Below are 277,903 nucleotides of genomic sequence, written 5' to 3'. Positions count from 1 at the left end.
TGCCTTGAAATTTCTTCATAGCCAGGAGGTCAGGATGTTTGGCATCTAAAGAAACAAAGAAAATCCACTTTATCCAAGAAATTCTGAACTGCTGACTAAAAACAAAGGAGTCCAAGTGAAGCCAATCCCTTCCTCTCTAAGGCTTCATGAGAATCAAGAAGCAGACTTTTTATGTGTTTATTTATTAATTTATTTTTCTGACTGTTGCTCTATGTTACATTTGTGGCTATTATCTTTGTCCTTTAACAGAAACTGTCAATCCCTTTGCCATATCCCAGCGAGAAACAATCTCTGTATTATAAACCCCCAACAGGGAGACAGGCTGGAGTGTCTGTGCAATTAATGAACTGTTTTCTGCTTAAATCTTGTCTTGCTGATCGTTCTTTTCCTGCCTTAGTTTTGTTACCTGGAGTAATCCTACTGTTGTCATGACAACCCTGTCCGCTTTTCTCTTGTTTCAAGACAGTCCCCACACTATATTTTATCTGCATTCACCTCCAGGGGAAGGCTCTGCAACTCTTGGACCATGCTTTGGAGATTACTTCATGAATTCAGTAGTGGTATTTTTAATCTGGAATTTGATATTATATTGATACTTCAGACGGGGTTTTCTGCAGACATTTTAAAAATGGGATTTAGATACAAATATGAAAGTTTGTTTCAGCCACCTTTTATGATTAGGAATTGGATATTGACTTTGATGTTATCATGACTGGGAAATTTGGGGTGGTGATTTATTTGTTGAGAAGTGACATGGGAAAGCTGGTTTCCTTTTCTTACAGTGTAACTCTGGATTTGAGAGATCTTCAGTGCAATGACTCATCCATGTCATTTGTTCACTTCACTGTGATAGGAAAATGTTTTCTTCTTGCTTTTCCAGGAAAACAGAATACTCGCATCCCAAGAAAGCTGGGTTTCTCTTACCTTCTGTAAAGTTATTTCAACTACCCACAGAAAATGGTTTCCCAAGAACTTCGAACAAGATATTTTGGGATGTGATTACCACCATTTCCTCTGCCCCCAGCCTCTTTGCTTTTCATGAATTTCTTGTCTGAGAAACAGAAAATCTTCCCTTCTTGCATTTGTGTGTGCAATACTCTTCTCACCCTGTGGAGCTGCTCTAAGCTCATGCTAACTTGTGTTTGTTGTGGCTTAAAACTGTCCAGTGATGTTTTTGGTTTGTTTTGGGTTTTTTTTGTTTTGTTTTGGTTTGGTTTTTTTTTTGTCAATGATAAGCTAGGAAAAGAAAAATTTCAAACCAATGAAATTCTTCAGCACCTTCCCCCTTACTCCCACTCCTTTTCACAACAGGGACAGATACACAAAATGCTTTATTTCTTCCTCCATCTCCAGTTTGTCTTGTATTTATTTTAAGGCAGAGCAGTATAATCCCAGTTTATAAAACTAATGCAAGCAACAGGGTTTCAGTGGGAGAGAGTCTGCTAGCAGCTTTGAAGTCACTCAAAGGCAGCCAGACTGCATCACATGGTACCGCAGGTTACAGGCTTGAAGCAGTTTTCTTTCATTTTACTGTCCTGGCTGTCATCTCTTTGAAACCCTGTGCCACTCGGAAATGTGGTCTGTTGACTTCTTGTCTTTCTGTGACTGGAGATCTGCAGCGCAGCCTTTTTTCTACTGGGCTGACCAGACTGGCGTAGGATGACCTGTTTCTTCTGGATAACTCCAGGGCTGAATAATCTGCAGTTCTCGCTCTCCCCCAAGAGGTTTGCTCACCACTGCTGAGCACTTCAGGACCTGGCAGTATGGGGAGCACTTTGAGAGCTTTCCAGCTACTTCTGCCTGTAATTTAAATCTGCCTAATCACATTTCAGGTGTCCTTGCTAACCTTTCCTTCCATGGGCTTGTACTGAAACTTCAAAAGTGTTATTTTCTAGTCCTGTCTCAGCATTGCACTGTGCTGAATCAGCTGGTGTGCTCAGTCCCATGGGCAGCTTCTCTTGCACAGACAGGTTTTGCAAAGGAAGGCAAGTTGAAAACCAGAGAGGAAATTTCTGGCAGTTTCCTTGACTGAAAAGGTGTGCTGGAGATGCCGTGAGTGGAATGTATGATGGCAGTCACGTTGGATCTGTGATGGGGGGAGTTAGTGTGGGTCAAGCTTGCTTTTGAGGTGATTAGTTTCTCCACTTTCAGACTGTGAACATACGTCCTAGTATACAGGAAATTTCTTGCTGTACTGGGGCCACAAGACACTCAGGTAAAATAGCAGTCCCTTCAACCCAGGTATCTTTTGGTACTGGTGATAATGGTTTGAGGGTCCTTTATATTACTTCCCTGTGCAATTTTATTCCATTTTATTATTTAAACTTTGAGGTAGTGACAGAAAGGGTCAGAGATGATAGAGCCAGTGGCGAGAATGAAATTTCCATTAAGGTAAAGAGCAACAACCAGTGAAGCTGGCATAGAGGTATGAAAGAAAGCTCTTCGGAAATGAGTTGCATGAAGCAAATCTGATTTTTAAGCTGATCAGACTGGGTTTTACTTCCTGGAATGGATTTTGCTTAGGGTTACAGCTGCATACGGGAAACGAGAGGTCAAATCTGATCAGAATGATGGTAAGAGAAGTGTCGGGCAAGTAGATCAGCTGGAGGATGGTTGTGTAGTTTAAAATAAATTAGAATAGTATATGTAGGACACACAGGAAAACAGAGTAGAGGTAGAGATAGTCTTGGCCTGAGGAACACCATTTGGCCAATACCCGTGAAAGGTATAGTACAGAAAGGCTTCAGGAAAGTAGATTTAGGACTGAGGCGGTGATCTGTAATTGAAGAATGAATTGGAAGGGGTTTGTTTTTAAATATGTCCTATTGGGCCTCTCGTTTCTTCTCTTGCTGTCCTCTAAGCAATTGTTTTTTCTTAAACGGCAAAGTCATGAGCTGTTTGCCCAAGGCTTGGATGTTACGAATTGAGTAGTAGAAGCCCAGTAAAAGAGATGCTGGTGCCACAAGTTTGTTGCCGAGAGGGGTAAGGAGATAGTGTTGCTCTGTGTAATTTGAGACTGATCCAATTGATTCTTCCCTGCTAACTTCCTATTGCTGGCAGTAGGAAACATTCCTAAAAATTCTAGTTTACAGAACAAAGAGAGCGTCAATGTGTTACATTTTGTTGCGCCTTGTGAATATGTTTCACCACAGGCTGTCCATTGGGCCAGGTGGAGAAATACTGAATGGTAAGTGCCTGGGAAGTGAAGAGGCTTGTGGGAGGAGGTAATAAACTTGAGTCTGTCCTTCTTACTGGTTTGTGATCCCTTACTGGTTTGTGTGGGTGTTAGCATAGGCATAACCAGATACCTGTATTGAGAGAAGTTATTTGTTTACCTTAAAGCCTGAAAAAATAATTTGGACCTACCTATCCTCTTTACAATACATTTTGTCCCCTCCAACCCAACATTCCTGGTCAAATCGAGAACAGTTTTTGGTTGTTTGTTTGTATTTTTTTTTTCCATCTTGTAAATAGTATTACTTTGCTTGTGGGACCCCTTGGTTCAGTCTTGGGCCCTCTGAACTAGTGCAGCAGGAAGGGCTGTAACCTGAGAGGGCAGCAAACTCCTGTTTTGTTACCCGGCCTGCAGCAGGTAATACCTTCCTCCTCCTCATCCCTCAGTAGCACCCAGGAGCTGTGTGTATGGGAGTCTGCATTGCTTCCACCTCCTCTCTCAGGTTCTCCTCTCCTTTCCGTGCAAGCTCCCAGGTGATGGCTGGGGCAGGCCTTGCAGCAGCCCCCTCCCCGGTCCCCTGTTTTGCAGACTTCATCGTGACTCAGAGGAACCGGGACGCTTTTTTCCAGGAGTAGAAACATACAAACTTAATTTTTTTAAAGAAAGAATATGTATATAATTATATATAAGAAAAAAATGAAATACAGGTATTTAAACACCATTGGTAAATTCATGCATGTATATGGTGTCTCCCCCCACCCCCCCCCCCCCCGTGGGATGTGTAGCATCCAGGGTACTAAATGACAAAAGCCTCATTAGAAATAATAGACAGGTCTTAGAGCAGCCGGAGCGAGCAGGCGCTTCCTCCTCTGGGTCGGACCCGCGTGTCCCGTAGTTCAGACCGGCTGCGTAAGTAACACGGGGGCGGCTGGGACCGCACGGGCACCGGCCGCCCGCCGCGAAGCGTGGCGGGGGGCGGCCGCCCTGGGAATGAGCCGCGTCCGCGCGCGGGCCTCGCTCGCCTGCGCCCGGGGCAGGCGGCGGCCAACGCCTCTCCCGCCTTGTCCTTCCCCCGTTTGAAAACCACCACCACAGACAAAACAAAACAAGTCCTTCCTGCTTTATTTATAAATGTGTGTTTTTATACTTTTGGCTTTAGGTAAAATAATCCTTTAAACTGTCTCTTTTTTTTTTTTTTTAATTATTTGGAAGAAAAATAATAAAAATCGTTTGTTGGGTTTTTTTGCACTGTGAGGCTCCCTCCGGGAGCCGTTTTTAACTCTGTATTCATTTGTACTCCGTGTCTTAAACTGTTTCAATAAAAATGTGATCATTTCTTACCCAGCTGCGGCTGAGCCGTGCCGCCCACTCGCGGTTTCATTTTCGGGGGGGGGGGGGCGGTGCCTGCTCCCCCTGCGGGGCGGGCTGGGGCGGGCCGCGCAGGCGGCGGCGCGGGCATGGCGGAGGGCGCGGCGCTGCGGGCCGTCAGGGGCTGCCTGGCCGCCTTCCCGCGGGAGGCCCGCGGTGAGCGCCGGGGCGGGGAGGGGGCGGGAAGGCGGCGGGAGGCCGCGGGGGCGGCCCCGCCTGTAACGGCGGTGGGCGAGCGGCGGGCGCCGGGGCCTGGGCCGGGCCCCGGCGCTCTCCGGAGGCCGCAGGGGGCCGCAGCCCGGCCTGCGGGCAGAAAAACTCGGTGTTCGGTCGCCTCGGCGCCCCGGCTGGGCCGCAGCAGCCGCAAGTGGCACCTGCACGCGTTGAACTGGAGCATCCACGCTCCTACTCGGTTTTCAGCCAAATGTTTCCGAGGTGAAGCAGCAGCAGAAAGGTCGCTGCAAAAAGAAAACAAAACTCGAGAAAGTGGCCCTTTTAGGTTGTTTGCCTACGTATAAAATAGCAAAACAAAGCACTATGCCAGCTTCCAGAGATCTTCCTGAGGTATCATCTCTGTATCGGAGGCGCGTCTCCTGTAATGTGTGTCCGTCGTGCACGCTCCTGTGAGCCCACAGCGTGGCCACCTGCGGCGTGAGCAGGGCGACGGCGTCAGGTCCCCGTCTGGCACCGAAACCCTCCCGAACAGCCTCTGGGTTTTAACGGAGCAATTTCGGGAGCTGGGGGGGGACGGGCACGGCTTGCTTTCAGTTGAGCACCTGCAGCGTGGGGTTTGAAGCCAGTCAGTGTGCTAGCAGAGGGGGCTTCTCTCAGGACGCGGAGTAAAACTGTTTCTCGTTTGCCTGGACAGAGCTGGGGTGGACGGAGTCCGTACCCTATCTTGATAGGCCTCCGTCCCCGCTGGAGTTCTATCGAGAATGGGTGAGTCCGAATAAACCTTGTATAATTCGGAATGCCATCAGCCACTGGCCAGCTCTGAAGAAATGGACCTCAGCGTACCTCAGGTATGAACGAGCTTTGGAGCAGGACTGGTGGTCAATGTCAGGTGACCTCATTAAAAGACCATTCCTTAATCTTTGTTTTTATCCGTACGATTAGCTCAGATTCCTCAGTGCTTCTGTATGAAGGTGTTCAGTCCCGCCAAACTCGTGTGTAAGTTTCTTCCAGCAAATGTACTGTCCTGACCAGTTCCGATGCAGTACGAAGGGTGCGCATTTTGTCTGTCTGCAGCCAGGAGTCTCGGGCTATCAAAACCCAGCCCGACGGCTGTGCTCTCGCCAGTGCTCCACCCTGTAGCCTCCCAGCTGGAGCGGGGCTGTAGCACTGTAAGAACAGACTGACTTGTTTGTGACTGAGTACGCCTTGTTTTTTAAAAAAAAAAGCAAATGATGAGTGTTTTAACAATAACTGATTTTTTTTTTAAAAGTTCTTTTCTGAGAGGGCATTTCTGTTTAGACCTAAATAAGGGCCGTTAGCCTCACGATGGGTGTGTCCGTCAGTCTCTGTCTGCCCTTTCTCCCTCCTCAACTGCTTTTGAACGTACGGCTGCCCAGATTTGGCCTGGTTGAGTGGTCCCAAGAATTTCAAGCTCTGCCATGATTCATGAAAAGAAGTGGCTGAAGAGGGCCCTCTGCCTGCATGGAAGAAAAGGGAGCTCCTTTGTGAACTCACCTGTTAGACAAGAGAATTTAGAGAGGTGAAAGATACTACAGTTGCCTTGACCACAGGGAGCAATCGGAGCAGAATGCGAGTCCTCATCAGACAGTAGCAAATCTAGTCTGGAGACACCCATCCATGGAAAGCCAGGCTTCTTATTTTTGCTGGCCATGAAACATGTGCTTTTTAAAGTAACCAGTGTCTATTATATGGGCCAGTTGCAGGTCTGGCTATAAACCTTTGATTTATTTTGCAGGGAGGTAGTAGGTCCCAAGGTAGTGAGTGTGGCAGTAACACCAAATGGTTATGCAGATGCAGTGTTTCAGGACCGTTTTGTCATGCCAGAGGAGCGCCAAATGCCTTTCATGGACTTTTTGGACATTGTGGAGAAGAAGGTGACCTCTCCCAACGTATTCTATGTGCAGAAGCAGTGTTCAAACCTCACCGAGGAGTTCCCTGAACTTGTCTGTGATGTGCAACCTGACATACCATGGATGAGTGAGGCACTTGGTAAACCTTCTATTTCTGCTATATTCAGTAAATATTTTGTATGGAGCTTTGAAACAATCATGCTAGGTACATGGTGAATGTTTGTTCTGTTTCTGGGTGCCACAGCTCAGTTTAGTTTCATTCCCTTAGAAAGTAGAAGTGGTAAAATACTTAATGATAGAGTAATCCAAGTTTGGGGTTTGGATTACTCCAGAACCAGTATCTCAGTTGTGTATTGGGACCATCATAACTGAAACAACGTGGTCATATTGCCATACAGCATTTCTTTTCATGTGGTGGCTTTTCTCTGATTTAGAGTTGGGTTTCGACTCGGATTCATGCTGTTGCTACCAAAGCTAGCATAACAAATGAGCGAAACAACACACAGCCCCCACACGCTTTGGGAAAATTACAGATGTTTGTTTCTAGTTAAACGCTGTTCTGTTTCAGCTGGTTTCTATTCTACAGCATGTCTTTCCTTAAAATGTCAATGAAAATAATTTACTGTGATCTCACCTTTTTGCAACTGTATGGAGACGTGCTGCAGTTTCTCTGTGAGCTAAGTCTTAGGGATCCAGAATGTGGAAACAAAGGGCTGGAGCCATCAATTTGGGGATGGATAATAGTATGTCATGAAGTCTGATGGACACTACAGCGGCTACAGTGTAGAAGGAGGTTGCTGTTGCTCGCAGAGTGTTATTTGCAATGAAACCTGTCATAGTTACGGAGGAAATTAAAGGACAGAATTTGGCAGAAATTGTCAGAAAAGTATTTGAAACGCTTTAAAACATGACACTTCAAATCCTTTTTTGTTGACAACATTTCTCTGTTCCCTAACCATGCAGGGAAGAAGCCTGATGCTGTGAATTTCTGGCTTGGGGAATCAGCTGCTGTGACATCTTGTATGTATTGTATGGCACTGTAAGTCTTCTGTGTGCTTTCAGCACAGGTTCAAGCGGGCTTGTTTTGAGTTAGTGGTTCAGTAGGACTGTGTGGTTTTTCTGACAAGGCAGTTCTACTTTAACATGCTTTTTTTGCATTCTGTCTCCTGCACTTCTGCGGCCTTTTGCTGCCGTGTCTCTGGGTGCATCTACCTGACATCGTGTCAGGCAAGGCACTGACAATTTGCTTCATTGAATACATTTGCTACAATATTATATTGTTACTTTCAAGTCCCAGTGGCCACAAGAGGAGGAAGCAGCCTGATAATAAGAGGACAAGCTGACACTTTCAGTTTACTATAGTTTTTGGTGTAGAGAAGGAAATAACACTGATTTTCTCTCTTCCTCCATGTCTCTTTTTTTCTCAATCCCAGTGCATAAAGATCATTATGAGAACTTGTACTGTGTGATATCTGGAGAGAAACATTTTCTACTGCATCCACCGAGTGACCGTCCCTTCATTCCATATGGTATATAATTTACTATGCAATATATCTGGAGGTTGGAAGGAGGAGAGACTAAAATATTGAAAGATATGAAAAAGGATGCAGAGATAACATTGTGATGTCTATGCAGTGTTATGCTTTCCAGTGTGAACAGAAATCTCTTCTATTTTGTGCTGCACGTAGTTTGTCATACAAACATTATTCTGAGATCAGGTTTTCCAGTCCTGTAAAGTAATAGGTTCATTGATACTCACGGCAGTCTCTTGAGCTTTAGAGTATTTAAATTATTTATCTTGCCAGTATTGTAGCATGTCATCTTTGATGTTTAACGGATTTGGATTCTGCCTGCTCATTTTTTTTTCTAGGAAAAAAGCCAAGAAGCTGAAAAATAAGTTGTAATTTAATGAAATATTCAGGTTACTGACTGAATCTCTGAAAACTGGAGAAATGAAAAAAGAGATTCCTGTGGCAGCATTACTTCACATTGCCTGTTTTCTGTTTCTTTATGTTGCTTTCCTGTGTCACAGTAGTAGTTTGTTATGTTGCAGTGTCATCTGGAAGGTGGACAGCTTAACTTTATGCCTCATAAAATAAAACTTTATTTTCCCATTCCTTGACTTTCAAACCTCCAGATTAAGTGAATGCGGAGTGCTGTATGACACGAATATAATTTTGCCTAGATATGTGTGCTGCTACAATATTTTATTTATACTGCTTTTTTTTTTTGTTTACAACCTTGAAATCATAGAATCATAGAATGGTTTGGGTTGGGAGGGACCTTTAAGATCATCTAGTCCACCCTCCCCTGCCATTCACTAGATCAGGTTGCTCAAAGCCCGGTCCAACCTGACCTTGAACACTTCCAATGATGGGGCATCCACAACTTCTCTGGGCAACCTGTGTCTCACAACCCTCATGGTAAAAATTTTTTTCCTTATATCCAATCTAAATCTACCCTCTCTCAGTTTGAAACTGTTGCCCCTTGTCCTGTCACTACAGGTTCTGTTAAAAAGTCTTTGTCTGTCTTTCTTATAAGCCCCCTTTATATATTGAAAGGCCGCAATAAGGTTTCCCCAGAGCCTTCTCTTCTCCAGGCTGAACACCCCCATCTGTCTCAGCCTTTCTACATAGGGGACGTGGTGTCACATGTATGTGAATATATGAAATACACGTATGTCATATGATTCATACTTTGTAAAACAAATTACTCTTAAAGCATAGAACAGAGGTAATGCTTGCATTTTATAGTGTGTAGTAAAAAGACAACTCCATCTTTTTAAACATCAGGTTAATGGAGAGAAACTCTCTCGAGGGTTTAGAAAACCATGTGCGCTGAAGCAATGAAAGAAAAGCAACCTGCAGTATCTGAAGCAGTTGATGAACCCTATCAATCAGATAAAATTAGAAGTGAAAGGCTGGCCACAAGTCACTAATAACTCTTGTGACAGCTATCTTGCTAGACTGACCTAAGAAGGAACACCAGAATATAGAACAATGCGTACATCAGGGTTGCATTTATGACTTCCGAAAGGGAAACAAGACAGTTACTGGAACAAAGTAGGACCAGAAGTAAAAAGAATTTTGAGGAGAATAATTCCTGTGAAGAAGGAAGGTTGGAATTCCAAACAGGAAGGCAGTTCAGTATTCAGAGTGACTTAAAAAAAAAAAAAAAAGTTAAGAAATGGGATAAAAATGGAAATGGACAAAGGAAAGGACAGTGAGGACAATAAGTTGAAAATGGTTTTGTCTTAATTTTTCTTTTACTTTGTAAAAGTGTGACATGCCCTGCCATTAGTTTCTCTCAGTGCTACTCTGAGTTGTGTCATTTAATTCTTTTTGTGGTTCCAGAGCTCTATCAGCCAGCAACCTACCAGGTATCAGAAGATGGTTCATTTGAAATTGTGGATGAGAAGAATGCAGATAAGGTAAAAAGTATATAAAGAACACAGACAATACAGTAAAAATAGTTTTGGGTGCTGCTGAGCCCTCAAACTGAGCATACTGGTTGATATTTAGAAATCCTTCATTACTGGAAAGAGAATGCCCAGGTATTTTGCTTCTATTTTACTATTCGCAAAGGATACTCAGCTTCCAGAAAAGATTTTTACTGTGCACCTGAAACCATTGATATCATAAACTGTCTTCCTTGCACCAAACTTAAATAAATCCAGCAAAGGACTTTTAAATGAATCTACAATAAAGAAATTTATTTCATTAAGACTGAAATGCATTCACTTTCTTTTAGCCCTCTACTCAGGGCTAGATTTTGCTCTACAGCACTATCACCCAGTGCAATAAAACATATCTCTATCAACTAATATATTGTGTTTTTCTTAGTAGTAGCAATATTTATTTGATTAAAACATATAGATCTGGAGGCACTTTACAAAAACTGAGTAGCCTTTTGTATCTAGTCTCTCTCCTTTTGCCGCTGCAACGTGTGACTAATGCTACAGCTGAACTTGAGCTGGGACGTTTTCTCTGTTTCCAGAGTGGTGCTCACGGAATCTCAGGGGAGCATTCCTGTAACGCAGTAAGGTGAAGTGCTGAGGTTTTAACTCTGTAGGGCATAGAAGAAATGAATGCAGGCAAGAGGGATTTGCCAGCAGGAAGGGGAGGTTTAGTTGCTGGGAATAAAATTAGACCAGAGAGCTTTAGAAGAAGAAAGGAATTTCTAAAAAGAGTGGTACAGATAAAATACTCAGGTACTGAACATAGAAGGAGCAAGTGACTTAAGGGGCTGGAGGTTTTTCAAAAGTATGCCATGAGACTGAAATTTCATGGCTGACATCTAGCACCTTTTCCCTAATTAGAAATGCTTCACTGAAGGAGGCAAATTTTTGCATCCTTGACCTATTCCCAGCTGAATGTGGAAAGCTGTGTAGCTGTACGTGTTTTGCTAGGCGAAATACATGTTTTGTAACCTAGTAAGTTTGGTTATCAGTTGTTTTTCTGGAAGCTTGCTGGAATTTTTTGCCAGGGTCAGTACCACGTACATACTCTTTTGCTTTTAGGTGCCCTGGATCCCCCTGGACCCATTGAACCCGAATCTGGAACAGTATCCAGAGTATGCTCAGGCAGAACCTTTGCAGTGTACAGTGAAAGCTGGTGAGATGTTATACCTGCCTTCTCTCTGGTTCCATCATGTTCAGCAATCGCATGGCTGTATAGCAGGTAAAATACACAGTATTTCCAGATATGTTTTTGAACTGTGGTGGGTGTGCAGCTAGAGCAAAACAGCTACAGCAAAGCATAGCTGGGACCAAAGGTCACTTTAAGATCATCTACCTCCCCTCAGGAGGAAACAGCAATCTCGGCAGACGCCATGGGCTACCTCCTTGCAGTCTCTTTTGCTTATAATTCATAGCATTGTTGACAAGTGCTAGGGATGTAGCAGAAGAAAAAGTCTTTCTCGTTGTCAGGTCTGGAGAAGGATAGCTAATTCAGTGATCATGATCCAGATTCTGTTTATAACATGGAGCTAAGCAGTTTGTCTGCCTAGTCTGCTAACTGACTAAATTGGTCATTACGTACCTTTCACAAACAAACTGGATGTTGTGTGTGCCGTTATCATATCAGCAAAAAGGGTTCTGGGGAAGAAAAGGAAACCAGAAAGTGTGTGAGTTTTAGGCATGGATGTAGACAAAACGTGGAAGATAGATAGATACTCTGTTGTCCTGTGAGCTGGAATCTGCTCTGACCCAGTCTCCTATCTCGCTAATAAGCCTATGCTTATGTTATTGTTCCCCTGAGCTTATCAAAAGTCTCATCATCTCTTTCTTCGTAGGATTTACCATCCTCTCTCTCTGTCTTTTTTTTCTTTCCTTCCTGAAGAGAGTTCCAGAATTGCAAGCATTGCTCATTTGGTGCAGGTGGAGGGGTGAGGGTGGTGCAAAGTATTATCATTATATTCCGTGAGTTTTGCAAGGTTTGAGGAAGAGTTTTTTGCTGTCCTTTACCTGGAATAATCCTGTCTGCCCAGGAAGAGTAAATACAGTATTTTGAACAACATAGCATTACTATTTGTGTAACACTGCAAATATTGCAAGCCCTTTTTTTCAGTATTTGTGATACTGTGATAAAAAGACAAGCTGGCAGTAAAGCAGTATTTCTCATTCTTTTCCCAGTACTGCTGCATCAGTCCTTAAAGATTTTTTAGAAAAAGTAGAGTTGTTTCCAGTTGCAAGCCCGTGGTCACTCTCTTTTTCTCTGTCTAGCAGAAAGGATAAAGAGTTGATGAGTTTATTTGGCCTTTAGTCTGTTAACTGCACTACAGTCTGTATACACTTGAAAAATCAGTGTTCTCTGGGTCTGGTCCAGTAAATGTCTGAAGCTAGAGTGTATCTTCTTCCAGGCAGCATTGGTACAATATTATACTGCTTGGCTTATTTTTTCTAGGAGATGTACCAAAATTAAAATGAGAAGCAGAATTAAAGCACTGTCTAATTGATGACCATTGTGAAGTAGTGGTGAATTTGCCATCTGTTATACACTCAGAGGAAGAGAGGTTCCTATCCAGATATTAAACTTCGCAGTGTATTTGGTATTTTTGGTCTAAATAGAACCACACGTTTTCTGTACCTAAACATTTTGCCCACTTCTGCTCCAAGGAATCCCCAGTATAGAGTCTGAAGAGGAGTTGGCTTGGCTTAAGACAGAGTTGCATTGGCAGCACTATTGAAGAACTCTAATGTTTGCTTACGTTATTTTTGGCTGTAGTTAAAGATTTGCTCATTTCAAAGTTCAGTCAGTAATAAGGAAAAGCCTGTACTAGCTGAACTGTGTAAAACAGTCTATGAACACATTTGTAAATCGTTACATTCTAGCCTTAGAAATGTTTTTCCTTTTTCTTGTCTTCTCAGTGAATTATTGGTATGACATGGAATATGACCTTAAGTACAGCTATTATCAACTACTAGATTGTCTCACAAAAACTGTGAAAGAGTTATAGCAGAGGTGGGAGACTCGAGCTTGTCATCTCTCTCGCTGATGTGTGATACAATCATCAGCATCTGTGACCGGAGTACAGACATGATTCAAGTGAAAAGAACTGAACATTAAATTATCCTCAACAACAGCTGTCAAACAGATCATGGCTATTTTGCTTGATTTCAGAGTCCGGATCAACTGGCTGGATTTTTTTGGCTTGTAAGTAGAAGGTTTGATAATAGCATTTTTAGGTCTTTGCACTGTTGCCTCAGTGACGGTAAGCAAAATAAAATTTGAAGGGAGGCAGTCCAGGTTTTGGAAATCCCAAAACAGAAGCCATGACTGACTGTTCAGATCTACAGATTGTTTTCATAACAACCCAAGCGGACAAGGAAGAATCTGTTCTGCCACCCACCTGTGCATCAGTCTGCATCAGTCCAAGGAATCCCCAACGTGTGTAACACATGCATTCTGCTTAAGGCAAAAGTCCTGTCCAGTTGTAATTCACTAAGTTCAGTGGCTGTGGTGTTTTGATGGTGAGAAATTACAACTTCTGCAATAAAAGGTCAGTTTAAAAGCTTATTTCTGTACTAATTTCTTACTTTTTTTTTCAAATGATGTGATGGGTGGAGGACATCGAGGAGGACATGCAAAAGTCAATGCTGGCTGTTCTCCATGTTAAGCTACATGTTTTTATTGCTCATTTTTATTTCTTTCCACTGCTGTATTTAAATGCAGCTGCATTCTCTTGCATCCTGAACGGTGATTTTAGAGTCGCTTTGCCAGACCTACAGTCAGTCTGCACATCGCCTGTGGTCTTGTGGCATGACGTGTGATTCTGCAGCTTGTAGGCTCATGGATTGTGTCATTCCTTTGCCATTAATTGCTGCCTAACACATGGTCAGGAGAGTTGTGTGAACCAGGAGCCTACTTCTGCAGCCTTAATTCCCATTTCTATTTCCACAGCACAGGATGAGAATACTCACGTGTCTGAGACACACAGGGTAGAACTAGAAGGCTATTAAGTACGCAGACATTGCAAAAATGTAGTGGTGGTGTTTATGAAAACCAAAGGTTGGTATTTATCGTCAAATCTTCAAACAGTTCTTTAGAACCATTAGCGATATGGGGGCAAATTTATTTTCCATGTATTAATTAGGAAAATGCAGATACCTTTTAGACAAGATTGATTATTGTGAAGAAAAAATACAATTCTTTTACTTTGTCTGTTTCTTTTGTTTTTTAAAGAAACACAGATAAAGCATAAAGTATCATTTTACCTTGTGGTGCTTTCCAAAAATTGCTGAAAACTCAGAGTGATTAAGGGCAGGCTTTGTTTGACAGCTTGATGAAGATGTCACGTTACTTCAGGCTTTGCAGTTGGTTTGTGTTCACTGTGCCTTGGCAAAGGCGCCTAAGCCAGTTCTGCAGTCGAATCTGGACTTTCCCACAGTTGGAGAGAAAGGCAAATCGAATATCTCTTTTTGTCACTTTGGGGTTTTTCATTTAGTCTCTCTCTATAATCAAAAGTTAGACTGCACGCCAGGAGCAAATGACAGCTTGTGTCTGTGCAAGTGGATGGTGTTATTTTACCACCTCTGAGCCGGAGTGTTTGGAGGGAGGCATGCTCTGAACTACGTCTCCCAGCAGCCCGTGCTTGCTGCCTGGAGGAAGCAGTCACGGTGGTTCCTCCTGGACTTTGGGCAGAGATTTTAAGCCTGAGAAGCGACAGGATCCTGACAATCCTGTTTCACGCAGCCCGTTCTCGCCACACAAAAGGGCAGCTCCTCTCCCCGGCAGGAGAGCTGGGATGGCGGTGCAGGTGACGGTTCTGCCTTCCCCCAGGTGTCTGTTCGATGACCCTGTGCAGATCCGTGTGGCGGGTCTCCTGCCACAGCAGGCGGTCACCCTCCGAGCCAGCCTGGTGGACGAGAGCGGGGAGCTTTTCCAAGCCCACGCTCACTACAGAGCTGGGAGCAGCGGAGAGCTTGACCTCAGCCGCTCCCCAGCGCTGGGGGGCAGCTATTCGGGAGTGGAGCCGATGGGGCTGCTGTGGTCTCTGCAGTCTAAAGCACCCTATAAGCGGCTGGCAAAGAGGAACGTCCTGACTCCTTTTTGTGTGGACTTCGAAGTGTATGAGGGCCACGGGGACATGAGCCGCTTGCTGGGAAAATGCACCAATGAACGGTGGTTTTTAGGAGAGGGGGTGAAGAGGATTTCGGTCAGAGAAGGTCGTCTGAAAGCAACCCTCTTCCTCCCTCCTGGTGAGTTTCAATTCCGTTCTGGTTTTCCAGGTGTGACTTACACCATATGTTGTGCCCCATGGGCCCTGGATGAGCTCGGCAACCCAGAGCAAAGCCTCAGCTAATGGTTCCCTCAGCCTGTGCTTGGTCCAGCTGCTTGGATCCTCACAGCAGGACAGGGAGGAGCAGGCGTTGCCCAGGCGGGTCCAGCACTGCGGCGGCAGGGTGCAGGGAGGGCAGCCATGGTAGCACGAGGCATGTCCTGTTTGCTCTGGCTGAGGGGGGTCAGGACATCTCCTGCAGTGAGAGCTCTGGGGGCAAAGTGTGTTTATTTTGTAGCTCTTCTGTTTAGCTGACAGGACAAAGAGGCCGCTGGTCTTCGGCAGAGCTGAGGCGTGACGGCCCCAGCTGTGGAGCGAGGAATGACGAGGTGTGGTGGGAGCACTGGACTTGGGCTGCAGCCAGCGTGGGCTGCTCCAACAGCTGCCATGGATCTTCCTGCAGGCTCTGGACTTGTCTCTCTGTCTCTCTCTTTGGCTAAGGAAAAGCCAAAGAAAGAAGTCTCTACCTGGTTGAGCAGCTGGACTGCACGGGATACTTAGGAAGATGGGAGACAAATGAGAAAAGCAAGGTCTTTAATTAAACGGGTGTCATATTCCACATCTCCGTACACAGACAGTGCTGAGACTTGATCCTGTGTAAAGCTGCTCTGAGCCCTGAACTGTTTATGTTCCTTGAGCAATACTTAAATGCGAATGTCTTGCTCTGTAATGAATAAAAAGTCCCTTGCAGCTGCTGTGACACCAGGTATTTCAAGGGAAGTCTGGCTATAAGAATGGGCAGAGCAGCAGCAGGAAAGGAAGGTCCTATGGGTGCAGGAGGAAAACTGAGAAGCCCAGGGGTAGTTACCCAGATCAGACTGAAGCCTGAATTGGCGTAGGTCAGTGCTGGCATTTGTGGGTGCATTTCATAACTCAAGTATTCCCTCCCTGGAAAACCTGCTAGCACAATTCCTAAAGAAGCACAGCTCACGCAGCGGTACTGTTTGTTCATCAATCCCCAATGGCCTGAGAACATCTAGGCCAATTTCAGCTGCAATTCATGGAGGGAGAAGGATGCCCAACATATGACCTTCCTATAGTGAGTTCCTAAGAAAGAGAAGAAATATCCAAATTTGTGTCCTTACAGTGATTGTGTGTGTGCCTGAGAACGAGAACCTCCATGGAAACCTTCAGAGGGTGATTTCCTTTTGATATCTACTGTCCTGATATGTGCTGAGGGGGCACTACTGAAAGGACAACTGTAGAAACTTTTCTCTTTGAGTGTGTGTGTATATATATATACGTACACGTGTCCCATCCCCCCCCCTTTCATTGCAGGACCGGGTCCATTCCCTGGACTTATTGATTTGTATGGATCTGGAGGAGGTCTTGTTGAATACAGAGCAAGTCTTCTGGCTAGCAGAGGCTTCGTGACTCTGGCTCTTGCTTATATGGCCTTTGAAGATCTTCCTGCTATGCCAGAGATTCTTGAACTGGGCTATTTTGAGGAAGCTGTAAACTTTTTGCGGAAGCAGCAGCAGGTAAGGACAAATTACGATGTTCATCCTGTTGGAAACTATTTTCCAATTTTCTAATGTGAAATGCTATATGTCACTGAATGCAACTAAGTTTCTGAGATGTTAGAAGGAGACAGCATTGTCTGAAAGACAGCATGATCTGAGAGGTGGAAAAGCATGTGCCTCAACTCCAGTTTTGCAAGTAGTCAGATCGTTGGTTTTGCACAGCATCTTATGACAGTCCATAGAGTGTTGTGCAAACCAGTGTTTGTGTAAGATTAAATCAAAACAGTTCCTGGACTAGATGCACAAGACAGCTTAATTTTTTTCCCTACTTTTGCATCTTTAACGATTTTAGAAGGGAAAAAAAATCTGTTGACTTTTTCTACTATTTCTGAAATGTTACAGGCTTTTGATGCTGCGTAAGTTTCACGAGACAGTAATAAAGCACTTTAACAACAGAATCCCTTACGGTTGTAGCACTGGAAAGTGTGCCATGTCTTAAGAAACCAGGGCTGTATTTGAACAAGTATGTGGGAGAGGGACACTTTATAGAAATATATCATCATACTTAAACCAAAAGAGACCAACAGAAATCAAGTAGCATTTAAACTTTGAATGGAATGCTACTTAATGTGGTATTCATTTCACAAAGTTATTTATTTTCTAGCACGTGGACAGCAGGAATGTAGCCAGTGTGAGAGCAGAATACAGCCTTGCTTGTTTGTCTTGTTCCTCATAGAGCTCTGAAACTTCCACATCATTTTCCAAGGCACACATTACAAAATGAATTTGGTATGAAGAGCCTTCAGTATAAATAAGTTGATTTAAACTGTTGTTGGGCTTACTCAGCCTCAGGTGTAATGAGCCTTATGTGTTCCAAGACAAAACAGAAGATAACAGGTCAGCTGTAGGAGAGTATCATAAAACAATGGCATGAAAGAAAATCAATGCAAATAAACCCATGAAAAAGTGGTTTTCCAAAAGGGAGCTGGGGAGAGAAGATCGAGGGCATTTGGAGACAGGAGCAGTAACAGATACAATACTGAGAGCAAGTGTCAAGACGGGATGTGGAAGGAGCAAAGAGGCTTTGTCTATAGAGGTCACCAGGGAGAAAAAGTGTTATGGGAGGAGAAATGTTGAGGAGCTGTAGAATTCACAGTCGCTCTTTTGGAGGCTCAGCAAAGGGGTAGATATGGGAGTGATGTAATCTGAATAGAGAGGGAAGGATAAAATATGGTCTTAGTTGGATGAGGAGTAAGGAAGGAGAACTGGAGATGTTATGTCAGTCCAGGAAATGAGGAGTAGTTGATAATGGTTGTTTCATAACTGTTTCAGGTGAAAGATACTGGGATTGGCGTTTTGGGCTTGTCTAAAGGAGCTGATCTAGCCCTTTCCATGGCCACATTTCTACCTGGCATCAAGGCAGCTGTCAGCATATCTGGAAGTGGTTTTAATTCTTTCATTCCCCTACGGGGGGATGGCTTCACTGTTCCTCCCCACCCATATGATTTGGGGAGGATGAAGACTAGTGACGAGTCTGGCCTAGTAGATTTTAGAGATGTCCTAGATGATCACCGGGACCCAGCAACTTGGGATTGTCGCATTCCAATGGAGAGGTCTTTGGCCAAGTTCCTCTTCCTGTCGGGACTGGATGACACGAACTGGAAAAGTGACCTCTATTGCCGGGATGCTGTTCAGCGCCTTCAGCAGTATGGACGGGAAGTGGAGTTTTTCTCCTATCCTGGAGCAGGACACCTCTTGGAGCCACCATACTTACCGCTGTGCCAAGCTTCGATCCACAAAGTGCTTGGGGTGTTTGTGCATTGGGGAGGGCAATGGAAAGAGCATGCCAAAGCCCAAGAAGATGCATGGCGCAGGATACAGACTTTTTTCTGGCAACACTTGATGGACTCAGACATCCCTAAGAGCAAGCTGTAGTGGAAGCTGTCAAAGATGCTGACCAGGGTTGGTATTTCAGCTCTCACTGAATCTTGGAAAGTCATCGAAAGTTTCCTGGCCTGCCTTCCTCTAAACCCAACTGTTGCGTAGTTGTTTATTTTCATTCCCCAAATAGTTTTCCATTTTTTAGTTGAATTTTAGTTGTCTTCTGGCCGCAGCTGCACTGTAGATTGTCACCATCTGATCTACCTGTGTGCTGTAGTCTTCTGAGAAAAACCCAGCATCCTGTCATGCGGATTGCATTTGTACTGAGCTATCTTTACCCTCCATCTCCAACCATCTCCTTTGGTAGCAGGGAATACTCTCATAGGAGGAATTTTCCATTGAATTGTTTAGCCTTGCACCTTTAACTAACCTAGAAGTAAACAGCACTTTCTTGGGACAACACATTAGTACACTCACCCTTCCTCTTGGTATATCATTTTCTCACATTTCTTAGTAAAAAGATTGTGGCAGTTCTGATCTCAACTAAGTAAAGAGGCACTCTTCTGACTTATTCTGAAGTGCAGAGATAACATTTTTATTTTCTGGCACCTCAAAAAACAGAAGTGAATCTTACCGAAGTTGCACTGGTTGTATCTCCTGCTGACTACAGAGAAGTTACGTATCAGTGTAAAGTTTCCACTGCACTGCTCAATAAATACAATGTGTATGTGTATATGCACAGTTTACTTGAAATTATCTGAATGAAGCCTTCGACTGTCTTTATGCCTGTAAATACCTAGGTAGCAATCCTGGTGTAGTCACAAGCTGTCACTTCACCTGGCTGAAAAGTATATATACAGAAGTCCTAACCTCCTAGTGGTAAGAGGAGTGGCAAAGTTTGCGGTAGGGCTCTGCACAGTGCTCAAGATGGGGGTGATACAGATGTGCTAAGTGCTTGCTTTTGAATGTTGAAAGTCAGTTTATCCCCGCTTTGGGGAGGAAGAATAAAGCCACTGCTGGTGCTGAGTTCCCACGAGCCCTGTGGAGTGGGCTGTCTCAGTGGTCCTGCCGCTATAGCAGGCAGCTGTGGGCTCAGTGACAGCTAGGAAATGCCACTCTTCAGAGAGGACTGACCTTGCCTTCTGGGGAGAATGTGTATTATCTCACCCTTTACTGAGGTCCAAACCTGCCAAGGATGGCTGTGATCTACCTCGTGTGGGATAGTGGCAAAGAGCAGCTTGCTGGCATTTTCTAGATACCAAATCACATCAACTGAGCAAATTTTGCCTCCTGGAGCAGTCAAGGCTCCCATTCTGACCACAGAAGCAAGCAGGAGCTGGAGGTCTCTGCCTTTCGCTGAGGCAGCAAAATCTTGCCTTTGAGAGAGGAGTAGTCCCTGGTTTCCAGTTCCTGCTGATAGACAAGGCTTGCAGGAGCCTGGGTGCTGCTGAGGGCAGAACCATGCCCTCAGTTTTCTTGCTTCAGGGAGCGATGGCTAATCAACATGGGCATGGTGGTCCTCAAAGGGCTGTAGACTCTCTCATGCAATATATCTGATGCAGAGTGTGCCCCTTCAGTTACTTCTGATTTTCCCACCCCAGCCCTTCCTCAAAATGGTAGATGGGTACCACTTAGCTCAAGGTGTGAGCAGTTAGAGTGGGGAGGTCTCGCTCTTGCTCACCTGTACTGGTCATCCATCAAGTTTTCTGCTATTACCTCTTCATTTCTGTTTGCCCCCTGTGTGCCTATGTCCTGCATGGACTGGGGTTGTTCCAGATGTTTAGTGAGTGGGTAGGACCTGGCAGAAGAGCAACATGTAGCAACAAGGGAAGTCAAACACATTTAAGCAGTTCAATCTGAATAATGGACATTTTCTTTTCTCTCATTTTTCTATTTTATTGAAGCAGTCAAAAAAACCTGTGTTGTCCATCCACATTTGTCTCAGACTCAGGGCGCAAGGCTGTGAGTTTCTCTGTGGTATGAGTAATTTTGTTCTTTTGTTTTTACTGAACACAGTGAGGCTTATGCAGTACACTCTGATGTTCTCCAGCCTGTGGGATAACTCACATCTATTTTAATCCCTTCTGAGGGGAAGACAAACTTTCTCAGCCTTCAACAGGCAGTTTACTGACCTATACTTTGAATTACAAACTTGTGAGCTTCGGACAAAATACATTTTCTTTACCTATAGGAAACTACCATTAAAAGGAAAAATACTTTCCATCAGTAAATCAACAATATGTGGTCAGTGATGCTTTCATACAGTCTGTTATGTTGTCCCATTCAGCAATCAGATTCAAGGAAAACAGTGTTGAAACTAGAGGATGAAGGGAGCTGACTGGTGACTCCATCAATGACAATAGCACATAGGACCTCTTTGTTTTGTTGTTTTGGGATGAAAGCTTTGCTACCCAGTTAAAAGCCCTTTATTTATCACTTGGATGGCAGCTGGCAAGAAAGACTGAAAAAGCTGATTTAACTGAGCAGCTCTGTGCCACGTACAAACAGTAAAATATGCCAGCCAACTGAGTTGCACTGGGAATTCTTTTTAAATCAGCTGGCCTTCTTAAATTAAACTCAAGTTTGAAACTTATATCTTCAGGAAATAGAAACTGGAAACTGGAGGGAGACTAATATAAAATAATTGGAAATGACCTAACTTCAGTAAAATGGTTGTGCCTGTTCTTAAGTGTGTTCTTCAGCGTTTTGCTGAAGACTTCGACTATTTAACATTTCTTTTGCTGAAGAGATGATTTAGACAAATGAGGCTAAGATCACATTTTTTTTCCAAGTTAGTGGCAAAAATTCTACTAATTGCAGTCTGTAGACTCAGGGTGCTTTTTATAGTTTCTCCAGGCTTACAGAGTACAGACAACATTATTCAAGAACAATGTGAAAGTTATTATTTAATTAAATTGGCCTTTAGCTGCAAAAGACAGCCTATGCCAAGCACAACTGATAAAACTAACAAAAATAGGATGGGGAAAGCTATTCTTGTAATCTTCTTGTAATTGAAAAGTGCTTCAGATAAAATAGAGCATCAAAGGACTAGCTTGAACCAAAAGATCTTGGCTTGATGCTTACATCAGTCATCCCTTTGTTTAGCACTTTGCACTACGTATCTATTATGAGAATGAGAATGAGAGAAGCTTGTGACAAGTATCTGAAGAAACTGAGAAGCAATCTCCCCACATGTAAGCTGCTATGAGCAAATTTATTATAAGGGAACAGTACATCTTGCAGTGCTCTTTTGGGGCAGGATGATTTCCCTAGCTAATTTGGAATCAGGCAACAATCGAGATGATTGCTGATTTGCCAGTGCATTCTTAAAATGTTCCTTCTTTGCTCTGGTTCAACTTGTGTTGTCTCTACACAGAAAGGAGACTACCCCAAAAAGAAGAGAACTGGTGTGAAAAAGCATGTCCTTGAGTGGAACGTCTCTAAACTCTACTTGAGCCTTACTGCCCAGGCCCTATGAATCTAAGATAATCTGGGTGAATACGATCTAAGCTATATGAAGAATATATAGCTTATTATTTTAAATTAGGTGTCCCTGAAGCAGGCCACAGGCTGTTTGCACACTGTGAGACCTTTGGACACAGCTTATCCTTTTCATTGTGGGCTTTCTGTCTCACAATGCAGATGATGTTCTTCACATAGCTGCATCCTGCTGTCCTATCTACTCAGTATACCTTCATGAAAAGCTCCAGGGACTCCTAACAGTTTGGAAACATTTGGGCACTGCATGGAGCAATGCCCTCTGTACTTCTCAAGGCTTCTTGAAAAAGCTTACGGGGTTCTTTCCTCATACTTTGCCATATATGTTGTTAGGCTGTGTATAGCTGAGGAAGAAAGAAGTTCTTGATGTTCTTCACTGGAGATGTAAAAGTACCAGATCCAATCAGGTATTTATTTGAACACAAGCTAAAGCTGATCCTGAAGAATTTTGTTACAGGTACAGTGTAACTCAGAGGAAACTGCAGAATGAAAGTAGTCAAAATGCCTTTATTAGAGAAGAGTGAACCACAGGTACAGAAGACGTGAAACATCTTTGAGAAAGTAGCTATACATCGAGCACTGCGCCTCTGTGGAAGTAGTGGGTATTTGAGGCTTCAATGGAATTTTACTAGGGACTGTGGCGAACAAGGATATTTCACTGCAAATGTGCTCCTGTAACACTAGTAGCTTCTTGCCCAGGAGCAGCAGTGTCTCTGGATGGCTTCTGCAAGCAAGGTTGTTTCATGGCCACAGGACAGAAGGAATGAAGTGAAAGATGAGGATATACATTGTGCGGTGTAATTTAGAAGTGACCTTTCTCCATTCCCTGTTTCTGTTTCCTGTGTATATTCGGAAGTCTAAAGATGATAGGGGGCTTTTTTTTAATTCAAAACTTACTCAGTTCTCTAATACATTACCAGATCATTTGTTATCAAGCTGTGGGGTAAGACCAAGATTTAATGACAAAATAAAAATAGTAAAAATTTTTGCTATATTAGTATTTTGCTAAGAAATTTATAATTTTACCATTTCAGAAAAAATCACTGTTCTGCACTTTCTAGTGCTCCGTACATGTCATTCAGAAATGGCATCTGAGCCAAATGTAGTATTAAGTGCAGAGAAGGTTATACTTTGTTTGAAGTTTGGCTAGAAGGAAAATTAATGTTTCCAATGAAATAACGCTCTTTGCAGCGTACCGCTGCCATTTGTCATTGTCCAGGACAAAAAATAGAAATGCTAAAACTCACTGTTTTTCAGAGCCTTAAAAAACTTGTCAATGCAAAATTTACATTAAACCTAAAAATGCCTGGGCCCTCACTTTAGATGATAGCAGTTAGAGAAAAATAATTAAATGAGTTGCATTCTATAAATTTAGGCTTCTATCTTTTCAGTGACTTAGGCCACTGAACATTTAACATGTGTTTAGACTAAATTTGTATCATCTGTGTTAAAGTCACTTCAGTGAAAGGTGTGGTTTCATGCTCCAGTTTAACTGTTCTAAGAATACCTTGCTGCCCAAAGGGACAGTCATGCCTTTTTCCTGCTTGCTGATCTGACTGAGAGCTAATCCTGTGGGGAAAAAAAGCACAAAAGAAGATTAAAATGTTCAGCTGGATCAGAGAAGAAAGTAGCAGGAACGTGCACGGGGTTATCAGGGGAAGCAGGGGTGAGCGATACTGTGCCTTTCAGGGTCGGTGTGGCCTTATGCCAAATCAAGATAACCGATTAGCAGAGCTTTTAGTTATGTTTGTAATAGCAAGTCCAGCTGATTCTAAATTATGATCCCCTTCTGTATACGGTGAAGTGAATGCTTGGTGGCTCATTGTGTGCTGCCCCTGTTTACAATAGATCTGGTCCTGAAAGAGTAAGGTATTCGATAGTGGAGAGAAAATGGTGAAATGTGAGTATCAGAGTGAAATACGAGTATCAGATAGGAGACAAACTGGATAGACGGTTCAAGGGAGATGTGATGTCCTGCATAGGAACGGAGTATGATTAATATGTGCATATCCATACCTACAGTTAGAAGAGAAAGTTCAAATGCACTGCCATAATTTTAATATGATATGAATTCAGTAAGACAGATTTGAATCAATAAGCCTGTGGCATCTGCAGGATTCCATCCCTGGATGGTGTCAGTCTGATGTTCTCAAACCTCAAGCACTAACTCAAAATGGATTAATTTTTCTAGCCTAGGCGTTGACTGCACAGTGCTTTGGCTCCAGCCATCCTCCCATCTTTGTATCATTTTGGATCAGAGATACTTGTCTTCTTGGTGCAGGAAGACTACTTTGATACCTGACACCATCACTGCTGTCGTAGTGGAAGGGGAAGAGGTCAGTGGTCTGTACTTTTCGGTAGAAATATCACATCTGATTGCTGGAACAGCCCAGCACTTACTGCTTCCCTGGCAGTCCGCATACCACTCCTGGTAAAGTTGAGACCTCCTAGGCTCTATTTAGATCAGCAATGTACAGGGGCAGCTCAGTGCACTGTCATGCCTCCTAGCAATCTTGTTCCTTCTGTGGCCATCTCTGCCCTCACCTGAGGGCATAATGTCTGCTTTCTCTTTTTTTCTCTACCTTTTGCACAGTCTTGCTCCTGTCCCACTGGCCATCACCCAGGCCGTTCCAGTTCCAGATCATCCTGATGCTTTGCTTGATCTGCTGGTGGAGGGGGAGCACTCTCAGCAATATGGAAGGCCAAAGCCAGAAGGCCATTGATAACATTGGCAATGTGATGCTTCAGCTGGTGAAGACCAGATGATGTTATGTTGTCTCGTTGAGACATGACCTCAACATCTGTTCTTGTTTCTGGCAAACAACCTTTAGATCAGTCAGAAAGACAACTCTGCAGTGGTAGATTGGATATGGGGAAACATCTCTGCCAGCCTGAGAGCTGTAAAACTACAGGGATACTTTGCTACTAGCACTGAGAATGGGACATGCTGCAGGATATTTCTAGTGGCTGATGATTGTATTCAACATCTTTTGTATGTGAACAACAACACTGGAAAGGTGCACCATGTGTGGCACCTCAGCGGCAAAAAGTGAGATTAGGAGAGTGATAGGCTGTTCAGATGGGTCATTCGGACTGGGCTAATGGTTTACTTGAAGTGTTTTTTGTTAGTTTTAATTTTGGTTTAGTTTAGTGTTTAGTTTTGTAGAATTATACCACGGGAGCCTGGAAGTGGCTCTTGTTTCCATGTCGTTAATTTTGAGTTGGGTTTGCTATTAGCAAAAGGAATGCACGTGACACTGCTTTGGTTGTGCTTGGTTAAAAGTAACATCTGCTGCAAAAATCAGCTAGTTTGACCATGTCTTCATGTAAGGGAGCTGGTAGGTCACAGAACAGCGAAGACTGGGTACAGAGCCAAGTGTTGGCTAAATAGACCAACTGTTACGACTGAGCAGGAATGGAACACTGGGAAAAGCCATTAGCATCACACTAGCAGAACACAGGTATCTGTAGAGTGTTCTTGTTCAAACCCAGCCTGTTCAACTTGCAATTTCTGGTGACAGAACTTGCAAAATGAGAGACATCTGTGATTTGAAGGTTACCTCCCTGTGTGATGTCAGAGAAGTACACAGGTGACAGTGCAATTTGTACAGGTGACAGTGCGATTTGTAGTGATGTGTTGAAGTGATGCAGTTTAGCTTGGAGTGAGATGAAAGGGCAAATCGTTCAATCTGATCTGATTCTTTGTGAGAATCTCCCATGCAGATTAAATTGATGTTAAATCGATAAATACATGCACTGTTTAAGCTGCATTTGTTCACAAATTCTGCGTGCTGAGCCTAAACATTCAAGCATTAAGCAGTGGCTTAGAAGTCACACCTTGACACTGTGCAGAATTTGAGAATGAGCCTATGAGCTGGACTCAGTGCATTTGGCCTGCTGATCAGTCACCAGTTCCCTGCCAGGCACTGAGTGCGATGTGAATACTGATCTACTGTACTGATCCTTTGTGCTACTGACAGAATACTGCTATTACTAGATTTAAATCTGCAAATAGATAAAATATATTTGTCCTTTGCTTCAACCATGTCAGCCCTGTTTCCCATTGGTCTTCAGAGCATCTTTGTTGATAAGAATGGGCCCCACCTTGATTGATGCTGCATAAACAAGCCCACTCCACAATGACCGACCATCTAAGTATACAAGATACTGATTAGATGCAATAGACAAGCATTGGACAAGTGTATGTAAGAGGAATCCATCAAGATTAACTAAATTCAAAGACACTACCTCTGCCTCTCAGAGTCCCAGAAGCACAAATTACAAGAGTCTGGAAGAGTATTCTGGAGAATTACCACAACGGACTTGTCCTGTTCTTGCATTCTCCTGTGGACGTCGTCTTTGACCATTGGCAGAGCCAGGATGCTGGGCTAGGTGGTCTGCTGGGCTGAAGCAGAGAAATCAGTCTTATCTTTTAACGTTTGCCATGCATTTGGTTACTCTTGTAATGGAGCCCTGTTTCAGATTTCCAGGAGTCATATATCAAGTCCTGCTTCAACAGGCAAGGTGCATGCTAGCCACCTCCCTGTGTTCATGCTCTGGCACATATGCCCCGCCTACGTGTTCCTAAATTCTACACTTTATTGCAAAGCAATAGATGAAAAAATACCTCAGCAACTGAGAAGGAGAAAATAGGGCTTGCTCATGTGCAGTGATGATGAGTGGTTAGAAAATGCAGTAATCATGCAGTGATTGGAAAAGAAAGCAAACACAAGCAAAGCAGAAGAGATTTTCCTTAAGACACTGTCATTTGCTTCTTATGTGGATTAGGAGTTTTTCCTTACCTAGATATAACACACCATGAGTGAGTGTTAACATCTCTTTGAATATAACCTCAAAAATCTCAGCAAGGGGAAATCTGTTTCTAATGTGAAAACAGTCACATATTGTCCATCAGTTACGTCAGGGATTTAATCTATGCGTCTGTCTTCTTTCCAGGGTAACATACATGATGTGGATATTCTTGGAAGCAGGAATTTCTAGATGAGGTGTGCACAAGAGGAATAATCTTCTTCAGTTTTGGGCATCAAAATGGGTTAGGAGCTGCTGAACCATGCAGAGATCATGTAGCATTTAAAAGTCAGGAGCAAGCTGTGGGTCTTCCCATGCAGCACCATAGCCCTGCAGCACTTAGGGCATTCCCCTTACTTGTGACAGAAGTAGCAATGCCTAAAGGAGGAAAAATTAATTATTTTTTGTATGTTTCTCACTTGACAGAGACCTGATTGTTACAAGTGGGCGCCAACTCTCAGTAAACTCTCCCTTAAATGCCCAGCCTGTGGCTCTGGGCTGCTGCCAATGGACTGGAGAGAGAGCATGCTGCTTTAGCTTCGGGGATGTTCCAGTGGAGCGTGCACTGTCTGCTGGAAAGTGGAGCATGATGATGTTATTTTCCAGTGAAAGGTATGTTTGGAAGGCCCTTATTTGCCGATAAGGGTGTTTTTTCATCTTGCAAGAAAAGTTTGTAAGTAAGTGGCAATTCATATGGGTGGAATCTTCTCTCATTTGGACTGTTGTTCTGAGTAACTCCATGGTCTCCTTTCTTACAATATATCCAGATGAAATTTAAAAAAATCTTTGTGGTGTATCTATCAAACTATATCAGGCTGCAACTTTATGGTGAATATTCATATTCCTGTTTGTAGTATGAGGTAGGTAACGCTGTAAAGCCATCTGAAGCTTTTCATTATTCTGATAGCCTTTGTAACCTTCCTGACTATTTTCTGTAGGATAGATTATAATTCAAGAACACAATCACATGCTACCCTTCCCTGTAAGTTCAGGATGAAGGTGAAAATCCTGCTTATACACAAACATACGAAACAGGCCGTGCTGGAGTGTGTATTGGTGATTGATTATTGTGACAGTGTTCAAGGCTTTAAATAAGGTCACGTGCCCTAGCGATTCCTGCTGAATACCTGATCATCTTATACAATAATTTGCATGCTAGAGACATGGTGGCTGGTAAACACTGACAGTTGTTCTGGTGAGGAGGGTGGTTAGAGAGCTACTTCATTCAGTTTGTGGGTTGTCTTGCATCTGCAGGTAGGCAAAACAGAGTTCAACTAATTAAGCCACTGACACCAGCTGAGACACTATTGAAGAAAAAATTATGTTCAAACTAAAAAAGTGATACAGACTCAGTGTACTTTATTCTACTAGCAGGAAATGTGCAGTGCATGGACAACACATATTTGCCACAGTTTGCAACATGGGAAAATTGGGAAACAAAAGAGAAAAAAATTCTTCAGTGAGAGTGGTTAAACACTAGAAGAGGTGCCCAGAGAGGTTGTGGAATCAGTCTGTGAACATTTTTGACTGAAAAAAAGAAGAGCAACATGATCTAACTTTGGAAGTTCATCCTGCTTTGATCAGATGCTTGGATGAGATGACCTTGAGGGCCCTTTCCAATTTTGGGGGGATTCTAAGAAATGGCATATTCGGGTTCTCTTTCCCAAGCATAAAGTGCACTTGCCTGAAGTAGAAAGGTCATGAGGTGTTAAACACGTGTTTGATTATCCTTTTAAATGGTATACACCACTCATGCATTATACCCACTGTCAGAAGAACAGGTACAGGAACCTATGACTTCCTTTAGCAAATGTATGAATACCTCAGGAGGGGATGCAGTATCTCCTCCTGTCTCCTGGAATGTGTACATGCCTTGGGCATCATCTTATGGAAACTGAGGGATGAATTTAACCAGGCAGCGAATGACACAGTTACAGTCAGTTCTGTTGAGACAGGTGTTCAGGAAAGATTCCTCTCTTAGAAGAAGAAAGTACATACTGGAACTGAGATATTTTTTGGGGGGAGAAACAGATTCCCATCTGAGAGGAACTAGTAGAGTTTTGAAAAGATGCTACCCTTGGACCTAGCAGGCAAATAATTCCATAGAGCACGTAGGGATCTTAAAGATATCTTTAGGATATTTTTAATGAGTGAATACTGTGAGTACTCTAGGTACAGGTCAAAGTACAGCTAAGTGATAGAAGAGGTTTGTTGATTAATGAAGAGAACTGTAGGTCCTGTGGAGACACCAGTTCTTACTTTTATGTTGTTCTGTTTGTTGTTCCCTACTGAAGATTTACAAACCCAGGAGAAGCAATTGGCAAGTGGCAGTGAGTGAACCTGTATATGCCACCCACAACACACCTTCCATCCAAAGCTGTCAGTGGTCTTGTATGCATATTGCTACAGAACAAGACCCAACTCTTGCTTTGAAGTGACGAGAGATTTCTAACAGCTTCATGAAAACCTGCCATAGTGCAGTTTTAGTCAGCTTGTACTGGAACAGTGCAAAAAGGTGATGCTTGAGAAAACTGGATGTGAGGCTGACTTCTGACTGATGCTTCATTTTGTGTACAGGCTTATTTCTGCCGTTCTCATCAGACTAGATATTACAGTCCAAGTCTCCCTATCAATGACTCACATTGCCTTATAAAAAAATGGAAGGAGAAAGGGCAAAAGAGTATCCTGCAGAAGAATCTGTGCATTTGATTTGTCAGGAGCATGTCAGGAGCATACCCATAGAAAAGGAAAGACAGTTAATTCAAACATGCCTAGATTTTATCAGGGACAGGGGTTTTGCCTTTTAAATCAAAACTCACCATGAAAGTCATTTTGTTAAAACATGACCATAAAAAATTTGATTATGATTGCCATGGTAATATTCCTGTCACAGCTCCTGTAAGAATTCTTATCCTTCTCAATCATCTCAGTTACTTCAGAGGTTTGTTCATAGTTCTTGTGATCAGTGAAAGGTCAATGCCTTCAGCGTGTAGTCACTGATTTATTTTGTCTTACACTCTTGCAAATGATGTCCAATACTTCTTATCATCAACATTTTATCATCATCCTTCAGCTCTGTGGAAGCAAATATCATGCAGCTCAGACATGGTGGCTTTTTAGAAGTGATCCATTACAAGCCCTGTTGCCTGCTACTGTCTCACAAGTGTTTTTTTTACTAGTTTCTACTTTATGATGGGAAAATATGTAGAAATATTTCACACCAGTCCAGTACATGCAGTGGAATTTCAGTATGTGCAATACCCAAAATCAAAATCATAACCCAGCTAGGCAAAATAAAAAATCAACTAAAATAGAGCTATAAATTGCACATTTCTAAAGAAAAGAAAGAAAAAAAGTGCATTCAAGGAGTATCTATTCTTAAATTTCTCCCCTTCATAAAAGGAAGTATGTGGGAGTGTGTGTCTGTGTGTGTGTGTGTATGGGTGTATATAAATGTGTGTTGGAAAGGAGGAGAGGAATGGAGAGTGGAAAGAAAAGGAAAACAGAAGATTAAAAAAATCTGTTTTGTAATTACTTGTATGTTTTTTGTAGAACGTAGGGTCCCCAGCAGAAATCTCCTTCTGCCAGAAGACATACATATGCAAGTGAAAGCAAGATGGCCCAGGTCCCGACCAGATGGTCGGTTTCACTATGCTGTGCCAGAGGCAAGCGTACGGTAACCATTGCCTGCTCTGGGATTAGTAGAATAAGCATGGTTACGAGATGCCAATTGCTTGGCCACAAGGTGAATCCATTTTTCTCTGTAAGACAATGAATGACAGTATCACCGGCTACCACAGGACACAATACCTACTTAGAAACAAGTCACTGAAATCTGTATTTTGTATACTTTTGTAACTAGAGTGGTTTTGCAATCAGTTATTATTAGTACAGTTATTGTCTTGGGACGCTGACAACTAATGCTTTTATGAAGAGGTAATAACTGCTTTCCTTCACTGAAGCTCTAGTGACAGGTTGTAGAAATTTTCTCAAGATCTCTCACTTTGAGGTTGATGGAGAAACCAAGGAACAAGTTCTACTTACTTCATGTCTTGTTGACTCCACTCAGATTTTTCAGTCACTAATCAGATGTGAAAATAACATGGCCCTTTGTTCTCTAACTGCTAGAGAGTCCTGAGGTAAGAAAGGTATTTTAAAAAAATAATTTTCTCTCCCACTAGGAAAAGATTAGCACTTAGTTGCATAACTCTGTTGTATCCTCTTAAAGAATGGTGGTGAAAGTCTCCTTGAAATAGCCATTAAATTAAAAGTTAGGGCTCTCCATGTGGATTAGGAGGCTGAGACCCATGCCTTGGCTGTGCTTGATTAGGTTCTCCCACTTCCCAGACTGGAGTTCTGATCAGCAGGTTGTTGATTACATGGGTGGTTATGGTGGGTTCAGAAGAAAGTCTTGATTTTTATTCCACATTAGACCAATAAGTTTTGAAATCTTGGTATTTTTTCATGAGACAAAAACTTTCTTTTATCAACCATTACCTTACACATCATATAATGTGAAGTTAGTCTTTTGGTAATTTGGCTTCCTTAGGATATATGGCTCATGCTGTGCCCTGTCTGTGTTTTCCTTGCTTCACCTGGAATATTATGCCCAGAAGAGGCGGAAGGAAGACCAGAGATAAACATTAATTTTTATTTTTTTTTTTTAGTTGTCTCTGGCTACTAAGTACACTTTGCATAGCCTAAGAACCACTGTCCACTAGCAAAATAACTGCTTCGAAAAATCCAACCCCATTCATCTCCTTACACATTCCCTTCATCTTCTGAGACCTGAGAGAAAGCTTTGATCCTGGAAGGTGCTAGTGCCTAGTAGTTCCTAAGCAGAGAGAGTTCAGTCATACTCAGGCCAGAGCTGTCTTCTCTCTCCTCTTCATTTTCTGCTTGTTCCATTTGCTTTCTGGGTATTTGCATTTGTGTCTGTCTGATTAGCCATATAACATATCACACAGCATGCTAATGGGCTGAGGCAGGTAATACCACTATACCTTTCAATTCACAAATTTAAGAAAAATAGCTTGAATTTTTAAGAACATGGAGGAGTCATTTGCTCCCTGTCCTTTGCATGTGCAAGTTCTCCCTTCCTCTGGGTTGAGAGTAGAATTTTTTAAGAGAGTAATTTATTATCTTTCTTCATTCCTTTCAGTTCTCCACATAAGGCTATTTGGCTTTCCAGTGCTTCTGCTTTGCTTTTCTTCTCCCTGCAGAAGAGCATAATTTTGCATTATCAATGAACATCAGTCTAGACCTCAAAGGAACGCAATTTCCTGGGCTCAGGAAGGAATCCAGAGGTTAGTCTCATAAATCCTATGTATGCTCTGTGGCTGTTCCAGCTCTTAGCCAATTTTGGCAACAGGGTCATTTCATCTAGCACTCACATAGTAAAACACATTTCTTTTATGACCTCCTAGCCAGCTGTTCAGGCTAAATCATTGTACATACAGTCATGACTTGACTAATGCCTGTGCATGTCTCAGCTGCTTTCCTGTTATTCTGTCTGTACAATGGTGCAAAATTGTCCTTATGAGGTGGTGTTCCTGGAAGACAGAGCCTCCTGCTACACAGAAAAAATAGGAAGTAATTTTTCTGTGGGTTACTGCATGAACAGATCACAGAGCCAAGGAGATTCTAGCTGGAAGGTGACTTAGCATAAGAAATGTGGTTCTTCTGGGAGCAGATGAGTGTCTGGCCTGTAAGCATGGTTCCTCCTTGCTGTGGTCCCCAGTACTCCAGTGCAAGGTTTCATGTGGAGACAATCAGGAATGCTTTTATCTCTGTGAGATTTTTCTTCATGTGTTTTAGCTTTTCATTACAGAAGTGTAAAAACTGAAAGCATGTTTAAGCAGGTTTTCAATCTTTTCATGCCTCTGAAAGTGATAGTATTGGGTCATGTGCCTCCAAACAGACTTTTCAGCAGAAAAAGAGAAAAAAAGAAAAGAAAAGTTCTGGTTTCTCAAAAGCCATTCATAATCTAAAAAAAGTTTCACTGAAACAAGAGATGCTTTGGTGAGCTTAGATCTCATGACATTGTTTGCTGGGCTGGCAATTCTGCAGCACCCTCAGCTCTGACTTCCTGCAGGGACAGCAGAAATAGCAGGCGCAGCATGTACTGACCTCCACTGTCGTGGAAGAGCCACAGACCAAACCACCATTCTCTTCTGCTGTTGCCCCCCAGGGCAGCTAGAGGCCTGAGCTTCTGTTGTTTATCCCTCCTTTGTCCTTGGTCATTTGTTTATTCTCCTCCTATTTTAGCCGGTTTCACTCTGTTAGGTTTCCTGAATTCTGCTTTTCTTTCTTTCCTCATGTCTCTCATAAGAAGAATGCCAGCTTTATTGTGAGCTCTCATTGTTGACAAACTTCGTAAAATGAGTTCTGTATCTCTTATTATAATACAGATGACCAGATTATTGCAATGAAGTAGGTTGAAAGGAAAAGTATTATCAGGTCTCAGGCTTTAGTCCAATTAGCAGGCTCTCAAACTACAACATACTTCAGTTAACACCAGTATGGACTTACATCTTTGTGAGTCCATAAGACTTACTTACATTGTGAGTCCACTGGATGTTTGGACTGCAACCTGAATCCATTCTGGGAGCAGACTGTATCAGAGAAGGAAGAGCCTGGTGTATTGTTGTAATAGAGAGGAGATTATATATTAGAAAGATTTAAAGATTATATTTGCTTCAGGGCAAAGGGGCTCACTCAGTGCTTATGGTACCTCTTAAGCCCTCCTTGTGAAATGAGGAAGAAATGGCAGGCCCAGCACAAACTCTTGTTGCAGAGGTGGATTTTATCTAAAACAGAAAATATCTGTATGTCTGGAGCTGGGCTTTAAGAACATGGAGATGCAAATGCTGCCGTGGCAAGGATTCCGTCAGGGAAATAGGACCCTTTCTTACCTTTATCATTAACATGTGACTGTCTGTTTCCATATGTGGATTAAGTTTGCCTGAGAGACAGGATGTGTCCTTGCCAGCTATGGATGTCCAATGTATCCTTGGCTTACTACAAGCTCACAAAAAACACCAGCAATCCCTGAACATGAGTCTGGATTCATTGAGGTTTTCTGACAACGGAATACCTTCTGCTCTCATAAGCAGGTCTTCTGCCTCTTTCAGAGGAAAGGAAGGGTCTCTTTAGCAGTATCTGTCTGCTCTAAAGACTCCTTGTTTCAGCTCACCAGCTGGAGTCCTGAACGCTGTCTCCAGGATTTTTGACCACAAGACTACTGTGAGACCAGATGTCACACAGCCTGAAAGGCTTCCAATTGAAATCAATGGGATTTTACACATCCACAAATATTAGATTGGTGCCAGAGTGATCACCATCTTATAGAAGTGAATGCCACTTGAGTATAGAGATTCATTTTTCCTCTTTCCATATTCTAGAATTATGATTTACTGGGTGTGTATGAAGTTAGTAATGGAGCAGTGGGGGCTTCTGGTTTGGGGCTGGAGCATTTTTCTGTGCAGAGATTAGGTGTAACGATTGTTTGCCATTGAAACTCCATTTTGGTTGTAGTCTGAAGGCTGCTCTGAAGTGTCACTGGTACATTGCCTTCAGCTGATGTTTTGCACAAAAACACACTTCATCCAAACCCAGCAGAAAGATTAAACACTTTCTTGGCTGTGGAAGAAGGTGGCTGTAAAAGAGATAGTAATGAAAGATAAGGGGACAGGCAAAGATCAGTAGAAGCATATTTATACTTTTATATATAGGAGTATATCAGCTCGAGGTATGTGCTGTTGAAAGGAATATTTGTCTCCCAGATAGTCATCAAGATCTGCTTTTAGCTCCAGCAGATTTGAAATGATGTCCAGTTGCTGCTGCATATTTCATTGTATCAGTTGGTGCTTGCTGGAAAGGAAGGGAATAGAATGAACTCCATTCTCTCACTTGGCTACAGCATATTAAAGATAAGCTTTGATGCGAGATGATTTAATTCTTCCACTGCTTGCTTAAATACTATATTGTGTTTTTTGCAAAGGAGGTGTAGCAGTTAGTTATGAGAACTGGAATTTTCTTCCAGCTCTGAAGGGGGAATCAGAAAGCGCCTCTCCAGAGTGAAAAGCATTTACAGTTGCAGAAACAATAGTATACACATCCTTTCTGAGCCTTTTCAGAAGGCTCAGCTACCCCAGTTGGATCTCACACAGTAGGTTTAGACTTTTGCAATTGGCCCTTACCCTTGCATTCTCCTGGCTCTTGGGCACATCAGCTGTGCAAGCTGTGGCGTCTCTCCTGCACTGTGCTGTGCCATGTCAGATGGGTCACTGCTAACTTGCAGCACAGCATCAAGGACTCTCCTCCTGACGTGACTATACCAAATGTCTCCCCTGACAAATTGCTTTGCTGGCAGGAATGCTGGAAAGAAAGAAACCTGAGACACCTTCCTTGTCCTCTGAAGGAACAAATGCTGATGTTAAGGAAAGTCTATGCCTATCATCACGGACTCACAGAGGGACTGTAACCACATGACTTCAGACTTGTCTTTTTTTTTCTTGACTTAACTTTGCAAATGGATTAGGCCGTCTGCCCAGAGTTTTGCACTGCCACAAAAGTAATAGTTATTGTTATGATTGTTGAAATATACTGCTAAGTCTCACAGAGATGATTCATCTGGCTGTGTATTTCCCTGAATATTTTAGTATTATAAGAAAGTATAAAGTTCCCACTGTCACAAGATTTGAGGTTCCATTTATACAGTCAATGCAATGCAATTAGCCTCCTCAAAAACAGGGAACAGGCAAACATAACCTTCAGTTGCTAGCTGGGAACCCTCATTCTGCTATGCCATATCCTGAAGAAAATACAGTATGTCCTGGAAACTCTAATCAGAGTCTAAATGCAGGATGCTTTGGTTTACTTTGGCATACAAGGATTAGAGAGAAAATACTTCAATGATTTGGGTGTATAATGGTGGTTGAGGCTTTGAAGAAGAAGGACCGATGATTTGTCTGCAGTCAGATGTGTTGAGGGAACCTTTCAGCTATGCATGCCTTCTGTGGGCTCTCCCAAACATGTATCTGAGCTCAGAGCAGCTGCCTTGTTAGCTCAGAGCTCCCAAGCCTGCTTCTGCCAGGTATGTCCCTGTTCCTTCCTTGCACACGCATTTCAGATTGTCAGCATTTCAAGGTTTGATTCTATATCTTCACTTCTGGAGTGTCTTGGGAGTGAACACTGATGGAAGCACATATGATTGAGAGAAAGAATGGGGGGTTACTAGCAGAGGGGTTCCCAGCTTGCTTTTCAATGTGATTGCAGCCATACTAAACTTTTTCCAGGTATTCCAAAATGCTATGTAAGCAGTCACTGCAACTGAAATCTCTATTGTTTCAAGGGAACAGCATAACCACTTCGATATACAGCTGTTTTATTTAATTTGAGCGGATGGAACAACCCCCTTTAGATTCAGAATACAGCCAATTGTAACACAGATTTTTTTTGAGCAAGAAAAATTTTACCATAAATACACAAGCTTTACACTTGGGAAGATGGAGAGGAAAAGTTTATCATCAATGTGCAAAACTGTATAATCATTTATAATCATTCTCCTTCCCACCTGTAAAGAGTATGTCTTTTTTCAGCATATACGGTCATATTCAAATGCTGGCTAAGTGTGTGTTTTGCTTTCCCATACGGATGATTCTCTTGGCAGCAGGGGGATATTCTGTAGCCTTTGTTACAAAACCCTACGCCTTTAAACTACGGGTTTCACCCCCTCTGCAGGGCTGCCTCCAGTCCCTACCCAGGCCTGTCCATTGACAGCACTTCTGTTAGCAATGACAATGACATTGAAGGGTGCAGCCTGTGAGTCACAGGTAAGAAAGCTAAGGCAGGAAAACATGGGTCTGAATATAAAAGAGGGTTCAGCTGCTCGAAGCATGGTCATTGCGCCTTTATACCAGGGAGACATGTACGCTGTCCTCCCAGTCTAGGGGGAAAATTGCTGTCACTGTAGCAAAGTAAAACTTACAGGTCACAAGATGGCAGCATAATCTCACTAGTCAGGGTGACAAAGTTTGAGGGATCAAGTCATTAAACTTCCTCAACTCAGTCTCCTAGTTTGAACAATCAGAAAGTCCTGTGTCTACCTAGCTGATGCTTCCCAGGCTCTAAACTACTATGTATATAGGTGAATCTATTATGTATATAGGTGAAAATCCTGTTACATCACTTTTCAAACTAACCTATTCAATTTAAAGTCAGATGCACTGTGATAGTGTTGAAATAAATTGCTCACCTGGAATTCAATACTGAATAAAACAATTACACCAGCATGTTATCTAACTAATCAATACAAAAAGCAACATTTATGGAACATTAACTCTGCAAAGCCTATGCAACTGAGAGTCATCTTTGTTATCTTTTCCCTTCCTTTCTGCTTTTGAGAGCAAGATATTCTGAACCCTGCCTCAAAATACACATTTCTTACTGAACATTATTTTTTTATAGTAGTACTGAGTGACTACATTCTTTGTGAAGAGTTTATTTGATGTATTATTCTCTTTCTGTTTGAGGGATATGTAAGTAATCTCTATTCAGTTTTCCTCTGCCTATTTGCCTGCCTCCGTCTCTGTCTCTCTCTTTCAAAGAAATCTGCCCATTCTTCATGAGCCGTACCTTTCGAATGTGCAGTACTTGATTTGGAAAAAACGAACTGTGCTAGGGAGAGATGATTCATTGCATCAGTCACCTTATTATATAACACAGAGTGATAACAACTTCTACTGAGAACATTTCTAGCAGCATTATTCCCACTTGTGAATTTAAATGTTTTCCTCAGGAATGTCTGTAAAAATAAATGGAGGTATCTGCATATACTTGAAAGGAAAACAAGCCATGAGAGCAAGGAAAGAATCTATCCATTTTCAAAATGAATTGCAATTTTTTTTATGGTGTTACTGCAGAATTAAACCATAGATAGTTAGGTGTACCTTCCAGGTGCGCTTTTTAAAAAAGAATGTAGAATCATAGTTCTACCAGTTGTTTACATCTACCAAGTGAATATGATGTTTTGGCACATGTGCAACCTGTGCTTATGGGTATTTACTTGCCGAACTTACAGGTACGTTTTCAGAGGACGCTTTTGCAAACATTAGACTTTTGAACATATGCTGAAATCCCAAATGGTCATTGGCTTTGGTTTTGTATATCTGTTCAGATGACAGTTGTTCTATCCAAGTTTACTCTCACCAGTCATTATAGTTGCATCTGAGCATCCCTAAGCTAAATTTAAGAAAGCAAAATAAAAAGGAGAAAATTCTACATTGCCCTTTCCATTAGCATGTAGTTTCAGGCCTAAGTAATTGGCCACGTGGTGTCACTGTGTCTTAAGGCAGCAAAACCTTTAGCAATAAAGCCTTTAGCAATTCCAAGTTTACAAAGTATCCCAGCCATGTGATATTATCTAAGGAGATGCTTCAGCAAAAATGGCAAGGTCACAGAAGCTTCGCTGTGGGAGTGTTTTAGGAAGATATTTTATACAAAGCATCTGTTCCCGGCTCCTTGTATCTTCCTGGGATGCATCACAAATGTTTTTAGCCCAGAAGCACTTGTTCTCCAGATGTCTTCATTTGGGAGCATGCTTATATGGGAAGCTTTATCTTAAATTGATGCCAGTCAGAGATTTAAAAATTCAGTGGTGCTGGACTCATCCTACACTTCGGTCATAGTCCTTCTTCTCATTTCCTTCTGTCTTTGTATATCTGATGCGCGACATCCTTTGGCTCCGCTGACCCGAGGAAACCTGGCCTTATGGAGCTCAGAGCAATATAAACTGCAGCTCCTGGGACCCGCAAAATGCCTTTTAATCCCTACTAGTCCTGAAAAATGCTTTGCACAACACACCTGCTCAAGAGAGCTGTGCCAAAAGCTGATGTATTGGGTGTTTCAGGAGTTTCATAATGTGCAGCTATAGCAACGCTGAGAGAAACAGTTGTGTACAGGTACAGTGTGAGCCTTAGCCAAGAAGATGATACCTGGCTCGGGGCATATTGAAAGACTGCACAACCCCATGCAGTAACAAGTGTTGGTGTGCACTGTTTCTTCTGTAAAATGGTGAGTGAGCCTAAAGTAGCAGGCCTTATGCTAACATCCTGATAGTCTGCATAGGTTAGATTAAGATTTTATAGCAAGGATAAATGACTGACTCTGGCAATGACTTACCACCCATGTAGAATGCAAGGTGCTGTGTTTTTATTGCTAGGTAGTTGCAATGCTTTTCCTAAGTAAATCAGCTGTTCTGCTTGGTATGAAGCTTACTCTCTGCATAGCTGCTGGGAATGATAGCGCTGTTCTTAGATGCATATTGCTCAGTAATAGTTTTGCTACTGATTTTGTTTGGGTCAGGCGTTCCCCTGTAATATACCTGTTTTGATGGACATATCTTCGATTTGAGTGCATGGTCAAGTCATATTTAGAGTTATTAGGTCTACAAAGCATGGCTATGAAAATTCTGGTGCTATGAATTTTGCTGCAATGGTATGAATTGAGGAAATGGCTGTATTAGTCTGGCCTTGAATGTGACATGAGATTAAAACCTGGACTGTCAGATCTCACGGGCTAGAGTAGAGCAGAAATGCCCTGGGGTGTGTGACTCTCTTGAACAGACAGCAACAGCATACAGGGTTGGGTTTGGAAGACCAGAACACATTTGTGAGTAGCAGATTAAGTTGTGTTTCCTCTTGTTACTTGCAATGTAACAACAGCTTAGAAGTGTGTTCAATGATGTTTGTTTAGGAACTCTGCCTTGAATATGATTTTGGCCTATGATTCCTCCCCATCCCACCTCCCCATTGTTTCTGTAATTATCTTAATTGGAAGAATTCTCCATTGGCCTCTGTGCTGGTGGTGGCCCTTAGGATTGAAGCTTCTGTAGAGGGTGGAACATGATATGGTTCATCCTGGGGGAAGAAGAACCTGAAGCAGAAAGTAGCATTGAACAGTAATGCAGAAAAGCAGATAGGGTCTACTGTAGGAGAAGGTGGTACAGGCAAACTTGGGAGTAAATCAGGCACATTGCCAAAACAATTTGTCCTTGTTCTGCCAATCTTGGAAATTGCTGACCTCATTATCTAGACACAAAATGTCTCTGGGTAGTGTGCAAGGGAATTCTGTCATAACTATAATTATCCTAATGGCACTGCTGCCATGATGGTATGTAAACTATAAACAGGAAAGCCTGAAACCCACTGACACAGAGGAGATGCAAGTGAAGGACTGGTGCCTCTACTATAGGAATATGAATAAGAAATGGAAACTGGCTGAGGAACTCCCTCAAGATTTGTCTCCAGGAACTGCCTTCAAACTGTTTTCTCAGGGAAGAAAGGTGTAAAGAAGGGGAAGGATGTGTGTTTCCTCCTCTTGGGGTTTTCTGAACCCTGGGCCCTGGAACCAAAGCTCCTTCTGAGACAGCTTTTATATGTTGTCCTGTGCAATGTATTTTCTGGGAAGTTCTGTTGCTCCGTATTTGTTGGAAGAGGTACACTTATACATATATACATATGAGGTACCTATATAAGGGCCAAGGGCATTTAGTTTCTAACACTATTAGACTACAGACCAAGTCTCCCTGAAATAATGGGAACAGCTTGTGTCTTTGTGTGAACCTTTTTTATAAAGCACATAGACCATCACTGCCTATGGATATTAGTCAACTACAGGCTCCTAATATATGTTTGAGGTGTAAAGAAAAGCTTGATGCATGGAAGAAAAAGACATTTTTAAAGCTAAGGCCAGCTATGGTTATTTAGTCTGACCTTCACCATGCATGCATTTTTCTCAGTAATTCCTGAATCAAGTTCCTAATGTCTGCTTGAGCTACACATGAAAGACAATCATCCAGTCTTGATTTAAATTTAGCTATCATGTGGGAGGGAAATGTGGTGTGGAGGCTGAGAAAAATCAGGGGTCACAATGTGAAAGGAACGTGTAGGAGGGAAAATACGTAGTGTAGCTATAACACAGGTTTCAAGGATCAGAAATAGAATTTATTGTCATTTATGGTACTGTGGCACTACAAAAAGTCAACAGAGAAGTGAGCCCCATTTTGCTAAAAGTGATAAAAGTTCCCAGATAAGCTGTAGACCTTGCTCAGAAAAAACCCTGCAATCTAAATAGATTACATGAACACCAATGCAAACACCAACACAAATGAGAAAATAGAAGTAAAAAAGACAGCAGTTAAACAGTAATTACGCCTTTGAATAAAATGTGATGTGTTTGGTTTTTGTGGGGAGCAAAGAGGGGAGACTGGGCTAATGTTCTGTACATATTCCTTTGCCTGTTGTTTGGTTGTGCTCCAATTCATCAAACACTTGTACACCTGAGGTGGCACTTTAACTGTGAATTATCCCATTAATATCAGTTAGACTATTTCTGAGAGGAACATGTGCAAGTGTCTGAGAGGATCAAAGCTTTTGACTTTTAAAATGCTTGAGATATAACTACTAAATGGATAGCAGAAAAACTAGTATTTTCTAACCACAAAACCTACTAATGAATTACCAGTAGCTGCAGATCAGAAAGATGTCTCTGAATCTTTTCAGCACATCTTTGTCGAACAGCAAACAGACAACTTCGAACTTTCAGAATTTTACTGTGGGTTGGTTTTTGATGAGCTGAATTTTGACTAGCTCCTCTCAGTAATCTGGAGTGGTGGGGGAGAGGAGGCGTAGTGTAAGAAAGGAGGATTTTACTTGTGCTCGGCACCACGCAGGTAGCAGTAAAAACCCCGAGATGCTCTGTCATCAGCATGTTTTGCGTTAGACACTATCCTGACACAGACAGACCACATAATGGTGATGACTACATATGTCAGAAGGAAGGAAGTGAAGCTCGAATGATCACAACCAGAACTAGAATTAAGAAATCAAATAGGTGTTCCTGTCTGTAGAGGCTGAAATGGATTGGCGTGGGTTCAGCTGTACAGTTCTTTTTCAAAATGTTAGATATAAAAGGAGTTGTTAATAAACAGCTATTAAAATGTGTTCCCATTTAGGAAAGCCTCAAATAGCTTTCTAGTATCTTTTTTTCTTGGTTTTGCAATGGATACTGTCCTATATTTTGTTGAAGTTATTAATATAGACTTCCTAGTACATGAGTATATTGAATGAAAATTAAGCTGCCCTGCTCACTACTTTTTACAGACTGTTCTTGGTGGCTAGTGAAACCATTAATTAACTTTCTGACTCCGAGGTTATTCCCCACAGAGTTCAAGGGTGTTTTGCTGGGGACAAGTGAACAGCATTTAGCCGCATCTGTAATAATGTAATACAACCATTCATTTAATTAGATTCAGAGCCATATAAGGGTAGACAATGTCCTATGTGGAACAAGAAGCGTCTTCAAGTATGAATTCAGAGGGTGGGACACATTTCTGACCCGTGCTATGGCTGCTGGATGTTTTGGTGCTCTCTGGACCATGTGTAAAGTGATGTTTCCCATGATGCAGACACTTAGTGGGAAATAGAGTAAATTTCTCCGAACGTCGACAGTGTCAGTATGCAATGTTTGGGTTCATAAATGGAAGGTGTCTAAAAGGGATGTTTTCAAATGATAATTATTTGGAAGTTGGGCCAGTAATATTCTATAACAATAGAATCATGATAATTTTTCTTTGCATTTGTAGTTTGTGTTTACACTGAGTTGCTCCAGTTTCCCAGATCTCAGGTGAACTGGTTGTTGCTACTTTCATTTCATGCTACAGATTGTTCGCTAACTTGCCTAAGATGTGCAGAGAATTTATGACAGAGCCAAGGAGTATTCAAATGGAGCAGAGGCTGCATTAACATTTTAATTTTCATTTCCTCTCTCCTCTTTTTCCTGTAAGCAAGAGCACGTAGTTGTTGCACAAGGCATTCCGTGCTCCACATATCTGTCCATGTTGTCAGCTGTTTGTGTATCAAGTCTGAGGAGGAGGAAGAAATATGAGGTGTGTTAACAACAGCCAGGTACTTCCCATTCGCAGTTTTAGCATACATGAGGAAGTGATGTCTGATGAAAAGAGCCAATCATAAGTTTTCTGATGCAACACTTCTCCTTTTGAAAATGTTGATTGGATTCTGTACTGCTGGGTTGGCTGGTTCTCCAGCTTCATGGAAACCTGCTTGGAAAGTTGTCATGCTGTCGTAAACCTTGCGGACCCACCTGGCCTGTTCCACTGGCTACCCACCATTCTGTGATGCCATGACACTGCTGGCTTCTCCCAGTTACCGGGGGCTACCCCCTAGGCTGGTCAGCAGTTGAATGAGCTACCCATTAAATGTCCTTCAGCTGTTGGCCAATTCCTTTGCTTCCAGCTTCCAAGATCTCTTAGCTTCAAAGCTCCTAGCCTGCCCAGGTGACTTCCTGGCCACCCATGTGGTAGCAAAACAGCTATGTAGGCAGGGTCCTGGCATGTGAAGTGAGGCATCAGCCCAGAAGTATTTCAAAATCTTTCTTATATATGTGAGTGAAACCTTTTTGGGAAGGGTGAGGGGAGGTGTGCCAACATGATTTCCTCTTTGGGATGAACATTCCAGTTCCCAGCACTGGTGTGGGCAAGTCACGGGACGTTTTACCTTTTTGCGGTTCACAGCTCGCTTGCTAGTACTTGGCTGACAAATGCATTCAGTATGTGTGTGGGTACACAGTAGGAAGACCAACAAGTAGTGGATTTGAATCATAGAAGGCAAGGGTCTCTGCCACTTTGCAATGTATCTATTGCAGGGGGAGAGATTGCAGAGGACAAATTGCTTGTGTTGCAGAGAAGGCACCATTAATGGTTTGTGCTCCGCTGCATTAGCAGGCTGTGGGTGAGGCTTGATTCCTGGAGGTATTTATGGGAGAGGTCACCATCTGAAATCTATTCTTCCATCAGATCTCTACCCCTGGAAGCTAGAGCCTCTCAGTGAGTGCATCTCCTCCAGCCCAGACTCTCCCTGGCTAGGACCAGGAGGCCTAGTTTTGGACCTTTGGCACATAGATCTAGATCCTCTGTCAAAGGAGGCAGTGTAGGTAGCTTATTTTAATATTCTGCTCTGAACAGACTCAATGCCTCTCATGAACTACATGAAAATTTTCTGGCTTGTTGGCCATATCATGTCTCACCTGCCACATAAACCATGAATGGTGGAGGCCTAAGGTTAAAAACACCCTAGTTCATTGAGATGCTGAAGGCTATAAATTTCTGTTGGCTTTGGTATGAGTTTCTATTCTGCATTCTCAGGTTTCAAAAAACATTGTAAAAAAATCTTAGGAGCTTCTGAAGTCCCAAGGTATTATATGAATTAAGAGCTTAAAAAAGATCCGTGCCTGTGAAAAATCAGTTTTCTACTAGAATGAAAGCATTTAAAATTGCAGTCAAGTGTTTTATGTGCTGCTGAAACAAAAGAATTAAAACAGACCTAATATGCATGCATAGAGACATTCAGAGATAGTATCAGGCTCCAGGGATGACTCTGCCTTGGCACAGGTTAGAGTAGCTTTCCTGAGACCAACTGAGACGCTGTATTTCAAGTGCCAGGCTCTCTGCTCACACTTGTCTGCCTTCTACATTGGGTTACGGGGAGCAGGTGACAGAAAGCTGCTTTCATACTGCTGGAATAAAGCTGAGAGTGCTCTCAGCAAGGTGAATTCCCAGTTGCACTATTAGGAAAACTTTCTGACTTGTTTTTGTCACAAGAATGGTGCAAATGGATTAGAAGAACAGACGCATACCTAAACAAGAAATTTTTCTCATCAGAAATATTTTCTTTAGGGATAAGTATCAATGCAGAAGGAGCTTTTGTATTAAAATCCCCATGACTCTGTAGAGCCCATGAAGTCCTTGTGAAGTAGTCTTCTGCTGTCAGAAGTTAAAATCCACCAGAAGTGAGTCACAGGGTTCTTAATTGCTGTAAATAAGCTTGCAAGGCTCATAACTCAGAATAACTCTAATGGCTAGGTCAAACTCTGGTTATTCTGTTTTGAATTGTCCCCGTAGCTTGGTTGATGTCTAGAGATTTTGTATTAAAAAAAAAAAAAAAGATGAACATAAGAAGTGAAGGAAGGAAAAATTAAGTTTTCAATTTTGACAACCTTGCAGTAACCTTAGAAGAACCATACAAGGAGGTAGTGAAAAGCCCCACAACTTTCTGGTACTGGGGTCAATGAATTGTAATGATCCACTCGCAGGGATGTGCACTGAATTGTCTAATGTCTTTTCCACCTCTGATGCTCATTTCCCTATGAGTCTTGATGCTTTAGGCAGCTCTTATGGACAATGCTATTTGCCCATGGTCAGATTCCCACTACTGAACTCAAGGTGAGTTTGTATGGTCTAGTAAGCTGAGGTAATGGCTACACGCCACTAAAGAAGGGCAGCCCTGGAAATTCCTCAGAAAAAGGAAAAGAGTAATTTTCTATTGCTTCAGCTCCTCAAATGAGCCTAGCATTTGGCCAGAAGAGTGCCAGAGCCAATACTGTGGGGTAGGGGCAGAACTCTCTAAGCTTGGGACTGGGATGGGAGTAAGACCTCCTCTTTTAGTGACAACTAGCTCTTAGACGAGTTTTGCTGCAACATGAAACTTCACCCTCAGGTATTTTTAAGACTTGAGCATTTTCAGATATTTACCAAGGATTCTGTGCCAGTATTCACTTCTTATTTGTGATCAGTATGCCTGCTACAAAGGCATACTTTGCGGGTATTTCCAAAGCTACTGATGATATACTTGGATGTATTCAGTTCACCCTGAACTGGCTGTTTCTGTATTTTTTGCCCTGTCTCTATGCTCAGATGAGAGGTTTTCTTACATTTACACTTCACTGAAGTCTTCCAGATTACTTAAGCTAGGACATAGGTTGGCTGATGATGGCTTTATGTAAAAAGCCTACCCATTAGCTATACTAACGTACAGAATAACATAATGAGGATGCCTGTTACTGTTTTTATTCTTGTTAATTTTGGAGGGCTACTTAGAGCATAAGTTACTGCCAGGAATTAATGAATTGAACCCTTGATGACTTGCATATTATTTTAAAAAAATCCTTGTATATCTTTTATCCCTTTCTGAGCCAAAATATAAGGGCTGTGCCTGAGTAAAGGTAGAACCTTGACTAAAATCACATACAGGGCTGAAAGAGCATTTGACACAGCAACAGGGTTAGAAAAGAAATACTGCTACGTATGATGTCATACAATCACAGTAACCTTTGTTTTTAATGACTCTTGCCCAGTATAACAACATTCAGTAGCAAACATTTCCTTAGTAGGTCTTGCCCCAAAGTCATAGAGAGTGAAAAACAACAGGAGAAAACAAGAGTTACTCTCTTGATTCTAAAAAAGTGACTATTAAAAGAATACAAGAGGTTGGTGGCAACTAAGAAAGAAACCCTTCTCTTGATAATTTGAAGCTAAATACCATAACCATAAGTCAAGGCTTCCTGTCAGCCAAGTGGTGAAGTGTAATACTTACCTAACTCTTCTGAGGTCTTTACTCAAGCAATTTCATACTGACATCAGTGTCAGACTATTCGTATAAGATCTGAAGATAAAGGTCTCAGAAACTGGCTTAAGTGGAATGGCATTGAAATATCTTACTCAGTTATTTCAATTAGATGCTCTGCAATCACTTGGTTTAAAATAAAAGAACAATTTCTAAACATAAATACAGTGGGTTTCAACGTGTGGCTTTACATTGACGTGTCTTGGAAAGATAACACGCCAGTCCTCAGATACCCCAGGTAAGTAATAAGCAGCTTCCTCCGGTCTTGGAGCTGCAAAGATCACTATCTTGCCAATTTTACAGCCACACCTGCAAAGTATCTAAGGAAATTAGTAGCTCTCGTACTCTGGCCAGGAAAAAGAGCCAGTGATACTGGCCTTACTGTATGATATCTTTATTTAAGATTGCAGTGGTTCGGGAGATAGGTAAGAGGATATAGCACCTTTTACTTTTCTGAAACAGGTTTAGATCTTGATAGCAAGAAGGACAGTTCATTTATAAATGCTGCTATCACCTGACTGCTACTCAGACAGACAACTTGGTATTTTGTTCTAATTAACATCAGGTGTGCTGAAAATGGTTGTTTGGAAAGCATTCAACAATCTAAAAGAATTTCAAATTAGCTGTGCTGTTTTGCTCAAAAAGAATGGGGCGGGGGGAAACAGTGAAAAATTGGAAAGCTTTTATTTCAAAATTAAATGTTTCAGTTTTGAAAGGCCCCAAACCTGGCATTTCTGAAGCTTGCTTTATAGCTTCTAGTTTCACGCGGCAATGTTGAATTGAAAAATTGAGATATATTTCAATAAAGTTTTTTTTGTTTGGATTATTTTTTACAGTGGTTAAATAATCCAGGTATGAAAAGAATAGTTTGGGGATGAGCTAGGGAAAAATAAGGCTTTTTTCCTCAATTTCTGAGAACATTCTGAATTTTTTTTTGTTTGAATTTGACTATAGACAATTATTTTCTCAGATTACTATAATTTTTCTAACCCCGCCACTGAGCTGAAAAAGGTAGGAACTGATTTATGAGGCAAGGAGAAAGCAACTGTCATCTCCCGTTGTCACTGTCTGGCACAAGAAGGAGTCTCTGCAAAGCTGCACAGTCTTGCACCTCCATCTCCTCAGCGGTGTGGCTGCATCTAGCCCTAGGAAGATCCATCACCTATCTCTATTTAACAGCTTTCATGGGATGACTAAACAAATGTTCTCAAACAAAATCACAGGAGATTTATATTTATAGGAGAGTGTTTCAGTAATTACCATCCTTGCTTGTGAAGCTGTTAGGATCAAGCATGGAAGGACTATGAAGACAGTGCTTCACTGAGGGCATTTTTTTGTACACCAAACCTGAGACATGTTTGTATGAAATTTTGCTGGGCTGTTGCCATTTTGCTGGGGTAAATAATGAACTCCACTAAATGAGTCTTCAATACCTGCTGTAAGCTCTGTCCCAGTTAGCTTTTAAGTTTATGTCAGCAGTAGGATGATCCAAATCACAGCCATTTGGAGTTGCCACCACTCTACTGCTTGGTTTCTGGCAGCTCAGCTGTGACTCTGAGTAGCTTCTTGCAAGGGGCTGTTAGTGAGCAGCCCACGGGATAAGTTGCATGAAGCTGAACACTGTATTAATTAACTTTTATTTCTTGCATACTGGGAACAGCGTGGGCTTGCATTCCTTCTGTTCTGATTCTGTTTCACATACTCTCTTGTGTGCATTACCCGAGTGCCAACAGGTAGGGTATGAAGCAATTTAACCTCAGTGTAATTTGATATGCCTTTTTGTCTCCCTCCCTCTCCCCCCCCCCCCCCCCCCCCGCCCCCCAGCTTATTTCCAAGTACTTTCTTAATATTAATTGAGAAAAGAAATAAGATTTGGTCATAAAGGTGGAATGAGACCAGCTTAATTAACCTGTAAAATCTTTCTAGAATCCCTCTTCTCTTTGTCTCCTGAACAGCCTTTTACAAACTGAAACTGCACATACAGTGTTATATTTTCTGAATCTAACATCTCCACGAGTATAAGCCTGGCATGACTATGTCCTCCCTATAACAAGGGGAGGAGGAGGAGAACTTTCTGTACCCCCTTGAAGATATTGCCTACTATTTGGCTAGTTTGGTAATGCATTGCGCTGTGCCCTCTTTGCTTTAGATTTAACCTTTAGTTTTGTCCTTCCTTCTTCATGCAGTTGACTGTCTTGCTTTCCCCATGCTGTACATTTTTTGTGTCTGTAGTAAGGCCTGACATCACGTAGCCCATCTCCCTCATGTCCAGGAGGAAATGGACGTGGTACTTGTCAGCGTGCTTGTTGACAAGCAACACAAAATGTTTTATGTATTTTGGCCACGCTGATTTACTGGAAACGTTAACTTCTTGGAGGGGCTATTGGAAAAATTCGTTCCATAGCTCTCCAAAATAACTTTTGCACCTTGATTTGAAGACATTCTGGGAGCTTTTTTTCTTCTTTCCTGTTCCATTAAGACCTGGGTCTCCCTGCTGCAGCTGTTCTGTTTTTAATGTGTTGCTCCGTTTCCAGGCAGACATACCCCTCTTTGAGTGGAGTTCATTTTTCTCTGGCTCTTTTTCCATTTGCCTTCTCTTTAGGAGGTAAATTTGTCAGCCTACTATTTTGGTCTCTCAGTTCACTACAGCGGCAGAACCTGTGATCAATGCTGCAACAGCAACATAAAGGAGGAAAACCCAAACTCCACTCTGAATAAGAGCTTTTTCCCCTTTTTCTCTGCTTTTTTTCTTATCCCTGGAAATGGGATGCTACAGACTCCTGTGTCCAAGGAAGCATGGAGAAGAATGCTTGCACCACAGTCTTGACTGCTCCTGTAAAAATGCCCAAGTGAGGCTGTCAAAACAATGTTACTGCAGGAGCGCTAGACTTGCATGGTTAATTGCTCTGAACCCCAGATATTGCTTTCTGATGAGTTTGGCTTATTTTTCTGGGAGTTTTGTAGCTGCCCTTTGATTTGCTGCACACACAGAGCAGACCTTTACTTGAGATATCTTTCTTTTGGGTGTTTCAAAGATGGCAACCTAACTAAGCACTCAAGTTCTCACCCTGCAGCTTGGGTAAGCCTGCATCCAGTCCTCACCGCTAGCACGGTGGCTGCATTGCCGGCCCCAGCAGAGCCTTTGTGAAATGTCGGTTTGAGCTGGTGGTTGTCGCTTGCATAAGCCCAGGAGTATCTGACTAGAACTAATTTTCAATTGGTGACAGTTTGTGGCTTCAGTTGGTGTGGAAAATGCTTTAAAAAGTGCTTTAAAGGTGATCCACAGTGTGCATCTGAGTTTCAGGAAAAATCTAAAGCCAAAGATTTCAAGTAAACCTATTTTCCTAAACGATTATTGTGGTTACATTTCATTTTTTTTTTATTCTCTTGCCAAAAGCCAAACTCGTAACTACTATTCAATGAAAATTAACTCTTGACAGTCTCCCTTTCCATCAGTGTAAGGTGTCCACTGGTTGGTTGGTGAGGCTTGGTCCTATCTGATATTACTGTCCCCCAGTGAGGGCATATCTTACTGCAGACTTATGGTGGCCTCCAGGCCTTTTCCAAGTCTGGGTCTGCACGACATCCAACATGAAATTGAAAGTGTGGATTACGGTACAGCCAGAACAGATTGCCTGAAGCAGTGTCCTGACAGGCACCCCATGGGTTGTAGGCATGGGAGAGGTGGAGGAAGCCATGCCTGTGCCGTCTCCAGAGTATGCCTTAGGACCCACCGCTGTCACCAGCAAGCTGATGGGGGAATAGGATGGGAAGCTGGGAGATGTCAAGTTGTCATGTTCTTCTTAGAAGAACTGCGTAGAGGGGAAAAGGCCAGAAGGTATGCAGATTTCCCTTTCCCTTTCCCTACCAATATTTATCTCAATTTCACCAGCGTCTCTGCACTGGCCACATAATCATCCAGTAGGTACTTCAAAGTAAAGGCACCCGATTTACTGGTTGGCAGAAAGATTCCCAATAATATATTAAAACAAGTCCCCGTTGTAGGAAGAGCTGAAAAGAGCATTCAGAAGTCGGTTGTTCTCACACCAGAAATTTTAATAGATGAGATTTGGCTATCCCCCCTTTGATTTTTTTTTTCTGGAGTATATTGTGGAAGAACTTAAAAGCTACTCAAAATTCAGCTACTGACTAGATAGATGAAAGAGATGTAGAGTGAAGGAAGACTTTCTGAACATGGCAGAATCCACCCAAAAACCTGGCATGACAACATTGGGGCAATAACAAATTGTGAAAGGTAATAAAGTGACAGGCAAAGATGTGGTAACTGCAGCTTTCCTCTCACCTCTGACATTGCAGATCTTTCCCTCTTAGACGTAGGCAGACTCTTCTCCACGCAGAGGAGGCAGAGGGTGGAGCTCAGTGCCTGTATAAATTATATGTGTCCTTCATGTTATTTCAGCAGCAGCAACAAGCTGAGAACGTGTTTGTCAGCTGACAGATCTGTTACCCAAATTGGGTTTTCTGTTGCTGTCGCCATCTTGTGTGTCATGGGGAGCCCACCAGCCAAGGTAAGAGAATTGTAGCTCCGCGCTTTGCTGTGGCCCAGCACCTTGCTGTTGGGACCTCCCTGCTCCAGTTCTCGCGAGCAAACTCCCTCCTCTTTGCATCTGCTGAGATGCAGAGACAAACTGCTGCTGGTGCGCTGCGGTAGGGTCATCATGAACTTTGCAAATTTACCGTTTTCCCCTTTTACCTCACGGTAACTAGTATGTAAGCGAGCTTCAGCAAAAACACGGCAAAAATGTGGCCCTTTTCTTTTATCGTGAGGTGTACATCCTGGAGTGAACACCGGGAAGGAAGAGAGGGCTGGCCTTGATAAGTTTACCTCACTGTAAAATGAAAGTGCTTTAGCCCTGCTGCATGCTTTTCTCAGGATAGCACATGTTTGTTGCTTGCCCCAGCTGAAAAAACCCAACAGCTTTTTCTAGTAACAAAGCATAATTTATATTACTTTAGCTGCAGGGGAGAGTTCTAATGAACTATTTGGCTGATTTAGCTATCTTTAATGTAATGTTTTCAGCGTCTGTGATTCTAGTGGAAGTATTTCATGTCTGGACTCGAGTTTTCTAATAGTAAGTTCCATTCAGAGATTTTAACTGATAGTTTTTAGTATAAATTGACAGAATTATTAGCTGAGAGTTATTTTCTCATGTATATCTTTAAAAAGTAATGGATGCAGTGTCTGAAATGCAAGGTGTGAATTATTTACAAACTAATCGTTCTTTATATATCAAACCCTATGTCAAATTTTGCAGCAAATAAAAGAAATATGGGCATTCATGGGTTTTAAATATAGTGAGAAACAATGTTACATGCTATGGCTTATAGAGAATCATTAATTACTAAGAATGAAGAATACCTCCTATATTTGTGCCATGGTGATATTTGCAGGTGAAGTTAAAGATTCAGGAAAATATCAGTAGCTTGAACAGATAGCTCGAAAGATAGATTAAAAATATTCAAACATTGGATGCTCAGGACAAAGAATATGTATTGTAAATATAATGTACTTTCTGGACAAAATTTGTATCTAATCTATCTACCTGTTAGATCCAGAGCTATCTGTCTATCTTAAATATAAATATTATCTATCAATTTTAAATATCAGTGTTGTATCTAATAACATAATTCTGGATCTGATAGATGAGTAGATAGCGTAGGTATAATTTTACCTAGAAAGTCTCAATTACAGCGAAAGTTCCTGCATTTCATCCTAATGCTGCAACTGCTCTTCTACGAGTATGGACATACTCCTGGTTAATAGGCAACAGAGCCAAAAGGTTAGAGTACAAGGATAGCTTCAGGTCAGAAAGCTTCTATTCCCAAGGAAGGAGATTCATTCAATACTGCAGGTAGCTCTGCCATTCTGTCAGGCAAATGCATTTTCCAGTATGTGTAAATTGGTAAATAGCTATGGAAAGCAGAACAGAGTGGTTTTGTGTTTGTTTTTTTCTTTTATGTTAAAAAAGCAAGTTTAGGAAAGTGTGGATACTTTGAACTATCTAGGAAGACCTACTAAAAGTTTCCCAGTTAATTTTTTGCTGTTTAAAGAAGCTACCAAATTGGCATAGAAGTGATGGACAATATTAATTTACAACTTGCTGGGAATGCATTTGATATTCATAACAGGGTCTTTTCTTCTGCTCAGACAAGAGTAATCACTCCTTAGCAGTTTTATTTTGTGAACTACGGAATAATTTTTATGTGGTAAAATAGTCAGAAATTCTGTCGATACAAAGCCTCGAGGGACCCACTCATACATGTAAAGAGGTGACTGATAGAATATGAACAGAGGATGCATCCCAAATCCACAGTGACTCTTGAAACAATCCATCAGTGATAACATGAAATTACAGTAAATGTTTGTAAGGCAAATTACATTTACTCACTAACTGTTCAACTTCCAATGATAAGATTTGGGGTAACTGTGATTCCCAAGGAAAATGAGGCTTACATGGTCATGCTCTCTCCTTCTGTCCCCTCTCCTGGCTTTGCATATTTCTTTAGTTAGTCGCTGGTACCACCAGAACTTTGGACGGCTCTAGTTTTAATGAAAATAGGCAGCTGGTTGGAAGGGCTTAGGTTTGGTGCAGGGGGAGTGAAATGCTGAGATTCCAATCAGCCTTCCAACATGTACAAAACAAGGACTTTTTTTTTAAAAAAAAAGAAAAGAAAAAAGAGGTCGTGATGGGAGGAGGTTCCCAGATTGCCAGGCTCTGCAGAAACTGTCCCGTAGAAGACTTATCTTTCTAGTGAAGGTAGCCATGAGATCTTGTTCTAGGAGCAGCATGGAGGGGCAATAAGGAATGAAATCAAGGATATGAGCTGTTGGTAGGTTTTTCTTCTTTCACTGCCATCCAAAGACTGTCTTGGTAGGCTCCTCATTATTGAGTTTTGAGAAGATTTCATACTCTCAAAGTTGTCTTTTTGGCATGAAACCTTGAAGTGACTAACTGCCTGTAAACAGGAGAATTTTGTGTCTTCCTGAAGCTGATTGGCATATGACTGTTCTGTGGAAGCCAGACAGTAGGCCAGCAAACGTATATTATTACAATCAATGAGATGCTGGCAACAGGTGTGAATTTTCAGTTTGTTAAGGTTTGACACAGCTGTGGCAATTCTGCCATGCTAGTATTATCTCCTGTTTATTGACTTTTCTGTATTTTAGACCTGAAATGGCTCCCGCAAAGCTGGTTTTGAGAATACAGAAATGTAGATCAGTGCTAAATGCTATCAAGTGAAAAGAAATTTGGGGTTTTTTTTGTTGGTTTTTTTTTTTTTTTCCATTTTTTAGCCTACTCTTTGGGACTCTGGATGTGCTACTATTTATTGGTCTGGAGTGCTATTGTCTAGGATGCAAACATACACAGGTAGCTGAATCCTGCTCTCTGTCATTGGCCTCCATGTGGCACTACTACTTCTCCAGCAAAAATAGAAAGATGCGCTTCTGGGAAAGCTACCTTTGGCTCTGGATATTTACAGAGGGGTTTTGTTACTCTCTGTGTGCCTAGGCAGGAAACTATGGTTCTCCCAAGGAAGTGAACTAAAAAGAGCAAGACCAGTGCAACTGCAAGACTGTCAAGAGCTGTCTGAATGTGGTGTTTGTGCTTATCAATTTGCATTAATCATGAAATGACACGTTGCTCTTCATGTTATGAAAATAGCAAACGGTATCTCTAACCATGATTATTTTTCTAGAAGGGTGTTCTGGAGTGCCAGTGCTTTTGGGCAAGGATGTTATGTTAGACTACCCAAATCAGACCCCAGTAGGCTGAAAATTAGCTCTGCCTTTTTCTGATTAAAGAAAAGAATTAGTCTGATTCTGGAAGGTTATCACAGGATGGAGTAACTGCGATCTTGGGATCAGGATGGCTTCTGGCTTCCCCTGGGGATTTGCACAGCCCATGGGGTTTGTTATGGCCACATTTACCCATCTGAATCTGTTTATCTTTTACCCTGCAACAACACAAGGACTAAGCTGCACCAAATCAGAAGTAGTGAACAGTCGTCTTTGATGATGTTTCCATCGGCAGGCAGATGTTGACATGTTTAAGGGAAGTGATTGATGTTGAAAGGGGAAGGGAGGAGGAGTGAGGCTCTCTGGCTCTGGTGGGAGAGGATGAAAGCATGACACCTATCACAACTGAGAGTACCCTGATGATGAACTGCAGATGCACCATTTTTGTAAGCAATTACAAAATTTTCATCACAAAAGGTTCAAAGCAAATTGTATAGCAACATCTGTTTCTCCAGTGAAGGCAGAGTCTAAGAATGGTTTGGACTTCTGTTGAGCAAGGGGGAAGTTGATTACAAAATAACACAGAAATAACATATTAATTAAAAAATCAGCCCTTTAATTGGCTACATAATCCAATATTTCGTGTTAATGAAACCCACTAGGAATGCTGACTGAGTATTCCTGTTGGTACTTCTATGTTAAATAACTATTTGCAGGGGAAAATTGAACTCAAATTCTTGCAGTGGGCAAATGGAAGTGTCCCAACCGGAACTTGTAATGTCCATAATGCATTGAATTCAGCAGGTTTAAAATAAGTCAGTTTCAAATTGGAGGAAAGCATAATAGAAATTATTCTTGTCACACAAGACCAAATGCGTCTTGCATTTTTATACAAAAAGTGTTTCAATCAACCATTAAGAGGCTAAGAGACAGAGTAATCTGTGATTTCGTAGGTTTAATAACAGGGTTGCTCTGCTTGGGCCGACTCTTTAATATTAATCTGAATTTAAAAAGGATGTAACTTTAAAAATGACATCATAAAATTTAATATTAAGCCTTTATTTGAACGTGCTAATTCACAGTTCATGTGGTATCCATTTGATGTAATGTAATTTACCTTTAAACAAAATTGAATGAAACTGAATAAAAGCTATTCTCATCTCTAATAAACATGTCCAGTAGTGTGTCCCCCCCATTTTCAAAGAATTTCAGATTAACTGTAGTGAGTGATTCCTTCTATAGAGAAGTTCCTCCTTCCCCAGCTCCTTGTATCTCTAAAGTTAATCATTTCAGTGTCAGGAAGATAAATCATGGCACTATCTTTTAAAATAAAATTGTTGAATTATTTTGTTACAGTGTAATGGGATAGTCTTATTTAGACAAATAGATATGATGTTTTAGTTGGTGTGTAGTTTAAGCTGCCATTCAAACTAATGGAACACTTCTAACATTGTGTGGCCCTGTTTCAATTTATCAGTGGTAGCAGGGCTGTATGTTGTTATTGCTTATTATTGCTGACAAGCCATGCTAATATGCAAAAAAATAGATAAAACACTCAAAAGAAAATGAAAAAGAAATGTAAATGTTCCAATTTGAAAAAAAGAAGGAAACATTTTCCTGCTTTCAGTATTAAAATTGTCCTGTGTCTGTATATGTGCCTTTATTCAGGCTTATTGGAATGTTGTTTAAAAACGACAAATACTTTCTGACCAGCCTAATTCTTTGTTAGAGTTAGGAAGACGTAACTTGAAATAGGCATTACAATGATAGCTTGCCTATGATAGAAATAAATCTCATGTCTGGAAGGGAAGTGGTTCCATTCCCACTAGGTATTTTCAAGATACCTAATGATGTGCGATTCTGTGATTTTGTGCCTCCAAAGCAGGGCACTTTTTTCTTCATCTGAAGGGTCTCTGCTGGGTCTATGGTCTGTTCACTCAAAGTCGGTAGTGCATTCCTCTAGATGGCTTTTGGTGAGCTTGGCCTACTTAGGAGCGCCATGAAAATTTGGTCCTAGTTGGGATACAAAGTCAGAGGCTTTTAAAGCACTGTGGTAACTGCCATGTCCTGGCCCAGTGTCAGTGCTGTGCCAGGACCCAGGCAGGCAGCTGCAAGTTCCTAGTATTGCCTTCCAAAGGCCCAGTATTGACCCACCTGTGGCACAGGATCCTCGGCAGATTGGCAGTACAACCATCACCATGGCCATGCATACATCAGGTTGTATGAAAACCCGCACCTCTAGGGTGACTACAAAAGCTTTCCATACCATTGTCTGAGTCTGTGTTTTCTTTCTGTGTCTTCACTTACTGAAGCTACTTAGCAAATATCCCAGTGTGCAGTTGTGCTATCATCTTAGCGTGGTGTACTTCCACTGGAGGGTGGTCCCCTCACTTCAAACAGACAAACAGCAAGGACAGACTGTCCCCTGTACTATTCAAAATAGATATGATTTTTGTATTCTGAGATGATAAAACTAATTGCATTTGTTTTCTCTGCAGATGAAGTTTTGCCCCATCCACATGCTTTCTGTAAGAATCATACAAGCCAAGAACATCAAGTCAAGAGACCTGTGTGAGTTGTGCTTTGATTGTGTTTTTAGTCACCTCCAGAGTTTACACAATGAGCAATGTTCCTAAGTTCTGAAGGTATACAAGCAATGTACATAAAGCAGAGCAATAAAAGCACTAATGCCAGGGCTATAATTAGATCAAGTGTCTGAGGTATCATTAGACTGGGGGACATATCTAGTGGTATTTCAGGGAACTGGTAAAAAACAAACACTCCCAGATGAATTTTCTGGGCCAATAAGGGAAGGTAGACCTTATTAGGACACTGCAATCTGTAAATCTGCTTGGAGTTGGTTTTTTTTGATGGTCATAATGGGTGTAAATCATATCATGGACTGGAATTTTGCCACACAGGCCACGTATTTAGGAACCTTTTATTGAAATGTATTGATTATACTTGATAATCAAAGGTAAATTAGAGAATTTCAAAAATATGGTATCATTTGGGGTATTTGCTGTCCTCAGATGACCAGTCATGTTATAGTTATGAATTAACTACATGTGATAAACTATCATATTGATAGTTTCTGGTTAAGGAGGGCCTCTACAGATCTAGCCTTAAGCACATGCTGAACATGCAGGCAAAACAGACTTTTCTGTGTACTTTTGTATTCAACTTTCTTTAACTCATTATCTCATCCTCACAGACTGCTATGGCTCCTTCTCAAGGTGTACTATGGACCAGCTGTTCAGCTGCCATTTTTGCAGAGGTCTCCCGTGGGTTCCTCAGTCAGGACAGAGACCTTGAGCTGCCTTTTCTCACACTGTTGAAACCTCTGGCCTGTGTATTCCTCTAGTGAAAAATGACATGTTCAGCCAAAAAAGCTTCACTTTGCAGTGAGTTACTTGAGTTACAGCTGAGACAGTTCACGTCTCGCCATGTAGGGCCAAGCACAACCTTGGCCAAGCCTGGATGTGAGGGAGACCAGAGGGAGCGAATCCCATGCTGCTCGAGTAGCTGCCTGCCAAAGGGCTTCCTGTACTCCTGTGGCAAATATCACGTGGACACTAGAAAGGTGGTAGTGTGACAAGGCCTGTATTTCTGAGTTTCAATGATCTCTTCTATCTACTCTATTGAAGGGACAGTTCCACTTTCCTGCCAAAACCTTGCGGGGCAATGTTATTCACTGCTTGATACCAGTCTGAAGTATTTAGGCATCTCGGGCTGCAGTAGAAATCTTCAGTCAAGTCCAGACTCCAGCTCTGAAAGACATCACCTTGGAGATTTCCTTTCACACCGTTGTCAAGCTTCACGAAGTAAATGCGCTTTCCCGCCCTGGCTCTTCCCAAAGGATGGCTGCTCGAGGCACTGACTGCACTAACCATAAGGAGTAGATGTAGGCTGGAAGTGAGATGAAGATTTCCAACTTGCTCATGCCCTCGTGTTCTGGGGCCCACAGCGGCCTTTAGCTGCAACAGATCTTCTCTAGTACCTAACCCTTGTAGACAGCCGTCATGTCCCCTCCGCATGTTTGTGTTGGTAGACTGAGCAAGCCAGTCTCCTCTGATCTTCTCTGTAATATGTGTTCTCCTTTCCTGTAATCATCCTAACAGCCCTTTCTGGAACTAGCTCTAGTTGCAGTTAAACTTTTTTAAACATAGGTGACTGGAATTGTAGGGAATATGCCTGATGAATGGTCAGTGGGGTCTTTTATACCTTTCTCTTCACATGGGAAACATGGCTCTTAGTGTACTTTGTGTGTGCATGTGTACCTTTGCAATTTGTAGTTACCCAGGTATTGGTATACCAAGATGGTTTTCCTTGGTTGCTTCCAACTGATGGTGTCTTTTTTTAAGTAATATTTATTAGTCCCCAGAATCATGGCCTTGCCCTACTTTTCATCTATAATATTGGCATCGGGTTTTTAATTTTTTTCTGTGCAGTGACTGCATCAGACTGCTATGTGCGCTTGTGGCTGCCATCTGCTTCAAATCAAAAGCTTCAGACCAAAACCATCAAGAATTCTGACAACCCTGTCTGGAATGAGACTTTCTACTTTAGGATCCAGAGAGAAGTTGAGGTAGTAAAAAAATAGAACTTTCACCATTTTGAATAGCTGAGAATCCTCATTTGACACCCTGTTGATCAACTGTGCTAAATAACTTCAGAACATGCTTGTGTAACAGAATTTGCAACTGCCAGGTTAGCCCAAAACAGCAGACATATAGTGTTCCCCTCAGCTAGTTATAGATATCAGTGACATAAATGCCTATATCTGAGCTAGTCCAGACTCCCTTTGTTGCCACCCGAGAGAAATAAGAACTGCTGTAGCATGCTTCATCTGGGCTATTTTGGATGGTTAATTTAGAAAGAGCTTTCCCTCTTCTGGTTGAAAGGAAAGGGTGGAGGAGTTGCTGTGGAGTAGACAGCAAATTTAATCCTACCCTAAGCTGTGTAGTTAAGAGAACTTCGGGGATGAAGAAACTAAGTGTGTTCTTGGGGAGGGTTGTCAGTGTGGTGCAGGGCATTGACATCTTTTCTGTCTCAGGATAGTGGGAGCTCTCTGTTATAGGTAGTTGTCTTCTAGTCCATGGTAAGTTTCTCAAGGTTGGGTTTAATGACAGTGTTCCACATTAGCAAACTCCTGAAGGAAAGCACAGGTTTCTTAATTCTTACCACTGTACTAGTCAACGTTCATCTGCAAAAGCCTATAACCATTTTTTTATTTCTGTGTAATAGCAGCTCAATAAGAGTTCTTATTTATTTTCTTCTGCTACCAGAACATTTTAGAATTGGCAGTGTGTGATGAAGATCCACTCACCAAAGATGACATGCAGTTCACAGTTCTTTTTAATGTTGCTAGAATCAGACCCGGAGAGACAATCCGTGAGACATTTGCTTTGAAATCAGAGGTAAGGACTGAAAATACACGGAGAGATCCGCAAGACCTCATTGTCCACATTGGCTTCCATGTTAAGTGAGGTTTGGGTCTGCATAAACAGATACCCATATGTATTGGTATCATTATCAATATTTCATCAAAACAGATATCATTGTGCTGGATTTTTGTGACTTCATTAATCTCTTTTCACAGATTCAGAAAATGAAGCCACTTTCTCTCATGCCCACCATCTCTGTGAGGGCAAAATATGTTAATAGCTATAGCATCTGTAAATAGTCATTTTTATATTTTATAATCCAAATAAATAACTTCCTTAGCTTTTGGCTTTATTCCACTTTTGCCACGCTGAGAGGACATTTCCAATTAAATGGCAACTTTTATTAAAAACATTAAGACAATCCACTCACCACTTGAACTAAATGATTCTTTCAGGCTTCTCCTATTGGTGTTCATGCTGGGTTTCCTTCTAGGTGATTCAGGTTTCTCTAGCCCATAGTAAAAGGACGTCTGTTCTGCTAACATCTTTGGTATTCTGTTAAGAAGTCCATGAAAGAGAGTTGTCCAGAGAACAAAGCTGGGGTAGGTCTGTGACAACTCCTGGGCTTGTCTGAGCTGTGGCTGAGGTATTGCTACCATGCTCATTGCAGGAAGGAGACAGTCCATACCCAGAAGAACAACTACTTCCCTAAATGCTGAAAGCTGTTAACATGGATCTTCCTAGTGACTCTGCAAGCTGGTGCCATGCACTTCTCAGCCAGTGGGTGAATCACTGGGAAATATAGTGATTCAATAACCATCCCAGTCCAGAGCACTCTTGCCTGCTTCATCTCTGCTGGATTGAGTGTGAATGTGATTTAAGTGGTTTGCATGTGGAAATGACACTGGCATTAGTCACATTTGTTGCTGAGCTTCAATGCCTTTCCTCCCATGCACACCATCTTTGCAGAAAGCCATTATATTTCTGTTTCAGTCAAGCTCTCCCTCTCTGATTGTATCTTTGGAAGTATGTATAATTCTACATATCCCACAATGGGAGAATATTAATCTTCCCAAGGCTGTGGTTTCCATTGCAGTCTCAGCTTTGGAAAGAGGTAATACACAGCTTTTTTGGTAACATTAGCAGAAGAGATGTCAGCCATGGAAATGCTTTTTAGATGTGTCTATAGTGGCAAATTCTTGCAGCCTCCAATAATCCTTATTTATTTTACCCTTTTCTTTTTAGAAGGAGAGATGCACTAAGAAATGGGAAAGTTTGGAAGTAGAATTCTGGATGGAAAGAATGTGAGTAATATTCAAAAGCTGAAAGGTATAGATCTGCAAGGGAGCAATATCTCAGAGAAACAGGAACAACTTCTAGCTCTTCCTCCCAGCAGTGAGCCAAAATTACTGTTTCAAACTTTTTTTTACCTTAACTTCCCCAGCTAATTCTTCCTTTCAGTGTATTTCATACAAATCTTACCTTCTGTTCGACACATATATCCTGATCATGGAAATGTAGTAACATTGGCACGATGTGATAACTTGTACACAAGATGCATGTAAAACTTAAAACAGAGGTGCTCTTCAAGTTGTTAATATTAATTGAACAATGCCTAGAACACTGTGATGTTTCTAAAAGACCAGAAAACTCATCTTGTATTATTATCACAATATATACATAGAGTTATGTAGACAGTATTAGAAAAGTCACCCATTAGGCGATTGCTTAGTTAAACTGAAAAAACATACAATCAACAAATAATAAAATTAAGACCATCCCCCTCAAAGTGGTAATCAGCGTTGCTTGGAGGAGAACAAATCGCATAAGATAAACTTCATCCCTCTTTTAAATGCTATCACAAGTTTGGTTGAAAAAAAACCCTGAACTACACATTCTGGCATATTTGAGCTTAGCATTACCAAAAAAAGGAATATAGTCCAGTAAAAACTGACTAACTGCATGATTAGAAGAAGGAACTGTAAATAAGGCTTCTTATTCTTAAGCATGGAAAAGCTGCCGAATAAAATCACTGATGTTCTTGGTTAATTCCTCCCACAGTGAAAATCAGGAAAATCTATTTAATTTATCTATGAGAGATACCTGAAGATGTGGTATAAGCATCTCCTGCGAATGTGGAAGTAATCACAGCCAGATATATAAAAGGGACAGAATGAGATGCAGTGCTTGGAAACTGGACTGAGCAGATTCAGACTAGAAATAAGAGGAACATCTTTCACCATTCAAGTTATAAGGCATGTGGGAGATTCTCCATCCTTGGAAGTCAAACCTAGTTATTTACATTTAAATACATTCTACAGCTGAAATAGAAGTTTTAAGGCTGGAAGTGGTGCTTGGTAAAATACCCTGGACTTTGCAGAAAGTCAAAGATTACATACTGCATAACTACAATGGTCCTTTCAGGTATACAAAAGCACTTATGAATGTGTGTAACATAGTGATGTTGGAGTATTGGCCTTAATGAGAGATGCTGTTAGTAGACTCTATAGGTTACTCATAGTATTAAATAACTACATCCATTCAGTGACAGATCTAGGTCTTACAAGGTAAAATGTCTGGGACAAAGACTTTCTATTACTTACCTCTGTGTTTTCCAGTCATACATATAGCACAGTGGGAGCTAATTCTTATTTGCTGTTCATTTGTGATCAGTTTTAAATTATAATCTGGAACAGTCAGAAATGTCTTTCCTAATAAGTATTTGCAGAATACATTAATAGTAGTCTTTGTTTTCCCTAAGTCATATGGTCATTTGTTAATAGCAGGGCATGATTCCACATAGACCAATATGTCTTTGTTCTGCTGTATCTTAGCATATAGTTTTAAACATTGGTATTTTTATGGGCTCTTTTGCATTTCTTCTTGTTTGGCTATTACATTTCAGTTCATGTGCTTAGCAGGTGATCATGCATTACGCCTTTTAGAAAACAAGTTGTGATACTAACATAACTACATCAATTTTAAGCAGGAAAGGTCATAAAACTACTATTTTTAAAAAGTACCAGATACTCACACAGCTTTTGTTTGTTTGTTTTTTGATTCTGTCTTTTCAGTCCTGGCCCTCCAGAGCACCTCATTACCAATGATGTCCTAGTGGTAAGGTTCACATACAAATTTAGCTTGGGGTGACTTTTCGTCATTTTGATTCTCTCCTCTTTGCGCCAACCATCTGACATTTCACAGAGAGAGCAGAAGCTACTGTGATAGATAAGAGCATGGTGTGCATTATAAAGTGAAAAATGTGGGACAATTCCCATTCGTTATGGCTTAACTGTTGCCCTCTCCATGCAAAAATAGAAGCTGTGTTTCTTGAAGTACTCAGGTATTACAAATGTTAATATTTTGCCCAGCTGTGGTTTGTTAATGTTGCAGAACCCATATTTGTTGGTGTTCAAAGTGAAAACTGCTTGTGTTTCCTGTAACACAGTATGGCATTTGGCAGGAAAAACAAAGGTTATAAAAGGGATGAGACTGTAGAAGGCAATAGTAAATGTTCAGTGTGCTTATGACTGGAAGGTTATCTAATGTAACAGCTTTTTGGGAAATGAGGTTTTTAATACAGAGTTATTTTAGTCATTGAAACATAGAGTCCTCTTTTGGTATTAGTTAGGATGTGGTACATTACCGATCTCCTTGGGCTGGCCCAGCAGCTAAGGAGTACAAAGTACTCCATGCCAACCACTCCAAACCTGTGCATGACTTCCAAGTGCTAGCCTTTAATACCCCTGAGGCAAAGTAACACGTATTCTGTTTTTTCCCCCTCATTTTCTGTGTGAGGCACAAGAGCTGTAATGATTGGTATGCGTTGTTCCTGAAATGGCTTGGAAAACTGTCCTGGCATGAGTTATTAAAGGTTAACTGGAATGACTCAGGTGGAGGGTAGGGTGGAATAAATCCATGATCTCCCTACATCAGGACCAGCAAGAAGATGCCTTGTAGACTAATCACGGCCACAATACACAGAAACTCATCATCAGATGTTTTCCCCCACCCTTCCTAAATAATTATCAGATATATGTGTAGCTGTTTGGGCAACAATGTGTTGTACAGAGTTTCCTGATTTGGGGATAACTTGAATGGGTATAACAACCTCTGGCAATGCACCACTGTATGGACAAGCTAGTTCTGAAGCAGTGTAACTGGGCTACTATCCTGGGATAATGAGCTCTGAATTTACTCATGTGCAGCTGGATTTCTTCCAGCACTGAGACCAGTTTAGTTGGCTCTATATTATAGCTAGGGGTTGTCTGCATGATGTTTCATTATTTGCTGCAGATGTGGCATTTGCTATCTTCACACTTTTCCACTCTGGTCTTTTGCAGTCTCGTGAGGTTTGCTGTTTGGAAGTGCAAGTGGACATTAACGAAAGCAGGAAATATTTGAAAGGTATGCCAGTTTCTCTCTGAAGCGAGGACATGACCAAATCAACCCTATCATAGTCATTCAGACCCAGATGGAGGCACTTTAGGATAGAGAGACGACTAAGAATGTTCTAAAGACAATAAAACGTAATGCAGTGAAAGTCCCTGAACTGCCTCCAGTTGTAACGCTGATCTCTGTGTCTTTTCCTTGAAGCTCTCAAGTTTGGATACAGTAAACTTTGCTGGTGGAAGTATGAGAGCGTGCTGACTCTGGGAGCTCTCCAAGCTATGGGGTAAAGGCAGGAGTATCAGTTTCTGTGCTGTAGGAGACTTGCCAGTGTGGCAGCTTACGGAGGAGTTACCGCAGAGAATGACTCCAGCAGAAAGTTTACCAACTTTGTTAGCTATTTTGCCTGAACAGCAGTATTATTCTCTAAACAAATCTGTTTTCACTAGAGGGTAAAAATCTTGTGCTTACGGTGCCTGCATCTCATGAGGGAACACAGAAAACTACAGAGGACACAGATACTTTCTACTTCCATTGTGTGAAGGCTTGGGAACCAATTCTAAAAGTCAGGCTACAGGTAATGGGCACTATACAATACCACTGTTGATACTGCTTGCTTATTTCCATTGTCACCAAAACGGTAAAGAACTGGAGTGGTTTTGTTCTGTGAATAAAAAGCATGTTTTTTGTTCTCTGTAGAAAGTTTCTGATAAGGAAGATGACAGTAGCAATTTAAGTGACACCTTAACAGTACCACTGAAATTTCTTCCTCTTGGACATAAAGTGAAAGTAACCCTCCCTGTAAGACATGTAAGTGTTTCACCATTTATGTGATCTTTTGGAGAGAAGAGTAGAGTAACCTTCAGTATTTAACACTGTAACATTAAAAAAAAAAAAAAATTCAATTACTAAGTCCGAGTGAGAATTTTGTGCAAATACAAGTTTTCTGTGAAAAAGGTTAGTTTTCTCAGAGAAATACCAATTTTATGTCAATAAAATCAATAATTGGGAGTTCATCCTGGCCAGTTTTAGATGCATTTAAGACCAACCTCTGCTGTCCTTACACGGTTAAAGGAGACTATTCAATAGCCCTAGCAAGGCTTTGGGATGCCCCACTGCTCTTTATCAAGCCTGGGTGGCTAGCTCAGGCTAAAATTTAGGTGGCTAAAGTTAGAAGAGTTGAATCTTGCCCTCAGGGAACAATTCTGTCACATTCTTCTATGCCTACAGTCAGGATGGTAACTAGTGGAGAGATACAACTCTAAGTTGCTTTAAAAGCAGTAGTAATGCTGCTGTGTGGCCAGATGAATCTGTTAACAATAGCCAGACATCCTTTCCCAGACCTTGCAGCAAATGAGGGGCAAAAATAGGAGGAGAAGAATTTCTCATCAGCCTTTCCTGTAAAAAGAAGAGAGAACGAATGTCTGTTTTGCCACTAGTGATTCCCCACCCCTCTGTTTGGACTCTCTTTTGCCTCCAGTAGGTTTTTGGAAAGATGTGGTGACTTGTATTTCCTCTTCTGTCACTCTCTTTATCTGGCTGCTGTTCTTCATCCTTGAGAATAGGAGGGTGGCAATGTGATACTGCTGCTGGGTTAGCATGGTTCATGGACGTATATTCACAGCGAGGAAGAAATCCTGTTTCACAGCCCGTTCAACTAGCCGCTTCGACTCCTGCCTCTTTTGCTTCTCTGTAGAATATGTTTGGTGTTCAGTTGCTTTCCTTCTCTTTCCTACTACAGTTTTCCAAAAAACTGTATGCAGGGTGGTGGTGGTGTGGCATTCCAGGAGGTACTGAAAATCTGCATTTCAAAACTTCTCTTTTTCCTAGTCATTCACATTCCTGCTCTCATTTCTTTGTTTGCAGAATGTGCCACTGCAATTGTACCTCCAACTAAATGATTGGTAAGAGGACTGTTTTTTTCTCTTAAGGTTTTATTGCTCTTTGAACTGTGAATTCTAGAACAGAGTATCCTTTATATAGATACAAGGAATGCACAAGACTAGGGGCAAAATATAACAATAGTTAAGTCACCATTAAAGAGTCACCACAACGGATCAAAGTTAAATGTCCTTGGGGCAGAAGACTCATGCCAAGATGCCAAAAAAAAAAAATTATGAGAATTTAAAACAGTGAGGAACTTAGTCACTGAGTGTCCTTTGCGTCAAAGAACCAAAGACTGAGATTGGAGGCTTCTTCAAAAGGGACACAGAAGCGGGAAGAAGGCAGAGGGAAAAGGGACTGAAATAAGCAAAACATCCAGAGTCCATACATGACTCAAGCCACACAGGTATTCTTAAGAAAATAGATTTGTGGCTCTGGTGATATCAGTAGAAAGAAGCACGAGCTAGGAAAGAGGAAATGTTACACTGTAAAATAATGAGACAGACAACAAATAAAACAAAATTATTTTAATATCTTTTTCACTGTACTGTGGTACAAATCCCCATGAAAGACCTTGTTAGGTTCAAGTCACCCTTTGCTCAGAAGTTCTATGAGGCAGAAATAGAAAGGATTCAGCTTACAAAGCTGCTGAAAGACACAAAGGAGCCTTTCCTTTTTCATATTTGCTATCCTTAGCTGGCAGTAAAACTTACACTGAAACATCGGAAAATAAAGAGACCATGTAGAAGCAAATCAGTTGATTTCTTTGAAACTGGAAGCTGCATTTCTGTCTCTAAATCTGAACAGTGAATCATGATTTTTTATGGTATTTAGTAGACTGCAGTTGCTGAAAATAGATCCATATACATTTTAAACACCAATCCTGTGCCTCTGGATTTATTTATGTTTCAGCACAGAAAAACTAGATGTGCGCTTCGGGTATGATCTTTGCCGAGAAGAGCAAGAATTCTTGCAAAAAAGGAAGAGAGTGGTTGCCAGTGCCCTGAAAAGGGTTCTTCATCTGGAAAGAGATCTACATGGACACGAGGTCTGTTAGCTGGAATCCAAGCATGGGGTGTGTGTCTATTGAATTAAGATTGGCACAACTCCCCACAAAATTTCTAGTAGTTTTTTCATGTTGATGACAAACCCGTTGATTTGAATGGCAGCAGAACAGAAGTTCTCAGTGTGGCATACCCCACACTCATCTAAAATTTCAGCTGAGCTATTCATGCCTCCGTTCTTTTCAATGGGTCAAATTCCCAAGGCCATAATATACCACTCTTCAAAGCCAGAGTTTCCACCAGTGTGATGCAGCGGGTCAGCAAGATATGAGGCATTGGTACATCACGTTAGACACAGCCTAGCCAGGCAACCCAAACCAAGTAGGAAAACAGGAGTATTTGAAATTCACCTCACATAGATATTTATGAAATCATTGTAATGTCCCTTCTTTAGGCTTACTTTTTTTTTTTTTCATTTTCAGAACACTTTTCAAACAAAAAGTCAAAATTCTTTAGGGCGGCAAAAGAACGTTTTATAACAAGATCCAGCTGAAGTATGTTTTGTTGCCAAGATCCAGGGTGAATTTTTAAGTGAACATTTATTTTCTTGCTGGAATTATATTTGTTGAGTGGATGCTGTCCAAAGAATAATTTTGTTTACTTAATATATTTTTTCTGAACTCTTCTCAGGGCTTCCTTGAATCCATTCTTAATTACATTTATTGCAATTTTTGTTATTTATAATAAAATCATATCATTATCTGTTATTAATCATTGCAATTCCAATTATAAAGAACAAGGGGAGGAAGGAGAGTTAAAATCAATGCATATTCAAACTCATCCAAGCTTTGGGGTTAAAAGAACGCACTGAGTATCTGGAGGTTAATTTAAAGAAGTAACTGGTAAAGACAGGCTGCATGTTGATTTAATTTCATTGTCCTCCAATGAAGTCTGCTGAGGAAATTATAAGAGCTGTAATTAGACTTTTCCAAGTAGGCAAGTGAGTAACTTTTTGAAGATAATACTTATGTTTTGAACAGGTCCCGGTAATAGCTGTTATGGCAACAGGCGGAGGCCTCAGAGCAATGTCAGCTATGTTTGGCCACCTCTTAGCTCTTCAGAAGCTAAATCTGTTGGACTCTGTTACCTATGTCACTGGGGCTTCTGGCTCGACATGGTGCGTATAGAAAATGGGATTTGTATTTGGAATGACTGTGACACTACATTTCCACACAGTGAGAGAGATGCATCTCTTTCAAAGTCCTACATTGTTAATAAGTGAATGTAATTCCCTGATAAAGCTATTACTGTTGGCTCTCGATCATAACTTCAGTTTAGGCTTGCTGATTCTCTTCTTTGATGAAAGTGGTTGGGTGAATATAGTAATTTTCCAAAACCATCCAAATAAATGGATGATTTTCTCACATTTCTGTTCTTTAGGACCCTAGCAGACCTGTATGAGCATGCCGACTGGTCACAGCAGACGCTGGAGGGGCCACTTAAGGCAGTGAAAGAACAAGTGACAAAATGCAAGCTCAACCTTATGTCTATAGAGCATCTGAAGTATTATCACAAGGAACTCGCTGAAAGGGCAAAAGCAGGACATGTGTCATCTTTTACAACTCTGTGGTCACTTGTTCAGGAAATGTTCTTACATGAACGGGTATGTACATGGTCCTGTCACACATTTGGGAAACATCCACTCATTTTCTTTAGAGCTTTACTCTTTGAGGGCATGACGTAACGTGTGGAACAAATCCAAAGTGACTGAGGCATCCCAGTGTGATTTGTAAATAATGACAGAGGATCTTGTAGCCAGGATTTTCCAGGGTAGCTAATGGTTTGAAGGTGCCTCTGTACTAGGGTGCTCAACAGCTAGCAACTTCAGTAGGCAAACTTTCAGAAAGAACTGAGCAATCCCCCCCAAAAAGTCAGTTCTTTTAAAGTCTGTTTCTAGTTGGGCACTTTAGAGCTAGAGTAGTTTGTCCTCACGTGAACATTAGTCTCAGCCTTAGTTAAGATCTGTGGCATGCAGGCAATCAAGACACTTAGATATTAATGAAGAGGTTACTAGGTATCAAAAAGGCAACCAGGAAGGAAAGTGCAGGAACATGAAGGAAGAGGTGTCTGTCTTATAAAAATGTGACTCGCAGATTCCTCTGGGTTGTTAAACATCCGTTATCTATCCGTATTCAGGTGGATTGTGCCAGTGTTTTGGCCTTATGCTGTTCCAGAGGTTTACTGTGATTTTTTTATCCTTTTGATTAGCCAAGAAAGTACAAACTCACAGACCAGCGCAAGGCATTGGAGCATGGACAAAACCCATTGCCTTTCTATGCAGTCCTCAATGTGAAAGAGGAAAAGTTCAGTACTTTCAAATTTAGAGGTAAGTATTCCTAGAGTTTCTTCTGACTCTGAGTAGGGACTAAAGAGAATTTGGAGGGAGCGTGCGTGTGTGTGGAGAATAAAATGAGAATATATCTGTTACTTGCCCTGACTCAGTATTCATCTTTTAATAAAAAGTTTGTCTTTTTTACGAACTGCTGGGTGTTGATTAGAAAGAGCAGATCTGCTGTATAACATCCTCAGGCACGAACAGGGCACTTCTGAAGATCTGGGCTGAAGTTCTAGTTCTGCCACAGACGTTGTGAGTGAGTGTGGGCAAATCATGTGATCTTTTTCTGCCTCAGTTCCACACCTATAAAATGGCTTTGATGGTTTGTAGAGGTGCTGTGAAATGTAATCGTCACTTCTGTAAATACTACACTGATGAGGGTATGAAAATGGAGTGGAGTATGATTGCTATGATGTGTGTGATATGACACCCTTAAAATGGACACAGGACATTCAACAAAAGGTATTAAAATGAGCAGAAAAGAGGAAAGAAAAAACAGTTAGTACTTACATTTGGTTGGGTTTATAGCTACTGTTCTACTGCAATACCTGTACAGGACAACTTGAGTCAGGAAACTGCATGGCCATGCCCACACTATGATACTTTCTAGCTTGGAGCTGAAGTGTCTTCAGGCTGCTTTGTTCTATCATGTAGACTGACAAGTTTGGGTTAGTAGAGGTTTCATGCCAGTCATTCCTTGCAGGTTGGATCACACTTGCATGTTGTACATTTGATGGTCTTGATTTAGAGAGGCAAGTGGGATCCCAGAATCTTTATATAGAAATATACATCTAAGCTTTTGAAGCTAACATTAGACTCCTTCTGAGGTGAAAAAGCTAGTTCCTTTTGTATGCAGTTCATCTCTCAGTTTGTATGGAACTAGACAGTGTAGTTTGCAATACAAAGCTACTGATAGTACAGAGCTGCTGAGACAAGCACGATCCATGGAGCTTGTGGATAGCTTTATCCAAAGGGGAAGGTTTTGTTTTCTTATTTTTGTTACAGTAAACATGCCATGTGTCTATTCTTTTGTAGAGTGGGCGGAGTTCTCTCCTTATGAGGTGGCCATACCAAAATATGGAGCCTCCATTCCTTCAGAATATTTTGACAGTGAGTTCTTCATGGGAAGGCGAGTGAAGAAGCTGCCAGAATCTCGGATCTGCTACCTGGAAGGTGACCTAACAGTGCAATATAGTTAATGACAACATGGTAGAAATCATGGTACTAGCTAGCCACTGCTCTGTGTACAATGCTTCTTGCCAGCAGGTCTGCTCTAGGTCTTGATTCAATGGGCTTTTTACCTCTTTTGTACACTTCTGCTCTGCGTAAAGCTTCTTTCCTCCTATTCTCCCTTTTAATCTGGGCAGATTTGGGAAAGTTGCAGCATGGTTCCCCTTCCCATTTTCTGAACCAAACAAGAAGGTGGAGAAGGCAAGTTGAGGAAATAATAAGCCTTTCTTCCCTGACCAGTCATCAGCTCTTCAACTTCATCAACTGTATTTCTAGACAATGCATTGCTGGGGTAGAATTGGAAGGAGCTGAAAATAAAATGTAGCTCATCTAGAACAACCCACAAAGGTGAAAACCATCTGAGCTTTGTGGGTTGAGAATGGTGTCACTGATCTTCGCTGCCCGTAAGGATGAAGGAAGCCCTTTTAACCTTCAACAACTGCTTTGACTGGTGTTCTGCCTCTAAAGGCAAAGAAAGGGGGAAAAGCATCTAGTCAGAAGAATCCATCTGCCCCAGGCAGATTTTAAATCCTTGTCAGAATTCTAGCTTTTGATACCAAAACCAAGGGTCCAGTGGAGACAAAAATCGTATTTCTCTCACTGTGAAGTCTGCTAGAGATTGAATTTGTTCCTCATGTGAGTACCTGGCATGGGGCTTAATGACAAAGGATAGTTCTTTCTTTTCCAAAAGCAGACTCACATATGGAGCCAATTCTATTTTGATCCTGGACCAGCTGAACTCCACAGAAACAAAACATGCCTGAAAGGAAAAAATGGGTCTTAGATAAATTTACAGGATAAATCAGTTTAAAGAAGGGCCTTATGCTTATATGGCTTCAGTATGCTTTCAAAGCCTGCTTTCTTTCACAAGTACACAGTAAACACTCTAAAACATCATTTGGGTGACTGAAACCTCTTATTTTTTTACTCTGTACTATACAGTGAATGGTCTGTGTGTAGTTATCTCTTGAGAAGGAGCACTGAAGTGCTAACACCATTATGTTTGAACTCTGTGAGGCCTACTGCTTGAGCTGTGTCATGACAGGGTCAGTTCACGTGGGCCAGTAATATGTAGCATGGATACTTCTAATAGTCAGTGATTAACATGTGGTGGTGCAGTATTTTTCCCATGTGGTTTGACTTGCAGGTCTTTGGACAAACATCTTTACTAGGAATTTGCTGGATGGCTTGTACTGGTCCTCAAACTCAAATGAGTTCTGGGAACGATGGGCCAAAGATATGGTAGATATAGGTAAGACTTTCAAAATCAGTATTTGTTTTTGACCAGACAGTGCTTCCTATTCCGGAAAAGATTAAGAAAGATACACTATTGCTACTGTTTGTGAATAATCATGTTCTCCCTAAATTGCTGCATGTTGTGTTGCCTCACTGTGGATCTCCCAGCATGATTTTCACCTGTATCAGAATGATCGCTATGTGATGTGTTAATTTAATTTAATTTAATTTAATTTAATTTAATTTAATTTAATTTAATTTAATTTTATTTTATTTTATTTTATTTTAATTTAATTTTTAACCCTTCATGCTAGTTACAAATGTTTTTCATTTAAAATTTGGTCATGGTCTGTTAAATGACTCCTCCCATGACTGCAAATGAGAAGGGTGGCTTTTACTTGTAGGCAAAAGGACAAAGCCAGTGTATCATTTGAAAGAGTAAAAGACAAAAGCTGTACTTGCTTTAAACAAAACCAAATATCTCTTTGTTTAAATGGGATTGGTCATGTGCATATGTTTTCAAGCAGACTGCAAGAAGCAGAGAGGGGAGGGACCCACAGGAAGACAGCAAGGGCAGCTAGCCAGTAAAGGTGCCCAGCCGAACAGATTGCTGATGTTTTTTCTCACAGTTCCTTCTCTATTTCAGAAAAACATTCCCCTGAGGATGATGTCACTGTCATCGAGCCTCCGTCTTGTTTGTCAGGGAAGTTGTATGAAATGTTTCAGGACATTATGACCAAACGTCCACTACTGGGAAAGTCTCATAACTTCCTGAGAGGCTTAGAATTTCATAAGGATTATATCCATCAGAAAAAATTTATTGAATGGAAAGGTAACTGCAACAAAGAGTTAGCTGCAGTGTGCAGGTAACATCTCAGATTTTTTTTTCTTTAGCCTTTGGGAATCTCACATTTAGAGATATTTTCTCAGGGTTTGGAAATCTGCTGAGATGGAACTATGTTCATGGTGTCTGCTTCTTTAGGGTAACAGGTTAAAATGAACTAGTCCATGGGCCACTCTTTCACGTCCTGAAGATATCTGTAATTTGTGTCAAAGCATGCTTTTCTACAGGAAGTTTGTCACTTGCATAGGTACAGTAGTCAAAAGATTCAGAAAGGGTAGAATCTTTTGAGATCAAGAAGCAAAGGTAATACTGGAAGTAGAAGATAGCAGGTTATTATGTGGATCAGATGAAGGAAAGGACTGGCTGCAAGCATGTGGTTGCCCATATGTGTGGTGTTTCTGCCTGACGATTTATCTATCCATAGACCTCTCTTTAACCCCTCAGAAACAGAAGTACCAAGATTCAGCAACAGAAAATTAAAGCCACATAGGTTTAGACTGTATATATTAAACAAACAGAATGTGTATACTTGATGTATAAATTGAACAGCAATTTTCTATGGCCTGCACTCTGCAGACAGGCAAAGTAAACAGTCATAATAGTTTTACCTCAAAATCTATGAAACAATCTGTGAAATGATAGCAACGTGATGGAGCTGAGGTGTTGTGCATCACAAATCTTCCTGTAATCCCAGCGTCCTCATTTATTCCATGAGCAGGTAGCAGCGTGGGAGGACCCCGCTTAAGGTTAATCTGACTTCAGCAAGAAAACACGTGCTCTCTGCCTCCTGTGAGTCCTTCTCTTTGGCAACTTGTGTTTTCTCTCCCCTGCTTCATGCAAGTTACAACACTTTTTGTCCTGGGCTGCCATTGCTACATGGTTTGCTGATAATGGCAAGAGACAGTGGAGCTTTTTTGTGATTAAGGCAGAGCCCACAGTGTGCTAAGTGCTTTCAAAATGTTCAGTAAGCAAAAAGTCCGTGTCCTAAAAGAGTCTGCTCTAAGAAAACAAGTGAGAGAAGGAGAAAACAAGTAGCATAAGAAGGGTGGGTGAGAGAAGGAGCAAGTGAGTAGCTTAAGAAGGTGGATGAAGGATAAAATTGTCAGTCGGTAAATGTTAAAAAAAATAATTTTCCTTACATTTGCTGACTAGCAATTTTGTAAAGGCAAATGGGTAGAAGCAGATTTCAAGGACGATTTGGAGGAAGAGAGCATAGGGACACTAAGAATACCTCAGGGTACATATTCTACAAATAAAGTAAAATAAGTGCAAAGCATGAAGTCTGGAGTGGGAAAAGGGAAACTGAAAGCCTGGAGTGGGAAAAATTAGCAGATTTCGTATCCTCTCTTGGCTGCGTGCATGATATCAAGCTAAAACCAGGTATGAATCCATCTCTAGGAGCAAGAGGAGATGCCAGCTCTGTGAGCAGAAATGATAGTCTTTCTTGTGGTAGGTGAAGTCTCCAGGATATAGCTGCGTTTTAAAGGCTTCCCTGCAGCTCAGGTTATCTGACACATTAAAACAAGACTAAATGCCATGTGAAAAGCCTGATTTTCCTGGTGAGAAGTTTGAGAACTCATAGCCTGGAATTAGTGTAATGCATTTACAGTACGGTTCATGCTTTCAAGGAATTCCTTGAGGCCGGACTTCTTTAAAGTCCCTTTTTGGATGTGGGATGGAAGAAGACACTCTCCCAAGGAAATGCGTACTTCTAATTCACATATCCAGCCACGAATAAATGCTGCACAGTTTCATCTCTGTGATAAGAAAATGCGGTAACGGAATTTCAACTAAAAATATTCACCAGGCCAAATAAAACTAAAAAGTACACTCTGTTTCTTCTGTGAGGGACTGCAAGCAAATGTCTCTCATTACAGCAGAATCTGTGAATTCCCAGCAGCCACGAATGCTAAAATAAGCAAAAATTTTGTAAAGACCTGACAGTGAGGGAATGGAAAAAATATGAGTTATTGCTTCAAGCTGCTGTCAAATGTTCCAGGCTATGGAACAAGCTAGAGTTATTCTGCATGGTTTAAATCAACACTACAGAATGAGGCCAAGGAGGCAGAGAGATCGAAAGAAGTGAAATGCTGGAACTTACCTGCAGTATTTCTGTGATTAACAGTTTCTTAAAATACCTAAGCACAAATGATTTAAGGCTCAAGGGGTCTGCTCTGGGCTTTGCTATGTCATTTTGTGAACTTGAGGAACACTCTTAAACCACTATTTTGATATTTAAAACCATGGCAAAATGTTTCTCTTTCCATGGGACTAGAAATGGTACCAGGGGAACAATAGTGGACTTGCTGTCTACAGGGCAGGCTGGTGAGGTTGCTAGTAGAGAAATAAGAGTCTAGCTATCAGAAACTGGCTTTAGATCTCAACTTGCCAGTTGGTATAATCCCCTTTTGGCTCCTTTGGCGTTAATGTGCGGTTTACTTAATTCAAGCAATATTTTAACCTGTTCGTAGGGGATGCTGTGTGCATGATATGGTATTTTTTTGCAGCATGGCTAAGATAATTTATATGGGAGATCACTGAAAGCAGGTTGAAGTCAGATTTTTCACCCTGGGAGAGGAGTCTTAATCCTGAGAATGCAAAAGCAAAAAAAAAGCAATGCAAAAGTGCAGTGATGTACTGCATTTGTTAGATTTGTTGCTACACTGTGAAATTGTTTTTGTTGTTTGCATTTTTCCCAGTTCTTAGGGGAAAAAAAAAGTCGGCTAAAGTCTGTATTCTGTGAAAAGTCACTCCCCAGAGCAGCTGTGAGGCCAGTGGAGTCTGTGCCTCACCTGTCCTCTGCCTGGCTGCCTCCCAGCCTGCCTTTGGGAGTGCGCCTGGGGGAGTGTGGGAACAGGCCCGATGTGCTCAGACGTGCAGTTTGGAGGGCGTGCTCCTGGGGCCACGTTTGTGGGCTCGCCTTATGGAGGGAGGTGAGCCTGGTCTTGAGGGCAACCAAGGGGCTGCCCTTAACATGTAGCACAGACAGAATTACTGACTCCTCCTTTCCTACCAATGCACCACTAACTGTATTCAAAATGTTTTTCAGACACTGTGCTGGACTCTTTCCCTAACAATCTGACACCACTGCAGAAATATCTTTGCCTGATAGATGTTGGCTATTTCATCAACACCAGTGGTGCAGCACTTTTCAAGCCAGAGAGGAATGTAGATGTCATTATCTCACTCGATTATGGTTTGGGGAATGTGTTCAAGGTGAGAAGATGAACATGCTCTGCTCCTTGCAGCCCTGGTAAAACTCTTCTTGTATTATTAAAACTTTTAAGTAAGTGGCTGTCTAAGTCTTGGATCATATACTCAAGAGCAAACCAGTCACCATATCTTGTAGGAGGAAGGAAACTTCCTTCAAGACCAGAACTATAGAAACTGTTAGGCTCTTTTGTCTGTAATGGATTGCAGCATACACTTCCTAGGATCCTCAGGGAATTGCAGTAACGATTGGTTGCTGGAGGCATGACCTTGATCTCTCCTGGTCTGTCGTCATGACAAATTCTAAGCGTGGCTTTTCATCATTCCCTCTAGCTGTAAAAAACATAATAGGGTGATAAGAAACATCTTCTGACTTGTGGTGAGTGGTGGCAGAAAGTAGGGTTATACTGTGTCTACTTTGGACTACACATTCATTGCAAAGTGATTCTAGGGACTGAATTCAGTTGCCATAGTATTTCTATGATACCTCAGTAAACCTGATTCTTGTCTTAGTGTTAGCTTTAAGGCAATGACATTCTGTGTCCACAGCAATTAGAGATGACGTACAAATATTGCAAGATACAAAAAATCCCATTCCCCAAAGTGGAGCTAAGTAAAGAAGAAGAGAAGAACCCAAAGGAATGTTACGTGTTTTCGGATGCAGAGGACCCCAGAGCACCCATAGTAATCCATTTCCCCCTGGTGAATGACACCTTTAAGGAATTCAAGGAGCCCGGTAAGTTCAGTCAACAGAACTATACTTTCTAGTTGAGTTTGCACCGTTTGTCTTTCCACAGCACGGATCTTATTTGCCCTTTGTAGCCATAATTTTAAGCGAGGGCACAGCCTTCGTGTGAGTCAGACCATCCTGGCTCCTACTCATCACGGTCATAGACATATATTTGCCTCTTCCATTGGACTATGAACGAGCATGCCCACTCATCTGTCAGGCCAGCTTTAGGTTACTGCATTCAGCTCAAAGTACATGAGTTTCCATCATGGCAGAAGAGAAAGAGGTGTCAACTCTTTCCCTGTTAACCTAGTCATGGTAACCTTCTCACCAAAACTGGGATTATGTTCCCCATATACAGAGTGAAACTGTATCTCTCATCCAGTAAACCATGATGCGACAGAGGTAGCTGAGGCAGGTGCGTGTCTCTACTGATTAGCCTCCACGTACTGCTCAAGAGGCAGGTTAGCAAACCACAGCACACTCAATGATATTGAGTAAGACACAGGACAGAACAAGGCTTTAAGCCACAACTCACACTGAGAGGCATATTGGAGAAGGCAGCACTTGCAATGGTCAGATGTTGGGGAAAAGGTAGGGCCAGAATTCCTCCTCGATCTAGAAGAGACCGAGAACATCTTCCAACTGCTTCTTCCCTCATCTTCCCCCTATCAATTTAAGACCTAGCAGTAAGCAAGCAGGCTGGGCACTGGTTGCTTCTCCCATACTCTCATGCCTTTGTGCCAGCCACCGTCTAGATGGAGAGAATTAGCAAGTCTCTCCAGCAATAGTAAGAATTATCTTTGTGGCCCACAAGTCAGAGCAGAAGGAACATGGCTGCTAACAGCTGGGTCAAGTAATTCTGTTGTGAACATGTTCAGAAAAATTAATAGTAGGAGGTGGAGAGAATGCAATGTTTAGTTGGCATAAGGGTAAGAAGCCTAAAAGTTACTGATTGTCCTACCTTGGCCTAGCCATGATATGGTGTTGGCACAAGCATTGTGGGAGAAGGAGGCTACTTCCTTTACTAAAAGACAATGAATAAAAAGAGCTGCCAGAAAAGCTCTGTTACTCTGTGGTGTACACACGGGAAAGCCTGTATTGGCTCACAGAGAACGGCCTTGTCCTGTACTTGCTAAAGAGCTTTGCACATGAGTTTGGCAGCCCTGTGCACATGGTTAACAGACAGCAAGACCCCAAGTTTCCCAGGTAACACAGCTCATATGCTACCTCCCTTTCTGCAGGGAATTCAGTAACCGACATGGCTTTGCTATGGGGACATACGCGGTTGGGTTGGTTCTGCATGGAGGCCCAGCAGGGCCTGGGCAGTGGGGTCTGCCCGCAGGTGTTGTCTTTGAATGCAGGCATGAAGCAGAAAAGGCCATGTTAGAACAAGAGAGCCTCAGTATAGACTAGGTTTTTCCAACAGCTTGTGGGATACTCTGCAAAAATCAGGCAGGTGTTACCTTGTTGGTGCCTCTGCTGTCTGACTTCCTTAACCTAAGACCTTCCTCTGTGCTGGAGCTCTTACAGCAATGAACCCTGAAGTATCTCACACACCACCTTTTGAGTTATCAGGCCATGGGGAACTTCTGCTCTCCCTCGCTACTGCTCAACACAGCAGACAGAGCATTCACTCTTCTTCCAGCTTTACCCCAAATTATATGTGGTACTGGGACCACAGCAAAATGGATGTCTCTGAGGGAACATCTGGGGAAGGTTATGAACAGCAGCAAAACAGGTTAAGTAGACCTCCTTTTCTGCTATGATGTTCACCAGTGCTCTGAGAATACGTGCAGTAAGAGATAACACCAATAAAATCACATTTAGAAACTCTATGGATGAACAGAGGAGATGCCCAGTAGAGGGAACTAGGGTTGTTAGATGGAGGCTGGAGATAATCCAAATGGCAACGCGCAGTGAGATGCGGCCATTGAGCTGTGGCTAGCAGGTAAAACAGGTGAGTGTTTTAGAATTTCTCTGAATGAAAGATGGGTGAAGTTATGCAGAGCAAAGCAGCTGCTGCAGCTTCTCAGTGCTCCAGGCCCAAATTCGTGAGCTGTGATGCTTACCTGCATGTCTCTGAGCAGCCGGTGATTCATCAATCAAGCTGACAGCCAGCAACTGATGTGGGTGGTTGGCAGAGGAGGGACCTTGGCAACCTGCTTGCATGTATTTCAAGTTTAACAGTGGAGCTTTTCATTTCTAGATGGCTGAGAGACACCTTGTGGAATGTGGGTACTTATTTTTCTTGCTTTTAACTATTTAAATTCTAGAAAAGAGAATCAGCTTGTGAAGTGCCCATTTACAACGCAACTATAGACTGTGCTTTTGTGTGCTTGAGGCAGATGCAGCTGTATCTGGATGTGGATAGCACAGATAATACGGCTCTCTGAATATTGGGAAGCTCAATGAAGCAAAACTTGGACTTTTTAAATACAGCCACTTCTAGTGACAGCCTATGCCCAGCACCCTGAGATCACACTGTCCAGAAACTGCTAGGTTAGACTAAAACCTGCTATGTCTCAAGCAAAATTCATGTGTCATTTTCACATGGTTCTGGTAGACATCATAAGGAATATCTCAGCAGTCTGTTTGTAGCCCTGCTGACAGTCATCTCACAATACATTGGTGGTTTGGGCATATTTGGTTCAGACTGCAAGGAGATAGGTAAAAAAAGCAGACGAAAAAAATGTAGCTCTAAACATTTTGTAGAATCATAAATATGAGGCTGCTGAGGTCCCTGGTAGAGGTAATTAGGGTGTCCTTGTAAGCAAAAAGATTGACCTAACAGGGAGGGTGGATGTTGGCAGCTCCAAGAGGTTTGGTTAACCTGAGGCTGAGTTGAAGGAGTTGAAGGATGAGAGGCTGATGTGGGGTGCTCTGTTTCCTTTGCACCTCTGCACTCTGCAAGAGGCAATCCTGCGTGGCTGGCATCACAAGGCCTCCTTGTATGTGCTAGATTGTCCACTTGCTCTAGCTGGCAGATACACTCTTGCCACCGCTGATCGAGGTCTGATCATGGATTTTGAAAGGTGTTCCAGGTGTGTGGCTTGTCTGAGAGCCAGACTTATAGGGTTTGGGAAGGGATGTGCACCCAGGGGCATGCTGCCCAGGAATGACTGCCTGCAGGGGAGGATGAAGGGGAAGGTAACAATTCCTGCTGGCCCTGCTGAGGGATTTACAGATCTGAGCTTTAGCAGGAGGGAGAAGGAGGAGTGGCTGGGAAAGCTGACCAGGAACGGCTCTTTCAAGCTGGGGGGGGTGCAATCTTTCCTGCAAGCTATTTTTAACAGTGGGTTCTGCCAAGTAGATCAGTCCCCTCCGACACTGTATATTTTGTATTCCAGATTCAGCTCACTGTGGTGGCTTTTGTCTTTCTCTGCAGGGGTAAAGCGCTGTCTCTCAGAGATGGAGGAAGGCAAAGTAAATCTGGACAGCAACTGCTCACCCTATTACCTCATTAGGCTAATCTACTCCTCTGAAAATTTTGACAAACTCGTGAACCTGAGCAAATACAACATCCTCAATAACAAAGACCTGCTCCTCCAGGCAATCCGGAGTGCCATAGAACGGAGGAGAAGTGGCAGGACTGGGAGTCTCCCCAGCCACTCTGGAGCTGGATACCCCTAGGCTGAGTTCTTGCACTGTTCCCCACTGAAGGCTACGACAGTCACATTACAACACGTCACAGTCACATTACAACACATCACAGTGTTCATTATTTGCAGGAAACTGAGGAAACCTGTACATTTCTCATCTTGCCTTGTTCAAGTTCCTAGCTTTCAAAAGGGTTTACTTAATCTCCTTCCCCCAAGTTTTCAGACCATGAGAGCCTCACACTGTGGTCTTACTTGTTAAGGAATTAGGGTCCTGGTTAGCAGAGACCTTCCAGGATCTCCCCAATGTTACAGAATATGGTGGTGGTGATAGTGATAGTTCTTCATATGTGCCTGTCCCCTCATTACTGAGCCCATTGTCGGTGACTTTTCAATGCTTTGTTACAAAACAAGTCCTGGCCATTTGCATTCAGTAATGTCCAGATTTTCAGATAGGCTGAGCTACTAGAATTTGCACTGAATTAGTGGGCTCAGCTTTGAAGTCAGGCCAAAGAGTCATATATATCTGTGAACAACGGCCAAACTGCAACGTGGACAATTGCATTCTGTCTGGCCGATTCCCCTTGCTGATTTAGAAATTATTCCTTTTTTCCATTCCCCTGCAAGAGTTTGGCACAGAGATGCTGCTCCAGACTGCCACGAGGGGGGCAGTTACATTTCAAGGAGAGAGGACATTAGCTGCAGAGAGCGAGTACGGTTCTTTTGAGTGTTGGCTGGAGGAAAAATTCTGCATAGGGCATGAATGGTTATATTGATTTATACGGGTAGTGCCTATATGCATTAAAATGTCAAGAGCCTGAAAAAAGCTTTTGATACCAGAAACTGCAGGGGAATAATTACCATAGACTCAAGTACATTTAATTTAATAATCATGACTGAGACATAAGCTGAATGTTGAATAACACAACTAACAGAGTGCATAGCCATTGTATTTTCACACCCAGAAGATTTTTTCCCTTTACAGTCTTCTATCCCTAACATCATAGGCAAGGTATTTTTAATAGGTGCTACACTAAAATAGAGCACAAATAAAAAAAAAGGAAATTCCTTATCACACCTCTTTGCTGGAGGAGAATATTTGGAAAAATGACGCCTGGTTTTCATTTGCTTTGGAGTGCAGTGAGAGACTTTGCCTTGAACTAGGAGCTTCGAACATCTTTACAGCCCTCCACTATAGTAAAAAAGATGGTAGGGAAGGATGCTGAGCAATATGAAACAGAGCTCCACAGAAGTCAGAGAAGTTTCCAGACTTCCTAGCACTGAAGGATTTGGACCTGCTTCTGGCTTATTTAATCCAAACACAGCATATTCATTGGGACCTCCACGGAAAATCTTATACATTTCTTCTGTGTTGGAAATTTACGTGATATCTAGAATTAGTTTTACTTGAAATCCAAAATTAGACAAAGAAAAAGAAACAGGGGCCTGCCTTTTTGGTATATGCAGACAGTATTCAAGCTCAGAGGGAGAGCATTTTTACAAAAGGCTTCATATTGCCTGAAACCTGCATCTACTAAATGCTTCTTCTGCTGCAAGCAATGGCAATGAATAAGCCTCAGCAATATTCCTTGTACAATGCTTATTTACTGAGCTAAGGAACACCATGCGAAACCTGAGGAGTCTTAACAGCTGGAATGCAACTGTACAACTGAATTCAGACCATGAGAAGCTAAGAACTAATTGGATACCGGCTGCAAGAAAGAAAGAAAGAGACATTTTGAGTTGAAAGGTGAGATGGCAGCAGGGGGCTATCTCAGAAGCGAGAGTCCTACCAGCAGGATCTGTTACCTTCACGTAGGAGAGCAGCATGCCCTGGCACAATACGCCGTGATGCAGGTGTATGCACATACAAGCACATGCGGCTGTGTGCACGCACATGCACTGGGTGTGCACTGTTTTCATGCTCCGCTGGCTGGTCCTGTAAAGAACCCCTTCGTATAACCCGCTTGCACAGAACAAAAACTGATTCCAGCTTGACTGCGAAGAGGCTGCGTGCTCCCATGTCCTGTGGTCTGATGCACCCTGATTCACCCGGGCTCCAGCGCTTGGCCCCACAGCTGGTCAGCATTTGACCCCCTGCTTGCCTCGGCTGGGCAGTGGGAGCGGAAAGGATGGACAAGGAGTGAGTGATGCCATCGCGCTGCCCGTCTCCGTGCCCTCACTGCGTTGGTGCGCTTGGGGCGTCAAATTATTCCTTGTGTCTTCCAGCATTAAGCTGTAACACAGGAGGTGCAAAGGGCTGAGCTGGAGGAGAAGGCTGGGGGCTGAACAGCTTGTGGGGAGTCCCAGTAATAGCAGCCAATAGCGGCTTTTCTGCTGCAGTGGTTAAAGGACTCAGTTCAGTCAAGGACACTGGTGTTCTCCACAACAGACTGGGATTTCTTTTGACACTAAACCAGTATCTAACTGAAGCTGGAAGACTTGGCCTTCAGGAACAGAGATTCAGGGCAGCCCCTGCTGAGATGAGCAGATTTGTCAAGGAGAAGACCACCAATGTTGTTGTACAATTGCCTTTCATTTACGTATCATCCATATTGTAAATAAGAACACTGTTTTACCTCATCTACCTAATTTTTATGCTCTGCTGCTGCAAAAAGATATCCCTGTTTTGTTCATGGGCTACAGTGAGTGATCCGTAACCCTCGTGAACCTTGGCAGCACGTGCCTCAGCCACGCTGAGAAAATCAGGTCTCTAGGTGCTCCACAGACCGATAACTGGGGCGTGTTTGGTGCATTCATAGGGCTGCTAATGCAAACAGAAATGCCCAATAAAATGTGAAAAAGCCAAAAAAGCCACAGGTAGCCTCAAAACCCCACAGTCAGTGGAGGATAACTTTTCTGAGGGACTGTTAAACCCTGTTGTAGAGTGAGGGCAATAGCTGTGAGTAGGGAAGGTGGTGTGACTCTCCCTTGGCCAGGAGAACTGTCACCCAAGGTTGTACCAACACTTAAAGTAGGGCCAGGGACTGCTGTTTAATCCTGCAGCCCAGAGGCATGGGCAAGCATGTGCCCCTTGATCTCCTTGGGGCCCCATGTGGTACCCCTGTAGCCTTAAATGATAATAGTTTTTTTAAAATATATTTTTGCATTTCAGAGCCTGAAATTATGTGAGGGCTGTATCATTGCCCATCAGAGTGGTTTGTTTTGTTTTGTTTTGGTGGGTTTTTTTGTTTTTGTAGCATGACTTTGAGGGAGTATGTTGCTGGCCTGACGGTGTGGCAGGAGGAGCTGGAGTGCATTTGGGAGGGCCAGGGCTGCTGGAGGACTCTGCAGGGTGGCAGGACCCACATCTGGCACAGTCTTATCCATGCACCTTGTTGGGAAGTGGTGGCTGGCACATGCTGTCCCCAAAAGCACACATGGGCTCTGGTTCAGAGCATGCTAATTTGCACAGCCTGAAACCCACAAAACTATAGAGGATAGTTGCAGTGGCGTACAGCTGATCGGTGATCTGCACTCAGGTCTGCTCCTTGATCCTTGTTTCCTTTAGGGTGTACATGGAGTCTAGGGGAATGGACCACTGAAATGTTGTGTGTTTGTTTCCCAAAGGTTGTGTGTTTGTTCCTTGTCCCCAGTCTTGCCTGGCCTTGTGGCACACGCTGCTGAATGGCTGTTTGAGCGTGCATGAAACCCAAGCAGGCACTGCGAGGAGAAAGCTGTTTCTCCTCTGCGTCTCACCGTAAAAAGGCATGTGTGAAAAGGCACATGGCATGCTTACAAACTGGGCCTTGCTGTTCTGGCATTATGTTTGCTTAACCACTGAAGATGAATGCATGCGTGGAAAAACCTCATCCGAAATGAACCCCAGATCACTGCTCCCAGATGAACATTTTGCTGGAAAACCCCCACAAATACAGAGCTTGCAATCTGCTGCCAAACACAAAGGAAACAAAAGTTTGTTCTTATAACTGTTAGCTACTCTTTATAGAAATTGCTTGCTTGTGTCTTTTAACCATTTAATAATATATTAATTAAAAATAAAACATTGCAACGAAGGACCAGACCCATGAAAGTCTTCATGCGCTTAAACACAAGACTACACATTTCCCAGTTGTACTTATGCTAGATGCCCACTGAGCACTTTGGAAGGCATTCCCTGGTTTCAAGATCAGGTAGAAAAGTCAGAGAGAAGGTGTTCTGCTTTACAAAGGCATTGAGAGCCTGGAAAAAGGTGGAACAAAATCTACCTCCTGTGGTAAAACCCTCTTCAGTGGAATGGCACAAGGCAGGGTAGGAAGGCAGCTGTACTGAGCCACAGCCAAGGCACAGCTTTATTTTGCCTCTTGGTGATTTAAAGGTGTACAGAAATCTGCCTTTCACTGAACTTTACTGTTATCAATTAAATGGTGAGTTGAAAATACCTAAGCTTAAAAAAAAAAAGAAAGTTTTAATTATTTTGTAAAAGCAGTTAAAAATGATCAACAATAAAGGAAAACAGACCAGCTTCCCATTACTTTCATTTGCTGTATTTTTTTGTGACAGCAGCAGCTCCAGCGGAGGTACAGCAGATGAGAGAGCTGGACCAGCCAAAAAAATATAATGATCAGATCACCTTGTTGGATGCAAGTGACTGATCTGAATCAGTCTGAACAGAAATTTAAGCTCTGGATATTGCATGTGCCCATAAAGTATTTACATAAACTTGGTGTTATGCACTCTCCTTCCCTCCCACTGGAAAATTAGTCAATGCAGAGAAGACTGCAAGCAAAGAGCAAGAGTCATGCTTCAGACTGGCTAAAAAGGGACCAAGGCTGAAGGCCTTGTCAGAGGAGTTCAGGACTTGAAGCTTTAGCTTCCACCTGTCAGGGAAAAAAACCCCAGCCACTACAGTGTCCTGGGTGAAAAAAAAACCATGCCATTTCTCCTCAGCTTCATGCTAGGTAACTTTCCTTTGGCTCAGAAACAGGGATAAGTAGGGGAAAAAAAAAGATATTCTTCCTCACGATAGCACCATACCTTAAGAAGTGGAGCCTAAAATCCAAATGCTTTCACCATTAGATAGGTATTTAAGCAAAAAAGGGCTAACCAGCCCCCATCCCCCCATGCTGGAGGGTTCATCTGATCACTCCTTCGTTAGCCTCAGGAGCCAGGGCTAAGTCTGGCATGGCAGGACTCGAGTCTGTGTCTCAGGTGAACAGTCCCAACAGCATGTTATTTTGAGGTGCACCAGGAGTCTCTTTCTTTCCCTTTTGGATCTGCTCTGCTTCATCCTGACTGGTGACAAAGGCGAATTCAGAATCAGAGCTGAACCTTGCTCTCTGCGAGCCCATTGCAGGGGGTGGACCTCCAGACGTGAGAGTGTTTGGTCTCTGGACAAAAATGCATGCCAGCTTTAATTGCATGCCTGCCATATTATTATATCTCTTAGGCATAAGGATTTGAAGTACATGAAGATGAAAATTCCAGCTGAATCCTCTTGCATATCCAGGCCGAGGCACAGTAAAGGACAACACAAAGCCACCAGCAGCCCTGTGCTGAATGCTTTTCTTCCAGGCTTGGACCTCTCCCTGGAAGAGCACTGGCAGTTGCGCCTCTGCTCGTGGGGAGGGGCTACATTTCTAAAACCACACTGAGTTTTCCTCTCTTGAAGAGAAAGGAGGCTGTCCACAGCTGCTAAAACTTTGCAGGTATAGCATGCTGGTAGTGCACCATTCAGATAGGACCTCTTAAGAGAAAAATTACCTTGAGCAGCCCTGGTGTATAGACAAATTGGTTTTGTGGTGGCAAAAGGGAAGGAAAGAATAACATCCATTTCAGGTCAAAAGCTCCAGTTCCCAAAACAACCAAACCTGCCTAACCTACAGTGTACAAAAAAAAAATCCTACTAAATTGCCCTGTCAGCATTTTTAATTGGTTTGAATGCTGTGCTGTGCCATGACTAATGCTGGTAACGTGCCCCAGGACTGACCTGTGCCAGGTGGAGGCCTCCAGGGACACCCATGGGCTGGGCCTGGGCAGGAATTAGGGCATCGGGGTGGTCAGCAGAGCTCGCTGCTCTGCTTGCAGATCTTCCCTTGGGAAGTAGGAAAGCTTAAGGCATGTAAAGATATTCTGGGGAAAAACACGATATTCATAAACTTTGAATTATATTAGACAGATAGGGTTTTGTTTTGGGTTATGGGGGGGACTTGCTTGTTTGGCATCTCCATGAGTTTCTTCATTTCACTTGCTCAGAGTCCTTGGAAGAACAAAATCTGTGTCTCCTGGCTTTCACCCTCCGAGAACAACAGTTAGCATGAATTTTCTTTTTGTGGGAACCCAGGACTGGAGCAGTTGCATGTATCTAGCCTGGATTTCCCTGCCGGAAATGTGTAATAAACATTTAACTCATTGCACCTCTACGATGCCCCGTATTTAAGGACGCAAGGGTTTTTGTAAAGCCTTAGAACAATTTACTGTTCAGCACCATAGCAGAGAGGAAGTAGGCGAGAGTCCTCCCTCCCAGAAATGGCACACAACTCCATATTATAGTCCTGCCGTGGATGAGTTTGGGTGTCATCCTATGTGACCAGGTCTCTTAATGCTAATGCCAATATACTCTATTCAGGCAGCAAGATACCTTGCACAAGAATTTTAGCCTTCTGCTTCAAGCATTCACAACTAATTAATTGATACGAGTACTACAAGTAGCATAAAACTGTAACTGTACGTAATGATAAACTTCTGACCAGTGTATATTGCAGTGCGACAAATCCAGGCAGAACCTTAAAAGAGCCATGGGCATATGTAAGCAGCAGTTTTAATGATGGTAATGACATTGTTAACAGAAAATACAATCCATATTCATGGGATATAAACCAGTTCCTGAAGGTAAAAGAGTTATTTGCAGGAGGGAGAAGGAGAGAATTAAGTATCCAAGCACAGAGCACAATCAGGTTAAGACTGGAAAGCCAAACTGATCTCAGTGCCTGAGATATAAAACTATGTGACATTGCTTCAGTTTGTTCCTAGCTGATTCCTGGCAGCCAGCACTGTCGGAAGATATATGTCAAAATAAGTCTGGTAATTTCATCTTTGAGCGCACTATCCCCTTCTTGCTGATGCGTCTCGAGGGAGGTCCTGCTGCTGTACAGCGCAGCGTGTATCTCCTCTCAGCCTCCTTGGGGTTTCTGCTGGGAAAGCTTCTCTGGGATAAACAATGTTGAAATGTCTCACGTGCATCCCAGCTTAAGAGCCACACTTTCAACAGTTACTGTTGGCAGTTATGAGAGTCTTATTGAGCAACGGCAGCTTATGCCTTTGCGGGAAGCAATGGCTTGAGCCGCTTAAGCTGCCTCCTCAGTGCACTGCGCAGTGCCAGGACTTAGCTGTGCAGGTAAGGACACGGGACTCGAAATGTAGGTGTATGGGGATGAGGAAACAAGAGCTGTGCGGAGGTGGATGGAGTCCTCATTTGGGATCACACGGCACATGAGGCGTCTGCTTTGGGAAGCCAAACTTGGTAAAAGCACGAGGACTGGGCAATCCAGCTGGTGAGATCAGCCGGCCACTACCTCTCTCCTATTAGGAAAATCATGGAGAGACCTACATTACAATCGAAAACGCCTTAAGGCATTGCCCCTATAATTGCTAGTGAGCCCCAGCTTACCTGTGGGTGTGGATGCCTGGAACCCCAAACCCCACTCATTCTTCAGTTAACGTTTGCAATAATGCAATAAATGCTTACATATACTAATGACAGGCTTCCATCTCATGAGCTACTTTTTTCAAGCCCTCCCTCTCCCACCCCTCTGGCAAATAGCAAAAGAGATGTTTTACCTCTTTATTTGCCCATTATGGTGGTAGATGCAACCCCTCTGAAACAACTGCAGAAACTACCTTTGAAAATTGACTATTTGTGGCTTATCAAAAATAATTTTGCAAATGTGACTTTTTCTTAGTAAAGGGCTTTTTAATCACCAAAATTACAGCCCACCCCGATCTGATGATCATTTCCATTATTTTTTTTATTGTTGAAAATGATTTAGAGCGGAATAGCATAAAGTGCACTGATACATTGGCAGGTGCAGAAAGACAAGCTTATACTCACTAATTTAATTCCGTGGCATTTTGCATTTCTAATGTGTGAATCACTTTTGGAAGGTTGAATGTCTTCCCTGTAGGAATCTGGCAAACCCTGAAAAGTTCATTTTATTAGGAAATAAATGCTCTCTTATTTGCTTTCTTCCCAGGAGTGACGCTCAGGTGGCTGCCAAGGGATTTTTTTGTCGGATAGAGTGAGGTTACTGCTTACGTTTGATAGCTGTGACTTCGCCGAGTGCCATTCAGAGCACTACAAAAAAATCTGTTACGCTGAAGCTGCCCTAGCTGCACAGCCGATTCAATGGGTCCTTTACATCAGCACCTCAAGGCAAAAATAGAGCATGAAAACATCATAAGATGAGACAAAGCATTAAGGGCAATTATCTTTCATCTGTGGAGACTGGGGATCAGCTTGCAGTTAGTCTGATCTCATCTAAGACCACAGTAATGCAATTTGGCATGACTGACGATCCCTGGGAGTGAGGTAGACACCTGACAGCAGCTAATTCCTCTCATTTGTCAGTATCAAGCTCAAACAATTTAAAGACTGAAGTCTTTCACAGGCCTGCAGCTCTGGTCATCTGGATTGTTACAGTTCAATTTCTGAAAATGGTGACAACATTTTTCTGCAAATTGCTTCCATTGTGATTAGATGATCATTCGTCTCTCTTGGTATATACTTTTGACTTGCCATCTAGTTTCCAGCACAACAGTGTTGTGAAAGGAATGAGACCATTTTATCCAGAAAAATTCCTGTAGTTCATGGTCTTATTTCACAGTAAAAAAACTTTTTAAAGACATTTTTTTGTTTCATTTGTTTCTCCACCATTCTATCAGGCTCTATAACTTCTTTAACTGGGGTCAGTGACCTAGTGTGGGGTCTCATCTTTACACTTAGGTCCTCAGCCTTAGCCACTGAGAAGGACCTAGCAACAGCAACAGCATTGCTGTTGGGATGGCGAGTTTGGAACATGGGTCTCTCCTCACACAAGTACACACGTGTGCAGGTATATGTGTGTGTGCGCACATGTCTGTCCATCAAGACAGTTCTGTCTAGTCCCCTGTAGGAAAAGATTCAGTTCAACATATCTATACACTTAGTCCAGCAATTTCATAGCATTATTGCCCAAGTTTTCATTCTAATTTGATCCGATTCTCTGCTCTGTCTCCCGCTAGGGAGACAAATGGAGGAGAAAACCTAGTGATGGACAATATGGAAAAGGCTGAAGCAGTACTCTCTCAGTTTCTTCTCAGTACTCATAGGCAAAGCCTGGTCCCAGGCCTCTGTGTGTACCAGCATGGTTAGGGAAGGAGTTGGGAGATCCAGCACTGGGGAAGTGACAAATCAGGATCTGCTTAAAGAAGTTAGATGTTCAGTAAAGTGCTGGACTAGCAGGCTGTGTGACTCTGAGACTGCTGCTCTGTTACCTATGAAGCATTATGGTGGCTGGATGACGTCTCTCATGATGGGATACAATCCGATATAAAGGCAAGAAAGGATCTCGTAAACTATACAGGAGTCCAATCAGCCTCACTGCAGCCACTGGTGAGGTCATGCAGCAAGTCCTCCTGGACTTTATCTCAAGCACATGAAGGACAAGGAGGCAATCAGGAACATTCAGCACGGATTTACTAAGGGGACATCAGGCTCTGACCATGTCATTGGCCTTCATGGTGAAATGTCTGGGTATACGGTCATGGGGAGAAAAATAGATGTAATACTCTTCAGCTTTAGTAAGGCTTGTCCCTTGTCTCTAAGAGCATTCTCATTTAGAAGTTGTGGAAGTCTTGCTGGATAAACAGACTGTTAGATGGCTTGAAAACTGGCTGAGCTGCCTTCTACAATGGCAACAATTAATGGCTTGACTTCTAGACGTTGGCTGGTGACAAATGGAGTATCCTGGTGTAAATACTGTGACTAATATTGTTCTACGACTTTGTCAGTGAGCTGTACAGCGAGGCAGAGCACATCTTCCATACATTTCAGGACAATACTAAAAAAATCAGGGAGTGGCTGACATGACAAATAACAGATCTTCAATCCAGAAGGGCTTTGAGAAAACTTGAGGTTTGGACTAACAGAAATCTCATGAAGTTGAACAAGGAAAAGCGCAAAACTCAGCACCCGGTGCAGAATATGCCCCTTTGTCAGCACAGACTGAGCAACAACTGCCTGAGTAGCAGCTCTGCTGAAAACATCTGGCAGTTACAGTGGATGCCATGGTCAGTATGAGTAAGCACTGCAAATAAATCAAACCGCATAATGAGCTATGTCAGGGGTGTGACCCCTTTAGTCAGGAGTGATGAGAACATACAGGTAATATGGTGAACAGTCTGGGGATGCCCTGTTCAAGGGGGAAGCAGAGAGACTGAAGTGGGTGTAATGGAGGGCTACCAAGATGATCAGGGGTTTGAGGGCACACAGCCGATGAAGGAAGACTGGTAGAGTTGCACTTGCTTAGTCTGGCAAAAGAGAAGGCAATATGACAGCACCTTCGCCTGCTGAAGTGCAGGTACAAAGCTGATGGGTCCATGCTCTTCTTGGCAATAGTATATGACACAGCAGGGGACAACAGGCACAAGTCCTGGCTTGGAAGGTTCATGTGAAACTTGGGGAAAAAAAATCACTCAGAGTAGAGCAGCACTAAACGGTCACTCAGAGAGACTGTAGAATTGCCATTCTCAGAGGGTTTTTAAGGCTTGTCTAGACAAAACTGTACCTGATCTGATCTAGTGTTGATGATTATTTGGCTTTGAGTAAGACACTGAATTACAGACCTCCAGAGGTCCCATCCCACCAACACTTCTGTGTTTAGCCCAAGGAGTGGTATCTTTTCAAAGTAAGCATTATACTACTTGCTAAAAAGAACAGACTCCTACTGATGTGGTCACCTGTCTTTATGGCACTGCTGCTGCTGCTGCATCATGCTGGGACTTTGCTGCGTGCACTGTGGACATAAAAATTAGGTAATTTGTGTGCACTTGACACCCTGTTCAGCTATAGGAATTTAAGAAGCGTGAAAAAGGCCAATAGCGTTAACGAGAACAAGAGACTTCATACAGATAACGTACTATTAGACATGTTTTTTCCCTTTACCCGCATTTTCCCAGAAGGCTATCTTACATACTTCCTATGCAATCTGGCTTCCCAATAGGCTGGTTAATCAACCTAGATTTTGGTCTTTCTGAGAGCAGTGGCCTGGGGACTAGACTTCCTCCTTGCTATCCTGCTTTTCCTCTCCTTCTACACTGAAAGACTGATTGTTCGTGCATTATTTTAGTTTCAGATTCCATTAAAAATTAGTAACTCTGCAGGACTTTTTTTCCTGGTAACCTCATCCAGAAAGAATTGGCAAATAGTTAGGGAATTGTTGGTTAATATGTTGTAAAAATGAAAGATTGTGGAGACTATGAAACACTGCAGGAATTATACAACAAACATTCCCTTTGAGACTTCTCCTTCTGTGGTGTACAGACTGCCCAACCCTCTTAAATCGTATCCGTTGATATCTGCAAAGCTACTTGCAGGTGGCTGCTGTTCACTCACAGCTTGCACCTTGAGCTCTGCTCAGTGCTTCCCATTTCTGTTTCACAGAGTCACTTCACTTGAGCTGTGTGGCTTAAAGGTCCCTCTGCTCTCCCATTAGGTAACTCGGAGTAAATATCACTTAGGTGATATGATGAATGACAGTCTATACACAAAAGTATGCCAGATGCAGTCCTGTTTAATTATAGTTAATGGCTTTACTAGATTTAATACATAATTAAAATAAGTTCCAAGGATAGTGATTAACTTAAAACACATCAATACATTTCCAGAGGGCTGGGTTAAGATATAATGGTGAAGGGTCTCGTATTCATTGAAGCAAATGTCATTTTTCTCTTCCTGCTTCTAGTGGAGATGGAAGCAGTTTTGTTTTATTACCACTTTGTTCTAGGCTCAGGGTGGTGATGGAGGCTCGTGTCACTGCAGTCCCATCTTCCTTAAAATCTCTGGGAAATTCTGCAGACTCTCTCTCTGGTTTGATTTTGAAGGAAGGTGTTCTCCTATCAACGACATGCATCACCAGATAATCAGGTACAATCTAGAGGAGTTTAAGTAACTGTGTATATGTAAGAACTTGTTAGGCATCTAGCTCAGCAGCAAAAGTCCACCAGGCAGAGGGACTAGGATTTCACATCATAGTCTGTAAGATTTTTCAGACTCCAAATGCAACAAAAATTGATTTACACTACAGGCCAAATTTCCTAATTTGGCTGCAGCTGTGTTTTACATGCCTGTGTCTGGATTCTCAAAACAGACTTTGAGGAAAGTATTCGAACAGTGCAACTTTAGACAACTGGTTTGGCTCCTTAAATTAGGAGGCTGGTCCTTTCAGACCCTGCTGGAGCGAATGTTCAGAGGAAAATCCAAGGCACCTATTGTAGACTCCTGCTCTGATTCCCTCATCTATTGGAACAAGTCTCTCTCTGTTGAGCATAGAGGTAACCCAGTCTTCAGATCAGATAGATACTTTATTTCAGTAACTTTGGTGCCTACAATGGGTGATACAAGAATGGCTCTGGGTGTCCCAATTTTAAGTCACCAACCACAGAGAGGGTATGGCTGACTATAGTGAGGCCCATTTTTAAAAACTGGCTGTAGCATATTGTAAATGACAAAAATTAATTGAGGCAGGGTCATACTCAAGAATAATGTATTTTACTGGATTAATGACAAAGGAGCGGGACTTTTTGTTCTGAGGTCACTCTCCGTTTGTAGGTGACTGCTACCTAGGCGCAAACAGCAGTGATAACAGTTCAGCTTCGCGGCACAGAGCCCCTACCTCAGGAGTGAGCTTTTGCTGGTTAGTCTTTCAGCAGAGTCTCTGTCTGGAAAGTCCCACAGTCTTGTCTGGGAGGTATCTGTGTTTGGAGCAAAAGGCTGCAGCATCATTGTGGAATGTGATCTGTTACTGTGTCCTGCAGAGTCAAAGAACACAAATAAAAACCTTCTGAAGTAGTTAGAGGCAGAGTTTGCCATTTCTGCGTCCATAACAATTTTCTCTGAGCATCATTGTTATAATTGTGCTCTGGCTTCCTTTCCAGTAAGCCACTGCCTAGTGAGGTGTCCAGAAAGAGATCTAGATTCAGAAGAAAAGCTGTTGATCAAGATCCAAAGTAACTCCTTAATAAAAGGACGAATGCAGCCCTTGGGCAAGGCCCCTCCCTGGGAATAACCTGATGCCAACTGCAGTACAACTGAAAGGCTGCACCCTGGGCATTCTCCTGCCAGGTCATTACATTGCAAGGTGGCAGGTGATGTGTACTGCTGTCTAACTGAGGCAAAAAGGACAGCTCAAAATGCCCCAGACTAAGGACACCTTCTCATTCTCTCATCTTTCACCATCACTTGATAAAACCACAGTTCATTCTTGAAGGAAGTGAGAATGTACCTATATTATTCTGTAGTGATTGCAGCCAGTCCTCCATCAGTGACTGAGAAGGTGCTGCGAAGAAATACTCTGCCCCATCTCTCAGCCTGTAAATAAGGATAGGAGAAGGTGAATTCTAGTTAGCCTTGCCTTATACCTGCTGTCCTTATGAGTGGGGCAAGCACTGTAAGATTTCAGTTATGCCTCCTAACAAAATACAGTCTTAGGTGACTGTAGGCAAATACAACCATACAGGTAGCTGTGTAGGTTTTTATTAGCATACTTCTCCGTACGACTTACCGCAACATGAAGGTGTTCTCTTTCCTGATGTAATTTACCAGCTTCTCACATTTGGCGCCAGGAATGCTGAGGGACAGGAGTGTGGATGTGTTCTGAAGGAGGATGAAATTATAACAAAATGTCTTCTGTGTCTTTTCTGCTAGGATTCAATTCCATACCAACCTGCAGGCTGACTACACACCCGTACTATCTTTTTCTGCTTTATAACTAGGATCACTGAATAGGAAGAACCACAGAGGAACAATGGACTACTGCATTACATCTTGAAGGCAATGCTTGAATAAGATACTTCTTTTAAGGAATATGTTTGAAAATTTCTGAAAGCTTATTATTCTGCCTTATAGTTGGTATCAGTTGAACAATTATTGAATTTTCACTCAGCTGACATTTGAAAGAGAACTGATTACCCCAGCCCCAAAGCAAAGCAAATGTAACTCTGTTTTCTTTTAAATGCATTTTTAGATAGGTCAACACAGAGATTACTAGAAAGATTCAAAAACCAAATTACCTTCGATGCTTCTTTTTCATCATTATAGAAATCAAGCTTTAATCCATCAAGTTTTACGTAGAAGGATTTCCAAGACCTTGAGCTTGGCTACATGAATAGAAATGGTAATAAAATCCAATTATTAGCTATATATTTTATTGGAGTAGTGAAATCTTTCATGTGCAGCTTCCACAGGAAGCCAGGAGCTGTCCAGATTATAATCACAGAAGCTCTCTTAGTCATGATTATCTCCTAGAAAAACAGAACCTGCTGTAGTTTCTGGTGTGGGTGATTCAGGAAGGGTATCTCTGTGAGTCATGACTGAACAAATGATATAACATGGTGCAAGCAAGCTCTACACCATGTTGTGGTCAGCAACATCTTTGAGAGAAGGTGGGTAATCAAAGTTATGTCTATTTTTGGCCACTAAAAGCTGCACTTTCTTTCCAGCTGGAACGCTGGCCCTTGCCTGCTGGTCACAGTCTAGTTTTGTTAAGTGTGTGGTTCCAATCTAATGTGGCTGCTGAATTCTTCTTCATTTCCTAAACTAACCCCAGTGGAATGCTACTGAACACTGTGCAAAAGCAGCTGCTATTTCCTACCCCAACTATGTACCAGTGAAAGGTTAGCCTAGTGCCATGAGACCCTTCTGGATGAAGGATCCTATTACTTGTGTATATTCTTATTTTGTTATGCCAGTGAATCAAGTTGACAATTTGGTCATTCAGAGAAAAGGAAGGAAAAAGTCCTGAGGAAGATAAGTCATAGTTTTTCTTGTTTGGCAAGATGGAAGTTCAGTGTCATAGCAGACTAAATTCAGTGTATCCAGAAGACAGGAAAAAATAAATTTCTCTTCCAGAAGGTGGAGTCCATACTAGATTCAATTCTTTAGAGGTCTTTCAAGTTAAAAGTTTCAGAGGAAATATTGTATGGGACAAACAACCCAAGACAACTTGTTTACATGCAATACCTCAGTAAACACTCAGATGTCTACAGATTGGTGGCGAATATTAGAAAATTTCCTGCTCTATTATGATCATTAGCCTACTGACCTGAAGTGAAATCCTTTCCCAGGATGAGAATTTAGATTTCAGTTTCATTCAGCCCTGGATTAAACAAACCACTTCTTCAAAGATAAACAGAAACTTCAATTCTCTTCTAGCACAGTTAGAAATTATAAGCATTGGGAGCATGGGAATGAGGTCTTCCTCTGCCAATAAACCATCCCATGCTGATACAAGCTTGTATATTTTTTTTTTTTAATATTGATTTTTTTTTTTCCCAATTCAGTTGATATATTGAAACCTGTATTTATAACTTGGGGAACATAATTAACATGTTCATACAGCCTAGGCTCTGGTTTATAAATCCATTAAATGTAGACAGACCCTTTTCTGCATGATTCCCATGACAGGCAAAACTTCCATTGTCTCTTTCTTTTAAGGACTTGATCAGGTACTGCCAAAGTCAGTGGACACTTCTTCATGCATTTTAGTGGTAACTGAATTAAACCCACAGTCCTGAGCTCCTCTTCAGCAAGAGTTTATCCTGAAGAAGTCAGACCAGATCTGGACTATAACTCAAGGAAACATAAATTAACCCAGAGTGATGGCATTTGTTTCTACCTGTTGTCTTCCTGGAAGGAGCTGATCTCTCTTTTCTAGGAATCCCTCCATGTGCTGGAGACTCGCAGAAACCTGAGACACACAAGAACATTGCCGTTTAACTATCAAATGGCCCTTAATTAAACACACCCTTAATTAACTATCAAATGGCCCTTAATTAAACACATGTTACAATTTCTGATGGTCTTTCTAGATAAATTCTACACAGAGAAACTGATCTCTACTGCCTCCAGCCTTTACATTCACAGCACAGCTATAAATCCTCTCTAGGCTGCAGTCACACATCTGATACACTACCTAAATGAAGAGAATTCATGTCCTCCTAGAACAATTTGCTCATGGAATTTGCTCTATCATGGTGTATTCATTAATTAATATTATTTTTATATTATTAAATAAAATTTACAACTTAAATTGCTGAAGTTATTCATACCACCCCTGCAATAATACTGAGTTACACCAATGTAGTGTTGTTGTACTGGCACACTCGGGTATGTGACAAACACATTCCTCTCAAAGTGCAAGAGGGGAAGGGAACAATTTCTACCTGTCCATGAGTTAACAGTGCATTTCCTGCCAGGGTGAGCAAACAGGAGATGCTGGTTCTAGTCTTGCACCAGGTCAGCTCTTTGGCAAGGGTCACTCAGTCCTGCCTCTCTCTGACTTCTAAACTCAGTGGATACTAAGCACCACTTCACATAAAGGGTATGGGTAAATCAGCAGTGTTGTGTCTTTGTGAGACAGCATCTCCTGGCTCTTGTTAAGTGCTCTGCTGAGTATTCAGCAGCATGAGTAACCTCTAGCTTGGGAAAGAAAACCAGAAATCAATACGGTTGTCAAGACCTGAGCAAATTAAAAATGCTGTTAAGCTATACCTAGCTGCTTAAGTCAACGATTTTTTTGGAAAATGTATCAACTGCAAAGGCACATAAAATGCCTGTTGCTGTTCGGATCCCTGAGCGTATCCACTGAAATGCCCACTGTATAGTGGTCTTTGTGCTTTTCATACAGAACTTCCTATATTTCCTTACTTTAACTAGCACAGGATAGCAGTTTTGTGGGAGGGTGCCAGCAATCCCTGGGACTTACCAAAGATGTATTCTCTAATCTCTCCCACGAGGATTTAGACAGCAGTAAGTTTGGTGATTTATCTAGTGACCTTTGGCCAGGCTCGGGTGGACTTGCCATTAGTTTTGTCTGCAGGCTGGAGAAAGAGGAGCCTCTAGCACTTTTTTCCTGAGGTGATAAAAGGCCTGTGGCATACGATTCTGACAAACTGCTGCTGCGTTGCTGGCTTATGGGAGTAGGAGATAAAGGAGAGCTTAAAGAACTGTGACTTTCCAATGATGTAGCTCGTGGACCCACCATCTTTGGTGTAGGTGGAGCGATAATCTCACTGAGCCTCCTCTCAGCTTTTATTTCTGTTCTGTTGCTGCTTGGCACTTCTGGGGCTCCCCCAGCAATGAATTGTTGGAATGTCGATGGAGACTTTTCAATGGGCGAGAAAATAGTTTCAAGTGGGGTCTTCCAGGACAGGCTGGGTAAGGACATAGATGGCAGTGGCGTTGTGCTCTTTATCTCTGTCACTTTTGGTGGTGTATTCCTTCTGTCAGATGTTTTTCTTTTCAGAGAGGGAACCCGTACAACCTTGCCTTTATCCTTCTGCTCACTCTCTTCTGTGTCCACTTGTTTCAGAAGATTCATCTCCCTCTGTAGGACACAAGTATTACATTTTTTAAAATTACCTTAATTGCACTTATGGGTACTTACCTAAGATTTTTTGTTTATTTTAAGCAGGAATAGTTTTTCAAATACACTCTCTCCTGGCATTGAATTTTAAGGCCTGTACCTCCGCTGGCATTCTTAGACTTTGAACTGTACTTAATTGCTATGTGCTGAGCATTATTTTATTGCCCAAACCATGAATACTGATGGCAGTTAATCTCAAATACAGTGAATCCTGCCCTTGCTAAGTTCTCTATAGGCTGAGTCTTTAATAAGCTCTAGAGAAACTATGCTTCTCTTCTGTGACACTGCTTCTTTAAGTTTGCTGTAGGAACAGTGGGTATCTAGGGGTGTTCTCATGGAAAATTTTAGAGTGGAGGACCTTCGCCCCTTTATTTAGCCAATTTGCAAATCACTGAACAAAAGGCAGACTCCGCTAAACTAATTTTTAGCCTTATGCCAAATACAAAAGCTATGTTTTGCTGGTTATTTCAGGAAAATAGTTTAAAAAAAACCAGTGAAACAGGATCTGGGAGGCTGACTGAATATTTTTGCTACCTAATACAATGCACCCTTTGGCTGGGGCTGCACGGCTAGAAGGCGCGTCCCCTGGGTGGTGGATAGGGGATCCCTCTCTGGAGGGTGCACCGGATAAAATTGAAGAAGGTGCTGCGAACCAACGCAGCCTAAGGGAAGGCCACCCTGACAGAAAAACCACTGGCCCTCCAAGTCACGGGGGTTGGGCAGGAGGCCAACTACCTCCTCCCGGAAAAAAAAAAAAAAGTTGCAGAAACGACGAGCATCAACTCGGAGATGGAGAAAATCAGTAATGAAGTGAGGAGGAGGAGATGGAACTGGATCGGTCATGTCTTGAGGAAAAAACCAACAGAAGACTGCGCTGTGGCCCTTGGGTGACTCCAGAGCACGCAGCCGCAGACCGATCGAAGTGGAAGAACGATGTTCGTGCCTTGTGTGCCTCCTGGCACTGAGAGAATTCAGATTCAGAATACAATGCACTGTAGAACTCTGATGCCAGAAAGAAAAAAAGTCTATCTCTGCCTTGGTCTCCCTTTATTTTCAGCCCACTGCTACCCTCCAGCACTGTCAGGTGGCTGCAGTTCCCTACGGAAATCCTGAATGAATCAAAATCTCTCCATCTGGGTAGCAAGGGATCACCCTGTTTCTCACATAGCGATGTGCACTACACACCCTTTTTGCTGCTCCTGACAAAAGAAAGCTTCCACTTCTCCCCTAGAGCTTTTGCAAGCTAGTTGGACTCTTTTGATCCACATAAAGGTCTCGTTCTCAGCTGCTCTATCTGCAATATCTCAGCTTTGATCACTCATTTACTCCATCTCAGCACAGGAGTTCATACTTACATGGAGTGACTGAGGCCAAACATTCAAGGACCCACATCATCCTGTCTCATACACAGCTCATCAACCTTCTACTTCTCACCTTAGTTTTCCTGCTGAGTTGAGCAAATTTCTCCTCCTGAGCTGCAAGCATCTTCTCAAAATCATGGTGTTTCTTCAGTAATTCCTCTACTTCAGACACTGAATCCTGAATGGAAAAATTATCAGATACAGAAGTCCAAAATCAAGTCCATTGGAAGAGATTATGCCTAAGATTTTCAGATTTACCCATTGCCATTAGCCAAATGATGATTCTGAAATTTTTATGATTGAATGTCTAAACCCCTGGTAGTGCGTGAAAAATCTTAATTTACACTTTAAAAAAAAAAAAAAAAAGGTCTGTAGCTTGCAGTCTATCTGCTGTACATGGAAAAAAGAGCTCAAATAACAATCATCTTCTTTTCTGTGAAGCCATGTGGTACCATGGCTTCCAACTATAACTGTTTACGTACAGATTAAGTACTTGGATTCCAGCTTGTGCTAGACAGAGAGTTTATTCCTGCCCTACAACACATGCATGTCATAAAACTCTGTCTTGCTCTCTGCTTAGTTTTCGATACCTGAGTTTCTAACATTGTTTTCCAATCTTATAAACCAGCAGAAGACAGTCAACAATGAGAAAAAAAACAAAACTATGGATGCTGGTGTTTAAATAGGAGTTTACAAGCTAGTTATCAAGCCATCTGTGCAAAACATTCTACCTCCCAACACAAGGTGGAGAAAACCCCTTTTTCCTTTCAAAACAGGGTCTCAGCGTGACAGGGAAGGTTGAACCCTCTGCAAGTTATCTCATTATGTGAAAAAATGGTCTGGAATTCTCCCCAGTCTTCTGCCACCCCCTGGAAGTCACCATCTCCTGAAGCCCATCACAACGTAAAATGCAGAAACTGTCCTGGGCTCACTTCTGTAAGAAGACAGAGCTCCTGCCCTTTGTAATCTCCAGGGTGCATTACTGTTGAGATTGCGATTAACTTCAGGCCCAAGCTGATACCTGCTCCAAGCACTCCATAGATGTTAAGAGACATTTCAATAGTGTTTCACTGTTGTTACTCACCCCATAGCTAGGATCGGAAAGAAAGCTCTCCTTGGCAGCCAGCCATGCTTCTGCTTGTTCTAGCTCTCTGCGGAGCAATTGAATCTCCCAGTTTTCTTCATATAACTCTTTCCTCATGTCCCAGCTCTCCTTTACCTTCTTCATCAGCTCTGACAGCTCTAGCAGTTTTTCTTCAATCTAGAAAAATAAAATTTGCAATGACAGGAGGTGAAAAATCCAATCAGACTTTCCTGTGACAGCCAACTAGTGCGTAATCTGCCCTCATGATCCAGAAGATGACCTCTAGATAATTTTGTTGTGTTAACATAACTTAGAAAAGATGTCTGAGTCCTCATTTTTCTTACTTCAATTCATTTAGCCTGTGTGTTGTATAGCTATATATTATAATTGTATGTATATTCCACATACTGTATGACCAATATTCTGCTATATGCTTTCCCATGATGAAACTTTATATCCAGGCAATTTGTATTATAGAACTAGTGAGAACCTGAAGATTCAACAAATACATCCATTTATGGCAAGGAGACAATGGAGGGCCTTAAACTGTGGAAAGTTCTCTCATTCTTTCTACAACAGAAGTATTGTAATCTTGCATAAATTCTGAAGATTTTTTTTGATGATGTGATCTCTGGATCTACCGACAGTATCAAGACAAGCTTGGGACCACTGCAAAGGTCAAAGGTACATAGATAACAGGATCACAGAATTTTTAACATTCTTGCCCCTTTGGCTCTATCGCATTTCTGAAGAATTACATATCTTCTGGTGTACTCAGGGACATCACTCCATCCTATAGTTGATTGCATTGTGATGTATTTTATCCTAGGTCTTCTGTAGTTAAATGCTAAAATCTCATTTATGTGGCACATCTTTTCTGTAGAATAGCAATACCTCCCTACCCCCCACATAGCCATAATCAATCCAGTGACTATTCTTTTATGGTCAGCTTCAAAATCAGTTTTTAGAGGCATAAGAACTTTAAAAGGTGTTTTCTTTTGCTACATGTCACATGAAGTTTGCAGCTTTTAATAGCAGAGAACCTGATTTTCCTGTTTAGTTCTGTTTTGAGAGACAAATGTCGTCTTTGTTCACTGTTGTTTGTAAAGTATTTAACTCAACAACACACCTCCACAGACATAAAATGTCCATTCTTCATCAGGTCACCTCCTGCCCGCTGCATTTCTTCATATTTTAGCCACTGCTTCTCTATCTCACGCTTGTATTCCTCATGACGCTTGATAAGCAGTTCAGCTCCCAGGACATCATTTGCCAGTTCCTCAGATATCACTAGTGCATGCATCTCATTGGCCCAGGCCCTACAGAATAGAGTCAAAAGGGTAAAAACAGAAGGAATCTGAGTCTATTGGATACTCAGGAATGCACCCATCCCATGGCTGTGGACACATGTATACAGACTTTCATTTGCTCACAAAAGATATGAATATACAAATACATTGATGAAGGTTCAACTTATGCATCTATGGATTTTTATAACTTGATATAATATTCCCAGTGCTGTTTCAATACATAGCCTGTTAGAAAGGCAGCTGCAGCACCTATACATACTGAAGCATTGTGCATTCAAATCCTCAGAAAGAAATGTAACGCAAATGCCTACGCTGTATACATTTGCAGTACTTTTATACATGGTACAGGGACATAGAGACTTTCAGATGTCCATCTAACCTTATCAACATGCATGAAAGTCCTTCATATGCATACAGAGCACTCATGCAAAGAAGCATATTGATAGATACTTTTTAAGGAAAATTTTCTACTCTATGAGCCTCAACTGGCATAAACCAATGCATCTTGATTTACCTGAGCTCAGGATCTATCCCTTAGCATAGTAAATGTCCAATAGGCTGTGGTGACCACTTCACTGTCTTTGTATTTCTACTCCTGTCATGGATTAACTTTTTTATTAACTACACTGAACTAAAAATGTCCATATTTCTTCTGTGAGAAATCCTGTTTAAAAAACAGAATTTCCATCAAAAATCTATCAATTTTGATGAAAATGACATTAAAATGGTAAAATATAATATTTTAAGGTTGGTCTGCCACTTTGAGTATAGCATATTTCCATTATTTATTTCAATGTTTACATTAGACCTCTGCTTATAGTTACTTTGACATGATTGATTTAAACAAAATGAGATATTTAGCTCAACAGATCTTTTTTTAAAAAGTATGTTTTGTAGATGCTTTACATTCAGCATTTTGTTCTAATTCAGATTAAAAATGGGAAAGAAAAAAAAAAGAAAGGAATTTCCCAGCAATTGAATTCTTGCAAAAAACTGACCCCTAATAAGAATGGACAGAAGAGTGTGTGCATATGGGCAATGACATTAAATACATATGTGCAAAACACTTTCAGCACTTGAGCAAGTGCTAACCTATTCTAGAAGGTTATCTTTAATGTAGCTGCTTTGACTCTGAGAAAAATGGGCACTGGTGTCTGCACAGGTGTGCAAATTACTTGACTATCTAGCAGAGGCTCCCCCATCTTCCTACAGAATCAACAGTATTTTCAATTGGAATTGTGAGACTACCAAATCTATCCAGAGTGACTGAATTCTCCAACACTGTCTAGGAAATAGTTTAAAAATGTAGGTTTGTCATGCACACTGTGCTGAGTGGCATGGTCATGTCTGGTGTGCGGTAAATTCTATGAAGTGCTGTTCAGAAGATGCCATGTATTATTATTCAAAGAGATTTGCAAGCAAGCTGCATAGCACCTGGGACAGGAGTCAAATAACTGACAGGTGTAATTTAGGAAAACCTATATGGGAAAGACAAGAAATAAGGCCCACTGCCAAACTTAAGGGGCCAATACATACATCAGCTCCCTGCAGTCATTGAAGTAGAGCTGGACTTGTTCTGCCTGGCTCAGTCTTGCTTTCCTCTCCAGAAACTTCTTGTCCAGGTTTTCCCAGCACTCATCCACATCTGTGAGTCTCTCCATGATGTTTTCCTTGACTTGAGGGTATGTGCGGCTGAGGTGCCAAGCCTCTCCTCGAATCCGTTCCAGCTCTTTCATGATGGCTCCTAGATCTCTCTGGAACAGAGACAGAATGGATTGTAAGACCAAGTCACTACTTACATCTGTCGAAAGCAGATTTTAAAGATGGTGCATATCTTTTCTAGCCACTTGCTGCACAAAGCCTGGAAATACAACTCTGTCAAGAGTTTTCCTCTCAGTTTCCTCCTAATGCCTTTTAACATTCATCATCAAATATCAAAGAAGCTTCTTTAGATGTGACACTGATTATTTTCATAAGTGTGGAGCTGAAGTCTCTTGTAGTTCAAATGACACCTTTGCAATTATAATAACAATTTGGAATAGATTTTAGAAGAGAAGCTCATCCTTAGAAGCAAAAGGTATTAATAATATAATATCACACTGTTAAAAACAGGAGGAAAAGGCCCCCTTCTGTGAAACACAAAGAATATTTCAGGGTGCAATAAATTTACCTTTTGTTGGCCTGCAAACAAGGCACTTGAGAGGATTTCAAATCAAGCATCAGTCTTTTTTTTTTTTTGCCATTTATGCTTTTCTGCCACTGGTTTATGACAGATCCCCTTACCTCTACTCCCTCAAGCTGGCTGAGAAGTGTCTGTACACCTGGAAGGTCATATCCATAATCTTCTATATCTACCACTGCCTCTTTCTCCTGCATCCAGCCCTTTACTTCATCCACATCATGATCATACTGGTGAACTTGCCGGGCTGCTCTGAGATTCTGGAATAAAGAAACAATTTAATGGTAATACTATATATCATGTCTGCTGCACAAAAAAAGGGCAACTCTAATACGTCCTAATGCAGTACAGACTGAACAACAGCGGGAGTGAAACACCTTCCCAATTAAGTCACCTGAAAGTGAGATGTTCAAGCTAACCTAATTTCCCTAAGTTCTCTTTGTCAATAGAAAGAAACAGATGTCTCCAAAGAGCAATTTATCCCAACATAAGATGAATGATCAAGGTGGAGAGCATGAATTGCTCTCTAAAGGTAGCTCGCTCAACCACAGAAAGTGTCCTAAAAACCTTGTTTGGAATAGAGGCCTACACTGCAAACAGTGAAAATAAGAGGAGTTAAGTGAAAATTAGGTTTTCTGAAATGAGAGGATTAAAAAATGTTCTCATACTATTTTACATTCAAACTATGTGTCCTCTCTGCTTTTCCAAACACATCTGCGACTGCAGTTTCACGAGAGGGGGTGAGCTGATTTAACAGCTAACTGCTGCCAAAAGGTAGGGGTTTTGGCTCTGTGTCCTCTATCACCTTCTCTCGCATACCCCTTCTGTGACTTCAAGTAACTAACTCAGCAAAAAAATCTGGAGAGTTTTCATCTTGTTTAATAAGCTGAAGTAGTTCAATAAAGAGTCCAATGAGTGCCAGAGCCGGCCTCCTGTTAGTGGTGGTAAACCATTAGATTGGCTTAGTTTTTCAAGAAACCAGAGCTAGCAGTGAATTAAGGAAAACAGAATTACTCTAGGCTGATAAATATCTTTCAAGTGTAAGCCTTGCCAGGAAGGGTAGTGGCTATAAAGGGAAATGGATCAAGAAAGAATAGAACAGAATACATCCATTGCTCTTACAAACCTTGTGTTTCAACATCAGCAATGCACTGGTTTGGGAAAGAGAGAAGCACATGGGAAACTGCAGGGAATTCAATGGCCCAGTTTTTCACGTATTTCCTACCTCTGTTCTTGCCTGGACGGCATGGCATAGTTTCTCCCACATCTCATTGATTTGCTTTGTTCTCTTCTGGATGATGTCCATCTTGCTGTGGCCCTCCTTCTCTAGTTTAGATGCTAACTCATTTAAGGAGACAACTTTGGAATGTCCCAGAGGTTTCACCTCGTTTACAAAATCTTTAAACTTTTTCTCCAGCACCTGCAGGATAAATGGGGACACAGACTTAGGTATAAGAATTTCTGCCTACCTCTATAAGAGAGGCAGAAGGAATCACTTTCTCTATAATGTATAACACAAAAGTTACGTATTGCAGTTTACAAGTGCAAATCATTTGATAAACCCGGATGATCTGGAGTTAGAAGGCATCTATTGTCTTGATCATTTAACATCTTATGTCACAGAGAAAAATCACCCACATTCTGACAAACGGATGCTGCCCAGATCAAAAGAAACACAACCTGTTAGGCTGTCCACATATGCAGCACTTGTTGAGGAGTGGACACTATGTATTATACCTTTTCTGCACTGTGTGCCCTGAGGAGGAATTTATCCTTCAAATCAGCAGCTAAAGGGGTGAACGCTGCATCCCAATATTTTCCACTAAAATTCTTACAAGACCATGGCCCTGGTCATGTCAAATTTTTTAGGCCCTGTCAAATTTATAATCAGGGCCAGCAGTGAAGTGTGCTGACCTCATCCCAAGAAAAAGCTAACTTTCTGATGCACCTACTTTTTCTGTTGGAAGATGTTACCTCAGAGAGCCCTGTATAAGCAGAGAGAAACCAGTCTGAGTTCTTGCTGCAGAGAGAACGGGTTTGCTTAGGCTTTGTCACTGTAACATGCTTCACTGTCAGCAGCTACACAAAAATTGCAGCAAATATATTCCTGCTTTGCCATAAAATACGTACAATAACTTCTGTTTTCTGTTACCTCAACATCATCTAAGTCCTGCCCATAGTCATCGGACTCTGCTACAGACTGTTTACTGGAAAGCCATGCATCCACCAGCTGGAATTCTCTTTCAAATTGATAGAGCTGGAATTGTTCTTGCAGGCGTTTTCTCTGGGTCTCAGCCTTCTGTAGGAGAGACTGATAGTCTGCTAGGATCCCCTGGAGCTTTGAAAGTATGGCTGGACTGCAAAGAAAAAGAATCAGAAGGTATGTCTTTGTTTTACTGTTCTTTTTGAACATTGTCTTTTCTGACAGGTTGAATTTGCAACACCTTCAAAATACAGAAGAAACCAGATAACATCATGGAGTGAGTTATGCCAAGCTGTTAAAACCAGCTAGTTCAGGAAATTAAAGTATCTTATATGAATGGCTGCTCTTTTCACTTTCTCCTCCCCGGATATAAAAGCAAACTGGCAATCAAAAACAGTGAACTGTCAAGAATGTCTGTTTCCTTACCCAAGCACAGTGGGTTTTGAACCTTTATGGTAAATGAGAACTAGATGACAGTTCCTGGAAATAGACAATGAACAAAGAAGCTGATCTGCACTAATTGGCCTGTTGTTAAAAAACAACAGTCATGAAAACATTAAAACAACCATCAAGCTTTTCGGGGCCTGAGTGTGTGTGATGGTGGTGAAGGAGGGATTGATGTCCCCTGAACTCATATTTCTGAACGAGCCATTGAACAGCTACTGAAGGTTGAACTTTTCCACATTTGCCTTCTCTTGGCATTTCTGTTAGACCTGGAGCAGAAGCCTGTTTTCACTTTCCTACCTCTCTGGGCTGTCTTTGTTTATTAAGCTGGCACCTGTCTCCTGTACTTTCTCGATCCGGGGCCTAAAACCATCCATGTCCAGCTTGGTAGCTTCAAGTTTACGAAGTAAAGCTTGTGTGGATTCTTCATTTTTCCCATAATCAGAGGTCTCCAGAATGAAGCTCCTCTCTGCCAGCCATGCCTCCACCTCCAGTAGCTGTATAAAATACAGGAATGAGCTTGAACACAGCTGTGATTTAGGTCAAGACAAAGAAAACTGGAAAGCAGTGGTGCTCAAAGAGACACATCAGTGAAAACAGAGAGCAGCTTAGGTGTGTTCCTGTAATGCAATCTAGCAGACACTATTCAAAAACATGTACCCAGAACCCAGTAATTAAGATTACACGTTTATCCCTCGCTGCAGTTGTTTGGAAAAGTAACTGTTATTTTTCCACTGTATCCATATTTATCAGATATGAAAAACTGGGAGAGTATGAATTCTGCTCCTATCTCAGCAGTTGCATCCATTCAACAATATAGGTGTCAGTTCTTTTAAGCAAAGAAAGACCAAAATAAATGTCTCATGAACCATCTTTACCTCATTCAGGAATAGATGGGCCTCATATGACTGCATGAGCCGCTGTCTCCTCTCTTGAGCCTCTGCCTTCAAGGTTTCTACAGAAGTCTCAAGCTCCTTCAGATGCTCCATGATCTTGCGAGAAGCTGAGTGGCCTCCCCTTACAAGTTTCTGCCCTGTACTGAGAACTGCTTTCGTCAAAGCATCCCGACTGCTTATCTCATTCTCCAAATTCTGGAAAGAGTAAAGAGTAAAATAACAGACCAAAAATAAAAGTTATGGAGATTTTTATACCAGATAATGTAGTCATGTAATTCCATTATAAACCTGTTTTCTATACATGAAGATGGGTCAGAGGTACAAAGTCTGAGTGAATGCTCGAAGTGGAGTGGAGGAGTTTTTTGGGGTGAAGGAGTGATTATAGAAATCAAATATAGCCACGAAGTTTGGACCCTGGTGTGTATCCACCTCAGAGTGTGGAGGGAAGAGGTTCTAACCACAAAACTCTTATCTGTAGATTCCACTGAAATATACCCACTTCCACCCCAATACATGGTGTTTCTTGAATTCAAATGTGTGTAGGGAAGAACAATCAATTCAACTGCTCATCAGTATTTATCACTTACCAACACCTTTGTAGAAGATGCAGCTTTGCATAACAGCCATTGCAAACACTGTGGGTACACATACTACCAGGCAGCCCAGAGGACAAGCAGAGAAGAAAACTACCTGAACCAGTTCTCAAAGACTTTACTGGAAATTAATTTTTGAAGACTGGTAGATTTTAAAACTGTATGCATTCCTCCATATGATATTTGCTTGGGTGGGCAAGGACCATGCCATCAATTTGTCTGTGGGTGGATGTGCATTCCAAGGCTAACTATGCCTGAGCACCTTAAGCAAACAAACCGCACCATTTTACAACTGTTCTGTTTATTTTCATAGCTGTGAAACAGGCAGTTTCAGAGTTAGACTACAGTGCTGTGTTAATGTAGAAGAGACGCCCTCTCTGAGGAGAGGAGCTGCTTTTTCAACTTAAGTATCAGACTTGGCTGGAAAAGAGCTCTGATTCTTGCCTTTAACTTCCCCCTATTAATTTCAAGACAGCCACTATGTTGTTGAAAAGTGACACCGTATCTGACCCCAGCAGAATGGAATCCAGTGGCAAAGATTATAAAACATCTTGTACTGTGTATTAATAATAAGCTAGCAGCATGAAGAACAACTTTGCAATTGAACATTTAGGAACATGTATTCACAGTACTTCATCTATAACAACAGGAATTTAAAAAAATTAAAAAGGGGAGGGAGGGAGGAAGGGGAAACTCTGTTCCAAGCCAAGCAGCTGTGCATATGCATATTATATTTGTGTGTAAACGCAGTTTTGCAAGACAGTATTTTGTTTTTAGGTTGATACATTTCATGCACAATCCCTTTTGTGGTAACAAACCAAAGACTGAATTTTGCAAATCTGCCTTATTAAGACAAACAATAGAGGGTGGATCTAATAGTATATTCAATTCTTGACTGTTATGTTAACTCTGACATTTGTTTGCCTGTAAGCCAACATTAAAAAAAAGCTGTAGAGATTAGCTACTAAAAGACTGAGAATTCAAAGCTTATATTTAATCACGCTTCCAGGAGAATAAGAAGCAAAACGGCAGGAAGAATTGGCATTTTATTATGCACTGGTATTATGGTCTATATCTCCCATTCTCACAGTTCATTGAAATATTTTGAGACCTGGCCAATTAACACAAAGATAATTGCAGCCTAAAGCAGTATCTCCATTGTTCCTCCAATTATCCCAAATAATTTCTCAGATTAATTCAGTTTAAGCATTCCTTTCTTCCATGAACCTAATTACTTCCCTACCATGTCAATCAGCTCATCATTTTTAGGAGTAATTGCACACATAACAATATTTATACTTTTAATCATGATGAAATAAGCTTTTTGTTTTTACTGTCTAATCCCAAAGTCACCAACGGCATCTTGCTTAAATACAGAATTTTTACAAATATGAGAATTACACTGAATACAAAGAAGGTGCAACTATTCAGAATATACCCACGGGTCTTACTCGGGAATATTCTGGAAGATGCATTTAAAAACATTTTACAATTCTTCATTAGATTGTGAGTACACCTAGGATAAATGAACTTTTTAAGAGACTTCATCCCTCTCCTAGTATGTCACCTGTAGCAGTCTTGACTTTTTACCCTGGGGACATTTCAAATTTTTTGTAAGTTCAGATTTCTGTTTGTAGACATGCAGATTGCACCAAATGAGATTCAACAAGGCTAAGTGCCAGGTCCTGCACTTGGGTCGCAACAACCCCATGCAACGCTACAGGCTTGGGGAGGAGTGGCTGGAGAGCTGCCTGGCAGAAAAGGACCTGGGGGTGTTGGTTGACAGCTGCCTGAACATGAGCCAGCAGTGTGCTCAGGTGGCCAAGAGGGCCAATGGCCTCCTGGCCTGTATCAGGAATAGTGTGGCCAGCAGGACCAGGGAGGTGATAGTGCCCCTGTACTCGGCACTGGTGAGGCCGCACCTCGAGTGCTGTGTTCAGTTTTGGGCCCCTCACTACAAGAAGGACATCGAGGTGCTGGAGCATGTCCAAAGAAGGGCAACAAAGTTGGTGAAGGGTCTAGAGCTCAGGTCTTATGAGGAGCGGCTGAGGGAACTGGGGTTGTTTAGTCTGGAGAAAAGGAGGCTGAGGGGAGACCTTATTGCTCTCTACAGCTACCTGAAAGGAGGTTGTAGAGAGGTGGGGGTCAGTCTCTTCTGCCAAGTAACAAGCGATAGGACAAGAGGAAATGGCCTCAAGCTGCGCCAGGGGAAGTTTAGGTTGGATATTAGGAAAAACTTCTTCACCGAAAGAGTAGTCAGGCATTGGAACAGGCTGCCCAGGGAAGTGGTTCAGTCTCCATCCCTGGAGGTATTTAAAAGACGGGTAGATGTGGTGCTTAGGGACATGGTTTAGTGGTGGACTTGGCAGTGCTAGGTTAACAGTTGGACTCGATGATCTTAAGGGTCTTTTCCAACCTTAACAATTCTATGATTCTATGATATGCTTGGGCATTTGCTCTCTATATAGGTATATATATGACACACACTCCCACTTTATAAGATATTCTGTCTTTCCCAGCCCTATTGCAGATTGCACAGATTTTCCCCAGAGGCACTTGATCTGGCACTTAAACGGGATGTCATTTGCTAATATGAAATACCAATAGCTGCTGGAAACTTTTAGCAGAAATTTTTGTTTCTTCCACTTCGTGTTTGCAAAGAGACAGTGCTCCTTATTAAAAAACTGTTAGGAAGGCAGCTGCTGTTTTATTGGTATTTGAGATGACAGTGTTCCAGGCACTGCTTTCTCTGGTGGCCCATCTGAACCTTGTGAAATAATTCAGCAGCTATCTTGAAAGTTACCACTGGAATGAAAGTTGGCTAAGGATCACCGTAATATCCTGTCAACTCCCTCCCTCCGGAGTAGGAAGAGTTTGGGGGAAAGATGTTTTCCTGGGAGCTCATCCTGAGACATCTGAGCAATTAGCTTGCTTGGATGTATTTACTGAGTTTCAAAGCATATTTGTTAGGACATCTGTTGCCCAAAGAAGCTATGGCAGCAGGCACCACAGTTTGTAAAATCTATTTTGTATTGCAAAGGCCAGGTTTTTCAACTCAGTTCACAGAAAGAGCCTATGTGTCCACAGAAAAGCATATGGTGTGGTACCTACACAACTGCAATGATAAGCAGCATGGAATCCCACATGTTGCCAAGTCATGGACATGTCCTTTGAAAAATGTCATTATTATCAGACAAGAATAAGAGTAAACCCTGGCATCATGAATCCTGTTAGCCATAGCACAGCAGATGAAGTTTGCCAGAGGCACATTGAATTCTGTGTTTTCTCTTTGATTCTAAAGACTGAGAACGGTTCTCACATGACATTACCTGGTGCTTTTCTTGTAAACTCTGAACAGTTGCCAGGGATTGGCCATAATCCCTGGAGGAAGCCATGGGGAGCTTCTCATGAACCCAGGCCAACTCCTCATCAACATCTCGGAAGAACTGGTACTGAAGTCTGCTTGCCTCCAGACTCCCACGTCTCTCCTGCAGAGGATCACGTAGACTTTTGTATCTGTAGGTTTTAAAGGGAACCCAATGAGGACTACAGATTAATAAGGAATGAATGCAAAACGTTCTTTTTGGAATGATGTAGAGAAGGAAAGAAAAAAAATATGCAGGGAAGAAAAAGGCTGATAAAAACAGGAAAAAGATGGCAGGAGACAGGGCAGGCACTCGCGCACCTCTGCACCAGTTGATCCACTCTCTCTTCTAGTTCATCAGCAAGGAAATGCTTCTCCTTCTGGAACTGCTGAGCTGTGACCACAAGCTCTTGCAGCCGGTCCCTGTGGCCAGCAATATCTTCCTCCAGTTCCTCTTGTTTCTTCAGATGACTGTTCAAAACCACCAGATCATTGTTACTATATGGTGCTTTCAACTCATTTTCCACATCTTCCAACCATTTCTCCATATCCTCTACGCTTCGCTGAAAATGAAGGCCCTGAGGACAAGCAGGAAGAAAAGGTCATTTAAACCTTTAGGACAGACTATGTGATGTAAAAATCTTGGCCACTTTCAGTAAGAATTACACACAAACAAAGAGAAGCTTCCCAGTGCTCAGTGAACTCTTCCCAGATATGACAGTGGTCCAAATGAAAAAGAGAATTCAGTCAGAGTGAACACAAGAACAGATGCACAAAACATCAAGAACTAATTTTACTTGTGTTGCACAAATACAAATGATGAACACGGTACCTTAAAAGGAAGCCATTTAAAGGGAGAGCTCTATTTTACACCCACAGAGTGTCTGATAGCCCATGCAAAACTCAGAGTCATGAGAAGTTATGTGCCTGGAGCTAGAAGAATGAAAAGCAGCTGTGGGTTTCTTTCTCAACATGTTGGAGAAAAGATGCCATTGGGACAGATGCAGGGAGTTATATGACTGAACACATTTTCCCTCAGTATCCCTCTCTGGAATCCTGATCTAAACTGGCAGCAGAAAGCAGAAGGGAACATAGCCTACAAATCCTTTTCCCTCCATACGGATCTCCAGTTCTCCCACTGATTCCATTCAATCAGTCCACACTTAGTAGTTTCTTGAATCAGGTCTGATTGTATCAAGTGACACACTCGTAGATGAGACGTGTAGCAAGGCAGCTGTGCTGTCTCTGGAAATGACACCAAGACCCAGCCACTGGCATCCATGTATTACCTTGTAAGCATCCTGCAGCTTGGCCCGTTTATCCTGGCAACTTGCTAGCAGTTCCTCCCATAGTTCTTCCATTTCTTGTAGTCTGGACTGAATGGCTTCAGGGGCATAATGCCTCTCACGGAGCATCTTCTCCCCTTCCTATAGTAGAAAGAACAGTCAAAGTTTTCTTCCTTTGCTGAATGCACTAGAATATATCACTTTTGCCTCCATAAACAAAGTCTGCTGGCACTGCTATGTAAAGGGACAGCTGCAGCCATCACTTCCTGACATAACGGATGGAGGCTGCAGAGACAAAGAAAAAACAGATAAAGGCAAAATGCTTATTGAAACTAGGGCAGAGGCTGATTTTCCTGTTTTTCTGGCCTCTAAAATTATTTGAAATGCTAGAAGGCAAATTAGAAGACAAAGGGTAAAGAGAATCTTCATTACACAACAGCTACATTGCCTAAAAGCTGGCAGGAACCCTAGTTTGCAAGCACTCAATTTTTTCTGTGATGTCGCACATTCTGTGATCACCGTTTGAGATTGCCCAGCCACCAGTCCTTTTCTATTCCCTTCCTTGCATGTTAAGAGAGAACTATTTCATACAAGTGAACCACTGTATGAGACAATAAAACCATAATAATGGTTTTATTATTTTATGGTTTTATTTATTTTATTATATTATTTATGGATAATAAAACTCTTTTAACCATGTACCGTTGTACCACTATATTATGCAATAAAAGTCTATCTGCATTTCTAATCCCTGAGCTGCAGATGCTTAACAGGTTGGTAGAAGAAGAGGTAGAGGGTGCACAGCAAGACCTCCATCAGGTAGAAGCGTCTGTAGGTATATCCGTAAGCTGGGACCAAGTTTGCTTTAGACAGCTAAACTGAGGTATTTCTACATTTTGCAATGAGGAAGAGGAGGCACAGCAAGAGAATGATGCCATACCAGGACAGCAGATGCTAATTTTCTTCTAAAGAGCAACTACTAAGGCTATTCCCAACAAAAAAGACGGGGCATCAAGAAATAATAAAAGACTGTGCAAACAACTCTTTAAAAACAGATTAGTTTAGAGAGAATTGTAACTCCACCCTTTATCCCCCCCTGTTGTGTCTGCACACAGGGGGGTTAAAAGTTTTTTTTAAAAATAAAAAGTGGGGGTTTTTCTACAATCCCGGATGCAGGCAAGTCTAAGGAGGGTATCTATCTTTAATGCTTAGTTATCTATTGCAAAATACAGCTAGTAAGTGCTGTGCTGAAAATAAGGTTAATAAACATGTAACAGTCTGTCCTTCCAAACTCATCAGCTGATCATGGCTTCTGCCAAGTATCTGACAAAGCTTGTCAGACTTCCCTCACATCTCTCCTACTAGCATGTCTCTGCAAAGGCAACACTTAAAAACTCTTGATCCTTTTTGTTGGATACATCTCATCTGACTTCTTGAAGTTGTGCATCCAATCAGCTAGATTCCCTGCTGGAAAGAAACAGCTGTACCTCTAAGTGGCATTCACCCCAGAGAGAAGTCCCTAAAGTCAGTGGACTGAATCTTTCACTGAAAGAACCCATCTCTTTCCACTGCATGCACACTGAATATAGATAGCAAGCTCACACTAGACAGTAAGAGAGAAGCTGAAAGAAACCAATGGACACAGAAAGTTCTTGATGGACTAAAAGAATAAAATTCCCGGTGCCCTCAGAGACAGCGTGAATGATGTCAGTGGGGGGACAGTGATTCCCTCTCCTTTGTTTGAGATCACTGTAACTCAGACTGTCTGCAGTCTTTCATACCAGTTGCCCCCCCCCCCCTTGCAATCAACCCCGCTTCTCTCACAGATTTGATGGAGTCCAGGCGATTTCTATTGGCCATGATCTCTGCTTGGAAAGTCTGGTGCTTCTGTAGTTTGGTCTGCAGATTGCTTGGATCCTTCCAGCTATCATCCTGGGCAATGCTGTTCTTCTCATTGATCCAGGCAGCCACCTTTGGGGAGGAAAGAACAGAAGTGGACAAAACCTTCAGTGTTTCTTCAGCTCCAACTTGCCAGGCTCTCCTCTAATATGTATAAAACATGGGACTGGTGAGTGGGGACACAAATGAGTTGTCCTTCTGAGGTTCTGCTTCCCTAAGCTCCTCCTATCTTTCATAATGAAGTCACCCCTATATCTCTGTTTACCAGCACTGTTACCTGGAAAGGAGGCTGTCTCCATGAGATATTCCTCATGCAGTGAGAAAGTGTGTGGGCACATGTGTGCAGGGGGGAGAAAGGGCAATTATCTCCCTATTTCTAACCCACTGTCAGTATCTCACAGGAAAAGAACTAATTTGCCTCTTCCCATGAATTTTAAAATGGTGGCACATTCCCTTTTAATGCATTTATTTCTTCCGCATTTTGCTGGTGTCCAATGCACAGTAGATCTTTCGTCTGGTGACTGGAGGGAAGCTGTGACTTGAAAGCTGAAAAATATCCCGTCACTCTTATCCTCATCTTTCCCAATATCATCTCATTCTAGACTCAGTTCCTTGATTTTTCTCACAGTAAATCCCTTCAGCGATTCAGATCTATGCGGCACAGTATGTTTTAAGAAACCAGAATACCATGAATCCTGTGTAATTGTACCTCAAAGGAATTCCTCAGCAACTTCTGCAGAAGCCTTGATTCCTCTAGCAGATGTCTGCGAGCAGCAGCATTCTCCAGCAGTTTCTCTTTTCTGAGATGAAGACAGATGTGTGAGGTAAAAGCCACAGAGTGAATTAGACAGGATAAGGGTTGTCAGTTTTCATCTCTAAAGCACACATGATCTAACCCTCCATTCTCTAGGAGGGAACTGTCCATAATATGCAGCCTCCCATGATTTGGGCTGTCAGAGAAGACGCTCAGGACACTATACGAAGGATTACTAGAAGATAGGTATGTTTAAAGTACACACAAATTCTGTATATGTGATATCTGCCTCTAGGAATCACCATTTTTGCCTTTCAGGGTTACGAGAGAACAAAAACCCAGCATGTTTCTTATATGGAAAGCCTGTGAGTATGATGGTATTTGTTGCTGATAAACCAAAGCTACACCATTCTTTCATCTTTTTTCCAAATGTGGATCTGCAGCACTTTATCCATATTAATGCAGACATGAGATAGTTTGATCATATTAATAAATTCATATGTTCACTTTAATCATAAGGGATCTCCAATCTCTCTGTAAATTTTATGTGTCTCTTTTCATCTACCATAGCACTGAATACAACTGCTTCTACTGTCAGCATTTGTTTTAGATGAACAATACACAATGTGATAGGAGAAATAAAGTAATTCACATGAAAGGGCAAGATCTGATCAGAAAAACTGCAAATGCCCTAGTAGATAATTTGAGCAGGGCTTTAAGATCAACCCCATTAGAGCAGTGAAAAAGCAGTTGTGTAGCAAATGACCTTTCTTGATGGTATTTAATAATAATGAAGTATTTAATGGCACAGCAGGCCTCTGTCTTTTTTTTGCAGCACTGTCCCTAAGGCCAGGCCAGGATACAGAATTACAGGAAAACTGCTGCCTTCTGAATCCCGCTCCCCCTCCACTTAACTGTATTTTGGAAACCTCCTAATGAAATATTGAATAGAGTCAGGCCAATTTGGCAAGACCACAGTGCAAGGCGCAAAGTTGAGTAAAGGCAAACCAGTTTATAGTTCTCTTAAAACATTTAAAGATATTATTCACATGGGGAGAGTCTCATTACAAAAGAGATGGGTGGCTGACATGGGAAGGGTTTGACTTCACCTCTTCAGAACAGCCTGGCATCTGTTGGTGATGTTTTCTGAGTCATAATGCTTGTTCTGCGTTAGCTGCTGAGCAAATGAAGCCATCTCATCAATTTTCTCCATCTGAGCTTCCAGGGCTTTTTCAAACTGCGTGTGTTTCCGTTGTAGGCTCTCCACACTAGACACTGAGTCCTGGATAGAATTCAACAAAGTGAATCTGCTTTCAGTCAGGAGTTTTTCCATCCACAACACTGATAATCCAGAAGCTAAATAGCATTCACCCCACATTTGCAAGCTGTCAGGAAAATTTATTGGTCTTTGAAATTTATTGACCATTGAATCTGAGACTTCGGGCCTAAAGAATGTTCTATGCATGGTCCGAGGCCATTACTTCAGGATCAAGACTGAACTAACTGCTGGATGCTTAGCTTCTCCTGCATATTGTTGTGCTGCATAGAACATATCACTTCTCAAGAGATAAAGCATCGGCTCCTAATTGTAAATCAATCTTAACACAGATGCTATTTTGGAAGCAAATGTGGTATGCCAAACTGAGATCAGAGTTAAGTGAACAAATATGTCACAGAAAGAGATTAAAATTAGAGCCTCGGTTCCAACCCATGGAATTTGGAAGAGCTCAGATCCAGATTTGAATTTGAGGACTGAAGTCTGACATTACAGTTAATCTGGAGAGAAACACAGAATTTGACTTCTTGTAACATTTGTGAATCCCAAGCTTAATGACTCAGAGTTCTCTTTTCAGCACCCCTCTGCACTTTAAATTTTAGAATCAGTGGTGTCAAAATGTTGTTACCGCAATAAACTCTGCTTTCCTACTATTCTAAAGGAAGCAATAAAGCTCACATCAAATGGGTCAGAAAAAACCCTAACCTTCTGGGTGCTTACAGGAGTCATTGGAAGGGAAAGTACTCACAGAGCATTTTCTGTGCATCACTGAGCTAAACATGACTGGAAAATGGGTGGCTCCTTCTAAGTCTCATATACTTCAATTGAGGGACTGTAAATACATACCTCCAGGCTGAAAATTACAGAGACAGACACCAGCCACTAACATTATATGTTTTTCATGCCTTTTGTACCAACTATGTCTACACTGAACTCTGAGATGTAATTGTAGTTCCTGCAGAGACAACTGATTTGGTAGCACTACCTATACAAGGTGCAGGGTAAGCTAAGTATCAGAATGTATATCCAGCATCCTGCATAGTTTTTGCAACCCATGCACCAGTCTGTGGTTTCAGTTATTGCAGTGTTACTGGTACCTGAGGTAGGTAATTTAAAGCTACACTGGGTATGTCAGCAGTGACAGCGGTGCTGACTTGCACACTGCTGATAAATGTACTTGGGTCAGATATGACCAGTTAGAGAGATGCAGTCTCATCTTCCTGCTATAATTGGAGTAGTTGGGCTGTTTCATTACTCTTGGGGCTGAGAATTCTATCCTGTGTAAAGTATCAAGGAATGAAATCTGATCCTAAACCATCAACAAGATGGAGCAGTAACTTAGGAAGGAGAAATATCACAGAAAGGTTCAGAGCACATCATCATAGTTCACAGCTCCCTTTCCTCCAGACCAATTGCAGAGAAAATTGTAATTTCTCAGAGCACCTACCCCTAAGTCCTCATTGGCTAGGAAAGCCTCTTTGCTGCTGAGCCAGCTCTCAGTCTGTTCCACATAGCCATAGAATTTCTGTACAGGGAAAAAAAACAGTCATAAACATGGTGTAAAACAGAGGCAAACCTGACTTTGGCAGAGTATGCTGAAAAAAACAAACTTCCAGGGCTATTCCAAAAATTAACTGCATAGCACTGGATGGCAATAAGCATCAGATGCTACAAAAACCACATGTGTAACATTATTGTAACTTTCTCCTTTATAATATAATTATTTCTTTTTGTCTAAGACATAGCATACAATACAAGTACTTGTAGATTGTTTGCTAATAGTGTAGACGGTGCTGTGTAAGGTAACTGGCCAATAAAAAGGATGGTAACATGGCCTGAAATAAGTAGAATGTAATACATAAAGAAGCATGAAAGCAACCCTTACCATATGGTTTAAGTTCTCATATAGCTTTTTAGATGGGACTAGTAGCACCAGCTGTTATTTAAGGTACTTGACATTCCTCATTGTAAAAATCTCCATTTCAGTTATTTCTAACTTTTGCCAACAAGGCATTTGAGCAGAAATTTTGTAAGTGAGATGACTGTTACAGGGAAGTATTTCTGCAAAACTGCAGCCAAAACAGTTCTTTTCTTAGAAAAAAGCAGGGAAAAATACAGTATTCTGTCCATGCTAAATTTTTCTTCAGATAATTTTTTTTTTTTAAATACTTGCGTACCTCCATGTTTTATGGGGGGAGGTTATAGAATTTGGTAGGGTAGTGATGTTCCATTTTAAGTATGTGCCTTTTGCCAGCTTCATGAGAGTTTGACCAAATTTTGCTAAGTTTTATAGCCTTTGAAAAACATATGAGCACATACTCCACAGAAATTTCTTTGATTTGTAAAGGTACAAGTTCTAAAAGTCCTGCCACCACTGAATGTGCTTGGCCCTCAGCATGCCTTCTGGAAACCGGTGAAATATACATTAAACATTGGGTATTATTAGCGTATCTTTCATTATACCATCTTATAAATTTGCTGTTTATACCGAGAAAAGTTGTCAGTGGCATGTGCATTCTCTGTTGAATGTCTTTTTACTCACCTGTAAATCTTGTGCCTGAAGCAATTTTATATATTGCTCCTGCCATGCTTGGATCAATTCAGACCAGGCTTGCTGTAGTCTGGAGAGGGACTGGTGAATCTCAGGGGTTGCGTAGTGACCAGAATTGGCAAGTTCTTGACCATAGTTACTGAGAGAGTTGAATCTTTCCGCTCGTGCTTCAATCTCCTCCTAAAATATATTACTAAGATTGATGTCAAGGGTTTACAGAATCCCAGTTATTCAGAATACAAGCCTTAAGGGGAAGAATATGGGCCGTAACTTTCCAACACTAATATTTGTATGGAAAATCATTCATCTTTGAGCTACGTTACTGAAAGAGCATAGAATTGTCTAAGTGAAAATAAACGTGGACAATAAATGACTTTATTGCTCTAGCAACAACTAGTCTTCTACAAATCAAAATTGGGATTAAATTAGAAACAGATTAGGAAATGCTTAGATATAAATGAACACAGTTCTGAACATCCATAATACCGTATCCCCCTCAGTCTTCCTACGTAAAGGTGGTTCTTATGAGAAGCAGTGCGTAGAATTTTTCCTCTCCTGCCAAATAAGTCGGCATCAGCTTATTGCATTAAAAGACATGGGTTTACTTTATTTTGTGGTGTTAAAATGAAATACATTTAACTTTTTCACCTGGTCTGAGGAATCAGTTATGCCTACATATTGAATCCTGAACGTGAAAGCATTACAAGCAACTATGACCCCTGCAAACTGAATGTGGAATTCCTAATGTAAATGATTTCAAAATAAAAATAACCATGTGCTGAAAGAATACCACGTATTAACTCATAAACCACTTTAAAAACTATGGCATGTACTATTAAGTGTCTGAAATTAGAACTGCTGGTTTTAGGGCTTTTTTTGGGGGTGGTGTTGCCCAATTATAGATAACACAGCTGTAAGATAGCCGTTCAATTTTTTTTATTCAGATTAGCACCTTGTGTTCAACTCTAGTATCTCCTAAGGACTTTTGTTTGAGCCACTAACCTGAATGAAAAAAACCCCCTCCATTTTTCTTGTCTTGTCTGTAATTTTAGTTTAGTCAACCCAATACAAAAGAACATATTGCCTGGATTCCTCCTTTTCTGTGTGACTATCTCCTTAAAGCCTTTTGGGTTCCTTTACTAACAGATATTAAAGACTTAGATCTTGCTACCATCTAAATTTAAAGTACACTTCATCAGTGGTTTGGGGTATTTCTATTGTGACAAAGAATTAATTACCAACAAAAACATTGTTAAGTCTGTGACATGAGAGAGCATTGTTAAAATGGAAGACTCTGAAAAAGGAGGGGACTTCATGTATTTCATATTTCAAATTCAAGTCTAGAAAATGAATCAGAATCTACAAACCATTTGTGCTAATAATGGGACCCACAAAGCACTGGTTATTAGTCATGATTCTGGGGACATGATTTTTAGAAAAAGTAACATAAATGCAAAGAAAAGGTAACGTAGCTGAAAGATAGCTATGATGCTTGGGAAAAAGGAAAATATTAACTTTTTTCTAAGGTTAATTAACAGTATCACTCCTTTTAGAAAATCCACCAAAAATATTAGCCAAATTAGCTGCCAAAAGATTGTGTGGTAATTAGTATTGGGATATGAAGTGTTTCAGAACTCAATGTGTAGTACCATCCAATGGTAATTTACTGTCTTGTGTGAGAGAAACTGCTGTTTTTATTTTCCTCTCAGGCAAATGGAGTTTGCGTGACAAAATCTAACTTAAGGCTAGAATTAACTGGCATTAACTTTTTGGCAATCCAAACAAAGAGATTGGCAGTGAGCACGTTTTCGTACTGAACCAGCTTTTTACCTACAGGGTTGGACAGTAGTACAGGTGAGAGCTAGTGGGGCTTTCTGAGACTTTTTGCACAGACACGAGCTGCCGAACAGCCCATGGGATAGAGTTCTGTCAGTACATAGGAGACTTCTGGCCCTAGCCTGTTATTGACAACGGTCTTTTCACCATGTTATTGACAGACACTTGCAGCAAAATTCTGCTGTGTCTGCAGCAATTAATTCTCATGGGAAAGATTCCCAGTATGTTCAATTGGAAGCAATGATGATACTTGCCTTTCTCTCCTGATGCTCCTCAATCATGCTTTCCGCTTCATTTGCACTTTTAGGAAGTCCCCCTGCTTCCATTAAGCCTCTGATGTTTTGGGTCCAATCTAGCATCTCCTTCATCTCCAAGTTAAACTTCTGCAACTGATACGAGGCTGCCAGCTTCTCCTTCCTGCCACACAATGTGCAGTTAAGCATTATCCAACACAGAATTATCTAGTTGCCTCTCCCTCCCCATTTGCAGAAGAAGGTATCCTAGGAGAAGCCAAATGAAGCGAATTCAAGACTCCTAGCTTTCCCTTACAGCTCCTAATAGTCCTTATGTTAAACCAAAATCACAGGAGATGCACACTGCCTTGGAAACAACATGTTTACCTTATTTTCTACATCAGTTCATTACGACAGGAAAAGTGAAAAAGCCTTCATAGTTGTTGCTTCCAGCAATGATTACAGCTCAGTCCCAAGCTTTTCTTGTTTTCAAAAGATTCAAGGAAAAAAAATCTTCTAGAACCATCCAAAAATAAGTCTTTCACAAAGGCTTCATGATAGATTTAATCTGATAGCCTGGAGGCATTTTAGTAATATTATATAGTGGGATAAGCCACGAACTCATTGTATTAGTTTTCCAAAGTCACATCAGTGGAACTTTTCTTGTACCAAGTCACACTTGTTCCAATGCAGGTGCCTTAGCTGCCTGTATAAACTTTGTAAAGGATCCTCAAAAACCTTTAAAGGGCCCCTGGAAAGTAGATTTGAGACCCCAGGGAGCAGCTTTGCTCCTGCTGAGAACTATTCATACCACTAGAAGTCTTTACCTTTGTTTGGCCTGTCCCTGGAGTTGTAGCCAGTTGTTTTTCATCTCCTTTTGCTTCATAGTCAGTTTGTCATTTATGGATGGATTCCTTGTGGAAAGGCGGAAAGATTCCAATTCCAATGACTGGGAAGAGATTTATAGTGGGGTGAATTTATGCCAAATGCTTATATTTGTTGCTGAGTTTCCCTTTCAGGAAAAGTAGTTCATTTTAAGATCCCAGTTTTCAAAAACAGGTACTTAAATTACAGTAACAAAGTATACAAAGGGGCTTGTTATATGCACAAAGAATACATACGCATTTGTGAGCAATCATCCATGTGAAGAAAGAGATATGTGTGTTGCTTCACATGCACAAACGCTACTTTACAATTAAGAAGGTAGTTTTGCAGAATAGGGACAAATATACAGGAAAAGGAAGTGTTAATTGTAACCTTTATTACCTTAATGTAACTAAGATGGGTAACAAAAGCCATGAAAATATGGTAGTACACAGAAGCAACCAGATTTGTCTTTCAGCAGAAGACTCAAAAATTGTTTGTATCTATTTCAGCTAACAGCAGCATCAAAACACTACTTTCAGTGTAGACTTCTAGTTGATGCTGTTTTCCTTAACACAGCCTGATAAACAGTAAAGAACACTCACAAACCCAGGTTTAAAGTTGGTATCTTTCTTTTAAAACTCCATCAAGTTGATGAAAATGAAGAATTTTAATTGTGCGGAAAGGAGAATATGCCAGGCTGGTTTTAATCCATAAGAAAAGTACAGATATTTTACTTTGTACATGGTATTTGTGGCAGCATAAAAAAAACCCAAACAAACCCAAACCTTGCTCGTCTTTCTGTTTCCATGCAGCACTCCCCCATACAGCCTTGCTAATGCTATATGTGGAATGCTGACTAGTAATCACCCGTATTTCATGTGAGAATTATCTAATGAAGTCACAATGTGTGACGGTATCACACATATTGTCACCATTTACATACTATTGTGAAGAAAAAGTTTAGAGAAAGTTTGCAAAAATATTTTCTATATGAAAAGGCTTAACACTCTGGCCAACAGTGAAAACCATGAGAGGCTGTCATAGGATTTCCACTACCGCAGTTCAGCTGAAAACCTTTCTTTTTATTAAAAGTATGCAATTACACAGGAGCTCAGACCCATATTTAACGCTCAAGATTAGTCCGAAACGATGCAAACTGGCCATTTTACAAAAGTCAGAGCTGATCAGGCAGGCAATTATAACCTAAGATTTCTGGTTTTGATGTCTATGTCAGAAAACTATGTGCACTGTGGGTTTTGCATTTTAGTTCTAAACAGAACTAGTCACGATTTTGGTTCAAGTCAGTACAGAAACTGTGGGAAAGATGGAGAGTTAAATTTGGATTCCACACTTTCCAAAAGATACAGGACAGTGCAATCTGGCTTGTAGGTGAGGACCAGAGAATCAGCTAACATGTTAGATTTGGTGCACCAGGAAGAATAACATTCGACACAAGTAGGATTAAGCAGCACAGTATTTTACTGAGAAGAAATCTGTGCTGCGGTCGCATTGCAGTGCAATTCATATTAATGAATCTGAAGAGTCACGCTGATCTTTGCACCATGTTTCCAAGAAGCAAAAATGAACTTATTTACAGTATCGTCTGTACTTCCCCAATTCTTACCTCCATTTTGGACTTAATAACGCTGATTTCTCTCTCCATCTCTTCATGCCTTCGAATCAGGTTTTCCACACTTTCCACATCTTTCCCATAATCCAGTGCTTGTATCAGTACACTCTGGAGGGGGCAGTAGGATGTGCAAATGGTGAAGATGACAAAAAGCAAAAGGATCATATCTTAATTCTTTCAAATAGTCTCCTCCTTTCCTTCTTTGTATTGCCATCTGAATTTTCTTATTGTCTTTTTAAATATCAACAGGGCACTTTGTCTGCACTCCTTACAGAGACAGAATAAGAATTTGCAACTCTTCGAACAGTCACAATCCTACTTAAGGTGCCTCTGGCCATTCACATATAAAACAAAGACAGGAAATGCTTCCCTACATTTCTCAATCTTTCTTTTCCCTTTTTTTCCATATACCAAACCAGTCAAATATTTCCCATTAAATTGTGGCACAGAAATTTTCAAGTGATTTATTTATGAAAATATGGAAAATAAAATTGACCCTCAGAATCCTACCAGAAATGAAATCCCAGACAATGAAGAAATACATTCATAAAAGTTGTTATATAAATTTCAAACCAACAGCCTTGTAACCTTAAGTAGTACCACTATGTACCTGCCTACTGACTGACAGTTAAATTAATATCATTAGTTACGTGGATGAAATAATTAGTTTTTATATAGCCTTTTTCTTCTATTAATCTCAAAATTATAATCCAGGATAGGCATTTTTACCTTCATTTTCTCAATGAACATGATTTTTGTACAACTTTTCAAAGTTGCAAATTTAATATATCTGCATTGCACAGCAGAGAGAGATATGCAACCTAGTGTTGAACGAATTAGCTTTGAATTTGGAACACTAGAAGTTGCTATATTCAAGCTAAGTAGATAATTCAGAAAAAAGCTCTATGGTAGCTCAGCTAACTGACTTTTGGTATTCAGAACTGACTTTGCTCAGCGTTGTCTGAAAGAGATGCAAACTTGATACACAGACAGCTACCAAAGGTCACTGCTGGATACTCAGTATCTCTCTATCAACTGGCATGCCTGCGTTTATCACTGTTAGCAAAATAGAACATTTTCCCATTTCAATTAATCAAAATCAGAGAACTCACCTTCTCGGTAATTCTCTCTGTGATGTCATCAATTTCTCTGATTAAGGCATGAATCTCTAGGGTTCCCTCTAACTTCTTTCTGTATGCATTCAGGTTACCATGGAAACTGTTCCACCTTTTATTGAAAAGAATATTTTAGAGGTGTATTTCAGAGGTTATATTTATTCCAAGTTTTCAGGATGGCATGGGGCTTAAAAGCTAAAAAGTACCTATCCAGTTTCCCTAAACTCCCAATAACCTCACAATCCTTATCTTCATGCTTTTGGTTCTTAGCTAGTGGGCTGTGAAGTAGCAAAATAAATATGCACTTCACCAGAACAACTATGTGAACAGATGGAAGTGTCTTAGCTTCATGGATCTAGTGTGTAAAGTGCTGTGAAACAGCATATTTGCCCCCAAGGCTAGAAACATGACTTTGGCCCTGCTGGATTAGAAATCCTTCTGGTTAACTGCTCTGAGTCCTGAAAGTCAACTCCAGTGCCTGATGTTTGGTAGTCATGATGTTAAAGAAGAAAATATATGTTGCAATTCCTCCATTTATCCCAGCCCAAGACACCTAATCTTCCCTTCTTGTTTTTGCTTTACACAGAAGCTTTAAAAGCATACTCACTTCTCATTGAGGTGCTTCCGGCGCTCATATATTGTCTTTGTTTCTTCCTTGTTCTGTCTCTCCAGTTTCATGGCCAGGGCATTGATAGCCCTGATGTGAGCATCATCCACTGTCATCTCCTGTAAAGTGAGAAAAGGAACAAAGTATGTGTTTGAAATGCTTGTGATTGACTTTTCCACTGAGACATGAAAAACAACAGTAACAGCAACAAGCAAGAGTTTTACCTCATTATCAAACATTTCAGACACATGGGGTTTGCTCTACTACAACTGTCGGTGTTACCAGTCCCTGATGAGAAGACAGTAAAGGCAAGAAAGGACATTAATGACTATAGATACAGCAATGATCTAGGTCTAGACGAGGACCCTCAGAGCTTAATTTCTAAGCCAGGCATTCCAACAGGGGCTCGTTTATTGAAGAAACATAGGGGCAGTTGCTGGTTACATAGGTGGCTGCTGTGGAACAGCTGATGTGTGGCAGATTGTTCCTCTGTCAAACAGGTAGTGACATGTGGCTCCTAGGCCTACGCACTGTTTTTTTGAGATAGGCTTCTGTCCAGATCATAGAATCATAGAATGTTTTGTGATGGAAGAGACCTTTAAATGTCATCTAGTCCATCCCCCCTGCAATGAGCAGGGACATCTTCAACTAGGTCAGGTTGCTCAGAGCCCCATCCAGCCTGTCCCTGAATGTTTCCAAGGATGGGGCATCTACCACCTCTCTGGGCAACCTGTTCCAGTGTTTCACTACCCTCATCGTAAAAAATTTCTTCCTTATATCTAGGCTGAATCTTCCCTCTTTTAGTTTAAAACCATTACCCTTTGTCCTATCGCTATTGGCCCTGCTAAAAAGTTTGTCCCCATCTTTCTTATAAGTCCCCTTTAAGTATTGAAAGGCCACAATAAGGTCACCCCGCAGCCTTCTCTTCTCCAGGCTGAACAACCCCAGATGTGCCTGCTGTACTGTGGACAACAGGCTTAAAATCCATAGAGCCTTGAGAAACCCAGACAACCTGTGCCATTGTGTTGTCTTCTAAAGTAACATCACTGCGTTTTAAAAGGTATGCTAAGTCTTCAAGGCAACTTGCTTCCTATGTACATACCATAGAAAGGATAATATTTGCACATTGCACATATAATCTGGACTATAGTGGAATAATCGTTCTTTTGGAGCATGACTGATGGCCAACACTGAACACTGCTCCAAGATTCAAAAACATTCTCTATTTTTCTAAGACCAGTAAATCAAAAGTTTAGCAGGGAGACATTAATCACTGGTGTAGTAGAAGCACAGCTGCAAGATGCCAGCACACTGTTAATGGAAGTATTGACTCCATTTGTATTTTATTTATGCTACATCCATACCAATGTGCATGCTTCCATATGTGCTTTACTATTATACACAGCCATAAAGTAAACAAGAGAAACCAGCAGACAGCCAGATATTCTACAGAAACCCTGCAGTCTCCCCTCCTGGGAAATAATAGCAGCACAATGGGATGGAATATGAGTAGAAAATTTGGCAGCCATCAATGCAGGATGATTGCTCCCTACCCTGACCTCAGGTTTGTCTAGTGGGGAAACCTAGACTGGATGGATGCACACACTGGCCAGGACCGGCCTGCTTCTGTTTGTATCACCCTGTGAAGTACCGTACAACTAAGCATCAGCTATGAAGGTATCACTGTCCCAGCCTTTTTCTGTAGGAGTCATGTTCAGAGTGGTACAGGAGCAGTGGCTACAAGCTGACAGTATCTAAGGCCAAGAGTTTCCTGTGGCACATAAAATCTACCTTATGCTGACTAGGACACTGGGCTGTTCCTGTCTCTTTCACCATCCTCCTTTTGGCTGGTACAACCTGTAGCAGAGCCCTTGCTCCATCCCTTAGCTCACAGTTCAGCTGGTGAGGACTGAAGGGCCAAAGAAGGTCTCTTCACGTCACTAACACCGTGGTGCTGAAGCTTGAGTATTTTGGCTCTCTACCCAAATCCAGTACTGTCACAGAAAATTCTGCTGGCCTCTGGAAAGGGGAGCTCAGGGTTTTCTCCCAGGTGTCAGGCATATCTATACTGTTACTTCACATAGAAGAGGATTGTCTCCTTCTGCTATTAGGCAACAGAAAGAGAAGATGGGAGCTGCCATAACAGGAACTGGCAACAAAATACCAGGCAAACAAAGGATAAAGAATATTAGGAGAGAACATTAGAGTAAGCCTCACTCACAAAGTCCTAACACGCCTCTTTCCAGACCTTCACAGCTTCCAGACTAGCAAATCAGCACAGTAACCTTTCCTGCGTGACACTCAGACCTGTTAGTCCACATCTGTAGCAGTTCACGCAAACAGAGAGAACAAGAGGCTGCTGCAAATGCATCCCCTCGATGTATGGCCTCACAGCTCTCATGGTGGGCGCTGAAGCACATCACAAGGAGGCCCTTGTTGTGGCAGGGCCTGTTCCCCAGCATTCGCAAGGTTTTGTGCCCAGGTTAGCACATCTCACTGGGGGCAAGAGAGGCAGCTGGCATGACTCAGCACCACAAAAGAGGGTCAGAGGTCCCAGCACGGAAAGGTGAACTGTGCAGCTGTCTTGTCACATGGCTGCTATCCAAAATGTAAACCATTGCTCTGTTTTACTAAATGTCTGATTATTAATGTTATGATTCATGACCTACCACACATGCTGTATAAACAAAGTCCCCCAAATATATGTGCTTCATTTGGATGAAGGAATATGAGAAACTTGACTGTTCCTCAGGAGGAGGGGAAGGAAGATATAAAGGAGGGAAATGGAGAAAGTGGTAAATTTTTTTTTTATGGAAGGTCCAGATCAACTTTCAGATTCAAACAAACATGGCTGAAACAACCATTTTTAACCCACTTTTGGGTGGAACTCACTGTGACTTGCGGACTGCATGAATCAAACTGGAAATTTGCTCAAATTCAAGCTCACATGGCCAGCTTTCCAGTCATGTAATGCAATCCAAAATTTTAGGTTGTGTCATGAGTGCCTGACAGCTCTGCTTAGACATCATCAAAGCAGAAGGCACAGTGAGGGAAAATTCTATCTATCTATTTTAATGGCTTATAAAGTGGTAATGCTTCCTACTCCCCTGACCCTTCACTTCCTCAGGGTACTGGAACTGTATTTGCTACCTGCGTATATTGCTGTGCTGAAAAGGTAACTGCTGCTTCCAGCCACACAAGGAATGTGCATGGAAAACACCTCTTACCCCTGATGTTGCTCCACGGAACTCATTCAGCTTTTTCATGAGCTGCAGGCAGTGTTCATAGTCATTTCCCACATCACCTACATTAATCATGACTTCCTGGGAAAATAAGCAGCAGACAGGCAAACATTCAGGCTAAGAGTGCAAGAACACAGCACGTCCCAATGCTTATGCAGTCAGTTCTGTGATGTGTCTGTAAATCACTGACCTACAGCTTCTGAAGTAGTCTCTTCTGATCTTTAGATAGTTATGAGGCTTAGTCCCAACTCCCTCTCCAATCTATTACTGATTATGGAAGCAACCTCTGAATGAAAATCAGTGGATCAAGTGACTCTTCCTTCACTCTCTACAAAGAGAAACTTTCAGATTTGATCACAATGAGAGTGAGTGCCAGTTGCCAAATGCCTCAAGTCTTCCATTCTAGTCTGCTTTCATTACTCTGTCTCAAGAGAGACACACGAGATGACCACCAAAAATCACTATTTCTTTATGTGCACATTTTACATGAGAACATGTGCTAATACTGTCCAACTGACTCTGGCACGGAAACACTCCATAAAATTTTTAGAATTTGTTGAATCATTCCTTCCATATCATTTGTAGAACATGTCATGATTCTTCCAGGCAAAAGCCATTAAGAAAATATCCTGGAAGATGGCACATTTATCAGAAGTTCACTGCTAAATAGCAAGTCTCTAGTGTGCTGCTTGGGTTAAATATTAGAATCCATTTACCTTCTCCCTGATCCAGGCTTCCACCTGGTCCACCTTCTGGAGAAATTCCAGGAAGTCCCGGCTGTCCTCCAGCATCTTTCCACGTGCAGCAACAGCTCTCTTCAATTTCTCCCAACGCTCCTGAAGCATGCGGACTCGGCGACGGATCTCTCCTGATTTTGGGTGGCCTTTTGATACCAGGGTTTCTCCTTTCTTCACATTCAGAAGAAGAAATTAGAAATGAAGGTTACCACTAATTTTTAATGTGATTACCATGTTACATGACCTCTCTAGAAGGACTTTCTCACTTTCCTAACTTGGACTGCACAATAAATTACTAATATAAATTCTTACTGCCTAAATGATACTGCTCAGCTGGAAAGCTTTTACGTCTGGAGGGAATCAAGAACGTTAGGATTTGAATATTTCCCTGCCAAGAATGACATTCATGGAGTGGGAGCACCAAGAGAGGTATTACAGATGATTGCGCCCTTCAGCTATGTGATTCACCCAGTTTCAACAAGAATGTTCACAAATTGGGCATGAAATCCTATTTACCTTTCGTAGGAGTAATCACCCCAGGAAAGGAAGAAGTCAGTGATACCTTCCTATTCAGGCAATAAAGAAAGACGGAAGTTCCCTGGATAGAGCAATTAACAAATCTCTCTGTTGTAAATTAACAGCATTACATTTCCATGGCATAGCAACTGGGTTCTTGTCACACAAGTAGGATAATTAATATAGAAGTGGTGAACAAGCTACCTTTCCTTTTCATTCCATCCAATCTATCTGTCCTTCTTTGGATAACCAGCAATAATCTCTAAAGACACTAGCAGATTGAGAGAGTTACCTTATTAACAGCTGTGATGATTTCTTCATTTGCTAGAATCTCTGCCTCAAAGACCTGATGTTTCTGCAGCAGCTTCATTTTGTCATGCAGATTGCTGGGATCTTGTATGGAAGGATCCTCTAGCTTCTGCATGCGCTCACTGATCCAGTCTTCTGCCTGCAGCAATGTGAGGCATCAGAGTTAGCGTGACATGCCGTCCCGGGGCCTCCTCCCAGGACATGTCATTGTTCTATGCAACTATGCCTGGGCTGGGCAGATTGAGCTGGGAGCTGACGGCCGAGGTGGCTCTCCAGTTTCTGAACTATTCTACTTGCTAGGAAATGAAAGCAGGTAGGAATGAAAATAATTTTTATCTGACCACAAGAATAATGAAAAATTCCTTGAATACCCCAAATTTTATCACAAGCCATAAACAGATTATACAATCTTCTAGATTAGGTACAGAGAGTTCTTGAGCAGATATGTAGCCTTGACATGGTAGACATGTTTAAAATGAGATTATGACAGCTGAGCCTTGGATTTAGGGCTCTGAGTTTCATCTCCTATCTCTGTCATTGACCTACCTGTAAGCTGTGTTAAGATTCTTAAGAATTCTGTGCCTCACCTATAAAACAGCACTAACATTTCCTGATCTCAGTGATGTTGTGAGACCTAAATTGAAAATCCAAAGCAAATAAAGCTTTACTGATGGGGTGAAGCACTAGTCAGATTATTTGAAAGCAAATACAACTCTATTTGCTTTTACATTTCATAAAATTCAAAATGGTCTAGTCAGGAACATCAGATTCAGACAAGCAGGTGAACCATGACGACTAACAAAGCAAGGATTATGTGTTTCTCTTAGGAAATTCTTTTTTAGGGGATTTAAATGTATGCAGAATAAAATGGACAATAGGATAGCGAGTTTTCCACAATTTTCTTTAAAGTCTGCTAAACTTTAGCCCTTAACACTGAAGGAAATATTTTCTATCCATCAAAACACTGAGAACTGAACACTTGACATATGTTGTAACTGATCCTGTTGTCCTCAGACCACTGAGGTAACCTAATGTTTTGACAACACAAGAACAGCAAATTGAAGCCAGCTTTATCAGTTTCAAAGCATCTTGGCTGTCCTTGTGGAACTGTGCTACATGCACACAAGACTTGACAACTGGAGGATTTTCTCAGTTAATTAATGATTTGAAGTGTTGTTTCAGCTGCTGAAATTCTATAAACAATAACAGAAATAGCTTTCAGTAGTAGCATGCTCTTCAGAAACTGTTCCTCTCCAGAGAACAGTTAGAGACTCAAACAGGAGCCTTATGTCAAGGTTGCCCAGGACAGCACACTGTGATCTGCTGTTTTCATTTCTGACACCCTCCTCACAAGCTAGGGCGTTCTCCCATTACCCAGCCACACATTAACGCTTTAACGTCACTTAACTGACTTCTCATTTGTATGGGAGAGACTCATCCATACAGTTAGGATGAGAAACAAATGAATCCCCTGCATATAGCCACTTAAAGGGTGATTTTTCTCCTACCTTTTAACAATAAGCAATGGCTTAATGACAGACTGAACAAAGCCATTTGAAAAAGTCACATCTCCACTCTTAGTGGCTTGGTTTATTTTAAGGCTTACTTAGGATGCCTCTAGAGAGTCAGAGATCTTTCTCCTGGACCCATGTCCACTTTCAGATGTGAAGCAAGGCTGATCTGTTGTCCCAAGATCTTTCTATGGAAAGACTTATGGTTGTCTGGACAGGCATTTTCATGTTATTGAAGACAACAGCAAGACTAGTGTTATGCTCAGTGTAGACACATGGGACTAGTCTTATTTCTATGGGACTCATTAAAAATGTGGGCACTATCAATTTAGAAATCTACATTTTCAAAATATCAGTTACTGTAACCTCAAGAGCACAAACTAGACATTTAGAGATAACAACTAATTCTCTGTCACATTCCTCTGAGATAAAGTAGAAAGTGTTTTTTATTCTCTTGTACAGAGAGTAAAAGGGAAAGGAAGTTAAGTGATACTAATACGATGAGCAAGTTTCAGAGTCGGTATTAAAACTCAGAGCCAGCTTTAGAAGTCAAAACTTTCAACTTTATGATCTTTCCTCTGCAATAACTTAAATAAATACACACATTTCTAAGCAGCAAACTGCTCATTTGCCTTCCATGTTAACACTGAGGTACAGACTTTGTGACATAGTCTATAAGTCTGTCTCACTTCTTTGGAACTAGAAAAGCACCCTATTTCTACTGTAGGAAAGTGTGTCCTATTTTGTGAGCTGCATGTGATCTCCCGAGAAAAACAAAGTCCTATGTCCTGAAAAGGGTACAAACTGCAGCAGCTAGCCTTCTAAGCAGACCATATGATGTTGAGCTCTCCACCCTCTCATCAGTAATCACAGACTGTATTGTCTTTGTACTGATGTTTGTGGCTCTCTGTGTAATTGCTTCTAGAGAGTAACTAGGAGACTTTCAACAATGACAGTGATCACTGTTTTCTGCTGACAAAAAATTCTGTTTGATCAATAGAAATGACTTAAGATGATTGCAGGAGGGAGAGTTTTCAGGGGAGTGGAACCTGAGCTATAGGACTTGTTCTCCTAATAAGTAAGAATAAGCAATGACCTCATTGATTTCACAGCTAAACTCAAAACTCATCTCTGCAATTTAACATCCCTCTGGGGACTATTCTCATATATAAACCCATACACACCCAGAACATCATTAAAATAAAATTTAACATTCCATTCTACCCGACAATGAGGAAGACAGATATTACTGTGAGATTTTTTTTTTTTTTTTTTAATTCATTGGTGGCATTCACATTCTACAGCAGTAGGTAATGAATTTGGATTGGCGAAGTAAATGAACTGGTAGTTTGAGAGCAAAAACTCCCTATAGAACTCGTGGCTGAATTTATGTGGAGAAAGTGGATGAGAAAAAGGAAATGTTCCTTACAATACAGGGCCAGATCCTCTGCTATAATTGTGTGATTCAAGAATGAAGGGGGACCCCAGCCCAAGCACTGATTTAACAATTACAGAGAGATGGGAAGAAATGCAGAAGTATTCCTACCTAATGGGTTGATTGTATCTCTAGGATGGCATTGACGGTTTCTCGACCAAAGGGGATGTTGGCAGTTCTGTGACCTTTCCATCAGAGGTACATTGCTATTTCGAAAATATTAGCACTGTGCAATGCACCGTCCACTCCATTCACTCCCCTCTGCTAGTCCACAAGGTGGACTGGCCATTGCTGGTGGACTGGTTCATGTGATAGGAAAAGTATAGCCAAATAATATGAGTTAATATTTGGCTGTGTAAATAATTCCTGATAAAGTTTATTTTAAAACAAAACAGCGTGCATCTCTGGCTCTTTAGTGTAGCCAAAGAAGACAGTATTTAAATGTTTGATTATTTGGGGGGTGTGGGGTGTGGAGATCCAAATATATTGTGCTGTAAATGGAAATTTAGCAGCCATTTACACCTTAGATTACTCTTTTTTTTTTTTTTTTTAAATAAATTTGGTTGTCAGCAGCAGCTGTGTTACAGGCATTCATTCGCCTTTGGTCACAATCATAATTTGACCTGTGTCAGGACATGCGTCTTTTTTGTGGGCTGGGAGGTGACAAGCACCTGCAGTTTTTCTTTAAACCATAGAGGATGTTCCATGGCATGCAGCAGCAAAAGGGGTGCATACCAGACCAGCAAGAGTGTTTGCAAATGTCCCTCTGGGCCTGCGTGCTGTTGCTTATGCCAGCACACCAGATACTAGCACATTTTTCAGTCACACACATTGTGCTGCCCTTTGAAAGACTGACCTAGTATGTCTTTCCAACAGTAGTGCCAGAAGCAGAGCTACTCAGTTACAGGACTAGGGCCAAAACAGGAGACAGAGACAAACATATTCTGCAGAGACCAGTCTACAGTAGCTGAGGAGCTATGCTAAGTTACGGCACTGTTTTGAAGGCCTTCAGTGAAAACTCACTAGTAAAGCCTGGCATCCTTGCCATAACGCTTTCCATTTTGTATTCACCCTGATTTGAAATATCTTTTCTTTCCCTTCCCACCAAAGTAAACATAAGGTAGTAGCTGGCAGTTTTCCTTTCCTAGTTTTATTTTAGCAGAGCTCCTGATGTGTAAAGCAGCTGTAATGGGCACAATGCCACAACGATGGTATAGTAACAGCAATGGCATTGGAGCACCTACCCCTTTGCATGAGTGTGGCAGAACAGGAATTGCCATACCAGAGTGGATTATCCATCCACCTAATCTCTGGCAAGGGTGAGCACTTCATCCAACAGAGGTAGGCAGCTCCTTTGCCTTCCACCCTCATCCCAGTCTAAAACCCTCTTACCTCTTCCAAGTTCTGGTAGAAAAGCGCCAGAAGAAGGGCAGTCTGCAGCTTCTCTCTCCTACTCTGGGACAGATCCCTGATCTGCCGCTTCCTCTCATGAATGGCATTCAGTTTGTGCTGGATCTTTAGCCCTTCCAGTCCACCAGCCTTTTCTAGCCTGCTTGCCTGTTCTTGAAGAGACATCATCTGAGGAGGCAACAAATCTGAAATTACTTTTATGCTTCAAAGTGGTGTGAAAGAAACAAAAAACAGGTTCCTTGCCATACCTAAAAGATTATATTTTTTTCTGGAATGAACCAGGAATAGCAAGGACAAGTTAACCAGCATTCCCCCCACCCCACCCTGTACTATGTTACATCTATGACGTCCTTGTCATTGGTCTCTGTCGCACACCATAGCTAGTTAAATGAATTAAAGCTGTAGCTTCGAGCCCCTATGCCACTGATCATCCAGTGCACATAATCATGGAGCAAGCCTGACACCCATGAGCGCTCAGGTTTTATTGCTGTGTGGAAATCAGGTGTTGGAAGGTAGCTCTCAACATGAGCAATCAGTCTGGCAGGGAGGTGGCATGGGTTCTGGGAGCTCATTCCTTCTGGGAAAACCAGGCACAGCCCCAGGTTTGAGTTTAGCCCTAGCCTGGGTGAATTACAGCAGTGGCCACCAGCCAGGCAGATTCCTTTACATGCAGGTGAGCAATTCAGCATCTATTCCAAAGATGCAAAGAGGCTAGCCAATTTGGTACAGATGTTGTATACCAAATGCATATTTAAATAATTAGACAAGTCATACCCTCTGACCTACTGTATTTTACTTGCTTTAAAAGCCACTGATTTTTTTTAATGAAAAAAGGAGAAACTTCTGATATCCTTAACACAAAATATGGCCTGCTTTAAATATTTCTTTTGGTACATGCCACTATTCAACTAACTAAGTGGTTTTCCTGTCTACTGCAAGACAATACTGGCATGGAGCATTTAACACTTGTTCTCCACTTCTCTGTCTCTTATTTCGCTAAGCTTCCCCATTTTCTCTGTGGTTCAAGCATACCAGGAGTATCACACCTGTCAGCAATTTAATGTGTTGCCATGTAGAATATTTGTTGATTTTTGTACCTTCTCATCCTGTGATGCCAGAAGCTTCTCAAAAGCCTCATGTTTCCTTATCAGTTGCTCTACTTCATCCACAGAGCTTCCAAGGTCACTGCTTTTCAAATAAATCTATAAAAATAGTTTAATATTTTTCTCAGTAGATTAATTATCACATAAACCTGATTCATAAATGTGAGAAGAGGTATTAACTCTGCTGTTGAGAGTACACTTGAGAGGAAAAAAAAGGAACAGAAGGCAACTGAAATTGGAAATTAAATAGCAGGGCTCCATGGTCTTGAGCAAGAAAGACAAACATTAACAGGTCCAGCTAAGGAAAGTTACCTATCGCTGCTTATCGCAATCACTAAGTCACAAGGCTGGCAGTGAATTCCAGAGGTCTAAGCCATCCTTATAATCCAAAGCAAATCAACATTGTCACGTCTGACAGATGTCTGTATGATTCCTTCTTAGAAGACTTCCAATAACAGAGACTTTGCAGCATCCCTGGGCAATTTATTCCAGTGCTTCGTTAACTTTACCATTAGCAAGATTTTCCAAATATCTAGCCTGCAAATGCATTGCTAATGCTTTACCTCATTACATACTGCCCTCTTCATCACAGAAAGGAGATAATTCCTTCTACATTTGCTTCAGCCTTGTACATATTTGTAGGCTTTTTGCATACTGGGATTTCTGTCTTCTCTAGGCTAAAACTACCCTGATCTGATCAATCATTCCACACAGGCTGTGTCTTCTTGACTCTGATTATTCTTATTGCTCTCCTCTGGGTTTTTTCCATTTCCACTTATTTTGAAATGGGGTTCCTAATACTTGATGCAAGAAGTGGCAATAAGCAATAATTCATTGCTAGAGTGAAGGTAGTGAAGACAGTAGAGAGCTTATGTGTGGTTTCCAAGCTGTAATCTTCTGTATGTATCTGTGTATGGTGCTTATCTTTTACACAATACCATGAACTCAAGTTCACCTTGCAACCTACTATAAGCTTCCAGAAACTTTTCAGAAGAACTGCTATCAGACCAGCTTGTCCCCATCTTGTACTTATGCAGCTGATTATTCCTGAAAAATGTCATAACTTGCACCTGTACCATCTGTTATTTTTTTCAGGCCATCTTTCCAACTTAACTGCATTAATTTTATTTACTGTCTGTCCTGTCAGTCTCTGATGCAGAAAGACCTCGGTCTAAAATAACAAATGCAGTTTTAAGGAAACTGACCTCTGCACTATTTGCTTTTAACACTGTGAGGACCTTTTCTAACTAATCCATATATACCTCTAAGGCACCACAGTGTTTCTTGACTCTTTTCTGGTATTAAGAAAACTGACTACCCAATTACTTCTCCCGTCCATTCTGTTACCTTCAGTTTTGTCAAATGCAAAAGAATAAACAATGTAGTTATCTATTATCAAGAAAAAAAAAAAAAAAAAAGCTTTTCTGCAGGCCAGTAGGAATTTATTCTTCTCCAGTGGATTTAATTCCCTTTAATCCCCAGTTTCTTCCTTTATTCAATGACAAGACAACAGCAGGACAAAAACCCCAGAGGCTGTGATGGGACATGAGCAAAAATTAGCTACGGACAAGGTTCACAGTGGAGTGAACATGACTGCAGAGACTTTTGGAGTTCAGGCTGCTATGAGGGACTGCATTTATCAGTTGGGACACAGCACTGCATAATCCACTCTGTGAGCTCATGGAATCGTAAGTATTTGGATAAGGTTGAGAAATTCCAACCAGTAATTCTACCTGGCTTAAGTGCAATTAGCCAAGATGGAAAAAGAATTTGAGATCAGTGATATAGTGTGAAAGAATTCAGAGGCAGGAAAGGAACAGACTAGAATCAGTGAAAAAACACAATTGCTAATAGTTTCAGAAGAGGGCTGGTAAAGAACATAGGTAAATCTGTGCCTTAAAACCATAGATGTGCACAGGAAAAATAACTTCTAAAGACATCTCTTGCTTTGCAAAACATTACAGTTCTGTAGCAGTCTGACAGGGCATTTTTTATAGGAGAGAAAAGATATTCTTCGGCAGCTACTTCAGAAAACCGGTAATGATGTTCATTGTCTGGACAGAAGTATTGGACGACTGTTTAACCCCACAGGGGATCTTCTCAAGGAGAGGTTTCCCAGGCATGTATTATGAGCAGGGGAATCCACACCTACTTGTCAGGGTCTGAGTGCACCAACAGGTTCTGGCAGCCCAGACTGTCCCTTGGACAGGCCCCCTGCTCCCGCCTGGGCGTCCCTCTGAGGCTCAACCCTGGCCCCAGCCCTGCCTGAGCTGCATTGAGGGGAGGCCTGAGCTCTGCCCTGGTCCTCCTGGACAGATCCCAGATTTCAGTCATTGCCTTGCTTTGTCGCCTTGATCTCTAGATGGTTGATGGACCTTGTTACTGCTGCTGCCACTCAGCCCTCCTGGGCAACTGTGGCTAAGAGGACTGATGGCCAGACTTGGCCTGACCTTCTGGTTCATTTTGGGGGAGTTAATGAGAGGAATATTTTGCATATACAGAAAAATGCACAGAAGAATATCATGCCCAGGCCAGATGTTCAAACTGCTCTCTACTAATCCATGTTGAGTATCAGAAGAGAGGTGAATAAATCCCAACACAGTCAACACTGTCAAGAAGCGGGGAAGGCCACTGTACAACAGGCCTAAGTTTTTAATAAGTCTGGCCCATAAATCACCAGGATACCTAAAGAAATACATTAACGTCTCTGTTATACCTTTGTATGTTAAATACAACCCCCACCAGAAGGCAGATATTCTGTCATTCAAACTTTAATCCTTTGATCTATCCTACTCATCAAGTGTATGAAATTATGACAGATTTTTTTTTTTAGAGTGTTTTTGGATTTGGTTTGCTCTTGTGGAGGAAGATCTCCATGCATGTAGGCTCCAGGTCTGTCTACTGTAATGCTTTGTTAAACCACTTACAAATCCATATTTACACTGCTGTTACTAACACTGAAATAAAAAGTTATCAGCTGAATCTACCTCACTCCTGTTCGGGGTACACAAACATACAGCCACTTGCTGCATCTCTATCTTGGTGTTTTAAATGCTGCTTTAAAAGCATTGTAGCTTCTCTGTCATATTCTGTGGATTATCTACCATTTTTGGTCAAAAAAGATTTACCTGAGGAAACAGAAAATTCCCATAATTTTCCGCATATCACTCCCAGACCTTTATTTAGTAACTGTTAGCAGTGAAACTGCAAACTCTGTGATACCTGAAGAAATGGTCAGCCATTAGTTTTCCTGATCATATATTTGTGGTATAAGAAAAAGGCAAGGGACATCTACTGGTAAAGATGGTTATTTTCTTTGGAAAAAGAGAACAGAGACATCTGAGGCACAGGGGTGTGGGATGGTGAGTCACAAGCAGCTGCCACTGGCGTGCTCAGTGCCTTGCTCCACTGAAAATCACTACACACAAATAACACTGAGCATTCAAAGCCCCATCCCTTCAGCTGTTACAGCAGTGGGAAAAAGTCCGCCTGACTTCTGAAAGCTTTGGACCAGGTCCTCCAAGTAGAAGCCTGTGCAAATGCTCTTGGGAACACAGGTTTTCAATACTGAGAATGAATAGTGGTGCACAAAAAGAAAATTGGTGCAAAAGAAAACTGCCTGCATACATTACACGAGAGGTGATGGCAATACACTTAGAAGAAAGCAGCCCCAGTAGCACTAACAATGCTACTTGGAGCGCTGGTGAGGTAGAAACTGTCCATTCGTCTTTTAAACAGAAATCTTATGACAGCAATTGCTAGAATCAGAACCGCAATATTTTTTTCATTTAAGCATTTGTGATACCAATCTGAAAGCAGAATGGAAATTGGCTCCCACACCACAATGCTGGCCTGTGGCCAATTACATCACTTTTTGGCATATTTTTAGACAGGTCCCCAAACTCCTGCTTTGAATGAAACATATTGATTTCAAACACAAAACACTGTATAGCTCTTCTCAGGTAACCTACCAGAGTCTCCCAAAGCACACAGCAGGTATAAACTTTCTTTCAAGCTTGTTGCTGTTATGAATCGTGGCCCATCATCAAGAATTTAATGCTCAGCCACAAAAAGCACCAAAGACTTGACCGCTCACTATATAATGGACTTGTTTTTAAGTGAAGACTTGCAAAGATGCTTAAAACCATAAAATGGACTTGGCCCTTTTTGGGATTTGAAATGTAACATGTAACAAATAGCCAAGTTATTAACAATGCAAAGCACAGAAACAGAGGTTTTAACCGTACGTAACTGGAGTTTTTCACTATTGCTGAGCTCATTGCACAGATTTAGCCACACTGTCATAAGACCCCTTATGTGACAGCACAGGCCAGCTCTAGCTTTTGGAGAAATACTGAATGAAACATTTTAGTAATTAGTATAACTATGTTCTCTGGATGCCACAACTTCACATTCATACACACTGGAAGCTGACACAACCCCAAAAGAAATCTGTCTTCTAAGAAGTGTCATTTTTATTTCTGTAGAAGAAAAACTATTTTAAGTATTTGTGCAAATCCACTCCCTTCTCCTGCTTCTGCTCTTCACAGTATAACAAGTTCCACAGATTTTGCCCCCCACTGCCTGCCCTGGGCTTGTTGCTGAGATTGCTGGAACTCCACTGAAAATCTTTCAGCTCTAAGCATATACTGAAAGCCAGAATTGCTCCCAGTTTTAAATGCCTTCACTTAAAGCAAGTAATCAAGTCCAAATTCTCTGTGCAGATAGATCACAACAAGATTTGATTTGACTTACTTCTGATAAAAGTAAATACAAAAACGAATTAATTAAAAAAAAATTGTTTTAGTAAAGTAAATAAATGTGCTTAATACCATGATTATATATGGTTCACAAATATGTTGTACTATGCTTCATTTCAGTAAAAGTTATAACAAGGTATCATACTATAACCATAAGTGGAATAAAACACACTGAAGTTGTTTATAAAAAAAATACATACACTGACATCACTATATTATTGGCCTCTGACCTCACAATCTAGACATGAAATTCTAATGTTAAACATATTTAAAATTCTTCCTCCCTCCTACTGCATGCTGTCTCATCGGCATAAGAATATAATTATCTGATATTGGAAATGTACATGGGAAAAACACAGACAGAAGTCAGTGTTTGTTTTCCCATAACTGCTACGATCCCTTCCCCCACCTATCCCCTCCTTCTTCTAAATTTGCAAGCTTGACCCCCTATCCTGTAAGTAGTGGGTGTTAGACCAGAATCCTATGCACATACATCATCATCATTAAAATATTTACTTATGAAACATTTGTCTGAAGGCAGACTAAATTCCTTTTAAACTCCCCATAGTTTCACTGCTAGAAACTTTGCTGGGATATAAAAATTTGAGATGCTGTGGAGACTAAATTCCCTTCATTTCCCTCAGGAAAGGGTGGTACCTCTCTTTTTCTAAGGGGAAAAAGTGATTTCTTCCTACACACTTAAATATTTCGGGTTTTGAAAACAAGTATTACTTTTAAAAATTACAAACGCAGGAATTAGTCATTTAGAAATATAGCATAATCTGACAAGTAAGAAAATGAAAACAGTGAAACAGAAAAATCTAAGAAAAACTACACTGAGGATTTGTCCCAGGTCCCAGACTGACTAGCAGAGAAGAAAACCAGTTCTTGGCCCTGAACCTTCAAAGTGCTGAGCACTATGGCCCCATTATGCAAAATCTGTAAGCACATGCATAGCATTGAGCATGTCATGTTGACAATAGTACTCTAATGGTTAAAATGAAACACTTGTTAAGTAAGTGCTCAATCAGATCAGAGCACTCAGCGTCATTTAGGATGGATCAAGCTGTAGCTGCAGCCTTGGTGACAGCAGAACACAAGTAGCTTTCTGATTGTCCCATAAGTTGTCTCTAGGGAGTGGGAACATCGCAGGAAGCATACAAAAAGAAATCCACGTGGCTTGATTAACATAACTTAAAACTTCTGTTTGCAAATGTTCCTAGAATGGAATGGAAATCTTCACCACTCTCCTTCCAGATCCAAAGGATGCAATGTTGACAGCGATAGATGGACACCATGCACCCTCCGTGTCTCTGTGAGCTGGAGATGTGGTGTGAGCTGGTATGTTTGTCAAAAGGTTGTCAGGGCATACACTTTTTAGAGTGCATGTTTCCTGGGAAGGTCTCAAACCAGATCTTCCCCAATGGCTAGAAAGCAATCCTGAGCAGCAAACTGGATTCACTGATAGAGAGAGGCCAGCTCCAATCTCCATGGGGTGAAAGGGTGGACCAGCTATATCTGAATCATGTGTTTTGATAGAGATTGTTGGACTTGGGCTTCTTCTGAATTCTCTTACCACCTGGATAGGCACAGCAGTCCAAGGGGCAGCAAGTATCAGGGTGATTTTGGAAACCTTGTGGTGAGCAGGTGCTAGACCATCACATGGAGTCTTCCTAAACTCTGGCCTAGATGAAGGGTGGTTTTGAAAAACAATCAGCTCTGGATTTAAATCCTTGCTCGTGACCTCATTCCCACTAGCTGAATTTTCTCTTCCAGTCAACACAGCTGGGGACAGCCATATATCTCTGGAGACAGTCTGCTGGGGAAGGCCAGGATACTTAGAGGAAGTCACATGAAATCTTGTGATTTGAAGAGCTGGAGACCCACCTGAAGGGAAGCCTTGTTTTGGTTTATGGGATCCTGTTGGAAGATCAGCTGGAGTTTCAGGCACCTTCTCTAATTGTGACATGAGCAGACCTGAATGAGCATGGCCGCTTTCATGGGAATCTGCTCGAAACGGCTTTATCGTCAAGCTGCAAGTTGAAATGTAAAGCTTCATTGAAGCATGGAGGTCTGGCATTTGTACATTGCACTGGCTATAGCCTTGTTGGGGTGGGAGAGAATCACAAGGTTCCAGGGATGCATGCAGATTTTTGCTGCGGAGTGTAGAAACAGCTGGAATAGCAGACAGATCAACGTCTAGGCGTGATGTCCAGCTTGGTGGAGCTTTGCAGGAAAGGACATCAGAGGGCAAAGATACAGCAAGCTTCAAGGGATTGTTTTTTTCAGGAGAAATATGACGAACACTTTTTTCTCTTTTGGAATATTGCTTGTAAGATGCAGATGTTGACCGAGTGCCAGAATGCCCATATCCATGGCCCCGAGGGTCCCTGGGAGGACTGGAACACCTGGATGTCTCATCAGAAGGGTTGACACAGTGACTAGCACTCCCAAAACCTTTCCTCCGGTCTGTTTGTGCCAGGACGACATCTAGCCTTGAACAGTAAGCTCCAGAAGACACACTGCTCGGTGGTGAGCTGGCATTTCCTGGAGCAAGCTCTGCAACTGATTGACCAGTGGGAGGAAGCCATGCTGATGCTGGCATCTTTTGAAAAGGCCTGTCCCGCACAGCAGATTCAAAAGGAGGAGGTGGGGTCATTCTGCTGGAAGACAGCATCACTTCCGCAGTGGAGACATAGGTTGCAGATGAAAGTTTGCAGCGATGGTCCCTGCATGACATTCTGAAGCTCAGTCCTATCCGATGCAAAAATCAAAGCTACAGAAGCTTGCCTTTCCTCCTGTTTTTAAAACCAACTCCTAATCCTTTTTCCTTTGGCACTGGAAATTTCCATTCTTCCTCTGAAGCAAAGGAATGAGAGATGAATAAACATTCTCCAAGAAAAAAATTATAAACTAAAAAAATCCACATTCAAAATAAAAACGCACAGCTCTTCTAATACTGCTACCACTGCCTGTCACGTCTGCAAAGTGATGTGAGAGTGGGACGGGCAGAAAGATAAATTACGGAGCATGAGGCTCTGCTCCCTGAGTGTTCTGACAGTGAGACTGCAGACAGGGCAGGAGGGAGCCAAAAACGCCTGCCAGAGACAGCCTGCGATCTCGCTGTTATTTCATCTGTGAAAAAAAGGAAAGCAGCTAACCTGAGCAATGCATCTGCTGCTGTGAAAAGGTTAGAACGGAGCAGAGTGTACTGGACACTGCTTCTGCCCAAAGCAAAAATGATCTTTTTTTCTTCCTTCTCTTTTTCAGCTGTTGCTTGTCTGCACTCCAAATGGCAAGATCTCAGTTCGCAGGTCTTAGGAGAGTTTCGTACAACAGTTCCATGTAATGGCACAACTGAATTCATAATAAAAAAAAAATTCAAAAAGATAGATGTTTGCCTAATTTTCTCCACATGCGCTCTATTTTCTTTAGCATAGAACAATCCTAGACTAAATTCTGCAGAAATCCTTCGAAGGTTTAAGTAACTTGGATGTAATATAAGATGCTGGCATAAAGTCAAACCTTTCACACTGGCACAGACAGCGAATGAGAGAGCAGTTCTCAGTAGTAGTTCTTAGTTTAAAACACTCCTCTGTTGCTTTCTTCCTTCCCCTGTTCCTTGCTGCTGGGGGAGAGACTTGGTCTAAGGCATATGAAGCACTGGGAAAACAGGATCCAAAAATTATGGGATGACAGAAGCTGCTTTCTTACACACATATTTTGCAGACATGCAAAGTGAAATGCACGTGACTGAGCTTTGCCTCAAACACAAAAGTCAGAAGAAACACAAGGGGTGGAGAGATTGCTTATATTTATTTGCCTGATAGGAATCTTTTTTGAATGTGTGTATGCTTTTGTCCTTTCTGAAAGCAGCAAATGACAATATTCCCATTGGGAAAGTGGTTTGGGAGTCTTCAATTGATGTCTTGGCTGAATACTTTTTGAAAACGTGTTTGTAAGGACTGCTTTCCTACCCTCCTGCCTGTCTCCCTAGGGAGCAGAGTCTGTGTCACTACGCAGCCACATTTTAACTCCATATAGTAGTAATAAAGCTCCATCCATAAGGAACAGATTCCTCTTCTGATTGTTCTTCGAATGCAGAGAAGTAAAATACAAATAGTGACTATGGAACCTCAGTTCACTGTCAAATTGTATATACTGATCCATAAGGCAGATGGTGACAGCTGCAAAAGACAGCTTTGCGGTTCTTGCTATTTGTCCCTCATTTAGATGCGAGTCCTGCAGCACAGGAATAACCCTTTTGAAGAATGATCGCACTTAGAGATGAGAGAACAAAAGCAATGGGGGATATTCTGGGAATACAGGAATTCCAGCTGTAGAGGAATCAGAACAATATTGCCATTTCTATTCAGGGCCAGGTTGATGCACTGTATATTAAGAAAGGACTAGAATCCAGTAGAAGGTAAATTCCTTCCTGTTCTTCCATGAACAGCAGCAAATGAGCCTCTTCTCACAACGATTTGCTTTCTTTATTGATTTCATCCCATAAATTCTTCAAAGATACAGCTTATTTTGTATGTAAACACATGTAGTCTCTGTCTTCTCAGCAGTGTAATAGCCTAAACCTGCATCACTCTGTATTTATACTCACTGTGGACTGCCACTGCTCCGGACACTGAGGCGATCACCAACGCTGCCAGGTCTCAAATCAGTAAAACTGACTTAAAGACAGTAAAATATGATTTAAAATGAGCAGGTAGCAGTGGAATTTGTGAAGTACAGCTGAGATGTGCTTTCACGAATACTCTCTAGCTCTGAGGCAGGCTGATGTTCCTGGGCAGCTGCCTTTTCTTCATGGTAGTTTTGCTCAGTGTCAACTGTGGGTTAAAACCAAGATGACAAGAATGGACCACACAGGACTGAGTCATCATGATAGAGGAAAGCTAGTAATTCCTGAAAGGAAAGCTGTTCCTAGTATCGGCCTGATTGGTGCATCCAGAGTAGTCAGAGCTGAAACTCATCCTGAATGCTCACAGCTCATTGAGGATTTGTTTGTTTGCATCCTTGGATATGAACAAATCCAGTCTTTCTTCTTCCCACCTGACAGCACTTATACATTTCCTGGATTAAATTTGAGCGCTAATCCATAACAGTCTTTTCTAGGCATTGCGGTAGCTCAGTGATGTCAGTGAAGGAGGAGACATATGGCATTATAAAGATATGTATTTCCTTCAAGGAGTGAGTAGCAGAAGGCTTCAAGCCCATGTGTCCCAAAAGGTTAATATTACTTCATGGCACAGCTCAGCACCAATTTTCTGAAAAATTTAGTGCCAGTGGCAAAGCACTTGCGGAAAACAGAGCTCAGCACAAACCGAGAGCCATTATAGTATACCGCCAGTGGTCTTGGAGACTTAAGAATTATTTTTCTTTAATAAGAAATGACCCAGAGGTACAACCTCCTTCAGCTTTGCTTGAACCCTTCCATTTGGCAACCTTCAACCCATCAATGTGGTTTGCGTGCCAAGTCTCAGAACAGTTACAGTAATCTATCAATCCATGAATTTGCAGAGAGTGACTGGAAAAGACTTCTGAATTCTGCACTAAGTTTTGTAATAGCAAATGTCAGTCCTCAAGCTGGAACCTTTTAAAATAGTTCCATGAATCCAGGAAAGTGCAAGAAAGACAAAATATAATCTAATATTGATGAAAAAATTCTATTTCAAGAGCTGCAAAATTATGATAATAAGAACATCCTTCTACCTCTTTGCATTAACTGTATCAGCCCTCATGAAAAGAGAGAGCTTTTTTCACTAGCTCATCTTTCTCTGCTGCATCAAACAGAAACTAATATTCTTTACAAGCAAATTCTTTCGTAGTTGTTCTCCACACTGCTATCAACTCCCTTGAGAACTGAGAAATCAGTTCCTTTTCCTGGATTAACTCACACTGCCAACATTCATTTTCCACTAGTTGCATTTCCCCAGCACTAACACTCTGCCTGGGGTGAGGTTTCCAGCAACACCTGCAAAGTAATCTCCCTGTCCTCCTTCAAACCCTCTTCACAATTTCCCTTCTCTGAAGCCTACAAAACAATTTGCCAGTGGTTAAGCAGTTGGTATGTTGTGATTTGTTTGTAAAGCTGACTAATACTGGACCACTGTCTCCCTCTTCTGTTGTGACTCTCATCTGTTAGCTCTTATGTTTATTTGCAACGAACTATTGTCCAGGCAAGGATCATCTTTTTGTTTCTGGTTCCACACAGAAGAAAGGGGGGGTCTTGTACACTGCTACAGTCTTCAAGTGATACCACAATGCAAACAATAACAATAAAAAGAGTATCTTGTCTATACACAGACCCAAGGATTTTAAGTTATAGGTGAATAGTAGTGCCCCTTTTAGTTTGGAAGAGTTCAAATGATTGAAGAGTTTAACTGGTTATTTTAAGTTTATAATTCACGTACCTCCTGTGAATTCAGGAGCATGTCCAGGTGATCCCAATCCTTGTAGAACATTTGTTCTTGATGTATTTTCTCCAGCCACTCCTTCTTCTGTTTCCATTCATTGTATACCTTTTCCTTCTCTTCCAAGAGAGCCTGTAGCTTCTGCTGAATCTGAACACAATTTCCAATGAAAAACTCATGTTGGTCTTTATACCCCATGGACCACAGTAAGGTAGGAGGAAAAAGGATTAAGTGGAATGGTGGATAAGCACCTTAAATTGTAACAAAATTATCAAAGAGAAAAAAGTAAAACAAGTTCTAGCACTTATATTTAGGCAGAGAGATAATCAGAGGTGCCTCATTTCAGGAATGGAGGAGTGCTTCTTACACCGTATATAGCAGTCCAAGCCAAGAGCAAAGGTAGGTAACTGTTTCTCAAGTGTACCGTCTAGAATCAGATCCTAATTCTCCATTATCTTTAGCCATAATGGTGCAATTATAGCACTTCAAATTGGGATAGGACAGATACTTAAATAAGTTATCAACATAGCATATTCTCCTAATCAGGGAATACATGCCTCAATGTTACAGTTCATGTAATTTCGGCTTCCAAACTCTATATCCACAGACCTTCTATAAATAATTTTTTCCTACATTTTTCTACAGGCAAAGAACTTCACAGTCAGGAAGATTTCCAGTTACTATAGTAATGCATTGCAATATTCAACAAATTTTCAGGAAATAGCTTGGTCAGATGGGAGAGTAATTTGCACAAACTCTGCAGTTTCCTGAAGACATTCAAGAGACATGGTAATGAATTGTCAGGGGAGAAGTAAACTAGTAGGTACTGGAAAAGAAACGATGCTGGGAGAATCTTAGAAGCTATTTGTCTTGAGTAAACTGACATTTTGATTTCTATCTTTAATTTCCAGGGAGTTAAATATAGCAGCATAATTCATTACTACAGAAAATGTTTCAATTAATAACTCTCTCATACGTTTGAGCATTTTCATTCTTTGGTTGACAGGTTTTTGTCCAGCCTGGTCCAGTATGGATATAGAACTGTATTGTGAAGTATAGTATTTGTGTGAAAACCCATTTTGGGAAGTGGGTAGAATTATCTCCATTGTTCAGAACATAGCAAACTTCTCAAATAAGCCCAGCTTTGCTGCAGCGAGCCCTCAGGAGATGCCAGCACTCATCTATTGCTGAGGTAAAAAAATGGAACAGATGTTTTTATGCCCAAGCTAGGTAACACACTGAGGCAAATGTATGTCATGCATATGGATATGTGTGAGTGTACACACGCATTTGTATGCTTACAGCGCGATATAGTATAGAATGATAGTTACACTGGTGTTGAGTAGCTGAATGTGTGTGACTGAACTCGAATGAGTTTCAGTTACCTCTCTTGATTCTATTTCCTCATGTTGCAAGAGTGACTGTCCTAGCTGTACAACATGATTATACTTCTCTTCTCGTGCTTCAATCTCTGCCAGTAGCTGTTGATGCTGGGTAAGTCTCAGGCTGCTAGTAGATATGTCCCGAATAGTCTCCTTGGCTCTCATTTCTCTTATTATTTCTGCTGTCCATGAGAAATAGTCCCACACCTGGAACCCAAGAAAATGTGAAAGTCGAGGTTAGAGCTCAAGCTTGGGTTATCAGACAGGAAAATCATAGGCTGACTGTTCAACTTTAAGTGAATGATAGGTAATAAAATCACAGATAAGAAAGAAAACATTTCATTAGCACTTAGAGTACTTCTGTGAATTTTAACAAGGGTGGATAACATGACTGCAGGAATTTCTACATACTGTGTTAAATCATACATGTTTTGTAATATCATAATTATAACCAAACTGTGTCATATCACATTAATGACAACATGATACCATTTATTGCCCTTTAGTCCATCATTCTTTAAGAGTTTTCTGGTGTTATTCCTTCACAAAGGATAAAACAATATCACCCTGTTTTTCTGTGACTTAGTTTTGGCTAATACAAGCCTATTTGAAACTTAAGTTGTACACATATTCTAAAATGAGAGTGAGAATTTTCAGGTGAAAAAAAAAGCTCACTCTAATAGAGGTGGTAAAAAGGCAAATCACAGGTCAGAAAAAATTGCTTAAGCATATAAGGCATGCAGATTCAGCTCCTGGTTTGTGGAACTATATGACTGAGATTGGCTCAGGAACGTAGTTCTGGAAGGAACAAAGATGTAATGCTAGTTTACTTTCAAAATCTGATGAACCGATAAACATACTTACAATATCTTAAAATGTCTGAAGCATCCAGCTGAGGCAGTTATGAGCAAGAAAATTCTTAAACAAATCTCAGAATTATTTTTCGATTGTGACTGAAGAAACTTGTGCAAATAAAAATAATTTTACATTTTCTGTGTGTCTTTCTCTGCACTTCATTCTGCACCTTCACCAGTCCACTTACTTTAGGCATCTCATTTGAATCTGTAATAGGTGTTGTGCTCTTATGCGTCAGTTGGTAAAAAACAGGACTGCAAGGGACTGTACTGTGGATTATATGGGATGATTAATTAAGTTTTGTTACAGTTTAATCGTGTTTGGATTAGTTGATTCAGTTTTGAGGTGGTAAATGGTCTTTTAGTTTTAAAAGACTATTATGTATAGTAAGTGCCAAAGAAAAATGCTCTTTTACTGCAAAGAACTGAAAATTTTCTCTTGTGAATGGTTGCTGGCTTTTCCACTGAAGGAAACCATGTAATGGAAATCGCTTCTTGCCTGTTCCATTTTACCCATGGATTTTGATCCCTATCATCAAAATTTTGTACAGTTCAAAGCTGACTTGTGAACAATCCAGCCAGGAAAAATATATTTTCAGAAAAGCACCACAAAGCTGAAAATGGACAATTTGGGGTCCTAAGAGTTTAGGCTTTAAAGCCAAGATACTCTTTTCTTAAAGCCAGTGAACACAGCTACTAAATGACTCTTTAAAAGGACTGTGGTCCTTTTAAAGGGGCCCACATAGTGCACGCATGTTGGCGTCATTTTGATTTGCAGAACTAATTCACACACAGCTGGATGTCACTGTAGACACTGAGATTGCACTTGTCACTGCAAATGTTTAACAGTCCCTGAGATTTTAAGCTAAGCATTAGGAAAAAATCCATAAATCTCAGGATATTTAATGCAATGGAACAAGTCAAGAGGTTATTGGACTGCCACTGCCAGCAACATTTAAGGATAGACTAGGCATCAGTCTGCAGGAAACTCCTAAGCAGATCCTGACTGAGACCATGCAGATCTGAGCACAAACTACAGAACAAGAATCTCAAACCATTCAGAAATACTTTGAGTCCATGTCTAAATTCCTCTTCCTTGACAGAGTTTCTTGGAAGATTTGGAGCCCTCTGCTGTTACGATGTGTTGTTAGTTAAGGCCAGCTCTGCTATTTAATCAGACTAAAATTGTACTTGATGGGATGCAAGGAGATACACTAGATGATTGTGCAGAATTCTCATTTCATGGAAAGGCTGATTTGCTTTTGTTTCACTTCTTAATCTGTGTACAATTTCATAATGAAAAAGGCCCATGAACTGCATATGAACAATACTAATGAAAAAAGTACACTGAACAGCTGTGACTAACATTAAATTTGTCCACCCCTTGGCACAGCTGAAGGAGGAAAGGGAGCAAAGTTGCCTCTTTGTGCGCAGCAATTTGGGGGATGTTCTGCAGCAAAGCTGAAGAACCCTAAAGTTACTGAGATTCTTACAGTCATTAGGCATGGCTTTATAACCCTGCTTTGTCCTATCTGGGCAGAAGGACGAGCCTATTGAATTTGCAGAACCAGTTCTTCACTTCTTCAGGAATTACTGTCAAGAAAGGAGGTGAAAATTGAGAGGATCAGGAATACTTCTTGCCAGCAAACTGACATCAAAGAGACAGGGAGATGCCTGAAGCATAATCCCTTCTAGGCACGTCACTGAGAATACAGTCACCTGACTTTGTCATTTTGTTTTATGATATTAAGAAAGAACCTTAATGACTGTGTACCCCTCTCTATTAACCACTGACAGATTTCTATATTTTTAAGGTGCTCATTGCTTGTAAATTTAACAATGCAGATGAAAGGACACACTGCTAGAGTAAGAAATGGGCTATAGATTTGCCATTCAAATCACAGGATGCATCATAGATTTCAGACAAAGTTCAAACCAAAGGTATTTTGTATGGGTCCAGCAATAAAAAGAAAGAAGCACCCCCACCAACAGGACATTTTCTATCTGAAGTCAATAATACAATTTATGACATAAGTTATACAACAAATCAATAACAAAGTGAACTCTGACTATGTTTTAACGGATAAATCCACCACGATCCATCTCCTTATGAGGATTCCCACAGGCTGAAGACTTCCAGAATCTAATATATGTTAGAAGAATACACACTAGAAGAAGTTTGCCTTGTTCTTACTGTCATCCCTAGATCACTGTCAGAAAGACAGTGGACAAATGAACCTTTCACCTACATCAGTAGAGCCACTCTGATTTTCCTTAAGTCAAATTCTAATTCATTTTATTTCCCCATCAACAGTTCTGCACAAGATAATGGATTCTTAACAGTTAAAAAACAAACCAACCAAACCCTCAAAAAACCAAAGTGTCATAAATATCCTTTATCTCAAACTGTACAATATATTTTTGGATGAAATATGACAGGTAATGCTGGTTTCAACACTTTTAAGAGACTTAGAGTGGATTAGCCTAATGTGCAGAAGCCTCTCATGCTAACACAAAAGCATCATGTACACTCTATTGTGGTCTTGATTCCAGCTCACAACCTTAAGACAAACTTGTGGGAAGTTTTTTTCCAGGTAAGCATACCCTGGATATTCTCTGCTTCCCAGCAAACACAGAAACAGAATATGAACTACCAGAGGTATCTTTAATTGACACTGAAGTTACACCTGGAACAGTTCAAGAATAGGAAGAATGTAAAGGCACTCTAGAAATCCACATTAGCAACTTCCTTTATGATAAAAGGGGGCACCCTTGCTGTTTTAGTACCTGCTAATGCAGTACTTGCAGCAATAATCTACTAATTTGCAGTGGTGCAGCTCAAGTGCCTTCACTGAGACTACCGACATTCACAAAGTATTCTGTGGCCAATCATAGCTCAGTGACCTACTGAGTTCTTTGGAGAGAAAGCTACTGTGCATTGCAGATGATGATATGATGCTGATACATGCATGTCACTGTGTTTAAGCAACTTGTAAGGTTACTGCAAAGACCAGTGAGTTGTATTAGATACATTCCATGAAGCAAGTTAACTGAGGGTTACTGCATGCCCTGACAGAGAGAACAAACTTTTAGCCATTATAAATGGGAGTCTAACATTTATTTTTATCACACTTACTCAGTGGGAATCACAGAGTCTTTGAAAAGACTACTGCTACTCCTGCAAAGTGATGACCGTTTCTGACAACTATCAATTATCCCATACACAGTTGGATGCAAGGTTCCCTTCCTACAGAAGGTAAAAGATCCTTATCCTCTAACACTGCTTTAAATAGCTACAAGCACTTAAATACTTCATTAATAACACAGATAGCACCTGCAGCCTTTTACATCAACCTTTGCAGCTTTGAAGTACACCTATGATTCACACACATTGAAGGCAGCTTTCCCCTGTGTACCAATGGACAGAAGGCAGAAGTGCTTACATGTGCCTGAAACTGGTAAAGCTTGTATGCTTGTTCCAGAAGTTTCTTGCGCAGTTCCACTTTAGACTTCAGGGCCTTCCAGCTGGTCACTATTGCCTGCTGCTTTGCTTTCAGATCTTCTACCTGCTTCTTTGAGCAATGGGTCAGCACATGATCTGCAGAGTGGATCAGCTCCTGCAGCTATACGCAGGGATGAAAGAAGAGGGTAGAAAGAGAGTCACAGAGATCCAGCTAATATCAGAAAAGTTATGACAAGGGCTATGTTAACTGTACGTGAAACTACAATTTAAGCAACATTTTCTGACCTAACTTTTCTCGTGCTAAACAAAAGCTTCCCTAATTTCAGTTCTGTGGAATAACAGTGACATCCAGTGTTTGCTAAGGCTCATCACAACGGTGTTTTTTCAAATAGGTAGATTTTTTTTCTCGTTTTTACTATACCATACATGAATAATGCAAATAATAGCTAATCATACCTTGTTTTCCCCAGTCACCATATAGATTAACTGTGACTACATTCTCTTCATGCATTTCTCATGCTCTTTTACCTTTAAAAGTAACAAGCAGCTGGTGGGATCAATTCTAGTGTTATCTGCCACAAGGCTAAGATATGAGGCCACTGATAAATGATAATGGGATAACTACTTCAGTAATCTCAATATAACACATGCTATGTTAACTACACCATTACATTTACTGAACAAAGGGATGAAGAAAAAACTTATACTAGTTTTATTGGTCTCGTTGAAGCTAAGCAAATCTCCTATATACAAGGAAGCTTTCTAAACAACAACTATTCTCATGAGCTGAAACTTTTCACAAGTTTGTATGATGAGCCCTATCCTTCTTTCTCACAGCTCAATTCCTACCCCTCTAAACTTGTTGAAAATTCCAGACTGCTGCTACATCCTTCCTTCTATAATTCTCCATAGTTAATCAATGCATTTTGTGTTCAATGAATATTCAGTTTCTCTGCACATAGAACAGATTCTGGATTTTTCCTTGTAATCACCTGAAACACTTTGAAGAAGGTGGTAAACACATAAAGCCTGGCATAATCATACATTTCAAACAGTAATCAAAAATATCCCTGTGAATCACTTCAATAGTCAGCGCTCATTATAATATGTCCCTTATTTGTAAGGTTTTATATGACATACTTTATCATTGCCATCTGACCTTGAATATATTAAAAAAGCAGAAGACTAAGGAAGATTCTTAGAGATTTCGAGGCTCTCACAGAGAGCCTGTAATACTTTGGTTCATAATACCAAATTATTATTATGACTGTCTTGGAAACTTGAATTTTGCCTACACATTAAAGACCACAAATGACTTTCATTACCTGCTGCTCATTCCCAGAAAGCTCGTGCTCCAGGGCCACATGGTTCCGGAGCTGGGTTTGCACACCTCTCATGTCCTTAGCAACATCATCTGGAATACTTTTGGACTTCTCCTAGAAGGAAGAAATCAGAGAAAGCTCTGTTACTTTCTATTTCCAAGCAAAACACACTACAAGCCTACTTTAGTCATTTTGTGTAGTGCAACTCACTGCACAGTTAAGGACATCCTGGGTTACTCAACTATGATAGGTAAAAGGAAGCTAGAAAAATCTGTCCTAGTACATCTGTCCTAGTAACTCACTTGTAAGTATCTTAGTGATTAAGCCACCCAACTGGACTGTGAGAGATGAAGTTTCAAGTCTTTCCGTGATCAGACAATACAGGAGACTGTCTTACAGGCTTTGAGTTGGGAATCAATCTTGAATAGGTACTGCAGTGACATATAGTGAATTCTTAAAGTAGCACTAACAACCAAGAGCTTCAGGCCATTCTTTGTGACACAGGTGGTCTATCTATGAACCATCTTTAGATAAAAATTTAGTTACACATGCTCAGGAAAGATGAGTTAAAAATGGCATATATGCAAGGAAATATTTCTGTAAAGATGAGAGAAACAGAGAAACCAAACATTTATTTAGCTCAACAAAGGTTCTGAGGGGATTTATTTGTTACACAGACATGCACTGGGAATACAGCAAGCAAAAAGAAAAGGCATTTCAGCTGGAGGACAACACTGTTGCTAGAATAAAATAATTACAAACTTGTTCCAGGTCAATTTAGGTGCAAAATTAGAAGAACATTTCTAACCATTGGAGAAGTGTATTTCTGTAACAGATTCACAGGCTGGTTTGGGGTACTAGCAATGCATCTTGGTAAGGTGTAAAAGGACATGCACTTTGTAGTTGCCTATGATATGATGGCACTGGAGTCAGTGACTTAAGCAAGATCTTCTAGTACTATGTTGCTATAAGAAATGGCTTTCCTTGGTAGACATCTGGCCAGGGTACACAGGAAAGGATGGGCAAGATGACTGAATTGCTCTCCCACTCAGTAGTGAAGCTTATTAACAAGATGCGATGCAAGAAGTGTGTATTGGTTGCCTGGGCCAAACTCAGCATGGGGATAAGCCAACAGCTGGTCTGTGAAGTGTTTCTGAACTATCATGTGTCACTGCCACAGAATTAACTACTTCATCATTTAAGTTAAATATGCACCAGGTTCTGAAAACCCCAGCTGGTATACAGTGAAATATTATGATGTTTGATTTTCCATTCACGACAGGGAAAGAAAACAGGAATAACATAGTTGAATAAGGCAGCCTCTGCCAGCACAAGCAAGTAGAAAATGAACCACACGTAACCTAACAAAGCCCTGTTGCCTTGCAAACAGTGGAAGCTCTGTTGGATTGCTGCCTCCTGTACACATCTGCATTAGGGAAACCACACCTCTCATTACAGTAAGGATGTGGTTTCTCCATGAATTTTTTCATAATGCCTAGGTAAAACAGAAGTCTGAAGATTTTCATTGGGACTTCTCCCCCTAGTTTTCACACTGGGACTGTTTGGAATTATTGCCAGTACTGCGCACTGAAATGAGAGGAAAAGATTTCTGGCCCAGCTTTTCACATCAGGTCACATGATTGCCTGACAACCTTCCAGGCTAATGGCCACTGTAATCCAGACAAATGCCTTTTTCACAAGACAGTTCTTTTTACAGCACATAAAGCTCCAATGGTGTACAAAGAAGAACCACAGTGAGGCAGTAAACAGTTTCTTAGTCAGGCGTGATGACTGCACACAACATTACTATATGCATTGCGCTGTGAGACAACTTAGTTCAAGCCCTGGTCTTCTCAGCTTATCCCATAGATCAGCAACTCTATCTGCACCTGGTTTCACCAATGGTTCTCATAAGGTGAACACTCAGGCATCTAAGGATTACCCAGGATTTTTTTTTTTTAATACTTTGAGTAATCACACAGGTTTCTCACTGAGACTTTTTTAGAAGTCAGCAGTAAGCATGCTGAGAATCTTAAGAATACTCCACAAATTAAGCTGAAATGAAGTTTTCATATAACGAGACTTTCCCATTATTTTTTACCTCGATATGGGCCAGAGCATCTGTCAGATCTTGGTAACACTTGTGAATCGCCTCAGCATCTCTCAGCCGCTCACCTCGTAATCTGGTAATTTCTAACAGCTCCTCCCAGGAGTTCCTACAAGGGAGGATGGGGAAAAGAATCATGTAAAACATTCAAACTAGGAGTAAAGGAGATTAACAGTCTGAAGAAAGACTGAAAACAAGACCTCCTCTTACTTTATTTTTCATTCCTGCCATTAAATTCTGTTGGAGGGATTCTCTGAGGGACAGCAGGTCTCTCACCCTACTCTATCCATGTCCTCCTGTCTGCCCCAGGCACTTAAATATATGGTCCTATATAAGTGTGCTCCTTTCCAATATGCTTTTCAGATTTTATATGCAGGACTTGGAGGACTGAGTCAGACCCTACTATTCCTTCATGCTTCTCTTTTGCACCAGTTTGGACTGATGCCAGACATAAGAAGCTCAGAACATATTAACATTGTTCTGCAGAGCAGTCATGGGATTCAAACTCAAAAATCAGAAGCAATAAAGAAGCAACTAAACTCCTAGCCTTTCAGGTAGGCGGTCCTTTTTCAAAGGGCAAAGGAAGTTCACTCATCCCTTACTTGTAAAGCACCTCTGATGCAATTTAGAAGAAGCCAAATCAGCAAGCAGATAATGTCTGCATTGTAGTAGTCTATTTTTAAATGAGGCATGGCAGCAGCTCTGTATCAGTGAGCAAACCACATATTTTGCAATTAGAGAATTGGGTGGACAGGCCTTATCCTTTTCTAATTCCTTTTCACTTCCTCCTCCTTGAGAGTGAATTGAAAGGACAAAGCATTATACAACTAATACAAGTCTCCTACCTTAGCTCCTTTTGCTTCTGCCGAATTTCCCGGGACTCAGAATGCCCACAGTTCAGCAAGTTGTCTGCCAGCTGCTGGCAAGTCACAACTCTTTTCCCAGCTGCTTCCAACTGGTGTCGGAACGTGTCATATTTGGCACAAAGTTGCTTTTGAAGGAAAAACAACAATAACAAAAAGGCATTTTGAGTGCTCTCTTTTCCCAAACATACCTGCTCAGCTATCAGAGCACAGCCAAAAGACAGGTAATAAGCTGATCATATTTGGAGATGGAGAAACTGCAGAGAATGACTGGATTTTACCTCCAAAAACCATGAGGAGCTACAAACTATTAGCAAAACATGAGGTTTGTGATGCAGATGGGAGGCAGAAACATTATTACCAGGGATAGAAACAAACACTCAATGTACAATGAATTTCAATTATTAAATGACATGTTTTCTCTTCATGAATGCAAATGTGTATTCAGTACTATAATTGAATAATGTAGTTCAATTTTAAGATTTAGCACACAAGGTATTTTGAAATAAATCATAAAAATGAGGATTCTGAATGGCTATTGATTTCTAATGGGCTGACAGTAAATTAGTTTAGGTGCCATGTGAAGAGGTATAGATGTAAATGTCTGTACATCAGCATTTGTGATGAAAAAAATTCTTAATGGACACCACACTAAAATATCTGGTTATTAAAAATAGAAGGATTACTCTCTGAAGGCACAGACATTTTAGCATGCACTTGTTTCACGCAGCTCAGCCTCTATGGTAACAGGATGTGTTAGGCAATGCTGCCTGCCTGTCATTACAAGTCAATCCTTCCCACCCACTCTTCACCCTTTTCTCTTCCCATCTCCCAGTTACTTATACTTATTTCTTACATTGTCTTATAAGTTTTCAAGGACAACCTTAGAATCTTTTTACAGTCTCACAACATACAGTTTGGTTGATTTTTGATCTGTTACTCAAAAAACTCACCAAGACATGTTCATAATCATTTCCATAGTCTTCAGAGCTGGCTGTTTGTTTCTGCTGAGTGATCCAGTCTTGCAGATCTTCATATTCTCGTAGAAACTCATGCAAGACAAGAGTCTCATCCAGCTTCTTCCCTCTGTTGGGGGAAGGAGACAAGACAACACATTTAGACCAAGGAGGACAATCAGTAACTTTCTTCCTATTAATCCCCCAAACCTCTCACCATCAAGACTCATTCTCTTTAATGAAAGACCTGGCTTTATTTCTCAAGACTGGAAATTACATTTGTAAGATGACAGCTGTCAGCCAGGTCAGACTCATTGGCTGAGTTTCCCAGAAAAGCACTGTGCCTAGCTGAGCTCTCTCCCTGGTTTTGTTTTTTCTTTTTTGGGTTTTTTTTGTTTGGTTGGTTGGTTGGTTGTTTTGGTTTTTTTTTTCCTTCCCATAAGAATACCCTTCTTTTTTTCCAGATCTGTCCTGATCTGTCTTTCTAAAGATAATTGTAGTACTTATGAAAATGAGGAGGAAATCTTTCTAACTGAGGATGGTGCACCAGGAAGGCAAGCGCTATGAAAGCCATTTTATGCAATTCTGTGCATATTGCCTGTGCAGCAAAAGCTGCAACCTGCTGCATATTTCTGATCATCTAGAGTATCTTATAACACAGCCTGACATGTTACAGGCCTTCCACAGTAAACAAAATACCAATTTTTCATCTGCTGACACTGCCTGGCCATTGTGCAAATATTCCGGGAAAGATGAATCTGGCTTCCCTATTTGAATCACAAATGCTCATCACAAGAGATGTAGCCTGCTGAGAGAGTTCAGCCTGCCAAGGAGAATGCAGATCAGAGGTACAACCCACAGCACCAATAAGGCACCATGAGACCCTGGCTAACATTGTGTTCAACACACACAAGTGTTTTGATATTTCTAGATTGAGTATTTCTTTTTCTGAACTTTTAATTCACAGGATTTTCTGTTGATGCTTTTACTTTTTTAATTGTAAACAAAAATAACAACATAAGGTAAAATATCAGCATTTCCTCTAGGCTTAATTATTGTAGTATTCAGACTCATTTATTTGATATTCTACTTGCAGAGCCCCATTCCTTTTCTGAGTGAAATTTTTGTGGAGGAAAAACCCAAACTGTTCAGACATTTGTTCCTGTTGTTAAACCAGAAGTGTTTAAAAACCCTGTGTACAAGCAGACTGTCCTGTTGTAAACATCTTACTGTAACAATAACAGAAAGGAAGTGAAATTAAAAGTAAACAACTCATTCAAGAATAAAACCCTTCTTATACTAGCACAGCCACTGGGAAGTGTAACTGTAATTGTCTCCCTTCTGCTATGTAATGAATTAAGTAATTTTCCAGCAACATTAAGGAAACCTTTTAAAAACACTTTTTTTTCCTTTTGGTAGCAGATTCCAAATACTACAAAGGCAAGTCAGAATCCGGCATCTCAAGCCACTTTACAGGAGGATGATGAAGGGTAAAGAGGAAATTTGAGGGCTTTGAATCCTTAATATGTAGCAAAACTCCCTGAATAAAATGTAGAGTTCTGGCTTAGCAATAATGAAAAATCTTATAGGTGCACAGAATTCTACTATAGAAACAAGCAATTTCCTAAATAAAATTGCAAAAAGAGGAGATAATGGATATGATCTAAATTCTGGTGAGGTAACTGGAGATATCCTTTATTGACTTCAGTGGGCTTTGCATCAAACCTAGGATCCAAGAGGCAGTTCTAGTTTATACCTTGCTGCTGCTAGTTCCTGCAGCTCTTGGAGTCTTGAATGAACTTGTTCCTTTGGTGCATCAACTTCAACATACTGGATGGAGCCCACAAGAGGAAGAGTTTGGGCACTTTCACTCAGTTCTTTCATCAAATTTTGGTAAATGGCAATCTCATGCTCCAGTGCCTGACAGAGAAAAGAGTGGATTGAGAGCCAGTTGTCCAAGATATCCACTGTTTGAACTTTTGCACCAGCCTACAGTGTAGTCAGTGAGACATTAAAAGAGGAGAAAAACTTTCTGGAAGCATGTGACGTTTCCAAGACTTCATCAGTTTTAGATCATTTTCTAGCAACATTTTTTGGAAAAAAAGTGGACATAAATTCAAACAAATTAGGCAAATAAAGACAATTAGGCAGAGAAAAGTATTCCTGGAATAATACTTTATCTATATATTTGATTCTAGGAATAAAAATGAGGCTTCTGTATGCATCTGTTGAGACTGAAAAGCAGATATCAGATCATAGCCAGTTTTGGCCTCAAAAATAAGATGAGAATATTCACCATTCTCCTTTTCCCCCAAACTACATTTTTTCCAACCATATTAGTAAGCTGCATTGAACTCGTCTATCTGTCCATTCACATGTAGACATACATCAACGCAAAATATATTGTAGATGGCTGGACACTTAGTATCAGTGAGAGAGAAAATTTTACAACTACAGACAGACCAGAAGATCAGGACAGCGTACAGAATTTAAGCAGAGAAATACCTTATGTTTCTTGAGGAGTTTCAGTGTTCCATCTTCATCCTTACCATAGTCCTTGCTTGTCACAAGTGGATGTTTTTCTGCTATCCAAGCCTCCAGGTCTGAAGTACTCATTAAAAACTATCAGTTAAAGAGAAAGCAAATTAGTTTCTACCTCAACTTTCAAAATACTCATGTCATTTATTTGACCTAATAAATTCTAAATGGAGGGTGCACTGTAAGATTTCCTGTGATGTTTTATTAAATAACAAATAAAGAATATTTAATCCCAAGAACTACTATTCTACACTGTTGTTCTATCAAATCATACGAAGGTGAAGGAGTCCACAGAAGGAAAACTTCAGTGCAGGATAACTAAGGCCCTCTCCAGGCATCAAAGCTCTGGCAGTAAGTTTCAAGTTGTCTCACTTTTCTTTCTTCCAGTCACTGTCCGTACTCGACTTTTCCTTTTCCTTATTCACTAAGGGTAGGGGCTAACTGTGTAATATCAGTGTGATATTTCTCCTTCCCCTTCCTGAGAAGTTCAAATCACCTATAAAAATCAGGCTTCATAAAGCCTATATTATGGACAGCTGTTTTTATAGATGGAAGAAATAAGAGCCAGATGATCCAATTCCCCAGGGAACATACTTTAGGTGGGTCTGTGAACTCTATGCAAATGCTGTTTATATCTACAGAACTGCATGTGTTATCTGAATAACTGTACTCCTACATGATCCACTGATGACAGAAAATTTGGTTTATCGAGATAAATATTTGCATGCAATTTTTTTTTTAAACAGACTAAACATAAAGGTCCAGTATCCTGTTGAAAATAACAGGGCCAGAAGTCCTAACTTGCTCTGAAAGAGTGTAATCAGTTTCTCAGTATCATTTTGTTGCCTGGAACATTGTTGCCTAGAACAGGCAAAGACTGGATGGCACAAGAGATCCCTTCTTTTCTGATTTCCTTGTCATAATTCTCCAGTATGAAGGGCCAGCTTAGAATCCATTGCATTACTTAAGCCAAAGCCTGAGGCTGTATAAAGATACTGAGAAAGGAGCTACTACTAGGAGAAATGTGTGTTCTACACACAACCATAAGGGATGGGTACAGAGTCCAAGGAAAATCTCTAGAGCAGCAGCTCTAGACCGGGGGCTGCATTCAGCTATGCATCCCAGCCCTCCATTCCCATGAGTCTGGCCTCAAGAAACTGAAGTGAATACCAGTCCCAGCAAAGCTATTTTGTTATTCACTTTAAAATTTTGGTCCTCTTTTTTGTCTGAAAAAGCTACTGTGTAAGAACTCTGTTGTAATTTGTACCTCCTGGAAGCCAACTGAGTGCTGCAGCTGCTTCATCCTTTCCTCACAGGCCTTCTCCAAGCCCTGCCAAGCAGCCACAAGCTCCTGGCATTTCTCACTTATTTTCTGAGCTGATGGGTGCTGGCCTACAACCATTGTCTTTCCTTTATCCAGGACCCGCTGGACTTGCTGTTTGTGGGCATTCACTTCTGCCTGCAGTTCCTGGGAATGAGATGAAAGAAAAAATAGGAATAAAGGAAGGGTATGTGAGGACAAAGAAATTCTGTGTGCTCCTAGTCCTAAGCAAAAGTGGCAGCTGGTGACAGTGGGCAGAGTATAGCCAGTGGACACAAGGAGTGTCTGTTTCTACAACAGCTGCAGCCTCAGACACCAGTCCCAGCCCTGCTTGTATAATGCTCTGCTCTTGGTGCTGCCATTGAGGGAGGAGATAAGAGTCTGTAAGGTGGCAGCAGATATCCCTTAACTTCCCTACACTCTCAGCATTACTCACCGAAGTCCTCAGCCTGGTGCTCTGGCCTGATTCTACCCCTTCTCCTTATCATGCACCTGCCCCTTCCCCTGCCCAGCAGCCAGGGAGGTTTGGGAGACGGAACAGAACAAGGGATGAGACACAAAGCTGGGGGATTCGGAAAAGTGTTGAGCAGCTGATGGGAAAATGAAATATCCCAGAAGATGAATGGGCTGGAGGATGACGCGAAGAGAGACATTGTCAACAGTACCATGAAAATCATTAGACTCTTGCTCCATAAAGCCTCCCCACTGGTCTTAGAACTTTCTCATGGAACTTGCAATCCGGGTGCTGCAAATTCCAGTGTTGCCTGTGGTGCAGGGCAGCTCTGAGGTGCCCCTCTGGCTGTGAGGAACTGCTACAAAGAATCAAACCCTCCAGAAATCAGTGTTAACTTGTCTTTATAAATATATTGACTGTGGCTTGTTCAAACCATTTTACAAGCAGTACAGAACTAAAATAAACATTAAATGGTTGTTACATGCTCTCCTAGGGAATCTAGCATGCACATACCTCAAGACTGCATGTATAATGAAGCAGTAAGCAGAGAACTAAAATAGCATGAGCATGTAACAGTCAAAATATTCAACCCAGATCAACCCACAAAGCAAAACCCACATTTTCTTCTGTTTAGTGTGACGTACGCTAGCTTTTTATCCACTTTTAATGGGAAGAGCTACAAAATTTCTCAGAATAGTAATACTGCAAAATACGACAAATTTTGCAGTTCCCACAGGAATTTTGTGTTTGCTCTGAAAATCACCACCACATTGCTCACTTGTCTCAATCCACTGGAAACATTCTAGCTGGGCTAGTGCTGGAATCAGAGAATGTACTCATTGGAAGTGTACCAATACATTTTGCTTGCAACAGCCTTCCTGAAGGTAGAGGAGAACTGTGCAGGTGCTGGTTTGCAGGCTGAGGTGAAATGCAATGAGCCAACGTGCTATAAAACACTTGATTAAACGAGTTACCTTGTGTTTTTGCAGCAGGCTTTGAGCCACATCCAAGGACTTCCCACAGTTGGTGGAATGGGCAATAGGCAATCGTTCATTAATCCAGTTCAGTTCCATGTCATGATAATGGTAGAACTCATAGAGATCCACTGCAGCTTCTAGCAACTTACGTCTTTCATCAAGAGGTGCTTGCAAAGACTCAAACCTAGGGGTCATCCATTAAATATATGTTAAAACAAAGCTTTATCCTGAATCTGCCAGGGGAATTAGGCTATGATACCACTGTGAAGATTAGAAAACACTGGACACTTCTTTGCAATTAAATTTCAATGGTTAGTGCTGGCTGCATGTACAAGAATCCCTTCTCCAGAAGGCTACTTTTGGCAAGCAGACTTACATGGTAACACTAAACGTAAGCAGAGAAAAGTGATTTACAATTTTGTAGTCCTAGGCTTGTCCTGTGATGTTTTAAGGAACTAGTCACTATTGAATGATGGATCACTGCACCTAGAAGGCAGTGGATGACCTATGCATAAGCAAAGGACTAGAGGAGGAGTGCAGCAGGCAAGGAGCAAGCTCCAGTAATAAAAGTTGAAGTGGGTCAACAGGCAGCTGTGTAGGTGCAGATCAAAGCACAGTTGTGGTACAAGTGGGAGGAGAAATTGTTCCTGAATATGGGTTAAACCTAATCAACTGAAAGACATTTTGTAGAAGGTAGAACAAAAAATGTTATTTGTCACAAGGGGTGGAGACAAAAAGAGAGTGACACCTCACCTTTTCAGATATTTCTGTGTTTCATCCAGAATCCTCTGGGAGTCAAAGTGATTGGTGGCCATTTTCCTTGCATGAGATACAATAGAGTTCATTTTCTCTGCCAGCTCACGTGTCTCATTTTCCAGCTGTCTGTGCTGCTTGAGTAGATCACGGCTGGAGCGCAAATCATGGCCTGTCTCAGATTCCTGAAGAACTTTCTCAATTTTCTCTATCTTCTTTTTGGCATCCTGCCAGGAAAAGATTACAGCACACTCATACTGACTTTTCAACATAATTTTCTTTCACTCAGGCCCTCCCATGACAGCTTCCTGTACACAATTTTGAAATCCATATGTCCTTTCTTGGTAGCATGATGGCCAGTTGTCTCTAAGAGGCATCTCCTGTGAATATTTTGGTTTGCACACTATTTTGGAGTACTCTTCTCTCTGAGACACTAAAGCACATCATTAAAAACAGTCTCTTTGAACTATCTTCAGTGACATAATACAAAACAATCAAACAATCTTCAAAGGCTTCAGATTGTAGCTACAATACAACAGCAGTTCCATGACATACTGGTATCAAAACAGCTTCACAGCACATTGTTCCTCTTATACAATTTGCCTGGATGACAGTGTACTTAATACAGTGCCATGCCTCCAACCCCCAAACTGACTCCAAGCAAGCAGTTATGTTTGCACAGCATTGACCCATACAGGAGTTTTGATTGTTTTCCCAGTACAGGACAGCCACACAGATGCAGTGCTGAGCCTGAGTTCAACAGCTTTGTGTCTTGGTGCTGTGCTGGCACTGTTATCCTGCTCATAGCTTTGGAGTGAGCTTCATCAGTGTTATAGTGGGTTTTCTCTCCTGAGACTGTAGACAAAATGGACACCTTAAAATACACTTTTATCTGGATGCTATTCTGTTCTTTTTTGTGAGGATCACACAACAGAGGAACCAGGCTCCTAGGCCATTCCTCCCCTCTGTTTCCCATCACCTCCTGACCTGGAGCAGTTCCATGAGCTGTTCTTGCTGCCCAGCTTGTCTCAGCTTGTCACCTCGCTCTATCATCTTGCCATACAACTCCTTCCACTTCTTTTGAAGCTCTGACATCTTCTCCTGGATAGAAACTGCAGCATAATGTTTGTCTTGAATCAGTTGATTTCCTTTCTGGAGAAACACAGCACATCATTTTTTTGAGCATATCAGCATCTATGAAGTTTGGGACAAGATGGAAGACTTAGCTCCAAAACTGCCTTCACCTTTATCAATGTTGCAAAGTGCTCCTCGTTAGCCATCATTTCCTTCTCAGCAGCCTCATGCCACTTCAGTTTGCGTAGAACATTTGTTGGATCACGATAGGATTCATCTGATGCAATCTTGCACTTCTCTTCCATCCATATCAAAAGCTCAGCAGCATCACGATTAAACTCCTTACAGCAACAAACAGGATTAAATTGATTTAACTTCTGATTTTGTGTGGGTCTGCAGTGCACCCTTGCTGTTAGGATCAAGCCCTGAATTTTTCTTCTAACAGGTAGGAAATGTGACATATTTTCATATAAAAGTTGTTCTACATAATCAATACTCTTAATTGAAGAGGTATGATCTTGAATCATTGATGAGTTTTTAAGCCCTCAGAGTAATATCTCTTAGTCCCTTTTTTACTGTATTTACTAATCTGTTGCCTTTAATTGTCATTGAAGTTTTGCATTTTTGATAGACTGTTTTAACCGTAAGTGGTCCAGTCCTCCAGTATAACTTTGTATCTCAGCACTGGAAGCTAAATTTGGTGCCAAAAGTACAGTTACTGTAAGTAACTGTGCCAAATTATTAGGGCCCAGAATAATAATAAATAATGAACAGAATAAACTTAACCAGTAGACAAAATATTCTGCTAATATTTTTCACTCAATATCTCCATTTTTGTTTTGGTATTTTGCTATGGTTATGGCTTTGTAAGATTTATCACCAATGCATCACCTATTCCCTGGAAAGTGAAATTCTCTGTCTCATAGCCAAGGAGGAAGTGAGCTACAGTAGGGATGCTCAGCAGTTTGAGATTTGTCCTATATTAAGACAAAGAGTAAAATTACTTCACACATGCCTGACCAAATCTGTAGTATCAGTCCTCTTACCTGCAGCTGTAGGGAATCCAACAACCTCTGTTTTCTCTTGTCATTGCTTTGTATCAGCTGCTCCCACCTTCGCTGGAGAGTGACCATTCTCTCTTCAATACTACCAAGAAAAACAGGAAGTCCAATGCAGTACTAGTCATTGGTTCCCCTTGGTTGTACTGTATTCATGACTATGATATAAAAGGAATCTAGTTCAACACCTCTGTTGACAGGATGAAGGGATATATGGCCCTGTCCCATGACCATGCTGGGCTCATCTGGAAAGCAGCTGTTGCTTGACAGCTGCTCTGGATTTTCCTTTTGTATGGCTGTGTTACATTAGTGAATTGCAGTCATGTATGTTTGACTAAAACACCCAGACCTTTCTCTTTCCCAAATACTGCACCTTAACTAATAATTTTCTCTGTGATGCAAGTGCAATGAGGCTCTGGAATGGCCTTCTAATGGTAGTAGTGCTGGCAAAAAATCAGATTTTAAGAGCAGTTTTATAAATTTGTGGAGGGAATTTTCAAGACATTATCACTTGTGATCACAAGAACATGGTCTTTTTGACCCAAGAGGTCCATTCTGACCCTATATTTCTAATTCTTTTTATACAGAGGTCCCCTTGCTAGATCATAGTGGCTCTAGCACAGTAAAGGAATTATAGATGACCATTCAGCTTCGACAATAACATGAAGGAGCTGCTCCTGGTATTTCCTTGTTAAGTCGTTAAGTCTTCTGTAACTTTTTGACAGCAAACATTAATTCTAACATGCGATACCGATAAATGAAGGAAAATTTGTTTTATGTAGGCATTTAATGAGTTTACGTTAAAGAAGTTTTAACACTACATGCAATTTATGATACAAGACAAATTATTCTAGTGCTCTGTCAAATGTCGCTTTTAACCTAAAGCATTTTGCCTATTTGTCCTGAAAGCATGGGAAATCTGTATTTTTTGGGGAAAAAAACAAACACACAAACAAAAAAACAACCAAACAACCCTTTTACCCTGCCTCATCCAGCAGATCACAGCTTGGAGATCAACTAAATCCTGGTACAGAGAAAGTTTTTCATCTCACCCTAATAACAATGGATTGCTTATTAAAGCTAAATGGAAAAGGAAGGAGTTTGGACTCACACGTGAGATGCAAAGTGCCTGCTCTCTACTAGGTTCACACCATTTTCATTAAGCGCTTCAACTCGTCTCTTCAGTGCCATCAGCAGTTGTTCAAATTCCTGATGTTGCTTTAGCAGGCTTCGAACAGCATCTACATGGTCCTGCATTTAAGAAAGATAATTGGATCAAGTTTTTTCTTGGTCATATGTGGTTTCTGTAGCAATGAAAATAAATTTTAGACCTTATGTTCCCCCTTCTCTTTCAGGCAGGAGATATGGTGTACACTTTGCATGTGCCTAAGGATGTTCAGGGCTACAAACACGCAGCAGATGTTTAGGTTTGTATCATATTGATTCTTCTGTTTTATGGTTCCATTTTCACCTTTTAAGAAAATCTGCATTCTGAATTTATGCCAGCACTCTGGCACATCTAGGTATGTGCCGTACGAAAGGCTGTAACTAAGTAAAACTTTATTCCACTTAGTTGACCCAAAAGTATCAAAGTTTCAGTTTCAGCTGAAAACATAAAAGATAGTGAGATACCACAACCTCCTCCTTCACTGATCTTGTGAATATTGCCTGCATTTGTTTTTTCCCTTCATTTGCTTTAATGTTCTTAAAATACACAATGAAAAGAAAAAGCTTTATTTTTTTAAAGTCAGGTTTTCACTTCACCAAAAAAAATATTAATTATGTTCAAGCCGAAACATTTTTTTTAATGGTTAGCCACCAAACTAATGAGTCAATTGTATATAAACCATCTGACATGTACAAGCACAGAAACAAATCACAACTCTAGCTTTTTTTAAAATTTTTTTGAGAGACAATGAGCTTCATTGTCATTAAGATGAGTAAGAACATAAGAACATGAATAGGAACCTGAAAGTCTAGTTTCCAAGTACTAAAATGCCATGACCATAAGAATGAGGAAACTGATCTAATTTGGAAAATTGTTGCTACTCCCTGGACGGGGAGACGAAGTAGGAGAAAACAAAATCAGCTGCTGTACATACCCCAAGGTCATCCCCCCGGAGAAAGGCCTCATGGCCAGAGAGGGCTGCATTGATACGGTCTCCCTCCCTGTTGAACTTCTGCAATTCCAGGCCATCCTGCAGCTTTTTCCGTCGCTGTTCCCACATTTTCTCCAGCTCTTTGTTCTCCTTGGCAAGCTTCTCCATGGACTGCTGGACATCTATGGTCCTGCCATTACTGGGTTGTTCGTGGATTACTTTGCGCCCTAGCTCTTCCAGCTGCACAAATCTTCCCAGAGTCAAAAAGAAAAAATGAGACCTCATTGCATGAGGTAATACGAATTCTCTTCCATTAGAGCTCTTTGCTCTCTTGGCAGTGCCTAGACATTAAGCTTCCCTCCCTCCCTTTCACTCTTTTCCTGCTAGCCATGGGTATGCACTACAAAATGCAGCTGGTTGTTTGCTCAGGGATACATGCTGGAGGCAATAGGTGAGATTTCCCCATTTGGACTGAAAGCCCATATAAGCAGGCTTTCCCATTAAAAGGGAGAGGAGGGCCATCTCAGTATCTGGAACTTCATAACAGTGCAGAAGGAGAACTGAAGATGATCGCAACGGGAAGCATAAGGCCTGAGAAGTGAAGGACTGGGGGATCTGAAATACAGTGCAGATGGCACTATCCGAGTGTCAGGAGAGCTTGTGGAATACTGATCCACACATACAGCTCCTCCTTCCCCCTCCATCAGCCATCAGGATAAGTATGCAAAAGCTAACTGGATTTTGTGTTCCACAGTCTCCTTTTGACACTAAGTTTCAAAAGCATTTGAATAAATCTCAGCATCACTTTCATACACAATTTATGTACACGGTAGACATGTTTCATCTTCACAGTACTGTTGTCATATCACCCCACTCTGCCCACCCTGACAGAATCTCTCTACCTTTCTTTCTGAGACCTAATTTCTATCAGCAGGTCCTGATGTTCCTTCAGCAATTGCTCTGCAGAAGCCATGTCCACACCCATTTCTTCACTGCTCAGTTTCTCCCGAATGCCTTCTGCCCACAGCAGGAGCCTGCGGCTGTCTTGCAGGAAGGACTGTTGATTTTGGGCCCGCTGCAGAATGTCCCGCTTCTTTTGGGTCTCCAGCTTGAGCTTTGCCAGAAGCCTCTCCATGTTCTCCACCTGCTCAGTGATGGCCCTGCTCTCTGCAGGGTTGGTGTCCTTAATTCTACAAGAGGAAATAAAATACATTCAATTGGATGAACACTTCAGGCCTTTAGAGCTTGAACCAATACTCTTTAAAAGGAATGGATTTGGATATTTACACTTCCATTAAAAAGAAAGCCAGATAAGGCAACAGATGCTCCACATGAGCAAGAAATATTGGTGTGAATACGGTGTACTGCAGAAAAGTGCATCCCTGTGAAAGGCTCTGGTAACACTGTTGTGATTCAGTGATTCATTCCCATTGTGAATGTACAGAAAACTTAAAGAAATAAAAAACTTTCAATTTATATTTCAGATTCAAACTCCTCTGCACAATCCTCTGTTATCTTCCTTCCTTCATCCTTGCTTCCTCGGATTACCCCCTTTCAGGACCTAAAGGATGCCTAGTTCAAAATATGGAAGTAACTCCTATTAGAGACAGTTTGTTAGATTTGTGGTATTTATCCTCCTACTACAGTGAAGTCTGGAAGCAATCACTTCACCAAGCACCCAGCCATACTCAAGAGAGATGATCTCAGTCCAGCAGGCAAGTAAGTTCTTCAGATTGCTAGAAATAGAAACTTCAAGAGAAACTTCATAAGCTGCTCATTTTCTTTATAGCCATAATTTACAACATGATCTTAGAGAACTATCAAAGAATATGGAAACAAAGGGCAGGTTCCTTACGATTTTGCAACACTCCTCAAGTATTCAATTTTCCTCTCTATCACCAGGACCTCTCTCTCAACTGTAGACAGTTTGCGCTTGTCTGACTCCAGCCCAGCAGGTGAGTTCCCTGGTTCCAGATCCCCGAGTTGGACCATCTTGCCTTGCAGTAGTACTCCTATGCTCTGACAGTCCTGAAGAAACGTCCTCACATCAGCCACTCCGATAAGCTCAGAGCCCTTCTCCTCCTTCAGAGCTTCCATGCGTTCCCACCTTGGAGAGAGATAACTCAATTACTTGCATGTAGCCTCAGCCACTACCCCAAAACTTGCCTTCACCTATAGAGCAGATTCAATTTATAGCCTTCGATATACATGAGCTATATCCTTTTTCTATTCAGAAAAAGTCTTGTATAAAGCTTTCATCGGGACTTAAGTGGGCTAAGGGGGTGAACACTAGCACTCCTCCATGGCCTCAAAGTTCGTTTCGGTGCCATGTCTAGCAAGGGGACCCCGCACAGGTGACCAGAACATACTGGACACGATGCCAATAAACAACAGTGGTCAAAATCAGGACCCGGCTGTGCCTCTCAGTTCCAGCTGGGTGGCATGGTGCCAGGAGTATGCACACGACAGGTACTAAACATACTTGGTGAAGTCAAACAGGGTTTGATGCTCTTTTCAATATTCGTGAAGGGCACCCTCACCCTGATGGGTAACCAAGTCAGCTGCTGCAGCGCAATACAGACAGAACTGCTCTGAAGCCATCGCTGTCACCTGTGTGTGGATTCACGTTGTGTTTTTAACATATACACACGAATTGCTGCAGTTTAAATATCTCAGTGTCAGGGGCCTAGAAGCACCCCCCAGTCCCGGAGACATCACACCAGGCTCAGGGCCAGCCTAGAGCCAGTGCAGCTGAGGGCTGCCCCCTTCCCACTGGTGACAGTGGGGACAGGCTGCCAGGCAGCTCTGAGGATTGGGACTCACCTCTGGCCCTGGCTACCATCCCAGGCCTGCCCTGCTCACCTCCCTGTGGGACTGGCCCCTCTCTCCATCCCGGCTCCCCATCCCAAAGGGAGCCGCCGGCCCTCACTGCGCCCTGACAGACTGGCCCAGGCCCAGGCCTCACACCAAAAATAGGCTCCCCGGCCAGGCCCCAGCACTGCCCCCTCACCACAGGCTACTCCCGCTGCGGGGACTACGGGCTGCCCCCCGCCTGCCCTACTCCCTGGCAGGGCAGTGGGACAGGCGCCGGCTGCGAGGCCCAGCCCAGGCCTCAGGGAGCAGCCCCTGCCCCTTTGCCCCAGTCCCTGTTCGGTGGCAACAGCCACACCCGGACACAGCAAACCTCAGCCACACAAGAAAATCTCCCCTCAGGCCAATTCGGGGGGTTAGAAATCTATCAGATGGGTATTCTCTCGGTGTAGTCTAGATCGGGCGGGAAAAGTCCGCTCTCCAATTGCCCCCATGAGACAATCCTCTGTAGCACCTTTACCTGCTGTTGATCTCTTTCAGCCAAATCTGGATCTCAGAATATTTGTTGGGACTGATCTTTCCATATTTAACAGCTAAGTTTTCAATATCTCCCAGCTGGCCTTTGCCTGCAGCCAGTTCCATTAAAAAGGTCTAAAATAGGAAAGATACAAGAATGCAGAACTTCAGGTTTTTCCATTTCTATGGACACGATTCTCAATAATCCATCATATCCACTCATCTCCCACTTTCACAGTTGGCTTCTCCATTTACCTGTCTGCTGATACCATACACACGTGCCCATGTAGTTCCCCTATAGCCCTCCTGACCAACTCTGGTGTGCACAGTACGCCTATGCACGTATGTCTCACTCCACTGGGATGAAAGTGCACTGCAGGATTTTTTCATCATCTGGCATTTTTCTTTGAGTGACATAAGACAAATGACAGAAAGAGTCCTTTTGTACCATGATATTTGTACAGGATACCACATCCACAGGGGAAGTTAAAGGGACATAACCACATCAGCTTCAATAAGCTTGGCATAGTTTGTATGAAAGAACTACCTGATCTATGCACGACTCCATAAGTTGAAATGAATGAAAAGACTCTCAAAATTTCATTTCTCAGCTATATCTGTTCTCCCAAGGTCAATCTGATTTAAAAGGTGTCATCTGTGAGCAGGGAAAAGCATTACCTGATATTTCTGCTGCATGACCTCCACATTGTCTGCTTGAGGCTGAAGAGTCCGGAAAATGTTCTCTTTATCTTTCATCCATGACTGAAATTCTTCGCAAGAGCTACAGAAGCGGTAATACCCAATCATCTCCTCCAGAGCCTTTTTTCTGTCCTGTAAAACAGATGAAGACTTAAGTATTACTGTAATAACTCCTTGCCATTTGAAGAAAAAAAAAGATCCTTGAATCCTACAATACACAGGTGGTAGCTTAGTAGTTTTGCCAGACACTGCTGAAAGAGAACAGAACATGTTACCTTAAGACCACAATACTTCTTCCCAGAGCAACAGTGGTTTAAAAGCATAAGAGAAGCAGTTGGAGAGTGTTCAGCCCCTGACGGGCACAAAGGCCGCTGTGCTGCTTCTGACTGAAGATTTACCTCAGTAATCACAGAAATATGTAAAAGTCCCATATAACATGTTTTTGTTGGTCTTTAGGGCAGGATTGTGGCAGGTGGGAGTGAAAAGTAATAAATGGAGAAAGCAGATTATGGTTGTTTATTTTTTCTGGTATCAGGTAAGACAGCCCAAAGATTTAGGAGCTGCAGCAAGCAAACATTAGGGGAAAAAAAAAAAAAAAAAGATTGCACAAAAGAATCCACTCTTCATAAAGTAAAAAGACTAGAAGGTATATGGGAAGTTTGCCAATATAAAATGTGTTTTGATACAAAACTTCAATGATAATCTCAAGCCTTGAAGTCCCACAGGACTTCATAGGATTGAGGCACATTATTAAACTGAAAAGCAGAAGCCAGCACAGCACTTAACCTCACTATGCGTTGCTTTAGACTTGACTATTGTTGTGAACTGCAAATACTATACCTCAGCCATGCTCTGAGGGGATACTATACCTCAGCCATGCTCTGTAGATTTTTGTAAAGTGAGTCTATTTCATCTTGGGTCTTCCAGATGTTCTCTGGAAGAAAATGAACATCGGGACTGGAGGTTCCAGGGAATGCAGTTTCAGATGTTGCCCAGGTTCGACTGAATGGTAGCTTAGTTGTCTTTTGATTTAAGTCACTTGGGGCTTCCGTCTTCACCATCTGTTAAGCCAAATTTAATGGAATCAATGGGTGAATATTTCTGATTTGGATAAAAATTTCTCATGGAAGGAAAATTTGGACTTGCTAGTTCAAATCACAGCATTCTGACCCTTTAAACAAAACATTTCCAGTATTTGTTTGAATCTGTCTCCTTTGGTTTATTCTGAAAGAATGAGCCAAATAACTGAAAAACATTTTAGTTTCATTTAAAGAAGTTTCTTTTGGCTCATTTTAAAATATATTGACTCAGTAAAAATTCTCATTTTGTGCCCACATCAAGGTTGTTTATTTTTGGTTTTGTTTTTGTTTGGTTTGTTTTTGTTTTTGTTTTTTTTTTAACTTTTAAAATTGCCAACAAACCAAGGAATTGACTATGCTCACAGTTCTATTTGTGGTGATGTTTTAGTACCTGAACATTTCCAGTTTCAAAGCCTGTGAGTGCCCTAGTGAATAAATGCTTTTATTTGCACATCAGTACCATCTTGTCACCTGCTTTTGCATGTTTAATAACAAAGCAACACAATTTTTGTTCTAATAAAAACTAATATTGGAATGATGAGGTAAAGGAAAGACCCAAAGTGCTCGTAGCTCTCAAACTGGTTTGGCTAGACACTGAGTGATCATAGAAGTCTGAAAGAAGCAAGCTATGAAATGTGTCACTCATCTCCCCTGACCTCTGTTGTCAAATGAGCTGATTTCAAGTCAAAAGTTCCCTTTCTAGTCAGTGAAAAAGAGGGGAATCTGCAAAGGTTGACTTCATCCCATGTGCCTTAAACATCTATCCTGGGATGATATGAATTGCTCTTGGCACTGTGGGATGGTTCATCACTACATTAGGATGCAGAAAGAATTTTTAAAGATGTTTAGATTAAATGTCTGCTTTTTAAAGCTGATTGAAATGAATAATATTATGAGAATAAAGAGCAAGAAGGTATTTGTGAGGACTGGTAGAGGGAACTAATACAGACAAGTGTATTTCTAGCATTTCACGGAACACTAACTAGGTGGGCTACAAGTGGCCAATGAACATCTTTGTCATCTAAAAATTTGCCTCAATTCTAATTAAAAATTTCTTCTGAATTAAAAAAATGGTCTTGTTTAGGTAATTTGGAATACTCTATTCTGGCAAAATCAAAATATTTTACATAATTAAAAAACATTTAATTAACCTTCTTCAACAAAATATTACACAACCCCTCATCTACTTACTGCAGCTGGAGCTTGCTCTGCTGCAATGTCAGCCTGCTCTTTCAAGCGTCTCATCTCAGAGGAGTAGGCTGCAATCTCCTTCTCCAGGCGCAAGTGACGATGCAACAGTGCTTCGGCGCTCGATTCATCTTTTCCATAGTCCTTGCTGGCCAGGAGGGGCTGCCTTTCTCGCAACCATGAATTTGCTTCATCGATGTCAGCAAAGTACTGAAGGAACACAGGGAAGAAAACTCTTGGTTTCATCCTGAAAGTATCGTATCCAGCTCCTTCTTCTTTTGAAAATAATGGATTAGGCAGAAATGCCATTAGGTCTGTAGCTATAAGGTTACTTCCAGGTGTTGTGAAAGCTATGAATAACGTAGCTCTAAATCCGTGATCTATTTCATGATCACATCAAGCACAGATAATTCACAGAATCACAGTGAGTAAATAGATTCAAGGATTGCCTATATACCTCTTTAAAAACTCCTAAATAACTAAAACTTTATGGTGCTTAATAGCAGCAGTAAAAGGAACGCACAATGTATGACATTGGTAGGCACCACATAATTCCAACAGGTATTTACCAAAGGTATATTCCAACAACGAACAATGAACTCAGTCTACAACAAAAGCTTTCTTGTTTTTTCCAGAATTTGCAGTCTTCCTGGTTACGGTTGTAAAAAGCAAAATAAGATTTTGAGATATAGAACAAAGGTACAACAGAAAAAAAGAAAACCCATAGTAATGAAGGAAAAAGAAAGAACTAAAACACTATAATGATGTTAAACTTACTAGACAAAAGAGAGAATTTAGACTTTATGAAGAACAAAGCTGTTAAGTTTTGTTCAAGCATCTCATGGGAACAACGGACTGAGCAAAAAACTTGGGAAAGGGAGAATAAGAATACCTGAGATAATGTTATGTGATTTGTGAATGCTGCTTTTATAAGAGCTATTTATTTGCAGATATGTGAATGTTTGTAGGTGTAAAAGTGTAGATCAGAATGGCAGGGTCAAACGTTTCCCAGGCTTTGGGAAGTTCATGGTCGATCCAAGTCTTATTATGGCATATTTATTTTGTTGTTAGGTTTTATTTTGTTTTTTTCATGTTATAAAAACGTCACACAGCTACCCAGATCCCACCCTCAAAAAAGACTCTGCATCATTATTACGTGAGCTATTTCCACTAGCATTTTTAACTTAGAACAACTCCCAGCTGCTCAAATCTCCTGTCTGGCTGGCTTGCAGGAGGATTAAGACTTTGCTGCTGGAGATCTTTTTGAAGACTGACACCTGAAGGCTTCCTGCCACTGTTGCCCTGCATGCGGGGGCATGGAGCAGAACTGAACCACATCTGTGTCCCCCATACCACACACCACAGCAGAGCCCTGCTTACCTGTTTGATGAGAGCTGCTGCCTGCAGGCGGCTTTTGCGATCAGCCACCTCATCTTGGAGCTGTTGCCACAACTTCTGGAGGTTGTGTGTCTGCCTCAGAATGTCCTCCTGCCGTGCGGGGTTCTTCTGACTCAGCTCCGAGCCCCTCCTCATCACATCTGCACATACAGCCCTGTGGGAATTGCACTCCACTTCGAGAGCCTAGCAGAAGGACGGGAGACATGTCAGCACAACTCACTCCCCAGCAGCTAAGAGAGAAGAGGGGGTCCTATTCTCTGCTACTGTAATAGATATGTTTCCAAGAGCCCTGTGTCTTATCCGTGCTTATGACTTTTCCCTGAGCCCGGAGATGATTGCCCCTTGGCTCCCCACACACAAGTTACTGTCCTACTTTCTGTCTTTGATGTGAAGCTTGTTACGCAGTCTTCTCTGAAGGAGATACTTGTTTGTCGTCCACCAATTCAGCTGTCTTATGCTTTCCAGAAGCAACAAATACACAAACAGATGCACACAAATGCATATTAAAATTACAGAAGAGGCTCCTGTTTCAGCTTTGTCATGCAAGTTCTCAAGTCCACAGGTCTCTTCAGTTGTTCACAGCGACTCTTTGCCATAAGAAAGTAGTAGCTCATATAGCTAAACTTTTGATATTAGTCCACAGCAAGCTCTTAGGGGAAGTGGTAACAGATTTGTAAGCTCACACAATGTTATCCATCCTGCCTACAATATCTGTCTTCTTTTCACCACCTCTTTCTTTCCCCACATCGCTCTTGGCCAGGAAAGGTGGGTGGGAAAAACAAAAACTAGCAACCTTTTTTCCCCTCCCATCCAAAGTGAGCTATTACAGAGCCCATTGTCTTCACTAGAAGCCACACTGCTAGTCCAGTATGAAGCATATTCCTTCTCTATCCTTTCCTTCCCCTCTTGGGGAAAAATCCCTACCCTATGTTTTTTTTTTTTTTAAATTCCAGACACTGGTCATGACACTTGAGATAATGAGTGGTTTGACAGCTTTCTTATAGGTGCTATACTGACTGAACTGAAGGACATAGGTGATCTAAAATCTTGCTATAATACAAAGACAAGGTACCACTAGCAAAGTAAGGTACCTTGTGCTTCTGAATAGAGGCTGTAATCTGGCTGACATCTTTCCCTAATGTTGTAGTTCTTGCTAGCTTCCATTTCTCGGAGATCCACGATTCTTCCTCTTTGCAGTCACGGAAGAATTCAAAAAGCTTCAAAGCATCTTCTAGCTGAGATTTTCTGAAACAAAGAAACAAACAGTATATCTCACTCAGAATTAGGATCCCATGGAGACAATGGTAGCATAATCAAAGAAGAATTTAGAAAATCCAAAATTTAATGCCTTTAACTCCTCTTTGTCATAGATTAATTCATTCACGGAAGAAGACAAAGGAAACAAAATTACATTTCCCTCTTCCTCTAGGAGATGAGGAGATAATCACATGGTATTCAGACTTCACATGAAGCAAGTCATAATAAATGCTGAGAATGAAGCTACTCTTCATCTATGAAAGCAAGTGATCTCTTTCAGTCAACTGCAATCAAGACACGCGAGTTGCTTGTGTTATGTCTTTTTAAATGGAAAAATGAAAAATGTCAAATGCTGGGAAGCTGTGTCTTCTGATTAAGGGAGTGATTGGCCATCCTAATCAGGAAGGACAGAGCCATAAGCACAGCCCTACCGTGACTTGCTCACAGCTATAAGGTTCTGATACAGCTGACGAAGCATCTGAACTTTCGCATAAAGCACTTCTGGTTTAACTGTGCTCTCCTTGCTGATTTCTGCTGTCCTCTGCGTGATGTGTGTCAATCTATCATCATAGGAAGAGATCTGCGAGTCAACCAAGTTGTGCTTCTGCAGCAAATCTACTACTTCCAGGAGCTGCTTCCCACAGTCCTGGGAATTCACTAGCACCTGCAAACAAAATAGGAGACAAAAGGCATTGGCAGAGAGTGCATCCAGAGGCTGAGTACAAAGAAATCAGTTGAAAGGTTCCTGTTGACTTTTATAGCTTCTAAATGTAAAAGAATTATGTCAGCCAGGTAAAGCTGAAAAGCTGCCCGATTAGAGGAAACATACTTTTCTTTCAATTTCACAAGCTAATGGCAACAATCCAGAGTTTCTATCTACTGCAGTGCAAGTAATGGTCTCTTCAAATAAGCATCTGTTTTCACATCTAAGTTATTTCTATTGATTAAGCATACAAGGTCTCAGAATTTGTGGGCGCAAGGAATAGCCCTTTGCTATACACCCATCTTGTAGGCAGTTTGATTCACAGTCTGTATTTGGAAAATTCTACAATATCCCATTTTATGGTATGTTTTGGCTCCAATGGTTTTTTGTTTGAGGAACTTACTTGCCTTTGCTATCTAAATAATGAAAATAAGTACTTCATCATATTTAACTGGTGGCTGATAAAGGTACCAAGTGCTTAAAAGTCTGTCCTCATTCTAATTGTATCAATGGACACAATTATCAATCTTATTGTAGGATGTTATCTTTCCTTACCAATCTTCTCCCATATCCTCAGGCTATCATGGTTCCAACATTATTCCCATTAGGTGTTCTTTGCTTACTAACACTAGGAGAAAGATTCATAACTCACAGATAGCTCTTATCTTTAATTTGAAATTCACAACTTCATATAGCCTGTTGACTCTTTCAACTTAGGTACAAGGCAACCCCTAGTTGTAAGGATTTTTCTGTCTTTGAATAAGACAAGGCAAGACCAAAGGATGTATACATACTTCCTGCCATTACAAAATCAATATGAAACTAGTTATTTCCTATGCTAAAGAGAAGACTTTGGGCTCTGACACTCTAGTGACACTTGGAAATTCTTGCTAAAAGCAATCACCGTGCATTTACAGTGGCACTTTTCTCTCTCACAAGTTTAGATACCTGAAAGCCAGACATATGCCTGAGCTAGTCCCCACCTGTATAATTACTGGAGGTACTTCCAGAAGGTAATTCAGAAGAATTACGTGGAATGGGAACAGGAGGCTGTTTTATTCCACTTTTGCTTTTACACATCTAAATTTAGGTGAGTTTATTTCCCATCTTTATTTTACTACATAACTTGAACCTGTAGTGCACTCCCTGTGATACCATATCAGCCTTTCTGATTAGGGAGAGCCCCTGTAGCAAAGCCTGTTTTTTCTCATGTAGTTACCTGCAATGGTGAACTGAAACGTACAGTTAGGCATCTAAGTAAAAATGGTGTATTTTTTCTATAGCTGATAGACTTATATTCTGTTGACACCAGGCAGTCCTTGGAACATGGGGGCTTTTTTAGGGACACACACTTGTAGCAGTGCAAGCTGTGTGCCGGTCAAGAGGGCTCAGTACCTGCAGCTCTTTCAGCTCCTCCATAATGGCATCAATGTCCCTCAGGAGGCCCAGAATTTCCTGCATTGCACCCAGGGAGTGTTGTCGTTTCCGCAGCTGATCCAGAAGATCCTGCCATTGCTTTGAAATGCTGTTTTGCCTACAAAAGAATGGAGAGAAATGACCAATTTGGACCAAAGACTTTGGGCTGCACTGGGAGATTCTCAGTGCTTGCAGCTTTAGCAGAGCTAAATGAACACAGACAACTCTTGCCACTAGTGCAAGAGGACAGGCCATGATCACAAAACAGGTCAAAGCAATGTTGTTATCTAATGAGTGTAATCATGGGGAGGAATTTTGACTAGTACATCAACTCTCATTGACTTTTTTAATTTAGACATTGTTTTTTATGGATCCTCATACCTGACATCCCACAGTGCTTTCATCTGGTACAATGGAAAGGCTTGGAAAAAAGAAGTGGTCTTTAAATGGCTGCTTAAAGTAAAAAATTAATCTACACCATATCATAAGTCATAATCTGATCTCATAAAGAGTTTAGTTTATTCTTTTATAACTGTTTTGTTTAGTTTTCCCACAGGTTTCTGATTTTGTCTGAACTTAGAAAAGCATTGAAATACCAGAAGAGAAGTTATTTGTATGGCATTCTTACCCATTCTCAAATCAGGGTATACTGATAATCAGAGAAATCATAATTTCTCAAGATTTCCTCCAAACTGGAGTCTATCTGAGAAGACTTTGTGCCTTAACTAATCTGTGTCTCCCCAAACTACACACTGAAAAAGAAATGTGTTGATTTGGAAAAAAAATGTATCCCTCTAAACATTTTTGATGGAAGGTAGGATTTTTGGCAGAACAAATACTTTCATATACAAAGAAAATATCTTAAAACTAATTTTCACCAGAAATCAGTCTGAGGATTTGATCATTCAAAAAAAAAAAAAAAGAAAAAAATTTTTTTAAAGACGATGAAGCCTTTGTCTTATCTGCTGAAACTGTTCACAGGTAGAAGAAATTCCTGCTAGTTCTACTCATGAAGAGCAGAGCTATGATTCATAGCTACAATTCATTTTCTTCCGCCATGCCACAGAATTTCAGCTAATTTCAACCTCCACCACTACACAGTTTCACAACCATCACTCACTTCTTCACAATTTGATCTTTGCCGTGATAGTTCTCCTGGCTGATGACTGTGGCCATTTCATCCAAAGCTGCAAAGCGTTCCCTCCTGGGCAGTACATCTGCCACAATGGCTTCCAGCTTCTTACTGGCAGCCTCCATCCTGTCTGCGCTCTCTGGCCAGAAGTCCTGCTTCCCAATCACTTTCCTCATGTCTTCCAAGTAGGACTCGCGCAGGGCTGCCTTTTTCAGGAACCTCTGGGCTAGCTGTTCCAGTCTTTCTAGCCTCAGCATCTCCTTCTGCAGTGCTTTTCCCCGGTTGTGCTCTGCCTTTTCCAGGATAATCCAGTGCTTTTCCACATCCTGCAGCATCTTCCCCTCTGGGGGCAAGTATGGCCGTTGGTTGTTGGCTCTCTGTTTCGTCCTGATGTTGAAGAGATGAGCTTCAATCATGCCTTTCTCTTGATATTTGGGGGGTTTCTCCACAGTACGGAAGGTCTTGAAGTTGGCCATGAGCAGCCACATTTCCTGAAGAGAGTTGGGGAAATGACGGTCATCCAGTTCCATCACCTTCTGCTTAATCCATTTCAGGAGGTCAGAGACCATCTGCTCATATAGAAGCTTCAAGTCATCTATCTCCTTCAGGAAGAACACGATCTGTGATGGGAATATGAAGTTACAAGCCACATAAGAAGCAGAATGAAGCAAGGTGGGTGAACAGAAAATATCTTCATAAACCAAGCTTAGGATTCAAATAGTTGAGTATGTGTCAGGAAAATAGTATTTAACAAGCAGGTTGCCACAGTCATCACATTTTTATACCAATGTGGTAATAGCTGTCACGTTTGAGGCCAGGTGAAATCCTAGAATAACCTTCCATAAAGCACAGATAAGTAAACATTATTTAATGTCTCATTTCATTTTTATTTAAGAAAAGGTTAATTTTGGAATAAACAGCATGCATGTGGAGACTGTCAGCAGTTCCTATGCGGGCTCACGGGAAAGCAAGAATCCCAAACTGATGGTTCAGGTTTTTTGTTTCACAGTGGAAAAAAACAGATTTTTTTTTTTAAATCATTCTTACTCCTAAGAACAAAACAATTCTATCCCATCTAAAATGCAATTACACCCTCTTAGCTTCACCACCTCAGGCTGTAGGAGACCATCTGACAAGATCCTGGTTCTCTCACATGCCCACAGCAGACTGTGGTCAAAGAGCCCCTTCTCAATCTCTTCTGTTGGACCTGTTTTTCTTTATGTAAATTATTAGAGAATGTCTTGTAGCCAAACAGGGGTTTGGTAAGGATATTAATCCTGATTCAATACTGATTTTCCAAGTCCAGGACATTTATCTGTTTCATTTGTGGTCTGACCTGCCTTTATTTCAAGTTCAGGTAAACACTGGAGCAAACATTTAGAATGAAATCCGTAATGAAACAAAAAGTGTTAGAATAAAATCACCCTTTCTTTCCATTTTACTTTTTTTTCCCATCTTTGTCTTTTTACTTTGTATTTTTTCCTCACCCTAACTTTGTAGCCCTCCTGCAGATGTCAGGTTTAATGCTGAACAATGTTGTCTGCCTCTGTCGTTCCCCTGCGCCTGCCTACTCCAAACAGGCAGATTAGTAAGGGAGATGGCACTGAGCAAAGACCCAGTCCCTGCGAGTGGTAATCTGCTTTTACTTACCAGAAAGGGCACTTGGCAATGAATAAGTGTCACAGTGTTGGAAGAGGAGTAAAACAGCACCAACCTTTAGTGCAGGAAAAGCAGCCCGTGACATCAGGGCTCCCTTCTGTATTTTCAGCCATCGTAGCCAGTTCTCGCTGAAAGATCCTAGCAAATGTATGGTCACCTCACATGGGAGGGGGAAAGGAGATTTACCTCCCCAGGCTGATTCTCTCTGCCGTCCTGTTCACACACAGTCTGAACTCAAAGGCTTCCTTGACACATTCAGGCTTCCCTCCCCAATCCTATTAGTAAATTCAGAGCTGCCTATTTGAGGAGACTAAGGACGTGGAGATTAACATCTGTTTTGTTCTCCTTCTGAATGTTTGTGTGTGTCAGAAATGCAGGAAGACAGGAGACAGACTAAAAATAGGGAAGGAGGCAAAGAGAGAAAAAGAAGCAGGTACGTGGAAAGAGAGAGAGAAAAGAAAGAATAAATATACCTATACAAAATGGAAAAAACAGAGGAGCACGACAAGAACTGAAAAAGGACAGAGTAAGAAATACTCTTTCTGGTTTTTCCCATAATATAAAAGTTACAGCCTATTTGATCCTTATAGTTCCTCTAATACATGCTTGGTGACTCAAGGACTATTTCAGGTTTATCAGAAGAAAAATAATGTCTCCTGGCCAAAATCCAGAGGCTCACGTGTAGACCAGTCAAATCCTACTGCCCACTATCCTCACTGATGCCTGATCTTTGTTTGACCAAATTCCAAGTCCTGCTCTCATCTAAGGCTTCTCTTCAGAGAACATCACTTTTACAGATACGTGTTTCAGGATCATCTTGTTCTTGTCCCAGACCAGTTTGTTAGCTGAGCAAACCCTGCTTTGCAAAAACTTTTCACCTTGTCACCACCAGGGAAGTCTTAGTTTGGATTTTTGTGCCTCCCGTTGAGCAATGTATTCCCCCTCTCAACTGCACAGGCAGTTCTCCAAGTCCAGATGTTCATGTAGGACCCCATCTTACGTGTATGGGTTTTCTGCGGGCTATTTGTTTTGTATTTTTGACAAAACCAGAATAGGTTATTCTGAAGGTAGGAAAGAAATTATCTCTAAGGAAAGTGGTCTTCAGTGGAACAACCACAAAATTCCTTCAGTTTTCCATCAACAGGATGCAAGTAGTTTTTAATATAACTCATGATCATATGTGAGACAAAATGTATGTGGAAACCTAATAAAAAAATTTTTTTAGCTTTGTTCCCCCCCCCCCCCCTCCCCCCCCCCCCGGAGTGTTTCCCCTTCTTTTGTACTCCCTCATTTTTCTTTTTTTTTTTTTTTTTTTTTTATTTTGTACCTAAGGAGTTAGAAAGAAAGGATGAGGATTTTCACAGGAAATAAAAATCCAAAGTAGTCTCATAGAATAAGGGATCATCTTTCCTATTAAATCAGAAAATTGTTGACTATGTCTGCTTTTGCGTAGCAGTTATCCTCCCAAGATTAATGAGATTTGTATGCCTCAAGATGCCTTGGAGCCACATCAGTTCTCAAACAGTAACTGTGAAGTCAAAAAGGGATTAATTTTCAGTGAGACAAATGCAATCCCCTTTAGACATCAGAGAGTCTACAGACACTTCTCAAGATTCAAGTGACGATAAAAGGTCTTTCAAACGGCTGTGCCATTTGATGCAGTTCAGATGATCCCGAAATTGAGCTTGCACACAAAAAAAACATTTCCAACATAAGTTTAGCTTTACATATTTAACTTTTAACTTCTGAAGATAGCAATGCACTTACTTTGGCAAGTCGCTTTTGTATCGTCTGTCCTTGTTTCAGTCTGGAGAAGTAGTGGTAATAGAGTGACACATAAGTCATGATGGATCTCTCATCTGGGTAGGGTACCGCCACATCCTCAGCATCAAGCAGTTTGCTGATTCCTAGCTCTTTCTCAGCAACATCGAAGGCATTGTTCAGGTTTTTGATGGGCTGGTCCTGCCGCAGTGAGCTATAGTGGATAAGATCAGGCCTGGGCAAGGAGAAGAACAGGGTGTGGAAGGAAAGAAAGATTTATGTTTGTCATAAGTTCTATCAGATTATAAACCATAAACTGTTTATTAGACTAAGGAATGTGACATTAATGCTGAAATTACTCTGTCTGACCCTGAGCTTCATTCAAGAGCATCACCCCTGGCCTACAGAACAGGAAGAACATTGTCACTTATGAAATTGAAGTACCACTCCCACCAAATCTCTGTCCTTCACTTATTTCTCCTCTTCACTGATGGGTGAAAACCAAAGCCCACTAGAGAGGCAATTCTGAAAAGGGAGGTGACTCCTAGCTGGGGAAGTTACAGGATCCCACTCTCGTATCCTGCCAGAAGATGCAGCAGAACTGTTAAGATGGGAGAAGACATGTTGAATGTTCTCCCAAGGTGGTTTCTCTCTCCTGCCTTGGGCTGTTTTCTTCACACTTTTTCAAAGGGCCAGAGAAGGAAGAGAGAAAGAAAGAGACTAAGAGGTTGCTTACTCTGTTACAATTGAACCAGAAGGTATACATGGTCACAAAGTCCATACAATAAAACCAGTCTCTAGGGAACCCCTTGGAAATTCAATTTTATGCCTAACAAAAGGAACTAGCAAGCAGGAGCTTTTCGTACTTCCTTCCTCAGAGAGAGAATATCCACTTAAGAAAGGAGAGTATTCAGTGAGAAAGGGCAGAGGGAGAATTTGAGTTTCTTGACAAATACTTGTAATTCAGACCCTGGAACAACTTGTGCCAGAGCTAGAAACAACAATGAGCAATTCATCCTGAACTGATCCATCAGATGTTACCTGTGAGCATGTATGAGTGCATTGAAGGCCAGCCCATCACTCCAGCTTTTGGAGAAGTCCTTCACATTCACATTGGAATAGCTGGCAGTTTTATGCTGACACCAGAGTAGTAAAGCTTCATTGGCAAACAGAACATCAGCTCTGCCTCCAAACTCTTCCTGTGAAGACAGCAGGGAAAAGAAAAATCAGTGTGAACAATATATGGAAATAGCATCAGTGGGTTTACACTTATGTTCCCAGAGATCACTTTGTATTACTTCTGTCCTATTCACAAATTGCCTCAAAGTCATGACTTGCAGACTGTGTCTGCCATGAAAGTAGAATGATTTAACATGAAAGTAGTAGTTCTCTCTTAAAGTAAAAGTGAATTAAATGAACTCAGAAATTATAACGTGAAATGCAGGTGTTAAAAAGTTTTTAAAAGTTTCTCTTCTGCAAGGTTTATAGAAATCAAGCGGAAAGCAAAGCTCAGTTTATTTGCTTCCTTAACTGTGAACTAGAACTCAGAAACAAAATATAACGTACCCAGATCTAATGTTAGAAATTATTAACTTTGATTTCACAATACTTTCATAGGATCTTATCTTTCATGTATGTAGAGTACATGTTAAATAATTTAAAAAAGAATACTTTTCTGCAGAGAAAGAGCAAAAGACAAGCATGCAGCTCAAATCTAAAGAGAACTGTCATCAGCGAAATTCTTACTGGAGTGAAAAGCCGGTAAAAAGTTTGTGGAAGAGAGTGAGGAACATGAATAGCCTATCTATCTCCCAGTTACTGTTTTCTGTCTCTTTGAGAAACTATAAAATGGATTCAATTGCTTTTAGAAATTGCTGGCTGAGTAACTGGGTAATATTATAAGAACTGCATGATCAAAACGGGCAGGAAACATCATCAAAATGGTCCATGCTGGCCTGAAACTTTACAAAGTCTCTGAAATACTCTAATCTGGCAAAAAGACAAAAACACTGTTTTACCTTATCAAGTTTGATAGATGAAATCTGAAATCGAAGTATAATGATCCAGATAAGTCCCAGGATTAAGGTTCTATCACCATCTACGATATTCTCAGGACCAATCACTTTTACTTGTACCTGCTAATAAACCAATATCTGTTCAGCATAAAAGCACTCATGTCCAGCGCTCTGAAGGAGGTATCTGTGTAACAAGCTGTTATTGAAGAGGGTGTTCAGGCTGTTTTCTTAAGGAAACTGGTGTTACGTGATCTCTTCATTTGCCTATATACCTGCGAGCTCTCATGTTCACACCCTAGCTCTCATGTGCACCAAGGATGAATTTCAGCAAAAGCCTGGCAAAGGGACAGTGATCTCAAAGATTTAAAGTTCCTACACAGGTTTTGAAAAATGGTGGTTAAGGAGAGGAAAGAAACACAGTTCAGTGCTCCTGTCCTCCAAAGGAGCGACAGCAGGGCAAACACAGGGACCATCTCCTCTGTTTGGTCTCCAGCCAGTTAGTCAGCATATAGTTCTTGGGCTCACCGAACAGTACAAACATCCTACTGGAAGGCCATGGCTGCCTTCTCCGCTATTACTTGAGCAGCAAGCAGGGTTGTAGTTTGCGCCAACAAGGCGATATCTCTTCAAGAAGTCTGAGCATGCTATACCGGCTCCTGCTGTCTGCATCATCCCCATCCCCTCTCTGGAGGCTGGACGCATGTGACAAGTGATGGTTGGCTGGTCCAGCTGGCAGAGCCTGGATGTGCACATACCACTGGGCCTTACATGGTGTGTACCCTTAGGAGGCATGTGTCAGCTGGAGCCCTGTGCTGTACTGCATTTGTTTTATAATTAGCAAAAATCCAGGCATTATATACTTTCTCACATCTACTGCTATGAAACCCCTCTGCTCCTTTGGAATTCATAGCACAGGGTTTTGTGTGATGATTTTCCGGAGAGGTCTACAATAAATTGTTTGCTTCGAAAAGAATATAAAAGACATGCTAACTTGTAGCTGAAATGAGGATGCACAACTGGAATAAATAAAACCACTGCAATGACTTGATGAAACTGTCAGAATCAGAGCTCTAAAAATCTCCATTTTTATACCAGGTAGCTTCACCTTTGCCTAATGATGTTTGCTCTCCCCCAACATCTGATAGACATAGAAAGATATAGAAATGCAGTACGTTTTAATTTAGGTGTGACTTGTTTTGGGGGAACATTAGCTGTTTATAAGTCATGTTACTCAAATAAGAAAGAAATTCAAATCTGATGACTTTTTTTTCTTTTACTAAAACCCTTGGCCTGTCTTCAAAGAATATCTTATTGTGTATTAGAGGGGGAAATCATAATGAATATAATACTATAATTAGTTAGTAACATACATTAGCTATTGAGATCTCTAATATCAATATTAACTTACCTTGGATTTCAGAAATGTAATGGCTTTGCTGTTGTTCTCTAGAAAATGCACTCTCATCTTTCCCCTGTTTGGTCTGGGCAAAGCTTCTCCAGAGAGCAGCTCCAGGAGTTGCATGAGAGAGATGCCATCCTTCAAGTCTGTGTAAATATCTTTTATCTCAACCTTTACCTGTGAAGACCAGTCAGACAATACAGACTGTGGCTGAACATTTGGCCCACAGAACCCTCTACTTCTAATACTAAACTAACAACACATTCCTGCTGTTTCACTGAGCCTTCTGTATGTCAGTGCATATATGCGAAAAGGGATGAATCTTAATTCACAAAAAATGGATTTGCAGGAGGACTGACATTACTTATGAAAGTAGGCTGAAGTAAAAACAAAAAACAACTGGCAAATTAAAAAAAAGCAGGGGATTTTGAAAAATATTTAAAAATTCAGCATCTTCAAAATCAAACATTTTAGAAATGCTGGCATATTTTATTTCAATTCAAAAAAATATTTTCTACTTTTTATTCTGAGCAATGCATTTCATTTAAAAATTGAGCTGATAATCCCATTCAATGACTCCGTTTTTACTCCATAGTGTCAACAAAGTCTGTTACATCCTGTTTAGACCTGCGCTACCACCCAAAGTCTCCATATTTTTAGCCGGAGTCTCACACTAAGCAAAAGATTAAGATCTTTTACAAAAATGTATTTCATTTCTGCCAGTAGTGAGGTCAACCTGTGCTTAGGTAATACAACATGACATAGTGTGTACTCTGACCTAACAAGAACTTGCCTTGGGCGTTTCCTTTTGGCGTTATGCCACTAGTAATAAAGAAGTGACATTAAAACCATACCACACACCCAACAATAATTTACTGTGATTTTGAAATAATGGTAAATAATCTTTTTGTCTTCAGAAAAAGAAAATTCTGAAGTTAACTAGTAGCTTTTTTTAATTCAGAGAATAGTTACATGTAGGGGGAAAAAGGACAAGTAACAGACATGCACTTTTTCACTCCTGACCAATTATTAATCAGTTTAACAGATCTTTTCTCCAGAGAAAGAAGAAAACACTGAAAGTGTAAAAGCAACTCAGAGAGACTTTAAGTCTGTACTGTGTGTGGAACAAGAATTTACAACTTTCTCTGACTGATTATCTCCATGAAAAACTCCCTGTTTAGTTGCCAACTTTATTTCTTTTTGCATATTAAAGAAACTTAAAATTCTGCCTACAGTATATTACCATAAAAAAAAGTTAAAGCTGTTCTATTCTGTGACACTTCCATAAATGAAGAATTTTTCCATTTAAATATGTGAAGAGACAGTCTTCATATATCTGCTTTATGCCTCACCCAGCAATACCTTTAATAGCTTTGTTGCATCATTCTTCTCATAAAGATACCAATCACAGATTGCTTAACAAATTCAATCCAATAGCATCCTTAGTGCTAGACTTGAAGTAGTCAACAGTGCAACAGAATACTCCTGTGTCCCGTAGTGTGATCCAATCACGTTAAAGTGTGTGTTGGAAAGCTGAGACTACATTGCTGAGAAGACCTAGATAAGCTGTCAGTCTCTGCACCATTTCTTACCGTATATGGTTTGGAAAGCTCTTGCAGGCTTCTTTCTCCATGCTTTTATGATATATGAACAAGTACTGTGCAGGAAGTTAAGACTGACATTTTAATCTTTGAACTTGAAGGTGTTTTTAAAATGAGAAAGTATATATATTTATCTGTAGCTAAACAGAAATAATTTTGTACACCATAAAAACCTAACTTTCTGCAGTTGGCAAAATGAGAATCTGTTTTGCAGTTCTTCTCTCATGGTAAGAAAAATAAATTTAAAAGTTTGTTGTGCTCTGAGGCTGCCTTTGCACCAATCATCACCAACTTAAAATACTACGCTGAAAAAAATGCATCTAGTACTGAAACATCATATAACAGTGATGAGCTAGAATGGAACCAAGAGGCCTGGTCCTGCTTGGTGTCACCAAGGTTCATTTTCATTAGTATCAACTACAGACTCTAGAAAAGGGAATTGGTTTTGGATGATGTAATTCCCTACTGTGTGTGACACAGCTACATGATTTGTACCCGCAATAAGTTTATATGCAGTAAGTCTGGAGACTTTTGGAATATGTTGGAGTTCCCTTGCACATACAAATCAATGGTACACTAGCTCTGAAGCTTTTTGGAAGTCTGAGACTTAATGAAAACAAACTGGTCTGTACTTGCATGGTAGTATGTCTGAAATTGCTAGACAACTTAAGGCAACTTTTTCAAAGCCATTGAGCAGCAACTCAAGCTGGACTGATGAGGCAAAGCAGAAAGTCTTAAATTTTGGCCAGGAAATTAAGAATTGAGCATTGTTTGGGGAAATCCAGACATTTGCAGATAGTTTACCTATAGGAAAAAGACGAGCAAATAAAGATCTTCCTCTGACATGATTGCCAAGATACAGTGGACATCATCACAATATGACAGGGTTGTAAAGTCTACAAAAGTGAACCCTGATTTCAGGGAAGACTGGTAACATGGACAATGGAGACAGATGTAAGGTAAAAGACACAGGTTGGAGCACTCTGGTTAGTCAAAGCCTTCCTTGCTCGCATCTATGTGTAATGACAACACTCAGGAAAAATATGTGAAAAATAACATAAAAAAAGAATACAGTGGGTGAAATAAATAAAATAAAAAACATTTTAAAAAGCCCAAATTCAAGGAGCTACCTACATTATTCCTGAAGAAGACATTGTTCATCCAGTTGGTGAAGGTTTTCTTTTGCATGGACATACGCTGCTCCTGCAGCTTTTTGATATGATCTTTTTCATATTCGGTACCCATGGTCACCTAGGAAGTCAGAAACTCCAGTGAAGTGCTCAGCGCTGAAGAGATCTGCCTGGCCAGCCACAAAAACCCATAACATGCCCAGTATATGCAGGGAACACAGTGCCAAAGGGTACAAGATTCAGTACCACACCCAGTATAGTACCTTAATTTGCTTTTGCTTGTACTCTGCACTTTAATTTCACTCAACTTTATTTTTAACTTACTTGAGTTCTCCCTTTTAAAATGCATCTCTAGTTTCAGGACGAAAATGTGATATGTACCTATGCAGCTTTACTTTCTTTCATTCAGTCTCTCCCCAGTCACTTGATCCCCTGAGGAGCACCATGATCTGAAAGCCATCATTAACTTACTTGGGTGTGCTGGAAGCACATGACAGAGAACTGATCTTAGACCCTGTCAGAAAGAGGGATCTGCAAATCACTTCCAACGCAGTGCTTGAAAGTGTGTTATGTTCTCTGAGGACTGGTTGAGATGCTGCTGTTGGCTTTCAGACCAGAGTATTTCCAACAGAAATCAAATAGCTGCTTAGAAAGGAAATGGAACCAACTTGATTCTTTCCTCTCATGAGTTCATTTTTTGCATATTTGTCACTGTAAGGATGGTGACACAGGTTCATAATCACATGGACAAGGTCTTGGGCTGGGAGTTAGGAAGTGTTATTCCTCTTCTCCAGGCTGACACAGACTCATCTGCCTCATCCGTATCAGTGAAAAAGCAGGCTTGTAATTCATCACAGCACCCAAGCTGAACATTCAGGAAGATTAGAAAGGAGTAGTCTTCCCTTTAGAGTCTGTGACACAATAAACTGGATTTCAGCTCAACTGAACAACTCTTTTGGAGTCATTTGGCTTACAGTGTAAATCTATAACAGCAGTGACCTTGCTGTCATGAAGACAAGAGGATCACTTAAAAAAAAAAAAAAAAAAATCAGTGTAAGATCCGTAGCTACAGACATCTTTAGTGACCAAACATCATCTGCTTGGACTACTGCCATAATTATAAGTATTACCTGGATAACAGCCTAGCTGCGAAACCAAGAAACCTGTTGCAATGGTGGAAGAGGAGAGAGGTGTCTGCTGCTGTCAACCCACTACAAAGAAAGAAGGGAATGAAAAATTAACAAACTGACAAACGGTGGAGGTGTGAAGCAGGGTGACCTGCTTCCCAAGTATTCTGTGTCCATTTAGCGAAGGCCCAGTTCTGAGCTATTCTGGGCTCTGTGCCCTTTTAATTCATAAAACACTGAAAAAACCTCCTTATCTGTCCTAGTGTGAGAAGGCAGCAATAGGGAACTAGCAACAGCAGCCACGGCAAATGGGAGGTTGCTTGCCTGATAGTTTTCTGTGCTCTAATAAATATGAAGAATTTTGCCGTTTTACAAGATGAAAAGGTGTGGGAAGCACAGAAGCAATGATTTGTTACTGCATTTTCTATTTTTTTTTTCAGATGTTTCTTAACCCCCAGCGCTTTGACTTCTGCAAAACAGGGACAGCATTGAAGCCTGACAGTTCAGCAACAATACAGGGAAGGATCACGACCATAGATGAAAACCTTATGAAAGGAAGAATTTAGCGAAGTTTGAAATGGAACTATAAAGAAGATCCTCACAATATTTTCTGATCTTTTGGGCTAGTTCAGCACTGCCTACTTCCTCCATCTGGAGAGCAGATATTCAAAGAATTGCCTTTCCCTGCCAGAGGTGTGATATTAACCCAATCCCATGTAATAAACCCATATAGTTAAGCCATATCATAATGCCATTTCTGAATTTGCCAAATGGTTCTCAGAATGTCTGCAGGATCCTTTTTTTAAAAGTGTTGTTATCCAAGCATTGCAGCCACCCCGACCATGATTGAACTGATTTCATTTAGGGGCAAAGGAAGCTCATTTGTTGAGCTACTGCCTCACACAACAGCTCACCTGTTTTATTAAATTAAGTTAGAAATGCTCCCTGCATCGGTAGATGATTACATGAAGACAGATCTGTAACAGATTACCTGCATTTGCAGGATGCAAAGGCGGTGCTAAGAGTCAAATCTGGCTATAGTGATACATTACAGAAAAAAGATCAAAGAACATTAGAAAAATGGACTTACTCAGGTTTGGAGGAACTCCTTTCTGACATTCAGCAGTTGGTCATTCTGGCGAATGACTTTCAGTTGTAGATCCACTCCTATTTCTATGTTAGTCTTGCTGTTTTCATGCAAAACGACCTTTGAATTCAGGAACAGAGACCAAGTATTTATGATCTACCTATGAACCTTTCATCTGCTCTGAAGGAAATAACCCATCAGAACAAAATGAGTAAAGGTTGTCCCAGGCCTTGTCCTATTCTTACGCTCAAAAATAATGTATGAACAGCACCAAAATGTCTACAAAGCAGTGAAAATAGTCATCCACCATGCTGATGCTTTGGTAAAGAGCATCTTTCACAATTACACTGAAGGCTCTGACTGATCACAGGCTGCTTTTCTAAAGGAATTCTTACCTGGGAAATTGAACTTGACAATTGGTCTGAAAATGAAAGCACAGCAGAGGGTACAAAGATCAGAGCAATTCCCAAGTGGTTAAATTGGGATACAGCAAATGAGAAGGTGAAATTGTCAAGTGTTAGGAATTTGCCAGCCACTGCTTTGAGGAAGCTCATGTGCACAGATACCTGCTGCTGGCAGGGCAAACTGGGATCAAGCTGGCAGTGCCAGCTGCTTTGAAAGTTTACTATTGATGGACTTCTCATTAATAACCAAAGGGAAAATAATTCTGGTAACTTATATAGCAGAGAGTCCTTTCTGTCACTTACAAGGTCGCACAAGCACAGAACACATTGACCTGGCATCATTGCCAGGAACCAGAGGGTTGCTGCTGGGAATCACTGCTAGAAAATAGACAGGCATCTGAAATCAGAAGCTGTAAGTGAAGATGTCCAGCTCAGAGATGAGGTAAGAGAATATCAGTCTTTTCCCTTCTGGCAAGTGTAGTTTAGTTAGCATCCAAAAGTGACAGGAGGAAACATGTAAGAAGAAATGAACATCCCCCACAAAACTCAGTACAGATAAAACTTGATCAACAAAATCTGTACCTTCATACATGCCCCAGAGAAATGTCATACCTAGTGTCACATGAGAGAGCTAAAAATAAAAAATTGAATACAGATGTTACAGGTATTACTCAAAACATTCCCTCTCAATTCTTGGACTTGTGTTCACCAGCCAACTAATACAAAGTAATTCCTAATCATCATTAAATGGGAATAGGATGACAGGAGGAAAGGGATATAAATTCAGCAACTGTTTCCATCTCTTCTGTAAGCTCTTTGCCTGGTTATAATTCCACTCTTTTCTGCCTTGCCTTTAGTTATACCTATGTTCTTCTAAAGGTAGGATTATAGGCTGTTGGCTTAAATCTGGTACAGGCTGGCTAGGTTGTGTGTGTTGAGAAAACATCCTTGCTCCTACCAAATAGAAGGCAGAGGACCAGTAGGTGAATTGGTCCTGGATACAGGCATTTCTCCCTCTTGCAAGTTAATTATTACCTAAATGATTAAACATGTGAAACACTGGCTTTGCTTTTTACGATGATACAAGGCAATCGAAGATCTGGTATAAAATTTCACTAACTCCTGAATATCTATCTCCATTTGTAGTATCTATCTACAGTTCAAAGTTAAAATGGTGGACATTCATGTGGACATTTTTGTGGCACCGATAAATAAAGCCATTTCCTCAGTTATATATGTCCTAACAAGATAAGAGGAAGGGCACAACATTTGCATGCAGTTTCCTGGTGGGACTAGGAAAAACCACCCTGGCCCTCTCTTGCTGCCTTCGCAGAGAAGGGGAGCCTTGCCACCGACCTCAGGAATGAGAAGGGCCCAGAGAACACCGTCCCCTTGCCCTGTTTTCAGTCTGAAGTGGTTTTCCATGATGGCAGCAGCATTTTCTTGTTTCTTAACATGAAGCACTCTGATGTGGGATTCCCTTCTGCAAAGCAGCAGCCATGTAAGACACGTTAAGTTTTTTTAGTACCCTTTCTTAACTGCCCACAATCTTGTTCTGCTTAAGAGGGAAAGAGACCGTGGAGATCAAACAGACCTCATGCCCAAGCAGCTTGGCTTGCGGCCCCAAAGCTCCTCTGCCCCCAGCCCTTCCCCCACTGCTCTTCCACTCCTGGCAACACCATGTAAAACAAAGAGGGATGTGACACTCCCTTTCTACCTATTTGAAATTGTATTTGTTTTTTTGAAATATAGTCGTCCTCCTTCCACAACATGTATGTGAATTCCCAGCTCCTCTCTAAGACGGGAAGAAATGTTTAATCCCCCTGTCACAAAGAGCATAAAAGTGACAGTCACAGGACCAGCAGAGGGTTGCAGATGCGGAGTTTGCTGCTCCCATTCCCATCCCTGACATGAGTGAGGGCTGATCACCAGGAGCTTTCCCAGGACAGCAGAGCCCTGGTCCTGTGGAGGCCTCCCTGACCCCGCTCTCCAGGTGGCAGTGCTGGCTTCCCCCCCTCATTGCCCTCGCCCACCGGGATGGAGGAGTCTGCCAGAGGGGAATACATTTGCACAGGTGGGTGCAGATGCCTTCATGTGCCAAAGTATCCCTACATAAAGCCATTCACAGCTGACGGTCCTGTAACTAAATGAGCCCTTCATTGTGCCAAGCTACTATATCCATGCTCTGAGCTGCCACTGAGCAAGGCCAGCTCCGATTTAAAAGCCATGTGGCCGTACTCATGCCTGCGCTTACAGAGGACTGAGTTTATTCACATGGCTCAGGTGAAAGGTTTGGCACAGCCCATCACCCTCCATTACGTATGCTTTGCATACACACGTTTCTGAAAGTACGTGAAAATCCTGTCTGATCTCTGCTAAGGAGAGAAGGTTCCCCAAATCTCAAAGAAAATAAGTGTGTTAAGTGCAAACACATGCATGACAGCTCAGCCCTCTACCCCCCCACTGTGTCTCCAGCCATGTTGCTTCCACATGTAAGAGTCTCAAAACAACAAATATCTGTGCCTTGACTCTGTGGAGTAGGAAGGCAACCCCCTCTCAGGGCCATGGTCTTGTAGCCCACAGCGTGCCAAGTAAGCGCAGAAACTAGCCTGCTGCCTGGGGCCGGCAGCCAGGGTCCCACAGGTAGCCCTCCCTTCTGCTGCCCTCCCCGGCTCCAGCAAACAGCTGATGTTCAGTCTCATCAGGGCAGTGTGGACACAGGTAAGATGAACCATGATCCCAGAATATTTCCTAACCACGTCTTAAATTACAGCAAATCTTAGACCTCATCGTGGCACAGAGGAGCTACGCTTTAGATACTGAGAACACCAGAGAGCAGCAGGCAGTTATTATTGCAAGAAGCCGTTTTCTCATTTGGGATACTAAGGCTGAAGAAAAGTTGGGGAGTTAGTCAAAAGCAGCTTAGGAGAGGTGGAGAGACCTCCAGCCATCAGTCTGCACAGATTCCCTGCTTTCGCAGGCCTCTCAGCTGAACTTTGTCCCTAAATAGCCAAATACTTCTCTCAGCTTCTCTCCCAGAGGGGCTCCAGCCCACCACTCCCAGGCACACCCCTCCTCCCGCCCCCCATACCTGCCTTCCCAGCGCCGCTGTCACCAGCCGCCCCAGGGTGCCACCCGGCCGCGGGCAGGGGGGTCCCGGCGGATGGAGCCCCAGATCCTCATAAAGCTGAGCTCTGCCTGGGAGGATCTAAACCGCCATCCCGGGATGCTGGGTTGTTATAAACCTCAGCCTCCCCATGCTCTAGTCTAAACTAGAAGTTGCTTTTCTCTTTGAATAGTTGGCTAGTGGCAACATGACATCAACAGGGAGCAGAATTCAAGCAGAACGGTCGAATTACATCATCCAAAGGAACTGGAGCCCCTTGCTGCATTTGAAAAAGAGGACAGCTTAAAGCAAAATCAGATGGATTTATTTTTCCTGGCACAAAGAAGTTCAGTCATCTTTTTGAAACAGAAAATATACGTTTGCTTGTTTAGTCATGAATTAAAGACATTTTCTCCTTGGAGCTGTTTATATTATCTTGAAATTTTCTTTCTGTTTCTTAACCTCAAACAGTTAACATAAGAGCTTCAAAGGCTTTGTGGGATGAACACATGGGACAGAGGACTTTAATTCTTTTTCCATTTCATACGAACATAGATAAAGGGTTTCAAGTGACAGAATAGCCTTAATATTTTGGACATCATATGGGCCTTAGAAATCACTTCATTGGCAATGCCAGATCTAACTAGTGTATTTTTATTATAAGGTTCAGATTTTTTCATTTTTATTCATTGCTACTAAGGAAGACCACTGCATGAGGGCAAAACTATTTCTCCTTTACGGCTGCATTTTAGGGGGTTATTTGTGTATTGGAGTGACAAAGCTTTTAGCTCTATTTATCGATGAAACAAAATTGTGAGACTTACATGCAGATTGGCTCCCAGCACCCTTAGTGCCAGAGCACTGCACCCTACCCATGGGTATGGCGTACACCATGGTGTGCTCTCAGGTTTTGGCCCCCCACGGCCCCAGTCAGCACATTACTGATTACAATCACAGCTCCCTCCCAGCCCAGACTTCCCAGTTTCATTGTGAAGGCCACTCAGTCATGTGGAATGATTGAAGGTGGTTGGCAAAAGACATAGCATTGTATAAACAGTTAACATTAAGGGTGCAAATTTTAGCACAGAGGAGATAAGACAGGGTAGTGCAAAATGAAGAAAAATTGCAATTACTCTCCATTGTAGGCTAAAATTGCCAAGCCCTGAACTTATTGGTTATAGTTAGTGTTGGTTAATTTCTTACTTTGAGACTAGACATGAAATGCATTTTGAGAAAAAACACAGAATGATCCGAAATAGGAAATCACTAAGCATGAGCAGCATCTTTCATCAGTTCCTTGTTTAAAATGTTTAAAAAATGATAATCATACATAGAAACCTTACAGCGCATCTGAAATACAGCATCCGGTGAGAGATACATACCAGCTGTGGAAATGAGCTACTTTCATTACAGCGAAATCCTCAGAGCTCTAGTCTGAAGTGCAATATGGGACGCCGAGCTAGCAACACCTTGGAAAAAACAGGGACAAGCTCCATCTCAGAGAAAAGAACAGGTGGGAGAACAAGTTAGACTTGGCATTAATGAGTTTCCAGTATTCACTGGACCAGAAAGTAACTGTGAGTCCACAGCCTATCACCAGGTACAAATCTGTGCTACCATGAAGTCCTGTGGGGAAAGGGAGAGGAACCCATCTCAATACCATGGTTTCCACGAGAGAAGGTATTTTTCTCTCAGAGGTCAGAAAAGCTGTATAGATACAGGACTTCTGAACATAATTGTGAAGAGCATGTACACCTCCTCCTGACTGTGTTTTGATCACAACAGGTGTTTGCTGGGTTTGGGCATTTATTTCCAGAAGATAGCTCGTTGCCATGAATCCTGAGCGAAGGGAAGCACCTTCAGCAGATGTGTTTGTTCATCTGTCTAAGCAGCGCAAGGCAGCCATCTCTTTCTCCTGGGGTTTCCTACCCAACTCAGGCAGGCTAGCCCAAGGGCCAAGCTTTCTAAAAGGTCCTCTGCACTCACAGTTAGTACTTGCAGCATGACAGAGCCTTGGATCAAAGAAGCTCAGAATAAAGTAGTGTCTGCTCCAAAGCCCTTACCAAACATGGGAGCCAATAACAAAGTTTGGAGAAACTAAATGGTACGGTAGGCATAAATGGAAATATTTCACAGTTTAAGGGTGCCAAATATTAGAAGTAACAATTACCGCAAAACTTTCAGTCGAACTGGTAGTGTGGACATTCATCCAATTTTCCCGTTGTCCAAATATAAAGTTAGATGTTCTGCTCTAATCCACAAAGAAATGTGCTGCAAATTTTTCAAAGTCTGAAATGTCTTGTATGTGGAGTATGTAAAACACCATTCTCCTAAAAATCAACCCCCACCTCCAAAGCCCATTAAAACTTCATCTTCTCCAAACTATTTCTGACTTTTATAAAGAACAGTTCAAACAAGCCACTGTAATTCAACAGCAGTGTAGCCTCCAGGAACGCACAACATATTGTTTGCATGTGAAACACTTGCTTTCATGGCATGACCACCATGAGCTCAACAGCCTAGCTTGCTAACACTGCTACATACAAGCCCTTTTAACTCTACAGCAGCTTAGATTTGCTAGTAGTAGGAGCAACAGCTAAACTGTAGCATCCTGGTGGCACAGATGTATGTTTGGAGATGCTGCAAGTAAGTTGCATGTATACAGGAGAAGGACAGGAGGAATTAATTTAAGCACAACATTAATATGAATGTTCTATTGATATAACTGCTTATTTATAAGTAGATGCCCTTGGATTTTTTGGGACAAACATATCAACAAAGTACTTTTTGCTAAACTGCTATTTACTCTTATTTTTCAAGGTTAGTAACCCCACTGAAGTTAAAAGAAGTGCCTCTCAGCTCAAGTTTCAAGCTTTCAATCGACACACAAAGTTTTTGATTTATCTTCCACACTTGGACTTCTAAGAAATTTCCATGATTAGACATTAAGAAACTCAAAAATTACATGCTGCTATAAAAAGCTAATTACGGAGAGGTGCTGGAGGTTTTGTTTTTTTTTTCTTTTTAAATATAAATTTAATCCTGGAGTCAAGCCTTGGCGTGGGCAGTAATTTCAGCAACAAGTTCAAGGACACAGAAGAGAAATAGCCATAACCTATTATAGATACATAAACCAAGGTGGGAAAATAAGCAGCTTGCCAAATAGCTACGATGTCTATGAGCCTTAAGTAGCAGGATTACAAAATTATAGTCACTGAAAGATTACCTTCCAGAAAGAAGCTTACAAAAGAAAATATCAGGTAGTTCAATATTAGTTTATTAAATCAGCAATTTTTATTACCACTTTCTAAAAATGATTACAAAGCATATTAAAATATATTACAGTATCTGCAAGGAATTTATTGTGTAATAAAAGTGCAACAATAATGAACTTACAACTTTGTTTGCCTAGTTGGACAAACTGAAGCACACTGCACAGATCAAGCCTTCCCTCAAAAATTAGAGTGCCTTTGAAGTGAAAACACAGTATTTAACAAAAATAGTAGAAAAGGTGAGCATGTGAAGTAGAAAACAAAGTTCATGTTCATTCTCTCAGTGCTAAGTTACACATACCCATCAAACCATACACTTTAAACTCTGCTTGAATTCCAACAATATAAAGAACCACCAAAGTGAGTGCACGTTGTGAAGGGAAGGAAGTTAGAAGAAGAAAAAGAGGGCACATTTCAAGTACTGGGCATGAATGATGTTGTTGAAAGTCAGGGACCAGATACTGCTGCTCTGAGACCAGGTTCCACACAAATCCATACCATCCCCAACTAACAACCGGGACCCCACCCTGACCTAAAAATCTTTGTAAACTCACCATTTTCAAGCTGTCACAGCTCTAAAAGGCTCTCGCTGTCCTGTAGTGTGGTTATGAGCAGTAGCCCCACATTTTCTGTTCCAATCTACAACAGAATTCTAATTAATTTCTGTGGGAACAGAATTAGGGTTGGGAATTAAAACTGTGTTGCGGAATAGCTGGAGAAGAGGTAAAAGCAGCAGTCTCTACTTTGGTTATGGCAGCAGACTACACCAGTGGGCACTGATTTCACAGGATGAATTATTGACAGTTTTGAATGGTCTCACAGCAAACGTAATCAAAATCCGAGGCATAAAACGGCCAACAGATCCAACATCCTAGTCTTTCTTCAGCAGCTATTAGTAACATCAAACTGAATACCAAAGGTTACCTCATACTGCTGTTCCTAATAACTTAGAGCACAATTTCATGAGAGAAGGTAATCCTGCTCCCTTCTCATGCTCCTAACACATGGACTCACTAACTCCACAGAACATTATCCGAACTGTTGCATGTGGCTAGTTTAACTAACTGAATGGGCTTGCAGGATCTGACAAGCCAGAGAGCCAGCGAGGCAAACGGAGTAGGCCCACAGGTCTGCGAGGAGGTAGTGAGAAAAGAGATCCCTTCCCCTGAGCAACAGCAACCTCCTGTATCAGTTTAGCTGTGCAAGAAACTGCTGTTTAAAGTCCACATGAAATGCACTTTATTCCTATCAACTAAGCACGATGCTAGTGCACTGCACCACATATCTAGAAACACATTTATGCATGTAGCTCTGCATGCCTATCCTGAAACACTTCTATTCCTCCAGATAAACAGAGAAAATCCACCTCTACTCCTATACATGCTTCATGCATTCCCCTTCCAAATTGTACAGGAAAACAAAGCATTTCAACCCCATCTAGACAAAATATTTTAACTTATCAAAATGATGCATTTCAATTTGTCTCTCCTAAGCCCAAGTTAGCACGCTGTCGTGGAGACTGAATAAAAGGCCATTTTCTCCATTTTACTACCAACAAAGCTAGAAAAATAAAATAAAATCACTGAGAATCTATCCTGCTCCTCTCACTGAAGGAGGATATTTCTACTGGCATGGGATCACATGGCTCCAATGCATTTGGAGCATCACCTCTGGAAGCTACACACGGTGGGAACTCAAACACGGGTCCACCCCTGGAACCCTGTGGTGCTGAAGAGCAAGGTAAGGCAGACAGAGTTCGAAGACCAGCAACTTCCCAGAACCTCTCAGCTTTGCCCACACTACAGTAGTCACAATACACAAGCTTGCTTTCTTTCTCCTGGTGGCTTTCCTTACTAAGCTAGTCAGGTTGGTCATTAGTGTATGAATTTGCTACTGACTGCAGACACTACACACAAACAAGCATACATTACTACTTCTGCAGCCTGTTTGGTGTTTTGGTTTGGGTTTTTTTGTGGTTTTTTTTTGTTTGTTTTTTGTTTTTTTTTTAAACAACTCTTGTGATGTCTATAGACTACTTTTTGTTCAATCAAAAATAAATTACATAGAAAATCAGCTACTCTGCAGATGTACAGTCACACAGGTGGACTCATGGTCAAGTTTCACAGCTCTACTAAAGTGCAGAGATGCACTAACGCTAATTTGGCTCCTAAATTAGGTCTAACAGAAATAAAGTCGGTATGCTTGAATGATAAGAGAAAAAAACTAAGAATTAAAAAAAAGCAAGCAAGTCCTCAAGAACAATTTAACCATGCCAGGATATCCTTGATACAGGGCCAGAAGCCTGGCAAGGTAAAGGTGTTCTTCTGTCATTACTTAAAATAGCTTTATTGTTTTCCCATGGTAGAGCCCTGGCAAAGTTCACGGTAATTTCATATCAGAATAGAACAGATGCAGAAAGATAAGAGGTCCAGAAAGATCTGAAGTATTAAACCTGGCTGACAACCTATAAATGTACAATTCGAAAAAAGAAGCTGAGGCTCTTCTTAGGTCACCTACAAATCTGAATATCTAAGTGTGACTAAAATCTTAACTGGGAGACAACACCCTAACTACTTCCCTCCCCACCCCTACCGCAAGGATGCTAAAACACTTTTTGGCTTGCTCTGTCTCACAAGGCACTACTGCTACCACTTACCGAGACTCAAAGAAAAACTCCTCAAAACTACAGTACCTTTGATGTGTAGGATATTTCATACTACAAACAGAATACAAGTCAATTCCCGCTCACATGTACACACATGTACAGTGCAAAACGGACTGCCAAGTTTGATTTTAGAAAAGAACAGGCCCTCCCTGTAAGACTCAAGTTCACAGGGCCAAAAATTCACGTTCTTTTAAGGTACTGATAAAAATCAGTTGTAAGCAGCCGATATGTTCCACTTTGATTGTGTTGTTAGAAAAATGAATGTTTATTAGGCATCCTTTTCATGGATTGTTTTGAATAAAGGAATACTATCTGGAGGGACCAGTCTATCATCTATTACAGTCAATGTAAAGATTCCTGTTAGCCTCTCCATCTTTCAAATCTGCCACATGGGAATTGTATCTCTCTTTTGTGGTTGTCAGCTAAATGTTGGCAAAAGAAAGAGTTAAAAACGTTTCTTAAAAATATTATATTTAAAAAAATATACAGAGATAATTGTATGATTACCTGTAAACAGAAATTAAATACCAACGAAAATTTCCCAAGACAACGTGATGTGCTTTGAAGAGGCTGAGCAATTCACCTTTTCTGAACAGAAAGTGAGCCTTGATTTCAATGGAAACATGATTATTTTTTTTTTTAGCTTATGAAAACATTCTGCTGTCGCTTTGAACAATTCAGGAATTTATTGTCTGCAGAGCAGCTAAACTGAAACCTCAAAAGAAACTCCAAATCCAAGAAACAAAGGAGATTCTGTTCTTCTAATGATAATACTGAGTATATAGTGCTATATAAAACTGAAGAAGCAGTTCTTCAGATGACAAGACACAATGATGACAAATTGAAAGAATCATTTTAGTATTTTGCAATTCTAGCTATAATTAGTGAAGTTTTAAAACAAGAAGTCTGCTCATGTTCTGAGCACTTAAAAGACTCTCCCCACTACTCTTCTCTCTTTTTCTAACATCTTATTAAATTATAAAAAGAATAAAAGTAAAATTTCCTTTTATATCGGCCTTTTCTTAAACTATAGAGATGCTGACATTCACTTAATGCCTAAACCATGTTTTTATCATAGAAAACGTTCCTTGCATAGGCAGGTGAATTTAACATTTAGAGCTTCCTTGCGCTATTTAAAATAGTTTGGAGAAACTTACGGTTTATAAGTATTTAGGTTTGGTGAAGATCAGTGATTTTTATATGTGGTCTTTTCTGCTTTATGGTTGTAAAGGCAGCAAGACATGGAAGCAGGACTACAAAAACATTTTCACCTTACGATGGACCTATACAAGGCACTTCTGACAAGCATGTCTGAGTGAAGGTCAGCAGGGACAGCTACATGAATGTTTTCCTGCTACCATGCTTCTAATTTCAGTAACTTGCGTGAAATGTGCTGTGAGGTTTAAGGATCTAAGCCTAATTTCAAATTTTGGTGGTTTCAACACATTTGTTGAAAGATTTCCAAAACCCTCATTCTTCTCCTTGTATTTTTCACTCTGCTGTCTGGAAAGGTTTCCTGTGAGATGGTGGCACCAAGTGGGAAGGTAGCGTGCCAGGCAGTTCATATCCATCCAGTTTAATCTTGATGAGATGTTTTGCTAACGCAAACTCCTCATCATCCAACATCCCATCGCCATCACAGTCTGCAAGTTTCCAGATCTTCCCCAAGACACTGTTGGGTAGTTTAGAAGTCACCATCTCCTTCTTTGCACTAATCCCAGATATTTTGCCATTGATTGGTGACAGAGTGTAGAAAATCTCATCATAAGCAGGTTTATCTTTGGCAACAACCCATTCATCTTCATCAGCTCCTTCCTTAGCACCTTCTCCATATCCATGGCCAAAAGGTCCTGCCATGGTGCCATCAAATGCTCCACCATGTACAATCTCTGTGGGCATATTGCTCTCTTCCTGTCTGATCAGGTTCATCAGGGAGGCAATTTTGTTGGCCAGCATGTTATCCACAGCTTCAATTAGCTTTGGTTTCAAAGAATGAAATTTAGTGAAGTCAGAAGTCTCCAACAGCTCCTGTCAATGGCAAAGGTTTCAGTGACAGTAGTTAGAAACATTTCCAATACACTGAAGAGGTTAAAGAATAGGCTTCAAATTAAAATAATCTGTTATCTTTTGAAGCAGTTTCCATAAATGAAACTCCTCTTGAAGGAGAAGCAAATATGTACCATACACCCAATATATTGATCAAACACACTAAGACAATTTTGCAACAGTGTATGAGCTTGTCTATTAAATTACATTTACAATACAATTTTCAAAATGGCAATGCATAAAAACATGGCAGTTGATGAACGTTACCCAATAATTTTCCATTTGGTGATTTTCTTCCGAACACCAAAGAAAGCATGCACTTAGGTCCTCTGTCCTGCTAGCACTTATACAAGTGTTTAAAGTCAAAAATAAATCCAAGAGTTTGCAGGACTGGTCTGATTTTATAAATTAAACTTATTGTTTGTGGTTCAGTCATGAAGAAGTGTCCTTTATCAATAAAGGAAAACTTGAGTTGGGATAACAGCAGCAGCGTTTTTATAGAAGTGCTGCCAGAACTCATGAAGTCATATGGTCCCTGCCAAGTTTTCGTCTTGTACATAAACTCCTTCTAACCTCAGTGAGATGTTTAACTAGGTGATATGTGCTATTCCAACACAAGCTCAAGCATGTTTTACACCAGAACACTGGAAAATTAAAAATGCTTTAGGCAATTATTAAATGATTTCTACATGCAAAATGCTAGCCGGGAAGAGAGAGTTACAGTGGACTGTTAAAAAAACCCCAAACAACGCCCCCAAACCCCCTCTCAAAATGGTGCTAAACTGCTTTAACAAATCATATCTGTCACCTCAGGGAGCTGCTCCCATATGTATCGGAACCATAAGGATACAAACCCAAGAAACCTGAAGCATAGGCAAGTGGCTTTGCCCATGCACACAGAACTTTGGATTTCTTAGAGAAAAACCACCCACCAACAACCATCACTCTGTTCAGGTGATATTTATACACAATCATCTGATTTACAGCAACTGATCAGTATAAATTTATGATACGCAATAAATCTTAGAAAGCAAAGGTCAAACCTGCTATCTGTTCTGGCACAATTTTTTTTTCTCACAATTTTGCTCCTCATTCCAGAAGTGACTGATCTGTCATGTATATATATGCTGTCATCTGCTGCTGAGGCTTAGCAACATGCAGTATTAGTTGATAAAGTTCCATTCAAATTTTGTTTCAATATTCAAACTAACAAGTGATCACCTCTCTTTCTCTCATTTTGCATCACCAACAAAAGTAGCAAGGGAAGAAAGAGTCAACTTCTTCCACACAACCCCCAACCCCCTTTTAAAACCTAGCTCATGAAACCCTTCCAACAGTCCTGCCTCTGAAAACGTAGCTGAAATAGATCTTGTGCTTCATTTATAATTTACCGTCTCATGCCAATAATTGATTCCTAAGTTAAATATCCTAGTTTATAAAAGAAACTTGTGCATCCCTATACATAGGTTAATCAGACAGTCATCAATCTTTATGATTAGCAGCGTGAGCGTACCACATAAATTGTCAGAACGATACGCAAGTGTCAATCTGGAAAACATCTTCCACCATGCTCACGACTAGTCCACAGTCAGACCAAACTGCAGGCTCCTGATCTGATGTTCTTCAGCTTCCAAGCTGAATTATCTTCTAATTCAAAGGCCATTTAAGAAGCCTATGATCTGAGATCCAAAAGTTGGAAATTGAGGCTTGAGGAATAAATTGAAAAGCGTTGCTAACACAACCTTAGCTGTTCTTCCCTAGGATACTCTCTAAACAACTTACCTCAAATCAGAGGACAGAAACAAAAAGGTGGGAAAGTGACAAAAAGTTGTCAGTAAGATTGTATAAAGTTCAAAAGAGGAACAAGAGACAAAAGGTATTTAACTATTAACAACAAGAGTATAAATTGAGAACTTCTATCTCTCCTCTTCATAGAACACAAGCTCAAAAAGACAGGAAAAAACTGAAAGGCACCATTTTCAGAAGAGACAGGCTTTAGGTTGGACTTTTCAGGTAACACATTGCCTTTATTACTCACTGGCAAACAGTATCAGTAAGAGCAAGAACAGAGTAGGGTAAAAATGAATAATATGTGACTAAGGATATCTTCACCTACACAAGTGCATGATAGCATTACAAAAGCGATATGAATACCCACATTTAGGACACAAAACAAGAACCAGCTTAACCCATAAGCATCCACTACCATTTTATTTGCACAAAACCTTTAGAACTATCTGCCATGAGGGACCAAATATTGACTAAAAGGACAGAAGGTCCAATTCCGTATGGCAATTTCTATAGTCTTGTATGAGTGGATGCACACTAAGCAGGTTACCAGTTTTTTTGTTCTGCACTGCTTCCAACTCATGCTAACCCCATAACAGACACATGATTGATTGTCACTTCAGCTGGTCTACTGATGAAGACCCTAACCTATAATGCTGAGATACTCTGTCCTACCTTTTCCAATTTGGCAATCCTGTTGGAAAGTTAGTATTATTTCAGTGGAACTGTAGTCTATCATCTTACCTGCATCTTCTTGACCTCAGGGAAGTCCCCTGCTGAGATATGGTATTCCCTTTGCAGCTGGATGTAGATCTCTGGTAATCTGCTGATCAGTTCCTTCTTCTTGTTCTCTTTTCCAAATACAGAGGGCATTTCTTTTTTCAGATAGCTAATGATATAAGCATGAACCTAAGAAGAAGCAAAACTGAAATCAAGACTACTGTTTATCTACACTTAACATTAGTGTTCTTCACCCAGGTCATAAAAAGAAACAGAAATAATATGTTTCCCTAAGTCAGCTCAAGGGTAAGATATTATCAACAATTGTTTCTGGAACTTCGTGTTTACATGAACAGTTATCAACTAGCTTTCGCTGATTTCAGCATTCCTTTGAGGGGCAGAGAGAAAGCAAACACATTTAAAAGAAATACAGATGCACACTTGCAGCTTAAGGAGAAGCATGGTACAGCATTCTATCAGTACCAACAGTGAGAGAAAAAGCAAAGCCCCAAGACCACGTGCTGACACTACATGCATGGATCATACACAGAGCACCAGCCATAATGGTCCATCTGTCTCAGTGGTAGAGATCTGTAACTCCATTTGCCTCATCAATTATTGTGGGAAGCAATGGAATAATGCCTCAAGTAATTGAGGTATGCTAAGTGGCAGGGCTATCTATTTGAAGTGACACTGCATTCCTACCTATTTACTCCCAGAAAAGTCAGTACCTATAGCCTATATTTATGCAGCCACCAGAGGATGACACAGCAGTCAGTATACTATAAGAACAGCATGCCATGGCTGCCTTGCAAAGCCTCAGGGAAAAAAGTAGAGCCTTTGCAGCATGTAAGAAAAGACATTAATTTAGGATGACAAGTCCTAAAACACATTGATACTCGCAGAGCTCTTTGAGTTTCCCATCTGCTGTCATCAAGATAATCCAGCACTGCCATCAAAACATCCATCCTGCCCATGCACCCTCCTACCACCTTTACCCCGAACCATTCATTTCTTCCCCTTTACCACCCTCCCACCACCTTTCACCACCACAAGGATTTGCTTGGCCACACAGCAAATGGTCTGGTCCAGGACAGAAACAGTGGTTGCACTTCTTAACTGAGGCGAGTTCACTTATCCAGTTCATTGTGTGGACACTGATACTTGCTCTGCACACAAGAGGGAAGCGCAAGGGCAGCCTTCTTTTAGAAGCAATGCACATCGATCACAACTTGATGTAATCAAACTGCTTTCCTAAGCTCTGACCTGGCCAGGACCACTGAAGTCAAATGACCTCCACAACAGGCTAAATCTTTACAGAACTCAGGTCCTTCTTCATTAAAAATGATGCAGCTGTTCCCAGTACAGAAGTAACTTACTATTTTCACACACACAGAAAAAAAAGTTAAAAAATAAGAATGTCTATCAAACCGTTGAGCAGTAAAAAGCTGGAATTTTGAAGACTGGGGGAAGACAGACTACCACAAAAAAGCATCAGTAGAAAAAAGTGATTATGTAGATGTGGTGTAAGTATACTACTTAATACCTACCAAAACATAACAGAATGTGCCTTACAGTATTTTGTACAAACCTTACACAATCTGTACTGGGGAAGTACTCTCCCATTCCTTTCTTTACTTATTTAGGAGGCTTACTGGAGAAAAAAAAAAAACACCACCTCTTTGTTTTTAAAATAAAAATGGTGTAACCAGTTTTTACTTGCATATCTTAAGATCACAACCTTCACACATCACTTCTTCATATCTAAAAGAGTGCACGCATTTTAATTGCGGATAAATTTAAATTCCTACAGAGGAGAAAAAAAATAAACCGTATGAAGACGCAGGGTTTCTGCATAAAGCCATGAAATTTCCTAATAGGGTAGATATGAGTATTTCTGCAGAATGACAGAACTGATTCAACAAGGATATTTCTAAGAGAGGTTATAAATAACTGTAAGTAATTTTATGGATCTTATGTTTAAAATAATACTTCTAGCAAAACCAGAAAAGTACGTTTATAGCTCAGAAGCACTAACAATTTCACATGGGTATGCTAAGTGGTCTAAGGTCTGCCAGTATGCACATGTGTTTTGTGTAGATAAGAACAGTTCCCATCTTCAAAATAGGATAGTGAGTCACAGGACTTAAAAAAAAAAAAAAAAAAAAAAAAAAAAAAAGAAAAAAGCCTAATGCCAAAATTTGACAGCAAGTTAACAGTTTGCTTTTGGTTTTGGTTACTGTACATGTTTTAGAAGAGATTAAGTACATAGTGGCATAGAAACAGGACAAAAAAAAATACCATGCAATGATATAAAAATTATTTTTGAGTGTCAGTACTTTAAGTTCAGTTTGGAAGATAGAAAGACGACACTGGAAAGATTACATTGCTGCTTTCCTGCACATGAACAGTTTATTCCCCTTCCACAGCTGTCTAATTAGCATGCCCTATGAGCATTGTATTTTGCATTCACCTTTATCCATTTTTATTTTACATTACATAGAAACACCTAAAGACGATCCACTTTTCCACTTCCAAAACGACTGTAACAAATGAAAGCAAAAAGCTGACAACAACATCCACAAAACAGATTGAGATCATAGCAACTTTTAACACAACATCATCAGGAATGTGATTTCAAATGGAATTTTCAAAGAAGTAACTGCTATGGGGTGTCCTAAAGCTCAGGTCACACAAAAAACGAAACAAACAAAAAACTTAAGTGTTATCATTATATTCAGAGAGTTAATTAAGCCAACATGGGCAGTGGTATACATCCCCACATGACTATTCTTATATCAATGTAAGTGCAAGTCCTCTTTATTTTTGCTTAGAAGTCCACATGAAAACATGTTCCAAGACAACTGCATTAACTCAACTCACATTTGGTTTGATAACCGCATAGGAAATTAGAATTTCTATCTGGTATCACCGGCTTTCTCCCCAGGTATTTCTGAGGTTAAGTTTTCCTTCTTTTCCAATTTTCCAAATGACAAATCATAATTCTTGAATCACCAATTTTCATTTTGTTCTTGAGCTTTTCAAAACACTAAGAAGCGCTTGGCAGTGCTTTTAACTATTATTCTAACAGCAGCTGCAGTGCTACAATAAAAGAAACTCACTGCAGAATCAGAGAAACAGGCAAAGAAATATTTCAGACTGCAACCAAAGCTTATTCTAGTCAGGCTGTGAGAAGAAAGGACAGATGAAGCTAGCATTGTTAAGCAGGGAGTCTGAAGATTAGTGTAAAATATAACCAGAAGGTTTTACAAATAGGTAATTAAAACGTGGTAATAATTCACAAGGCTTTAAAAAGTGACAACCACTCATTCATCAAAGATAACTAGAGACCTACCAAAAAATTAAACAGGTTTACAACAGTCAGCTGTCGACAGTCATAGCGTTGTCACACACAGCCTGCCCACGCACACTAGTTAGTGACTGTAAGTTGTACACAATGCACGTACTCCTCCAGAGCTGAAAACAAGGGCAACGGTGACAGGGGCTACCTTCGGTGGGGCACATAACTCATGTTCCTCGATAACGAGAGATGGGTTTTTCTGGATATAATGACAGAAAGTCTGTATTACCCAAGTGTCTCTGTGACTGGGAATGAAGAAGGAGGCTCAAGAGTTTCAATCTAATGCACAAGCACCTCTCCAATTTGTCAGTATCTGTGCTTCAGCAAGAGTGAGGCTTTTAATCAGTCTTGTATTCCAAGGTGTAACGTAAATGCATTTAGTCAAAGTGTTTTTCCACAACAGCTGATTGACAGTATGCATTAAGGCATTATATGCAAAAAAGCATATGGAAGGTTGCATGTGAATAGCTTTGGTTGTGGTTTTTTGCCCGCCCCCCCCATCCCTTCCCCTTTTTTTTTAGTTGTTGTCTACATACCAGCTAGTGTTAAAAAAAATAAAAAGTGGTTTATCTCCAAAAAGTAACATTAAGATTACCTCACTGCCCAGTGTAAAATAAAAAAAAAAAAAAAAAAAAAAATTCACTCCCCTGCCAAGCAAACAATAGCTTTAATGGCCTCAAAAGCACCAAATCCCTTCTCTAAAGTTAGGGAGGCATGCCAGTACAAGTCTCAATTTCCCAATTTCCTCCTACTTGCTTCTAGACCCTGAGTGGCTACCTCTTCCTTGAAAAACTGACAATTCAATCCATTTGCTGAGAAACACACACTTTATAGGTAGAGAAAGACTGGGAAGGGTGAGAAAGGACACACTGAAAGAGACAGAAGAGACTGCTCATTCAATTAATTCAGGTTTTTTTATCTTTTCTTACCTTTGCAAGTCTTGCCCTCTTAATGAGATCATTGAGTTTCCGCACAGCAGCCTTCTGCGGGAGACTCTGAATATCCTTGAAAAGATCCTGTGCTTCGGCTTCAAAGAGTCTTCGATTCTCTGTGTTTTGGAGAGGATGGGCCCAGAAGGAGCCAATGTAGACCCGCAGCACCTCTGGAGTGTTGATCACCTTTCCCAGGGACCACATGAGTGCACCATAGACCCTCATCAGCTGCTGTGTGTCCACCTGGTCAGCTTTATTAAGCACCACTCGAATCTTGTCATCCTGGCCACGGAATGACTTAATAGCCTCTGAAAACTCATCAGATATATCCAGCTTATGGGCATCAAAAAGGAGGATGATGCGGTCGACTCTCTCAGCAAACCACTGGAGGACCTGGCAGAAGTCGTAGCCTGAAGAAAGAATACACTATTACAGTCCTACCATTCAGAAAACCGAGCCTCAGAGAATGTACGGCTGGGGATAGAGAACAAGGGGATCATAGCATCTGCCTGGGGGAAAAGAGGAGACGGACCACCTCGAAGAAAGTGTCTGTGGACAATGAGGTCAGGACAACTGTATCCTACATTTTCTTAGATTGGTCTCACTATTACAGTCTTTCATGTTTATCGCTGCCTTTCTGTCAACCTTGCCATCCATCTCTTGTGTCACTATCTTTTGTGCGGCTGTGAGGTTATCATCTCACACCCATGTTTGCCTCTTCCCAAGAGTTTTGGCTGCAGCAGAGCGCCCAAGCTAAGCAGGTCTGTGGGGCTCTTATCACAAGGAAACAGTACAGGTGCAGCACGCCAGCAACTGAAAATATTTGGATTTTAAAACCATTTCCAAACTCATCTCTCCTCGCGTTGCAACACTTGTTATTTCTGCCACAGCAGACTCAGAGATCCAATTTACAAGTAACGTACCTGCGTTGCTGATGGCTTTGGGGACGTGACAGGTTACAGAACACAAGCAGTGACCCTTCTGATCATCTGAAACAAACTTTCTGATGTTCTGAAGGAAAGCCTATTCGTAGTACCTGTCTGAACACTTTTATAAGTGCAGCTGGTACCTAATCCACACAACAAACAGTATTCAGAAACTCCTTATTCAGAAGTGACACATTTAATCTGCAGAGAATCACCGCTAGTGATGAGGCATTGGGCTTGGCATGGATGTGATTCATCTTGTTTGAGTAAGGAACAGCAAGGTATGAGCTGGGAGCCAACATCCCACCCCTCCTCTTCCTCTCGGAAAGAAATCAGAGCTAAAAGAGGGAGCAATCAAAATGCAAGGACTGGTGTAAAGTAACCTAAACAAAATCAACAGTTTCGCTCCCAGCAGCATATATTTAAATGCCAACAGCAAAGAAAGCTCAGTTACCACCAGTGAGTCCTCCAGGGCGTCTTTGGTCATTTCTGAGCTTTGCAAGATAAGCCTTTAAACCTTCAATCCCCCAGCAAAAAAAAAAAAACAAAAACCAACCAACCACTTAGACTACTCACACATGAACTAATCACCCAAACACTTCATACACCTGGTCCAGATACAAGCAAAAGACTCTTCACCACTCCTCATTCTCCCTACCATCTTTTAAATAGTATAAATAAAAGGGTATGGGGACATTGTAAAGTTGCTTAGTTTTTCTTAAAACAATGCTGGTTCAGTCAAGTCATTATTCATTATACCTTGAAGTTGTTGGTCTTTAACAGGGAACCCAAAAGCAAATCAGCTTTTTTTGCTTTCCAGTAGAACCTGACTAGGGCCAACATCAAGAAAAGCAGACATACATGAAAGTGATAGGAAAAAATGGTGAACTCCAGATTTGTCATGAAGCATACTTGTGCACATTTAGCAACACAGGTAAGAACGGAGTCTTAAATCTTTTGTTTAAAAATTACAAATAGCGTATGAAATGATATCCAGAAATTCTAGTTAATAGTAAGAAAATGTTCGCAGTTACCTATCTTCCCCCACCCTCCCCAAAAAAGAGATCGTAAAACTTCACTAAAAATCCAGCACAGACACATCAAATTGAAAGGAGAGGGCTATGTTAAAAAGGTGTTATTAGGATCCAAAAGGATGCAGGTCAGAGTCATTAACTGGCTATACAAAAAAAAAGCCAACATAACCTTTCTCATTAAAAGGATTACTTTGTAAGGAATGCAGAACCTGGCCCCCTTCCAGATACTGCTACTCTGGTACGTTCTTTCCTGTGACCAGTTTCTGAAGGGGTGAACACGAGATGAAAGCTGGGGGCAAGGAGGAAAGCTGCACAAAACACAGCTGGAAGAGAACTCTTCTCACTTTACACTAACAATCTAATCAAAACCAGTACGAATAACTTGTCTTTATTAAAATTTAGCAGGAAAGAGAGAAGTGAGATCTTGTATGTCACTGGCATGTCACAACATAGTTGCAAGAGTGCATGAATCTGAGCTACACAATAACCTGTTCAGATTCCACTCATGTAGAAGGAAATACGCTTGAAATGAAATACAGAAAATTGCAAAATGAAGCAAGTTACATTCTATTAAGTTTTCCACAAATGGATATGTGAGAAGGTGACTTATAAGGCTGGTTAAATAAATACATAAATTCCCACCACACATTTAATGGATTTTGAACTGTAAAAACAATTGTACAGTCAACAAGTGTATGTTAACTAACAAGCAATTTATTTTAAATATGAATTAAGTATTAATGAAGCATTTGCTTTGAGAAAGAAAAGTCCGCATGTTGAAAATGGGTAAGAAAGAGACCTCATAAAAAATCTATTCATTTTAATGAAAATTTTTCATTAGAAGTGAACCTATTTTACACACAGATTCAGTGGTTACACATTAGAGTATATCTGAACTACAGAGAAGTGATATATGGTTAAATATTTCAGCACTGAGACACAACGCATTTAGGATGCTGTCACATACAGCACACGTGTGTGGATTAGGGCTTTCAAAGTTGAGTAGTACTAGGACAACACTGATCAGTTTGGAAAACTTGACCAAAAAATGTGGTGTTGATACTTCTCAGCCTCTTGCTGCTCTACTGTTGCTCTTTCTTCAAAGGTTTGTTCCCAATGACTGATGTCAGCAATTATATCCAGCCTGAGGATCTATGTCTCACCAGGTACAACATCTATTTGCAAATGCTTATTAGAAAGTCACAAGTCACCCTTGTACCCAGCTAAGGGACAGAGGAAAGCAGCAATCCACCAGCAGCACTGCAGAGCTCTTGAGCTTGTCCCAAGTTGCAGGAAGGGAGCGAGCTGGTGCCTCTGACAGAGGCATAATTGTTGGGCATCACTAAGGCTGAGCAGAGGCCACAGAGGAGAAGAAAAAGAAATAATGTGGAAGAGATAAAAAGGTTGGGAGAGAAACTGCACGTCGTTACCAGCCCTGGAAATACTGATGAGAGGAATGATCATGAGCTCTCATATGTCATTAGCACAAGGCAAAGTACCAGCCCTGTGCATTACAGCCACCAGCCATACTCAAAAGACACAGCTGTGCAATCGTGCAGTATGAGTGTGGGTCAATTTTCTGCACCAGTTAGGAATAAAGATTTAAACAAATGGTAGGCTTTCCCTTGTGGACCCAAGGTAAATAATTTCCAACTTGCCCAATACCATCTCTCAAAGTTTTTGCAGTTCAGAAAACAATTAGGGAGGCTTGATTGGGTCCACCCATCCTCTGTGAGCACAGACAGGCAGAGTGTCCAGTTCTTCCACCCCTGGGGCTGGTGCTACTGGCACAGCAGAAGAGAGGTGCCTCTCAGATGAATGCTGCAATGAGGAGCCTCCAAGCTCCGAGAACAGTATGCATATGAATCAGGAGTGGGCAGAGTGCTGCAGTGATCCCACCTGCCGTTGCTGCCTAAGTACCACACAACCAAGGCTACAACACATAATTTGGATGTGGACAAGAGCAGCCTTTCTCCCCTGCCCAATCTGCTGTTCTTCTAATGCTTTGCCACAGGTGAGCATCTAAACTTCCCAGTCTTTCAAATGGAGCTCAGTCCCACATGGAAAGATGCACTTTTTGCAGTCCAGGGTAGAAGTTTCAGTTATGTTAATGAAAGCCTGTCTCAGTCCAGCACTCCTGGATAACACTCTTACTTCACTCCTGTTGGTGGACTAATCCTTAAGGAGGACATACAGTGTCTCACCGCAAGGGAAAGCCTGACACAATGCTGCAACTATATACATCACCTTACTTAATCCACGACTACATTTTCACAAGCCAGATTGAACTGAGAAAATTACCTGTATTTAGGTAACTCCAGTTCTAAAAACGCAAGCTAACCAATATCCTCCATTTTCCTCTGAGCTCTTTCCCCATACTTCTTGAAACCCTTGCCTTCATGCCACTCAATCATGAGCCAAACCTCCCCTCCCTTTCTAAAAGAAGTTCCTCCCCACACCCTGCCAGAAGTTGCTTCTCCTTCCTCCTCTCCTTAAGCTCATTGTTCCCTCCAAATCTTGCAGACCATACGCACGTTTCTGTCTGACACGAGCTTCGTGAACGTCACTGGTGATGCTGCAGAAGCAGCACAGGGATGGGCATTGTCTGACCGGGGACAATGCTGGCGCACGTCTGCACATTCTCCTCCAGCCACTTACGCAGCCCCTGAAGTGACAGGCAGGAAGCTTCTGGCACATCCTCCTGCCGACAACAGGAGCAGGAAAGATGTGTCAACAGAGACAGCTTTGAACGTTGCACTCTACGCATATTTTTGACTCTTCCAAAAGCGATCAGCTCCTTCATCCACGGCCTGGACGCCTTCCAGAGTTACAAATAAAACATGGGAAGTAGTGCATATCCTGTATTTTTACACAGTCCCTTTACTGTTTTCCTGCATTTTAAAACTGAAAGTTAACATTTGATTGCTTTGTTGGTCTCAGAAGGCTTCACCTTACTCCTAGTGATACCTGTCAAATTCTATCATTATGCAGGTGTTATATCCATTCATAGGTAAATACTTAAGCAGTTGCTTAAGGGGAAGATGGAAAAAACCACCAACAGCAAGGAGTGAAGGTTTTACACTGAGGTCCTGTAATGTTATTCTTCCATCAAACACATTAAAATACCACCAATAAGAAAAGTTGCTGCTCACCAATGTTAGAAACAAGCTAAACTTCTAGAAAGGTAATTTGAAAACTCAGATATGAACAGACACCAATAATGTGCAGAATAGAAAGCATCTAAGAATACTTATCAGGTGTTATTAAATGTCATATTCCATTACTGAATTATGAAAAATCTCATCTTGTATATATTATTTAGAAAACAGCAGCACGATTCATAAGAAAAACAAAAGTTTAAGACAGAAAGAGAAAGAAACTGAAAGCTTAAAAAATTTGCTGAACTATAAAATTTTGAAATACAAAAGTGTGAAATTGTCAGAAAAAAAATTTTGAAGAACCACCCTGTACATTTAGAGCTTTCCTGGCAAGCACAGAAAAGCATCCCTATGTTTAAGTCCGTAATCACCTTCACAGTGAAAGGAAATGGCAGTTCCCATAGCAAAGTACACCAGCTGCAACCTTTTTCAGTGAGAAGCAGCCAGTGAATTTAAAGGGTAACAACACACATTTTGTAGGAAAAAACCTTTGGTGGTCTGAAGGTGTACAATCAGAACATTCTCTGGCAGAGACACGTTCAGGGACAGCAGAAAACCATCTTGAAAATCCCACTTACAACTGCACACAGTGATCTAAAAAGTAACCCAAGCAACTCAAACTTCAAAACACGCTAAATTAGACTTGTAACGTAAATATGTTGAAGTCAGTCTGACTCCTTCAGGAACCAGGTCAGACAGGCCTTGCTGTGTGCAGCACCACAGGACAAGTCAAGTTTGTACTCCACAAAACCATCTGTATGGAAATCGCATAAGCAGCCTAAAAGTCCCATACAGGAAATGTATCTGACTATGCAATATCTCAGACATGGGTGAGCACAGTATTGCCTAATCATAAGAGCATGCAATAGATCCATACAGTGACTTGTAGGTACTTCATGTATGCTGATGCCTAAGTATATAAAACCTTAAACCCTGGCAGCAATTGCTGTGCAAGCCTGGGGTGCAGAGGGAACCGTGCTCTAAAGCTGATATGCAAAGCCTTATTTATGGTACAACCACGCTGGTTCAAGCTAAACAGCATACAGGAGAACCACATTTGTGATAAAAGAACTATACCAAGTTACGTATTAAAGACAACGCTTAATACATTGAAAAAAAAATAATGAAATGCAAACTAGTCAAGTTAAAGCCTGTGAAACAGATAAGAGTTTGAGGTTATCACTGAGCACTGTCAACTTAGGTGAAAGTCTACCATACCAAAGGGCAGGCCAGGTAGGCCATAAAAACAATTGATAAGGCACATAGCATCAAGAAACAGTTTCTGAACAATAAAGGAACAACAGTTCTATGTTTTGTTAAGTCACAAGAGCAATTCTAGATGGCAGTGAAGAGCCACGGTCCTTTAAGCAACACAGGACTACCAGTGAAACGTAACCTGGAGTAAAACACAACCCTGTCCCACACTGAAGTCTGGGACTTCCACAGCAATCGCTAATGGTGTTGAATTCTGTCACGCAATTGCTCACTTTTTCAGTGGCATATTAATATGATGCTCTAGTTTTCTGCTTATTTCATGTTCACTTCCATACTGTTATGAAAGTGGCAACAGATACGTGAATGCTGCCAAGCATCATTTTCCCTTGATTTAACAAGCAGAGAGGGAGAAAGATGAGCCTAATTTTTCTTGGTGGAGGAAAAAGGGAGCTGGAATCCACAACGGAGAAGCAGAAGTAGGAGATTTAAGATCATCTTTGATTTTATCAGACTCTCTATATAAACTGAGACTTAAACGTTCTGTGGACATCTTATGCGAAGATTTTTCAGGATTAAAGATCATTAGTTATACACTTGGTTATTTCTGCCTAGAAATAAAGAGTGCCAACATGCAGTATGTTTTACTTATCTGGTTTCACAACATTCAAGCCTTTGCTTGCACAGATGTAGCACACTCATGCTGTTCATCTCCACTAGTTCACCAACGTATCACATATAAGAAAACACAGCTCTCCCCATGATGAATGCTTTCCATGACTGTATGAGCAATAAAGAGTATAAAAAACCCCCACATTCTGTCACTGAACAAAGAATCCAGAAACATCTAGTAGACTAGTTTACCAAGCCAGCATAGTTTAGATTACAGTCCTAAGAAGTTAGTCTCTTGTTCTGTCAGTGCAATGTAAAGACAAGACTATGGTTTATATATGGCAAGACTGCCATATATTGTGCTCATTCCAGGATTTTGTCAAAAAATCCCAGGTGTAATATGTTAAAGAACTGATTATTTCCCCTCCCACAGATATGAAACACATAAGTTTCCATTTCTTAAGTAAAGGTCTGAAAACAGAAGGCAGCATAAGCCACACACTGGATCACTACCATTTACAACTCTACAGAAATCTCTGACACGCACTTAAATGCAGCTGAAGGAAACAAGGAATAAAGTTATTTACATTATGCTGTTTTGTTTTAATAGTTTCTCAAAGATAGGCTAATTTCTTAAACAGCATGTTAAAACCAGGGTTCAGTTCGTTGCAGAATTTTCATTTTATTAAAAATATTCTCATCCCATCTTCCTCCTGCTACCTTAACTCTTTTGACTGAAAATTAGATTATGGCATGACTGAGCAACCTGAAGAAGCAACGCTAGCAGCTGTGCCTACAATAAAAGCACCTTATTTATAGCCCAACCCCCTCAGTTTTTAAACATGACCAGCTTGAAGAGCTACAGCTATATGAAACATTTCTTCATTCATGAACTTCAAGAGTATATATAACAGTCTATTCATTATTACTTTGTGGAAAGCAATGGAAATTATGGAAATAAGGCTTTTTCTCAGGAGTGTCAAAGCACTAATTAGTCAACAAACCATGGAACCATAGCCATTTGCAGCCATAGCAGCAGGATGATAGAAATCCCAACCCCACCAGTTTTCAAGAGAAAAAATTCCAAACCCTACATCCAGCCTTAAAACATAGGTTTAATAGGCCTTGTAGTAAGAAAGTTTGGGACACACCACCGCTCAATACCACTAAAATAGGCCTGCAGCAGATTAGGATGATGACTTGTCCAGTACAGCAAAAATAGTTAGTGAGCTCGGTTATTTTCAAGCACCGCAACCCACCTCTGCTGATGCGCTGCTTCTCTCCAGAGAGAATGCCAGGGCTGTCGATGATACTGATGCTCTTCAGTACCTGGTTAGGTAACTGAGAACACATAAACCTGCAGGAAAGAAGGAGAAAAAAAAACATTAACAATTGCTCTAGCTCACATGTAGATTGTCCCTTGAGAGCTCCCCTTTATGTATCTGCTTTTAGAAACACTCAAGTGAAATGTAAACAAAAAAAAGTTTCTGAAGTCCTAATGAACCCCTATGGCAACCATCCATGTTTAAGAAAACAAAATGTAAACAGAGAGCTTGTCATAAAAAAGAAAACACAGGAAAACCTTGTAAAACCGTATGTCTAAGTGCTGATAAAATTCCAAATTTTGCAAGAGCTGACAACATAGGCCATATATGCAACATTAAACAGACTCTATAAAACAAACATTTTGCTAGGACCAAAATCAGTATACCCAAGAAACAATTCTTCATGTACTCCAACTTTTGCCCAAATTCAAAGAGATTCAAAAGAAAAGGGAAGCAGGCAGAAAGCCATACTGACGATATGTTTATATTCCAGTCACTGGCAAGTCACCCTCTCACCTGCTCCAGCAGCATTTGAATGGTCCCCATCACCCTCCTTAGGTGGGGCTTGCGGAGGACTGAAAGCAACAGTATTTCTCCACAAACCAAGCAAAAGCTTCCACACTGCCAGAACCAAGAGTTCAAATTACACACAGCATGCTCTAAACAATAACCTCCTGCCTCTGCGACGGGAGACAAATTCAATGGTGGTATTATGAAAAATAAATAATTCATGAGGCCTCTGAGAGTCATGCAGAACACTCTGTGTGTTAAATCCAAACTACTCTGATGCTTCTGGGATAGCTCATGACTGAAGAACTTCACCTCCCTTCATCATAAACTGCCTTTAAGAGATTTGCATAAGAGTTTAATCTTCTTATCGGGCAGCAGCAGCAGACAGTGCTAACAAGCACACAATGTAAGCTACCCTCCCCTCCTGTGAAGCTGCCCAGTGGCAGCCTAGCACAGGGTGAAGCTGCAGGCTCAGGCTCTAAGATGGCCGCCCTGCATTAACCCATCGCTTTAGAAGGCACACTACCTCCACAAATAGGGTATCACAGACAGCAAATTTTAACCACGCCAAGGTCAAACAAGAACTTTAAGACCAAAGATAATCTGAGTTCGGAAGAGTTCAGGCAGTCAAACATCAGATAAAAATGTAAGATATATCAAAATTTGGAAGCTATTGTTGAACAGATAACAACCAGATGATTCAAAGGAAATCAGGAAGAAAAAAAATCCTTACACCTCACTTCACCTTGTTTTTCACATGACCTTGCAGTAATGAGTCTGTAATAAAAGCACACTGCATTCCTCCTTGTGTACAACAGAAATGGCAGCATCAGCTACTCCTCTCCCTGAAACCCAAGAGGGGATAAGGAAACAGCAGCCATCTTGGCCTGATAAAACCTCAGGATATGGAAACAGCACTACGCTTTTTGGTTTTCTTTTACTGGAACACCAGGTGTAGAAAATACTGAATATCTGAAGCAAACTCTTCCACTAAGGCTAATTTTCTACTAGCTTAAGAGATGCTTTGAAAGAGCAGTGAGGTACTACTGAATAACATTTTTTGAACTTTTCAAAACCTAAACTTCCCGAAACTATGTTAAAGCAAACACATTTTGTGGAAGCATAGTGGATGTGCATAAGCGACAAAGAAAATACATTTGACCATGTCAAGCATTACAAAAAAATACATCACTAGTATTTACAACATGAAGTAGCTTTCATAAATTTGGAAGTGTGAAGACTGTATTTTCATGTGTTTTTTTCTTATCGCTTTATTTCAACCTTAGAAAGCCCAGCGCTTGTTTAGTATCACTGAGATGTTTCGAGGCCTATCTTACGGGAAGATGGGCACCGTTACTTCAGCTGAACAATACAGCAGTTTTTTAACTTAGGCATCACCCGAACCGGGACAGCTGGAAAAGGCTGTGCAAGAAAATAGAGAAGTACAGGCCTCAGAAATGTAAAGACACTGCAGTCTTCACAGCAGTCATTAGTGGCAAAGGGAGGAGGAAAATATATAGGAAAAGGATATGAAATAGAAAGATAAATTCGGAATTAACTGTAGCTTTTAGAATATATCCATAATCTAAAGACAACATATGGGTTAAAAACCTTACATCAAACCAGTATTTCAGACAACTTAAAACTGCAATGCTAGCTGTATTTGAATATCTCTTTTCGACATTGAGACTTGGCTCTGACCACTATTTCTTACATGACCTGTATGAAGTGTGATTTTAAGTGCTGCATCATAAAAAGCAAAACTACGTACTATCTACCTAAATGACAACAGAGCTTCACAAAAAAAAAAGTGTTACAAAAATAGTTGTGCGAATGAGATGACTGTAATTGCTTATGACACATTAGACCTTTGATACTGTCATTATTATAAAACTATTGTTAAAGAAAATCAGCAATATTAGACTACCTTTGCAAAAATAAGTTACATTGTTTGCAAAAATAAAATCAACAACCTTGTAATTATCTGTTGATTTTATTATTTTAGATTAACTTCTGATGACTCAAAGAATGTAGTAAGAATTTATACTCCCTTTCTGTGTCCATCCAGATGCCCATTAGAATAGAGCAGGACCATGCCTTTCTTCTCAGCAGCACCAATTTATTTCCATGATTTTCTGGTATACTGCAATAGTCTTTCCTCACTTACTTTAACCAGCATCCAAGGGCACACTAGGTCCTGTCCCCATTCCCTTCCCCCCCAACTTTCGTTAAAAGTACACAGGAGAAATAAGAGATAAGTTTCTACACTCAGGAGCCTTACAGAGACATCTATCACAAGCAATGAGATACAGAGGGAAATAAGAAGGGGTCACAGAAAAAAGAGGCAAGGTAACATCAATAAATGAATGTGGCTAATTAGTAAGTACAAGCCTTGATTGTGCTGCTGTGTTCTTGTTTGGTTTTAGTTTCTCCATTACCTCAGTTACTGTTTCCTTTCATGCTACATTTAGATGGAAAGGGCACTTGACTTCACAGTCTAAGTGTCCATAGCCTTGTAAAAGTAATACCTTAAGTTTTTCCACAAAAAAAATCATTAAAAAAAAAAAAATGCAGGGAAAGCAGGGGTGCGGGAGAGAGAGAAGTAGAGGGAAATATATTAAGACAGGAGTGAAAAATGTAATATTGGGTATAAAGCATTGCCACTGCCAGTATGGCAAATGAGAGAAGGCAAAGCAAAATATGTAGTATGATCACAGGTAAAGACAACAGGGAGAAATTACTCAAAGATACTGAAATAAAGCCCAAGACATTTTCAGCCAGGTAAAATAGGAAAGAGAAATGAGTTGACAGTTTTGAAAAAGCAGCAATATGATCAGAGTGGCAGACCAAGCATAGTGCTAGGGGAATATAAGCACCTAGATCTCTGCTGCAAAACTAAGGAGTAAATATGAATGATGGGGAAGATAAGGTTGCTTACAGCACTGCAATATAACAATACCACAGTCACCAAAAGAACTGGAATAACTTAGTTGGTTATTTTGAATGTATATCTTTGTAGCTAGCAAATAATCTTGCCTGCCTAAGATTCAGGATCTGACACAACTAGCTAGACAGATATTTAGCCAAAAAATCATGTAACCCATTCATCCAAACAAACACGTAGTATTATTACATGTTCTGTGTCAATATTTGAATATTGTGCAAAATACTATTTACAGTATAATTGTATTAACTTTTCATAGAGAGTACAATGGTGGGAAAGAGAAAAATATAACAGTGATCTGGAGGACAAGACTTAGCCAATAATCTCACAGAGAGGGGTCTCGGACCACAAAAATTATTTAAAATGAGACTTGACTGCAGCTTCCCACAGCACATATTCTTATCTCTCAGCAAAGTGACAGCCAAACCAACTATAAGCAGCTATAAACTTTCTTCTGTGAATAAGCACGGCGAGAGATAAGACTGCACATGATGAACTTTTAACACATATGCCAGTGTTTATCAGCCAAACAGGAAAGTTTATTGTTAAAAGAGAACCAATTTAGATTAACTGGCTTGCAAAACCAGGCCTCCATGTCAAGCCACCATCAAATACAGGAAGAAAACAAGGTGATTGATCACACAATGCGAACAAAGTTATTAATAACTTTTAACTGGAAATATTTAGCCTGCTACTTAAGTTACCCATGGCAATATTCACGGTCCCAGAACAACTCTCCCGTTTTTTGCAAATACCCAGCAGCTATCCAGGAGCTAACACTATCATCCTGGTCTACGGGACTGCTTGAAGACCAGTTAGTTAAAATTAAAACACTTAACAGCTTGAATATGTACTTTATCCAGAAGGCATATTCAAATATTCTACATTCTTGTAGGCCTTTTTCCACATCCCAGCAATTCACAACTTTAAAGAGCTATACCATGACCTCAGGTGAGACCAACGTACAAGAAAGCATCAAAGGGAAAAGATATTTTCCTTTTTTGGATGGTAGTTTTTAATGATAGTACTAATCTACCAGTTTTACTGAGTAGAGAAATTTGTGCCCAAACTGATCTTGAGTTCCAGCTGGTGTAATGCCTTACAAACAAGTTAGCTAGTGGAGCGTTTCAGCAGTTTTCTGTGAACTGGTTTTAACAGTGATTTTCTGTTCTGATAATGGAATATATATAAACACTCCTTACCTTTTTAAATTTTTTTAATTTTTACCAAGTTTACACAGCTCTATGCTAGTACTACCCTACCTAGTACTGCCTTTTTTTTTTAATTCACTTGAACTGCCACCACTCCTGCTTGTATTTGAATATTTATTCCATGCCGTTCAAAACAAATACAGCAGAGAAACTTAGTAAAAAACATTGATGCTTGAAGATGGTATCAAGTATAATTTTAAACATAAAAATCAAAAGACAGCAAGCAAACAGATCTCACCTGTTCAGGAAAGCATTTCCAAAGCGGCTGAGTTTGCGGAACGGCTTCTTAGGATCAACAACTAGGGCATTTCCAGGAATATTTCCTTCTGAATCTCCATACATCACAGCAATAAAAGAATCTGTGGTAGGCTCTGGACCAATCCGCATGCCTGGAAAGTCTTGTTCGAGCAGGTATCTAGAGATGGACAATACATAAAGTAACAGAATGAATGACTGGGAGCTATAGCAAAAGCAAATACCTATAATTCGCTTGACAATTCCCAAGGATATACACACTGTAGAATAATAAAATTACATTTTTCCTGCATTTCATTATTTCTGTTACCTAGGGAGAAAAAACCCAACCCCACAACTGAATTCCGGTTTTTCACAACTAGGTAAAAGTACAAAGTAAATCCCTTTACAAAAACAGGGTGGAAGTTTTCCCTCAAGCGCAGCACCTGAACCATTCAAGTTGATGCTTCTACCAACGATCCTAGTCCTGTAGGTTACACTACAAGACATTGCTGCTTTTGTGTGTGTTTTCAAGCCTATACAAGTGCTGCTGGTACTAAACGGGTTCGGTTTGAAAAAACACATGAACAGCATCAGTTTGCTGACAGATTTAACCCTTCTATGAACTCTGTATGATTTTACTAACTTGAACTCATCTTACCGCAGGCAGAGATAACACAGTTATGAGACAATGCAGTTGCATCTGTTTGGGAGTAAGGAAAGGATTTTTTTTTTTTCTTTTGACCTGCATATCAAGAAGTAATTGTTAACTAAGTCAGACCTGCAGAACTTGAGGCCTAACAGCAATGTACTTCCAAGAGGCATCAAGTCAGGCAGCACTGTACCAACCAGAAACCATCTTGCATCTCCCTTTGAGTAATCCTCAGAGATGCAGACACCACACACTCAGTACACCAAGTCTTGACTTTCCAGACAACAAGGTCTCAAACGAAGGATGTGCATATTTAAATGCTAAAACTTAATGGAACCAGAGCATGTGTTTATAGAAAAAGCCTGTTTGCATCCCTTTCTGGATGGCAAGTGAGAAGCAAGAGAAGCCCCAAGCCTATCAAGCAAGCCTGCAGCTTATAACTTTCCTCCAGCCTACACTATGATAATGGCCACTTTTCAAGAACAGAAGCAGACAACTGCTTAACTTTAAAGCATGAGTGCTAATGTCCTCATTCACAACAGCATCATCTTGAAAATGTTCACCTCAAGACTAAGACCAAATTGTTTTCAAGCATGCTGTAATTTAACATTGCAGGAGCATTAAAATTGTCCAATCAACTCAAGTCATCTTGTAATTATTAATTCCGCGGGTTCCATGTCACCCTGGAGTTCTTAAAAAAACCCCACAATTTTAACCAACTAGAATTTAACTTTTTACATAATCAAAGCTGGATTTAAATGAGAATTCTTCTTCAGGCACAGGTGATGGTCCTACATCCAATGACACCACTGGTTAGGTTTGAGCACATCTATATTAGTATCAGTCTTTGAATAATAGGCTTGTTCTGGCCCTTAATCCAACAGCACTATACCTGTTCTTCTATCATTTCATAAACGAATATTGATTTGAGAGGACTTGCAGGCTGCTTTTGCTGCAAAAACCATTCTACAAAGTATCTGTACTTGCTGAACAATCTCTGTTTGTCTTTAAATTCAATACCCAAACATTCACAGACTTTATAGATCATGGCACAGAAGCTGAATTTAAGGAACTAAACATATATGACACATTTCAAAGATCTTTTTCCACTAGTCTTAGCAAACTGGCTCCAAATAGCTCAACCTATGATCAGGGAGTCCTAAAGCATAGGACAGTTATTTACATGAGATTTCCTGCAGCTTTCTGCTTCCAAACAAATGAAAAAAATGGCAATGCTAAAAACTGTGGGAAAGGAGGAACACAAGAACTGTCATGCCAGAACATGCCAAAGTTGATTTGTTCTCCTTCTAGAACAAGCTGTAGCTAATGCACAGTAACAGGGAAATAAAACTAAGCCCTCTCCAAAAGCAAAAAACCCAGCACTCAAACCTCTCTGCACATGCAGGAGTGTACAATGCAGCAGATTCCTCAGCTTTACAAAGTAGATCATGTATCAAAATGAAGACAAAACTCCTCTGATAGCTCAGCAGTTGAACCTTTACGCATGGAAACCCAGGACTTTCAAGTGTTGTAGCAAACAGCTAAACACCTGAAATACAAAAGCATGTTCCTGCCTCCTCACAGAACAGCACTGCAGACTAGAGCCCTCTAAAACAGGATGTAAAGGCTGACTCACAAGAGGCGCTACCATTTTTCACTAAAGCCATACTGGACTTATCCACGGCATTGAAAAAGAGGTTCAATTATACTTCTAACTTCTAAAATAAGATTTTTAACTTGCCACGATAAAATGTTCTACTTCAAACTCTCTCAATTCTGCTTTTCCTCATTGCCCTTCTTTTAAAAGAGAGGGGAACTTTATGAGACTTGCTGCTAAGTTCTTCTCTTGATACGAATCGTCATTCCCAGACTTCTGCTGACAGAGGCAGCAGTTCATAAGGTGGCAACACATATGACAAGAAGCTCCCAGAGAAGCAGTAAAGAACATTGTACTGAATCAAATGCAGAGGAGAGAAGTCTCAAATCCCAGGTCACAGAAAACTACATGATGGGATCTGAATGCAGGATAGGACACCTCCAGGGTAACAGGATAATTGCTATCCATCGTGAGCCCACGAACCTGCCAGGCATGGGTATGGACATTCAGTGGTGGTGGTCTTTTAGATGACTAAAAAAATAATCTCATGGCCTGCTCATGAAGTTGCTGCACATGTAACATTTGCAAATTTACAGAGCTGGAAGTATGGAGCACCTTTCAGGATTTCCAACATCTGTATTTTTAGCTTCGAACTCAAGAGTGCAAATTCAGATTAGCTGCTTATTGAAATGACTAAGTAATAATAAAGTGCTACTGAACTGCAATGATACTTCCAAGATAATGTCACAGATGCAGCTTTAAAAACCAGGCTTTTATAGTGATAACAATCCAGGGGGGCAAGATCTCCTTCCGAATACCAAGTCCCACCCAGCAGCCACAGTGCTGAGCCTGGTACAGCTATTCAACAGACAGAGGAAACACTTTGCAAGGCAGCTATTTGCCATTAAGACTGGATCACAGTTGCACATAGAGAATCAGTACAGACTAAAATAAACCCTGGTTCTTGAGCACTGGCCGTACAAGCTGTATCACACTTCCGCTCAGCAGGAAAATGTCAGTTTCACTCAGCCATGCGAAAGGGATGAGCCGTCTTCTGTGAACTGAAAAGCTGCAAATGTTTTTCTACAGTATGCTATAGTAACACAGGAAAATACCTGGATTTTTAGCATCCGCAACTGCATGCCCTTCTCAGGAATTTTCAGCAGAGAGGGAGTTCAAAAAGGTTCACAGGAAAAATGCTTAAAAATAGCAAGCGTCCCAAAGACAGTCTAGATCAAACAACAGGCATCCTGTTGACTCTTCTCCCTTTGTTTTTACCTGGCCTATAACCTTTCTGCTTTGCCAATAAACATTCATCTATGTTCCTTTGCAAGATCTATAGCCAGACTATGGGAAACTGGTTTACAAAGTTCCAGAGATAGCAAAGATTACTCACAGTTTCAGATACTGATAATCATCTGAAGTGTAAATGCTTTAGCTAAGCCATACTAATGCACGAACACAGGTGAGCTGGACAGAGCAGCAGATACACGTGATACATGGGGAGACAAACTCAAGTCTCCTTTCATAAGGCTGCTCACCTCCATACTCCACACTGCAGCAAGTCCTCCACGCTTTTTTTTTTAAAAACACAACAAAACTAGCAGATGTTTGGTTTAGTGTAAGAATTCTGCTCCAAATAACTCAAATAAAACTTTCATGTAGAGCTAGTAACAAAGAAGTTCCAGCCTTCACCCAAAGAAATTAAGAGGGACCTTTCCCCCCCAGAAGAAATAAATACAGCCCATTCTTGCCATACAAGCTATTGCATTCTACTTGCAGACTCCAGATATTATGCATACAAAAAGGTGCTTTCACAAAACCCAGGGCCGGCTGAGTTAAAAGAAGGAAGTTTACCATTTTAACCTCTGAGCAAAGTAAAAGCACAGCCTGGCAAGCAGAGGAACTTACTTCTGTTTTTCCTCATCCTAATAAGTTAAAGTTTTTTAAAAAAAAAAGTCAGTCTCTTACACTTTTAAAATAGAAAAGTTATTAACAAGTTAAACATTATTAGACTAGAAGTTCAATTCATTGTTAGAAGGAAAGAAAAAGGTCAGCAACTACAAACTCGCCCTGACCAGCTCCTTTCTCTTTCCCATACACTACAATTCTCCTCTCCTGTCCCTCCTTCCTTTCCCACTTTCTCTAAAGCAGCCAGGAGAAATTGAGAGAATTACAGAAGCTGCAAGGCCAAGCAGCTCACATGCAAGATAAGCATTTGGCTCTCACCCATCCTCCCACCCCATTAAAAACAATCAGACAAGCATTAACATTTGGGCCTGGATATATTTGTTTGAATTGTCAGCATTGTCAGATACTTGAGTAAAACAGTATCACCATGCTACACCTTAGACAGCGAAACTGGCCAGTTTTACTGCATTGTTCCAAGTGCAAAGAGGATAAACAGCACCAAGTGAAAAAACAGAAGAGCTGTTAGAAACCTGGAAGTGTTTGTTTGCATATCTTACTCCCCAGGGACATTCAGTCATTGCTAGATCAGTGTTTTCCATGAAGTCTTGGTGGAAGGAACTGGGTGGATGTGGATGTGTCACAGGTATGAAAATGTGAAGTTCTCACGATAATGTCTAAATCAAAGTAAATCCCAAATGCATATTTGTCAGCTAAACAGAACTGTTATGTTCACACATAAACCTAATAGTAAACACTTAAGTAAATCTAGTGTGCCCTCCCGACTATGAAATGGAGAACTGTAGAACAAAAAGCAGTTTTAATTATGATTTAAAATAATTTTGCTTGTTAGAAGGCTAGCATGAAAAAAAAAAACTATAGTCCAACTTCATTCTAAGAAAAACTATCTATAATAAAGCCAGAATTATGACAATCTTGAGAGCGTATGATATTTTTCCATGGGAAATTCAGCCTATCAAAGGGGACATTTATTTGTGGCTGACCTGGACACTATAATATTTTCCCATGTCTACTTCTAAGCCTTGCCTTCAGCATACATGCACTTCTCTTTTTTCGCTTTTCTTTTTCTCCTCTAAATTGGATTTTGAGTAACAGTCACTGTGATACTATAGTCTAAGTTGCTGCCCATCTTGAATGGAGCATTTTCTCATGCTGATTCAGCCAATTATTATCTATTCTATAGTGAACACTGATGTAATGAACGTTCATCATGGTGAGGTCAGACTGTGGCCCTTTAGAAGCAGTGAACAGCTGTTCTATTACTGATTGGGGCTCAACAGTCAATTCCCATCTTCTCCAATATCTAGTAAGGGATCAAACCACTCTGCAATCTACCTGAAGTGGGGACAGGAGAAAGGGGTAAGTGGGTGAAGAGAAGGGCACATCACAGTAGAAGTCACCTCCTCCATTGTGTCAGATATTTTAAGAAAATGCATGAGAACACATCTTTGAAAACTTTATCTCTGTCAAATTTGTCTGGGCATCTTCACCCAGCAGTGACCAATGCTAAAAAAGAGCTGGAAATAGCTGTGATAAACGATAATTCTCTTCTCATTCAGACCGTACATTAGTATCAGTCAACCCTATTGCTCAGTATTTTATGGTTAAGGTGATAACAAGTTACTCACAAAGCAACAGTACCACAACTACATCTAAGGCACTGCAAGAAATATCAACGTTTCCAAGTGCAACATTGACTTGCACTCTAGTCAAATATGGGCAACTGTAAAGGACAGAAAAGTTGAATGTCCATAAATCAAGAACGTGTGTTCTCATCCAAGGCAAAGTCTTACAGGAGGGGAAGAAAGTTTCCTATGAATTGCAAATGATGCAGCAACTCAGCTGACAGGCAGAACAGGTTCTGGTACGTACATACTTGGGACCGTTCTGTCTCTGTATTACCCATGCTCTCACCATCCCCTGTCTGTAAGCCTGGTAAGAACACTTATCTGGAAATACATAGAAACCAACAAAGCAGCTGTACTTTTAAAGAAGAAAATGAATCAGCATGGCTAAAGAAATGTTAGGAAAACGCACATCACCCACTTTGTTTGCAGGAATTCAGTAATAATCAGTAACCAAGTGCAACTTAAAGCTTCCAATTTGCTAGTTGTAAAACCAGAAAAGAAACATGATTAGCTCTGTAAACATCTGAAAAGCTCTCAGGTGACTAAAGGTAAACACCGCTCTTCAATGGAGAAGAAGGGAGGTACGTCTTTCACACTGTAAAAAGAAGAGTGTTATGGCAAGGCTGACAGTAGCCTTTGGAACCGAAAGAGAAACATTTGTAAAATTTACGGAAGGACTAAATGAACCTCAGATATTAAGTAGGTCAAAATTTGATCCAAGTGACCCCTCAGTGTCTTTTGCAGAGTTCTGTATAACCTTAGACTGATTTGTAAGGGGCATATGAGAGGCAAGCACACTCAAATATATGCAAAAGATTCACAGGCTTGTAATACCCGAGGCACACTTCAGCTTCTTAAAATCGGTTACTAACCAACTTAGCAAGAAGACAGGCAGGAAAGAGAAACTACTGTAAGAGTAGCAACACTGTTAAGCTGCACTATTACTGATATTGCTTATTCAATGCAATTGACCAAAAGAGTTGGGGGGGGGGGGGGGTGTGTGAAAGGACTTTCTATATACCACGTGTTTTTTGCCCAAAACTGTTGTCTCGTTTCTCTCTTATCTTCACGTCCAATCTATGCATTAAACTACTTTTGGGAAGGAAGGGGGAGGAGATAAGGCTAAATGGTCTGTGATGGCCGATGCGGTCATGCCGCTTTAACGCGAAGTGTCTATAATTTAAAGATTAAAAAAAGTTAAGAGGAAGTAGACAGCGACGCTACACTTTCTCAGCAGAGCATGAACTCGAGATAATATTCTTAAACAGGAAGCTGGCAGGAGAGTTACGGAGCCCGAACCGGCTCGGGAGCGGCACCCACCCTCGACACAGCACGGCAGGCACTCGGATGAGCCCCCCTCCTCGGGAGGGACACGCACGGCGGCCCCCGGGCCGTCACCGCTGCCCGGGGCTCCCAGCCGCCAGCTCCGCCGCGGGGCGTTCGCCGCCCTTCACCGCGGCGGGCGCCCCGCCCGGGGCTCGGCGCGCCGCAGGGGGCGGCCGGCCGGGGCGGCGGCTGCCCCGCTCGGGGGAGCCCGCCGCGGGGTGCGCTGCTAGCGCGCAGGAGGCGCTCATCGCAGGGCAGAAACGCCCGGGGCGGGAGGCGAGCGCGGATGACCGAGCAGGCGGCGGGGGCCAGGCGGGCGGGGCGCCGGCCGGCGGTCGCCGAGCGGGGCCGGGCGCGGCGGCGGCCTCGGGAGAAGGAACCGCGCCGCACCGGGGGTGGCCTACCGGATGAAGGTGGTCTTGCCGGTGCTGTACTGCCCCACCAGCAGCACCATGGGCTTGTTCTCGAAGTCGGCCTCCTCCAGGGCGGGCGAGTGGAAGTCATGGAAGCGGTAGTGCTCCTCCAGCGGCAGCAGCTTGCGGATGTAGAGGTCCCGCAGCCCCCCGGTCACCGTCTGCACCACGTCGCTGCCGCCGCCGCGCTCCCGGCCGCCGCCCTGCTTCCCCAGCCAGCTGAACATCCCGCCGCCGCCAGCGCACTGCCGCCCGCCGCCGCCGCACTGCCGCCCGCCCCGCCGCCGCCCGCCGCCCCACGCACGCAGCCGCGGGCGGACAGAGGCGGCCCGGCCCCGGCCCGGCGCGGGGGCGGCGCCAGCGGCGCTGTCCGCGCCCGGCTGAGCGGCGGGGCCGGGCACCGCGCCTCTCCCCTGGGTGGCGGGTGGGTTTCTTTGGGTTTGTTGTTTATTGTGGGGTTTTTTGAGGTGGGGGTGTTGTTATTTTTTGAGAACCAGAGTTTTGTTTTGTTTTTTACCACAAATCCGCCTCTGGAGGTTCATTGTACCTGCTGCTCTTCCACGCTGAAATTTCAGCCCCTTGAAATGAAATGCGGAAACCCTTTGACAACTCAGAGCTGAACATAGAATCGCCCAAAGGGTTTTCATGTTTTCCTGATGATGGTTGCTGTCTTTGGATGCCAAAGAAGTGTGTGACTAAGCGCCGTGGGGGTTAGCTACGACGTTAGGCAACTATTTTAAACACAGGGAAAATTCTTAGTATATCATTTATTATTGAAAATGTTGAAATTTTGCTGTGGGACGTGTGTAGCAGATACGGCCATTAGTTTTAACCTTAGGTCTTGATACTGTGTTAAGCCGCCTGGGAGGATCACCTTTTCCATTGATTTTATGAGAGATTTTAATGGAATACAATACCATATTCAGTAAAACATTGAAGAACAGTAAAATGAGTATTTTTTTCCTCTGACATAAAAGTTTGTCTGTGCTCACGCACTACTGAGAAAAGAAAACCTTGGGCTCCCAGTTAAAAAAAAAAAACCGGGGGATTTTTTTGCTGAATCTGTGTGTAAACATTATGTTAGAAGTCTATCTTTTGTGTTACACACTTACAGCCTTGGCTCCTTTGCAACATCCTTCTCATTTAAATCCCTTTTTGCTGGTCCAGCACATATACTGATTCACATTTTTAGCTATGTACCTTTCTTCCTCCTAATTTCCATCTTGAATACCACCTTTTCTCTGTATGCTCCAGTTCTTTTCTAAATGCATCAGCAGGTTTAGATGTGCCATTTCTATCTCCCTCCTCCCCATGCTGTTCCTCAAAGAACAGATGTTAGGCTTTAATAATGCCCAGTCCAGAGCATTTAACCACTCTGCCTTTTCTTGGTTCCTTGCTTCACATTTTATTTAAGGCTGTGCATGTGTTTTGCAACTCTTTTGTTGCAATTTCCATGCTGAGTCTAAAGATTTTATACCATTTCATGTAGGGTCTTGCTGACTGGCTTCCTCATTTTTTTTAAAATCCCCTTTTTATAGTTTGGTTTTGCATTCTTCTCATTTTCATGACTTTTCCCCATAGGTTAATCCATAGGTAATTAAGTTATCCTTGCAGTTACTTACATCTTATCCATGTTACTTCAGTAATTTCTTTTAAATGAGTCTTGTATCACCACATCTTCAGGAGTTCTGACTACTCCTGATCATTTATTATCTGCACAAATATCTGAGCTGTGGAAAACCTAAGTACTGCAGTCTGGGGTGAGACCGCTTTCCCACTTGTCTTTGATGCATCCAGTACTTAGTGACTGGAGAAGATGACAGAAAGAGGGCAGGTACAATGCTGCCTCAGACTGTCCTCCCAGCCTCTGGGAGTTGATGATTCAGTGCAGGACTGAGGCAGATGTGGAGCCTTTCTATTTTTCATTCCTTAAAAATTTTCCAGTGAACGCGCTAATCAGTTTTTTTGAACTCATAAACTTTTATCAACAACAACATTCAGGGTCAAGGAGGTCTGTAACTTAATTACATGTTGTGTGCAGAACTACCTTACTTTGTTAACTCTGAACCTGCTGCTTGCTAGTTTTTTCTGATGCCGTCCCGGTCTTGTGTCAGAATAGAGGTGCACGGTCACTCCCTGTTCATCTCCCACAGGGCACTCCAGATTTTGTAGATCTCTCCTCTGCCTTTCAGTCCTGTTGACCTTTTTCTAGGTTGCAGATTCCTTACCTGTTCACCCCTTGTGTGGAAGCTGTTCCACCTCTTTGATAAGCCCCGACATTTTCCTCTGTACTCTTGTTGAACAGAGAGAACTCAGAGATACTGAATAATTATTTCTGTTCCACTGTATGCTTTTTGAAATGGGGTAAAGTGTTCACTGTTCTCCATGAGCCCTTCGTGGCTGCTGGAAAGCTGCAGGAAGGGCAGGCGGGTGTTTGCCCTCACACACCTTGTTCTGCTTGTCTGCAGACTTCCTGCCTGGATGCTTCCTGCTGTCAGTGGGACAATTTTTGCCCTTCAGACAATAAAGCTTTAACTGTATGCAGGAACCTGGGAGTGCTTCCAAATTCCCAGGCCTGGCTGTGCCCTCTGGCTACATCCCATCCTATATTGCAATGAGATCCAGCATGCATCAGCATGACTGCCGTCTTTGCTCTCTTGTTTCCATGGGAGGTAAACCCTGGGCATATAGCCCATACAGGAGCTGTATGGGCTGCTGTAGTATGCACCACAGGTAAGTGTTCACTGACCTAAGTGGTAAACAGAAGGATTATGTGTCTGTGCACCACCTAGGAGGAGACCCTCGACCTTGAGGGCAAAGGGATTTGTAAGGCTTCCATTTGCGGCCCACAATAACAGGATCTCTTGACAAAAGGTTCTACAGCAGAACTGAGGAGCAGGGAAGCCTGTAGGAAATATGGGCTTGTAGATACAAGAAGTCTAATAAATAAATCAATAGCACTGAGTAAAAGTTAATTTTGAAAAAGAATGGAGACCTGGGATTCCATCTGTCAAAAAAACAGACCACTTGCTTGAAAGGAGCCATGTTAATGTGATGACCAAAGCATCAGAAAGTTGGAAGTTAATGGTCTGTTAACTTCAGTTGCAATACTCTGCAGCAAGTTAACAAAAATTGCATTTGAGTGAGTGATATTAGGTATACAATTTTAGATCTGCTTTGTGTTTGTTGTGTCTTTTCAGATGTAATATTCTCAAAAACTTTAAAGCTTTAAACCTTTGGTATGTATCAATAACATTTAAATCGAGCTTAATAAAATAAATTAGCATGAGTTGGTCCTTGTGGAGATGGGTCTTAAATGTAATCCTAAACTCAAGGGGTCCCAGGATCCTGGGGCAGTTCACCTCTAGGTCTCGCGCAATTATTTTTCAGCAGCTATGAATTAAGTCTGCATGTTATCTTTAGTTGTCTTGCTAGTAGAGGAAGAAGCACCTAAAAGAAATGGCTTTAACATGTATTTGCTGTGAAAAATGTTTATTTGCTGTAACTCTGACTCCAAAAAAGTGTTTTATTATACAAAGTTTAATATTTATTTACATTCACATAAAGACTCCTTAGTTCACAAATGGGCTTCTGGGTTTGTTTTAGAGACAACGGATTTTGTTCCCTGCTGCATTTCTGGGCTGACAATCCTCTCTTTTTATAGCACAGGTAGAGCACAAACACGGTCAGCATAAACTTCCTCACGCTTCCTTGTCCGCGCATCTTGGCCTTGGCCTGAAAGGTCACTTCTGCAAGCACGAGCAGAGCACAGCCTCTCCTAGCCACACTCCGGAGGTTGTCAACGAGGGAAGCACATTAATTCATTAAGGAAGAGCTCTGGTTTTTTTGTGTTTATTCCCTTAACTGACAGACAGGCTTTAGCATTTTCGATGACAAACAAAGTGCTATTCTTAGCATTCTTTGGCTTTCCTTCACTTCCTAATAAAATTCATTTTTTTCTTCGTTAATAGGGTTCATAGATATTTTATTTCATATTCCCTAGTGCTGGGCAGCCTGCCAAATGCTGGGTTCTCTTTCTATCAGCCACGCACATACCATCCCCACTGGGTGGGTTTTGCAGTGGTTGCTTATTCTTCTGCTGCTTTTTCCGCTCCACAGCGGTACGCAAGGCCTGAAGAATCAAATCTTTGTTGTTCTGGACGTTGTAGTGACTTAAGTTCACCAGTTTGTCAAAATCTTCCTCTGAATAACTCAGATTGTTTATGTAATATGGACCACAGGTATTGGCAACATCAACGTCACCCGCTGCCATCTCTGAGGGACTCCGTTTCACACCTAAGGGACAAACAATGACTTGGGTAATTAGCAAAAAGTGATTAGGGTCTGGGTGTTTCTCAGGCATGCACACACAGTGGACCACAACCCAAAATTTTCCTGCCACAGGCGTTTTATTGCTGGGATATTTGTTTGGCAAGGCGGGGTGGAGAGGAGAATTAGGGGTTGTCCTGGGTACTCTTGGAAATGCCAAAACAAGTAGAGTAGCTCCTCTTTTGAGCACAGGAGGGTGAGAGTCCCTGCCTCCTCCTCTACCTCTGGGGTGAGTTGTCAGCATGGTCCCCAAGTCCCCCTTGGCACTGATGCTGTCCCAGCCTCCACCTTGCTGCTGTCTCCCAGCCATCGCAGCACCCTACACTTCTAGCCAAGGTGCAAGTAAATGACAACTACTCTTTCTCTCTTTCCTCCCCTTCTCCCAAAGCAGACAACTACAGCAAGGACCTCATGACAGCATGGTTTCTTTCCAGGTGATGGGCCTGAAGCCACTGCCACTTTCTGTGCCTTCCATCTTCAACTCTACATCATTTTATTTTCCTCACTGCTATGCTTTCATGCCTTCAGAAATAGACTGCTGAAAATCCATGTATTTCAGTGATTCAAGCTTTCTAAAAGCACACCTGCCTTCTCAGCGACCTGACAGATATTCTTTCACCCAGCACAACCTGGCACATCCCCTAGGACAATCAACTACATCAACTCCTGGTTCCTACTGGGAAGAATTATCAAAAAATACAGAAAACACCCATAAACAACTAGATTCTACTATCTAAACTGAAAGACTTCACACAGCCATTATCTGGACATATCCCAGAAGCAGATGGCACAAATATTTACTGTAATTTCCTTGAGCTACCTACTACCGTAAAAAACTAGAGGCTTTATGTCACCTCAACAGTGAGAGTGAACCTGATATTCCCTGAATCACTTAGATGTGCCAGGGATACTGAAAGAACTTTTCATGCCCGTTTCATTACCCCAGGATAATCAACATATGCATCACGGATCCAGGCAAAATAATTAGGCAGGTAGTCCCACAAGTGTCATCTCTGGAAATATTACAGCTGTCATATCTTATGATCTAAAGACAAATTAAATTAACTTATTTATTTTAATTCATCTGACAGTAGAAACCAGATCCAAAACTAATGCAGAAGTTTATTTGCAGGCTATCACAGAGAAAATATTCCTACGGGCCTCCACAGTAAGGCTGCTCATACAGGGAGAAAAATACCCAAGGCCTACCATATGAATTTCAAATCTCAACAACTTCATGGATGCAGAAGACTTAAAACACATCTCACTTGTTTTTCTAGGACCTTCATAAGTCACCTCTGATTCAAAATAATAGCTGATCCCAGCTTCAACCTGGGCATCTGCTCGAGATAGTGACACCATAAGTATTTTTGATTTAGCTGCTGTTTTGGACACACCGTGACTTACTGAGTTGGTGGAAATACATCTGTACACTAAACTCAGTAGATGCAACATGCACCCTCTGAGCTGAGGGTGTATTTAAGTGATATATACTCAATGCACAGTAGGCAAACTTGCCCTTCCTGAACTCAGCAAAAGTGAGCGCTCACTGCCTGCACTCAGGGAGCGTAAGAAGCCTACTTGGCCATGTTAGTTTTGGCTCAACTCTGCACTGATGGGACACAGCATATGGTCAGGCTGAATTTATATCTACCTGTTAGTACATAAAATAAACAGGTTCTTGTAAGGGAAAAGGTCAATTACTTTGGTTAGATTCTGCAGATTCCTGGGCTCCAGTATACGCCTTTGACTGCTAAAGGGCAGCTGAGGCTCCCACCCAGGGGCCGGAGACCTGAGGATGTGGAGATCCACTGCTGTGTGCTATAGCCTGTACACCTAATATGAGGGCTCACGCATGTTTTTTCCTTCCCCATCATTCCCACAGACCCCTCAGTTTTCTAACAGCTGGCGTGAGGGAAAGAGAGCAGTAACAACCCCGAAATGGGCACTAACGATAGATAACACTGTCAGGGATGGTAACACAGGTTAACACAGGTTAACACAGACAGGAAGTATAATGCTTGATCCCCCCTCATCGCAGATAAGAGAGCACCAGAGACAGGAGAATTTTTCTGTCAGCCTCCAGTGAGACCGTCACATTGGCAGGAGGTTGTTACTGTAGTAAAAAAATCCACCTCCACAGTCACAGATACCTGCACCACCTGTACCAAAGCAGGGCAGTAGGCTTTGTGAAAAGTCAGCGTCTCCCTTACTGACAGGACCACATGCATTTGGGGGATCTCCTCTAAGAGCATTGATCTAACAACATTGATCAAAGGGTTCTGATTTTCCTGGAAGGGTCTCTCCAAGTCTGATAGATGTACCCCTCCTGGCTTTGCAGAGACAGTTATAAGCAACTGGTACTGCTCAAGTGAAGCAGTCTAAGCTGCCTCACAGAAAGGATTTCCCCTTTCTACTCCACTTGTGGAATAGTCTAACCAGTGCAGGAGTAATCCAGTTTGAATATGTCAGATTTACTCATTTACTGCCCAGGCTCTAAATTCCCTTTGCTGAACAAGATGATGGATGAGCTGGCTATGGAAAAACTGCCCATTCATCTAATTGAACTAAGACTTTAGATGCTGTACGGTCTAGATCTGGGTTAGGGCATGGTACTGAAGTGCTATAAATTAAGCTGATCTCTGCTTGTCACTAACAAAAGGCAGACATCCATCCCCAGCCTCCAGGTCTTTCTGCAGCATCTGTCCTGCCACTGTGGAGGCTGGCTCTCAGCTGAGAGGTGGCAGTTGTCCCAAAAAACCACATGGGCCGAGCTCTTCCATGTCAGCTCAGCTGAGACTTCACCTGTGGGGGCCCAACAAGGACCCGTTCTCTCTGTTTAGTCTCAGCTTGCAGCTACCAGCTGAACTGCTCAGGCAGCACAGGCTTGCCTCAATATGCAGATATCATGCAGGTCTTCATGTACATCTTCTACATGTCTAATAACACCTCTTTTTAGATTCCCTGATAATTCGTGTTGACATGTAGCATCTGCACATCATCTGATGTGCACCTGATATTAGATAGCTGAGTTAGGAATAACATCCCTGGGTTCTGGAAATTATTGAGGGGGAGAGGGGAAACGAACTCCCTCACAGAGCAGCACAGAAACTAATTCTCAGTTCCTGTTCTAGTTCTTTCTCATTTTCTCCTTTCTCTAGTTCTTTCTACAAAGGGCAACTACAAAAAACAACCTTTCAGTTATCTGATCTGTGTTAAGAGCTGGAGTAGAATGGTGTGTGTACCTGCATAAATACCCTTAGACTATTTGAATCCTGTTCAAAACCCCAGTTGCGTACCTCAAATGTGCAATGAACTCAATCCAGAATATCTACAAAGCAAAAGTACTGTACAATTTTTTATAACTTGCTTTTTTTAAAAAAGGAAAAGATTAATACAATTGGGACAGTAGTTTCTGCATTTGTTTTGTTATTAAATTTAATGTACCATATACAAGCCCAGAACTTTTGGTTTTCAGTATACTGTGGTGTATTAAGGTGATTAAAAAATAAGTGTCCTCATAGCATGAGTTAGGAATTTTATCATCTGGAGAAGGAGTAACTGAGACTTTTGGCACCAACAGAGGTAGAGTATGGAGTCGTGGGATATGGTACCAGGACTTAGAAACCATCTATTTTGAAGTCACCGACAATGTTGCTATTGAAACTCTTCTTAAATTTCACAGTAGGACTCGCTGAAGTGAACAGAAGCTGTCAGCATGGCCCAGTGTTATATTTTCATCACTTTGCTAGTTCACACTTTTGTTTTCAAGGTTATCTGCTTAACTGTAAGCCTGGAAATGATTTTGAACAATGAAATCCTTGGATTCCCCCAGAGCATTCTCTAACAGGAAAGGATGACAAGTATGAGAGGAAATAACCCTGCCAACTTCTGCCACTGCAGATAAACGGAATATACTTTTCATCAGTAAGCTCTACAATCTACCTATGAAAAGCCCCAAAACAATCTGAAAAGGGGCATATGTGCCACAGGCTGATCCCAGCTGCTGCTCTACTGTCCAGGAAAATTTACATATTTTAACCTTCTTGATATGTTTGAGATCTAAGCAAAGGGAGTCTGAATCTGTGTTTACAGGATGATCTGAAGAACAGATATTGCACAGTAAAAAAGAGAAAGGTAGCAGCCACTGCCTCTGTTAATGTGAGGCGTAGCTGTAAACTTACCAGGTGCTTTGTAGTCCCTGAAGGTGTCATTTACTAGAGGGAAAAATATCACAATAGGTGTTTCTGGGCTTTCCGTGTCACCAACAATGTAGCATTCCTTCAGATGGGGAGTTTCCTGATCATCTGGCACCTTTGTAGGGAAAGGAATTCCCTGTTTTGCAAAGTATTTGGAGGCTTCTTTCAGGGGCTGGTTGCCACAACAGGAAAACAAAACAAAAGAAAACATCAGAACATGTGGGAAGCACTAGGATAGAAGTTGACCAAAACCCAGTTTCACTGGGAATGTTTGTGGGGTAAAGGCCAAGTTCTGACAGATTGTGGCACATACCCAACTTAGGTGATGTAGACTGTGCATGGAGCCAAGATCTGGAAGGCCAGAGTTACAGGGGATGGATCTGGGTCTACATGCCTGTCTTTGAAAATCTACATCCCACATTTGGGTATTAGGGTATTGAACATGCTGCCTTTAGAGGACTTTTTATTTCAAATGTATTTAAAGTTCCTAAATACAAACTGTGCTTGCATTTGTTTGCATATCTGGCCGCCTGCATCAAAGCTTTCTGTTGTTAAGATTGTATTGTCCTGAATGTACATTTTCCCATGCATGACAATATGTATGATTGTATTGAGAAGTCTTAGACAATTTTTAAATACATTTAGCTTCATTCATTCAACATCTGACTGCCTTCAAATCAGCTAAAACACATTTACACATAAAAATGGGCAGATGCAGTTTAGTAAATGCTTACTTACTGATAACACTTGTACTGTTCAATAAAGATATGGGACCCTGGTAAACTGTTAGCTTATTTACACTTCCCAGATACTGGGGGAAAAAAGTTTCTATGAGTAGAAGATGAGCCATTCTGGGAACTCAGTGATTAAACAGAGATATCAGTAAAGCAGAATGCATGAGTCTCACCCCTGTCTGGGAACCTGAACTGTAGTTGAAATGCAAAATGACATCCACTTTCCTTTCCGGCCTCATAAGGGGTGGGTAACTTGTAGCAAAGGCAAATGCCGTATCAATCAGGATGAGGCAGTCTGTTGCTGCTGTCAGGTGGTTGGGCTGAGAGTCAAGCTCACAGTCTAGAAAAGAAGCATTTTTTTTTTCAGGCGTGGTGCTCAATACAAGAGATGTGCTGAGGAAAGTGAATTGTTAACAAAAAGAGAATTCAGCTTTTCTTGGGTCTTAGACCTACCTATATAGCTGATGATAGCTGCAGTTCAGTCATTTCTCAGTTCCTCATCTGGCTTCCTCTTTTCACTATTTATTCTGCAATTTCTTTGGCTTTCCTCTAATTAAGAGGGGTTAACTTGGGGCTCAGGAGCATAGAGTTAATTCTGTTCCCTGGTTTTGTGTGTGACTCTGATCAGGTGGATTTTTTTTTTTTAATATAGAAAAAAATAAAATGGCACTTCACTGTTTCAACATACTAGAGGTTAAAGGTGTTTGGTGCCTTGCACACTACGAGAACAGGCACACAGCTACTAAGGTACGCAGCCATGACCCCTGGTGCAATGTGGAAGACCTGGTACCAGAGTGAGCCCTAATTCCCAAACTGTAACAGGCAATACTGTTACAAAGGTTATATCTTACTTATAAGTAAAATGGTAACATGAAACAGGGCACCCTCACACATCCTGTGAGTACTGGCCCGGCAAGAGACAGCATATGAAGGCACCAGTGCCATGCCACAAGCGTGCAGGCTGGCTGGCTGTCACATCAGCAGACATACGCTGGTTGACTAATCAGGGTCTTTCTCATCTATCAGTTGCCAGTCTTCATGAAATTTTTAGGAACTTCTTTTTGAAGCCTCTCCTGGTAGCTAGTTTCAGCTTTCAGTAACAAACAGTTTCAAATATTATCAGAGGAACAGAATGAAAAGGCAGTTGGCCTTAAGCATTATTTCTTTTTCAGAAGGATGGTTTAAAATTTAACTAAAACCAGGGTGCTATTACCATACCTTTCCATTTGGAAAACTCGCTCTCTAGGTAGTTGTTGTTCATCTGGAGGCCTTTCAGGAAGTTATGGATTTCTGAAGCTGCTGGACGTAACATGGCAACATCTCGGAAAATGTCTGAAAAGCTGTCAGTGGGACAAACCACTCGAGTATCCAGCTCATTTGGTCTTGCAGGGAATAGGGTTTCATCTTCTGCAGAAGAAAGAATAGCAGTTCTTGTACGTGGTCTCATTGTTGAGGTTAATCTGTGCAATCATAGTTTGTTTTAACATATTTGGCAAAACTTGGACTTCTTTCTCTTTTTATTTCCAGGATCTCCATAAATCTCACAGTTTTTCAGCTAAGCTTTGAAAAAATCCATTTCTTCTTCTCAGTACACAATGGTGAAGGCCTTGTACTGTAAATTATTCCATCTCATCTACTGTAACTTGCTTTTCTATGATTTTATCCATTACAATATCCTACACTTATCCTGTCTTCCTTTGCTACTCCATGTTACAGTTTATCTCTCAGCCACACACATGAAAAAGCCACACAATCACAATTTCTCAGCCACACAAACATAATTAATGTTCCTTACTAGCAAATGCACGCTCCTTGTTTTAAAAACCAGAAACTATCCCCTACAAGTGCAAGAAGATAAAACAAATCACCCTTTTTGCTACGTTTCTCTTCTTTGTCATCTTTTTTCTCTGTAGTACTTGTGTGTTTCTCCTTGAAATCCCACCCTGGGATCTTTCTTAATTTGGTAGCGTCTTTTGCAAATCTCATCCTTAGGATTAGTTTGGAATGACTTGCAACAGTACTGAGGTTTGTATCTGTGCTTTGTAGACTCCAGAGAGGCAGGGATGGTGATTGCTCTTGTTTCCGTGAAGCCTCATGCTATACTCCAACTTCCAAGAGAGGAACCGGAAGACTGAGGGTTGCTAGGGGAGGCCTCTAGCCTCTCCTAGTCTACAGGGATATTTTTCTCCACTTTTACCCTTGTACTCTGAAAATGGCTCATATGAGGGCCATTCTCGCTTTTTTTTCCTGTGACAGATCCCATGGATTCTTTTCTCACACAACAGCAATGATTGCCATACTGCAATACATGGCATGAATTTCCTCCTGGTTTCCATGTGGATTACAGGAAGCCCTGAAGAGGGGATCCCAAAATGGCTTTAAAAAATTCAGTGAGAAAATAGCAGCACAGAGGGTAAAAGAAAGAAAAAGAAAGAAAAAAAAAAAAAAAAAAAAAAAAAGAGACAATAAAATAACATAATGGCAAAAGAATAACCCACCTATGTCAGTAATTTTGTCTCGGGTCCATTTGTGCCAGAACTCTTCTGAATGAACAGATATATACCAAGCATCCATAAGATTCAGGGAAAATACACTGCTCCAGATTCCTGTGGCATAGGATATATGTGACAGAAAGTAAACATTTTCATTCACAATGACCTCCAGTACCTTCTGCATTCTCCAGCAAAGTTTATTCATTACATTATCTTAGTGCACAAATAAAAGGGAATGTCTTTATGAATTGGTGTATGAATCCATAATGTATACAAAGAACCTAATTTATCAGGATATATGAAGAGGGCTGGTAGTATTTTCAGTATAGCTGCTAACACATTTCTTTTCGTTACGTGGCAGATAATGTTTTGTTAAGAACATCTTAATATTTTCCACCTGTCCTCAACATTTCTTATTCCCCAGGTTCTCATCATTTGTAATTCTAAAGGTTTTCTTTATTTCTAGTATAATCCTATTACAGGTATGCAGTTATCATGCAGACCTGGCAACCACAAAGCACTCAAGATTCATATGCTAATATCCCTTAGAATGAGGAAGCTGACTCAAAAGTTTTGAAAATAGAAACATATGAGTCTTTTGATTTGTCTTCTGATTTTTGAGGGTTTAAGGCATATCTGGGTTACATTTTCAAGTTCCTCTAGTAACAGATGTAGCAAACTTGATGGCAGTCCAGACTGCCACCTATCTGCAATCACCTTTCAGGCTGAGAAAACACTGTTACCTGGTATGGTTAGATGTGCCGGGTGTGCCATGGTGCCTTCCTGAACCCTCCAAACTGCAGGACTAAACCTGGTGCGCTGGGGAGGAACTGAGTGATGGACAGAAGAGGCTGCACCCGAGCAGCCTGGTGGTTGCCTGACCCAGCAATGCCAGCCTGCGGTCACAGGGATGGGCTCGGCCACACACAAAAGAGCTGCAGAACCTACGTAGTAGGTCCCTGCTCTGTTCAGGGGCTGGGATACAAAGGCATTTGCTGAAAACCTTTCAAATAACTGTGTCACTGAAGTAAGTAACACTGCCTGAACGAGGGGACTCTGGGTCATTGGCAGGGAACAGGGACACAAATGTCCCAGCATTGCTCTAGAGAAGGGAAGAAGAAAGTGCCAAGGTGGGAGGTGTAAGAAGGGGGCTGGTGACCTGCTGGCATTTCTGGCCATGGAAGGAGAGACCTGGATACCTTGTTTGACATTGCAGCTGGGGACGGGGAGATTCTACCTGCTTTCTTACACTTCACCACTAGCTGTAGTGAAATCTCCACACAAGGAAATAGTCTTAACTTCTCAAAAAACCCCTGAAACTTCCTTTATGCAATTGGTGGAAGTACGAAGAACAATGAGGCAAGAGATTGCTTTCGCAAAGGGAAAAAAAGATTTCCTTACTGCTTTTGCTGTTCTTATGCAAGAGGGAAAAAAGGTAAGTATTATGACCTATTTGCACTCCAAAATGGAAGTGTTATCCTGGAGCATTAAACAGGGTTAGCTGTGGGTTACACAACTTTTGTTGCTGACAAAGACATATAAGTATTGCGAAGGCCTCATGTCAGTAAGCATAACCACATTTGAAATAAAATAAATCTGTTCAGCTGAACAAAATTGCAGAGAAAATTAAAAGTCCTGCAGATAGATAGTGACCTGTTATCAGCTCTAATATTTTACCATATACTGCTCCTGGCAGGTAAAAAATACAGTAACTGCTTCATTTCAGAAGAGGGGTTTGTGCAGGAGTGGAATATATTATATTACATTACATTTCCATGGAGCAACAAATCACCTTCCAAAAAGCAGATTCTGGATTCTGGGATTTTCTTCATCAGGCGACCCATGAAGAACTCACTACCAAAATCTTCTGCACGAATGAAGGCACCATATTTCGGGAATCCTACCTCGTAAGGGGTGAATTCCACCCATTCTGAAAGAAAAAGCACAAGACAGACTGATTACAGCAGCAGAGGCACAAATTAGTTGAATAACACATATGGTATTGGCCATATTGATTAAGGCAGACTCGTTTCTAACTAATGCACTTCTCAAACAAACATTTGTTCACTGTACATTTCACAGTGTTGAACATGAAGAGTGAATTACATCTAAATTTCTCTACAAACTTTAGATTTCTGAGGTAATTTAGCAGGTAATTTCATGATAATGTCCTCCATAATCCTGCTTTTGATCCCGAATACAGCTGAATATACAAAGACATTCAAAAATTTAACTATTAAAATTCGACTCTTAGGTGGATTGGCCCTTTGGAGGATTTGTGCATTGAACTGATTTCTTTACCTAGTCCTAAATTGACCCCTATTGGGATTAAATGTTAAATGCAATTCTGGGGTATTATTACCTCTAAAATCCTGGTCGCTGATTTTCTCCTTCACATTGAGAGAGAGGTAGATGGGCAGGGGATTCTGACCCTGATTTAGTGCCTGCTGCTGATCTGTGAGCTTATGGGAGTCCTCCTGTTTTGAAGAAGGACAGTAGCTGAGGACAGTTAGATGACACAGAGCCTCCCACTTCATCTAAGCCTGGGCTCTGACAACATGGTGCATACCAGACTCCAATTAGGATGTTTCCCACCAGTTTAGTTCAGAGAGGTGCTATCATACCTATCTCTGACCCTTCCCAGCCCCAGCACTTCAGCACACAAATAGTCCTAAGTTAAGTTCATATGCCAAACAAATTCTGAGATTTCAATGGTAGGAAAAAAATGTTGTTATTCACATTATTTATTTCAGGAAAATGTCTGGAAATATTTGAAAAGCACTCTTGGCATGAAACATTTCATTCAGAAAGAGTAAGCCCTGCCCTGACTGCCCAGAAAATCATCTTTTCCTCAGATCTGTGACAGAGCCAAACCTCAGACAGAGTTAATATTCAGTGAGCCTTGACCCTTACTGCTTCTGCTGTGGAGCGTCTTGCATAGTCAGGCAGGGTGAAAAGAGCAGGACAGTTTGGGAGGTGTGCCAAGGCTTGAGAGGGTGCTGAGTTTCTCGAAGGAGAGCTGCAGGTGCTCCCCCTTGCTGGAGCAGCCCTTGGAGGGATGGCTCTGCCACTGGGCTTCCCTCGGGTGGTGCCGGTCCAGGGGACAGGGCTGTGACACTGCAAGGACACTCACAGCTCCCTGCTGAGCCACCCCCAGGGAGTCTCTCACTCTGTGCTGTGCTCAGGCAGTAGAAATTTGGATGTGTGTGGAGTTATTTGTATTACAAGGGGAATGTTTTCTCTTTCTTAAGTATAAATGGCCTATTGTGAAGGAATTATTCATGAATACTAAAATAGAGCCTGAACATTGCCTTTTGGTGGAAATGTTTACAGGGTGATATAATCCCATTAACAACTTAGAGACACTGTCTTTGGGTTTGTGTTTGTGATTTTTCTTTGCCTTGTCACACTGTGCAGCTCTTTTAAAAGAAGAGCAGGATTTTCATTTAAATATTTACATGTGAATTAATTTTAAAGTTGTTCATACTGTAAGTAAGTTTCCCATTATTTCTCTTTATCCCCACCCTTTCTGTTCCAGGTGTGATGTTAAGATCTGCCTAATACAGCCAACAAACTCAAAGAATAATACCGCCAAGGCACATGCGTTAGGCATCTATCTGAAAAACAAACAAACAAGCAAGCAAGCAAAAAAACCCCTTTTCTGTAAGGGTGGTCAAACACTGGCATATGTTGCCCAGAGAAGTTGTGGACTCTTCACCTGTGGAGACTTCAAAAGCGCGTGGTTCAGGGCAGCTGGCTCTAGCTGACACAGCTTGAGCGGGGCTGTTGGACAAGACGACCTCCAGAGGTCCCTGTTAATCTCAAACATTTTTTGATTTACTGCCTGCTCTCATCTCTATATTCACTAAATATACAAATCTGAAGAGAAATGTGCTGCTATTGTACCTTTTCATGTAACATGGTTTCAATGATGAGTCCCCATATATCCGTGAAACATATCTGATGTCCTTCCTGTTCTCTCTGGCACAACTCTTTCAAATAGTATTTCAGCCGACTGGGGGCAAAGCAAGTAAAGAACTTATTTTTGAGAACATGCTTTCGGGCATCATTGAGTGTTTCCTTAAGATCCTTTTGGGACCAGTCAGGATCTTCATACAAGTTTGACATGGTCCTGAGAAAAAAAAAAAAAAAAAAAGAAACAAAACACAAGGAAAAATGTGAGTTCTGAAGCAGAGCTTTGGGAAATTATTATACCTTGATGTACATGAAAAGCACATGTGTGTGTGGTATCATCCACATGTTTAATTGGGACTGAATTGATTCCAAATGCTGGCAAATACCCACTGAAGGAAACAAGAAAAAACCACAGCAGAAAAAGAAAGTCTTTTCTTGATAGTAAAGATGATACAACTCTTCAGATCACTTCTTGGCATCACAGATAGATAGAAAATTCCTATGAAGACTTTGCTGATCTTGGTCTTACCATGTTGTGCCAGATAAACCAGTGATGTATGAGACACAGTCCAAGACATTCAGTTCCTGCACACTGAGAAGGTGAGCGTACATGGCTGTCAGAGCTCTGGTTCCACCACCTGTTGTCATGATTGCCACCACAGGTACCTGTTCAATCCCAAAATACGTGCATTTAGTGACATGGTCTGAGAAGGGAGAGAGACATCATTGATTAGAAAAGAGGAAGTTACAGCATTGATAAAGTAATAAAGATGCTGCATGCCACCAGGCTGCAAGGAGAAGAAAAACCTGCATTAATAATGGGGCATAAAAGGAGTAAGAAATACTTCATGTTTTCTCTGCTAAGCAGCTGTGCATTAGGACATGAAATCCATCATTTCAAACATCACATTTTCAGTGCTCTATTGTAAAGCCCATAATAGAGACCAGCAAAAAACTAGAGAGAATGGTACCTCCTGCCATCTGAACCAGATTTTTATCAGATGCAATAGACCAGAAAACATAGGTGCTGTCTCACAGTTTCCATGTGAGTAGTAATAACCTCTGTGTTGCTGAAGTTTGCTAAAGCCGATTTCTGCTATTGTAGTTATTTCACAGGCCATACTAGATTTTTCATGACTGATGGGTTTAAGAGCACAGACCAGTTCAGATCCCCTGAGACCAGAGGCTGCTGACGACAGCATCCCCTTTTACAGTTGCTGGAGGGAAAGAGAAGCCATACTCACTCCACCTACCACACATGCACATACAATACTAGGTATGCAAGTGAGCTGCAACTACTTCTTTCTGTGATGATACAGAAATCCAGAGTCTGGTAGTCTTAGAAGAAGATTTAATCCATAAACATGAATTGGCTCCATTAACATTAAAGATAGCTACCATGCACTGGGGTGAATTAATCTCTTGTGCAAATTATCAGGAGACTCTGGGGAGGTTGTTCTGCAGGGAAGTATGGGTGCCTCTGCATCTGAGGGGAAGGAAATGGCCCACAGCTTAGTGCTGGCATTTAAAGGCAAGGTCTCATGTGTGAAAGGTCCAGCTGTGCAAAAAAACTGCTGAGCTCAGTTTAGGGCAAAACAAGAAAAATTTATCATCTCTGCATCTGAGTTCAGGCTTCACACTGCAGTCATGAGAGTATAATTAAAAAAGAGAAACCTGATTTTTCCGTACCCTGAACCCTCTGTTATCATTCCCATTTGCCAAGCAAGCGCACACTCTAGCTGCAGCAGATGATCAAGTCAGACTGGCAGCATGCTGTGCTCACACAATGGCAGCCTAAATGCCAGCACAAAAGGCACGACAAAATGAAGTCGAGTTTGAACTGTGAGGGAAAGAAGTGCTGAATCAATGGTTTAGATCTGGCTGAGATGACTGTGAGGCCTAAAAGCAGCTTTGTCTTTGGTCCTGAGAGCACCTAACCCTTCTCTGCATTATTGTGCAGACTGCTACTGAACACAGAGCTGGATACTGTAGCAACGGGGCTGCAGGCTTTTATTAATGTTCCCCGAGTACTCATTTCTTTGCTAGAATAGAGAAAAGAAGTCAGCCATAGCTTGCACGTGAAACTTCACACTGTTTTCAGGAAAATGGGAATTGCTACATTTTGACAATCAGCTGTGGAGAAAGCGGAGAATAATTACATCTCAGACACCTCATCGTCCTGCAAGTCCTCCTCCAGCTGGAGAATGTCCTTCAGAGCGGCTGCAACCACCTTCTTCCTCTTGCGAATGAAATCCTGTTCCTGGGCACACAGGTCAAACCCCAGGCGTACGTCTAGGTCGTCCTGGCTGGAACAGAGGATCAGGTATCTCACATTACATTTATAGTCTAATTCAGCATTTTAATTGCTTCTACTTCATAAATAGACATGCCTTCACCATCAGGTCTATATAAAGCAAAGCAGGAAGAGATGAAATGTTTTAGTTTGTTCCTGGAGAACAACAGTACGTCTTCCTTTGGACTGAGAGCATTCCTTTTCTTTTCTCCTTGCCAAAGATGCCCAAAATTAAATACAGCTACAAGTAACAGAATTGTTCCCATTCAGACATAAAGCCAAAAGCCTGTAGAGGGCAGCGTTTTAAAGGTGGTTTTTAAACACACCTTCAAAAGTTGCGCAAACTTCCACTGGTACCTGCGAATCACAACCTGAAATTGTGGACTTTTGTATTTGAATGTTTTTTTGTAGGTGGGTGTATATGTCATTTATGGATATTTGTAAGCACTATAGTTGCAGTTTGGAAGCTGCTGTGAAAATCTTTCTTAGATGTCATTTCTTAAAATGACAGCTGTAAACTGTATGTCTACCTCATGGCATATTTACTGAAAATAAACAGCATGATAGAAGATGCACCTGCTTTTGTAAGGGAAGAGAACTTCCTACATAATGTAACATATTAATTTTATAGATTTTACTAAGGCCTTAATGATATCTCCAAATACACAATGTGTTTCCTTGGTTTAGAAATAAGCAATCACTTGATTGAGTTAATTTGCATTTATCTCTTTGAGTAGAAATTAAAAAGTAAATGCAGGTACATTCATTATTTCAGTTTTTTTGTATCCTAGAGTGACCAGGAACTCTGGCTTTGGTCTTTTTTTTTTTTTTTTTTTCCCTCTGACCTTGGGAAACAGAAAGGTTTCTTTCAATTAGTTTTGAAATACTGCTTTTATTGAAAATCTGCATTTGGCAATAATTTGTAGAGGTATCAAAGAGTGTCTACAGTGGCTATTAGAACATAATTTTGATTGCAGCCAAATATCAATAGAAAATTGGCTTGTTCTTTATAAAACCTTTTCTTAACTCACTGTATAGTCCAATTACATAAACTGACAGCTGCTGAAAATCTCTGTATTGTGTACTGAGTCCATTTTATTTTATGGTCTGAAATGAGGATGAGCCAGCATTGAGGATGCAAACAGTAACAAAGGGATTGGAAATTGATCGACAACTATCCAAATTCAAAGAACCAAGGGGAAAAACAAAGAAGGAAGATAAGTAAGATATCTTACCATTTTTTCACCTTAAAGTGCAAATCAAGTTTTCGGTGCTGAAAATTAAAAAGGTAAAATTATGAATATTGATATTTTGTTTAAAACAGTCCTTTTCCCCCAGTCAGAATGAGACATAGCTCTTTTGGGTCATCATTGCATCTACAAAGCTCTGAACTTCAGTATACTGAGATTGGGAGATAGACTCTCCTCTCAATGTTTCATTAGTACCCAGACATGTGCACCAATTTAATAAATTAAGACTTTGGTCTTATCATCTATAGTCTGCATCTTCTCTCTCTTGTGAAACTCAGGTGTAGCTTGTGCTGATGCTAATTAGCTACACAAATAAATAGCAGAAGAACTGCAGTGCTACACCTCACCTCCCTGGAAGGGTCCACCATTAAACATGGGTCTTGAAACTAAAGTCTCTCACAGAACAATGCGAGATACAAGGGGAAGCCAAAGAGGCTGAGCACCCAATAAGTGTGGCACGGGTTTGCCTCCTGTGGCAGTGTGCCAGGCTGCAACCTCACCCTTCTGTCCCGGTGGCACCCAATGACCTCCAGCCTGGCTAAGGACACAGACAATAGAAGGGGCATGAGCAACAGCTTAGACATTTTTCTTCTTCTTTCTCCCCTGGATTTCCCATTTTATTTTGCTCCAAATAATTTGCTTCATTATGCGTTGCCTTAGATTTGAGGGAGGTTAGAAAACAACTGGCTCTGCATAAAGACAGGTGGTCATCAGTTTCTGCTTCATGGGAACCAGCAACAATTTTTAAAAGCTTGCAAAGGATTCCCCATGGCCAGCGGACACTTACCTCTCCGACTACTTCCTGCTTGGAGGGGAGTGACTTCAGAGGAAGAGTCAGGGGGACGCCTCTGCTCCTTCTTGCTCCGCATGACACACAAGCACACTGAAAAGGAGTACAGAATGCTTTTTGGTTAAGACAGAAATGTTCTCCTCTTGCTGCCGACTTACACGTAAAGGTCAGATCATAGGACTGTTTGTGTTGTCTACCATGTTCTGGGGTAACGTACAAAGGTGGGAAGCCTCCTCTTCTTTGTGAGTACAACATCCAGGGAGGGTTGCTTGTATTTGGCATAGTGGAAGAAAGTGGGATCTGGGAGAGGTGAGTGGGAGTCACAGCCCACTGAAACTCTCTGCGTTTCTTCAAAGGATCCTCTCACTGTAAATGTCAGCTCATTCTCTAAAACAATGAGATAAAATGCACACAAAAAGTTACTTCTAATTGCAAAAAAAAGAGGAAGGGAAAAAAAGGAGCAAAAGGTAGCTTTGAACAAACCCCTTCTCCTCTTCCTTTGTATTTGGAAAGCTGTCTTCTGAAAGTGATCCAAAACCCAAACATTACAGGTGGTTGTATCTTTATAATGGGCTGAACAAGAAGCCAGATGGGAGTGTGGTTTGAATGGCACTGAATTTTAGACTGCTGCATTTCTATTGTGGTTGCATCATGACACAGTGAATGCAACCAGGTACTTTGCATTGTAAATCATTCTCATCCCAGGCCAAATAAGGAGCAACAGAAGTTCTCAGTCCCCTAAAATAAGACCTGACTCTGCGGCAGATGACCCTATTTATATGAAGAGATCAGCTGATCCTGCTGGTGTGTGTTATGCATGCTATGAGATTGCCTACCAGATCCAGCCCCTCAGGGGATGTGGGCAGAGGAACTTCTAGATTCTGGATCTTGATCAGGGTCAGGCAGGAGCCAGCTGCTGAGTGGCTAACCCCTGCAAAAAATGAGGTGTTTCTGTGCGTATGCAGAAATCGGACTGTCAGAGATCCTGAGGGAAGTTAAGGCCATGGACCGCGCCTAAGGAAGTAAGCTTCTTCAGGGTTTAGCAGTACTACAGCAGAGGTTTTCAGGATCTCAGCTCGGGGTTTAGATACCTTCTGTTCAAGCATCTGATGTTGTTTCTAGTCTGGCACAAGGCTCCCTGTGAAGTCAGAACCCTGAACCTACACCTGCTGCAGAACAGGTGGCATTCTCTACTGCAAAGTTTTTTCAAATCGCCTTAGAAGTGGTTAATTAAAGCCTTAGTATTTGGATGATGCAATTTCTAGGCATTGTTAGAGAGGGTAAAATCACTAATATTCAGCTGAAGAATTAATAAGCTTACCTGAAAAATGCTTCTTTTTCATCCTGCTGTCCAAGTGAACTTCCAAGCAGGCTACTTCACGACACTAGAATAGATGTGATGGGGACAGAGAATTAGATTACTCATCCAGCCATCTCACCACCAGTGCTGGCAGATGTTGGAAGGGTCACTGCTTGAATGTGGGGGCCAACTGTGTTGCAGACTTCTGCCAGACCCAGTGAAAGTGAGAATTAACTTCATCGTCACCTAGGAAGATGGTGCTATGCTAAACACATTGTAATTTTCAATGGATGCAGACAAAACAAAGCAAAATGATAGCACTCTGAAGGCTCCTCTAAGATCATGCTGGCCTCTGCAAAGATAAAGCTCCTAAGAGAAAAAGTATCACTAAAGAATGAAGACTTGCAATGTTTTCCTTGCTGCCATCATAGTCAGCTAAGGTAAGGAATGATGTGGGAAAGAATACGAGAGAACAAAGCAAATAATATTTTACCACTATTGCTCCGTTTGTGATGATGGTTTCAGGAGGATCCTGGCTAGAAAACAAGAACAAATGATATGGATTTTATAAACAATATAATCTGGATACTGTCCTGAACAGGACACATTTTTCTCTCTTAATTTTTTTAATTAGCTCCTTCCTATTGCTTGTAGAGGTATGCTCCCTTTTCACTAGATCATAGAATCATAGAATCATTTAAGTTGGAAAAGACCTTTAAGATCATCAAGTCCAACCGTTAACCTAGCACTGCCAAGTCCACCACTAAACCATGTCCCTAAGCACCACGTCTACCTGTCTTTTAAATACCTCCAGGGATAGGGACTCAATGCCACATAACTACCTAGCAGAAATTGTTCAATTGCAATAAAGCACCTAGAAAGTGCCTGTAACAGCCTTAATAGCACAGACAGATCACACATTGGGTAGCAACATTCTCCTCAGCCATGAGCTGCCCAGAGAATCTTATGCAGAATATCTATAGACTTACTGCAATAGGATTTACTAGCCTCAGAAAACCAACTTTGAACTATGTAAGAAATATATAAATTTCAAGAGAAAGTCAGAGTTAAAAATTCTGAACTCATTCTCCACATCATGGCATTTTCGTTTCTTACAATGATTTGTTGATGCACACATTACATTTGGAAAAAGGATGGATCTGGCTATTAAGATGATACTGGGTGTACAGAAAGTTTCCCTGAACTGATGCACCACTCTAAGCTGCTGCTCCCATAATAATGGGGTTTTACTCACATGTTCTCCAATACAAACTCAACTTCCAGCTCCTCCCTCCTCTGAAAATGAAAGGAAAAAAAAAATGAAGCAGTCTCAATTAGCATGTACAGAGGTTTGCAAAGTGACCTTCATTTTTGCAAGCACAGTTTCCTTTATGCTTTAATAAGTAACAATATTCTGTTTCATGCTTGCTATTGTCAGCATTAGAGGACAGAAACAGCTTTTTCTTCCCCAAGGAAAAGAAGATCTCAGTTGTACTAGCAGAACAAAGGGTGCTCGGTGCTTACAAGTCTCCCTAGTAAACCTTTATTTTTCACACTTTCTTCCCTGCCAGCTTCCATGTGCTGAACATGATATGCTAAGAATTAGTGTTTAGTAAAATATTGTGGGAACAGGCCATTTCCCCATCCTTGTATTTTTTTCTTTCTGTAATCTTTGTGAGGATTAGATAAACTCTGTCATTTTCTGTCAGATTATTAAAAGTGTAAAGCTTCCCTAAAATTTCATCTGCTCTGGGGCTTGGGAATTTGGCTGTAGTCTGTGCCAGAGGAAACCTACAGGAATTTGAGATGGCTGTCTATTTTGTCCCCTGTGTGCAATTTTCAAGATTTTAATAAATTTCATTACATTTTTACCACCAAGCTGGTCCTGGTGGTAAAAGACAGAAGAGCCAGCACACCTCTTTAATCAGAAGGGAGAGAATGGATGTCAAGACGTAATAAATGTCTGACCGAGCTCTTACCTGTGGATTTAGTGGGAATGCTGTAAACACTCTTTCCCCAAGGGGGATTTTAGCTACATCAAAAAGGACAATTGCATGGTCATCATCACGAATTATGTCGTCATCAGAAACAGTAATTTCCAGAATATTCTGGGAAAATAAATGAAAAATGTCCAATTTGTTAGTATGTGCTCAAGAAGTATGACATTCTGCAGCTCTTCCAGGTTCAGTGCCTGCTTTACAGAGAGGAAATAGAAAAGCATTGATGACAAAGTGTCACAAGGAAGAGTAAGAAAATGAGTGTAATCTCCTTTATAAGAAAGCTTCTAGTCTCGTTAATTAAGGCTGAACTGAGATTTCTCTTGGGTCACCTTTTATGCTTTTAAGTAACTCTCACCAAAAATGCAATCTGTTAAGAAGGAACATGGATAGCCAGAAGTCCTATATTGCCCTTTATCAGCAGGGGCAATAGAGGTCACTTCAGATCAGTAACCACCTTTCTATGTCCTTGCGCTTTCTACTTTCAGCCACCTGTTCATAGGTATTTGAGTGTAGTGTAATTATAAGCAGCAAACTGAGTAAAGATCTTAATCACACTAGAATTTAGCAGCTTCCTGGCATTAATAAGCCACTATTTCATGTCCTCTCAGGGAAAGATGTGTTTCTCTGTTATAGTGCTGCTTTATATTTTCATTTCATAGTTTCTCTGTGTTGTCATTCAGTCATTGGTCACATTAGCCTTCTCCAAGGAGGTCAGGCTCACATTACTGATGTATAAATAATAACTATCTGTTAGGAGAGAAGTGGAGTCCAGCAAAAGCCAAAATTGTTTTGCCCTAGCTTGCTAGGGGAATTTTAAGTAAACTAAGAAAGGCATCAGAAGACATGACATCCTCTTTGGGGATAAACTGAAAGAAGCTGCATAGAGATGGGGTGAAGGACAGAGTTTTTGGTTTGTGTACCTTGACTTGTTGCTGTATCCGGAAGTAGAAGGTTTCATTCCACACAGGATTTCTGCAGTTTTTGATGGTTTTGGTGTGGAATTTTTCATCTGAAGCAGTTGGCAACCAGAGGCTCACATAGCAATCAGATTGGCTTACTGTAGAAACATAGGCACAAAATATCTGGCAGTGGAAGCACAACACAAGAAGTGGAGGCATTGAAATTCTCTGTAGCTTGAACATGGATGGGAGATGGCCAGTTCTTTCTGATATACATCAGCCAAACCAGGAAGATAGAAATCACACAGCTGGATAAAATGAATTCGTTGTTTACCACAACACTATTTTTAATAAGCAGTGTATTCAAATAACTATGCACAATCCTACATATTTTAAAAAAATACAGTCCTAGCCAGTGGATAGAACAGTATGAATAGCCAGGAGTCTTATATTGCCCCTTATCAACATTGTTTCAGCTCTCTGCAAATTTGGCAGGAGGAGAAACAGCAACCAATGCAGCAGAGAGTAAGCCTCAGACCTTGAGAGAGATTGGACATAAATTGTCTCTGTGGCACTTTACTTTCATGAAAAATCTTAAAAGAATCAGGTTTGAGTCTGATTCAGATCATAAATGTTTGGCATACCTGGTCATTAATACTTCACAATGGAAAATTAATTATTCTAGCTACCTAGAGCATTGTCTCCTTGGTGGGATAGGAAGGGAGAGGCCTAGAGCAGTATGATTGCTTCTTCAGGAGGTCAATAGGTAGCTGGAGCCTTTTCCTGGTGTTTGCTGATGCCTGAAAGACCTGGAAGCTATTTCCTACTCCACATCTCTTCCCAGGAAAAATGAAGTGGCAGAAAGGATTTGGATCTTGTGGATGAAGGGAGTGAGCCTGCACTTACTATAAGGGATCATCTCCCATAGATCGTGAACCAAGCAAACACCAAAAAGATTCTCAGACCTTGGACAGGAACTTTTCCAGAGACATCTGGAAGGGCTGTTCCATCCTGTTGTGTAAACACAGGCTTTGGTGAGTAGCGAGGAGAAGGGAAGAAGTCTGGTCCCGTGGCAGTCAATAGAGATAACTACCTCATGAGCAGAGAGACGAACACTTACTATCTGTAAGCATGGTGCAGGTCTTGAGTTAGTTCCTCAAGGTTAAAAGAGAGTTCATCCTGGTGTCTTTTCTTAGGATATCAGATATATTGCTTTGGAATATTTTGCCTAAATATAAGGTGTTGCCTGAAATCCAGAGGCCCTGTGACTGGGACATCCCTGGAGGACGATGCCTGTTGGGCAGGGAGATTTCCAGGTAACTCTTCATGCTGAATCTGAAGGACTTTCTTGACACTGCCAGGAGTTTTCCCTCATGAAAGATATAAGTTACCTTTCTGTCTTTGGAATTATTTCCACAGAAAACATTTCAGTGTCTGAGATTTTTACATAATCGAAGTGACAGGATAATATATTGACTTTGGCAATTATCAGTGTAAGATTCAATTTACAACTTGCGGGAGGGCTGTGATTACTGATCTGTCTGATAACGGAAACATCTCCACTCACTGTGCTGTCTGATGGCCTGCTGAGCTGTGACATACTCATCCTGATAAGTGGTATCAGTGGCTCTGATATACAGTTTCTCAAGAGCACATAGCAAGCCTGTACAAAAGCCAAGAACCAAACATGGCTTCAGGCCATCTAGACCATCCCTCCTCTTATTAATGCACTTATCACGGCCAGTCTTGAGTGTTCTGAAAACATGAGTCCAGCGTTCCCAAAATTGCCAAAGTGGCTGAGGTGGGATATACTTCAGAAATGCTAAACTGATTTGAGACATAATTTCTCTCCTTTTTGATTTCTGGCCATCGTAGGGTGCAGGAAGGACACATTTCTATATTTTTGCTGTAGTTGCAAAGGCCAATTCTTTTCTTTTCCTTTCTTCTTCTTAATGAAAACCAAGATGCTCTATCCTTTTTTAAATTCCAGCTTTCAACCACACAGTGTATAAACCAAGACTTGGGATATAACTGAGAAAGCTGGCAGTGCTAAAACTCTGAGCTAAGCATGAATGAACAGCCACAGCATTTATGAATGTCTTTTTTTACTGTTTTATCTGGAATTTACTTATTTGCTGGAGTGTTTTCTTTGACAAAACATTTTCATGAGACTACTTTCTAAAATTATTTTTCCATATTTGTGTTGCTTTCATAGATATTTACTTAAAATAAGCTATTGACAATTCTTTGTCAAACGGATGAAGTACAGGCTAGATAAATGGACAGTGGGGTGGATTAAAAACTGGCTGAACTGCCAGGCTCAAAGGATTGTGATCAGCAGCACAAAGTCCAGCGGGAGCCCAGTCACTAGTCATGTACTCCAGGGGCTGGTACCGGGGCCAATGCTGTTTAACATCTTCTTTATTAACAATGTGGGTGATAGGACAGAATGCACCTTCAGCAAGTTTGCAGGTGATTGATAGAAAATTGGGAGGAGTGCTTGACACACCAGATGGCTGTGCTGCCATTCAGAGGGACCTGGACAGGCTAGAGAACTGGGCCAACATGAACTTCATGAAGTTCAGCAAGGGAAATGCAAAGTCCTGCACATGAGGAGGAATAGCCCCATGCACCAGGACAGGCTGGGGGCTGACCAGCTGGAAAGCAGCTCTGCAGAGAATGACCTGTGCATTTTGGTGGACACCAGGTTGAACATGAGACAGCAATGAGCCCTTGTGGCAAACGAGGCCAACAGCCTCCTGGGCTGCATTAGGAGGATTGTTGTTGCCAGCAGGTGGAGGGTGATCCTTCCTCTCTACTCAGCACTGGCAAGGCCACATTTCTGGGTTCCCCAATACAAGAGAGCTAAGGACGTACTGGAGTGAGTCTAGCAAAAGTCCACAAAGAAGATGGGGGGATTTGGAGCATCTGCCATATGGGGAGAGGCTCAAAGAGCTGGGACTCTTCAGTCTGGAGCAGAGAAGGCTCAGGGGGATCTTATCAATGTATGTAAATACCTGATTTGGGAGGGGGGGATGGAAATAATGAAGTCAGAGTCAGACTATTCTCAGTGGTGCCCAGCGAAAGGTAAGAGGCAATGGGCACAAACCAAAATACAAGACAACCCATTTAAACATAAGAAAAAACTTTTTTTTACCGTGAGGGTGGTCAAACACTGGCACAGGTAGCCCAGAGAGGTTGTGAAGTCTCTATCCTTGGAGATGTTCAAAACCCAACTGGACATGGCTCTGAGCAACCTTCTGTAGCTGACCCTGCTTTGAGCAGGGGGCTGGACTAAGCAGTCTCCAGAAGTGCCTTCACACCTCAGCCACTCTGTGTGATTCTGCAATATCAAGGCTAGCTGGTCACAGACAAATTACATATAATTGTTGGTAACTACTGAGTGCAAATTTGACCTTGAAGATGAGGTGAGATGAAACCACTAGGACAAAACACGTCCTCTTCCCACGGAGAAAGGGAACTATGCCATATGTGATTTTGCCACGATTCATCTACAGTCCCTACTGATGGAGAAAGGTTATTGTTTCCCATAAAATTCCTGAGATTTTCTAGATTTTCCTTGAATTGTACAGACAGTGTCAGTTATTCCCCATGCTGTAACTTAAACTGAGCTTATGTATTTCTGTAGAAGTGGCAGTTCACTTGAAGTCAGGCTAAGCTGTGAAGAAAATAGTGGGACAAATAAAAAATAACAGGATAGTTGGATATCTGATGAATACTATGAAGACTGATACCTTCATTATATGGGAGCACTTGAAATGACTAATCAGCTTTTTTTGCTCCCTCTTATCCCTGAAAAAGTGCACAAAAGAGCTGCTGAAAGTCTTCCAGTTTATTCATTGCTCCCTGGGAGCTAATACAAAAAATTATATTTGCATTTTCTTCATGCTCTAATTTTAATGCAATTGCTGGGTATCATTAGCAATTTCATGCCACGCCAGGCCCTTACCTCTGTGCGTGTGTTGCAACTTCATTCCCTGATGACATAATGTCACCCCATGTGGATGCTGAGACATCTGAACTCAGTCTCTTTGGAAGTCAAGCACTAAGTGACCCTGATATCCTTTCCCAATTTTTAACTTCTTCTGATTCAATTGCATTTGTATGTTGGTGGGAGTATTTCTCATCTCTGTCTTCAAGCTAAAGATGAGCTACAAATTCATGACTGAACTGAGAAGTTCAGAACTGCAGCCAGCTGTTTGCTGCTCTGTGAGAGTACAGTCCTGTGATATGTCCCTGAAATGAACCATCACGTGCTAAAATCATTCATCTCCATCACAAGTAAGAAGAAAATTACAGCACTGAAAACCGAAGCATGTAAGAAAAACTAGTCTCATAAGAACAATGAATGTAAACTATAAAATCCCATCTGTCCTGGCATTTCACAATGCCAAAAAGAAGAAATAATTTTCTCTTAGTGAATTCCTCTCCACCTGCACAGACAGGTTCCCCTTGAATCTGAGTTTACTGCAGTTCACCTAAAAGAAGGAGGAAAGCCACTCCCATTTCTCAATCATCGGGCATGGTCTCTAGGGACATTTTCCCTCATCAGCATAGTATGATGCAAACAATATTAAGAAGTTACCTCCAGCTGCTGTCTGTCTGAGAGCTGATTTGAACGGAACTCTGTCCTCTAAAGTATCCAGATGCAACACTCATCTGTAAGCGTAATATTACTCTCTGTAGCTTGCTTGTGGAAATAACAAAGGCTCATATATCTACTGTGCTTAATCAGTGATATCCGTTACCAGGAATTGACAGAGTCCCGCATGAATGAGCCTTCCACCCTGTCCAGCCATTTATGTCAAGGGGCAAAGTAGAATTTGCTCCCTGGAGCACAGACTTAGTGGGTGCAGTACTCCTGTGCCAATAGCACTGCTTGCATTATTGGGGCAGGACCATGAGTATCACCTGCACTAGGTGTATTCTCCCTAATTTGCTTGCATTTATTTTCTGTAGCAAAAATAACCCCTGATGTCTTTGGAGAACCACTCTGATTTGCAAAGACTCCAGGTGTATCACCCTAGAACTGACTCATTTCTTCCAAATGGATAAAAGAAGAGCTTCTACGAAATAATTTCATAAGCTGGGAGAAGAGAAAGGCTCTGAGCTCCTCTTTTATAAATATACAAGGTCTCTCTTCGTCCAAAGATGAAAAATGAAAGGAAGATCTGAAAACAAAAGGAAGGGTTGAAGGGAGCAGTGTGATTGTTCTGACCTCCCAGCTAAGACCAACAGGTTTCCTTCCACAGCTGAGACAGGTTCCACATGCATCTGATTTCTACAGTTAGAAAATATACCAGATAATCACAGTCACATTTCAGCCCCCCCAAGATTTCACGTTGTCCTACCTCAGCTCGGACAGCTGCATCACAGGGAAGTCCCTACTCACATTCTCTTGAACTGGCAGGACAACACCCAGCAGAGAAGCTTCTGTCTCCAGGAAGAAATCACCTGTCAGCCTAAAACTTACTCCAAGTAATTTCTTACTGGGACACACAGCTCAAATTCACCTCTGCAGTCCAGGCAGAATGTTGCAAACACTCAGCACCAGTGAGGCTGAATATGTCAAGCCAGACCTGACACCCCTCCTCTTCACCCCTGCTGCATTAATAAGCCTGAACATGCTCTCCACCAGCAAAGGTCAGCTCTTGGTATGTGGTATCAGCTGGTACCCACATAGGGTGCCACGGCTTCAGAGAGCAGCCTGTCACAGTGACCCCTTTACTCAGGTCTTCAGGGTTATGCAAGATCTGGTGGAGTCTGAGAGAGTCTCGCCTTTTCATGTTGTACTAAATCGTAGTGGGGAGGGCCACATCACTGCATATCTGTGTCACCGGTGTTGCCCAAGGACCTGGGAGAGGTCTGCTTCCACTCATGGTGCCTCAGGGCAATTCCCCTCGTGCCAAACGAGGCAGATCCCCTCAGTGATTGTCTGTTTGTCCACAGACAAACAGACAGGGGTAAGGGGTCAGCTCCGGCCTGTGGGCTTTAGGGGCTGCCATAAACCAGCAAGTAAACACTAATGATGGCAAAGGTGGGCCAGGCTGGGAGCTTGATGCAGCTCTGCGTGGCCACCCAATAACTCATTTAAGGTGAGCAGCTGGAAGGTGTTAGAGAGCCTGTGCCACCATGGTCCTCCTCTCCCATTGCCTGGCTCCTTTCCAGTCCTTTTGGGAAACAGAGTCACTGGAAGGCAAGTTAGCAGCAAGGAAAGGAGCTAATACACCATTTCCCCCACCACCTCATCCCGGCTAGATATTCCTCCTACACGTGGAGAATTCTCTAGCAGAAGTGACACCATTAATAGAGTCAGGAAACATGAGCTTTTGTAAAAGCATCTGGCACTAACCTCCAGCTGAGGAGGAGCAAATGAACACACCAATGACCAAAAAAGTAATTCTTTTACCCAAGGCTGTCTGCAGTCTCAGACTTGAGGAGGGGAATACCACTGCAAAGCAGGTGCCAGGCTGTAAGAGTGCCATAAACTTCACAGGAGTTGCTTCCTTTCTAGCATGCACACCACCTCCCCAGCCTAACAATATGAGCATTGGAGCCTGGTGATGACACTCAGCATCTGCAGGGCAGCAGGATGAGTGTAAGTGAGCTTATCTGGGTGCCTGCCTCTCTAGTGCCCACAGTGAGATCAGGGAGTGCCAGAAATGCGTGTTTGAGTCTGACTCGTGATTACAAATTGGCATAAAGGTCAGCTAAGAATACAGTGAAAACTAATTAGCTCAGATCTGTCAAGAGCATTTGCATAAGATAAGACAGAAACCAGTTGTATGAAGTATGAAGCAAATGTTGGAGCTGAACATTACCTAGGTATAGAGAAGCCTGCAAAAGTGGTGGAGCAACTGTAGGTATATGAAAAGGGATAATTGATCCATTGAGGAGGAGCAGGGTGCTTTCTTTTTGTTTTAATTTTTTTCTTTGTGTGAAAACAGATGCAATCATTGCCAAGCTCCACCAGCACATGTTGTCTACAGGCAAAGGTGTAACAGATTTCACGATAAGCTGGAACTCCATCCCAGGCTTGTGAAACGCACATCCCATGGATGTTGAGGTGCATGTTTAAAAAACACCCAGGATCAAGTCGGGTGCACATGATAGCGAGGAATGTTGGTGGAAGTATATATAAAGTGGCATTCTCTGAAGCCAGGATTTGGCAAGTAAGTCAAGGAAAAATACAAAAGCTGTAATGGCCAAAGGACCTGTGACTTACAACAAACTGAGAGAAAATCAGGAGCATGTTTTAGCCAAGTGGAGGTGAACAGAAACTCGAGCAAGCAGACAACTATGCGTGCTTAGAAAGATGGGAAGCCAGCATGCAGGCAGAAAAAGCAAGTCATAGAAGCTGCTGCACTTGGTTGAAAAGGTGGCTTGTTCCTGGATTTGATACTTGGAAGATGAAAATCTAGGGAAATCCGAAATATGTTATCACAAACATTGTTAGCCTTCCACTGATATCTCACAGTCAGATAGCAGCTGTATTAGCTGCTTATAAACAGTTTTCCAGGGAAAAAGATCTTATTGCTGAGACAAGGCTAGGTAAACATCATTTTCTAATTCTCATCAGCACACGTTAGAATGTGTAGCTGTTTTAGTTTTCCGACATTTCAAATACTTTCAAATGTTAAAAACATTAAGCTAAAAGGACATCAGTATCATTGCAAAATCAAGCACTTAAAAATTACAAGGTATCTTTTTGCATTGTACTGAAGTATTTAAATCACATGGTATCATACTATTTTTCCTGGGAGACTCCAGCTTCTTTGAGAGCACAGGCAGGCTGCTGCTCAGTCAACAAAGAGCTATTTAATATTTGTGTATCTTCCTTGTTCAACGGCATGCTGATTTACAGTGCTCCATTATGGTATGGCGTCCTTAAGAAACAGGCCCAGAGTCACAGCGTACCTGGGTAATTACCAATAGAAAGGAGAAAAAGACATCCTTTTCTTCACCTGCTGGTTCCCAAATCTTGCTTACTGGTAATTAACAAAAGAATCTGAAGATCCTTCTCACTGTTTCTAGGACTTACCTCGCATCTTAAATTAGGATCCCTCTACACATAATAAGAGATAACCCCTTTCAAAATGAGCACATCATCTAAGTAGACAAGAGAGAGAAAATGTGTGGGAGAAGATATTCTGTTATCCGTGTTTTATAGACAGGGCAACAGAGGCACAGAGTGTTTGAATGCCTAAACTTATACAAGTCTGTTGGCAGAGCTAAAAACTGAGCCCGTGCATCTTGATCCCTACTCGAGAGATGTACATTTTGGTGATAATGGGAATTTTCCAAGTGTCTGCATCTCATTATGCAAGACTTCTACTGAAATCCCACTGTCCTCAGGATGGGGGACAAGGTCATAACAGTAACACTATTTTCTGAGAACGCAGCATCATTTTACATTGTGCAATCCCTTTGCATAAGCCGGTGAATCATGGTTCTTATCTTGTCATTCAATTTCCATTCCATATCCAAAGCTGGTACTAAAAGAAATTAAATCAGCACTTCAAAGGAATGAAGGTGAGGTCTTGCACACATGTGCAGTGTTTCATGGCTGTGAAAAAGAATAGAAATTAATTTGACCTTCTTTGCTATCCTATGATAATTCTTCTGTTCTCTGCAGCCCAATATTACAGAACATGTGAACTGAACACTTCTCTCCATTTGGTTGGAAAATTGACAATATGGTGACATCCATGTTCTTGAAACACCAAAGTGAGTGAAATACAATGAGGTGGTGAGAAATTTTCTTTGTAGAATATTGTTCCATCAGGAGATGAAGATAAAAAAAAATGGTAGTGTTTGGGGTGAAAATGTTGCCATCTCTGAATTATCCATTGGAAGTCAAGTAGTGCTCACTTGGAGAACACAAGAAGGTATCCTGCCATGTCCTTAGCCTTCCTCAATGTCTGTGATGACTTGCTGCCTCGTGGAAAGATGGACCTTTAGAGCTGCCTGTCTGCTAGTGAGGAGTCTAGTCCAAAGTAGTTTTTTGAAGCAAAACCTGTTAGGGTTTCCAGGCCAAAGTAATCTGGAGCAGGGCTGCTGGTTTACTGGCAGCATAGAATCATTAGAATCATTTAGGTTGGAAAAGACCTTTAAGATCATCAAGTCCAACCGTTAGCATGGGGCACCTCATCTTATTTCTTTGGAAAAGTTGTGCCTGCCATAGATACTGTCTGAGTTTCTAACTTCAGGGAGTGTATCAAGACAAATCTGAGAGTCCATGACATGCGATGTACAGCCATTTCCTCTGACAACTTTAGTACCTGCACCAAAACTACCACATTTTGTAGTACCATAGCTAAAGTATTGACTCTTGTTCTGTGCAAACAGCAATTGTAAATGACTTTTCACTTTGATGGATCCTCTAGCTGTACTAAAAATATTAAAAACCGGGAAGACAGAGGAGTGAGGTAACACGTTATGTGAAATGTTGGGCAGTGGAGAGGCTGTGGTGTTAGTGAACTTCAGCGCAATCTCCCCGAAAGGAAAGAAAATGCACAGCGAAAGGAGGAAGAACGGTATCGTAAAGGGGTATGTAAAACTGTAGTTATTACCAACCTGCCAAGTTCATGAGGCACATGTAGGAATGGCAGGAGAAAATTCTCCAGAGAAAAACCTCTGCTAAAGTGGAGCACCAGATAAGGGCTGGCCAAATACCACATATTTTCAGAACACTTTGCATGTAAACAGTAACGTACCATGTACTACAGTCCCCAAAAGATTTCTGTTATATGTCTTTCAGTGGGGGGCAAGAGTTGGAAACATCCATAACAATGTGGCTGCTCAGGACATGTACACTATACACCTCACTGAACTTCTGAGATATGGTGAGGCTCTTTAGAGCAAAAAATTAAGAGTGACTGATGTGTAAAGATTTCAGCCCTGTATTCTATGTATTTGTTGTAGACATGGGATATAAATACTTGGGTATTAAAACTGGTGTTAGCATGTTTTCAAATCTCTGAAATAGCCAACTTGTCTGTGCTTTGCTGACTGAAGGAAGTCTTAAATTGGCTTTGAGTGTGATTTCTTAGCTGGTATCATTTCTGTGTTTTGCATTTGTGCAGTGTCTAGCACAAGCAGGGGCTGATCCAGTAATTTTAGAACTGAATAATGTCAGTAAGAAAATCTGGTACTTACAAAAATCTGCCTGATGAGCATTTCTCAACTTTATGATTCTTACAGTGAGCAGGGAGTAAGGTGACATTTCTTCCTGCTGAAAAAAATAACAAAAGGAGATGTGCTTTAAAGTTTGGGATATGTGTATTTATTGTAATGACAACCAAACACTGAAAGGAACCCAGGTTCTGCTGAAGCCATCTCTTCCAGTTGGCATCACAGCAAAAATACAATAGGCAACAAAATGCACTTTCTCCACAAACTTCATCAGTCCCTAAAGTCTGCAGTCACCTAAGCCTACAAACAGAAAGTATGGAAGATGATGAATAGGAAAGTGGAGACAGGAGGTAAATAAGCTACATTTCAGTTAGCCAGCTACATTAAATCATACACGCAATCATCAGCATCCAATACAACAACACAAAATTCAGTGAATCACAAATCAGAAATGCTCCAATTTTCGTTGGGAAAAAAAAAGGGGGGGATCTTTTTAGGTCTTCTCACTTGCTTTTAGAAGAATCATTTTCATGATGGAGAGGTGTCTAAGGATTAGTATTAGCACCTTAGCGAATGTCTCAGGCCACCAGAGCAATACACAGCTTTAGACAAACACTCCTATCTTGCTTTGTGGGAACAGAAGTTTTCCTTACCAAATGTGGTTATCTGATTGATAGACGTGGAGTAGTATAACAAAGTACATGGTTTTGACTACAATCCATCTCAAAGAAGGCTATCTCCAATTCCTTGTTGAAGATGCCAAGCCTGACCAACTGGGTCTGTAGAAGTTGTGCCAATGACCTATGCTTTAGGGATTTTACATCTTCAGAGAACATGTCCGGCAGCAGCAGCTAGAGCAACTAGGGTATCAGCAGAAAGATGCAGAAAATGGGCAAAGCTTACTATGACTGCAGCACAGATGGCTGCCTGGATTCCCTGACTGTGGGAACAGTTGTGGAAAATTTGTCAAAATAGCTGAAGTTTATAGCAAGGAAAGAGAGTTGTACCATGGTTGTACACAAGAGACTGAATGTAAAAGGGTGAATCAGCATGGGGGATGGCTACCTGTATCATAGTTTAGGAACAGAAGCAGAAGAAAAGGAGGAATTTCAGAAATTTCAGACTATATTGAGTAATAAATTCCCAAGCTGATGTATGATTACAATAGGAACAGGTCTTGTTAGATGGTTGGGCTAACACAGTAAGACTACAGTGAATGCCAGAGGACAAGGGTCTGCACAGGAAAGAAAATACTCTTTCAAAGTCTGTCAAATCCTGAGGGCTGGCTGCATACAAAGATGTTATCAGCAGATTCTGAATTAGCTATCTCCAGTAAGAGGGGAAGACATAAATAGTATAATATATATATTAAATATATATTAATTAATAAATATTAAATATAGAGTCGGGTTATGGAATAATAGTGATTTTTTTTAAGGATTTCTAAGTAAAGCATCAATAAAAACAAAAAGGTTATAGCATTAAAATGAGGTAGATTTTGGAATAGGGAAGTGTTAGTTTGCAGTTCTAATAACAAGGATCTGTGGAAATTATAAAATGACCAAACTAATTATGATGGCACTTTTTTTTTTCATTTGCAGAAAGATATTCAGCCAAGTAATACTGAAGGCACAGTATGTATTGGGTCAAGCAATAGGTGGCCACTTCAGTGATGTGGAGGCCTGATGGTAGTCACTGATATTCAAGAAGAGCTTAAGGAGGAGTTGAGATAATGGCAGAAGGCAAATAGATCAGTAATTCTTACTAAACTCACCTCACGAAACAACTACAAAAGACGGCCAAAGTAAGAAGCTGTTGTGAAAGCTAATGACCAAAAGTTTGAAAAGATTATCTGAAGTGAAAATGGAGGAGTGCTGGTGGAAGATGATAAATAATTAGGAGATGTTATCTATGTTCTGAGAAACTTCAATTAAAATAAAAGGGAGAAACTCTCGAGTGAAATAAGAGAAAGCACATTCACAGGTGCTGCTACTGTGACAAAAGTCAAAGACTGCTAAAAAGGTCAAAGTATAAGAAATCAGTGAGACAAGATAGTACATCAGCTGAAGTGTGTAAAGCATTGGACCACAGGGAATTCATCATGACAAAATTTAGCTTTAACCTCCCAAATAATTTCCATCTCTATGAGGATGAAAGGCATGAAGGTCATAAAAAGAATTTGCAAAAAGTTGCAGTAATTCTCAAGCTATGAAGTTATCCAATGAAATGGCAAGAATGAATTTTTTGAGAAAATGCTAGGTAATTTAAAGGCATATTAAATAAAAGTTAACCAGTGCCTAAAATAACCATAAACCTTTGCCCATGAGCTCAAGCTTATAACCAGGAATCGTAATGTCAGAATGTTTTCAGTAAGTTGACTAGTTAAAATGCTAATACTTTTTGCTGTGAGATAACAGATGCAGCACACCCAAACCAACAAGAGGGCTATTAAGTGCTAAACAAATGCATTCTATTTATCAGGCTACAAGGAGTAGATCTTGGCTTCTGGGTGGGTGTATTCCAAAACTAAATAGGAAATTAATCACTGTTGCTTAAAGTCGTATGTAGGGCACAGGATATTTTCTAGGGCTGTTTGTTCTAAACAGGGGAGGTAAGATCTCAGCACTATCAGAATCTGCGCTCAGCCATCTCCACACTACTGTTTCAACCATTATTGTTAGAACACTCCTTTTTCATCAGCAAGGAATAATTCTGTGTCTTCTTACCTCAACCTGTTTTGTTCTTAAAGAACAAACATTCATTGGGTTTGTCCATTTGTTTCTATACCTTTCTCAAAAATAATAATCAAATTAGAGAAATACATAAAAACTTCAGCAGACATATTTCAGGAGAAATAAAGGAAAGAGTTAAAGGAATTGCATTTAGTGTTGGTACTCTCTTAACCTTCTTTAATGGCACCAGTCCTTCAGACAGCATTTTGGAACATGTGTTTTTAAAGATTGTCAGAGATGTGTATGAACTACCATGACTTTTTAAGAAGTAAAATGACAGACACAAGCATGCGTTCTACAAAGACACGTTTACACCAAGCACTGGTTGTGTGCTCGTTCCTGAGCACCATTGCAGCAGACTAGAGGTTATGTGAAGAACGCATCACAAGAACCTCACACTTTACATGCAAATGAAGACAAACTGATAAGAGACTTAGAATATGGGAGGGCTATATTAAGAAGGAAAAAAACCAAAACAAAACAATAGAGCATACCCAGTGTTTCCATGAAGAACAGTAAGATACTACACAGATTAGATAGTGTCAAAGATCATGCAAGGGTTCAAGCACCTAATTTCACGTGGAATCAAGGTGAGAAAGTGGATATGGATGTTTGGTGCCACAGGAAGATGGCTTGCTGCAAAGAGCAGGAGTTTATTTAAATTTGAAGAGCTTGCCAAGGGAACAACAGGGTAGAGTACCCGATCAGCCATAATGTACAGATTAGAAATTTGATTGAATGAGAAGCAAGAATTATTTCTCACCTCCAGGAGGAGAGCTCTGAATAGGGGCTGTGTAAGACAAAAGCCAGTGACCTGTGCATGGAAACTCTGTGTACCATGAGAAAATCTCCCCGTATTGCCTGAGAAATCAGAGTCCTGTGAGACAGCAAGATACAGGCTATGTCAGCCAGAGCACACCCAGCATTCAGCCATGGAACAAAGACCACAAGAGAGAGAACGGGAAAAGAGACTCAAGGAATTAACAACAGAGGAAACAGCTAGTGATGTGAACCTGAGAGATGCATTCAGTAGGTGTGTTTGGTGGCAGAGAACATGCAGCCAGGCAAGTCATGGCTGAGCTTCCCTCAGCCTGAGCCTTCATGAGGTCAGCATGGTTCATTGGCAAAATCCCTTCTGGTATTAGCCTGCCCCCAAGAACAATGATTCCTTTAAATTTGAAGGAATAATGAAAATGCTAGTTTTATCTCCATATTCTCAACATTTTTACCAGTTAGAAAAGGGTTTTCACAGCACTCAGAACCAGTCTGTACTCTGAACCCCTCTCGCTTTCTCTTAACGATAGGTGATAGCCATATCACCCAAATCAAAGTCCTTCAGAAAAAAACCAATCTGTTCTAGAAAACATTTTTGTCCCCTCCTTAGGGCTTCAAAGGAGGAACAATATTCAGTGATCATCATCATCATAATAATTTGAGACACCAATGCCTTTGAAGAGAACTGCTAACTATTAAGCGAGCTATTAACTATACAGCAAATCTCTGAGACAAATGAAAAGGAGACTTATCCTCCTTAGAGAAGACAGTTAATGAAAAATTACTTCATGTAATACTTTTCTGATGGCTAAATGACAGACATGAAAACTACTCCAGAAAATTCAGAGAGCAAAGTAACATCATCTTATAACTGAAGCTAAAGTTCCTGGTGCCATTAATGGAAGTCATGCAACTAATTGTCTTTTCTCTCTAGTCATCATTTCATTGCAATAATACATTGAACAACACTAATAAACTAAAAAGCAAGTGTGTTGCTGCTGATGATTATCATTTGTGTTACATTTAAAAAAATTGTTAGTTCAGGGAGTTGGTAATGTAATCAACTATCCATGAGTGACTAGTTATCATTACAGCCATTTTCAGCACAAAACTTGCATCCCATATTAAGCCAGGAGCAACTCCTGATATCTAGAATAAAGGAAGTATTACCAAAATTTGAGAATCCACAGTACACAGATGAGCAAAACCTCTTGCAACCCCCTCTGACAAAGATAAATCTGTGTACCCTGAAACTCCGAACTTACCCATGCAATGACAGAGCAATGGTCACACTGAGCAGCCTTCCTTAAAGGCTCATTATTACCCCTGCAAAAGGTAACCTTCTTTCGGCTGGGGCTGCACGGCTAGAAGGCACGTCCCCTGGGTGATGGATAGGGGATCCCTCTCTGGAGGGTGCACCGGATAAAATTGAAGAAGGTGCCGCGAACCAACGCAGCCTAAGGGAAGGCCACCCTGACAGAAAAACCACTGGCCCTCCAAGTCATGGGGGTTGGGCAGGAGGCCAACTACCTCCTCCCGGAAAAAAAAAAAAAAAAAAAGTTGCAGAAACGACGAGCATCAACTCGGAGATGGAGAAAACCAGTAATGAAGTGAGGAGGAGGAGATGGAACTGGATCGGTCATGTCTTGAGGAAAAAACCAACAGAAGACTGCGCTGTGGCTCTTGGGACTCCAGAGCACGCAGCCGCAGACCGATTGAAGTGGAAGAACGATGTTCGCGCCTTGTGTGCCTCCTGGCACTGAGGGAATTCAGAGAGAAAAGGTAACCTTGCATGACACACTTGAATCGCAGATACTTTTTTTAAGAGGGAAGGGTGACAGGGCCCTTGGTAATGTCATGGCTTTTTCTCCTTTTGCGGCAAACCGTTAAGGAATGTGCATCACTTTACGTGTATCACTTACATAAATCAAAAACTGATTAAAATTCTCCTAGTTCTTCTCTGGTTTCTGATTTCATGTCTAGCAGAATACTTTGGTGAGCCTCCCTGCCCTATGTTAATACTACTAATCTTGAGCTGAGATTATGCTTCCTAGTTTCTTGCTCTTCGCATTACCGCATATAAGTTTCAGTGCAAGGAAAATACAATTGTTTTTTTTCATTTTGGAAATAGGAAATTATTCTGTATAAGATGATGCACTGACAAATAATATCCGGTGATAAATTTTCTAGATTTACTGTAATTGTGGGCTACCTTACTCACAACTATTTATGATCTTCCTTCAGCAGGTTTCGTCTTTGCCTTCTAGCACCTTACACATGAATACAGGAAACTGTCAACTTGGGACTCCCTGAAACAGGTAAAGAGATGCTCTCTTGATGCTCCTATCCATTTTAAAATATGAAGGAGGTTTCACAAGGTTGTTACATTTTCCTGAAATTTTAGCAGTGGGGCATATTTGGCATTGCACTGTAGGTAGGTAACACAGCTAAATTCCATGCGCAGCCCCTGGGCATGTCTTTCTAAACCCAATTCAGTAACTATTCAGTTTATCACACAGTTACGCAAAGTTTTCTCAAACTGAAGCAAGTTTGGGCAAATATTTGAGCATTAGCATTAAGGAAAGCTTTGCACCTGTTTACTTGTTCTGGGACTCCAGATCTGCTCTAAGCATGTTATCCTTTATAACACACTCTACTAATAATTATCCTCCTGTTGCAGATGGCAAGCTATGGCTTGCAAAAATCAAGGGAATTACTGAAAGCTGCCCAATGCTAGTAAGAGGCAGAAATTGGCCAGCTTGCACAAGTCTGTGCCTTTAATGCCAGTTTTCTGCCAAGCTTTATTACAGAGGAGAGAAGACATTCAAAAGCCAGGAGGCAAATAAAGAGTGTCTGAGAATGTCTTGGTTGTTAAACACCTGTGGATAGCAAACAGAACTTTTGGAGGTTCATTTGGTAAGAAGAAATTATGACAAAAGCAAGGAATTAAAGCTGTGGAAAGGGTCCCATAGCCTCTATATGTAGGGGTTTACAGCCACAGGATTTTTTTTTTTTATATTACTTTACATACATTCAAAAACATGTGCTGGATTCTAACAATCTTTATATACGTGTAACTACCTTAGTGGTAAAGAAGGGGTGGATGCTTTTAGCTATTGATATTCTAAACCAAAGCACAAATTCAGTATAAATACAGTAAATCATCACAAAAATGCTACAGAGATCGGGTCATTGCACTCCCCAATAGTTGCTTTTCCTGCTTTAGTACATTCCCTTGCTGAGTTTAGCACACATACACACAGAGCAAATTATGAACACCCAAACGCCATGTCAGTTTTGGTTATGCTACTTTGCCATTTACATCAAGTTTCACACCCCACTGATAGTTTGTCACCCTTTTTGTTCACTGATTTCCATCTGTAGGAGCTGCCAGAATGCTACTAACAAGAGATCAGTTTGATCAATCAATTTGATAAGGTTGTGACATACATAAGAAAAACAATGTGTTTAGTTTTCTGTTGATTTGGAAGTCTGGTTGCACAAACGAGAAATTAAACATACAAGTTTCCTATGAGCTATAGACACTTGAATCACACGCCATTTAAGATATCATCAAAAGTAAATGTTAGCTTTTTGTTTGAAGCCCCCCAGTTTTACTTTGAGGCAGCTTGACACAAAGTATAGTCAGCTGCAAGCTAATCGAGAGCAGAGACAAATACCATCACTGATACAGCTGGTACATGTTTGATGCAAATATATCTCTATCACAGGTCCTGCAAAGGTTGCTGGAGTTTTTCTTCTATTGTTGTGATGAGTTGCAGAGTGATCAAAGTGGGCATTTGTTCTGGAAACTGGCATTAATGACCAAAACCCAAAGGATCACTAACAACCATGCTCTGACTTTCCAACACTGGCAACATTCTCCATTCATGCTGGGCTAAAACTCCATTAAAGTAAATGGAGGTAGATGGCATTAAAAGAAGGCCAAAGTCAGTCCCATTTTAACAGTAAATTGCAAACATTTTTCCTAAGGAATTTCTCTAAGGAATAAAACTATGAAAATAACACATTGTGTAAATAGATAAAGGAATGGAATAAGAAAATAACGGAATGCAGATGTTTCACCTAAAGAAAATTTTCTTTCATGAAATGTTTGTATTTCTAAATAAGCATGTGAATCTTTAATAACCAAATTTGGGAAAAAAAAAAAAAAAGATCCTACCCTTCTCATAAAAATATTTATTTAGTCCCACCTATTTTTAGTTTGCTGAAGTTGGTACCTTAGCATCAACGTTGCTTGGGGCTACACAGTGCATCATCCATTTTCTTTCTTCATTTTCCAAGGGGCTTGATTTGCTGCTTGAATGCTGTTAAGGGAGGGAGAACAAGGGATGAAAAAAAGAGTAAAGACCAGTTTTTCTACTTATTTCAACTCTTCAATGTGGAATGGGCAATTCACACCTCCTCATTGTTTGTGATGGATAAGATGAACATGCAAGGAAAGTGGCAGCTGTTTCTGTGCTATATCTTTCCAATATTGACTCCAGGTGCTCATAGCTGCAAATAGCCAAGGAAGGACAATCTTGTTTTCTTGGAGATTTATGTCCTACAGGCAACAGTGGACTTGACCTGTTTATAGTCTGGGGACAAATCTGAATCAAATACTCAGAGACTCCTGTCAGGCTTGTTCTGTTTTCCACTTACCTGAGGGAAGGCAGAGGTTGATGCCATCAAGATCGCTGCTGCATTAAAAGCAGGTGCTGCAAATGGCACCTGAATATTAGGCTCCACAGTTGCCAGTGCCTCCTGAAACAAATTTACAGCCTTGAAGAGTGTCAGAAGTTGCTGAACAGGTGTTTTATTACATTGAGTCAGAGCTCCACCCCTTCATGATTTCTGAAACAGGAAAATTTCCCACACACATTACTTGTCCAAAGAGCATGTCTGTTGTAAGCTGTGAACATTCATATCTGCAGGTCTTGTGACTGAGCAGAGCATGCTGAGGGACCAAATCATTCCCACCTGGGGGCTCATGGAAATGTAATAGCAGTGATAACCTGACTGATGATCCGATAGAGATCGTCTATGAGAGGTAACCTTAGAAAGATAATCTAAAAGTCATGATAATAACAGCCTAATAGACACATCTACCTCTTGTCTCTATGCAAAGACCCTGAATTCCATGCACTATTGCCTCCATAATAAAAAATAAAAATAAAAATATGGGGATGATCATTAGAAGGAAGACATTTATGTTAAGAATTCTTCTGAAGGAATATTTTTCCCTGAAAAGTGCTGTTGCATCATGATTTGTGCATACATGTTTGTTTTTATTGTAATGTTCTACTTTAAAAGAAATGAAAGAAGGGATAAATTTGATAAGCAACATTTCTGTGCTCCCTAAAACACAATGTATTACTTTTCCCTTTGAAATGTTTTACTTATTTCTGAGCTTTACATTTAATACAGTATGCGTCTTAAATTTAAATGAGATTCAAACATTTCACCTTGAAAAATCATGAAACATTTCAACAAACTAAAAGAATTTCATGTTTTAGGAGATTTTAATTCTTCATTCCCCACCCCCACTCCCCCCACCCCCCAGTTCAGAACTGTCATTTTCTGAAGCAAAAAACATTCAGATTTCTGAGCAACTTTATTCAAATCACCAGCCGGCTGGGCATTACTAGCAGATTATTGGAATTTAATGGACTGATCCTGTACATTTTATGATTTTTTTATCTAATGAGGATCTGCATGTATTCAGCACACCTCTAGGAAGCTCAGTGATTAAATATTCTAATCCATTATGCAAGCATTAGGCACACATACATTTGCATTGAAAGTCCTCCCAAATGATTAAAAGTAGTGCTTATGAAAGGACTTGAGATTAATAGGATGACAAAGCATGATGCTTCCTATTAGAGACCTGAATAAGTATGAAATCACAGCCAGTCTGACTGTGGCAATGAGTGTTGTACAAGGACCTTGACTGACAGAAACTAGATACAAACCCAAACACTTCTAACAGTCTCATTACATACTTTTCTTATATGCACAGAGGAATCAATATGAAAAGCTGGTGTTACAAGGAGAACAAGTTAAGACAGTTTGATCATCTTACCTGCAGTATTCCATCCTTGCAAAAGTTTGATTTCTTAGGTTTAATTTTATTCCTACATTTTCTGTTTTTTGTTGTTGTTGGTTTTGTTTTATTAAATAAGCACATTTATTTTATCACATCATGCAAGGGAAAGGTTTGCTGTGAACTTCCTTTCTCACCTGCATTGTATTGAAACTTTTTGATGGAAAAGGAACTTTCCATCATGCTTAATTGAAACCAGAAATAAACTACAGCAATAGGCAAAGGATAGTCACCAGCCTCTCCCACGCTTTGGCTGATGCTTAGCTTAGTATGAGCACTTGCACTTCTGTAAAAAAATTTTTAGAATCTGCCTTTTTTTTCTGTAAAAATGGTGACCAGAAACATTTTAGAGAAAAGTAACTGTGCACACAAAAGCACACACATTTTCTGTTTCTTCTGCTGCAGCCTATCTATATCCTTGATTGAAGTGGCTAGTAGAGGTGCGGTACCACAACAGAGGAATGAGAACGTTAGCTACAATTTCTTTGTAATTGTGCCCCACAAAGGTTATCAGCTCCAGGTCTTGTTTCTGCAATGTGTGGAAGGTAATGGGTGTGAGGTTTTTGCAGGAGAGCAGGTTTTCATTTACGTGTGCATATTGCACTTTGGTTTTAAGACAAAAGGAAATGAAGCAGGGGAAGAAGCCTCCAGCATCCCTTAGGAAGGTGACTAAGAGTTGCTTGTTGCCTAACAAGTAACTCTTTTTTCCTGACTCAAGCCTTCCCGATATGAAATATCTGTTCTTTAAGCTCAAGTCAGGGGCATCCAAAGGTACCTTTGACTCAAAGCTGGCACTGGTATTGAATTTCCTAAATTAGTTCAAAGTTCAAATTGGTTTTCGCTATGAAGCACTATTCCTTTTGAGGTAAACATGGCCTTTTCACAAGGCACGCAATTAGGATAGGCTTGACCTCACCTAAATTAAGTCATCTAAAAGTTAGATTTCTAGCTGAATCCGGTTGCTTGTGTTCCCTGTGTACTGAATGGAGGAAAAGGCAAGCGTGGCAACTGCAGGCAGTGACTAAGCCCATCTATACTGGATTCTTCTTCTAGAGAAGCTTAAATGTCCAGGTCATAGTTGACACCTAACTTCTGAATGGGTAAAGGGAGCTGAGGTGAATCCCACCCTGAGTAATCAGCATATCCTCTTTAATCACTTGTTTCCAAAGTTACTGATGCCGAGGGAACCTGACATTGAGGAACTTGGTTGTGTTGTTAACACATGTTTCACCCTGTTGCAATGTGAAACTGCAAAACACCCTTGGGCAAAAACTCTATTAGCATATAAATGAAAAATTCTCTCATGGATTCATTCAAATGACAAAGAAGAGGTTTTGTGATAACCAGGGTGGCAGAGAATGCAAAATGCAATGCTCTAAGTACCGGTATGAGTACAAACTTCCTACCATATTCCAGTTTGGGATCACCTAAGGCCCCTATGATCATGAACGGGACAGCTTGACTTGGGACTGCTGTTCATAAAGCACAGGCTGTGCAGTGGTAGCTCATGCCCAGGCGTATTAAGGGAGAAATATGAAGTTGAGTTTTCTGTGAAACCCCAGGCTGCAATCTATGGAAGTGCAGCAGCTGTTTCGTAAGCATCTGAGACACGTTTGGGACAAATGGGGAATGGCAGAGGGAAGGACAGAGAGGAGAGGACTGCTACAACTACCTGAAGGTAATGCACTCCTGACTTGTGGGGCAGAGCCCCACAGGTCAAATGATACATTTAATGCAGCTCAAGGAGCAGAAAAACTAAGCCGGGCCATCCTTAGATACCCACACTTATGGCAATTTTGGAGTCTGTCTGTCAGCTGATGAGCTACTGGTGAGATGCAGATCACCCAGAGTTGCTCTGCCTTGAACTGGTTCTCATCTGAGGCTTTTTTCTGTAATATTTTTTTCTTTTTCCTGACTAGTCTGATGGTGTCTAAGACTACAATCAACATGATCTAAAACTACAATGAATGACTGAGGTAGGCCAATCGTAACATTAATGCTCAAAGACATGGGTTGGATCAGAGTTAATTATTCAGAGAGTTATTAAAGTGACAGCTAAGGACAAAGAAAAGATCAGCTAGATTGTGTGTTTTCTTTTGACTTTTCTCAGTTGTTCTCGATGATAACCCTCCTCAGCCTCTTTCCCATCCTTTCCAGCTCCTCTGCAGCCTACAGACTCTTCTTTATGTCTCATCCCTATATCATGGGCTTTTTCATATCATGGCCTAGCAATGTCATCGGGCCCTTTTGCTTCAGAACATCTTCCCCTCAGATTTCCCAGACCACCTTTCTGAACACAGGAGAAAGGGAGGGTTCAGCTTCCCTGAAAGCCCTTCTGGTTCACTCCTGATTAGTATCTTTACTAGAAACAACCATCTTCTAGTCCCCAAGGATGCAGGAAGATGCAGCTAATGTGACTCATAGCAGTATGATGCTTCAGGCATATTAAAAGTAATAATACATGGTGGCCCATCTGAAAAAAAGCGAAAATGTTCAAGTTCATGTCAGAAATCGAGAGATTATAGCAATCTCCATGACAGCAATGCCAAATATCATTCACAAAAATCAGGCTTTAATATGGCAATGGCTGTGCGACTTTGCCTGATCCACTTCACATGCTGGTGACCCATATGCCGTTTATTTTAATAAGATAAACATATTGGTCATCATGAAAAAGGTATATATATATTTATCCGTAATTCAAATATGAACACATTAGGACAGAAAAAGTGAAATGGCTTGAGAAAATTTGGACAATAAAGTTAGATCAGCAGAAAAAGGGGTATTTCTGTCCACCAGGAGTATTATATTGCTTTTAGGAGGGCTCTGTGTGCTCCTCCCCATGACAGATATGGGGTATAGATATTTGTTGTTACATATACAATAACTTTACCCAAACTCAGAGAAAACTTAAATTCAGAAAATATTTCAGAAATGGTCCAAGAAGTACTTAATGTCCTGGACAAGTACTGACAGTAGCTCAGATTTGCAAGGTTATTCGATCTGGTTATT

At 41.2% G+C, this 277,903-nt stretch overlaps 6 protein-coding genes across 8 annotated transcripts; 3 read left to right on the top strand and 3 right to left on the bottom strand.

Moving 5' to 3' along the window:
- The first annotated feature begins 4,629 nt into the window (after positions 1-4,629).
- JMJD7 (jumonji domain containing 7) lies at positions 4,630-13,532 on the top strand. The gene is made up of 8 exons (XM_082317125.1): positions 4,630-4,699; positions 5,412-5,565; positions 6,474-6,727; positions 7,552-7,608; positions 8,022-8,117; positions 9,942-10,018; positions 11,108-11,267; positions 12,956-13,532. The coding sequence occupies exons 1-8, from the start codon at positions 4,633-4,635 to the stop codon at positions 13,042-13,044; spliced, it is 954 nt and encodes a 317-aa protein (XP_082173251.1). The 5' UTR covers positions 4,630-4,632; the 3' UTR covers positions 13,045-13,532.
- A 1,300-nt stretch (positions 13,533-14,832) lies between these two features.
- Positions 14,833-18,764, top strand: LOC309593039 (acyl-coenzyme A thioesterase 1-like; the record flags this gene model as incomplete). Its single annotated transcript, XM_082317124.1, has 3 exons — positions 14,833-15,286; positions 16,645-16,847; positions 18,162-18,764. 3 exons carry the CDS (start codon positions 14,833-14,835, stop codon positions 18,762-18,764), a joined length of 1,260 nt encoding a protein of 419 aa, XP_082173250.1.
- Positions 18,765-51,006: 32,242 nt separating this feature from the next.
- On the top strand, positions 51,007-80,199 carry LOC309593038 (cytosolic phospholipase A2 beta-like; the record flags this gene model as incomplete). The annotated part of the gene is made up of 21 exons (XM_082317123.1): positions 51,007-51,027; positions 56,756-56,828; positions 57,905-58,081; positions 58,709-58,845; positions 59,546-59,677; positions 60,890-60,948; positions 62,719-62,761; positions 63,988-64,051; positions 64,483-64,610; positions 64,733-64,843; positions 65,900-65,937; positions 66,830-66,965; positions 67,962-68,098; positions 68,362-68,584; positions 69,190-69,307; positions 70,352-70,489; positions 71,694-71,798; positions 72,429-72,614; positions 75,676-75,842; positions 76,386-76,572; positions 79,955-80,199. 21 exons carry the CDS (start codon positions 51,007-51,009, stop codon positions 80,197-80,199), a joined length of 2,625 nt encoding a protein of 874 aa, XP_082173249.1.
- Positions 80,200-91,990: 11,791 nt separating this feature from the next.
- SPTBN5 (spectrin beta, non-erythrocytic 5) lies at positions 91,991-196,892 on the bottom strand. Of its 3 annotated transcripts, none has more exons than XM_082317938.1 (71): positions 196,811-196,892; positions 191,922-192,038; positions 190,835-190,915; positions 190,176-190,730; positions 189,709-189,825; positions 186,983-187,150; positions 185,578-185,697; positions 184,601-184,758; positions 183,566-183,794; positions 180,128-180,759; positions 178,987-179,125; positions 177,320-177,552; positions 176,723-176,876; positions 175,614-175,814; positions 174,237-174,443; positions 172,836-173,027; positions 171,946-172,098; positions 171,272-171,402; positions 169,796-170,047; positions 168,843-169,130; positions 167,944-168,190; positions 166,953-167,092; positions 165,830-165,929; positions 164,954-165,124; positions 164,697-164,861; positions 163,710-163,936; positions 162,954-163,140; positions 161,472-161,672; positions 160,172-160,288; positions 159,423-159,586; positions 157,664-157,796; positions 156,693-156,838; positions 155,842-155,956; positions 153,744-153,854; positions 152,399-152,578; positions 148,105-148,308; positions 146,720-146,869; positions 135,529-135,633; positions 134,414-134,599; positions 130,059-130,214; positions 129,230-129,421; positions 128,499-128,594; positions 125,272-125,390; positions 124,662-124,776; positions 123,544-123,657; positions 121,880-122,001; positions 121,074-121,236; positions 118,975-119,163; positions 117,880-117,957; positions 116,266-116,438; positions 115,112-115,202; positions 114,328-114,474; positions 112,507-112,644; positions 111,539-111,795; positions 111,183-111,369; positions 107,243-107,455; positions 106,665-106,861; positions 105,870-106,074; positions 104,943-105,137; positions 103,822-103,977; positions 103,075-103,292; positions 101,358-101,547; positions 100,229-100,405; positions 99,218-99,322; positions 97,124-97,744; positions 96,035-96,106; positions 94,431-94,517; positions 93,923-94,014; positions 93,644-93,729; positions 93,035-93,170; positions 91,991-92,255 (listed from the first exon to the last, which is right to left on the bottom strand). In XM_082317938.1, the coding sequence occupies exons 4-71, from the start codon at positions 190,194-190,196 to the stop codon at positions 92,081-92,083; spliced, it is 11,706 nt and encodes a 3,901-aa protein (XP_082174064.1). In that variant the 5' UTR covers positions 190,197-190,730; positions 190,835-190,915; positions 191,922-192,038; positions 196,811-196,892; the 3' UTR covers positions 91,991-92,080. The 3 variants fall into 3 exon arrangements, with proteins under 3 accessions (XP_082174064.1, XP_082174065.1, XP_082174066.1); XM_082317939.1 differs by having other exon boundaries at positions 185,578-185,694; XM_082317940.1 differs by lacking the exon at positions 190,176-190,730.
- Positions 196,893-200,545: 3,653 nt separating this feature from the next.
- EHD4 (EH domain containing 4) lies at positions 200,546-231,211 on the bottom strand. The gene is made up of 6 exons (XM_082317186.1): positions 230,915-231,211; positions 223,383-223,559; positions 218,414-218,511; positions 210,210-210,622; positions 205,944-206,108; positions 200,546-203,393 (listed from the first exon to the last, which is right to left on the bottom strand). Exons 1-6 carry the CDS (start codon positions 231,148-231,150, stop codon positions 202,857-202,859), a joined length of 1,626 nt encoding a protein of 541 aa, XP_082173312.1. The 5' UTR covers positions 231,151-231,211; the 3' UTR covers positions 200,546-202,856.
- Positions 231,212-234,908: 3,697 nt separating this feature from the next.
- LOC309593327 (cytosolic phospholipase A2 epsilon-like) lies at positions 234,909-273,540 on the bottom strand (the record flags this gene model as incomplete). The annotated part of the gene is made up of 21 exons (XM_082317691.1): positions 273,451-273,540; positions 273,027-273,113; positions 265,304-265,379; positions 255,146-255,282; positions 254,205-254,333; positions 253,481-253,521; positions 252,719-252,761; positions 252,247-252,310; positions 251,143-251,312; positions 250,923-251,018; positions 250,121-250,158; positions 248,763-248,898; positions 247,122-247,258; positions 246,584-246,809; positions 245,040-245,154; positions 244,470-244,607; positions 242,684-242,791; positions 241,404-241,592; positions 240,359-240,525; positions 239,437-239,623; positions 234,909-235,219 (listed from the first exon to the last, which is right to left on the bottom strand). The coding sequence occupies exons 1-21, from the start codon at positions 273,475-273,477 to the stop codon at positions 234,909-234,911; spliced, it is 2,622 nt and encodes an 873-aa protein (XP_082173817.1). The 5' UTR covers positions 273,478-273,540.
- Positions 273,541-277,903: the final 4,363 nt, after the last annotated feature.

This window comes from Platalea leucorodia (assembly GCF_965183815.1).
Source record: "Platalea leucorodia genome assembly, chromosome: 7".
Lineage (NCBI taxonomy): Eukaryota > Metazoa > Chordata > Aves > Pelecaniformes > Threskiornithidae > Platalea > Platalea leucorodia.
Note: the sequence above shows the minus strand (reverse complement) of the source record. Positions and strands in the feature narration are given on the sequence as shown.

What these genes read in the sequence shown, in the direction of transcription:
- JMJD7 (XM_082317125.1), top strand. Translation starts at nt 4,633, where the DNA reads ATGGCGGAGGGCGCGGCGCTGCGGGCCGTCAGGGGCTGCCTGGCCGCC. An exon ending in TGGACCTCAGCGTACCTCAG is followed by an intron (nt 5,566 to 6,473) that starts GTATGAACGAGC and finishes TTTATTTTGCAG; the next exon opens with GGAGGTAGTAGGTCCCAAGG. An exon ending in CCGTCCCTTCATTCCATATG is followed by an intron (nt 8,118 to 9,941) that starts GTATATAATTTA and finishes TTGTGGTTCCAG; the next exon opens with AGCTCTATCAGCCAGCAACC.
- SPTBN5 (XM_082317938.1), bottom strand. Translation starts at nt 190,196, where the DNA reads ATGTGCTTCCAGCACACCCAA. An exon ending in TTTCTGGGAATGAGCAGCAG is followed by an intron (nt 152,579 to 153,743) that starts GTAATGAAAGTC and finishes CCCTGCGTATAG; the next exon opens with CTGCAGGAGCTGATCCACTC. An exon ending in GATTAGAGAATACATCTTTG is followed by an intron (nt 96,107 to 97,123) that starts GTAAGTCCCAGG and finishes TGTGTGTCTCAG; the next exon opens with GTTTCTGCGAGTCTCCAGCA.
- EHD4 (XM_082317186.1), bottom strand. Translation starts at nt 231,150, where the DNA reads ATGTTCAGCTGGCTGGGGAAGCAGGGCGGCGGCCGGGAGCGCGGCGGC. An exon ending in GAAGCAGCGCATCAGCAGAG is followed by an intron (nt 210,623 to 218,413) that starts GTGGGTTGCGGT and finishes TTCTTTCTTCAG; the next exon opens with GCTACGACTTCTGCCAGGTC. An exon ending in CTGAGGTCAAGAAGATGCAG is followed by an intron (nt 203,394 to 205,943) that starts GTAAGATGATAG and finishes TGCCATTGACAG; the next exon opens with GAGCTGTTGGAGACTTCTGA.